Source organism: Oncorhynchus keta, chromosome 11, assembly GCF_023373465.1.
Source record: "Oncorhynchus keta strain PuntledgeMale-10-30-2019 chromosome 11, Oket_V2, whole genome shotgun sequence".
Classification (NCBI taxonomy): domain Eukaryota; kingdom Metazoa; phylum Chordata; class Actinopteri; order Salmoniformes; family Salmonidae; genus Oncorhynchus; species Oncorhynchus keta.
In genome coordinates this window covers 3,235,338-3,488,941 of record NC_068431.1, presented here as the reverse complement: position 1 = coordinate 3,488,941, position 253,604 = coordinate 3,235,338, and the positions used below count along the sequence as shown (strand labels likewise).

The window sequence follows — 253,604 nt, the reverse complement described above, 5'->3', positions numbered from 1 at the left end:
AAACAGGTACAAAGTATCTATCCTCAGTAAAATGAGTCCTATGGACAAGTTTTCCTCTAGAACTTTGCCTGTGCTGAGCTCTATTCTGTTTAATTTACCTTAAAAAAACTCCCTAGTCCTTGCCGATGACAAGCATACCCATAACATGATACAGCCACCGCCATGCTTGAAAATATGAAGTGCTGGATTTACCCCAAACATAACACTTTGTATTCAGGACTTAAAGTTAATTTCTTTGACATATTTATATTTATAGTTTTACTTTAGTGCCTTATTGTAAACGATGCATGTTTGGAATATTTTTATTCTGTACAGGCTTCCTTCCTTTCACTCTGTCATTTATGTTAATATTGTGGAGTAACTACAATTGTTGATCCATCCTCAGTCAGGGACATCCGTCCTCCATCCTCCTATCACAGCTATTAAACTCTAATTGTTTTAAAGTCACCATTGGCCTCATGGTGAAATCTCTGAGTGCTTTGCTCCCTCTCTGGCAACTGAGTTCAGAAGGACGCCTGTATCTTTGTAGTGACTGGAGGTAGTGATACACCATCCAAAGTGTAATTAATAACTTCACTATGCTCAAAGGGATTTTCAATGTCTGTTTTTTTTTATTTGGGGCGGCAGGGTAGCCTAGTGGCAGGGTAGCCTAGTGGCAGGGTAGTGAGTGTTGGACTAGTAACTGAAAGGTTGCAAGTTCAAATCCCCGAGCTGACAAGGTACAAATCTGTCATCCTGCCCCTGAACAGGCAGTTAACCCACTGTTCCTAGGCCGTCATTGAAAATAAGAATTTGTTCTTAACTGACTTGCCTAGTAAAATAAATGTTAAAAATGTTTTTGACCCATCTACCAATAGGAGCCCTTCTATGCGAGGCATTGAAAAACCTCCCTGGTCTTTGTGGTTAAATCTATGTTTGAAATTCACTGCTCGACTGAGGGACTTTACAAATAACTGTGTGTGAGGTACAGAGATTGGCTAGTCATTTACAAATCATGTTAAACACTATTATTGTACACAGAGTGAGTCCATGCAACTTATTTTGTGACTTGTTAAGAACATTTTTAATACTGAACATATGTAGGCTTGCCATAACAAAAGGGTTGAATACTTATTGACCTTTCAGCTTTTTATTTTGTATTAATTTGAAAAACATGCTAAAAACATAATTCCACTTTGATGTTATGGGATATTGTGTGTAGACCAGTGACAAAACATTACATTTGAATCCATTTAGAATTCAGTCTGTAAAACAAGAAACTGTGGAGAAAGTCAAGAGGTGTCAATACTTGTATGTATTTGTATGTAGCTATAATAATGGGACAGGATGTTACATCAGTCTGGGACAGTTAGGCTGCGTTTACACAGCGTTTCTGATACTTTTTCCACTAATTGGTCTTTTGACCAATCACACCTGATGTTATCACAGATTTTTTTCAGGGATGATCTGATTGGTCAAAAGACCAATTAGTGAAAAACAATATCAGAAATGGGCTGCCTGTGTAAACACTGCCTTAACACACAACCCTACAGAACACACACACACCATGTAAATTAAAGCAAACATTTACATTAACCTATTATGCATGATGCTATGTGTTTTATACTATAGTATTGATACTATGTGTTTTATACTATAGTATTGATACTATGTGTTTTATACTATAGTATTGATACTATGTGTTTTATACTATAGTATTGATACTATGTGTTTTATACTATAGTATTGATACTATGTGTTTTATACTATAGTATTGATACTATGTGTTTTATACTATAGTATTGATACTATGTGTTTTATACTATAGTATTGATACTATGTGTTTTATACTATAGTATTGATACTATGTGTTTTATACTATAGTATTCATACTATGTGTTTTATACTATAGTATTGATACTATGTGTTTTATACTATAGTATTGATACTATGTGTTTTATACTATAGTATTGATACTATGTGTTTTATACTATAGTATTGATACTATGTGTTTTATACTATAGTATTGATACTATGTGTTTTAGTACTATAGTGTATACTATTGTTTTATATATTATTGATACTATGTTTTATACTATAGTATTGCTACTATGTGTTTTATACTATAGTATTGATACTATGTGTTTTATACTATAGTATTGATACTATGTGTTTTATACTATAGTGTTGATATTATGTGTTTTATACTATAGTATTGATACTTGGTGTATGGAACCCTATTTCCTGTCTGTTGTTCTGTTTCTCTGCCTGTTGTCTGTCTGCATGTAGGTTCTGTCTGTCTGCCTGTAGTCTATCTATAGTATGTCTGTCCATCGTATGTTTGTCTGTCTAGTCTGTCTGTCTGTCTGCCTGTAGTCTGTGTATCACCTTAGAACAACTCAATAATAACTGATACTCAGAACTATTATTTAGTATTTTGATCATGTTTATATATGCATGTGTTTTCAAATGCAGTTTATCTTTATATTTGTGTAATCATTTTTAAACCAAGCTATAGTAGAATAAACTTTGACAATCTGTTCTTGTTGATATTCATGCTTTTATTGGCAGGAGCCTAATCCTCAGACACTTCGGTAACCCTTCAAGTTGTTGTTGTTTTGTGTGTATTTCTATTGGATGAACAGCCAGATCAGACATCAGTATATCCCAAGTGGCATAATGAATGGTTCACTGCAGCTCAATGACTCAATCTACAAGGCTTCATAATGAATGGTTCACTGCAGCTCAATGACTCAATCTACAAGGCTTCATAATGAATGGTTCACTGCAGCTCAATGACTCAATCTACAAGGCTTCATAATGAATGGTTCACTGCAGCTCAATGACTCAATCTACAAGGCTTCATAATGAATGGCTTCAATGGTTAGCTCAATGACTCAATCTACAAGGCTTCATAATGAATGGTTCACTGCAGCTCAATGACTCAATCTACAAGGCTTCATAATGAATGGTTCACTGCAGCTCAATGACTCAATCTACAAGGCTTCATAATGAATGGTTCACTGCAGCTCAATGACTCAATCTACAAGGCTTCATAATGAATGGTTCACTGCAGCTCAATGACTCAATCTACAAGGCTTCATAATGAATGGTTCACTGCAGCTCAATGACTCAATCTACAAGGCTTCATAATGAATGGTTCACTGCAGCTCAATGACTCAATCTACAAGGCTTCATAATGAATGGTTCACTGCAGCTCAATGACTCAATCTACAAGGCTTCATAATGAATGGTTCACTGCAGCTCAATGACTCAATCTACAAGGCTTTATAATTCTAAAGAAGTGCAGTCTATTGAATGTACAGTGGCTTGCGAAAGTGTTCACCCCCCTCTGCATTTTTCCTATTTTGTTGCCTTACAACCTGGAATGAAAATATATTTTGGGGGGGTTGTATCATTTGATTTACACAACATGTCAACTACTTTGAAGATGCAAAATATTTTAAGAGATAAGACAAAAAAACTGAACTTGAGCTTGCGTAACTATTCACCCCCCCAAAGTCAATACTTTGTAGAGACACCTTTAGCAGCAATTACAGCTGCTAGTCTCTTGGGGTATGTCTCTATAAACTTGGCACATCTAGCCACTGGGATTTTTGCCCATTCTTCAAGGCAAAACTGTTCCAGCTCCTTCAAGTTGGATGGGTTCCGCTGGTGTACAGCAATCTTTAAGTCATACCACAGATTCTCAATTGGATTGAGGTCTGGGCTTTGACTAGGACATTCCAAGACATTTAAATGTTTCCCCTTAAACTACTCGAGTGTTGCTTTAGCAGTATGCTTAGGGTCATTGTCCTGCTGAAAGGTGAACCTCCTTCCCAGTCTCAAATCTCTGGAAGACTGAAACAGGATTTCCCTGTATTTAGCCCCATCCATCATTCCTTCAATTCTGACCAGTTTCCCAGTTCCTGCCGATGAAAAACATCCCCACAGCATGATGCTGCCACCACCATGCTTGGTATTCTCGGGTTGATGAGAGGTGTTAGGTCTGCACCAGACATAGTGTTTTCCTTAATGGCCAAAAAGCTCCATTTTAGTCTCATCTGTCCAGATTACCTTCTTCCATGTGTTTGGGGAGTCTCCCACATGCCTTTTGGCGAACACCAAACATGTTTTCTTATTTCTTTCCTCAAGCAATGGCTTTTTTTCTGCCCACTCTTCCATAAAGCCCAGCTCTATGGAGGGTACGGCTTAAAGTGGTCCTATAGACAGATACTCCAATCTCTGCTGTGGAGCTTTGCAGCTCCTTCACGGTTATCTTTGGTCTCTTTGTTGCCTCTCTGATTAATGCTCTCCTTGCCTGGTCTGTGAGTTTTGGTGGGCGGCCCTCTCTTGGCAGGTTTGTTGTGGTGCCATATTCTTTCCATTTTTTAATATTGGATTTAATGGTGCTCTGTTTTGGATTTTTTTTATATAACCTGTTTTGCATATTTTTTTAAAACCCAACCCTGATCTGTACTTCTCCACAACTTTGTCCCTGACCTGTTTGTAGAGCTCCTTGGTCTTCATGGTGCCCCTTGCTTCGTGGTGTTACAGACTCTGGGGCCATTCAGAACAGGTGAAAATATACTGAGATCATGTGACAGATCATGTGACACTTAGATTGCAGACAGGTGGACTTTATTTAACTAATAATGTGACTTCTGAAGGTAATTGGTTACACCAGATCTTATTTAGGGGCTTCATAGTAAAGGGGGTGATTTTTTTGTTTGTTTTTGAAACAAGTAATTTTTTTCATTTCACTTCACCAATTTGGAGTATTTAGTGTATGTCCACTACGTAAAAATCTATTTAAATTACAGGTTGTAATACAACAAAATAGAAAAAATGCCAAGGGGGATGAATACTTTCACAAGGCACTGTATGTGTGTGTGGACGAGGCTTTGTGTGAAAGTGGGTGGGTGGGGCTTTGTGTAAAGGCGGGTGGGTGGGGCTTTGTGTGAAGGTAGGTGGGTGGGGCTTTGTGTGAAAGTGGGTGGGTGGGGCTTTGTGTGAAGGCGGGTGGGTGGGGCTTTGTGTGAAGATAGGTGGGTGGGGCTTTGTGTGAAAAGGTGGGTGGGTGGGGCTTTGTGTGAAGGTGGGTGGGTGGGTGGGGCTTTGTGTGAAGGTGGGTGGGTGGGGCTTTGTGTAAAGATGGGTGGGTGGGGCTTTGTGTAAAGGTGGGTGGGTGGGGCTTTGTGTGAAGGTGGGTGGGTGGGGCTTTGTGTGAAGGTGGGTGGGTGGGGCTTTGTGTGAAGGTGGGTGGGTGGGGCTTTGTGTGAAGGTGGGTGGGTGGGGCTTTGTGTGAAGATAGGTGGGTGGGGCTTTGTGTAAAGGTGGGTGGGTGGGGCTTTGTGTAAAGGTGGGTGGGTGGGGCTTTGTGTGAAGGTGGGTGGGTGGGGCTTTGTGTAAAGATGGGTGGGTGGGGCTTTGTGTAAAGGTGGGTGGGTGGGGCTTTGTGTGAAGGTGGGTGGGTGGGGCTTTGTGTGAAGGTGAGTGGGTGGGGCTTTGTGTGAAGGTGAGTGGGTGGGGCTTTGTGTGAAGGTGGGTGGGTGGGGCTTTGTGTGAAGGTGGGTGGGTGGGTGGGGCTTTGTGTAAAGGTGGGTGGGTGGGGCTTTGTGTAAAGGTGGGTGGGTGGGGCTTTGTGTGAAGGTGGGTGGGTGGGGCTTTGTGTGAAGGTGTGGGTGGGTGGGGCTTTGTGTAAAGGTGGGTGGGTGGGGCTTTGTGTAAAGGTGGGTGGGTGGGGCTTTGTGTAAAGGTGGGTGGGTGGGGCTTTGTGTAAAGGTGGGTGGGTGGGGCTTTGTGTGAAGGTGAGTGGGTGGGGCTTTGTGTGAAGGTGGGTGGGTGGGGCTTTGTGTGAAGGTGGGTGGGTGGGGCTTGGAGCATATTACAACGTTTGTTTTTGCACATCCATCTCTATACCAGAAAATTATAATCTATTGGATCATTTGGACATGTTCACACTAAAAGTATATATATATTCATATCACCATTTGATAAATAGTGTAAATGCATGACATGACCCCGCTTCCCCAGTCGCCCCAAGATCAATTGTTTTGAACACTAAAGTTTTGAATCACAACACTCGGTTCCACTGCTTTGATTCGTGCAGCGTTTTAACGTTTATTTAACCAGGCAAGTCAGTTAAGAACAAATTCTTATTTACAATGACGGCCTAAACCGGCGAAACCCGGACGACGCTGGGCCAATTGTGCGCCGCCCTATGGGACTCCCAATCACAGCCAGATGTGACAGGCAGTTAACCCACTGTTCCTAGGCCGTCATTGAAAATAAGAATTAGTTCTTAACTGACTTGCCTGGTTAAATAAAGGTAAAATAAAAAAATACAGCTAATTAAGGAGCAACAATAAAATAACAATGTGGAGGCTATATACAGGGTATTACGGTACAGAGTCAGTGTGGAGACTATATACAGGGTATTACGGTACAGAGTCAATGTGGAGGCTATATACAGGGGGTACCGGTACAGAGTCAATGTGGAGGCTATATACAGGGGGTACCGGTACAGAGTCAGTGTGGAGACTATATACAGGGTATTACGGTACAGAGTCAGTGTGGAGACTATATACAGGGTATTACGGTACAGAGTCAATGTGGAGGCTATATACAGGGTATTACGGTACAGAGTCAATGTGGAGGCTATATACAGGGTATTACGGTACAGAGTCAGTGTGGAGACTATATACAGGGTATTACGGTACAGAGTCAATGTGGAGGCTATATACAGGGTATTACGGTACAGAGTCAATGTGGAGGCTATATACAGGGTATTACGGTACAGAGTCAATGTGGAGGCTATATACAGGGTATTACGGTACAGAGTCAATGTGGAGGCTATATACAGGGTATTGACAGAGTCAATGTAGAGGCTATACACAGGGTATTACGGTACAGAGTCAATGTAGAGGCTATATACAGGGTATTAATACAGAGTCAATGTGGAGGCTATATACAGGGTATTACGGTACAGAGTCAATGTGGAGGCTATATACAGGGGGTACCGGTACAGAGTCAATGTGGAGGCTATATACAGGGGGTTCCGGTGCAGAGTCCATGTGGAGGCTATATACAGGGGGTTCCGGTGCAGAGTCAATGTGGAGGCTATATACAGGGGGTTCCGTGCAGAGTCAATGTGGAGGCTATATACAGGGTGTTCCGGCAGAGTCAATGTGGAGACTATATACAGGGTGTTACGGTACAGAGTCAATGTGGAGGCTATATACAGGGTATTACGGTACAGAGTCAATGTGGAGGCTATATACAGGGTATTACGGTACAGAGTCAGTGTGGAGACTATATACAGGGTATTACGGTACAGAGTCAATGTGGAGGCTATATACAGGGTATTACGGTACAGAGTCAATGTGGAGGCTATATACAGGGTATTACGGTACAGAGTCAATGTGGAGGCTATATACAGGGTATTACGGTACAGAGTCAATGTGGAGGCTATATACAGGGTATTACGGTACAGAGTCAATGTAGAGGCTATATACAGGGTATTACGGTACAGAGTCAATGTAGAGGCTATATACAGGGTATTACGGTACAGAGTCAATGTGGAGGCTATATACAGGGTATTACGGTACAGAGTCAATGTGGAGGCTATATACAGGGGGTTCCGGTGCAGAGTCAATGTGGAGGCTATATACAGGGGGTTCCGGTGCAGAGTCAATGTGGAGGCTATATACAGGGGGTTCCGGTGCAGAGTCAATGTGGAGGCTATATACAGGGGGTTCCGGTGCAGAGTCAATGTGGAGGCTATATACAGGGTGTTCCGGTGCAGAGTCAATGTGGAGACTATATACAGGGTGTTACGGTACAGAGTCAATGTGGAGGCTATATACAGGGTGTTACGGTACAGAGTCAATGTGGAGGCTATATACAGGGGGTTCCAGTGCAGAGTCAATGTGGAGGCTATATACAGGGGGTTCCGGTACAGAGTCAATGTGGAGGCTATATACAGGGGGTTCCGGTACAGAGTCAATGTGGAGGCTATATACAGGGGGTACCGGTACAGAGTCAATGTGGAGGCTATATACAGGGGGTTCCGGTGCAGAGTCAATGTGGAGGCTATATACAGGGGGTTCCGGTGCAGAGTCAATGTGGAGGCTATATACAGGGGGTTCCGGTGCAGAGTCAATGTGGAGGCTATATACAGGGGGTTCCGGTGCAGAGTCAATGTGGAGGCTATATACAGGGGGTTCCTGTGCAGAGTCAATGTGGAGGCTATATACAGGGGGTTCCGGTGCAGAGTCAATGTGGAGGCTATATACAGGGGGTTCCAGTGCAGAGTCAATGTGCAGGCTATATACAGGGGGTTCCGGTGTAGAGTCAATGTGGAGGCTATATACAGGGGGTTCCGGTGCAGAGTCAATGTGCAGGGGCACCGGTTAGTCAAGGTAATTGAGGTAATATGCACATGTAGGTAGAGTTAAAGTGACTATGCATGGATGATAGAGCGAGAGCAGCAGCAGTGTAAAAATGGGAGGTGGGGTGGGACAATGCTAATAGTCCGAGTAGCCATTTGATGACCTGTTCAAGAGTCGTATGGCTTGGGCGTAGAAGCTGTTACGAAGCCTTTTTGATCTAGACCTGGCGCTCCGGTACCGCATGCCATGTGGAGTCCTTGGACATTTTTTGGGCCTTCCTCTGACACCGACTGGTATAGAGGTCCTGGATGGCAGGAAGCTTTGCCCCAGTGATGTACTGGGAAGTTCGCACTACCCTCTGTAGTGCCTTGAAGTCGGAGGCCGAGCAGTTGCCATACCAGGCGGTGATGCAACCAGTCAGGATGCTCTCGATGGTGCAGCTGTGGAAAGTTTTGAGGATCTGAGGACCCATGCCATATCTTTTCAGTCTCCTGAGGGGGAATAGGTGTTGTCGTGCCCTCTTCACGACTGTCTTGGTGTGTTTGGACCATGATAGTTTATATATATATATGCCATTTAGCAGACGCTTTTATCCAAAGCGACTTACAGTCATGTGTGCATACATTCTACGTATGGGTGGTCCCGGGAATCAAACCCACTACCCTGGCGTTACAAGCGCCATGCTCTACCAACTGTGCTACAGAAGGACCTTCCTTGGTGATGTGGACACCAAGGAAGCTCTCAACCTGCTCCACTGTTTGGAGGATATATTGTCACAATATCCTCAACACCGGCTTTATCACTTAAATATGTTATACAATGACATTGTTGAATACTTGTTTCTGATTGGCTGGAAGGGCATTCTAGAGTGTGCATTATTTCCTTATAATGCACTGTATATTTGCACAGTAGAATTTAATGGCTATAGAGGGCTTGCAGTTTTGCCACAAATCACCTAGCCACCGAACCAGGCGCTATGTTGGAAGATCAAAGTCAGTCTGTGTTTTGCTACCACCAGTAACTTCAGGAAGATTGCCCATTATTTCGTTTTTCTAAGGACCCAGAAAATGGAGGCAGTTGGAGAACCTATCCAAGTAAGTAAATATATTTAGAAAATTATCAAAAACAATGTATTATTAGCTAGCTAGCTTGCTACAGAAACTTAGTGTGCAGGCTAACTCAAATGAGCTGCTAAAGTAATGTTCGTTAGTTGGCTAACATTACATACTGTATAACGTAAACTCACGTAAACTCGTACATCGCCTTGGTCCGTACAATTGCCCTTATTTTAGCACCCCCAAAACGTAATACTTCCAGATCAACCGTAATGTCAATACCACTGTAAAGCACAATTTCTCCCCTTTCCAACAGAATCAATGACATGACCTAAACGCTGCCCGTTTCTGCATAATTCAAGCAATGAGCCCCGTCGGGTCTTTTAAAAAATGGCGGGTGGGGAAGTGAAACTAATGCGTGACAGTGAGAAGGAGAGATGTTGTGTGAGAAAATAACTTTTTTTCACTCGACCAACTTTGATTTATTTCACCTTTATTTAACCAGGTAGACAAGTTGAGAACACCTTTATTTAACCAGATAGACAAGTTGAGAACAAGTTCTCATTTACAATTGTGAACTGGCCAAGATAAAGCAAAGCAGTTTGACACATACAACAACACAGAGTTACACATGGAGTAAAACAAACATACAGTCAATAATACAGTAGAAAAAATAAGTCTATATACAATGTGAGCAATTGAGGTGAGAAGGGAGGTAAAGGCAAAAAAAGGCCATGGTGGTGAAGTAAATACAATATAGCAAGTAAAACACTGGAATGGTTGTTTTGCAGTGGAAGAATGTGCAAAGTAGAGCGAGAAATAATGGGGTGCAAAGGAGCAAAATAAATAAAGTAGGGAAAGAGATAGTTAACTAACTAACTCACCCTCCAAATACACCTCTGCTGTTTTCAATCAAGATCTCAGCGATCACTGCCTCATTGCCTGCATCCGTAATGGGTCAGCGGTCAAACGACCTCCACTCATCACTGTCAAACACTCCTTAAAACACTTTAGTGAGCAGGCCTTTCTAATCGACCTGGCCGGGATATCCTGGAATGACATTGACCTCATCCCGTCAGTAGATGATACCTGGTTATTCTTTAAAAGTGCCTTCCTCACCATCTTAAATAAGCATGCCATGTTCAAAATTTTTAGAACTAGGAATAGATAGGAACCTGTCTGCCCTTGACCAGCACAAAAACGTCCGGTGGCGTTCTGCATTAGCATAAAATAGCCCCCGTGATATGCAAATTTACAGGAAAGTTAGGAACAAATATACACAGGCAGTTAGGGGGAAAAAAGGTAAAGCCCCACCTTAGCTCAGCTCACTGGTCACCATAGCAGCACTCACTCGTAGCACGCGCTCCAGCAGGTATATCTCACTGGTCACCATAGCAGCACCCACTCGTAGCACGCGCTCCAGCAGGTATATCTCACTGGTCACCATAGCAGCACTCACTCGTAGCACACGCTCCAGCAGGTATATCTCACTGGTCACCATAGCAGCACTCACTCGTAGCATGTGCTCCAGCAGGTATATCTCACTGGTCACCCCCAATGCCAATTCCTCCTTTGGTCGTCTTTCCTTCCAGTTCTCTGCTGCCAATGACTGGAACGATCTGCAAAAATCTCTGAAGCTGGAGACTCATATCTCCCTCACTAGCTATAAGCACCAGCTGTCAATATCACCAGCTTGCTAACATAGCTAGCTATCTTGGTGTATTTATCATTGTAACTCCAAATACATTTGTAGCTAGGTAGCTAGCTAACAGCCATGTAAGATGGTGAAAGGATTAGCTAGCAATTCCAGCTGTCAGAGAAGGGCTACACTGAATATGGCAGGTACCTTTGTGGGAGGAAATTATGAAAATATTTTCCAGTTCCCTAGTGAGAAAAAGTGAACCCAGAGATATGGCAACATAATATTCAGGGCTGTCTAACTTGAGTATAATGCAGCCTGTTTCTTTGTGATGTTTTTTTGTCCTCCGATACAGAGAGCTGTCAAACCCTGTCTGCAGTTGAAGAGGTCCCAAATGAATGTCCCAAGAGAAACATCCTCTCACTGTCAACTGTGTTTATTTTCAGCAAACTTAACATGTGTAAATATTTGTATGAAAATATGATTCAACAACTGAGACATAAACTGAACAAGTTCCACAGACATGTGCCTATCAGGAATTGAATAATGTGTCCCTGAACAAAGGGGGGGTCAAAATCAAAAGTAACAGTCAGTATCTGGTGTGGCCACCAGCTGCATTAAGTACTTCAGTGCATCTCCTCCTCATGGACTGCACCAGATGTTCTTGCTGTGAGATGTTACCCCACTCTTCCACCAAGGCACCTGCAAGTTCCCGGACATTTCTGGGGGGGAATGGCACTAGCCCTCACCCTCCGATCCAACAGGTCCCAGACGTGCTCAATGGGATTGAGATACGGGCTCTTCGCTGGCCATGGCAGAACACTGACATTCCTGTCTTGCAGGAAATGACGCATAGAACGAGCAGTATGGCTGGTGGCATTGTCATGCTGGAGGGTCATGTCAGGATGAGCCTGCAGAAAGGGTACCACATGAGGGAGGAGGATGTCTTCCCTGTAACGCACAGCGTTTAGATTGCCTGCAATGACAACAAGCTCAGTCTGATGATGCTGTGACACACCACCCCAGACCATGACGGACCCTCCACCTCCAAATCGATCAGCCCAACTCCAGTCCTCCAGTATCCCCAACAGCCCAACTCCAGTTCTTGAGTACCCCCAACATCCCAACTCCAGTCCTCCAGTATCCCCAACAGCCCAACTCCAGTTCTTGTGTATCCCCAACAGCCCAACTCCAGTTCTTGAGTACCCCCAACAGCCCAACTCCAGTCCTCCAGTATCCACAACAGCCCAACTCCAGTGCTCCAGTATCCCCAACAGCCCAACTCCAGTTCTTGAGTATCCCCAACAGCCCAACTCCAGTCCTCCAGTATCTCCAACAGCCCAACTCCAGTCCTCCAGTATCCCCAACAGCCCAGCTCCAGTCCTCCAGTATCCCCAACAGCCCAACTCCAGGTCTTGAGTATCCCCAACAGCCCAACTCCAGTTCTTGAATACCCCCAACAGCCCAACTCCAGTCCTCCAGTATCCCCAACAGCTCAACTCCAGTTCTTGAGTATCCCCAACAGCCCAACTCCAGTTCTTGAGTATCCCCAACAGCCCAACTCCAGTTCTTGAGTATCCCCAACAGCCCAACTCCAGTCCTTCAGTATCCCCAACAGCCCAACTCCAGTCCTCCAGTATCCCCAACAGCCCAACTCCAGTCAACCAGTACCCCCAACAGCCCAACTCCAGTTCTTGAGTATCCCCAACAGCCCAACTCCAGTTCTTGAGTATCCCCAACAGCCCAACTCCAGTTCTTGAGTATCCCCAACAGCCCAACTCCAGTCCTCCAGTATCCCCAACAGCCCAACTCCAGTCCTCCAGTATCCCCAACAGCCCAACTCCAGTCCTCCAGTATCCCCAACAGCCCAACTCCAGTCAACCAGTACCCCAACAGCCCAACTCCAGTCCTCCAGTACCCCCAACAGCCCAACTCCAGTCCTCCAGTACCCTCAACAGCCCAACTCCAGTCCTCCAGTATCCCCAACAGCCCAACTCCAGTCCTCCAGTATCTCCAACAGCCCAAATCCAGTCCTCCAGTATCCCCAACAGCCCAACTCCAGTCCTCCAGTATCCCCAACAGCCCAACTCCAGTCAACCAGTACCCCCAACAGCCCAACTCCAGTTCTTGAGTATCCCCAACAGCCCAACTCCAGTTCTTGAGTATCCCCAACAGCCCAACTCCAGTTCTTGAGTATCCCCAACAGCCCAACTCCAGTCCTCCAGTATCCCCAACAGCCCAACTCCAGTCCTCCAGTATCCCCAACAGCCCAACTCCAGTCAACCAGTACCCCCAACAGCCCAACTCCAGTCCTCCAGTACCCCCAACAGCCCAACTCCAGTCCTCCAGTACCCTCAACAGCCCAACTCCAGTCCTCCAGTATCCCCAACAGCCCAACTCCAGTCCTCCAGTATCTCCAACAGCCCAAATCCAGTCCTCCAGTATCCCCAACAGCCCAACTCCAGTCCTCCAGTATCCCCAACAGCCCAACTCCAGTCAACCAGTACCCCCAACAGCCCAACTCCAGTTCTTGAGTATCCCCAACAGCCCAACTCCAGTTCTTGAGTATCCCCAACAGCCCAACTCCAGTTCTTGAGTATCCCCAACAGCCCAACTCCAGTCCTCCAGTATCCCCAACAGCCCAACTCCAGTCCTCCAGTATCCCTAACAGCCCAACTCCAGTCCTCCAGTATCCCCAACAGCCCAACTCCAGTCAACCAGTACCCCCAACAGCCCAACTCCAGTCCTCCAGTACCCCCAACAGCCCAACTCCAGTCCTCCAGTACCCTCAACAGCCCAACTCCAGTCCTCCAGTATCCCCAACAGCCCAACTCCAGTCCTCCAGTATCTCCAACAGCCCAACTCCAGTCCTCCAGTATCTCCAACAGCCCAAATCCAGTCCTCCAGTATCCCCAACAGCCCAACTCCAGTCCTCCAGTACCCTCAACAGCCCAACTCCAGTCCTCCAGTACCCCCAACAGCCCAACTCCAGTCCTCCAGTATCCCCAACAGCCCAAATCCAGTCCTCCAGTATCCCCAACAGCCCAACTCCAGTCCTCCAGTATCCCCAACAGCCCAACTCCAGTCCTCCAGTACCCCCAACAGCCCAACTCCAGTCCTCCAGTACCCCCAACAGCCCAACTCCAGTTCTTGAATACCCCCAACAGCCCAACTCCAGTCCTCCAGTATCCCCAACAGCCCAACTCCAGTCCTAAGACTACCACAACAATTACATTGTTTATGCTAAATGTGTTTAAATTGATAAAATAAATATAATAATTGGGCTATAAGAAATACTTTCTATTCAATGGGGCAAAGCAGAGATTGCAATACTATAACCTATTAAAGTACAGAATGTTTACAATATCATAAACAATAGTCTATTACACGTTCCAAATGACATGTTATACAGTCAAAGTCAGAAGTTTACATACACTTTAGTCAAATACATTTAAACTCTGTTTTTCACAATTCCTGACATTTAATCCTAGTAAAAATACCCTGTCTTAGGTCAGTTAGGATCATCACTTTATTTTAAGAATGTGAAATGTCAGAATAACAGAGAGAATAATTTATCCTTCTGTAGCTCAGTTGGTAGAGCATGGCGCTTGTAACGCCAGGGTAGTGGGTTCGATCCCCGGGACCACCCATACGTAGAATGTATGCACACATGACTGTAAGTCACTTTGGATAAAAGCGTCTGCTAAATGGCATATATTTATTATATTATTATATATATTATTTCAGCTTTTATTTCTTTCATCACTTTCGTTGTGGGTCAGAAGTTTACATTCACTCAATTAGTATTTGGTAGCATTACCTTTAAATTGTTTAACTTTGGTCAAACTTTCGGATAGCCTTCCGCAAGCTTCCCACAATAAGTTGGGTGAATTTTGGTCCATTCCTCATGGCAGAGCTGGTGCAACTGAGTGTGGTTTGTAGGCCTCCTTGCTCGCACACACTTTTTCAGTTGAGCCCACACATTTTCAATAGGATTGAGGTCAGGGCTTTCTATGGAATTGAGGTCAGGCCTTTGTGATGGCCACTCTAATACCTTGACTTTGTTGTGCTTAAGCCATTTTGCCACACCTTTGGAAGTATGCTTGGGGTCATTGTCCATTTGGAAGACCCATTTGGAAGTATGCTTGGGGGTCATTGTCCATTTGGAAGACCCATTTGGAAGTATGCTTGGGGTCATTGTCCATTTGGAAGACCCATTTGGAAGTATGCTTGGGGTCATTGTCCATTTGGAAGACCCAATTGGAAGTATGCTTGGGGTCATTGTCCACTTGGAAGACCCATTTGCGATCAAGCTTTAACTTCCTGACTGATGTTTTGAGATGTTACTTCAATATATCCACATCATTTCCCTACCTCATGATGCCATTTATATTGTGAAGTGCACCAGTCCCTCCTGAAGCAAAGCACCCCCACAACATGATGCTGCCAACCCCGTGCTTCACGGTTGGGATGGTGTTCTTCAGCTTGCAGGCCTCACCCTTTTCCCTCCAAACATAACGATGGTCATTATGGCCAATTTTTGTTTCACCAGACCAGAGGACATTTCTCCAAAAAGTACGATCTTTGTCCCCATGTGCAGTTGCAAACTGTAGTCTGGCATTTTTATGGCAGTTTTGGAGCAGTGGCTTCTTCCTTGCTTAGCAGCCTTTCAGGTTATGTTGATATAGGACTCGTTTTACTGTGGATATAGATACTTTTGTACCGGTTTCCTCCAGCATCGTCACAAAGTCCATTGCTGTTGTTCAGGGATTGATTTGCACTTTTCGCAACAAAGTACATTAATCTCTAGGAGACAGAACGCATCTCCTTCCTGAGCGGTATGACGGTTGCGTGGTCCCATGGTGTTTATTCTTGCGTACTATTGTTTGTACAGATGAACGTGGTACCTTAAGGCGTTTGGAAATTGCTCCCAAGGATGAACTAGACTTGTGGAGGTGTACAATGTTTTTTCTGAGGTCTTGGCTGATTTCTTTTGATTTTCCCATGATGTCAAACAAGAGGCACTGAGTTTGAAGGTAGGCCTTGCAATACATCCACAGGTACACCTCCAATTGACTCAATTGATGTCAATTAGCCTATCAGAAGCTTCTAAAGCCATGACATCATTTTCTCTAATTTTCTAAGCTGTTTAAAGGCACAGTCAATTTAGTGTATATAAACTTCTGACCCACTGGAATTGTGATAAAGTGAATTAGAAGTTAAATAATCTGTCTAAACAATTGTTGGAAAAATGACTTGTGTCATGCACAAAGCAGAGGTCCTAACCGACTTGCCAAAACTATAGTTTGTAAACAAGAAATTTGTGAAGTGGTTGAAAAATGAGTTTTAATGACTCCACAATAAGTGTATGTAAACTTCCGACTTCAACTGTATATTCATATATTTTAAGGGGGCTCTCTACTCAAATTACACAATAGAGTCGTTCAGATTGACCAAAGCAGAGCATATAACAACCATCTAGTATAACTGAGGGATGTCTCCTGTCATATATGGAAAATGATAAACTAGTAGAATCTGATGCTGCTGCAGCGTTGCTCATCTTCACAGTGGGAATCTGATGCTGCTGCAGCGTTGCTCATCTTCACAGTGGGAATCTGATGCTGCTGCAGCGTTGCTCATCTTCACAGTGGGAATCTGATGCTGCTGCAGCGTTGCTCATCTTCACAGTGGGAATCTGATGCTGCAGCGTTGCTCATCTTCACAGTGGGAATCTGATGCTGCTGCAGCGTTGCTCATCTTCACAGTGGGAATCTGATGCTGCTGCAGCGTTGCTCATCTTCACAGTGGGAATCTGATGCTGCTGCAGCGTTGCTCATCTTCATAGTGGGAATCTGATGCTGCTGCAGCGTTGCTCATCTTCACAGTGGGAATCTGATGCTGCTGCAGAGTTGCTCATCTTCACGGTGGGAATCTGATGCTGCTGCAGAGTTGCTCATCTTCACAGTGGGAATCTGATGCTGCTGCAGCGTTGCTCATCTTCACAGTGGGAATCTGATGCTGCTGCAGCGTTGCTCATCTTCACAGTGGGAATCTGATGCTGCAGCGTTGCTCATCTTCACAGTGGGAATCTGATGCTGCTGCAGCGTTGCTCATCTTCACAGTGGGAATCTGATGCTGCTGCAGCGTTGCTCATCTTCACGGTGGGAATCTGATGCTGCTGCAGCGTTGCTCATCTTCACGGTGGGAATCTGATGCTGCTGCAGCGTTGCTCATCTTCACGGTGGGAATCTGATGCTGCTGCAGCGTTGCTCATCTTCACAGTGGGAATCTGATGCTGCTGCAGCGTTGCTCATCTTCACAGTGGGAATCTGATGCTGCTGCAGCGTTGCTCATCTTCACAGTGGGAATCTGATGCTGCTGCAGCGTTGCTCATCTTCACAGTGGGAATCTGATGCTGCTGCAGCGTTGCTCATCTTCACAGTGGGAATCTGATGCTGCTGCAGCGTTGCTCATCTTCACGGTGGGAATCTGATGCTGCTGCAGCGTTGCTCATCTTCACAGTGGGAATCCGGTCGACATGCGTGTCTTGATAGAGGTCAGCTGGTGAACCTACAGCAGTACATAAACAAATGAAAAGCACTCCTGATATTAGAATAGCACTTCTTTAGGTCACCTATACCATTGGGGCACTTAATTGTTTGGTTGTGTTAAATTCATTCAGGTGTTTTAGTGTCATATAAAGATGAAGTGTATTGTTGGGCTGGAACAATCAATAGTCAACACAGGAGGTTGTCCTATCCCATTGAGGCCTTTGTCCTATTCTGTAATGTCCATACATTTTCCCTCTTATGAATAAAGTGCTCAACAAATGATCATTGGATTATCATATGATATATAATTACCACTGGAGTTTTTTGGGACAAGATTGTCCTCCAGGCTGTATGGACGTCACACTACCATTTGCGTCTCGCTTTTTCATGGTCATGGCTAGAAGGGATACAGTTTTTGTCAAATTTAGGTAATATTCTAGATTACATAGTTGCATTCAAGACACGGTGTTTTTTCTGATATGTTGTTAGTAGAGTAAGTGTAAGCTACCCTCGTATTAAAAATATATTTTGCTAATGTCTCGTCATATAACGCATATAACGTGTTGTAGAATTGCATCAAATGTTTATCAAACGCCACGTTTCCTGTGCAAAGGAATGAAACGTCTCTGATATAGCCTATAAACCTATGCCACTACGTGCTTATTAATAGCCTAAAATATGACTATCCAATCTACTCATCACATTAGGAATAGTGGCCAGGCTTACATTAGTCTGCAAATGCGATGATAGAGGCATGCAATCATCTGTTATATGCCTTTTTATGGTGACAAAAAATGTCTTCCCCAAAACTCACTCGACTATAAACTATCTAGCTAATTTAGTGTTGTTAACACCTGGTAAGCATAACAGATAAACTCGAAATCGATCAGCAGTGATGAAATGATCGTAGCAGACCCTGTACTGACAGCTGTCTGGGTTCAGGTCTTAACGGGCAAAAAGGTTTCTGCGCTTTTCTGACAGTTCTTCAGTCTTATCTCGGTGTTTCATGATAGCGGGGAATCTGTAAACACGTGTTTCTCCGTTGTCTTTCTTCCCTTGTTAGAGCACACAGGGAATGACAGTGGTGAAGATTCAACTCGTTTTCGGCACCGTTATCATACAATTCGGGGAAGCAACTGTGCTGCTGTCGGAAGAATGAATGCGCTGGTCTTCCAACATGGCGGCCAGGAGGCGTCGTGTGTTAACTGCGAGCACTCTATAGTTAATGTTCTATGTCTGAGCTGCTTTTGAAAGCTGAAGTCGAATTGAAAACATTATTGACATTGTTAAATTCCATTTTCATAATGGCAAGCTAGGAATGATGGTTTGGTTAGTTAAACTAGCGAGTCTGTTTGGTTACCACGGCTCCTACTGTACCTATCTATCCAACTTAAACCCATTTCTAGCGGATGTTGAACCCATTTCTAGTGGTAAATGAACCCATTTCTAGCGGATGTTGAACCCAGTTCTAGTGGTAAATGAACCCATTTCTAGCGGATGTTGAACCCATTTAGAGTGGTAAATGTGTTAAATTATAGCCATGGTATGTAAGGGCTAATCAATCCCATGACGCAGAAGCGGAGCGACTTTTCCATAGAGCCCCGAGTTGATTATCCCTTTTTTAGTGTTGGTATGAAATGGGGATGGATATCTTCTCACATTGATGATTCTTTCATCATAGATAAGAAAAGACAGTGGAATGTCTAACCTATCATCAGATCGACCCGAACGGAAGTGGCAGCTGCGGTGTATTAGTTACGGACACTTAAACGTCACCACAGAACAAAACGAGAGTTTCTATTGGACGAATTCAGGAAGGTCCATCCCTGTTTCGTATCCTGAATGTTATGCCACATAATTGGCGTAATGAAAACGCCCCTGAATAGCCAACAGCAGACAGTACAGTAGGGGATATTTCCAGACCAGACTCGGCAGGGCAGACGTCTCTACGGGTGAGTTGTAGCCTGGTAGTACAGGGCCTTTACGGGTGTATCGTTAGGCAAGGGTTCTCTTTCTGACCTCTGTCTTGTTGTAATGTTTTCTAGCGACACGTCCAGGTGTCCGCTATGGATGACAACAGATGACGCAATTTACAGACACTATCTAACTAGCAACATTCGTTTTATTAAATGTGTCACCATCTCAGACAACATTTAAATGGTCTAATTCCAGCAGCCCAGGAAGTTCATCACGTAAATAAAATCGTTGCATAACGTAATATGGCCATACAACAGTTTTTTCATGACTTGCGCCGTATCCTCTGCCATTTTGAGCCTAGCGGTTTGAATGACGTAGTTTACGTTAACTTACGTTAGCTGCCATTTCAGAAAAGTCGACATGATAGTGTGCATGTTGGCAACTTAACCCAACGGACGTAACACTGTATATAAACGATAATGGAACATTTTCGCTGTGCATGTGTCCTTGTTTAGGACTGATCCATTTCCTCCTATTCAAAATCAGGAAGTGTTATTTATTTCACTTTTTAAATTGATTTTTTAAATTTACAAATCAATACAAGTGTGTGTGTGTGTGTGTGTGTGTGTGTGTGTGTGTGTGTGTGTATAAAGAATATACAAAGGACATTTTGGCTCAGGGGTAAAATATCACATTGCACAAGGACCTCATACACACGTTTATAATTTTAACAGCTTTTTTTAGTTGCCAGAGTATTTAATTGTCTTAAAATAAAATAAAAATTTGCAAGTTAATAAAAGGTGGTGTTTTGTTTGTAAATTTATATTTGTGAAACGAAATTTGGGCAAAATAATAATATAATCAATTACATAATTGTTTCAACTTATTTCAATCGTAGGTAAAGAATCCAAGTAGTACATCTCTCCAAAATAGTGTAAAATATTAATAAATGTGCTCAAATATAAATCTACTAATGTCTTGCCACAGATTCCTTATATGAATACAATGCCCAAAAAATGCAACACTGTTTCTGGGTGGTCATTACAAAAGGTACAATTTGAATATATGTTCTTTTTTCTTCTTTTTCATATAGTGATTGGCAGGATAATATATGTGAATAATTGAAAAATAAACTTCCTTAATTTTGTTAACATGTAGGTATGTGTGTAGCAACATCCAAACATTTTCAGATATTATCAATAAATCCATTCCAATAAGGCATGACAATAAGGTATAGATACAACATCCTGTTGAAACAAGGTTCCTATAGCTCTAAAACAATTGCAATATCTTTAGCTGTTACAGGGATCTTGGAAAATGATAAGAATTCCTTATAATGAAGTAAAATACCCTCTGCATTTACCAGTTGGCTCACCAATAGGATATTATTTCAGAACCAATATTCTAAAAACGAAGAGGTATTTTTATACAATATGTCACGATTATTCCATATATAATATCTGTGTGGAGAAAAATGATGCTTATAAATTAAGGACCATTACAAGAGAACCTGCCAATGAAAAACAGAGTTTCACTGGAACTTTGTCAATATTATTATTGCAAAACAATATGAAGTTGTAGAGAAGACATGATGAGGAATACAGTTCCACATAGAAGTGGGTCTGCTTAGGAATTGTTTTATCCAATTGATCTTGTAAGTATTTAAGGTAGTAAAGTCCAGAAAATTCAGCCCACCATTCTCATAAGTGTTCATTACAACAGTTTTTCTACTGTAATGGGTATGGTTTCTCCACAGAAAGACGAGATGCTTTTCAACGATCTCCTTGCTTATTGTACCTTTACCTTCAAGATATAAAGATAGAGCGGCATATGCTACTAGAGATACTCTCAGCCTTGGTTATTAGGACTCGAGACTTCTGATCCTTTGTGATGGTTATACCTAAATATGTAAGTTCTTCTTTCACTGGAATATCATAATGTGAGGGTGTCACACAATCTTCGACAGCCATGATTTCGATATGGCAATCTGACTAGCGTCTTTCAAAAAACATGTAGTAATGTCAGCCAGCTGACTTATTATAGTTTCTTTACCGGCTAATATCTTGTACAGGACTTTAAAAAAAATAGAATTTGTAAGAAGTTGGGGGATTAATGAAAATAGACACGTGAGATAGGACAACCTTGCCTAATTTACTCTCTTCAACTCAAATCTAAGTGAGGGGACATGTTTTAGTTTGATAGAGCTGTTACCATTCGTATTGAGAGTTTTAATTGCCTTACAGAAAAAATCCCCGAAACCAAATTTCTCAAGGGAGTTGAAGAGGAACTGATGCTCCACTGTGTCAAATGCTTTATAAAAATAATATGAAGCTATCCTCTTATCAGGTCTGAGTAGTCAATAAAAATAATATGAAGCTATCCTCTGTTATCAGGTCTGAGTAGTCAATAAAAATAATATGAAGCTATCCTCAGTTATCAGATCTGAGTAGTCAAGTATGTCTAGTACTCGTCTTTTATTGTTAGAAATATGTCTGTTCCTCATTAAGCCAGACTGTGTTTCATCAATAATTGTATCCAGTAGGAAGTTTACATACACTTAGGTTGGAGTCATTAAAACTAGTTTTTGAACCACTCCACAAATTTCTTTTAAAAAAACCTATAGTTTTGGCAAGTCGGTTAGGACATCTACTTTGTGCCTGACACAAGTATTTTTTCCAACAATTGTGTACAGACAGATTATTTCACTTATAATTCACCGTATCACAATTCCAGTGGGTCAGAAGTTTACATACACTAAGTTGATTGTGCTTTTAAACGGCTTGGAAAATTCCAGAAAATGATGTCATGGCTTTAGAAGCTTCTGATAGGCTAATTGTCATCATTTGAGTCAATTGGAGGTGTACCTGTGGATGTATTTCAAGGCCTACCTTCAAACTCAGTGCCTCTTTGCTTGACATCATGGGAAAATTTAAATAAATCAGCCAAGACCTCAGAAAAAAAATTGTAGACCTCCACAAGTCGAGCAATTTCCAAACGCAGAAAGGTATCAAGTTCATCTGTACAAACAATAGTACGCAAGAATGAACACCATGGGACCACGCAGCTGTCATACCACTCAGGAAGGCGATGTGTTGTGTCTCCAAGTGATGAACATACTTTGGTGCGAAAAGTGCAAATCAATCCCAGAACAACAGCAAAGGACCTTGTGAAGATACTAGAGGTCGACCGATTTAATCGGAATGGCCGATTTCAAGTTTTCATAACAATCAGAAATCGGTATTTTTGGGCGCCGATTTCCGATAATTAAAAAAAAAAAAAATCGTCGCCCAAAAATACAGATATATTTATTATACCTCTATTTAACCAGGCAAGTCAGTTAAGAACACATTCTTATTTTCAATGATGGCCTGGGAACAGTGGGTTAACTGCCTTGTTCAGGGGCAGAACGACAGATTTTCACCTTGTCAGCTCAGGGGTTCCAATCTTGCAACCGCACAGTTAACTAGTCCAACGCTCTAACCATTGCACTCCACAAGTAGCCTGCCTGTTACGCGAATGCAGTAGAAGCCAAGGTAAATTGCTAGATAGCATTAAACCTATCTTATAAAAACAATCAATCATAATCACTAGTTATAATCACTAGTATAACTACTAATCCAGTTTAGCATGCAATATTAACCAGGTGAAATTGTGTCATTTCTCTTGCGTTCATTGCACGCAGAGTCAGGGTATATGCAACAGTTTGGGCTGCCTGGCTCATTGTGAATTAATTGAAGGTTGTGCAATGTCACAAGAATATTTAGACTTAGGGATGCCACCCGTTAGATAAAATACCGAACGGTTCCGTATTTCACTGAAATAATAAACGTTTTGTTTTTTAAATGATAGTTTCCGGATTCGATCGTATTTCTGTGTGTTATTATGTTATAATTAAGTCTGATTTGATAGAGCAGTCTGACTGAGCAGCAGCAGGCCTGTAATCATTCATTCAAACAGCACTTTTGTGCGTTTTGCCAGCAGCTCTTCGCAAGCACAGCGCTGTTTATGACTTCAAGCCTATCAGCCTAATGGCCGGTGTAACCAATGTGAAATGGCTAGCTAGTTAGCTGGGTGTGCGCTAATACTGTTTCAAACGTCACTCGCTTTTAGATTTGGAGTAGTTATTCCCCTTGCGCTGCAAGGGCCGCGGCTTTTGTGGAGCGATGGGTAACGATGCTTCGAGTGTGGCTGTTGTCTATGTGTTCCTGGTTCGAGCCCAGGTAGGGGCGAGGAAGGGGACGGAAGCTATACTGTTACACTGGCAATACTATAGTGCCTATAAGAATATCCAATAGTCAAAGGTATATGAAATACAAATGGCATAGAGAGAAATGGTCCTATAAATACTATATTAACTACAACCTAAAACCTCTTACCTTGGAATAAGGAAAAAGGAAAAAAGGGGGAGGCTTGCAAGCTGTAGAACACCATCACAACGTGAAGCACGGGGGTGGCAGCATCATGTGGTGGGGGTGCTTTGCTGCAGGAGGGACTGGTGCACTTCACAAAATAGGTGGCATCATGAGGAAGGACAATGATGTGGATATATTGAAGCAACATCTCAAGACATCAGTCAGGAAGTTAAAGCTTGGTCGCAAATGGGTCTTCTAAATGGACAATGACCCCAAGCATACTTCCAAAGTTGCGTCAAAATGGCTCAAGGACAACAAAGTCAAGGTATTGGAGTGGCCATCACAAAGGCCTGAACTCAATTCTATAGAAAATTTGTGGGCAGAACTTACAAAGCGTGTGTGAGCAAGGAGGCCTAGAAACCTGACTCAGTTACACCAGCTCTGTCAGGAGGAATGGGCCAAAATTCACCCAACTTATTGTGGGAAGCTTGTGGAAGGCTACCTGAAACGTTTAACCCAAGTTAAACAATTTAAAGGCAATGCTACCAAATACTAATTGAGTATATGTAAACTTCTGACCAACTCGGAATGCGATGGAAGAAATAAAAGCTGAAAGAAATCATTCTCTCTACTATTATTCTGACATTTCACATTCTTAAAATAAAGCGGTGATCCTAACTGACCTAAGATGGAATTTTTACTAGGATTAAATGTCAGTAATTGTGAAAACAACTAGTTTAAATGTATTTGGCAAAGATGTAACTTCCAACTTCAACTGTATACATTATCCAGTCCGAGTGTAGAATATTACCACCAAAGGAATGTTTCATTGTAATGACCCTAGCGGAGCGTTCAGAGCCATGGGAAAGACAAATATCGTTGCCTCACTGTGACCTCCAGAAGTTGGCATCAGCAGAAATGGAGTGGGACTCTTTAAAAAAAATAATATATATATATATATATATATAATTAAAATCTGTTCAAAGTTGTTTTGCAAATAAGATAAGGCCTTCACATTTTTTTTAACCCCCTAGCATTAAGAGAAACTATAGACAAAGACTAAACAACACCCTCTTTCATCAAGAGAAACTATAGAATTTAACAAAACAACAAAGGTATTATCAAAGTATTCGCTGTAGGATGAGTCAAAAATGTAGGAGCAGTGAAAGTAAGCTATAAGGAACTGAAATCTGCACCATTTTATATCAACTTAAAGTATATAAACTCTAGTTTTTATCCAGCTCTTGAAATTCAACTCAACAGACAATTATGTTCAAGATCAAAGTGTTCTCTGCAGTAAGAGAGAATATAAACTCTCTTTATTGTAATAAGGGAATATTTTAATCAATACAAATTCGAACAAAATATATATAAAGTGCATATGAAAAGTAATCTTAGTTACTGTATGCATACAAAATCATTAAATTAAATGCAGTCTTTGTGAATTTGTAAAAAAAAATAGGCTTTCTCCTGGTCTGGTCATATAAGAACAAACTAAGATGATTGAGGTACCTGAGTAGTCTGAAGAATAGTCACCCGAGGCTTGTTAGGTAGTCTGAAGAATAGTCACCCGAGGCTTGGTAGGTAGTCTGAAGAATAGTCACCCGAGGCTTGTTAGGTAGTCTGAAGAATAGTCACCCGAGGCTTGTTAGGTAGTCTGAAGAATAGTCACCCGAGGCTTGTTAGGTAGTCTGAAGAATAGTCCGAGGCTCGTTAGGTAGTCTGAAGAATAGTCACCCGAGGCTCGTTAGGTAGTCTGAAGAATAGTCACCCGAGGCTTGTTAGGTAGTCTGAAGAATAGTCACCCGAGGCTCGTTAGGTAGTCTGAAGAATAGTCACCCGAGGCTCGTTAGGTAGTCTGAAGAATAGTCACCCGAGGCTCGTTAGGTAGTCTGAAGAATAGTCACCCGAGGCTTGTTAGGTAGTCTGAAGAATAGTCACCCGAGGCTTGTTAGGTAGTCTGAAGAATAGTCACCCGAGGCTTGTTAGGTAGTCTGAAGAATAGTCACCCGAGGCTTGGTAGGTAGTCTGAAGAATAGTCACCCGAGGCTTGGTAGGTAGTCTGAAGAATAGTCACCCGAGGCTTGGTAGGTAGTCTGAAGAATAGTCACCCGAGGCTTGGTAGGTAGTCTGAAGAATAGTCACCCGAGGCTTGGTAGGTAGTCTGAAGAATAGTCACCCGAGGCTTGGTAGGTAGTCTGAAGAATAGTCACCCGAGGCTTGGTAGGTAGTCTGAAGAATAGTCACCCGAGGCTTGGTAGGTAGTCTGAAGAATAGTCACCCGAGGCTTGGTAGGTAGTCTGAAGAATAGTCACCCGAGGCTTGGTAGGTAGTCTGAAGAATAGTCACCCGAGGCTTGTTAGGTAGTCTGAAGAATAGTCACCCGAGGCTTGGTAGGTAGTCTGAAGAATAGTCACCCGAGGCTTGTTAGGTAGTCTGAAGAATAGTCACCCGAGGCTTGTTAGGTAGTCTGAAGAATAGTCACCCGAGGCTTGGTAGGTAGTCTGAAGAATAGTCACCCGAGGCTTGGTAGGTAGTCTGAAGAATAGTCACCCGAGGCTTGGTAGGTAGTCTGAAGAATAGTCACCCGAGGCTTGGTAGGTAGTCTGAAGAATAGTCACCCGAGGCTTGGTAGGTAGTCTGAAGAATAGTCACCCGAGGCTTGGAGGTAGTCTGAAGAATAGTCACCCGAGGCTTGTAGGTAGAAGAATAGTCACCCGAGGCTAGTCTGAAGAATAGTCACCCGAGGCTTGTTAGGTAGTCTGAAGAATAGTCACCCGAGGCTTGTTAGTCTGAAGTAGTCTAGTCTGAAGAATAGTCACCCGAGGCTTGGTAGGTAGTCTGAAGAATAGTCACCCGAGGCTTGGTAGGTAGTCTGAAGAATAGTCACCCGAGGCTTGGTAGGTAGTCTGAAGAATAGTCACCCGAGGCTTGGTAGGTAGTCAGTACAACGACAATGAGAATACCATGGCTGAAACCATCAATCTGTTCTGGTGAGATTTTAGGGAGGATTATGGATTTCTGAACTGTTTATTTTATTTAAAAAATATGTTTTTACCCCCTTTTTTCTCCCCAATTTCGTGGTGTCCAATTGTAGTAGCTACTATCTTGTCTCATCGCTACAACTACCGTACGGGCTCAGGAGAGACGAAGGTTGAAAGTCATGCGTCCTCCAATACACAACCCAACCTAGCCGCACTGCTTCTTAACACAGCGCGCATCCAACCCGGAAGCCAGCCGCACCAATGTGTCGGAGGAAACACTGTGCACCTGGCAACCTTGTAGGACGGCCGGGGTGTTAAGCATGTCCCAGTTTAGGTCACTTAACAGTATGAGCTCTGAAGATAGCTGGGGGGCATTCAATTCACATATGGTGTCCAAGGCACAGCTGGGTGCAGAAGGTGGTCTATAGCATGCGGCAACAGTGAAGTGGATTTTTAGAAGTAGAAGCTCAAATTGTTTGGGCACAGACCTGGATAGTATGACAGAACTCTGCAGGCTGTCTCTGCAGTAGATTGGGTACAGACCTGGATAGTATGACAGAACTCTGCAGTAGATTGGGCACAGACCTGGATAGTATGACAGAACTCTGCAGGCTGTCTCTGCAGTAGACTGGGCACAGACCTGGATAGTATGACAGAACTCTGCAGGCTGTCTCTGCAGTAGATTGGGCACAGACCTGGATAGTATGACAGAACTCTGCAGGCTGTCTCTGCAGTAGACTGGGCACAGACCTGGATAGTATGACAGAACTCTGCAGGCTGTCTCTGCAGTAGATTGGGCACAGACCTGGATAGTATGACAGAACTCTGCAGAGACTGGATAGTATGACAGAACTCTGCAGGCTATCTCTGCAGGCTGTCTCTGCAGTAGATTGGGTACAGACCTGGATAGTATGACAGAACTCTGACAGAGACCTGGATAGTATGACAGAACTCTGCAGGCTGTCTCTGCAGTAGACTGGGCACAGACTGGGTATGACAGACAGTGCAGACTGGGCACAGGATAGTATGACAGAACTCTGCAGGCTGTCTCTGCAGTAGATTGGGCACAGTGAACCTGGATAGTATGACAGAACTCTGCAGGCTGTCTCTGCAGTAGATTGGGCACAGACCTGGATAGTATGACAGAACTCTGCAGGCTGTCTCTGCAGTAGATTGGGTACAGACCTGGATAGTATGACAGAACTCTGCAGGCTCTCTGCAGTAGATTGGGCACAGAGAGTATGACAGAACTCTGCACAGACCTGGATAGTATGACAGAACTCTGCAGGCTGTCTCTGCAGTAGATTGGGCACAGACCTGGATAGTATGACAGAACTCTGCAGGCTGTCTCTGCAGTAGATTGGGCACAGACCTGGATAGTATGACAGAACTCTGCAGGCTGTCTCTGCAGTAGATTGGGCACAGACCTGGATAGTATGACAGAACTCTGCAGGCTGTCTCTGCAGTAGATTGGGCACAGACCTGGATAGTATGACAGAACTCTGCAGGCTGTCTCTGCAGTAGACTGGGCACAGACCTGGATAGTATGACAGAACTCTGCAGGCTGTCTCTGCAGTAGATTGGGCACAGACCTGGATAGTATGACAGAACTCTGCAGGCTGTCTCTGCAGTAGATTGGGTACAGACCTGGATAGTATGACAGAACTCTGCAGGCTGTCTCTGCAGTAGATTGGGCACAGACCTGGATAGTATGACAGAACTCTGCAGGCTATCTCTGCAGTAGATTGGGCACAGACCTGGATAGTATGACAGAACTCTGCAGGCTGTCTCTGCAGTAGATTGGGCACAGACCTGGATAGTATGACAGAACTCTGCAGGCTGTCTCTGCAGTAGATTGCAACGCCGTCCCTTGGCAGTTCTATCTTGTCGGAAAGTGTTGTAATTGGGGATGGAAATTTCAGGATTTTTGCCGGCCTTCCTAAGCCAGGATTCAGACACGGCTAGGACATCAGGGTTGGCAGAGTGTGCTCATGCAATGAGTAAAACAAAGTTAGGGAGGAGGCTTCTAATGTTAACATGCATGAAACCAAGGCTTTTACGGTTACAGAAGTCAACAAATGAGAGCGCATGGGGAATAGGAGTGGAGTTAGGCACTGCAGGGCCTGGATTCACCTCTACATCACCTCTAAAGGCTATAAGAACTGGTCATCTAGTGAGTTCGGAACAGAGAATAAAAGGAACAGGTTTCTGGGCATGGAAAAAATCAATTCAAGGTATAATGTACAGATCAGGGTATGGTAGGATGTAAATACAGTGGAGGTAAACCTGGCGTTGAGTGACGATGAGAGAGATATTGTCTCTAGAGGCATCGTTTAAACCAGGTGAAGTCACTGCATGTGTGAGAGGTGAAACAAAAGTGCTAGCTAAGGCATATTGAGCAGGGCTGGAGTCTCTACAGTGAAATAAGACAATAATCACTAACCAAAACAGTTATGGACAAGGCATATTGACATTAGGGAGAGGCATACGTAGCCAAGTGATCATAGGGACCAGTGAGTAGCTTGGCGACCTGGAGACGCGGCAATTCAGACAGCTAGCAGACGGGCCTTAGGGGGGACGTTGTGACAGAAGAAGTCTGTTGTAGTCACCTCGGACGGTTACGTCGGCCGACCAGTTGTGTTGGATCAGCAGGGCTCCGTGTAGGCAGTAAAAGGGTCCAGGCCAATTGGCAAAATAGGTATTGTAGCCCAAGAAATTGGCTGATGGTCCTCTTCAGCAAGCAGTCCGATATGCTCTAGACAGCTAGCGGGCCGCGGCTAGTAGGCTAGCGGATAGGCCTTCAGGGGACTTCGCGACGGCGGAGCCTGTTGACATCCCTCGGGCGGGTTATGTCGGTAGACCAGTCGTGGTAGAATCGGCGGGGCAGCTGGCTAGCTGTGATGATCCAGGTGAAAAGGTTCAGAGCTTGCAGTAGGAAACCAGAGATGGAGAAAGAGCAGTCCGGTATGTTCTGGGTCGAAACGCGCTGTGCAGACTGGAAGGAGTTGATCAGGCTAAGGTCAGCTGATGACCGCTAGCCGTGGCTAACTGACTATTAGCTAGTAGCTAGTCGGCTGGCTAGCTTCTGTTGGCGGTTCTGGTTCTAAAGTATTAAACATAGCAGATCCGTACCGCATTGGGTGAGGCGAGTTGCAGGAGAGTATGTTGAAATTTAGGTAAAAATATAAAAAAATATATAAAAAGGAAGGGGGAAAAAATATGTAAACATTTACATTACATTTAAGTCATTTAGCAGACGCTCTTATCCAGAGCGACTTACAAATTGGTGCAATCACCTTATGACATCCAGTGGAACAGTCACTTTACAATAGTGCATCTAAACATGGGACAAGATGAAGACAAAGACGTCTGAACTGCTACGCCATCTTGGAAGTCAGCTGTAATGGAAACAGGAAGTTTCGGTACAATTGTATAAAAACGCCTTTCATGCACAAATAGATGTGATGGTTACTGTATCGCTAACTAAATTTGGAGTTACGTGATGATATGTTGATTGGTCCTCCCAGTATGACTCAGGAAATGATGCAGTTTATTAGGCAACAGGGGAAATAAATGATGAACTTCACAGGGTGGTGAATGTGCCTTATTCTGGTGACGTGATGATCGACGTTTGACTGTTCTTGACAAATATAAATATTGTTCTTCAATCAATATTAATGTCATCATGTAGACTAACCTACCCGCACCTTATCTGTGAGCTGTTGGCTTGAGCGCACGTGTCCAGAGTAGACATATTTGCTATTTAGTTTGTGACAAAGCTATCAGGATTTAAGCAAAAGTACATTTGGTGTGCACTATGTAATCACTCCAAGCTTTTTAAAATATCCGCTTGAAGAACTGTCACCAATTGGAAACCTAGTTTATGATATCCATGTTGTTGAAGCTATACAGTATTTGTGTACATATAAAACAAGTTTATATTCTGGATTCTGATGAAGTATGATATTTGAACTCATGAGGCATCTATAAATTATGAATCAATGAGTATGTATTGTTCATGTAGAAGTCTAGAAATGGATGTAGAAACTGCAGATTGCCCCTTTTAATGTGACTTTTCTCTCTCCTACAGGTGTCATCAGTGTCCGTGAAGGAGGACAACCTTTTATTCCCCTCAGACAGACATCTTTATTTCCTTATACCGGGTTAATCTCTTCTGTCATGGAGACCTAAAGTCCCCCAGGAAGGATGTTCCAATCGGGGGGAGAGGGCTGACCCGCCATGCCCAGGGGGGGGGTGTGTGTGTGTGTGTGTGTGTGTGTGGGGGGGGGGGATGAGCAGGTGAGCATGCGTTTTTGTTCATATTCATCTTGTTTTACATTAACACCAAACCCCATATCTCAGCCCCATTACACACAGCCATGCGTTTAGAGTGGTGTCGGTTGAAGATGGGTAGAGACCAGGGTACAGAGATGTGTAAGAGAGACCAGGGTACAGGGAAGAAACCGTGAGACCAGGGGACAGAGATGTGTAAGAGAGACCAGGGTACAGGGAAGAAACCGTGAGACCAGGGGACAGAGATGTGTAAGGGAGACCAGGGGAGAGATGGTGAGACCAGGGGAGAGACTGTGAGACCAGGGGACAGAGGTGTGTAAGGGAGACCAGGCAACGGGAGAGACGGTGAAGACCAGGAGAGAGACTATGACACCAGGGGTGAGACCAGGGGACAGGGAGGAAACGGGGCTTTAGTTCATGAGTGAGGCTCTAGCAGTCTGTGAAACCAGTCTACAGGGAAGAGGTGAATCGATGTGGACTCCATCAGGAGGGGACAGAGTGGTGTGGCCTACTCTGGTGGTATCAGACAGACGGTACTTTGTAGCTCTGTTAGTAGAGCTTGGTGCTTGCAACAATAGTGGGTTCGATCCACGGATGCACCCGTATATAAAATGTATGCATGCATAACTTTAAGTTTCTTCGGATAAAAGCGTTTGCTAAATGGCATTTGTTCTTCTATCACAGACAGACAGCACCATCTAATCATGTTCTCTTTCTCTGTAGCTTTGTATTCTTAGCAGAAAAGCCTGCTGGGACACGTTAGGCAAATCACTTTTTTCAGCTCACTTGTTCCAGTGTGTGTGTGTGTGTGCGTGTGTGTGTGTGTGCGTGCGTGTGTGTGTGTGTGTGTGTGCGTGTGTGTGTGTTTATTCCCCCTGCCCTGGGTTACTCATCCCTCTCTCCCTGAGGAGAATGGTCCTTCCTTTTATCTAATTCTACAAACTCTAGAACTATATTAAGAATCCAGAACTTAATCTAAAAACTCGATCTAGAGGCTATATCTAGACTCTATAATCTGTATATCTAGAAGCTATAACCCATATATAGACTCTATAATCCATATATCTAGACTCTCTAACCCATATATATATATAGACTATAACCTGTATATCTAGCCTGTCTAACCGGTCTGTGAATGGACACCCTGGTTCAGCTCCAGAACAGCCCGTTCCTCATGGGTCTCTGCCGGAACGGAGCTCCAGTAGACCTGCAGTATGACAATTCTTCAGGTGCACAGACCTTAATATACACATGGTACACACCTTACACACGTTATACACATCCTGCAGTATGGCAACTATTCAGGTACACCTGAAGACAGGTGAAAGAAGGATGTTTAAGCCTTGAGAAAGTTGAGTCATGGATTGTGTATGTGCTCCATTCAGAAGGTGAACGGGACACAAGCTTTAATTGTCTTTGAACGTTGTATGGTAGTAGGTGCCGGGCTGCTGGGTTTTTCACGCTCAACAGGAATGGTCCCCTGTGGAACGCTTTCAACACCTTGAAGACTCCATGCCTCGACAAATGGAGGCTGTTCTGAGGGCAAAAGAGGGTTGCAACTCAATATTATTCATTAATATTAGGAAGGGGTCCTTCTGTAGCACAGTTGGTAGAGCATGGCGCTTGTAACGCCAGGGTAGTGGGTTCGATTCCCGGGACCACCCATACGTAGAATGTATGCACACATGACTGTAAGTCGCTTTGGAAAAAAGCGTCTGCTAAATGGCATATATTATATTATTAATGTTTGGTATAGTCAGTGTATATACACACACACCTTAAACTTACACCTGATACGCATTATATACACACACACACTTTACACCTGATACACATTATATATACACACACACACACTTTACACCTGATATGCATTATATACACACACACATTACACCTGATACGCATTATATACACACACACACACACACACACACACACCACACACACACACACACTTTACACCACACACACACACACACACACACTTTACACCTGATACGCATTATATACACACACACACACACACACACACTTTACACCTGATACACATTATATACACACTTTACACTTTACACACACACACACACTTTACACCTGATATATATACACACACACACACTTTACACCTGATACGCATTATATACACACACACACTTTACACCTGATACGCATTATTACACATACACACACACACACACACACACACACACACACACACACACACACACACACACACACACACACTTTACACCTGATACACATTATATACACACACACACACTTTACACCTGATACGCATTATATACACACACACACACACTTTACACCTGATACGCATTATATACACACACACACACACACACACTTTACACCTGATACGCAATATACACACACACACACACACACACACACTTTACACCTGATACACATTATATACACACACACACTTTACACCTGATACGCATTATATACACACACACACACACACACACACACACACACACACACACACACACTTTACACCTGATACACATTATATATACACACACACACACACACAAGACATGAAGATCAGTCAATATGCAAAATATCAAGAACTTTGAATGTTTCTTCAAGTGAAGTTCCAAAAACCATCAAGTGCTATGATGAAATTGGCTCTCATGAGGACCACCACAGGAACGGTGCAGAGGGTAAGATCATTGGAGTTAACTCCACCTCAGGCCTTCATGGTCGAAATGCTGCAAAGAAACCACTAATGAAGGACACAAATAAGAAGAAGAAACTTGATTGGTTCCAACCGCCGTGTCTTTTGTGCATTATATACATGAGACGCAGAGTAGGTGAACGGATGATCTCTGCATGTGTGGTTCTCACTCTGAAGCATGGAGGAGGAGGTGTGATGGTGTGTGGTTCTCACTGTGAAGCATGGAGGAGGAGGTGTGATGGTGTGGGGTTCCCACCGTGAAGCATGGAGGAGGAGGTGTGATGGTGTGTGGTTCACACTTTACACCTGAAGCATGGAGGAGGAGGTGTGATGGTGTGTGGTTCTTTACACCTGATGCATTATATACACAAGCATGGAGGAGGAGGTGTGATGGTGTATGGTTCTCACTTTACACCTGAAGCATGGAGGAGGAGGTTTGATGGTGTGTGGTTCCCACACAAGTGATCAGCAATATGGATCAAGAGGTGTGATGTTTGTGTGGTTCTCAGTGCTATGATGAAAGCATGGAGGACCACCACAGGAAGGTGTGAGGGTAAGATCATTGAGTTAACTCCACCGTCAGGCATGGAAATGGAGAAACCACTAATGAAGGTGTGATGGTGATTGGTTGCCTTGTCTTTTGTGAGACGCTGTCTGTGATTTATTTTGTGGTTTCAATGCACACTTAACCAGCATGGCTACCACAGCATTCTGCAGCGATACACCATCCCATCTGGTTTGGCCTTAACCAGCATGGCTACCACAGCATTCTGCAGCAATACGCCATCCCATCTGGTTTGGACTTAGTGGGACAATCATTTGCTTTTCAACAGGGCAATCACCCAACACACCTCCAGGCTTTGTAAGGGCTATTTGATCAAGAAGGAGAGTGATGGAGTGTTGCGTCAGATGACCTGGCCGCCACAATCCCCCGACCTCATCCCAATTGAGATGGTTTGGGATGAGTCGGCCCGCAGAGTGAAGGAAAAGCATCCAACAAGTGTTCAGCATATGTAGGAACTCCTTCAAGACTGTTGGAAAAGTATTCCAGGTGAAGCTGGTTGACAATGTCAAGAGTGGGCAAACCTGTTATCAAGTCAAAGGGAGGCTACTTTGAAGAATCTAAAATCTATTTTGATTTGTTTAACACTTTTTTTGGTTGCTACATGATTCCATGTGTTATTTCATAGTGTTGATGTCTTCACTATTATTCTACAATAATAGAAAATAGTAAAATAAAGAAAAACCCTTGAATGAGTAGGTGTCCAAACTTTTGACTGATACAAACACTTTACACACACTACCTCAAAGTAGTGTACACATTTAAAGCATTTTGCTCTCAAAGTATTGTTAGAATTTTTTTTTTAAATAAAAAAAATAACATTTGATTTGAAAGTGCAATAGTGATAATGTTGTTATTAATAACTTTACAATGGTAATGTTTTTTCCCCTCAGAACTGTTCCGTATCTCCACCTTCGCCCGGTTTCCGTCATTGGGGGTAACGGAGCGCAGTCTGGCGAGGGCAGGGTGGTTCTATACTGGTGTTGGAGACAGGGTGCAGTGTTTCAGGTAGGTGGTGGTTCTATACTGGGGTTGGAGACAGGGTGCAGTGTTTCAGGTGGGTGGTGGTTCTATACTGGGGTTGGAGACAGGGTGCAGTGTTTCAGGTGGGTGATGGTTCTATACTGGGGTTGGAGACAGGGTACAGTGTTTCAGGTGGGTGGTGGTTCTATACTGGGGTTGGAGACAGGGTGCAGTGTTTCAGGTGGGTGGTGGTTCTATACTGGGGTTGGAGACAGGGTGCAGTGTTTCAGGTGGGTGATGGTTCTATACTGGGGTTGGAGACAGGGTGCAGTGTTTCAGGTGGGTGGTGGTTCTATACTGGGGTTGGAGACAGGGTGCAGTGTTTCAGGTGGGTGGTGGTTCTATACTGGGGTTGGAGACAGGGTGCAGTGTTTCAGGTGGGTGATGGTTCTATACTGGGGTTGGAGACAGGGTGCAGTTTTTCACATCAAATTGTATTTGTCACATGCACTGAATACAACAGGTGTAGACCTCACAGTGAAATGCTTACTTACAAGACCTTAACCAACAATGTAGTTTTAAGAACAATTTCAACAAATGGAAAATTACATGTTTTAAAAAAATTAAAAGGTAGGTTCTATACTGGTGTTGAAATACGTTAAATTAAGAAAAACTTAGCTAGCTTAGATAATTAGCTGGCATTGATTTGATTTTGCAAAGACATGTTTATTTGAAGCATCTGATGACATAATGCTAATATATTGTGATGAACATTTCTCTGGTCCCTACTGTTGCAGTCATGACGTAAGTGGCGCTATGCTGTCAAATCCTCCCACGTACTTCAACCAGCTGTTTTTAGCAACTGGTAGTTTTTAATTTGGTTGGCATATTGGCAGGTTTGCATCTAACTACACTGAATGTTGTTGAATGTTGTTGAAACGTTTTTCACATCTGAAAGCTGAATACAACAGGTGTAGACCGTGGCTTATTGTTTAGTTTTAAAGAACTGACAAAGTGTTTTAAAAAAATATAGGTTCTATTTGTTGAAATACGTTAAATAAGAAAACTTAGCTAGCTTAGATAATTCTCTGTTGGGCTTATTTGAAGCTCTGATGACATAATGCTGCTGTCTTTCTCTGGATCCTGCAGCTCTGTTGGCTATGCTTCAAAGTTGCTGTTTTGAGCGCTGCTGTCTGTGGCCAGGTTTGATCCTGCAGCTCTGTTGAATGTTGTTGAAACGCTGAAAGCTGAACGAGAGACCGTGGCTTATTGTTTCGTAAAGCTGACAGTGTTTTTATATACTTTTGTTGGATCCTGCGTCTCTGTTGGGCTTAGTTGCTGTGAGCGCTGCAGTCTGTCCCGGGATCCTGCAGCTCTGTTGGGCTTAGTTGCTGTGAGCGCTGCTGTCTGTCCTGGGATCCTGCAGCTCTGTTGGGCTTAGTTGCTGTGAGCGCTGCTGTCTGTCCCGGGATCCTGCAGCTCTGTTGGGCTTAGTTGCTGTGAGCGCTGCTGTCTGTCCCGGGATCCTGCAGCTCTGTTGGGCTTAGTTGCTGTGAGCGCTGCTGTCTGTCCCGGGATCCTGCAGCTCTGTTGGGCTTAGTTGCTGTGAGCGCTGCTGTCTGTCCCGGGATCCTGCAGCTCTGTTGGGCTTAGTTGCTGTGAGCGCTGCTGTCTGTCCCGGGATCCTGCAGCTCTGTTGGGCTTAGTTGCTGTGAGCGCTGCTGTCTGTCCCGGGATCCTGCAGCTCTGTTGGGCTTAGTTGCTGTGAGCGCTGCTGTCTGTCCCGGGATCCTGCAGCTCTGTTGGGCTTAGTTGCTGTGAGCGCTGCTGTCTGTCCCGGGATCCTGCAGCTCTGTTGGGCTTAGTTGCTGTGAGCACTGCTGTCTGTCCCGGGATATTGCCAGATTCTGCACATGGAAGCCCAGCTAGCCTATTTGGCTCGGCGGTCTAAAATGCAGGTCGCTATCGAACGTTTCCATCACTGCAGGAGCTGTTTGCTTTGTTCCAGGACAATGTGGACCGTGCTGACTTTCAATGTAGCAACTGCTTGCTTGCGGAGGACTACAGGGTGGTGAAGTGGCTCCTCTTAGCAAGCATGTAGCAAACCTACACTAGCTACTGGGGAGTCCACGCCCGCCTACTTTTTCTTCCACCCCAGTAGCCGGATTCCACTCTGGTCTGGAAGTGTCGCCAGCGTGTCGGCTCTCCACAGCTGACTGGCCGGTGCTGAGCAGGGTTCCATCCCCGACGGGTTCTTCTCCTTCCCTGGAGGACGGCGCTGTCCTCGACCCAACCAACCAGCCATGGAGATGCATCACTCGCAGTGGAAGTCGAAGAAAGTGTCCTCTGGCAACAGGGGTGTCTTTGGAGATGTTGAGCCCGGACCTGACGCAGATCAGAAACTGCTTTGCCGCCCTGCTTCTCATTCAAGATCTGATCTGGAGGTACCTGCGTCTTCATCTTTGTCCTCTGTTCTGTCCCTCTCCGGTGGCTTCTACCTCTGGTTCAGATTCTCAGAGCTCCCACCCTCATCAGACCGTGAGGTTTTCTGAGAGACCTGTCGATTCAACATCACCAGCTGTCATCATAGGCAGCTCTATGGTGAGAAACATCTCGGTCTCCAAGGCAAAAACCCTGTGCACGAGTACAGGACATAACAAGGCTGCTTCAGACTGTTCTACCCAGGAGCACGAGTACAGGACATAACAAGGCTGCTTCAGACTGTTCTACCACAGTAGCACGAGTACAGAACATAACAAGGCTGCTTCTGACTGTTCTACCCAGGAGCACGAGTACAGGACATAACAAGGCTGCTTCTGACTGTTCTACCCAGGAGCATGAGTACAGGACATAACAAGGCTGCTTCAGACTGTTCTACCACAGGAGCACGAGTACAGGACATAACAAGGCTGCTTCTGACTGTTCTACCACAGGAACACGAGTACAGGACATAAGGCTGCTTCAGACTGTTCTACCACAGGAGCACGAGTACAGGACATAACAAGGCTGCTTCAGACTGTTCTACCACAGGAGCACGAGTACAGAACATAACAAGGCTGCTTCTGACTGTTCTACCCAGGAGCACGAGTACAGGACATAACAAGGCTGCTTCTGACTGTTCTTCCACAGATGCCGGGAGCTGACACTGTCGTAGTCCATGTGGGGTCAAACAACATCAGGAGGGCTAGCTCGGAACATCTGGAAAATGGATTTTATTAAGGAACTGATTTTAGTATTAAAATACTCAAAACAATGGCCAGTCATTACAGACGTTAATGGTCCTCATACACCTGGTTAGCAGACGTTAATTCAGTCATTTCAGGTCCAGTACCATCGCCGTTCAGGTGTGAACATTACTGGCATTACACATCTGGCTAAAAGACTGTAGCTCTGCTGGAGTCACTTTTATTGATAACTTTGACACCTTCTGGAAACAGAAGATACTCTACAGGAATGACGGAGGCCATCCAAATCATCTTGGCTCCTGGCCTCTGGATTTTAGGCTGCGTTAAAAACTAATGTTTTAGTCATTAAAATACAAATCAAATCAAAATTGTCACATCATTACAGATGTTAATGGTCCTCATACACATGGTTAGCAGATGTTAATGGTCCTCATACACAGGTTAGCAGATGTTAATGGTCCTCATCAGGTTGAACATTAATGGCATTTTACACATCTGGTAAAAGACGTTAATGGTCCTCTACACTGGTTAGTCAGATTTTAATGGTCCTCATACACATGGTTGACGTTAATGGTCCTCATACACATGGTTAGCAGATGTTAATGGTCCTCACACACATGGTTAGCAGATGTTAATGGCCCTCAAATCATCCTGGTTCCTGGCGTTAATGGTCCTCACACATGGTTAGCAGATGTTAATGGTCCTCATAACATGGTTAAGGCGTTAATGGTCTTCATACACATGGTTAGCAGGCGTTAATGGTCCTCATAAATCAAATCAAATGTTAATGGTCTCATACACATGGTTAGCAGATGTTAATGGTCCTCATACACATGGTTAGCAGACGTTAATGGTCCTCATACACATGGTTAGCAGACGTTAATGGTCCTCATACACATGGTTAGCAGACGTTAATGGTCCTCATACACATGGTTAGCAGACGTTAATGGTCCTCATACACATGGTTAGCAGACGTTAATGGTCCTCATACACATGGTTAGCAGACGTTAATGGTCCTCATACACATGGTTAGCAGATGTTAATGGTCCTCATACACATGGTTAGCAGACGTTAATGGTCCTCATACACATGGTTAGCAGACGTTAATGGTCCTCATACACATGGTTAGCAGACGTTAATGGTCCTCATACACATGGTTAGCAGGCGTTAATGGTCCTCATACACATGGTTAGCAGGCGTTAATGGTCCTCATACACATGGTTAGCAGATGTTAATGGTCCTCATACACATGGTTAATGGTCCTCATACACAGATGTTAATGGTCCTCATACACATGGTTAGCAGATGTTAATGGTCCTCATACACATGGTTAGCAGATGTTAATGGTCCTCATACACATGGTTAGCAGATGTTAATGCGAGTGTAGCGAAATGCTTGTGCTTCTAGTTCCGACAATGCAGTAATAACCAATGAGTAATCTAACCTAACAATTCCAAACTACTACCTTATACACACAAGTGTAAAGAGATAAAGAATATGTACATAAAGATATTTGAATGAGTGATGGTACAGAGCAGCATAGGCAAGATGCAGTAGATGGTATCGAGTACAGTATATACACATGAGATGAGTAATGTAGGGTATATAAACATTAAGTAGCATTGTTTAAAGTGGCTAGTGATATATTTTACATAAATTTCCATCAATTCCCATTATTAAAGTGGCTGGAATTGAGTCAGTGTGTTGGCAACAGCCACTCAATGTTAGTGGTGGCTGTTTAACAGTCTGATGGCCTTGAGATAGAAGCTGTTTTTCAGTCTCTCGGACCCTGCTTTGATGCACCTGTACTGACCTCGCCTTCTGGATGATAGCGGGGTGAACAGGCAGTGGCTCGGGTGGTTGTTGTCCTTGATGATCTTTATGGCCTTCCTGTGACATCGGGTGGTGTAGGTGTCCTACAGACCTCACTACCCCCTGGAGAGCCTTACGGTTGTGGGCGGAACAGTTGCCGTACCAGGCGGTGATACAGCCCGACAGGATGCTCTCGATTGTGCATCTGTAGAAGTTTGTGAGTGCTTTTGGTGACAAGTCGAATTTCTTCAGCCTCCTGAGGTTGAAGAGGCGTTGCTGTTCCTTCACGAATCTGTCTGTGTGGGTGGACCAATTCAGTTTGTCCGTGATGTGTACGCCGAAGAACTTAACTTTCTACCCTCTGCACTACAGTCCCGTCGATGTGGATATGGGGGTGCTCCCTCTGCTGTTTCCTGAAGTCTACAATCCTCTCCTTTGTTTTGTTGACGTTGATTGTGAGGTTATTTTCCTGACACCACACTCCGAGGGCCCTCACCTCCTCCATGTAGGCCGTCTCTTCATTGTTGGTAATCAAGCCTACCACTGTAGTGTCGTCCGCAAACTTGATGATTGAGTTGGAGGCGTGCATGGCCACGCAGTCGTGGTTGAACAGGGAGTACAGGAGAGGGCTCAGAACGCACCCTTGTGGGGCCCCAGTGTTGAGGATCAGCGGGGTGGAGATGTTGTTACCTACCCTCACCACCTGGGGACGGCCCGTCAGGAAGTCCAGTTGCACAGGGCAGGGTCGAGACCCAGGGTCTTGAGCTTGATGACGAGTTTGGAGGCTACTATGGTGTTAAATGCTGAGCTGTAGTCAATGAACAGCATTCTCACATAGGTATTCCTCTTGTCCAGATGGGTTAGGGCAGTGTGCAGTGTGGTTGCAATTGCACCGTCTGTGGACCTATTTGGGCGGTAAGAAAATTGGAGTGGGTCTAGGGTGTCAGGTAGGGTGGAGGTGATATGGTCCTTGACTAGTCTCTCAAAGCACTTCGGCTGCAGTGAAGGAGAGTCCGCAGGTTTTGGTTGCGGGCCGTGTCAGTGGCACTGTATTGTCCTCAAAGTGGGCAAAAAAGTTATTTAGTCTGTCTGGGAGCAAGACATCCTGGTCCGTGACAGGGCTGGTTTTCTTTTTGTAATCCGTGATTGACTGTAGACCCTGCCACATACCTCTTGTGTCTGAGCCATTGAATTGTGACTCTACTTTGTCTCTATACTGACGCTTAGCTTGTTTGATTGTCTTGCGGAGGGAATAGCTACACTGTTTGTATTCGGTCATGTTTCTGGTAACCTTGCCCTGGTTAAAAGCAGTGGTTCGCGCTTTCGGTTTCACGCGAATGCTGCCATCAATCCACGGTTTCTGGTTTGGGAATGTTTTAATTGTTGCTATGGGAACGACACCATCAATGCACTTTCTGATGAACTCGCTCACCGAATCAGCGTATTCGTCAATGTTGTTGTTGGAAGCAATGCGGAACATTTCCCAATCCACCTGATGGAAGCAGTCTTGAAGCGTGGAATCAGATTGGTCGGACCAGCGTTGAACAGACCTCAGCGTGGGAGCTTCTTGTTTTAGCTTCTGTCTGTAGGCAGGGAGCAACAAAATGGAGTCGTGGTCAGCTTTTCTGAAAGGAGGGCGGGGGAGGGCCTTATATGCGTCGTGGAAGTTAGAATAGCAATGATCCAGGGTTTTACCAACACAATTCAGGGAGTGTTGTTTTCAGATTAGCCTTGTTAAAATTCCCAGCTACAATGAATGCAGCCTTAGGATATGTGGTTTCCAGTTTGCAAAGAGTCAAATAAAGTTTGTTCAGGGCCATCGACGTGTCTGCTTGGGGGGGAATATATACGGCTGTGATTATAATCGAAGAGAATTCCCTTGGTAGATAATGCAGTCGACATTTAATTGTGAGGAATTCTAAGTCAGGTGAACAGAAGGACTTGAGTTCCTGTATGTTGTTATGATCACACCACGTCTCGTTAATCATAAGGCATACCGCCCCACCCTCTTCTTACCAGAAAGATGGTTGTTTCTGTCGGCGCGATGCGTGAAGAAACCAGCTGGCTGCACCAACCTCCGTTAGCGTCTCTCGAGTGAGCCATGTTTCCGTGAAGCAAAGAACGTTACAGTCTCTGATGTCTCTCTGGAATGCTACCCTTGCTCGGATTTCATCAACCTTGTTGTCAAGAGACAGGACATTGGCGAGTAGTATGCTAGGGAGTGGTGCGCGATGTGCCCATCTCCGGAGCCTGACCAGAAGAGTGCTTTGTTTGCCTCTTGGTGTGTAATGAGGAGCAAACAAACTCTGCACTTGACACATTTATGAAATTGCGTATTCCAGTTACTAATAAGCATGGACCCATTAATGGGGATCCATAATAAACCCCAGGAAGAATAGCTGCTGCCTTGGCAGGAACAAATGGGGATCCAGAATAAACCCCAGGAAGAATAGCTGCTGCCTTGGCAGGAACAAATGGGGATCCAGAATAAACCCCAGGAAGAGTAGCTGCTGCTTCAACAGGAACTAATGGGGGATCCATATTAAATACAAATATATCAGCAAACCCAACGACGCCGTACACGCTGCCCGCTGAAACCGGGTTCATATGTGAAGAGCACACTTCTCCAGCGTGCTAGTGGCCACCAATTGTGAGCATTTGCCCATTGAATTCGGTTACGACGTCGAAGGACAGCGAGCATGCATATGAGCTTCCCTGAGACAGTTTCTGACAGTTTGAGCAGAAATTCTTTGATTGTGCCAACCCACAGTTTCATCAGCTGTCCGGGGGGCTGGTCTCAGATGATCCTGCAGGTGAAGAAGCCGGATGTTTAGGTCTTGGGTTGGCGTGGTTACACATGTTCTGCGGTTTTGAGGCCGGTTGGACGTACTGCCAAATTCTCTAAAATGACGTTGGAGGCGGCTTATGGTAGAGAAATTAACATAAGATTATCTTGCAACAGCTCTGGTGGACATTCCTGCAATAAGCACACCAACTGCACACTCTCTCAAAACTTGAGACATCTGTGGCATTGTGTTGTGTGACAAAAGTGCACATTTTAGTGGCATTTTGTCCCCCAGCACAAGGTGCGCCTGTGTAATGATTGTCAATCAATCAAACCCCAAACAGCAAGCAATTAGGATGTAGAGGCATTGTGGCTAGGAAAAACTCCCTAGAAAGGCAGGAACCTAGGAAGAAACCTAGAGAGGAACCAGGCTCTGAGTGCTGGCCAGTCCTCTTAAGGTTAGTACCTTTTTAGGAGTAAATGTCATTTGGCTTTTCATAGCCAAGCATTCATAGGTTGAGACAGCAGGTGCGGTAGAGGGAGAGAGACACAAACAGCAGGTCTGGGACAGGTAGCACGTGCTATGAACAGGTCAGGGTTCCATAGCCGCAGGCAGAACAGTTGAAACTGGAGCAGCAGCACGGCCAGGTGGACTAGGGACCGCAAGGAGTCATTAGGGCAGGGAGTCATTAGGGCAGGTTTTCCTGAGGCATGGTCCTAGGGCTCAGGTCCTCCGGGAGGGAGCATACTTCAAATAAGACAGGAGAATTACACCAGATAATACAGACTGACCCCAGCCCCCCGACACAGACTATTGCAACATCATGCTGTTTAATCAGATTCTTCATATGTCCTGTCATGTCAGGTGGATGGATAATCTTGGTAAAGGAGAAATGCTCATTAACAGGGATGGAAACAAATGTGTCCAAAATTTGAGAAATAATATTTTTCATTGCCTGGAAAATTTCTGGGCTCTTTTATTTCTGCTCATGAAACATGGACCAACACTTTATATTTGATATCTTTTTATTTATTTAGCTAGCTTGTAGCATAGTGTTTGATATGCAATGCGATCTCCTCCTAATGAACAGTGTCGAGTGTCCTGACGAGAAGGCAACCTTTTCTAGCTATGCAGCAAAATCGGGCATCTTCAGCTCATTGTTATGGATGTATCCAAATGAATGTCAGTAGAAAACTGCTTAAACAATCGGAAATGCAGCTACTTTGCTGTTAGTCTGACTGCAGAAGTCGTGACTGTGGAACATATAGAACAACTGGGTCGCGTCCATAAATATAGACCTAACCCCAACGACTGGCTCCATAAATATAGACCTAACCCCAACGACTGGCTCCATAAATATAGACCTAACCCTAATAACTGGCTCCATAAATATAGACCTAACCCTAATAACTGGCTCCATAAATATAGACCTGACCCCAACGACTGGGTCCATAAATATAGACCTGACCCCAATGACTGGGTCCATAAATATAGACCTAACCCCAACGACTGGGTCCATAAATATAGACCTAACCCCAACGACTGGGTCCATAAATATAGACTGGGTCCATAAATATAGACCTAACCCTAATAACTGGCTCCATAAATATAGACCTAACCCCAACGACTGGCTCCATAAATATAGACCTAACCCCAACGACTGGCTCCATAAATATAGACCTAACCCCAACGACTGGCTCCATAAATATAGACCTAACCCCAACGACTGGCTCCATAAATATAGACCTGACCCCAACGACTGGCTCCATAAATATAGACCTGACCCCAACGACTGGGTCCATAAATATAGACCTAACCCCAACGACTGGGTCCATAAATATAGACCTGACCCCAACGACTGGGTCCATAAATATAGACCTAACCCTAATGTAAAAATGAACTCTGCAACCGGACAAGGCGGAGTCGTCCGTTATTTCCAAGGTAATGAACGTGGACTTAATGGATGTGTTCCTGCTCCAGGTGTAACGTGACGGCGGAGGGCTGGCAGACAGGGGACTGTCCAACAGAGAGACACAGACAGCTGTCCTCCTCCTGCTCCTTCATCCAGACCCTCCCCTCCACAGCCAACCTCCTCTCCTCCTCACACTCGGCCTTCTCTCCTCTACGCAGCGCCCCTGTCATACCGGTGAGATACTACTTCACTTATTATACCACAGTTGGGATGATGATGAAAAACTGCTGATGATGATGGTGGTGTCATGACGTTGGGACAGTGGTTGTGGTGAGAGTGATATTTCTTTGTATGATTTTTACAGATTTCTTTCAAGTACAAGAAAATACACTGCGATAGGAAAAATAATTAATGCGAGAAAGACATAAAACATACAAATTCATGAACAAACAAAAACTAAAATGGACCAAACAAAAACTAAAATGGACCAAACAAAAACTAAAATGGACATCTCAAGGACTTTGACCCTCAACACAACCTGGACCCGCCCCCACTTACTTCATAGGATCAGTATTACAGTCCCGGAAACACATAGTGTCACACAACCCTGTCATCTCAAACCATCATGGTGATGATGATCAAATCAAAATCAAATGTATTTATATAGCCCTTCGTACATCAGCTGATATCTTAAAGTGCTGTACAGAAACCCAGCCTAAAACCCCAAACAGCAGTGCAGGTGTAGAAGCACGGTGGCTAGGAAAAACCCTAACAATGACCCTAACAACCCTAACAAAACCGTCAATGATATTGATACTGTTGATGGTATTGATGACGATGATCATTGGGATTTGTATTTATCAAAGGAGAAGTTTTGCCTTGGCAGCAGCTAATGGGGAACCTTAAAGGAGAAGTTTTGCCTTGGCAGCAGCTAATGGGGAACCTTAAAGGAGAAGTTTTGCCTTGGCAGCAGCTAATGGGGAACCTTAAAGGAGAAGTTTTGCCTTGGCAGCAGCTAATGGGGAACCTTAAAGGAGAAGTTTTGCCTTGGCAGCAGCTAATGGGGAACCTTAAAGGAGAAGTTTTGCCTTGGCAGCAGCTAATGGGGAACCTTAAAGGAGAAGTTTTGCCTTGGCAGCAGCTAATGGGGAACCTTAAAGGAGAAGTTTTCTATTTTACAACCAAATGTTTGTGGAATGTTTTAGAAGGGTCCAGACACTTTCACATGTTTGAGAAACTTATCCCAAACAGCAAACCACTTCCTTATCCGTATGTGGTATGGGGTCCCTGAAAAACATTAAGAGGCTCCACAACACCCATAATGTCCTTTTAGAAAGCTGTCAGTATAGTGATGCAGGTCTTTAGATGTTGAACACATGATATTGTGTCATTCTGAGCTTCCTCCTCCATGTTATTCTATTTTGTTACCAGTCCAGCGATACCTCTCCGTCCATTCTACAGGTAACTCCCAATACAAAGGAAAACCCATGGATAAATGAGGGAAACAAAGTATATTGAAAGCATGGGGTGCTTACACAAAGGAAGCTCCAGACACTTGTAGAATCTGTTTTGCATTTTTGGCGGCTTGTGGACAACAACAACTATTAGGACGCTTGGTTGGTATTTCCTTTATTTTGGCAGTTACCTGTAGCAGCAGGGAAACGGCTCGAGTCGCACTAAACGGAATATAATATTGCAGATAAAGTTTTGGAATAACACATTTTCATGTGTACAACATCTAAAGACCTGCATCACTATACTGAGAGATTTGCCGTTTCTAAAAGGACATTATTGGGTGTTTTTGGAGGATCTTCATGTGTTTTTCAGGGCCCCCATACCACACAACAAGGATAAGGAAGTGATTTGCTGTTTTGGGATAAGTTTCTCAAAAAAATGTGCTATTACTAAAAAGGTGTCTGGACCCTCCTATAACATGTTATTTGTATAAGAAATTGAGATTTGGTTGTAAAAAAATAACTATTTAAAAAACAATTAGTTCCTGCCAAGGCAGCAGCTACTCTTCCTGGGGTTTATTATGGATCCCCATTAGTTCCTGCCAAGGCAGCAGCTACTCTTCCTGGGGTTTATTATGGATCCCCATTAGTTCCTGCCAAGGCAGCAGCTACTCTTCCTGGGGTTTATTATGGATCCCCATTAGTTCCTGCCAAGACAGCAGCTACTCTTCCTGGGGTTTATTATGGATCCCCATTAGTTCCTGCCAAGGCAGCAGCTACTCTTCCTGGGGTTTATTATGGATCCCCATTAGTTCCTGCCAAGGCAGCAGCTACTCTTCCTGGGGTTTATTATGGATCCCCATTAGTTCCTGCCAAGGCAGCAGCTACTCTTCCTGGGGTTTATTATGGATCCCCATTAGTTCCTGCCAAGACAGCAGCTACTCTTCCTGGGGTTTATTATGGATCCCCATTAGTTCCTGCCAAGGCAGCAGCTACTCTTCCTGGGGTCCAAACAAATTAAGGCTAAAATAAAACTGTACGTACAACATTATTACACCGCTACATATCTACAGTACAACATTTATAATACCACCATACATACAGTGTATGTGTCTCTTCACAGCCCCGCTGTTCCAGAAGGTGTATTTTTACTTGCTTTTTAAATCAGGTTACCTGATGTGGAATAGAGTTCCATGTAGTCATGTCTCTATGTAGTACTGTGGAATAGAGTTCCATGTAGTCATGTCTCTATGTAGTACTGTGGAATAGAGTTCCATGTAGTCATGTCTCTATGTAGTACTGTGGAATAGAGTTCCATGTAGTCATGTCTCTATGTAGTACTGTGGAATAGAGTTCCATGTAGTCATGGCTCTATGTAGTACTGTGGAATAGAGTTCCATGGTAGTCATGGTTCCATGTAGTCATGGTAGTACTGTGGAATAGAGTTCCATGTAGTCATGGCTCTATGTAGTACTGTGGAATAGAGTTCCATGTAGTCATGTCTCTATGTAGTACTGTGGAATAGAGTTCCATGTAGTCATGTCTCTATGTAGTACTGTGGAATAGAGTTCCATGTAGTCATGGCTCTATGTAGTACTGTGGAATAGAGTTCCATGTAGTCATGGCTCTATGTAGTACTGTGCGCCACCCATAGTCTGTTCTGGACTTGGGGACTGTGAAGAGACCTCTGGTGGCATGTCTTGTGAGGTATTAAATGGTGTATTTGTTATGGTTCCCCATTAGTTCCTGGCAATACAGCAGTTACTCTTCCTGGGGTCCAGCCATATTATATACACATTTAAAATCATTACAATACATTTCACAACACATTGTGTGCCCTCAGACCACTACTCTACTATCACGTGTCTATGGGGCGGCAGGTAGGTAGCCTAGTGGCTAAGACTGTTGGGCCAGTAACCAAAAGGTTGCTGGTTCGAATCCCCGAGCTGACTAGGTGAAAAATGTGTCTGTGCCCTTGAGCAAGGAACTTGACCATAATTGCTCCTGTAAGTCGCTCTGGATAAGAGTGTCTGCTAAATGACTACAATGTAAATCACAAACACAAATTCCATGTGTGTGTTATCAGATGTGTATGCTTGTGCCTGTGTCGGTCTCTTCACAGCCCCGCTGTTCCATAAGGTGTATTTTTACCTGCTTTTTAAATCTGATTTTACTGTTTACATCAGTTACCTGATGTGGAATTGAGTTCCTTATATATGGCAAGAAAAAGTATGTGAACCCTCTGGAATTACTGGGATTTCTGCATAAATTGGTAATAAAATTTGATCTGATCTTCATCTAAGTCACAACAATGGACAAACACAGTCTGCTTAAACTAATAACACACAAATTATTGCATTTTTCTTGTCTATATTGAATACGTAATTTAAACATTCACAGTGTGGGTTGGAAATGGTATGTGAAACAACCCTAGACTAATGACTTGTCCAAAAGCTAATTGGATCAGGAGTCAGCTAACGTGGAGTTCAATCAATGAGTCGAGATTGGAGATGTTGGTTAGTTGTTCATCAGTCCACGGTAAGACAAATTGTCTATAAATGGAGAAAGTTCAGCACTGTTGCTACTCTCCCTAGGAGTGTCCGTCCTGCAAAGATGACTGCAAGAGCATTTTATTTAATTTTTTCACCTTCATTTAACCAGGTAGGCCAGTTGAGAACAAGTTCTCATTTACAACTGCAACCTGGCATTGCGACACAAAGAACAACACAGAAATACGTAAAGAGTCAATAACACAATAGAAAAATATAAGTACAGTGTGTGCAAGTGTAGAAGTGTCGGGAGGTAAGACAATAAATAGGCCATAGTGGCAAAATAAATCTAATTTATCATTAACACTGGAGTGATGGATGTGCAGATGATGATGCAAGTAGAGATACTGGGGGTGCAAAAGAGCAAGAGGATAAGTAACAATATGGGGATGAGGTAGTTGGGTGTGCTATTTTCAGATGGGCTATGTACAGGTACAGTGATCGGTAAGCTGCTCTAACAGCTGATGCTTAAAGTTAGAGAGGGAGATATGAGACACCAGCTTCAGAGAGTTTTGCAATTCATTCCAGTCATTGGCAGCAGAGAACTGGAAGGAAAGGCGGCCAAAGGAAGTGTTGGCTTTTGGGATGACCAGTGAAATATACCTGCTGGAGCGCATGCTACGGGTAGGTGTTGCTATGGTGACCAGTGAGCTGAGATGAGGTGGAGCTTTACCTAGCAAACACTTATAGATGACCTGGAGCCAGTGAGTTTGGCGACGAATATGTAGTGAGGGCCAGCCAACGAGGGCATACAGGTGGGTAGTATATGGGGCTTTGGTGACAAAACGGATGGCACTGTGATAGACTACATCCAGTTTGCTGAGTAGAGTGTTGGAGGCTATTTTGTAAATTACATTGCCGAAGTCAAGGATCGGTAGAATAGACAGTTTTATGAGGGTATGAGGGAAGGATGCTTTGTTGCGAAATAGGAAGCCGATTCTAGATTTAATTTTGGATTGGAGATGCTTAATGTGAGTCTGGAAGGAGAGTTTACAGTCTAACCAGACACCTAGATATTTGTAGTTGTCCACATATTCTATGTCAGAACCGTCCAGAGTAGTGATGCTAGTCGGTCGGAGGGTGCGGGCAGCAATCGGTTGAAGAGTATACACTTAGTTTTACTCGCATTTAAAAGCAGTTGGAGGCCATGGAAGGAGAGTTGTATGGCATTGAAGCTCGATTGGAGGTTTGTTAACACAGTGTCCAATGAAGGGCCAGAAGCATACAGAATGGTGTCGTCTGCGTAGAGGTGGATCAGGGAATCGCCAGCAGCAAGAGCGGCATCATTGATATATATATGCAGAGAAAAGAGTCTGCCTGAGGATTGAACCTTGTGGCACCCCCATAGAGACTGCCAGAGGTCCGGACAACAGGCCCTCTGATTTGACACACTGAACTCTATCTGAGAAGTAGTTAGTGAACCAGCCGAGGCAGTCAGTTGAGAAACCAAGGATTTTCAGTCTGCCGTTAAGAATGCGGTGATTGACAGAGTCGAAGTCCTTGGCCAGATCTATGAATACAGCTGCACAGTACTGTCTTTTATCGATGGCGGTCATTAAAGGTGAGTATTTGCCCACTGAAGCCGTTATGACGCAGAACTGCAGTCAGGTCAAGACCCTGGTGGGGACAGATGAGCTTCCCTGAGACGGTTTCTGACCATTTGTGCAGACATTGTTCGATTGTGCCAACCCATAGTTTCTTCAGCTGTCCGGGTGGCTGGTCTCAGATGATCCTGCAGGTGAAGAAGCTGGATGTGGCGGTCCTGGGCTGTCCTGGTTACATGTGGTTGTTGAGGCCGGTTGGACGTACTGCCACATTTTCAAAAATGTCATTGGACTTATGGTAGAAAAAAGAACATTAACTTCTTGCGGCGAGCCATCCCGGATCCAGGATCGTGAATACAGCCTCAAGCTCATTACTGTGCGTCACGTTTAGCTACTAAAAAAACCTGTATCCAGGATTGTGTAAATCTATCCGCAAGCTCATTAGCAAAACTAGCAGTTAGCATTTAGTGTTAGCATTTAGCATTAACATTTAGCGTTAGCATCAGCAGGCAACATTTTCACAAAAAACAGAAACATTCAAATAAATAATTTACCTTTGAAGAACTTCGGATGTTTTCAATGAGGAGACTCTCAGTTAGATAGCAAATGTTCAGTTTTCCTGAAAGATTATTTGTGCAGGAGAAATCGGTCCGTTTGGTGGCGTCACGTTTGGCTACCAAAAAAAAAAACGAAAATTCAGTTATCCAAACGCCGAACTTTTTTCCAAATTAACTCCATAATATTGACTGAAACATGGCAAACGTTGTTTAGAACCAATCCTCAAGGTGTTTTTCACATATCTCTTCGATGATATATGGTTCGTGGAAGTGTCCTTTCCCCTCTGAATCGCATGGCAAAATGCATGCAGCTGAAGATTGCGCAACAATTTAGACAAAGGACACCGGGCGGTCCCCTGGCAAATGTAGTCTCTTATGGCCAATCTTCCAATGATATGCCTACAAATACGTCACAATGCTGCAGACATCTTGGACGAACGTCAGAGAGCTTAGGTTCATTCATCACACATTCACAGCCATATAAGGAGATATATTATGAGACGATGGGAAACAGAGCCTCAAAAATTCTGCTCATTTCCTGTTTGAGGTTTCATCTTGGTTTTGCCTGTAGCATGAGTTCTGTGGCACTCACAGATAATATCTTTGCAGTTTTGAAAACGTCAGAGTGTTTTCTTTCCAAAGCTGCCAATTATATGCATAGTCGAGCATCTTTTCGTGACAAAATATTGCGCTTAAAACGGGCACGTTTTTTTTATCCAATAATGACATAGCGCCCCCATAGGTTGAAGAGGTTAAAGTCTCTGGCAAAAGCTCTGGTGGACATTCCTACAGTCAGCATGCCAATTGCAATTCTCCCTCAACTTGAAACATCTATGGCATTGTCCCCAGCACAAGGTGCACCTGTGTAATGATCATGCTGTTTAATCAGCTTCTTGATATGTCACACCTGTCAGGTGGATGGAATGTCTTGGGAAAGGACACATTTTTTGACAAATATGCTTTTTGTGTGTATGGAACATTTCTGCGATTTTTATTTTATTTCAGCTCATGAAAAATGGGACCAACACTTTACATGTTGTGTTTATATCTGTGTTCAGTGTAGTACTTTGCGTTTCCCATAGTCTGTTCTGAACTTGGGGACTGTGAAGAGACCTCTGGTGGTTGTCTTGTGGGGTATGCATGGGTGTCTGAGCTGTGTGCTCGTCATTTAAACAGACATCTCGGTGCATTCAACTTTTCAATACCTCTCATAAAGACAAGTAGTGATGAAGTCAATCTCTCCTCCACTTTGAGCCAGGAGAGATTGACCTCCATATTATTAATGTTAGCTCTCTGTGTACATCCAAGGGTCAGCCATGCTGCCCTGTTCTGAGACAATTACACAATTCCTAAGTCCCTTTTTGTGGCTCCTGACCTCACGACTGAACAGTAGTCCAGGTGCGACAAAACTAGGGCCTGTAGGACCTGCCTTGTTAATAGTGCTGTTAAATAAAGGTGAAATATATATATATATATATTTTTTTTTAAGCGATAGAGGAAACCAAGTCTGGATTTAACTTTAGCCTGCAGCTTTAATATGTGCTGAGAGAAGGACAGTGTACCATCTAGCCATACGCCCAAGTACTTGTATGAGGTGACTACCTCAAGCTCTAAACCCTCAGAGGTAGTAATCACACCTGTGGAGAGAGGGTTATTCTTCTTACCAAACCACATCACCTTTGTTTTGGAGGTGTTCAGAACAAGGTTAAGGGTAGAAAAAGCTTGTTGGACACTAAGATAGCACAACATCTGGGGAGGGGCCAGCTGAGTATAAGACTATCATCTGCATATAAATGGATGAGACAGCTTCCTACTGCCTGAGCTATGTTGTTGATGTAAATTGAAAAGCGCGTGGGGCCAAGGATGGAGCCTTGGGGTACTCCCGTGGTGACAGGCAGTGACCGAGACAACAGATTTTCTGACTTTATACAAACCAGGCCAAAGTCCCCTCAGAGACACCAATACTCCTTAGCCGACCCACAAGAATGGAATGGTCTAACATATCAAAATCTTTGGCCAAGCCATTAAAAATAGCAGCACAACATTGTTTAGAATCAAGGGCAATGGGGACATAATTTAGGACCTTTTAAGGTTGCAGTGACACATCCATAACCTGAGAGGAAACCAGATTGCAAACCAGAGAGAATACTATAGACATCAAGAAACCAGATTGCATACCAGAGAGAATACTATAGACATCAAGAAACCAGATTGCATACCAGAGAGAATACTATAGACATCAAGAAAGCCAGTCAGTTGATAATTGACAAGTTTTTCCAACACTTTTTATAAAGATGGCAAAATAGAAATAAGTCTATAACAGTTAGGATCAACTTGATCTCCCGCATTAAATAAAGGACAAACCGTGGCTGCCTTCCAAGCAATTGGAACCTCCCCATAAAGGAGAGACAGGTTAAAAAGGTTGGAGATGGGCTTGGCGGTGATAGGGGCAGCAACCTTAAAGAAGAAAGGGTTTTGTGTGGTAGGTTTCAGGAGCTCCTTTAGCACCTCGGACTAAGTGACTGACTGCAGGGAGAAACTTAGTTGCGGGGCAGGGGAAGCATCGGGGATAGTCGCATTAGAAGGGTCAAATGGGAATCCTGACGTAATGAAGTGGTGATTAAAGAGCTCAGCCATGTGCTTCTTGTCAGTAACAACATTAAGGGACATGGGCAGCTGTGAGGATGGTTTATTCTTCAGGTCTTTAACCATTTTCCAGAACTTCTAGAGGTTAGACCCACAGAGAGAGAACTGCTCCTTAAAGTAACTAACTTTGGCCTTCCAGATAGCCTGAGTGCACTTATTTCTCATTTGCCTGAATGAGAGCCAGTCAGCCTGAGTGCACTTATTTCTCATTTGCCTGAACGAGAGCCAGTCAGCCTGAGTGGACTTATTTCTCATTTGTCTGAACGAGAGCCAGTCAGCCTGAGTGGACTTATTTGTCATTTGCCTGAACGAGAGCCAGTCAGCCTGAGTGCACTTATTTCTCATTTGCCTGAACGAGAGCCAGTCAGCCTGAGTGGACTTATTTCTCATTTGCCTGAACGAGAGCCAGTCAGCCTGAGTATGCGTGGCTGAGCCTTTTGCCAAATGCGATTCTTGAGGTGGAGTAACTCTGCCAGATCACGGTCGAACCAGGGGCTGAACCTGTTTTTAATTCTCATTTTCTTCATGGGGGCGTGTTTGTTAACAATACCACTGAAAATATCAAAAAAGAAGGTCCAGGCGTCTTCGACAGAGGGGATCAAGCTGATTCTATAGCAATTTACAGAGGCCAGTTCATGAAGGAAGTTTTTTACGAAACGTCTATGACAAATTAGGACAGGTTGTTTCACTGATCAGCCATCACGAACACAGGCTGTAAAACAGTAATCACTAAGGTCATTACAGAAAACACCAGACTGATACCTAATCAGGGTTATTGAGGATAACATTTTTCTAGATTTTTGGAGTCATACCTTGTGGGGTTGGTAATAATCTGAGAAAGATTTAGGGATCTTTCCCTAAATTGAGACACAAGTTTGTCCAGCACCAGATTATGATTGATGATGGTAGTAATTAGGCACGTTCCAGAGCTTCAACGTTGCTGACACCTGACACCTCGCGTTAACTGTGGAATGCATCCTTGATGATGTTGATGGTTGAGATGGTGAAAATGATGATGCCTGAATTTTTAATAATGTGTGTTCTTTCCCCCAGGTGTCAGGCCCTGGCCCAGCCCCCCTCCCTGTCTCCGCCCCTAACCCTGCCCCCAACCCAGTGCCGGGGGAGGAGCCTGTTGGATATTTGAATATGGGGTTCTCTGCCCCGCCCCCCTCCAGCCCGCTGAGCTCCAGAGGAGTAGAGGACATGTAAGGACAGACGAGAGGCTCTTATTGGCTGGATGTTTCTACGTTATTATTGGCTGTTAACCCTGAAATGTGTGCTGGAACATTTCTGTAGGTCCCACCAGAGACCCCCTACCTGTCACAACCCCAGTATGAGGAGAGAGCAGGACCGTCTGGACTCCTTCCACTCCTGGATCCTGTCCATCATCACCCCCTCTGAGCTGGCTAAGGCTGGCTTCTATTACCTGGGACAGGGAGACCGCGTGGCCTGCTTCACCTGTGGAGGACAGGTATTATACACGTCACCCTTGAATTGCGGTGGCATTTGCAACCATAAGCAATATGTTAAAATGACAAACAGTTACACATCATACATGTTTTTGTTCATATTGTGTTAACCTGTTAGTCCTTAGGGGCAGTATTTCATTTTTGGATAAAAAGACGTGCCCGTTTTAAGCGCAATATTTTGTCACGAAAAGATGCTCGACTATGCTTGGAATTGATAGTTTTGGAAAGAAGACACTCTGACGTTTGGCACTCACAGACTCTGGCACTCACAGATTTTCACTGTGAGTGCCATAGAACAAAATCTACAGGCAAAACCAAGATGTTTGAGTGACCAGGAAATCAACAGGATTTCTGGAGGCACGTTTTCCATGATCTCCTTATATGGCTGTGAATGCGACAGGAATGAACGGACACTTCCTATCGTTTCCCCCAGGTGTCTGCAGCATTGTGACGTATTTGTAGGCATATCATTGGAAGATTGACCATAAGAGCCTACAATTACCAAGTGTCCCGCACGGTGTCTGCGTGGAAATTGGTGCGCAAAAGTCAGGTACCAGTATTTTTCCATCCGAATCAGAGAAGAATGCACGCTTCCAGGGAAGGCATTTCAATGAAGAGATATATGACAAAACACCTTGAGGATTGATTCAAACAACGTTTTCCATGTTTCAGTCGATATTATGGAGTTAATTCGGAAAAAAGTTCGACATTTAGGTGACTGAATTTTCGGTTAGTTTCGGTAGCCAAATGCATAGTAACAAAACGGAACGTTGTGTCCTACACAAGCATCTTTCAGGAAAAACTGGACATCTGCTATGTAACTGAGAGTCTCCTCATTGAAACATCTGAAGTTCTTCAAAGGTAAATTATTTTATTTGATCCCTTTGCTGGTTTTTGTGAATGTTGCGTGCTAAATGCTAACGCTAAATGCTAAGCTAGCTGTCACCACTCTTACACAAATTATTGATTTTCTCTGGTTCTAAAGCATATTTTGAAAATCTGAGACGACAGGATTGTTAAGAAAAGGACAAGCTTGAGGACAGGCATATTTATTTCATTTCATTTGCAATTTTCAGAAATCGCTAATGTTGCGTTATGGTAATGAGCTTGAGGCTGTAGTCACGATCCCGCATGCGGGATGGGGCGGCCTAAGATTAATCTCTGCAAACAAAGCCTCATTTCAGATGAATTGATGTTCTGCGTGGATCTGTACCTGTAGCTCAGTAACTGGGAGCCAGGTGATTGATTAGTGTCTCCTCCCTGTAGCTCAGTAACTGGGAGCCAGGTGATTGATTAGTGTCTCCTCCCTGTAGCTCAGTAACTGGGAGCCAGGTGATTGATTAGTGTCTCCTCCCTGTAGCTCAGTAACTGGGAGCCAGGTGATTGATTATTGTCTCCTCTCTGTAGCTCAGTAACTGGGAGCCAGGTGATTGATTATTGTCTCCTCTCTGTAGCTCAGTAACTGGGAGCCAGGTGATTGCACCAGTGACATTACCCCCCTGTCAGCTCAGGAGACCGGGCCGACAACGTCTCCCTAGCCGGGGTGGTTGAGGCACCTCTCAGCCCCCTCTGAAGCTCAGCCCCCTGGGAGCCCCCAGGTGATTGATTACGTGTCTAACCCAGCATGCAGCAGCGTGGGAGCCAGGTGATTGTCCATTAGTGTCCCCGTGCGCCCTGACCAGCTGGCCAAGGCAGGGTTCTAACTGTAAGGAGCCAGGTTATATATTATATTTAATTATACATGTATATTATTTTTACATTTGTATTACATGCAGGGTGTAATTATGATGGTGTGTGTGTTGCAGGGCTCATGTGTGTCAGTGTGTTGCAGGGCGTAAGGTGATGTGATGTGTGTGTGTTGCAGGGCGTAATGGTGATGGTAACTGTGTTGCAGGGCGTAATGATTGTGTGTGTGTGTTGCAGGGTAATTGGTGTGTTGCAGGGGTGTGTGTGTGTGTGTGTGTGTGTTGCAGGGCATAATGATGGTGTGTGTTGCAGGCGTAATGATATTGTGTGTGTTGCAGGGCGTAATGGGAACTTGTGTTGCAGGGCGTAAAGAGCACTTGTGTTGCAGGGCGTAATGGTGGTGTGTGTTGCAGGGCGTAATGGTGTGTGTGTTGCAGGGCGTAATGGTGTGTGTGTTGCAGGCGTAATGGTGTGTGTGTTGCAGGGCGTAGCAGTTGCAGGGCGTAATGATGTGTGCTTGTGTTGCAGGGCGTTATGATGTGTGCTTGTGTTGCAGGGCGTAATGATGTGTGCTTGTGTTGCAGGGCGTAATGGTGGTGTGTGTTGCAGGGCGTAATGGTGGTGTGTGTTGCAGGCGTAATGGTGGTGTGTTGCAGGGCGTAATGGTGTGTGTGTTGCAGGGCGTAATGGTGTGTGTGTTGCAGGGCGTAATGGTGTGTGTGCCCCCAGGGCGTAATGGTGTGTGTGTTGCAGGGCGTAATGGTGTGTGTTTGTGTTGCAGGGCGTAATGGTGTGTGCTTGTGTTGCAGGGCGTAATGGTGTGTGCTTGTGTTGCAGGCGTAATGGTGTGTGCTTGTGTTGCAGGGCGTAATGGTGTGTGCTTGTGTTGCAGGGCGTAATGGTGTGTGCTTGTGTTGCAGGGCGTAATGGTGTGTGCTTGTGTTGCAGGGCGTAATGATGTGTGCTTGTGTTGCAGGGCGTAATGATGTGTGCTTGTGTTGCAGGGCGTATTGGTGTGTGTTGCAGGGCGTAATGGTGTGTGTGTTGCAGGGCGTAATGGTGGTGTGTGTTGCAGGGCGTAATGATGGTGTGTGTTGCAGGGCGTAATGGTGTGTGTTGCAGGGCGTAATGGTGTGTGTTGCAGGGCGTAATGGTGTGTGTTGCAGGGCGTATTGGTGTGTGTTGCAGGGCGTATTGGTGTGTGTTGCAGGGCGTATTGGTGTGTGTTGCAGGGCGTATTGGTGTGTGTTGCAGGGCGTATTGGTGTGTGTTGCAGGGCGTATTGGTGTGTGTTGCAGGGCGTGTTGGTGGTGTGTTGCAGGGCGTATTGGTGTGTGTTGCAGGGCGTATTGGTGTGTGTTGTGCGTATTGGTGTGTGTTGCAGGGCGTATTGGTGTGTGTTGCAGGGCGTATTGGTGTGTGTTGCAGGGCGTAATGGTGGTGTGTGTTGCAGGGCGTAATTGGTGTGTGTTGCAGGGCGTAATGGTGTGTGTTGCAGGGCGTAATGGTGTGTGTTGCAGGCGTAATGGTGTGTGTTGCAGGGCGTAATGGTGTGTGTTGCAGGGCGTATTGGTGTGTGTTGCAGGGCGTATTGGTGTGTGTTGCAGGGCGTATTGGTGTGTGTTGCAGGGCGTATTGGTGTGTGTTGCAGGGCGTATTGGTGTGTGTTGCAGGGCGTATTGGTGTGTGTTGCAGGGCGTAATGGTGGTGTGTGTTGCAGGGCGTATTGTGTGTGTGTTGCAGGGCGTATTGGTGTGTGTGTGTTGCAGGGCGTAATTGGTGTGTGTGTTGCAGGGCGTATTGGTGTGTGTGTTGCAGGGCGTATTGGTGTGTGTGTTGCAGGGCGTATTGGTGTGTGTGTGTTGCAGGGCGTATTGGTGTGTGTGTGTTGCAGGGCGTAATGGTGTGTGTGTATTGGTGTGTGTTGCAGGGCGTATTGGTGTGTGTGTGTTGCAGGGCGTATTGGTGTGTGTGTGTTGCAGGGTGTATTGGTGTGTGTGTGTTGCAGGGTGTATTGGTGTGTGTGTGTGTGTTGCAGGGCGTAATGATGGTGTGTGTTGCAGGGCGTAATGATGGTGTGTGTTGCAGGGCGTAATGATGTGTGTGTTGCAGGGCGTAATGATGTGTGTGTTGCAGGGCGTAATGATGGTGTGTGTTGCAGGGCGTAATGATGGTGTGTGTTGCAGGGCGTAATGATGGTGTGTGTTGCAGGGCGTAATGATGGTGTGTGTTGCAGGGCGTAATGATGGTGTGTGTTGCAGGGCGTAATGATGTGTGTGTTGCAGGGCGTAATGATGTGTGTGTTGCAGGGCGTAATGATGTGTGTGTTGCAGGGCGTAATGATGTGTGTGTGTTGCAGGGCGTAATGATGGTGTGTGTGTTGCAGGGCGTAATGATGGTGTGTGTGTTGCAGGGCGTAATGGTGTGTGTTTGTGTTGCAGGGCGTAATGGTGTGCTTGTGTTGCAGGGCGTAATGGTGTGTGCTTGTGTTGCAGGGCGTAATGGTGTGTGCTTGTGTTGCAGGGCGTAATGGTGTGTGCTTGTGTTGCAGGGCGTAATGTGTGTGCTTGTGTTGCAGGGCGTAATGATGTGTGCTTGTGTTGCAGGGCGTAATGATGTGTGCTTGTGTTGCAGGGCGTAATGATGTGTGCTTGTGTTGCAGGGCGTAATGATGTGTGCTTGTGTTGCAGGGCGTATTGGTGTGTGTTGCAGGGCGTAATGGTGGTGTGTGTTGCAGGGCGTAATGGTGTGTGTGTTGCAGGGCGTAATGGTGTGTGTGTTGCAGGGCGTAATGGTGGTGTGTGTTGCAGGGCGTAATGGTGGTGTGTGTTGCAGGGCGTAATGGTGGTGTGTGTTGCAGGGCGTAATGATGGTGTGTGTTGCAGGGCGTAATGATGGTGTGTGTTGCAGGGCGTAATGATGGTGTGTGTTGCAGGGCGTAATGGTGTGTGTTGCAGGGCGTAATGGTGTGTGTTGCAGGGCGTATTGGTGTGTGTTGCAGGGCGTATTGGTGTGTGTTGCAGGGCGTATTGGTGTGTGTTGCAGGGCGTATTGGTGTGTGTTGCAGGGCGTATTGGTGTGTGTTGCAGGGCGTATTGGTGTGTGTTGCAGGGCGTATTGGTGTGTGTTGCAGGGCGTATTGGTGTGTGTTGCAGGGCGTATTGGTGTGTGTTGCAGGGCGTAATGGTGTGTGTTGCAGGGCGTATTGGTGTGTGTTGCAGGGCGTATTGGTGTGTGTTGCAGGGCGTATTGGTGTGTGTTGCAGGGCGTATTGGTGTGTGTTGCAGGGCGTATTGTGTGTGTTGCAGGGCGTATTGGTGTGTGTTGCAGGGCGTATTGGTGTGTGTTGCAGGGCGTATTGGTGTGTGTTGCAGGGCGTAATGGTGTGTGTTGCAGGGCGTAATGGTGTGTGTTGCAGGGCGTATTGGTGTGTGTTGCAGGGCGTATTGGTGTGTGTTGCAGGGCGTATTGGTGTGTGTTGCAGGGCGTATTGGTGTGTGTTGCAGGGCGTATTGTGTGTGTTGCAGGGCGTATTGTGTGTGTGTTGCAGGGCGTATTGGTGTGTGTGTGTTGCAGGGCGTATTGGTGTGTGTGTTGCAGGGCGTATTGGTGTGTGTGTGTTGCAGGGCGTATTGTGTGTGTGTGTTGCAGGGCGTAATGATGTGTGTGTGTTGCAGGGCGTAATGATGGTGTGTGTGTTGCAGGGCGTAATGATGGTGTGTGTGTTGCAGGGCGTAATGATGTGTGTGTGTTGCAGGGCGTAATGATGTGTGTGTGTTGCAGGGCGTAATGGTGGTGTGTGTTGCAGGGCGTAATGGTGTGTGTGTTGCAGGGCGTAATGATGTGTGTGTTGCAGGGCGTAATGATGTGTGTGTTGCAGGGCGTAATGATGTGTGTGTTGCAGGGCGTAATGGTGTGTGTGTTGCAGGGCGTAATGGTGTGTGTGTTGCAGGGCGTAATGGTGTGTGTGTTGCAGGGCGTAATGGTGTGTGTGTTGCAGGGCGTAATGATGTGTGCTTGTGTTGCAGGGCGTATTGGTGGTGTGTGTAATGATGATGGTGTGTGTGTTGCAGGGCGTAATGGTGTGTGTGTTGCAGGGCGTAATGATGGTGTGTGTGTGTGTGTGTGTGTGTGTGTTGCAGGGCGTAATGATGGTGTGTGTGTGTGTGTGTGTGTGTGTGTGTGTGTGTGTGTGTGTGTGTGTGTGTGTGTGTGTGTGTGTGTGTGTGTGTGTGTGTGTGTGTGTGTGTGTGTGTGTGTGTGTGTTGCAGGGCGTAATGATGTGTGTGTTGCAGGGCGTAATGGTGTGTGTGTTGCAGGCGTAATGATGTGTGTGTTGCAGGGCGTAATGATGTGTGTGTTGCAGGGCGTAATGGTGTGTGTGTTGCAGGGCGTAATGATGTGTGTGTTGCAGGGCGTAATGGTGTGTGTGTTGCAGGGCGTAATGGTGTGTGTGTTGCAGGGCGTAATGATGGTGTGTGTGTGTGTGTGTGTTGCAGGGCGTAATGATGGTGTGTGTGTGTGTGTGTGTGTGTGTGTGTGTGTGTGTGTTGCAGGGCGTAATGGTGTGTGTGTTGCAGGGCGTAATGGTGTGTGTGTTGCAGGGCGTAATGGTGTGTGTGTTGCAGGGCGTAATGGTGTGTGTGTTGCAGGGCGTAATGGTGTGTGTGTTGCAGGGCGTAATGGTGTGTGTGTTGCAGGGCGTAATGGTGTGTGTGTTGCAGGGCGTAATGGTGTGTGTGTTGCAGGGCGTAATGATGTGTGTGTTGCAGGGCGTAATGATGTGTGTGTTGCAGGGCGTAATGATGTGTGTGTTGCAGGGCGTAATGATGGTGTGTGTTGCAGGGCGTAATGATGATGGTGTGTGTGTGTGTGTGTGTGTGTGTGTGTGTGTGTGTGTGTGTGTGTGTGTGTGTGTGTGTGTTGCAGGGCGTAATGATGACGTGTGTTGCAGGGCGTAATGATGTGTGTGTGTGTGTGTGTGTGTGTGTTGCAGGGCGTAATGGTGTGTGTGTGTGTGTGTGTGTGTGTTGCAGGGCGTAATGATGACGTGTGTTGCAGGGCGTAATGGTGTGTGTGTGTGTGTGTGTGTGTGTGTGTGTGTGTGTTGCAGGGCGTAATGATGACGTGAAGTGTTTCTGCTGTGACGGGGGTCTGAGATGCTGGGAGTCAGGTGACGACCCCTGGGTGGAGCACGCCAAATGGTTCCCTAGGTAACCAACCATTACATCACTGCCGTCTTGGTCCAGTGCCTGACCTAGATGAAAAGGCACCAATGGCTGTGTGCCACGTCATGGATTAGACAGTCGGGCCTCAAATTGTTATGTCATACTGTATGATGTGGTTAGCCGATATGTTAAACACTTATCCAGGCTTTGTTAGGCTGCGGTCCAAACCCTTAAAAGACACACCCTCGTCCACTTACCCGCCTTATGCCCTAGAGGGAATCCCCGTCACCATCTTGGAGGGCGGTCCAAATAATTAGCCAAGGGAAGTTTGCAACATAAACCCCTCGGCCCTCGTTTTTAGTGGGCTTTTCGAGTGTATAATGATGTTCACTCCGAGCCTGAAACTTCCCATAATTCAATTCACCACGATTTGAACATCCGCTAAGAAAAGTCCACGAAAACGTAAAAACAACATCAATGGAGAAGTCAAGTGGAAGTAAAAACAAATTGTTCTACTAACGCACATGATGGCACAAACACGTCTCGTAAAAAGTAAATATGTTTTTGTTTGGTTAGCTTTTGGAAATTGTAGAAATATTTTTTTTTTCCTTCAGAAGTTCTAGCTAGGCAGGCTAACGTTAGTTAACTAATTAATTTGCTAGCTATCACACAGTAGGCATCTATTAATAATTATATAGTTAATATAAGTAGACATGCAATTATAATTGGCTGTAGAGCATATAAAGCACCCACAAGCTACCGGTGGCTGAAAACACAATCATCGCAGGATGAATGAGTGACGAATTTCCGGCCAATGGCGGTCCATTTAAAATGAAATCCTTCCTCCCTCGCCCTGCAACCAGGCAGGAACTCAACGTGTGTGTGTTAGGTACTGCAAGTGCCTTCACAAAGTATTCACACCCATTGACCTTTTCCACATTTTGTTGTTACAAAGTGGGTTTAAAATGGATTTGTCTTTTATTTTTGTCAACGATCTACACAAAATACCCGAGTGCTAACTATTGTAAAAAAAAATATATAATAGGAAAATTAATCACTATACTATCACAGTATAACTTGATCAGTATTCAACCCCCGGAGTCAATCACCATCTTCTCAAAATTCTCGTCAAATTTCTGGATAAACAATAGCCTAAAACCAAATATACACCGGAGTTTTTATTTTTATCTCACCTTTTATTTAACCAGGTAGGCCAGTTGAGAACAAGTTCTCATTTACAACTGCGACCTGGCCAAGAAGAAGCAAAGCAGTGCGACACAAACAACAACGCAGTTACACATAAACAAACGTAGAGTCAAGAACAATAGAAAAGTCTATATACAGTGAGTGCAAATGTAATAAGATTAGGGAGGTAAGGCAATAAATGGGCTGTAGAGGTGAAATAATTACCATTTTAGCATTAACACTGGAGTGATCGATGTGCAGATGATGAATGTGCAAGTAGAGATACTGGGGTGCAAAGGAACAAAAAATAAATGACAATATGGGGATGAGGTAGTTGGGTGGGTTATTTACAGATTGTCTATGTACAGGTGCAATGATCGGTAAGCTGCTCTGACATCTGATGCTTAAAGTTAGTGAGGGAGATATGAGTTTCCAGCTTCGGTGATTTTTGCAATTCGTTCCAGTCATTGGCAGCAGAGAACTGGAAGGAAAGGCAGCCAAATGAGTAGTTGGCTTTGGGGGTGACCGGTGAAATATACCTGCTGGAGCACGTGCTACAGGTGGGTGCTGCTATGGTGACCAGTGAGCTGAGATAAGGCAGGGCTTTACCTAGCAAAGACTTATAGATGACCTGGAGCCAGTGGGTTTGGCAACGAATATGAAGCGAGGGCCAGCCAACGAGGGCTTACAGGTCGCAGTGGTGGGTAGTATATGGGGCTTTGGTGACAAAACGGATGGCACTGTGATAGACTTCATCCAGTTTGCTGAGTAGAGTGTTGGAGGTTGTTTTGTAAAGGACATCGCCAAAGTCAAGGATCGGTAGGATAGTGCGTTTTACGAGGGTATGTTTGGCAGCATGAGTGAAGAATGCTTTGTTGCGAAATAGAAAGCTGATTCAAGATTTAATTTTGGATTGGAGATGCTTAATGTGAGTCTGGAATGAGCGTTTACAGTCTAACCAGACACCTAGGTATTTGTAGTTGTCCACGTATTCTGAGTCAAAACCGTCCAGAGTAGTGATACTAGACAGGCGGGCGGGTGCGGGCAGCGATCGTCCAAAGAAGGGCCAGAAGTATACAGAATGGTGTCGTCTGCGTAGAGGTGGATCAGAGAATCACCAGCAGCAAGAGCGACATCATTGATGTATACAGAGAAGAGATTTGGCGCGAGAATTTAACCCTTTGGCAACCTCATAGAGACTGGACAACAGGCCCTCCGATTTGACACGCTGAACTCTGTCTGAGAAGTAGTTGGTGAAGCAGGCGAGGCAGTCATTTGAGAAACCAAGGCTGTTTAGTTTGCCGATAAGAATGTGGTGATTGACAGAGTCGAAATCATTGGCAAGGTTGATGAAGACAGCTGCACAGTATTGTCTTTTAACGATTGCGTTTATGATATTGTTTAGGAGCTTGAGCATGGCTGAGGCGCACCCATGACCATCTCGGAAACCAGATTGCATAGTGGAGAAGGTATGGTGGGATTCGAAATGGTCAGTAATCTGTTTAACTTGGCTTTCGAAGACTTTAGAAAGGCAAGGTGGGATATATATAGATCTGTAACAATTTAGATGTCGAGTGTCTTCCCCTTTGAAGAGGGGGATGACCGCGGCAGCTTTCCAATAATTCTAGATCTTAGACGATACGAAAGAGTTTTAACAGGCTAGTAATAGGGGTTGCAACAATTTGCGGCAGAGCATTTTAGAAAAAGAGGATCCAGATTGTCGAGCCCAGCTGATTTGTTGGGGTCCAGATTTTGCAACTCTTTCAGAACATCAGCTATCTGGGTTTTGGGTGAAGGAGAAATGGGTTTGGGCAAGTTTGGGCAAGTTGCTGTGGGGGGTGCCGGGCAGTTGACCAGAGTAGGGGTAGCCAGGATGGAAAGCATGGCCAGCCGTAGAAAAATCCTTATTGAAATTCTCAATTATCGTGAATTTATCGGTGGTGACAGTGTTTCCTAGTCTCAGTGCAGTGGGCAGCTGGGAGGAGGTGCTCTTATTCTCCATGGACTTTAGTGTCCTAGAACTTTTTGACTTTGTGCTACAGGATGCATATTTCTGTTTGAAAAAGCTAGCCTTTGTTTTCCTGACTGACTGCATATCGGTTCCTAACCTCCCTGAACAGTTGCATATTGTGGGGGCTATTCGATGCTAATGCAATATGCCACAGGATGTTTTTGTGCTGGTCAAGGGCAGTCAAGTCTGGAGTGAACCAAGGGCTGTATCTGTTCCTGGTTCTACATTTTTTTTTGAATGGGGCATGCTTATTTAAGATGGTGAGGAAAGCACTTTTAAAGAGCAACCAGGCATCTTCTACTGACGGAATGAGGTCAATGTCATTCCAGGATACCCGGCCAGGTCGATTAGAAAGGCCTGCTCGCAGAAGTGTTTTAGGGAGCGTTTGACAGTGATGAGGGGTGGTCGTTTGACCGTGAACCCATTACGGATGCAGGCAATGAGGCAGTGATTGCTGAGATCCTGGTTGAAGACAGCGGAGGTGTATTTAGAGGGCAGGTTGGTCAGGATGATATCTTTGAGTGTGCGTGTGTTTACGGATTTAGGGTTATACGTGGTAGGTTCCATGATAATTTGTGTGAGATTGAGGGCATCAAGCTTAGATTGTAGGACGCCTGGGATGTTAAGCATGTCCCTGTTTAGATCACCTAACATTACAAGCTGTGAAGATTGATGGGGGGAAATCAATTCACATATGGTGTCCAGGGCACAGCTGGGGGCAGAGGGTGGTCTATAGCAAGCGGCAACATTGAGGGACTTATTTCTAGATAGCTGAATTTTTAGAAGTAGAAGCTTGAATTGTTTGGGTACAGACCTGGATAGTATGACAGAACTCTGCAGGCTGTCTCTGCAGTAGACTGGGCACAGACCTGGATAGTATGACAGAACTCTGCAGGCTGTCTCTGCAGTAGATTGGGCACAGACCTGGATAGCAGGACAGAACTCTGCAGGCTGTCTCTGCAGTAGATTGGGCACAGACCTGGATAGTATGACAGAACTCTGCAGGCTGTCTCTGCAGTAGACTGGGCACAGACCTGGATAGTATGACAGAACTCTGCAGGCTGTCTCTGCAGTAGACTGGGCACAGACCTGGATAGTATGACAGAACTCTGCAGGCTGTCTCTGCAGTAGATTGCATCTCCGCCCCCATTGGCAGTTCTATCTTGTCGGAAAGTGTTATAGTTAGGGATGGAAATGCCAGGACTTTTGGTGGCCTTCCTAACATCCGGACATCCGGATTAGCAGTGTGCTAAGGCAGTGAATAAAACAAACTTAGGGAGGAGGCTTCTAATGTTAACATACATGAAACCAAGGAAGCTTTTATGGTTACAGAAGTCAACAAATGAGAGCGCCTGGGGAATGGGAGTGGAGCTAGGCACTGCAGGGCCTGGGGAATGGGAGTGGAGCTAGGCACTGCAGGGCCTGGGGAATGGGAGTGGAGCTAGGCACTGCAGAGCCTGGGGAATGGGAGTGGAGCTGGGCACTGCAGGGCCTGGGGAATGGGAGTGATGCTGGGCACTGCAGGGCCTGGGGAATGGGAGTGATGCTGTGCACTGCAGGGCCTGGGGAATGGGAGTGATGCTGTGCACTGCAGGGCCTGGGGAATGGGAGTGATGCTGTGCACTGCAGGGCCTGGGGAATGGGAGTGATGCTGGGCACTGCAGGGCCTGGGGAATGGGAGTGATGCTGGGCACTGCAGGGCCTGGGGAATGGGAGTGGAGCTAGGCACTGCAGGGCCTGGGGAATGGGAGTGATGCTGTGCACTGCAGGGCCTGGGGAATGGGAGTGATGCTGGGCACTGCAGGGCCTGGGGAATGGGAGTGGAGCTAGGCACTGCAGGGCCTGGGGAATGGGAGTGATGCTGGGCACTGCGGGGCCTGGATTCACCTCTACATCACTAGAGGAGGAGTAGGATGAGGGTAAAGGCTAACAGAACTGGTTGTCTAGTGCGCTGGTTACAGAGAATAAAAGGAGCAGATTTCTGAGCATGTTAGATTAGATTCCAGGCATAATGTACAGACAAGGGTATGGTAGGATGTGAGTACAGAGGTAAACCTAGGCGTTGAGTGATGATGAGAGAGGTTTAGTCTCTGGAGGCACCAGTTAAGCCAGGTGAGATCTCCACATGTGTGTGAGGTGGGACAAAAGAGCTATCTAAGGCATTTTGAGTGGGACTGAGGGCTCTACAGTGAAATTAAACAATTAGAACTAGCCAAGACAGCAGTAGACGAGGCATATTGACATTATAGAGAGGCATAAAGTAATCACAGGTGTTGATCAGGAGAGCTAAGACAACAACGGGTAAATGGCGATGAAATGGGCAGAGCGGGTCAGTGAGGTACATACAGGAGTTCAAGGCTGGGGCCGGCAGGTGAACAAAGTGTTATTAGACTTATTTACCACCATAATTTGCAAATAAATTCATAAAAAATCCTACAAGGTGATTTTCTGGATTTTTTTGCTCATTTTATCCGTCATAGTTGAAGTGTACCTATGATGAAAATTACAGGCCTCATCTTTTTATATGGGAGAACTTGCACAATTGGTGGCTGACTAAATACTTTTTTGCCCCACTGTATATTATTGTGACTATGGTAACCTATCAGTATATATTAATGTAACTATGGTAACCTGTCAGTATATATTAATGTGACTATGGTAACCTGTCAGTGTATATTAATGTGACTATGGTAACCTGTCAGTATATATTAATGTGACTATGGTAACCTGTCAGTGTATATTAATGTGACTATGGTAACCTGTCAGTATATATTAATGTGACTATGGTAACCTGTCAGTATATATTAATGTGACTATGGTAACCTGTCAGTATATATTAAATGTAACTATGGTAACCTGTCAGTATATATTAATGTAACTATGGTAACCTCCAGGTGTCAGCATATATTAATGTGACTATGGTAACCTGTCAGTATATATTAAATGTAACTATGGTAACCTGTCAGTATATATTAATGTAACTATGGTAACCTCCAGGTGTCAGCATATATTAATGTAACTATGGTAACCTCCAGGTGTGTGTACCTGCTCCAGGAGAAAGGTCAGGAGTTTGTCCATCAGATCCAGGCTCGCTTCCCTCGCCTCTTTGAACAGGTAACACCTGCTTATACACCTTATTCACACCATTGTTTATTTACCAACAATCACATTTTCTAACGGGCTAGGCATTGAAATGGCCTGTTGAAGCAAAAACAGAACTCTTCCTAAAGTGTAGAAACGTCCTAGAGTGTAACTGCTAAACATGGGGCGGCAAGTAGCCTAGTGGTTAGAGCGCTGAGCCAGTAACCAGCAGGTAGCCTAGTGGTTAGAGCCAGTAACCGAAAGGTTGCTAGATTGAATCTCTGAGCTGACGAGGTAAAAATCTGTTGTTCTGCCCCTGAACAAGGCAGTTAACCCACTGTTCTTAACTGATTTGCCTAGTTAATAAATAAAGGTAAAAAAATAAATATAAAAAACCTACTCACTAAAACTAAGTTATGTTATTTTGGATACCCTGAAGAGCTAGTGTATTGTCATTGTTATCTGCCCTGATTATAAAAATACCTAACTGTTTATTAGCCGTCTGGTAGAACATTGAGCTGTGAATAAAGTAGCGATGTGCACGGTTAATCGAATATCCGGATATCCAAATGGACTTGTTCATTTTTTTGTAGTGTGTTTTTCCCAGCCTATTTTATCAGTGAAAAGCTTTGTTATAAATTAAATTAGATTATCCTTGTGACATTGTTACATAAAACCATATACACTATATATACAAAGTATGTGGACACCCCTTCAAATTAGTGGATTCGGCTATTTCAACCACACGTTGCTGACAGGTGTTTAAAATCAAGCACACCACCATGCAATCTCCATAGACAAACATTGGCAGTAGAATGGCCTTACTGAAGAGCTCAGTGACTTTCAATGTGGCACCGTCATAGGATGCCACCTTTCCAACGAGTCAGTTTGCCAAATTTCAGCCCTGCTAGAGCTGCCCCGGTGACTGTAAGTGATTTTATTGTGAAGTGGAAGCGTGTAGGAGCAACAATGGCTCAGCCACGAAGTGGTAGGCCACACAAGCTCAAGAACGGGACCGCTGATTGCAACACTCACTACTGAGTTCCAAACTGCCTCTGGAAGCAACAGCAACACAATAACGGTTTGTCGGGAGCGTCATGAAATGGGTTTCCATGGCTGAGCAGCCGCACACAAGCCTAAGATCACCACATGCAATACCAAGCATCAGCTGGAGTGGTGTAAATCTCGCCGCCATTGGACTTTGGAGCAGTGGAAACACGTTCTCTGGAGTTATGAATCACTCTTCATTATCTGGCAGTCCGATGGCCAACTCTGGGTTTGGTGGATGGCAGGAGAACGCTACCTGCCCCAATGCATAGTGCTAACTGTAAAGTTTGGTGGATGAGGAATAATGGTCTAGGGCTGTTTTTCATGGTTTGAGCTAGGCCCCTTAGTTCCAGGGAAGGGAAACCTTTACGCTACAGCATACGATTACATTCTAGGCAATTCTGTGCTTCCAACTTTGTGGCAACAGTTTGTGGAAGGCCCTTTCCTGTTTCAGCATGACAATGCCCCCGTGCACAACGCGAGATCCAGACTGAAATGGTTTGTCGAGATCAGTGTTGAAGAACTTGACTGGCCTGCATAGAGCCCTGACCTCAACCCCATCAAACACCTTTGGGTTGAAATGGAACGCCGACTGCGAGCCAGGCCTAATCACCCGACCTCTCTAATGCTCTTGTGGCTGAATGGAAGCAAGAAGATACTTGCTTGGGCCAGGTGTGTCAAACTTGTAGTGTCATACCCCTGAAGACTTGAAGCTAATCGCTGCTAAAGGTGCATCAACAAAGTACTGAGTAAAGCTTCTGAATACTTAAGTAAAAGTAGCCAACAAGTGCTCAGCATATGTGGGACCTCTTTCAAGACTCTTGGAAAAGCCTTCCAGGTGAAGCTGATTGAGAGAATGCCAAGAGTGTGCAAAGCTGTGATCAAGGCGCTGGGTAGCTATTTGGTTAAATATTTAGCCTTAAGGCTTGGGGGTAGAAGCTGTTCAGGGTCCTGTTGGTTCCAGACTTGGTACCATGCGGTAGCAGAGAGAACAGTCTATGACTTGGGTGGATAGTGTCTTTGACCATTTTTAGGGCCTTCCTCTGACACCGCCTGGTTTAGAGGTCCTGGATGGCAGGGAGCCTTAATCCCAGTGATCAAATTGTATTGGACACATACACCTGGTTAGCAGATGTTAATGCGAGTTTAGCGAAATGCTTGTGCTTCTAGTCCCGACAGTGCAGTAATATCTAACAAGTAATCTAACAATTCCACAACAACTACATAATATACACAAATCTGAAGGGATGGAATAAGAATATGTACATATAATATAAATAAAATATATAAAATATAAATATATGGATGACCGAGCGGCATAGGCAAGATGCAATAGATGGTATAAAATTCAATATATACCGTGGGGCAAAAAAGTATTTAGTCAGCCACCAATTGTGCAAGTTCTCCCACTTAAAAAGATGAGAGGCCTGTAATTTTCATCATAGGTACACTTCAACTTTGACAGACAAAATGAGAAAAAAGTCCAGAAAATCACATTGTAGGATTTTGAATGAATTTATTTGTAAATTATGGTGGAAAATAAGTATTTGGTCATCTACAAACAAGCAAGATTTCTGGCTCTCACAGACCCAGGTCCCAGTTTTGATGCACCTGTACTGACCTCGCCTTCTGGATGATGTATTGGGCAGTACGCACTACCCACTGTATCACCTTGCGGTCGGATGCCAAGCAGTTGCCATACCAAGCGGTGATGCAGCCAGTCAAGATACTGTCAATGTCAATGGTGCAGCTGTAGAACTTTGAGGGTCTGGGGGCCCATGACAAGTATTTTCAACCACCTGACATGTCCTCTTCATGACTGTGTGTGTGTGGACCATGATAGATCCTTAGTGATGTGGACACCGAGGAACTTGAAGCTCTCGACCTGCTCCACTACAGCCCTGTCGATGAGAATGTGGGCGTGCTCCTTTTCCTGTAATCCATCAATCAACTCCTTGGTCTTACTGACGTTGAGGGAGAGGTTGTTGTCCTGGCACCACGCTGCCAGTTCTCTGACCTCTTCCATTGTAGGCTGTCTCATCGCCATAGGTGATCAGGCCTACCACGTGGTGTCACAAGCAAACTTGATGTTGTAGTTGTGTAGTTGAGGCCATGCAGTCGTGGGTCAACAGGGAGGGACTGAGCACACACCCCTGAGGGGCCCCCGTGTTAAGGATCAGCGTGGTGGATGTGTTGTTACTCTCACAACCGGGGGGCAGCTCGTCAGGAAGTCCAGGATCCAGTTGCAGAGGGAGGTGTTTAGTCCCAGGGCCCTGAGCTTGGATGGCACTATGGTGTTGAACGTTGAGCTGTAATCAATGAACAGCGTTCTCAAGTAGAGTTCCTCTTATCCAGGTGGGAAAGGGCACTCTGGAGTGCAATGAAGATTGCGTCGTCTGTGGATTTATTGGGGCGGTATGCGAAGTGGATTAGGTGCAGGATATCTGAGATGATGGTGTTGTGAGCCATCAAAAGCATTTCATGGCAACAGATGTGTGTTTTATGTTACCTATGTTGTTCCCAGGCACAAGGACTGTGGTGGTCTGATTTGAAACATGTAGGTATTACATACTGGGTCAGGCAGAGGTTGAAAATGTCAGTGGAGATGCATGCCAGTACGCATCCTGGTAATCCATCTGTCCCTGTGGCCTTGTGAATGTTAAACGTCTTAAATCACATACGGAGATTGCATTTATTTTTTGGACCATGCTGACGTCAGGGAAAAAAATGTTGATTAGTGAAATATTGTCAAATGCCTAGAATAACCCTGTATTATCTGACTGGTCTGATCAGGAAGTTAACTCACTCCTGGCCCCTCCCCCTACAGCTCCTAACCAATGGGGACAGCAGCTCCAGAGAGTTTGTGGACCCCCCAGGTGAGTGACTCCTGACTTCAACTGAATTTAAACCTTGACAGAATGTTGATATCACTGTTCAGCCATGAGACAGACCTCCACTATGTTGATATCACTGTTAACTCCCTCCCACCTCTTCTCTCTTTCTACTTCTTGCTGTCCCCCCCACCTCAGGTGAGGAGCGCTCGGAGGATGCCGTGATGATGAACACTGCGGTGGTTGTGTCGTCACTAGAGATGGGGTTTGAGCGTGGCCTGGTGAAGCAGACAGTCCAGAGTAAGATTCTGACCAGTGGAGAGAACTACAAGACGGTCCAGGAACTGGTCTCAGACCTGCTGAGTGCAGAAGATCAGAAGAGAGAGGAGGAGAGAGAGATGCTGGCCGAGGAGATGGCTTCTGGTACGACAAACATTCTGAAACACGTCTCTGAGCTGTCTGTTTAAACTACTATGACATGCTGAATGTACCGAGCTGTCTGTTTGAACTACTATGACATGCTGAATGTACCGAGCTGTCTGTTTGAACTACTGGCACACAGCTTGTACACCCATGCATACCCCACAAGACATGCCACCAGAGGTCTCTTCACAGTCCCCAAGTCCAGAACAGACTATGGGAGGTGCACAGTACTACATAGAGCCATGACTACATGGAACTCTATTCCACAGTACTACATAGAGCCATGACTACATGGAACTCTGTTCCACAGTACTACATAGAGCCATGACTACATGGAACTCTGTTCCACAGTACTACATAGAGCCATGACTACATGGAACTCTATTCCACAGTACTACATAGAGCCACGACTACATGGAACTCTGTTCCACAGTACTACATAGAGCCATGACTACATGGAACTCTATTCCACAGTACTACATAGAGCCACGACTACATGGAACTCTATTCCACAGTACTACATAGAGCCACGACTACATGGAACTCTGTTCCACAGTACTACATAGAGCCATGACTACATGGAACTCTGTTCCACAGTACTACATAGAGCCATGGCTACATGGAACTCTGTTCCACAGTACTACATAGAGCCATGACTACATAGAACTCTGTTCCACAGTACTACATAGAGCCATGACTACATGGAACTCTGTTCCACAGTACTACATAGAGCCATGACTACATGGAACTCTGTTCCACAGTACTACATAGAGCCATGGCTACATGGAACTCTGTTCCACAGTACTACATAGAGCCATGACTACATAGAACTCTATTCCACAGTACTACATAGAGCCATGACTACATGGAACTCTGTTCCACAGTACTACATAGAGCCATAACTACATGGAACTCTGTTCCACAGTACTACATAGAACTCTATTCCACAGTACTACATAGAGCCATGACTACATGGAACTCTATTCCACAGTACTACATAGAGCCATGACTACATGGAACTCTGTTCCACAGTACTACATAGAGCCATGACTACATGGATCTCTGTTCCACAGTACTACATAGAGCCATGGCTACATGGAACTCTGTTCCACAGTACTACATAGAGCCATGACTACATAGAACTCTATTCCACAGTACTACATAGAGCCATGACTACATGGAACTCTATTCCACAGTACTACATAGAGCCATGACTACATGGAACTCTGTTCCACAGTACTACATAGAGCCATGGCTACATGGAACTCTGTTCCACAGTACTACATAGAGCCATGACTACATAGAACTCTATTCCACAGTACTACATAGAGCCATGACTACATGGAACTCTGTTCCACAGTACTACATAGAGCCATAACTACATGGAACTCTGTTCCACAGTACTACATAGAGCCATGACTACATAGAACTCTATTCCACAGTACTACATAGAGCCATGACTACATGGAACTCTATTCCACAGTACTACATAGAGCCATGACTACATGGAACTCTATTCCACAGTACTACATAGAGCCATGACTACATGGAACTCTGTTCCACAGTACTACATAGAGCCATGACTACATGGAACTCTGTTCCACAGTACTACATAGAGCCATGACTACATGGAACTCTATTCCACAGTACTACATAGAGCCATGACTACATGGAACTCTATTCCACAGTACTACATAGAGCCATGACTACATGGAACTCTGTTCCACAGTACTACATAGAGCCATGACTACATGGAACTCTATTCCACAGTACTACATAGAGCCATGACTACATGGAACTCTGTTCCACAGTACTACATAGAGCCATGACTACATGGAACTCTGTTCCACAGTACTACATAGAGCCACGACTACATGGAACTCTGTTCCACAGTACTACATAGAGCCATGACTACATGGAACTCTATTCCACAGTACTACATAGAGCCATGACTACATGGAACTCTGTTCCACAGTACTACATAGAGCCATGACTACATGGAACTCTGTTCCACAGTACTACATAGAGCCATGACTACATGAAACTCTATTCCACAGTACTACATAGAGCCATGACTACATGGAACTCTATTCCACAGTACTACATAGAGCCATGACTACATGGAACTCTATTCCACAGTACTACATAGAGCCATGACTACATGGAACTCTATTCCACAGTACTACATAGAGCCATGACTACATGGAACTCTGTTCCACAGTACTACATAGAGCCATGACTACATGGAACTCTATTCCACAGTACTACATAGAACCATGACTACATGGAACTCTGTTACACAGTACTACATAGAGCCATGACTACATGGAACTCTGTTCCACAGTACTACATAGAGCCATGACTACATGGAACTCTATTCCACAGTACTACATAGAGCCATGACTACATGGAACTCTATTCCACAGTACTACATAGAGCCATGACTACATGGAACTCTATTCCACAGTACTACATAGAGCCATGACTACATGGAACTCTGTTCCACAGTACTACATAGAGCCATGACTACATGAAACTCTATTCCACAGTACTACATGGAACTACATGAAACTCTATTCCACAGTACTACATAGAGCCATGACTACATGGAACTCTGTTCCACAGTACTACATAGAGCCATGACTACATGGAACTCTATTCCACAGTACTACATAGAGCCATGACTACATGGAACTCTGTTCCACAGTACTACATAGAGCCATGACTACATGGAACTCTATTCCACAGTACTACATAGAGCCATGACTACATGGAACTCTGTTCCACAGTACTACATAGAGCCATGACTACATGGAACTCTGTTCCACAGTACTACATAGAGCCATGACTACATGGAACTCTATTCCACAGTACTACATAGAGCCATGACTACATGGAACTCTATTCCACAGTACTACATAGAGCCATGACTACATGGAACTCTATTCCACAGTACTACATAGAGCCATGACTACATGGAACTCTATTCCACAGTACTACATAGAGCCATGACTACATGGAACTCTATTCCACAGTACTACATAGAGCCATGACTACATGGAACTCTGTTCCACAGTACTACATAGAGCCATGACTACATGGAACTCTGTTCCACAGTACTACATAGAGCCATGACTACATGGAACTCTATTCCACAGTACTACATAGAGCCATGACTACATGGAACTCTATTCCACAGTACTACATAGAGCCATGACTACATGGAACTCTATTCCACAGTATTACATAGAGCCATGACTACATGGAACTCTGTTCCACAGTACTACATAGAGCCATGACTACATGGAACTCTGTTCCACAGTACTACATAGAGACATGACTACATGGAACTCTATTCCACAGTACTACATAGAGTCATGACTACATGGAACTCTATTCCACAGTACTACATAGAGCCATGACTACATAGAACTCTATTCCACAGTACTACATAGAGCCATGACTACATGGAACTCTATTCCACAGTACTACATAGAGCCATGACTACATGGAACTCTATTCCACAGTACTACATAGAGCCATGACTACATGGAACTCTATTCCACAGTACTACATAGAGCCATGACTACATGGAACTCTATTCCACAGTACTACATAGAGCCATGACTACATGGAACTCTATTCCACAGTACTACATAGAGTCATGACTACATGGAACTCTATTCCACAGTACTATATAGAGCCATGACTACATGGAACTCTATTCCACAGTACTACATAGAGATATGACTACATGGAACTCTATTCCACAGTACTACATAGAGCCATGACTACATGGAACTCTATTCCACAGTACTACATAGAGCCATGACTACATGGAACTCTATTCCACAGTACTACATAGAGCCATGACTACATGGAACTCTATTCCACAGTACTACATAGAGCCATGACTACATGGAACTCTATTCCACAGTACTACATAGAGTCATGACTACATGGAACTCTATTCCACAGTACTATATAGAGCCATGACTACATGGAACTCTATTCCACAGTCCTACATAGAGCCATGACTACATGGAACTCTATTCCACAGTAGTACATAGAGCCATGACTACATGGAACTCTATTCCACAGTCCTACATAGAGCCATGACTACATGGAACTCTATTCCACAGTAGTACATAGAGCCATGACTACATGGAACTCTATTCCACAGTAGTACATAGAGCCATGACTACATGGAACTCTATTCCACATTACTACATAGAACCATGACTACATGGAACTCTGTTCCACATCAGGTAACTGATGCAGCAGTAGAATCAGATTTTAAAAAAAAGTTAAATGCACCTTATGGAACAGCGAGGACTGTGAAGAGAGAGACACACTGCACACACTTACAGTTCATTCTCCCTGTCTGAGTCTGTAATACCAACATGTTTCAAGCAGACCACCATAGTCCCTGTGCCCAAGAACACTAAGGTAACCTGCACAAATGACTACAGACCCGTAACACTCACGACTGTAACACTCAGTCCCCTCCCATCCTGTACTCCCTGTTCACTCATGACTGCACGGCCAGGCACGACTCCAACACCATCATTAAGTTTGCCGATGACACAACAGTGGTAGGCCTGATCACTGAGAATGACGAGACAGCCTATAGGGAGGAGGTCAGAGACCTGACCGGTGCAGAGTCAATGTGGAGGCTATATACAGGGTATTACGGTACAGAGTCAATGTGGAGGCTATATACAGGGTATTACGGTACAGAGTCAATGTGGAGGCTATATACAGGGTATTACGGTACAGAGTCAATGTGGAGGCTATATACAGGGTATTACGGTACAGAGTCAATGTGGAGGCTATATACAGGGTATTACGGTACAGAGTCAATGTGGAGGCTATATACAGGGTATTACGGTACAGAGTCAATGTGGAGGCTATATACAGGGTATTACGGTACAGAGTCAATGTGGAGGCTATATACAGGGTATTACGGTACAGAGTCAATGTGGAGGCTATATACAGGGTATTACCGTACAGAGTCAATGTGGAGGCTATATACAGGGTATTACGGTACAGAGTCAATGTGGAGGCTATATACAGGGTATTACGGTACAGAGTCAATGTGGAGGCTATATACAGGGTATTACCGTATAGCCTCCACATTGACTCTGTACCGGTACCCCTGTATATAGCATCCACATTGACTCTGTACCAGTACCCCTGTATATAGCATCCACATTGACTCTGTACCGGTACCCCCTGTATATAGCCTCCACACTGACTCTGTACCGGTATCCCCTGTATATAGCCTCCACATTGACTCGGTACCGGTACCCCCTGTATATAGCCTCCAGATTGACTCGGTACCGGTACCCCTGTATATAGCCTCCACATTGACTCTGTACTGGTAACCAATTTGTAAGTCCTTCTGTGGCTCAGTTGGTAGAGCATGGCGCTTGTAACGCCAGGGTAGTCTGGATAAGTATGCACACATGACTGTAAGTCGCTTTGGACTCAGCTAAATGCATATATTATATTATATTATTATTATATTATTATATTATATAAATATTAAATGTAAGCGTCCCTTAAATGTAAATGTATAGCCTCCACATTGATGCTGTACCGTAACACCCCTGTATATAACCTCCACATTGACTGTACCGTAATACCCTGTATATAGCCTCCACATTGACGCTGTACCGTAATACCCTGTATATAGCCTCCACATTGATTCTGTACCGGTACCCCCTGTATATAGCCTCCACATTGACTCTGTACCGTAATACCCTGTATATAGCCTCCACATTGACACTTCCCCATAATGGTCTGAAGAGATTTTAGCACATGTATTACATAGAAAAAAACTGAAATATCACAAGTTTTCAGACCCTTTATTCAGTACTTTGTTGAAGCACCTTTGGTAGAGATTACAGCCTTGAGTCTTCTTTGACGCTACAAGCTTGGCACACCTGCATTTGCAGAGTATCTCCCATTCTTCTCTGCAAATCTGTCAGGTTGGATGGGGAGTGTTGCTGCACAGCTATTTTCAGCACTTTCCAGAGATGTTCGATTGTGTTCAAGGCTCTGGCTGGGCCACTTAAGGACATTTTAGAGACTTGTCCCAAAGCCACTCCTGCGTTGTCTTGGCTGTGTGCTTAGGGTCATTGTCCTGTTGGAAGATCAACCTTCGCTCCAGTCTGAGGTCCTGAGCGCTATGGAGCAGGTTTTCATCAAGGATCTTCTCTGTTAATCTTTCCCTCAATCCTGACTAGCCTCCTAGTCCCTGCCACTGAAAAATTTTCCCACAGCATGATGCTGCCACTGTGTCACCGTAGGGATGGTGCCAGGTTTCCTCCACACGTGACGCTTGGCATTCAGGCCCAGGAGTTAGTTCTTAGTTTCATCAGACCAGAGAATCTTGTTTCTCAAGATCAGAGTCCTTTAGGTGACTTTTGGCAAACTCCAAGCGGGCTGTCATGTGCCTTTTACTGAGGAGTGGCTTCCGTTCTGCCACTCTACCATAAAGGCCTGATTGGTGGAGTGCTGCAGAGATGGTTGACCTTCTGGAAGGTTCCCCCATCTCCACAGAGGAACTCTGGAGCTCTGTCAGAATGACCATCGGGTTCTTGGTCAACTCCCTGACCAAGGCCCTTCTCCCCTGATTGCTCAGTTTGGCCAGGCGGCCAGCACATGGAAGCGTCTTGGTGGTATCAAACTTCTTCTATTTAAGAGTGAGACCACTGTGTTCTTGGGGACCTTAAATGTTACATATTGTGTTGGTACTCTTCCATAGATCTGTGCCTCGACACAATCCTGTCTTGGGGCTCTACATACAATTCCTTCCACCTCATGGCTTGGTTTTTGCTCTGACATGCACTGTCAACTGTGGGACCTTATATAGACAGGTGTGTGCCTTTCCAAATCATGTCCAATCAATTGAATTTACCAGAGGTGGACTTCAATCAGGTTGTAGAAACATCTCAAGGATGACCAATGGAAACATGACGCATCTGAGCTCAATTTCGAGTCTCATAGCAAAGGGTCTGAATCATTTTACATTTTTTATAAATTTGCTAAAATTTCTAAACCCGTTTTCGCTTTGTCATTATGGGGTATTGTGTGTAGATTGAGGACATTGTATTTACAGTGCCGTGCGAAAGTATTCGGCCCCCTTGAACTTTGCGACATCTGCCACATTTCAGGCTTCAAACATAAAGATATAAAACTGTATTTTTTTGTGAAGAATCAACAACAAGTGGGACACAATCATGAAGTGGAACGACATTTATTGGATATTTCAAACTTTTTTAACAAATCAAAAACTGAAAAATAAACCTGTTTTCGCTGTGTCATTATGGGGTATTGTGTGTAGATTGAGGACATTGTATTTATAGAAACAATTTTAGAATAATTCTTTAACGTACGTATAAAAACGTAACAATGTGGAAGAGTCAAGGGGTCTGAATACTTTCCCAATGCGCTGTATGTATTTTAGTATTATAAATATAAAGTATTTTAGTATTTTAGTATTATAAATATAAAGTATTTTAGTATTATAAATATAAAGTATTTTAGTATTATAAATATAAAGTATTTTAGTATTATAAATATAAAGTATTTTAGTATTATAAATATAAAGTATTTTAGTATTATAAATATAAAGTATTTTAGTATTTTAGTATTATAAATGTTGTATTGTAGATATGTAGTGGTGAAATAATAATTATTTTTGCCAATGGTGGCCTCTAGGAAGAGTAGCTGCTACTATTGAGATTCTCCCCAAGTGAACCTAACCCAACTCTCTCTCTCTGTTTCTCTCTCTGTCTCCTTTCTTTTTTTTTCTTCTTCCTTCCAGACGGGCATTCATTCTTAAAGAGACACCAGGCAGCGTTGGTCCAGCGCCTGAAGAGTGTTGAGTCTGTCCTGGAGCACCTGCGAGAGCAGAATGTCATCAGTACGTCTGCTTATATATACTACATGTTATATACTACTAGCTACTACTACATGTTATATACTACTAGCTACTATATATATATATATATATACTTACTACTACTACTACTACTACATGTTATATACTACTAGCTACTATTACATGTTATATACTACTAGCTACTATTACATGTTATATACTACTAGCTACTATTACATGTTATATACTACTAGCTACTATTACATGTTATATACTACTAGCTACTACTACATGTTATATACGACTAGCTACTATTACATGTTATATACTACTAGCTACTACTACATGTTATATACTACTAGCTACTATTACATGTTATATACTACTAGCTACTATTACATGTTATATACTACTAGCTACTACTACATGTTATATACGACTAGCTACTATTACATGTTATATACTACTAGCTACTACTACATGTTATATACTACTAGCTACTACTACATGTTATATACGACTACTACATGTTATATACTACTAGCTACTACTACATGTTATATACGACTAGCTACTATATATATATATATATACCACTACTACATGTTATATACTACTAGTAACCACATTAAGGTACTATATTTGAAGAGTCGATCCTGGACCACCTCAGAGAGCAGAACATCATCAGTATGTTTGTTTATATCTACAGTACTAATATACATTTACATTTAAGTCATTTAGCAGACGCTCTTATCCAGAGCGACTTACAAATTGGTGCATTCACCTTATGACATCCAGTAGAACAGTCACTTTACAATAGTGCATCTAAATCTTAAAGGGGGGGGTGAGAAGGATTACTTATCCTATACTACTGCAGTAAATTGAAATACTACCATCTTCTACTATATATATACTACCATCTTCTACTACTATATATCTGAAGAGTGACATTAACCCCTGACCTCTAACCCCTGACCCCTGTCTCTTCAGGTGGAGAGGAATACAGTGGTCTCCAGGGCCAGTCCTCCCAGCAGCAGACAGCCAAACTGATAGACTTGGTGCTGACCTCTGACCCCTGTCTCTTCAGGTGGAGAGGAATACAGTGGTCTCCAGGGCCAGTCCTCCCAGCAGCAGACAGCCAAACTGATAGACTTGGTCTTGACTAAAGGGAACGCAGCAGCTGAGGTCTTCAGGAACTGGATCCAGAAGAACGATATCTACCTGCTCAGAGACCTCATGGGTAAAACTTCACCTCTGACCCCTAACCTGCTCAGACCTCATGGGTAAAACATCACCTCTGACCCCTAACCCTAACCTGCTCAGAGACCTCATGGGTAAAACTTCACCTCTGACCCCTAACCTGCTCAGACCTCATGGGTAAAACATCACCTCTGGCCCATAACATCTGACATCCAATTGGAGAACACACTCTTTTATTGTTCTAAGTTTGACAATTGTTTGAGCCTCCATTGGAAGATTCAGGTCTGGAACCCATAACACCCTAGGTCAGAGAGGAACATTCAGGTCTGGAACCCATAACTCACCCTAGGTCAGAGAGGAACATTCAGGTCTGGAACCCATAACTCACCCTAGGTCAGAGAGGGAGATTCAGGTCTGGAACCCATAACACCCTAGGTCAGAGAGGGAGATTCAGGTCTGGAACCCATAACTCACCCTAGGTCAGAGAGGAACATTCAGGTCTGGAACCCATAACACCCTAGGTCAGAGAGGAACATTCAGGTCTGGAACCCATAACTCACCCTAGGTCAGAGAGGGAGATTCAGGTGTGGGCAATACAGATAGATAAACCAACAGTGATTGTGGGGTATTCTAATCTTGCACGTATTCTAGATTTTTTTAGATTCTAATGTACAGGTGGATAGTTTCCCTGGGGCCAACTTTTATCATATATTAACAGTGTTTTCAAGAAGCTTCAATCAAACCCAATGACCGAGAAGATAGTGTTGTCTGTAGGCCTCAACAATTGTTTGGGGAGGCAAATGCCAACTACATCTGGGAAGCAACTGCAGCAACTGTTGAGGACTAGTAAGGAGTCCTTTCCCAATGCAACAGTTTATGTACCATTCATACATTACTCAGATAGACTAGCTATCGATCAGCAGTGTACAGAAGCTGAATAAGGTCATAGTGGAGAGATGGGATTTTTTAAATTACCTTAGTAAACTTAGGTTTCGCACAGACCCCTGGGATCCGGTTCACTGGAGTAGGGATACAGCTTCTGACATTGTAAAATACTGCTAGAACAATGTAATGTTCACTTACAACTCCCCAACATTCTAACATTTAACCTTCCAAGATACCAGGAAAAGCTTTTTTATTCTACATTGATAATAATTCTCTGTACACAAACCTTGATATCAAATTAGGTCTACAAGCAGTTGCAAATGCCTTTCAGAGGTATCCTGTTTAAGTCGACCGTAGAGAGTTATCCTGAACTTGTTGGAGTTGAGCCTCACCAGAAATGACTGAGTTCAATGTACAGGTACATGGTACGACCATAGGAAAGTCATTTGCACATTTGTACACAAGTTTTTGCGAAGAAAGTGCTTTTCTTAAATGTAAGACCTTACCATTGCTCTACCTCAGGTATCTGGCTGATTTTTTTGGACTGTGGGGAGGCTCCACCTCTGAATTCAGGGAATTCGTAAACATTTTGAACTCGCATCGCTATTACACATAATTTGCAATACGAAACATTTTAACAATTGGCAACTACATTTTTCTTTATGGAAAAAGATAGACATGCCCTCTTTCACAAATGTAGTTTCCATCCAAAGCACACATGTAGAGGGTTGATCAAATCACAACTTATACTTTTCCACAGAATCTGTGGTATCCCTGGGGATATAGAGGAGGCCACAAAAGGGCTACTCCAGGAGGTTCCTGAGAGCGGTTGAGGTCAATCAGACCTTCTAGACCCATGGAGCATATCAGGTAGAGAGGGAAAACCGCCCTGTGGTTCCATTTGTGGGGACTTATTCTAAGGCTCTGGGGTGGCTGAACTTAAATAAAAGTTTCAACAGGCCCAGAATGATTGTGAGGCCTTGACAGAGGGTAATCTCAACCTATAGGAGCCTGATGGACATCCTAGTCTATTCAAGCCGGACTAAGAAGAAACAGATACAGAATGAATACTTTACCCAAACACAATTTCTATCCAATAGGCATTCAGGCTTGGTGTTCCCAATCAGGCAAGTACAACTGGATACCGGAAATGTGGTTTATGTGATCGAGTGCCTTGTTTGTCATAAGCTCTATATTGTAGAGACACAAAACGCACTAGAATGCAGACTTAAACAACATCTATAGCACATTCAGTGATTTACTGGGCCATACGCACTACTCTCTATAGCGCCGAGCAGTTGCCATACCAGGCTGTAATGTAACCGGTCAAGAGGCTCTCGATGGTAAAGCCACAAGATGGCGCCGAAAGAGATGGCAGCTTCGCTTCTAGTCCCTTTTTTATGTATTATTTTTTACATCGTTAGCCCAGAAAACCTTAAGTGTTATTACATACAGCCGGGAAGAACTATTGGCTATCAGGGAGATGTTACCACTACGACGACCACTACGACGACCACTACGACGACCACTACGACGACCACTACGACGACCACTACGACGACCACTACAACGACCACTACGACCAGGAATACAACTTTCCCAAAGCAGATCCTTTGTCTACACCTCCCTCTTTTCAGTGCATTGCGCCGACAGGAATAAACAACTCTCCGGGAAGAAGAAGGGCGGGGGTGTATGCTTCATGATTAACGACTCATGGTGTAATTGTAACAACATACATGAACTCAAGTCCTTTTGTTCACCTGACCTAGAATTCCTCACAATCAAATGCCAAATGTATTATCTCCCAAGAGAATTCTCTTCAGTTATTGTCACAGCAGTGTATATCCCCCCGCAGCGGATACCAAGACTGCCACCAAAGAACTTCACTGGACTTTATGTAAACTAGAAACAATATATGCTGAGGCTGCATTTATTGTAGCTGGGGATTTTAACAAAGCTAATCTGAGAACAAGGCTACCTAAAACCTATCAGCATATCGCTTACAGTACACGAGCGAGTAACACGCTCAACCATTGCTACTCTAACTTCCGCGATACCTACAAGGACCTCCCCCGCCCTCCTTTTGTCAAATTTGACCATGACTCCATCTTGTTGCTCCCCTCCTATAGGCAGAAACTAAAACAGGAAGCGCCCGTGCTTAGGTCTATCCAACGCTGGTCTGACCAAATGGATTCCACGCTTCAAGATTGCTTCGATCACGTGGACTGGGATATGTTCCGGGTAGCCTCAGAAAACAACATTGACGTATACGCTGACTCGGTGAGCGAGTTTATAAGGAAGTGTATAGGAGATGTGGTACCCACTGTGACTATTAAAACCTTCCCCAACCAGAAACTGTGGATTGATGGCGGCAGCATTCGCGCAAAACTGAAAGCACGTACCATCATTTACATTACATTTAAGTCATTTAGCAGACGCTCTTATCCAGAGCGACTTACAAATTGGTGCATACACCTTATGACATCCAGTGGAACAGCCACTTGCATCTAAATCTTTTTTTTGGGGGGGGGGTGAGAAGGATTACTTACCCTTACTTACCCTATCCTAGGTATTCCTTGAAGAGGTGGGGTTTCAGGTGTCTCCGGAAGGTGGTGATTGACTCCGCTGTCCTGGCGTCGTGAGGGAGTTTGTTCCACCATTGGGGGCCAGAGCAGCGAACAGTTTTGACTGGGCTGAGCGGGAACTGTACTTCCTCAGTGGTAGGGAGGCGAGCAGGCCAGAGGTGGATGAACGCAGTGCCCTTGTTTGGGTGTAGGGCCTGATCAGAGCCTGGAGGTACTGAGGTGCCGTTCCCCTCACAGCTCCGTAGGCAAGCACCATGGTCTTGTAGCGGATGCGAGCTTCAACTGGAAGCCAGTGGAGAGAGCGGAGGAGCGGGGTGACGTGAGAGAACTTGGGAAGGTTGAACACCAGACGGGCTGCGGCATTCTGGATGAGTTGTAGGGGTTTAATGGCACAGGCAGGGAGCCCAGCCAACAGCGAGTTGCAGTAATCAAGACGGGAGATGACAAGTGCCTGGATTAGGACCTGCGCCGCTTCCTGTGTGAGGCAGGGTCGTACTCTGCGGATGTTGTAGAGCATGAACCTACAGGAACGGGACACCGCCTTGATGTTAGTTGAGAACGTCAGGGTGTTGTCCAGGATCACGCCAAGGTTCTTAGCGCTCTGGGAGGAGGACACAATGGAGTTGTCAACCGTGATGGCGAGATCATGGAACGGGCAGTCCTTCCCGGGAGGAAGAGGAGCTCCGTCTTGCTGAGGTTCAGCTTGAGGTGGTGATCCGTCATCCACACTGATATGTCTGCCAGACATGCAGAGATGCGATTCGCCACCTGGTCATCAGAAGGGGGAAAGGAGAAGATTAATTGTGTGTCGTCTGCATAGCAATGATAGGAGAGACCATGTGAGGTTATGACAGAGCCAAGTGACTTGGTGTATAGCGAGAATAAGAGAGGGCCTAGAACAGAGCCCTGGGGGACACCAGTGGTGAGAGCGCGTGGTGAGGAGACAGATTCTCGCCACGCCACCTGGTAGGAGCGACCTGTCAGGTAGGACGCAATCCAAGCGTGGGCCGCGCCGGAGATGCCCAACTCGGAGAGGGTGGAGAGGAGGATCTGATGGTTCACAGTATCGAAGGCAGCCGATAGGTCTAGAAGGATGAGAGCAGAGGAGAGAGAGTTAGCTTTAGCAGTGAGGAGCTCCTCCGTGATACAGAGAAGAGCAGTCTCAGTTGAATGACTAGTCTTGAAACCTGACTGATTTGGATCAAGAAGGTCATTCTGAGAGAGATAGCGGTAGAGCTGGCCAAGGACGGCACGCTCAAGAGTTTTGGAGAGAAAAGAGAGAAGGGATACTGGTCTGTAGTTGTTGACATCGGAGGGATCGAGTGTAGGTTTTTCAGAAGGGGTGCAACTCTCGCTCTCTTGAAGACGGGAGGGACGTAGCCAGCGGTCAGGGATGAGTTGATGAGCGAGGTGAGGTAAGGGAGAAGGTCTCCGGAAATGGTCTGGAGAAGAGAGGAGGGGATAGGGTCAAGCGGGCAGGTTGTTGGGCGGCCGGCCGTCACAAGACGCGAGATTTCATCTGGAGAGAGAGGGGAGAAAGAGGTCAGAGCATAGGGTAGGGCAGTGTGAGCAGAACCAGCGGTGTCGTTTGACTTAGCAACGAGGATCGGATGTCGTCGACCTTCTTTTCAAAATGGTTGACGAAGTCATCTGCAGAGAGGGAGGGGGGGAGGATTCAGGAGGGAGGAGAAGGTGGCAAAGAGCTTCCTAGGGTTAGAGGCAGATGCTTGGAATTTAGAATGGTAGAAAGTGGCTTTAGCAGCAGAGACAGAGGAGGAAAATGTGGAGAGGAGGGAGTGAAAGGATGCCAGGTCCGCAGGGAGGCGAGTTTTCCTCCATTTCCGCTCGGCTGCCCGGAGCCCTGTTCTACCACCGCATTTAATCATGACAAGGCCACTGGGAATATGGCCGAATACCAACAGTGTAGTTATTCCCTCTGTAAGGCAATCAAACAGGCAAAGTGTCAGTATAGAGACAAAGTGGAGTTGCAATTCAATGAGACGTACTGTATGTGGCAGGTCTATAGACAATCACGGATTACAAAAAGAAAACCAGCCCCATCGCGGACATCAACATCTTGCTTCCAGACAAATTAAACAACCTCTTTGCGTGCTTTGAGGACAATACATTGCCATCGACGCGGCCCACTACCAAAGACTGTGGGCTCTCCTTCTCCGTGGCCAACGTGAGTAAATCATTTCAACCTGTTAACCCTCTCAAAGCTTGTCTGTTACCCAGACGGTATCCCTAGCCAAGTCCTCAGAGCATGCGCAGAGACCAGCTGGCTGGTGTGTTTACAGACATATTCAATCAATCCCTATCCCAGTCTGCTGTCCCCACATGCTTTAAGATGCCCACCATTGTTCCTGTTCCCAAGAAAGCCAAGGTAACTGAACTAAATGACAGTTGCCCGGCCACTAGGATTGCTGCTTCTGGATGAGCATTTTGTACACATCTCTGTGTGAGGAGTAAAGGTGGTCTGCAGTTCTTTTTCCTCTGGTTGCACATGTGACATGCTGGTAGAAATGAGCTCAAACAGATTTAAGTTGGCCTGCATTAAAGTCCCCGGCCACTAGGAGTGCTGCCTCTGGATGAGCATTTTCTTGTTTGCTTATGACCTTATACAGCTCTGAGTGTGGTCTTAGTGCCAGCATCAGTTTGTGGTGGTAAATGGAAAATTATAGATGGAATCTCTCTTGGTAGATAGTGTGGTCTTCTGCTTATCATGAGATACTCTACCTCAGGCGAGCAATACCTTGAGAATTCAATATTAGACATTATTATTGACAGACATACACACCCACCCCTCGTTTTACCTGAACCAGCTGTTCTTTCTTGCCGATGCACGGATAACCAATCTAACTGTATGTTATCCATGTCGTCGTTCAGCCACAACTCGGTGAAACAAAAGATATTGCAGTTTTTTATGTCCCGTTGGTAGGACAGTCTCGAACAGAGCTCATCCAGTTTATTCTCCAGTGATTGCACATTGGCCAATAGAACGAATGGTAGAGGCGGGTTACCCAATTGCCGACAAATTCTCACAAGACACCCCGATCTCCGACCCACTGTACCTTCATCTTTTCTTCATGTGAATTACGGGGATTTGGGCATCGTCCGGGAGCAACACTATATCCTTTGCATCAGACTCAATTTAAAAAAAACTCTTAGTCCAGTTCTAGGTGAAAAATCGCTGTTGTGTTATCCAGAAGCTCTTATTGGTCATAAGAGACGGTGGCAGCAAAGTTATGTACAAAATAAGTTACAAACAATGTGAAAAAAACACAAACTCCGGTACCATTCTATCTCTTGGAGTCCTCACTGGTTTAGGATAAAGCTACAATTCTATTGTACTTGTCATTATGATAATTATGTATTGTCTGGATTCTCTTAGTTTAAAATGTGAATATTTATAGGAATTTAATCGTTCTAACCCTTATTCCCCATCCCCTATAACCCTTATTCCCCTATATCCCTAACCCTTATTCCCCATCCCCTATAACCCTAACCCATATTCCCCTATAGCCCTTATTCCCCATCCCCTATAACCCTTATTCCCCATCCCCTATAACCCTAACCCTTATTCCCCATCCCCTATAACCCTTATTCCTATCCCATATAACCCTAACCCTAATTCCTATCCCCTATAACCTTAACCCTTAATCCTATCCCCTATAACCCTAACCCTTATTCCCCTATTACCTTAACCCTTATTCCCCATCCCCTATAACCCTAACCCTTATTCTCCATGCCCTATAGTCCTTATTCCCCATCCCCTATAACCCTTATTCCCCTATATCCCTAACCCTTATTCCCATATAACCCTAATCCTTATTCCCCATCCTCTACAGCCCTTATTCCCCATCCCCTATAGCCCTTATTCCGCATCCCCTATAACCCTTATTCCCCTATATCCCTAACCCTTATTCCCATATAACCCTAATCCTTATTCCCCTATAGCCCTTATTCCGCATCCCCTATAACCCTTATTCCCCTATATCCCTAACCCTTATTCCCATATAACCCTAATCCTTATTCCCCATCCCCTATAACCCTAACCCTTATTCCCCATCCCCTATAACCCTTAATCCCCTATATCCCTAACCCTTATTCCCATATAACCCTAATCCTTATTCCCATATAACCCTAATCCTTATTCCCCATCCCCTATAGCCCTTATTCCCCTTCCCCTATAGCCCTTATTCCCCTTCCCTTATTCCCCTTCCCCTATAGCCTTATTCCCCTTCCCCTATAGCCTGTATTCCCCTTCCCCTATAGCCTTATTCCCCATCCCCTATAGCCTGTATTCCCCATCCCCTATAGCCTGTATTCCCCATCCCCTATAGCCTGTATTCCCCATCCCCTATAGCCTGTATTCCCCATCCCCTATAGCCCGTATTCCCCTATAACCTTAACCCTAGCCCTTATTCCCCATCCCCTATAGCCTGTGTTCCCCATCCCCTATAGCCCTTATTCCCCATCCCCTATAGCCCTTATTCCCCTATATCCCTAACCCTTATTCCCCATCCCATATAACCCTAACCCTTATTCCCCTATAACCCTAACCCTAGCCCTTATTCCCCATCCTCTATAGCCCTTATTCCCCATCCTCTATAACCCTTATTCCCCTATAACCCTAACTCTTATTCCCCGTCCCTTATTCCCCTATAACCCTAACCCTTATTCCCCATCCCCATCCCCTGTAACCCTAACCCTTAATCCCCACCCTAACCCTGAGTTCTAACCCCATATCTAACTGTACCCCCCCAAACCCCCCCTGAGCTCTAACCCTAACCCCCATACCTAAACCCCCCTGAGCTCTACCCCCATACCTAACACCCCCCCCCCTGAGCTCTAATAACCCCCATACCTAACTGTACTCCCACCCCCTGAGCTCTAACCCCCATACCTAACTGTACCCCCCCTGAGCTCTAAGCCCCATACCTAACTGTACCCCCCAAACCCCCCTAAGCTCTAACCCTAACCCCCATACCTAACCGTACTCCCCCCACCCCCCCTGAGCTCTAACCCCTAGGGAGATCCAGTCCCTTTTCCCACATAAGTTTAGTTGATGCTTTTACCTACAACTATAATGGTTTTGAATATATTCCCCTATTTTCTTATGGTAGAATCACTCCTCCTCCCCCTATTATTCTTTTTGTAGGTCATTCTTAGCAATTAGAAGGGATGGTTATATGTACCTGTGCTAGCTTAACATCTACAGATGTCGATAAACAACCCTAACCCTACAGATGTCGATAAACAACCCTAACCCTACAGATGTCGATAAACAACCCTAACCCTAACCCTACAGATGTGGATAAACAACCCTAACCCCATAACCCCTAACCCCATAACCCCTAACCCTAACCCCTAACCCTACAGATGTGGATAAACAACCCTAAACCCTAACCCCCTAACCCTAACCCTAACCCCATAACCCCTAACCCCTAACCCTACAGATGTGGATAAACAACCCTAACCCCTAACCCTAACCCCATAACCCCTAACCCTACAGATGTGGATAAACAACCCTAACCCCATAACCCCATAACCCCTAACCCTACAGATGTGGATAAACAACCCTAACCCCAACCCTAACCCTACAGATGTGGATAAACAACCCTAACCCCTAACCCTACAGATGTGGATAAACAACCCTAACCCTACAGATGTAGATAAACAACCCTAACCCCTAACCCTACAGATGTGGATAAACAACCCTAACCCTAACCCTACAGATGTGGATAAACAACCCTAACCCCTAACCCTACAGATGTGGATAAACAACCCTAACCCCTAACCCTAACCCCACCCTAACCCCTAACCCCTAACCCTACAGATGTGGATAAACAACCCTAACCCCTAACCCCATAACCCCTAACCCCTAACCCTACAGATGTGGATAAACAACCCTAACCCCTAACCCCATAACCCCTAACCCCTAACCCTACAGATGTGGATAAACAACCCTAACCCCATAACCCCATAACCCCTAACCCTAACCCCTAACCCTACAGATGTGGATAAACAACCCTAAACCCTAACCCTAACCCCCTAACCCTAACCCCATAACCCCTAACCCCTAACCCTACAGATGTGGATAAACAACCCTAAACCCTAACCCCCTAACCCTAACCCCATAACCCCATAACCCCTAACCCCTAACCCTACAGATGTGGATAAACAACCATAACCCCTAACCCCATAACCCCTAACCCTACAGATGTGGATAAACAACCCTAACCCCATAACCCCTAACCCCTAAACCCCTAACCCCATAACCCCTAACCCTACAGATGTGGATAAACAACCCATAACCCCTAACCCCATAACCCCATAACCCCTAACCCTACAGATGTGGATAAACAACCCTAACCCCTAACCCCATAACCCCTAACCCCATAACCCCTAACCCTACAGATGTGGATAAACAACCCTAACCCCATAACCCTAACCCTACAGATGTGGATAAACAACCCTAACCCCATAACCCCTAACCCCATAACCCCTAACCCTAACCCCATAACCCCTAACCCCTAACCCCATAACCCCTAACCCCATAACCCCTAACCCTACAGATGTGGATAAACAACCCTAACCCCATAACCCCTAACCCTAACCCCATAACCCCTAACCCTACAGATGTGGATAAACAACCCTAACCCCATAACCCCATAACCCCTACCCCTAACCCCTAACCCTACAGATGTGGATGGAACAGAGATGCTCTTCTTTTTTATTGTTGTTGACACAACACAGATGTTCTGCTGACTCTAGTTTAGTCTTGATTATTGTCCAGTCGTGTGGTCTAGTGCTGCAAAGAAAGATCTAGTTAAGCTGCAGGTGCTGAAAAATCCCAAATGGTTTGCATAGTCAACTTACACACAGCTCTGACACACACACTTACCCCACCAGACATGCCACCAGGGGTCTTTTCACACTCCCCAAATCCAGAACAAATTCAAGGAAGCGTACAGTATTATATAGAGCCCTTATTGCATGGAACTTCCTTCTCTCATATTGCTCAAATAAACAACAAACCTGGTTTCAACAAACAGGTAAAGCAACACCTCACGGCACAACCCCTCTCCCATATTTGACCTAGATAGTTTGTGTGTATTGATATGTAGGCTACGTGTGCCTTTTTGAAAATGTATGTAGTTCTGTCCTTGAGCTGTTCTTGTCCATTATGTCATGTTTCATGTGGAACATCTAATGGGGATCCTAATAAAATACCAATTACCAAAAATACCTTCACCTATCCTGCACAGAGACCTCTGGGTAAAACATCACCTCTGACCCCTAACCTGCTAGAGACCTCTGGATAAAACATCACCTCATTGGTAAGGTCACGTGCCCCTGCTCAGACGTTGCATGCATTAAGCAATGCATTAAGCAATGTTTGCGTGCCACAGCATCAACTGTGCTGTCGGGCTCTCCCTAGTCCCCTAACCAGTAGTCTCATGGGCCCTAACCCCTCACTCCCCAGTTCCCTGACTCCTGAATCCTAGCCCCATGAACTCTCACTCCATAGTTCCCTGACCCCTAGCCCCCTGACCCCTCACTCCCTAGTCCCCTAACTCCCTAAACAGTAGTCCAGTCCTCCAGGTTTGGCAGGGGTGGAGAGATGTTCTGACCATGTCACTGTGAGAATGATTGGTGGGTAGAGCTGGGGTCAGGAGTTAAGAGTTCAGGAACACAACTGATCTAGGTAGGCAATCAAATTTATGTAATAAAGCCCTACTCCGTGACATCATCAGACTGACATCATGTCTAGCCTAGTTAGTCTCAGTTCAGTCCAGTTTCATTTCATTTCAGACTTCTGTTTAATTCTTGTTCTCAATGCACCTTTCAGCCCAGGCAAATGAAGCCGCATCACCGAGTCAAGATCTCTCAGGTACACACACTTTCACATACACACACTAGGCTGCTTTCAGCTGTGGCTGAGGCCGGCTGGCCTTGGAACTGGGATGGGTCAGTCTCCTCATCCAATGGGAGGGGGGCATGTCTGTTTTATGTCTCTCCATACTTACTTCTCTATTCTTCCATCTCTCTCCCCCCTCCCTCCTCCTCATCCTCTCCCCCTCATCCTCTCCCCCTCATCCTCTCCCCCTCCTCCTCCTCTCCCCCTCCCCCAGACCTGCCGATGGAAGAGCAGCTACGGCGCCTGCAGGAGGAGCGGACCTGTAAGGTGTGTATGGACAAGGAGGTGAACATTGTCTTCATCCCTTGTGGTCACCTGGTGGTCTGTAAGGAGTGTGCTCCCTCTCTGAGGAAATGTCCCATCTGCAGAGGACTGGTCAAGGGCACCGTCCGAACCTTCCTCTCCTAGAAGAACTCCAGGAACCAGGGACCCTCCCTGAGGAAATGTCCCATCTGCAGAGGACTGGTCAAGGGCACCGTCCGAACCTTCCTCTCCTAGAAGACCTCCAGGAAACAGGGCCCCTCCCAGCACTGTCAAACTTCTTTGACCTAGTCTCCTATCTACTCCTAGAGAATAGCTACCAACAGTCTATTCTAAGCGTGTCATTCTCTATTCCTGGACGGCTGTGTTTGCTGGTTTTTCTGATCTCCTTTCATTTCTTGTCCAATGAATTCCTAGAGAACCAGGTGAGGGGAGTTCCTATTTAATCAATAAAGACCTAGACAGTCAGGTGAGGGGAGTTGCTAACTAATCAATAAAGACCTAGACAGTCAGGTGATCAATCAAGTACAAGAGAGTAGTGAAAACCCGCAGACACTCGACCCTCGAGGACTGGAGTTTGACACTATCCCATAAGCAACGACTCTACAATCTCACCGTCTCTATTTATATCGGAATGTAGCCTGTTAAACCTACCTGCTTAACCATTAACTAATATGTCCCTGTGTAGATATACACATTACAGAACTCTGTAGGAATGCATGAGGTTATATAAAGGCATAACTATAATTGTCCTATGTAATCAGTCCATTGATAGAGCATACAACTACTTCCTGTAGTTGTAGTTTCAACTGGACAGATGTGTAGTAACCAGTGAAGGCCCCTGCATCCTGAATAGCACCCTATTCCCTATTTTGGGCACATTGGGAACTGGTTAAAAGTAGTGCACCATATAGCAAATAAGATGCCATTTGGAACGCAGGGCAGCCAGTCAAGGCCCTCGCATGTAAAGGCTAGGTTGACTATTCTGCTGTTGAACGTCTCAAATAAATGCTAGGTTGACTATTCTGCTGTTGAACGTCTCACATTTCTAATGATTTTCTTCTGGAAAGACATGTTGGAAAATCTTTTAAGTAAGATGTATCATTCATTCCAAATAAGATTTTTTCTTAACTGACTTGCCTGGTTGAATAAAGGTTCAATTGAAAATAATAAATACAACCTGATATTGTCAACACCAGACCACTGTCACATCTACCCAAACAACACATAGTTAGCTGTAGTCCACTGAGCTATAGTTCCCATGTAGCAGAATCATAGTTGGCTGTTGTCCACTACTGTACAGTTCCTTTGTAGTCCACTGAGCAACAGTTCCATTGTACCAGTACCAGGAGCTAGTTTCTTATGACAAATGTTTTTAGGGGTGCAACTGAGTTACAGTTCCTGTGTAGCAGAATCATAGTTAGCTGTTCTCCACTGAGCTACAGTTCCTATGTAGCAGTATGTAATTCCAAATATTTTTGGACTCATCCGAGAAATGGTGACCTTTAACTACAAGTACAATGATGCAGTTCGCCAGTCTCGCGATATGTGAGTGCCGGTTTCTCGCCCCTGTATTATAGCTGTGGAAACCCCAATCATTCTTCCTTTCTCAACATGGCACCGAAGGCGAAGAAGGAAGGTTCGTGAATCTGTACATTGTTTTCCCGTAAAGTCAGTTAAAATACACAACCACGTATGTTCTATGTACATGTTTACCAAGATTAATATATAGCTATATTATACCGATGAAAATCACAGACGTGCTTATTTTGTCTACGGTCACTAAATGTGGAACGGTGCAACCGGCTGGCAGCGACGTTAGGCTATGCTATTTAGCTAATTTCAACGTTGGCTTATCTATCATTTCTAATTCCTCCTGGTTAAACACTGGACTCCGGTGTCTGTGTGGTATAATAATCGTTTCTAAGGCCCTGTTAAGTTGTGCACATGTTGGTTTAGTCAGGTCCGTATTAACGCAGATGCCCCGTAGTGCTGTGTGGCAGAGACATGTGCAGTTGAAGCTGGGCTTAATGTTAGCGAGCGACTTACTACATTTGATGGGACCGAAACGTTTCTATTATTGTACAAGTACATGATCTACTATCAAAATGCCCATTGTGTTTTCATAACTAGTTAACGTGCTTCAGTTGATATAGTTGATGTGACTACCGGGTCTAGTCGTCATGTAACGTTATTAAACCGAACACCAGACCGGGTGTGCGTCATCGCTCTCAAGACACGCAGGCTGAAATATCAAAATTAACTATAAACAAACGATTCATTTTGGGACATGTCCACGCATGAAACATTCATGGCATTTTAGCAAGCAAGCTTGCTGTTTCTAGCTGCTTTGTTTTGGGATATAAACATTGGGTTTAGTTTAACTTAAATGCACAAGGTCCTCTACCACAACAATTAATCCATACAATGTGAAACTTAACTGTCTTTATAGGACTTACAATGATTTCAGAAGATCTGCTTTAGAGTTTGCTGTAGCTCCTAAAGTATTTAGCAACAGAATAAACTTCCTGACGCCAGTCTATTTGTTTGCATTATGTTTCAATGTGTTGTGTATTGAAAGTGTTTCTCTTGCTTTCTTTCATGCAATGTTTGACTGTAAATTCAACATTGCTTCAAATTGTGTAAACTATGAACAAGTATGAATGTCTGTCACATGTTATATTTGGAAAAAATATCAACGTGACCCAAAAATAAAATGATCGATTTTAATTGCTTAACAAGTCATTTTTGTCTTATGGCAGCCATGAATTTGGTTTCAAGTAGAGCTAAAGACTAAAGGTTATTGGTTAGGGTACTGTGAAATGTGAGCTTTTAGATAACACTAACTTGGTGGTTTAGCAACACAACTATTTAATTTTACCTTTATTTAACCAGGCAAGTCAGTTAAGAACATATTCTTATTTTCAATGTCGGCCTGGGAACAGTGGGTTAACTGCCTGTTCAGGGGCAGAACGACAGATTTGTACCTTGTCAGCTCGGGGGTTTGAACTTGCAACCTTCCGGTTACTAGTCCAACGCTCTAACCTCTAGGCTACCCTAGCTTAATTATAAAAAACCTGCTCAGGACCTCAGACTGGGGCGAAGGTTTTACCTTCCAACAGGACAATGATCCTAAGCACACAGCCAAGACAACACAGGAGCGTCTGCTAAATGACTTAAATGTAAATGAGTGGCTTCGGGACAAGACTCTGAATGTCCTTGAGTAGCCCAGCCAGAGCCCGGACTTGAACCTGATCAAACATCTCTGGAGAGACTTGAAAATAGCTGTGCAGCGATGCTCCCCACTTAAACAACACAATGTAACTCCAAGTCGATCACACTTCTGTGAAATCAAACTGTCCACTTAGGAAGCAACACTGATTGACAATACATTTCACATACTGTTGTGCAAATGGAATAGACAACAGGTGGACATTATAGGCAATTAGCAAGACACCCCCAATAAAGGAGTGGTTCTTCAGGTGGTGACCACAGACCACTTCTCAGTTCCTATGCTTCCTGGCTGATGTTTTGGTCACTTGAATGCTGGCGGTGCTTTCACTCTAGTGGTAGCATGAGACTGAGTCTACAACCCACCCAAATGGCTGATAAATTTGAAAATTGATCAATTTGATTTCCATTGATAATTTGTGTGATTGTTGTCAGCACATTCAACTATGTAAAGAAAAAAGTATTGAATAAGAATAATTCATTCAGATCTAGGATGTGTTATTTTAGTGTTCCCTTTATTTTTTTGTGCAGTGTATTTCAGTTTTTAAATATTTTCAAAACTGTTTTTGCTTTGTCACTATGGGGTATTGTGTGTAGATTGACTATTTAATCAATTTTGGAATAAGTCTAATGTAACAATGTGGGGAAAAGTCAAGGGTCTGAATACTTTCCGAAAGCGCTGTATATTCATTCACCTAATGAGGTTTTAGTCTGTCACAGGAGATACAAATTGTTGTTGTATATTTAGTGGAGATTCTGTGTGTTAAGTGCTGGAGGGCAAACCGTGATCTAATGAGTTGTTGTACCAGTGGTCTGAGGCAGGTGTTACCTGTGATTTCAAGTGCAACATTAATAAAGACTGTTTTGCAAAATGGCAACCTGTTCTACCGATGAACGTAGCCTGAAGATGTTTTGGGGAAATCTGTCCCAGAACACTGTTTTTAGATTCCCCGTTAGACTGTGGTCCATGATGGGGTGACTACTTTGTTCTTCTGCTCAGAGAAATCAATGTGAATTCCTACTCAAATCCCCCATTCCTGTTAGATTTCTTCGTAACTGGATTTGGTGTTTAGATGCCTGGATAATAGAAATCTGTTTTAACACCCCCCACTAACCAGTTAATGTTCCCCGTCCTTGTTAGCAGTCCCTGCCTAACCTCTTGTCTCCCTCTGTAGCTGTCCCTGCCAAGACCGAGGCCAAGGTGAAGGCCCTGAAGGCCAAGAAGGCTGTTCTGAAAGGAGTCCACAGCCAGAGGAAGAAGAAGATTAGAACCTCCCCAACCTTCCGCCGCCCCAAAACCCTGCGCCTCCGCAGACAACCCAAGTACCCCCGCAAGAGTGCCCCGCGCAGAAACAAGTAAGTTTAAAATTATACAGTACATGCATGCACACTTGTTTGACTTGTACTTTGTGAAAGTGCTCTATACAGAATATTGTCTGCTAGGAGGAATTTCCTTTTAAACTGCTGGACTGTAAAGCAGGACAGCAGACAACATGTTGGTCTCAGCTAAAGGCCGTGTAGGTAAGGTCAGGTCCATATTCACAGTGTCTGAGTAGAAGTGCTGCCCTAGGATTTCTCCAGTCTTATTCAACGTGATCTAGAAGTCCAAATGGATTGTCGATCAGAACTCCTCGCTGCTTTGTGGACATGGTAATACTGCTCCTTCATATGTAGGTCCTCTCCTGCAAGGATGTAACATGTTGGCTTGCAGAGGGGCCATTTGAAGGATTTAGATTGGCTCCTAGGTTTAAAGTTTGGATCACACTGGTCTAATGAACTACTCTCCTTACCCCACCCTTCCACCTCCCTTTCCACACGTCTTCCACCTCCCTTTCCACACGTCTTCCACCTCCCTTTCCACACCCTTCCTCCTCCCTTTCCACACCCTTCCTCCTCCCGTACCCCACCCTTCCTCCTCCCGTACCCCACCCTTCCTCCTCCCTTACCCCACCCTTCCTCCTCCCTTACCCCACCCTTCCTCCTCCCTTACCCCACCCTTCCTCCTCCCTTACCCCACCCTTCCTCCTCCCTTACCCCACCCTTCCTCCTCCCTTTCCACACGTCTTCCTCCTTTTCTCTCCCAGGTTGGACCACTATGCCATCATTAAGTTCCCTCTGACGACAGAGTCTGCCATGAAGAAGATCGAGGACAACAACACCCTCGTCTTCATCGTAGACGTCAAGGCCAACAAGCATCAGATCAAACATGCAGTCAAGAAGCTCTACGACATTGACGTGGCCAAGGTCAACACACTCATCAGGTACATAACAATTTAATATATCCTGACATTACTAACCTGAATGTAGTCCAGGCATCACTACCGCTAAACTGACTTGGCCCATTAGACTCCATAGATACATGCTGTACTGCCTGCTTGTCTGACCTGGCCACCTAGTACATTTGCCCATTACCTTTGTAGCTGTAGTGGAGTTTGTTTAGTGGATGCCTCCATGTTGAGCCGTGAGGTCAGAGTAGGGGTTTGAGGCAATCTGACAGAAGAGGGTGGCCCTGGTTTAGGCCTGACCCCATTTAGTCTATTGCTTGCTTGATGGGCTATTCGTTGACCCAAGATTTATTTAGTAGAGTAGTCGCAAATGGATTATTTTCCCATGGTGCACAAGACAGCGGTCTGATTTGCTCCTTTTGGGGGCTGACAACAGCTCTGGTGGACATTCCTGCAGTCAGCATGCCAATTACACGCTCCTTCAACTTGAAACATCAGTGTCATGTGTGATGTAACAAAACGGCACATTTTACAGTGGCCTTTTATTGTTCCCAGCACAAGGTGCACCTGTGTAATGATCATGCTGATTAAACAGCTTCTTGATATGTCACACCTGTCAGATGGATGGATTATCTTAGCAAAGGAGAAAGGCTCGCTAACAGGGATGGAAACAACTTTGTGCACAAAATTAGAAATTAAATAACGGGAGCTTTTAAATAATTATCCTAAACAATAAATGAACAGCAATTCACAAATGCATGCAACGGTTTTTAGTCTTTGCTGTAATATAGGCTTTATTTTCTCGTTAGAACAGACTTATTTCTTTAACACTTTAACACCAATACACTCCGTTGTCTGGATCTCCAGTATTTTCCACAACTAAATCTGCCACAGATCTGACTTCCCCTTTCCCACCTGAGCACCCAGTAAACATTCCCCCCATTACGAGTGTCTTTTTCCTCCGCATAATTTTGTTGTTACCGCATTGAGCTTAGACCCAACTTTTACAACTGCATTGTTTGCTGTTTGGGGTTTTAGGCTGGGTTTCTGTACAGCACTTTGAGATATCAGCTGATGTACGAAGGGCTATATAAATAAATTTGATTTGATTTGATTTTGATGTGATTATGATCGGCTCTAAGTCAGGCCCTATTGGTCACACGTGATATGTACATGTTTCACGTAAAGAGAGCAAAGGGTTGAGGCAAAAATGTTTTTCTTAAACAAATGAGGGATTTCGTTAACACAACCTTTTAGTCAGAAACAAGTACGAAAGTAAATAGCTATAATTATTTTGCAACCTCAACCCCAGCAGCACCATAAACTGTCTGTGGTGCCTGTTCGCTGCAGCACGGAGGAGAGACGTGTGCCGGTCACACAGGCACTCGCTGTCAGGTTTTAACACCATGTGGCCATAAGACGCCTGGCTCCAGGGGAGTCTGATTTAATCAAACTGTGAGCTTTAAGCATTCGACAAGCTCAGTGCATATAGTTGCGTTTATCCTAACATGGGTTGTCTATGTATGAAAAAATACATCTTAAAGTAGATTGGTCGAAAGAATAGACAACTTTTGGTCGACCAATATTTTTGTTCGGGGACAGCCCTATGCTGGTTGAAGATACCCAGTGATACCCAGTATTTATGATGACCCCCCCCACCATTGCTGGGTTTTGGTTCAGTCCCAGTGTAGATGTTGTCAAAGGAACCACTTATACAATTGGGAAATGGGAGTTCTTTATCCCACTGACATCTGAACCACAAACACGAGGCCATACGTTCTAACAATCCTCTCTCCTCCAAGGCCTGATGGTGAGAAGAAGGCGTATGTCCGTCTGGCTCCAGATTACGATGCGTTGGATGTTGCCAATAAGGTGAGACTGACAGTAACGTCTCGATAGCCCCCCCACCCCCAACAGCAGACATTTGTATTGTAACCCAAACTAACTCACATGATTCAACTCATCAAGGTGAATAGTTGACAAGTTGAATCTGTTGTCCTTGTCCAGGCTCCAACAACAGACCACCTTCACTGTGACTCATTATAAAAAGACTGTTTCTAATGATGCTTTATAACTGCCCTATGAATCCTGGCTAATACCTGTCTCGTCTGTTCCAGATTGGCATCATATAAACGGCTGCTGGGGAGATGTACAGAGGAATAAAAGTTTGTAAAAACGTACCGCTCTCTTGTCCCGTATGTTATTGGTTGATTATCATCTGTTCTGTTTGGTGGGATGTTCTGATGTGAGTTCTCTATAATATTAAATACATCTGTTATAAAGCTACACACATCCCATGACTTGCAGGTGATTGGTGCAAGAAATTAACTAACAATTAATGGATGGATACCTGCACAATTAATATTTCCGTTTTGGTGTTGAAATGTTGCACAATAAAACATGTGCATCCCTCAGTCTGCAGCTATCTTTATTATATATAAACTATCAATACAGCAGTATGTCGACACCCCTTCAAATGAGTGGATTCAGCTATTTCAGCCTAAAATTGAGTACACCACCATGCAATCCCCATAGAGAACCGTTGACAGTAGAATGGCCTTACTGATGAGCTCTGTGACAATTAACATGGTACCATCATAGGATGCCACCTTTCCAACTAGTTAGTTTGTCAAATGTCTTCCCTGCTAGAGCTGCCCTGATCAACTAAGTGCTGTTATTGTGAAGTGGAAATGTCTAGGAGCAACAACTGCTCAGCCGTGAAGTGGTAGGCCACAGAGCGCGACCGCTGAGTCGTGTACCACGTCTGTCGTCGGTTGCAACACTCACTAGAGTTCTAAATCGTCTCTTGAAGTAACATCAACACAATAACTTTTCCTGGAGCGTCATGAAATGGGTTTTCATGGCCGAGAGCACAATGTGCAATGCCAAGCATTGACTGGAGTGGTGTAAACACTTGCCGCCATTGGACTCTGGAGCAGTGGAAACGCATTCTCTGGAGTGATGAATCGCGCTGCACCATCTAGCAGCCCGATGGGCAAAATTGGGTTTGTCGGCTGCCAGGAGAACGCTACCTGCCCCAATGCATAGTGCCTACTGTACATTTTGGTGGAGGAGGAATAATGGTCTGGGGCTGTTTTTCATGGTTTGGGCCCCTTAGTTCCAGTGAAGGGAACCCTTAATGCGACAGCATACAATTACATTCTAGATGATTCTGTGCTTCCAACTTGGTGGCAACAGTTTGTGGAAGGCCAATTTCTGTTTCAGGGAGTCCACTCGCTGAGGCTTCATCATGGTAACGCACACCTTCCACTCCCTGAGCTGGGGTGTCATGGTAACACATTCCACTCCCTGACCTGGGATGTCATGGTAAAACACATTCCACTCCCTGACCTGGGATGTCATGGTAACACACATTCCACTCCCTGACCTGGGATGTCATGGTAACACACATTCCACTCCCTGACCTGGGATGTCATGGTAACACATTCCACTCCCTGACCTGGGATGTCATGGTAAAACACATTCCACTCCCTGACCTGGGATGTCATGGTAACACACATTCCACTCCCTGACCTGGGATGTCATGGTAACACATTCCACTCCCTGACCTGGGGCGTCATGGTAACACACATTCCACTCCCTGACCTGGGATGTCATGGTAACACATTCCACTCCCTGACCTGGGATGTCATGGTAAAACACATTCCACTCCCTGACCTGGGATGTCATGGTAACACACATTCCACTCCCTGACCTGGGATGTCATGGTAACACACATTCCACTCCCTGACCTGGGATGTCATGGTAACACACATTCCACTCCCTGACCTGGGATGTCATGGTAACACACATTCCACTCCCTGACCTGGGATGTCATGGTAACACACATTCCACTCCCTGAGCTGGGGCGTCATGGTAACACACATTCCACTCCCTGAGCTGGGATGTCATGGTAACACACATTCCACTCCCTGAGCTGGGATGTCATGGTAACACATTCCACTCCCTGAGCTGGGATGTCATGGTAACACACATTCCACTCCCTGAGCTGGGATGTCATGGTAACACATTCCACTCCCTGACCTGGGATGTCATGGTAACACACATTCCACTCCCTGAGCTGGGATGTCATGGTAACACATTCCACTCCCTGACCTGGGATGTCATGGTAAAACACAGATGAACAAACAATATGTTCATTCTCTCTACACTATCTGTATAATGTAAACGATCTGAGACGGAGCTTCCTGTTGATTTAAACAGACGTGATGGGAGTCTTCCTAGCACAGTTACGGTCAGTACTGGTGTGTCTAACATCAACATCGACCAGTCAGGTCCCCTGTGATACATACAACTCAGTATTAAACGTCCATGTCTGGGGACGTCGACGTGGAAACTGGCCACTAGGGGAAACTGAGCGCTGTTATGCTGATAGGGTGCTGTGGACAGTAAAAGAGTGGAAGTACCTGCCTCTGATGCTAAAGGTTGAATATTTGAATGCAGTGTAGAACAGAAATGTTTGTTAAATAAGAACTTGTGTGAACTCTATCCATTCTATTTCTATCTGTAAAGTTCAGAACGATACATGTCACTGAATACAACCAGGTTTTGCAGCAGTCTGAAACCACTGGAGGCAGGGGGAAGTTGCCATCACCACGGTGATGTTGAATGTTCATGTTTTTACTTACACGTCTCTTGCACTAATAACAGGGTTTGGATTGTTTTTAATGTATTTATGTTTGGAAAGACGCTTCACTAAAAGCCAATTTATGAATCATCCGAAAGTGTGGTCGGAGGCGCAATATAGATTGTATGAAGCAATTGCGGAGCCTCCGGTGGCCAAATTGAGCTCCGCACCACATTACCGTGCGCATCAAAATTCGTAACAATCATTGACGTGATTAGTTAACAGGTGAGGGCGGGAGGTCCTGTATAAACACAAACTCACTTTCTTCACAACAGCTCTGCAAAAAAAGTATATTTGCTCTGACTTCTGCAGAGGCCGCATCTTAGTAAATTATTCTTGCTTGAACTGTAGCTAAGATTATATTCGGTTGTGGTCGTTGCAAAATAACTATTTTGGATGCAGCAGTTGTTTGCTCGAATGCTAACGCTCACTGATACTGTATAGGGTGTCGAAAACAGTTAGCCAGAGACATTTTACTCGTGTTAAGTATGACGCAGTTGATTTGCGATGACACAAACATATTAAGCAGGACTTAATATAAAATGTGTAAAATGCACTCATAAGCAACATGCAAATAGAGGCTTTCTTTTTGCTGCCGTTCTATAAGAATCCCCCCTTGTTCTGCCACCAATTTCCTCCAAAAGAGAATGACGTGGCCAAAGTAAGGGTTGTTACAGAGCATTTCATATGCAGCAGCTGTGAAAAGCGTTGAGGATTTGAATGGTGCACCAGAGGAGTCGAGTCCGAGGTAGTTGATAAGCCTACATACACTGCAGGATGCAGGGATTGCCTTTCACCAGCAGGATCCTGCCATTTTAAAGGTTAAGAAGGTGGACGTTGTGGCATTTATAGCTGTGGTAATTAATGACACTGCCAAGGTGGACAGAAGGTCCAGGAAGATAGAAATCCTAGTGATCGCTGCTGAGCGGTTCCGTGCGCTGAAAGATTTCATAGTAAAGGAGTTACATGGAATATTGGCAAAAGCAGTCCCATCCTCTCAGGTCCTAGAGCCTGTGGGAGTTGTGTTTGTTCTGGCAATGTACCATTTTATTAGGGCGGATGAAGTTAGTATCACTTACGTATGGATAAAAAAAACAGGGTTTCAAACCGTCCAGTTGATTGCGACAATAGACCGTTTTGTGTGCAGTCCAACCATAAACTCCAAAGAAGAAGCAGCCAACTTGGGCGCATCGCCCTCCTGCGGCAATGTTTGCAAACACAGAAAGGAGTCTTATCAGTCCGCGCAGGTTCCTCACGCGAGATCTCGGCGCCATTTTGAGAAGTCAGCGAGAGTTGCCGGAATATTTCTAAATTAGCTTGCTAACTCTGTGTGCGCCGTTCACGATTGATTTAGATAATAGATAGCTTGATATTTATACAGCCATTTCTTATATACAGCTTGATATTTATACAGCCATTTCTTATATACAGTTACACGGCTTTTCTTCAGTTAGCTAGCTAGGTAAGTAGTAATCTTCGGATGTCGGGGGATAATATGTCGGGCGGCGGGAGCGTGGTTCGTGGCCCAGCGGGAAACAACGACTGTCGGATCTACGTGGGTAACCTGCCGCCTGATATTCGCACTAAAGACGTGGAGGACGTGTTCTACAAGTACGGAGCGATCCGGGATATCGACTTGAAGAACCGGAGAGGAGGACCGCCGTTCGCTTTCGTGGAATTCGAGGACCCCAGGTAGCTAGGCAACGACGCTAACGTCAGCCGCTTTTACAACTAACAGCTCTGCGGCAGGTTGCCTCGTCGTTAAGTGTTGGGCCAGTAACCGGGAAGGTTAGTTCATTATGTGGGTCGCTAAATGACTTAATATATATAATAATATAATATATGCCATTTAGCTGACGCTTTTATCCAAAGCGACTTACAGTCATGTGTGCATACATTCTACGTATGGGTGGTCCCGGGAATCGAACCCACTACCCTGGCGTTACAAGCGCCATGCTCTACCAACTGAGCTACAGAAGGACTTGATATGTCAAAGTAAACGGCTCTAGTTTAGCTTCCTCCCACAACAAGGGGTTCTGTATCAGCCCCATGCAATACACATACTGTCTGTTGGGACACTGGGCCGACAGAAAATGACCACACTACTATATCCGATTAAACTCAATGTTTTATGATGGTAAATCGTTGAGTTTAGTCTGCTGGTATCGGCCAAATGTCCCAGTAGAATCCCATGTTACGGGACGAAACTAGAACAGCCCCAGAAAGATTTTGGTGCTTTAGCAATATAGCTACCTCGTGTTGTGTTAGACTGAGGTTAACTGGCAATACGCGGGGAACCATCCGGTTAATGTTCAATAGCAGAGGGGTCGTGGACCTTTGGGAGGCGGTGAAACAAGTTTAACTTTAACCCTTTATTCAAATCGCCAGCAGATACCGCTGGGCGATGACCAATCACATTGAGTGGTCCATGACGAATTTGGCAGCATGGGACCCAGTAGTGTAGCTTTATCATAATAATAATAATAATATTTGCCATTTAAAACGCTTTTATCCAAAGCGACTTACAGTCATGTGTGCATACATTCTACGTATGGGTGGTCCATCAGCAATCGAACCCACTACCCTGGCCAACCATATTTCCCATAAAATTAAAATAATTTTGTTGGTATGGCTGTGCAGCACGTGGACGGAGGTCAGAAATTAACCCGTGTAAATCCATCAGCACCTAAATGGCATATATTATATTAAATTATTATAAAAAACCACCCTATTTTATCTGCAAATAATAGGCAATAGCCTGTATTATAAAACATAAATATAAAGATCAATCTCTTGACAGAAACCCAGCTAATGACCCAGTACATGTTCCCTGATGTTATGCATGGAGGCAAAACTGACATACCGGTATTTCAAACAACTTACCTCCCCAGAGGCCCTGATAGCAAAAACACCAGCAAATCAATGAAGTGGAGCATTCAAACAGATTGCTTAGATGGCAGCATGCCTTTAAACAGTATATGATGTGTATGTGCTTAGTATTATTCTTAAAGCCTAGTTAAATGTATTGGCTATGATGACAATGAAATGGCTCAGCAGCCCTGCACCAGAACATGGTTTCCAAAGACCGATCCAGCATAGTCGTAGATTGACAAGAAATGTACATTCATCTCAATAAAGCTTGATTCATATAGGCTGTCTGGGTAGCATGTCCTGTAAAAATAAAATCCAGCTTAATCACTCATTTGATTGGTATTCAACGGGCCTTCCGCTCTATAATAATAATAATAATAATAATATATGCCATTTAGCTGACGCATTTTATCCAAAGCGACTTACAGTCTTGTGTGCATACATTCTACGTATGGGTGGTCCCAGGAATCGAACCCACTATCCTGGCGACATTTACAAGCGCCATGCTCTACCAACTGAGCCACAGAAGGACCACATGGTCCTGATGTTTTCAATGGACAGAATGGCCAAACCACTCAGTCTCTCCTGTCCCATGCTGCTCCTCAGGTATTTCTTTTTCCATTATTTTACCAGGTAAGTTGACTGAGAACACATTCTCATTTACAGCTACGACCTGGGGAATAGTTACAGGAGAGAGGAGGGGGATGAATGAGCCAATTGTAAACTGGGGTGGCACCTAAGGTGGCAGAACGCAGTGCTCGGCTTGGGGTGTAGGGTTTGAGCATAGCCTGATGGTAGAGAGGGGCAGTTTTTCTTGCTGTTCCGTAGGTAAGCACCATGGTCCTGTAGTGGATGAGAGCTTTGAATGGAAGCCAGCGGAATGTGCAGAGGAGTGGGGTGACATGAGAACTTAAAGTTTGAAAACCAGCGTGCTGCAGCATTGTGGATAAGTTTGATGTAGGGAAGCTTGCTGATATACAGTGCCTTGCAAAAGTATTTAATTTTTTTCTTTCTTCATTTAACCAGGTAGGCCAGTTGAGAACGAGTTCTCATTTACAACTGTGACCTGGCCAAGATAAAACAAAGCAGTGCACAAGAACACAGAGTTTGCACATAAACAAATGTACAGTCAATAACACAATAGAAAATAAAAATATAAAAAAATCTGTGTTCAGTGTGTGCAAATGTAGAAGAGTAGGGAGGTATGGCAATAAATAGGCCATAGAGGCAAAATAATTACAATTTATCATTTATACTGGAGTGATAGATGTGCAGATGATGATGTGCAGATACTGAGGTGCAAGAGGGTAAGTAATAATATGGGGATGAGGTAGTTGGGTGTGCTATTTACAGATTGTCTGTGTACAGGTACGGTAAGCTGCTCAGACAGCTGATGCTTAAGGTTAGAGAGGAGATATAAGACTCCAGCTTCAGAGATTTTCACCTGTATCCTCGTTCCAGTCATTGGTATTCACCCCCTTGTCGTTTTTCCTATTTGTTGCATTACAATCATTCATTTAAATGGGTTTTTATTTGGATTTCATGTAATGGACATACACAAAATAGTCCAAATTGGTCAAGGGATATGAAAAAAATATATTATATTATAACTGGAAAAGTGGTGCGTGTATATGTATTCACCCCCTTTACTATGAAGCCCCTAAATAAGATCTGGTGTAACCAATTACCTTCAGAAGTCACATTATTAGTTAAAGTCCACCTGTCTGCAATCTAAGTGTCACATGATCTGTCACATGATCTCAGTATATATTTAGGACATTTAGAAATATCCAGTTATCCTTTATGCTGCCCAGGACATTTAGAAATATCCAGCTATCCTCTATGCTGCCCAGGACATTTAGAAATATCCAGCTATCCTCTATGCTGCCCAGGACATTTAGAAATATCCAGCTATCGCAGCTTTTGCCCAGGACATTTAGAAATATCCAGTTATCCTCTATGCTGGCCAGGACATTTAGAAATATCCAGCTATCCTCTATAGAAAACCCAGGATTTTTATGTTAAGCTCAGCTGTTGATGTGCCAGCAGTCTCCAGAAATCCCCCAAACGATTCTGTGATGGTCAGATCTGTGGCGACATTATTTGCATCCCTTATCACTCTCACATGCGATACACTCGGCTGAACTGGTCTACTTTGGATACGTCTGGTGTCCATAATAATAGAACAAAATGGGGCTTCCTGCATCTCCCTGAATGTCACACTTCACTCGCTCGGCTACGATATAAATCAGCTCATTTTGGATTTGAGGACTAACGGATCCTGCGGGTCGTTCTAAAAGTTCTTTCAGAACTGGGTCATAAAATGACAGCAGTTCAATTATACTGACAATATTCTCACTGTTGACCTGCCCCGGCTTTTCACAGTGCTCTCTGAACACCAAATTACATGATGCAAGTGTGAAAGTTACATTAACTATGCGCTCCAACACCTGTTGCCAGGGATTTTCTGCATTACGCACGCCTCTCCATTTCTGAGTCAATAGTGACATTGAGCTTCCATTGCTCATATACCAAACAGGCACCCATGTGAATCTGGGATGTCTCATGACATGCTATTTTGGATATTAGATGGCGCCAATCTCTCACCCCATTCACCCACTCATCAGAGAAGAAAGGATCTCCAAACAGCCAGTAAGGATCACAATACGCGCAATCAAGCTTGTCTGAATAACAGCCATGTACGTGGTAATTAGATTCCAGCCTTTCGTCATGGGAATGGGCCAGTAGGCTTACACGAGCCTAATGCAATAACGTGCCTTTTAACATCCACATTTGTTGCATAATGCCCCCTGTCAGTTGGATAGGTAAAAGGCCGTCGGTCCCACTTCCACCTGTTTCTTCAGATTTTACATCAGTAATTTTCTATTCTCGGTCCCTGCTCCTCTTCCTCCCCACCCGGTCCCGGGATGTCTAGCTCTGACTTGTGCTCAAAACGATGACAGATACCTGACAGCCTGTATCCTCCTTTGCACAATGAATTCCAGAATGCATTTTTATTATCTTAACATGGTATTGAAACTATGATTTATTTAGCAAATTACTTTGATTTATTGTCATCAATACACTAAAATATCATGCTGACTTATGTAGTGACAGAAAAAACATTTTGTTGGTGAAACCATCAGTGGGATCATTTATCATATAGCCTAGGTTAAATAAATACTTTCTGGTCAACTCGTAGATGTGATTGACCCGCGTCAACAATTAATACTTGGACATGGTGGGGCGGTATTCAAATGACATAGGGGACCCGCGTCAACAATTAATACTTGGGCAAGGTGGGGCGGTATTCAAATGACATAGGGGACCCGCGTCAACAATTAATACTTGGGCATGGTGGGGCGGTATTCAAATGACATAGGGGACCCGCGTCAACAATTAATACTTGGGCATGGTGGGGCGGTATTCAAATGACATAGGGGACCCGCGTCAACAATTAATACTTGGGCATGGTGGGGCGGTATTCAAATGACATAGGGGACCCGCGTCAACAATTAATACTTGGGCATGGTGGGGCGGTATTCAAATGACGTAGGGGACCCGCGTCAACAATTAATACTTGGGCAAGGTGGGGCGGTATTCAAATGACATAGGGGACCCGCGGCTCCACAGATCCGGACCCATGTGCGTCGCGAGCCCTGGTGTGGGAGCACCTGCTGAAGCTACGCCACTGATTGGATCCAAGGCTCGATACTTTATTCAGCAAAGATGTCCGGCAACAATACTGGGATGGAAGCAAATGTAAGTAATTATAACGTCATACCGATCATGCAAAAAATTTACAGTTGAGAGGAATATGTTAATGTAGAGACAAATTATTATGCATGTTTCTTGGTCATTAAGTAAATTGACAAAAATCGCCATTTTAAAAAGCTAGCTGATTAGCTAACATTAGCCAGCTAGCTTGGTAGCTTTAACGCTGGGCGATAACCAACCACAGTGGTTGTAGGGGTCCTGCTAGAATGTATTCCGTTCTGTTAAAAATATCAAGTTTAGTTTCATCAATCAACATTACGTTATTTCAATGTGTGTCCATCGCTAGCTTTAACAAGAGCAATGGATGAGAAATGGATTATTGCTGTGCTGGGGTTCCCAGAACTCTGGTGGCACCCTTTTTATCTGTAGAGACACAAACAGAGTGCAGTGTGGAGGAATGTGGCAGAAGTCATTGGTGTCCCTGGTGGGTTTCATAAAATATCATAATGTTTATGTCAATATTAAATATAATGTCAATATTAGCTAGCTGTCGAGCTAGATGGCTGGCAAGCTAACTAGCTATAAACTTCAGCTAGCATAGCCAGTATTAAATTGTGTACAACACCGGTCAAGGAAAGAAACGAGTTGAGGAGTGGGGCAGGAGCAGTACAACACCGGTCATGGAAAGAAACGAGTTGAGGAGTGGGGCAGGAGCAGTACAACACCGGTCATGGAAAGAAACGAGTTGAGGAGTGGGGCAGGAGCAGTACAACCCCGGTCAAGGAAAGAAACGAGTTGAGGAGTGGGGCAGGAGCAGTACAACACCGGTCATGGAAAGAAACGAGTTGAGGAGTGGGGCAGGAGCAGTACAACACCGGTCATGGAAAGAAACGAGTTGAGGAGTGGGGCAGGAGCAGTACAACACCGGTCAAGGAAAGAAACGAGTTGAGGAGTGGGGCAGGAGCAGTACACACCGGTCATGGAAAGAAACGAGTTGAGGAGTGGGGCAGGAGCAGTACAACACCGGTCATGGCGCTTCATGGCTGTCATGAGTTTCCTCAACCCCTTTTTGAGTCCCGCCACACCACGTCCATCATGACTGAAGGGGTAAGGGAGCAACTGACAGCCATGGAGCTCCAGGCGAAGGACGGAGAGAAGTAGCAGCAGCAGCAGGAGGAGGAGGAGTAGCAGCAGGAGGAGGAGTAGCAGCAGGAGGAAAGCAGCAGCAGCAGGAGGAGGAGGAGGAGGAGTAGCAGCAGCAGGAGGAGGAGGAGAAGTAGCAGCAGGAGGAGGAGGAGCAGTAGCAGCAGCAGCAGGAGGAGGAGGAGGAGCAGCAGCAGCAGGAGGAGGAGGAGGAGGAGTAGTAGCAGCAGGAGGAGGAGGAGTAGTAGCAGGAGGAGGAGCAGCAGGAGGAGGAGGAGTAGCAGCAGGAGGAGGAGGAGTAGTAGCAGCAGGAGGAGGAGGAGTAGCAGCAGGAGGAGGAGGAGTAGCAGCAGGAGGAGGAGGAGTAGCAGCAGCAGCAGGAGGAGGAGGAGGAGTAGTAGCAGCAGGAGGAGGAGGAGTAGTAGCAGCAGGAGGAGGAGGAGGAGTAGCAGCAGCAGCAGGAGGAGGAGGAGCAGCAGCAGTGGCAAGAAGAGGAGGAGGAGTAGCAGCAGCGGCAGGAAGAGGAGGAGGAGCAGCGGCAGGAAGAGGAGGAGGAGGAGGAGGAGCAGTGGCAGGAAGAAGAGGAGGAGTAGCAGCAGCGGCAGGAAGAGGAGGAGGAGCAACTGACAGCCATGGAGCTCCAGGCGAAGGACGGAGAGAAGTAGCAGCAGGAGGAGGAGTAGTAGCAGCAGCAGGAGGAGTAGTAGCAGCAGGAGGAGGAGTAGCAGCAGCAGCAGGAGGAGGAGCAGCAGCAGTGGCAAGAAGAGGAGGAGGAGTAGCAGCAGCGGGGAGGAGGAGGAGCAGCGGCAGGAAGAGGAGGAGGAGCAGTGGCAGGAAGAGAGGAGGAGTAGCAGCAGCGGCAGGAAGAGGAGGAGGAGGAGGAGCAGCGGCAGGAAGAGGAGGAGGAGGAGCGGCAGGAAGAGGAGGAGGAGGAGCGGCAGGAGGAGGAGTAGCAGCAGCGGCAGGAGGAGGAGCGGCAGGAAGAGGAGGAGGAGGAGTAGCAGCAGCGGCAGGAGGAGGAGGAGGAGCGGCAGGAGGAGGAGGAGTAGCAGCAGCGGCAGGAAGAGGAGTAGCAGCAGCGGCAGGAAGAGGAGGAGGAGCAGCAGCGGCAGGAAGAGGAGGAGCGGCAGGAAGAGGAGGAGTAGCAGCAGCGGCAGGAAGAGGAGGAGGAGGAGCAGCAGGAAGAGGAGGAGGAGGAGCAGCAGCAGTGGCAAGAAGGAGGAGGAGGAGGAGTAGCAGCAGCGGCAGGAAGAGGTGGAGGAGCAGCGGCAGGAAGAGGAGGAGGAGCAGCGGCAGGAAGAAGAGGAGGAGTAGCAGCAGCGGCAGGAAGAGGAGGAGGAGGAGGAGGAGGAGGAGGAGTAGCAGGAAGAGGAGGAGGAGGAGTAGCAGCAGCGGCAGGAAGAGGAGGAGTAGGAGCGGCAGGAGGAGGAGTAGTAGCAGCAGCGGCAGGAAGAGGAGTAGCAGCAGCGGCAGGAAGAGGAGCAGCAGCAGCGGCAGGAAGAGGAGGAGGAGGAGGAGCAGCAGCGGCAGGAAGGAGGAGCGGCAGGAAGAGGAGGAGTAGCAGCAGCGGCAGGAAGAGGAGGAGGAGGAGCGGCAGGAGAGGAGGAGGAGTAGCAGCAGCGGCAGGAAGAGGAGAAGCCTCAGCATCAGAGAGACGATAGTGATGGAAGTGGTCAACCACAAGCAACTCAGTGCTCCCTCCCAGTGCTGAGCCACAAGCCTCTGTAAAGAAACCAATGACTCTTTTTGAGAAGAGCTTGTAGTAGCAAGTAAGGCATCAGATGGTCCACCGTCACCACCACCCACCCAGGCCCGTCTGGATGAGGACAAGCTTTAAAAAAAAAATGTTTTAAACGTACTCCCATCCATGAAAAAGCGTGACCATTGTCAGGTTCCACACCCATAGAATGTTTGCTGAGGGTAATGGTTACAGAATCAATGTTAGTTTAGAGCCTTTTGTTGTACATAGTGTTGTCTATGGCACAAGTTGTTTCAGGGAACAGCACCCTCCTTGGAGAAGTAGGAGGTGAAGGTGTCCCGAAAACGGATGGTCTCCCGGGCAGCGTTGTTGGCCCTCGAAGGATGGTCTCGGGCAGCGTTGTTGGCCCCGACGGATGGTCTCCGGGCAGCGTTGTTGGCCCCGAAGGATGGTCTCCGGGCAGCGTTGTTGGCCCCGACGGATGGTCTCCGGGCAGCGTTATTTGCCCCGAAGGATGGTCTCCCGGGCAGCGTTGTTGGCCCCCGACGGATGGTCTCCCGGGCAGCGTTGTTGGCCCCCGAAGGATGGTCTCCCGGGCAGCGTTGTTGGCCCCCAACAGCTGGTCTCCCGGGCAGCGTTGTTGGCCCCCGAAGGATGGTCTCCCGGGCAGCGTTGTTGGCCCCCAACAGATGGTCTCCCGGGCAGCGTTGTTGGCCTCATCCTGGCAACATCCTTGATTTGATTTGATTTTGAGCAGCAGACTTTTTCTCTGAAATATAAAATATATCTTGATTTGTTTAACAGGTGTGGAGTTGGTGTGTCCTTGCTTTTGACTGGTACTGTGTGCATGAAATGTACAGTATGGAAAACATGTCTAAGTCAGTGGAATAAACCTTGTAAGTATGGAACCTAGTAATGAATGGATTGGCAAGATTTTGGTACTGTCAACCTTGAAGGTTAGTAGGAAAGTTCATATTTAAACCACTTCAATACAGTGCATTCGGAAAGTTTTCAGACTACTTCTTTTTTAAATGTTTTTCCCACCTTTATTTAACCAGGTTAGCTAGTTGAAAACACCTTTATTTAACCAGGTTAGCTAGTTGAGAACACCTTTATTTAACCAGGTTAGCTAGTTGAGAACACCTTTATTTAACCAGGTTAGCTAGTTGAGAACACCTTTATTTAACCAGGTTAGCTAGTTGAGAACAAGTTCTCATTTGTAACTGCGACCTGGCCAAGATAAAGCATAGCAGTTTGATACAAACAACAGAGTTACACATGGAATAAACAAAACATACAGTCAATAATACAATAGAAAAAAAGAGTGCAAATTAGCTCAAATAAGGGAGTTAAGGCAATAAATAGGCCATGGTGGAAAAGTAATTACAATATGGCAATTAAACACTGGAATGGTAGATGTGCAGAAGATGGATGTGCAAGTGGAGATACTGGGGAGCAAAGGAGCAAAATAAATAAATACAGTATGGGGATGGGGTAGATAGATGGGCTGTTTACAGATGGGCTATGAACAGGTGCAGTGATCTGTGAGCTGCTCTGACAGCTGGTTCTTAAAGATAGTGAGGGAGATGGGAATCTCCAGCTTCAGTGATTTTTTTTTTTTTTTTTTTTTGCAGTTCGTTCCAGTCAATGGCAGCAGAGAACTGGAAGGAAAGGCGACCAAAGGAGGAATTGGTTTTGGGGTTGACCAGTGAGATATACCTGCTGGAGTGCGTGCTACGAGTGCGTGCTGCTATGGTGACCAGTGAGCTGAAATAAGGCGGAGCTTTACCTAGCAGAGACTTGTAGATAACATGTAGCCAGTGGGTTTGGCGACGAGTATGAAGCGAGGGCCAGCCAACGAGAGCGTATAGGTCGCAGTGGTAAGTAGTGTTTGGGGCTTTAGTGGCAAAGCGATTTGCACTGTGATAGACTTCATCCAGTTTGCTGAGTAGAACATCTTAGCCATGTTCTGTTATAATCTCCACCTGGCACAGCCAGAAGAGGACTGGCCACCCCACATAGCCTGGTTCCTCTCTAGGTTTCTTCCTAGGTTTTGGCCTTTCTAGGGAGTTTTTCCTAGCCACCGTGCTTCTACACCTGCATTGCTTGCTGTTTGGGGTTTTAGGCTGGGTTTCTGTACAGCCCTTTGAGATATCAGCTGATGTACGAAGGGCTATATAAATAAATTTGATTTGATTTAGAGTTTTGGAGGCTACTTTATAGATGACATGGCCGAAGTCAAGGATCGGTAGAATAGACAGTTTACGAGGGTATGTTTGGCAGCATGAGTGAAGGAAGCTTTGTTGCGAAATAGGAAGCCGATTCTAGATTTAATTTTGGATTGGAGATGCTTAATGTGAGTCTGGAAGGAGTTCACAGTCTAGCCAGACACCTAGGTATTTGTAGTTATCCACCTATTCTAAGTCAGAGCCGTCCAGAGTAGTGATGCTGGATGGGCGGGCAGGTGCGGGCAATGATCGGTTTATTTGCGTTTAAGAGCGGTTGGAGGCCACGGAAGGAGTGTTGTATGACATTGAAGCTCGTCTGGAGGTTAGTTAACACAGTGTCCAAGGAGGGGCCAGAAGTATACAGAATGGTGGCGTCTGCGTAGAGGTGGATCAGAGAATCACCAGCAGCAAAGCGACATCATTGATGTATACAGAGAAGAGAGTCGGCCCGAGAATTGAACCCTGTGGCACCCCCATAGAGACTGCCAGAGGTCCGACCAACAGGCCCTCCGATTTGACACACAGCTCTATCAGAGAAGTAGTTGGTGAACCAGGCGAGGCAATCATTTGAGAAACCAAGGCTGTTGAGTCTGCCAATAAGAATGTGGTGATTTGACAGAGTCGAAAGCCTTGGCCAGGTTGATGAATACAGCTGCACAGTATTCGGTTATGATACCTTGAGCGTCGCTGAGGTGCACCCATGACCAGCTCGGAAACCAGATTGCATAGCGGAGAAGGTACTATGTGATTCAAAATGGTCAGTAATCTGTTTGTTAACTTGGCTTTCAAAGACCTTAGAGATGCAGGGTAGGATAGATATAGGTCTGTAGCAGTTTGGGTCTGGAGTGTCACCCCCTTTGAAGAGGGGGATGACCGCGGCAGCTTTCCAATCTTTGGGAATCTCAGACGATACGAAAGAGAGGTTGAGCAGGCTAGTAATAGGGCTTGTAACAATTTCGGCAGATAATTTTAGAAAGAGAGGGTCCAGACTGTCTAGCCCGGCTGACTGCGTTCATCCACCTCTGGCCTGCTCGCCTCCCTACCACTGAGGAAGTACAGTTCCCGCTCAGCCCAGTCAAAACTGTTCGCTGCTCTGGCCCCCCAATGGTGGAACAAACTCCCTCACGACGCCAGGACAGCGGAGTCAATCACCACCTTCCGGAGACACCTGAAACCCCACCTCTTTAAGGAATACCTAGGATAGGATAAGTAATCCTTCTCACCCCCCCCTAAAAGATTTAGATGCACTATTGTAAAGTGGCTGTTCCACTGGATGTCATAAGGTGAATGCACCAATTTGTAAGTCGCTCTGGATAAGAGCGTCTGCTAAATGACTTAAATGTAAATGTAAATTTGTAGGGTTCCAGATTTCTCCTTTACCACATTTTGTTGCGTTACAGCCTTATTCTAAAATGTATCAAATAAAACATTTTCATCAATCTACACACACTACCCCATAATGACAAAGTGAAAAACAGGTTATTAGATTTTTGCAAATTTAAACTGTCAACTGTGGGCCCTTTTATAGACGGGTGTGTGCTTTTCCAAATCGTGTCCAATCAATTGAATTTCCCACAGGTGGACTCCAAGTTGCAGAAACATCTCAAGGATGATAAATGGAAACAGGATGCACCTGAGCTCAATATCAAGTCTCATAGAAAAGGGTCTGAATACTTATCTAAATAAGGTGTTTCTGTTTTGCAAACATTTCTAAAAAAAAAAAAACTTTATGGGGTATGTTGATGTCATTATGGGGTATGGTGATGTCATTATGGGGTGTATGGTGATGTCATTATGGGGTATGGTGATGTCATTATGGGGTGTGGTGATGTCATGAGGTATGGTGATGTCATTATGGGGTGTATGGTGATGTCATTATGGGGTGTGTTGATGTCATTATGGGGTGTGGTGATGTCATTATGGGGTGTGGTGATGTCATTATGGGGTATGTTGATGTCATTATGGGGTATGTTGATGTCATTATGGGGTATGGTGATGTCATTATGGGGTGTGGTGATGTCATTATGGGGTGTGGTGATGTCATTATGGGGTATGTTGATGTCATTATGGGGTATGGTGATGTCATTATGGGGTGTGGTGATGCCATTATGGGGTGTGGTGATGTCATTATGGGGTATGTTGATGTCATTATGGGGTATGTTGATGTCATTATGGGGTGTGGTGATGTCATTATGGGGTGTGGTGATGTCATTATGGGGTGTGTTGATGTCATTATGGGGTATGGTGATGTCATTATGGGGTGTGGTGATGTCATTATGGGGTGTATGGTGATGTCATTATGGGGTGTGGTGATGTCATTATGGGGTGTGTGGTGATGTCATTATGGGGTGTATGGTGATGTCATTATGGGGTGTATGGTGATGTCATTATGGGGTGTATGGTGATGTCATTATGGGGTGTATGGTGATGTCATTATGGGGTGTATGGTGATGTCATTATGGGGTGTATGGTGATGTCATTATGGGGTGTGGTGATGTCATTATGGGGTGTATGGTGATGTCATTATGGGGTGTATGGTGATGTCATTATGGGGTGTATGGTGATGTCATTATGGGGTGTATGGTGATATCATTATGGGGTGTATGGTGATGTCATTATGGGGTGTATGGTGATGTCATTATGGGGTGTATGGTGATGTCATTATGGGGTATGTTGATGTCATTATGGGGTATGTTGATGTCATTATGGGGTATGGTGATGTCATTATGGGGTGTGGTGATGTCATTATGGGGTGTGGTGATGTCATTATGGGGTATGTTGATGTCATTATGGGGTATGGTGATGTCATTATGGGGTGTGGTGATGCCATTATGGGGTGTGGTGATGTCATTATGGGGTATGTTGATGTCATTATGGGGTATGTTGATGTCATTATGGGGTATGTTGATGTCATTATGGGGTATGTTGATGTCATTATGGGGTATGTTGATGTCATTATGGGGTGTGGTGATGTCATTATGGGGTGTGGTGATGTCATTATGGGGTGTGTTGATGTCATTATGGGGTATGGTGATGTCATTATGGGGTGTGGTGATGTCATTATGGGGTGTATGGTGATGTCATTATGGGGTGTGGTGATGTCATTATGGGGTGTATGGTGATGTCATTATGGGGTGTATGGTGATGTCATTATGGGGTGTATGGTGATGTCATTATGGGGTGTATGGTGATGTCATTATGGGGTGTATGGTGATGTCATTATGGGGTGTATGGTGATGTCATTATGGGGTGTATGGTGATGTCATTATGGGGTGTATGGTGATGTCATTATGGGGTGTATGGTGATATCATTATGGGGTGTATGGTGATGTCATTATGGGGTGTATGGTGATGTCATTATGGGGTGTATGGTGATGTCATTATGGGGTGTATGGTGATGTCATTATGGGGTGTATGGTGTGTAGTATGATGAGGAAAATGTTTTATTTGATCAATTTTAGAATAAGGCTGTAACGTAACAATGTGGAAAAGGGGAACAGGTCTGAATACTTTCGAATGCTTTTATTTGGGTTTCCAAGCATATGATTTGATGTTTCTTTAAGCCTGCAGCTAGTTACTTGAAATGAGACACATAATCGTACCAAAACATGTTTCAACAGTTGAATTCACTGGCAGAGATTGAAGGTGCCAACAAATGTTATAGTCATCATAAGAATGTTTTACTCCTCGGCGGGGCTCGATCAACTTCATGTTTTTGGCCATTGGCCCACCACCTACTGGTCCGGTCCACAGAGAGACTGGTGGTAAACTGGTCACCTACTGGTCCGGTCCACAGAGAGACTGGTGGTAAACTGGTCACCTACTGGTCCGGTCAACAGAGTAAAGCAGAAGAACACTGCTGCACTGCTGCTCAGCCACGGCTATATTCAACACCTGTGGAATGTCCTGTTCAGAAGAGCTTACGGTGCAGGCAGAGGGAAGTAGCTAACTGTGGAATGTCCTGTTCAGAAGAGCTTACGGTGCAGGCAGAGGGAAGTAGCTAACTGTGGAATGTCCTGTTCAGAGGAGCTTACGGTGCAGGCAGAGGGAAGTAGCTAACTGTGGAATGTCCTGTTCAGAGGAGCTTACGGTGCAGGCAGAGGGAAGTAGCTAACTGTGGAATGTCCTGTTCAGAGGAGCTTACGGTGCAGGCAGAGGGAAGTAGCTAACTGTGGAATGTCCTGTTCAGAAGAGCTTACGGTGCAGGCAGAGGGAAGTAGCTAACTGTGGAATGTCCTGTTCAGAGGAGCTTACGGTGCAGGCAGAGGGAAGTAGCTAACTGTGGAACAATCTCAACCTAACTGTCTGTGTGTGTCTATCTATTTTGTGTGTGTCCCAGGGATGCTGATGATGCGGTGCACGGTCGTGATGGTTATGACTACGATGGTTACCGTCTCCGGGTGGAGTTCCCCCGTAGTGGTCGTGGCGGGGGGAGAGGGGGGATGGGCGGTGGAAGGGGCGGTGGTGACGGTGGAGGACCCAGAGGAAGATATGGACCTCCATCACGACGCTCTGAGTACCGGGTCATCGTCTCCGGTCAGTGTGTGGCTTAGCTCTGTGTTTGTGTCTGGTTCGACTGTCTGCATGGTGGTCTCTCCCCTAGCGGTAGCTGGCGGGACCCTGTCTTTACTGTGCTGTCCTCCTCTCCAGGACTCCTCCTGTCTTTACTGTGCTGCTGTCCTCCTCTCCAGGTCTCCTCCTGTCTTTACTGTGCTGCTGTCCTCCTCTCCAGGACTCCTCCTGTCTTTACTGTGCTGCTGTCCTCTCCAGGTCTCCTCCTGTCTTTACTGTGCTGCTGTCCTCCTCTCCAGGACTCCTCCTGTCTTTACTGTGCTGCTGTCCTCCTCTCCAGGTCTCCTCCTGTCTTTACTGTGCTGCTGTCCTCCTCTCCAGGTCTCCTCCTGTCTTTACTGTGCTGCTGTCCTCCTCTCCAGGACTCCTCCTGTCTTTACTGTGCTGCTGTCCTCCTCTCCAGGTCTCCTCCTGTCTTTACTGTGCTGCTGTCCTCTCCAGGACTCCTCCTGTCTTTACTGTGTTGCCCCTCTACCACCTCCTCCTCCCTCTCCAGGTCTCCTCCTGTCTTTACTGTGCTGCTGTCCTCCTCTCCAGGTCTCCTCCTGTCTTTACTGTGTTGCCCCTCTACCACCTCCTCCTCCCTCTCCAGGTCTCCTCCTGTCTTTACTGTGTTGCCCCTCTACCACCTCCTCCTCCTTCTCCAGGTCTCCTCCTGTCTTTACTGTGTTGCCCCTCTACCACCTCCTCCTCCCTCTCCAGGTCTCCTCCTGTCTTTACTGTGTTGCCCCTCTACCACCTCCTCCTCCCTCTCCAGGTCTCCTCCTGTCTTTACTGTGCTGCTGTCCTCTCCAGGTCTCCTCCTGTTTTTACTGTGTTGCCCCTCTACCACCTCCTCCTCCCTCTCCAGGTCTCCTCCTGTCTTTACTGTGTTGCCCCTCTACCACCTCCTCCTCCCTCTCCAGGTCTCCTCCTGTCTTTACTGTGCTGCTGTCCTCTCCAGGTCTCCTCCTGTCTTTACTGTGTTGCCCCTCTACCACCTCCTCCTCCCTCTCCAGGTCTCCTCCTGTCTTTACTGTGTTGCCCCTCTACCACCTCCTCCTCCCTCTCCAGGTCTCCTCCTGTCTTTACTGTGTGGCCCCTCTACCACCTCCTCCTCCCTCTCCAGGTCTCCTCCTGTCTTTACTGTGTTGCCCCTCTACCACCTCCTCCTCCCTCTCCAGGTCTCCTCCTGTCTTTACTGTGCTGCTGTCCTCTCCAGGTCTCCTCCTGTCTTTACTGTGTTGCCCCTCTACCACCTCCTCCTCCCTCTCCAGGTCTCCTCCTGTCTTTACTGTGTTGCCCCTCTACCACCTCCTCCTCCCTCTCCAGGTCTCCTCCTGTCTTTACTGTGCTGCTGTCCTCTCCAGGTCTCCTCCTGTCTTTACTGTGTTGCCCCTCTACCACCTCCTCCTCCCTCTCCAGGTCTCCTCCTGTCTTTACTGTGCTGCTGTCCTCTCCAGGTCTCCTCCTGTCTTTACTGTGTTGCCCCTCTACCACCTCCTCCTCCCTCTCCAGGTCTCCTCCTGTCTTTACTGTGCTGCTGTCCTCTCCAGGTCTCCTCCTGTCTTTACTGTGTTGCCCCTCTACCACCTCCTCCTCCCTCTCCAGGTCTCCTCCTGTCTTTACTGTGTTGCCCCTCTACCACCTCCTCCTCCCTCTCCAGGTCTCCTCCTGTCTTTACTGTGTTGCCCCTCTACCACCTCCTCCTCCCTCTCCAGGTCTCCTCCTGTCTTTACTGTGTTGCCCCTCTACCACCTCCTCCTCCCTCTCCAGGTCTCCTCCTGTCTTTACTGTGTTGCCCCTCTACCACCTCCTCCTCCCTCTCCAGGTCTCCTCCTGTCTTTACTGTGTTGCCCCTCTACCACCTCCTCCTCCCTCTCCAGGTCTCCTCCTGTCTTTACTGTGTTGCCCCTCTACCACCTCCTCCTCCCTCTCCAGGTCTCCCCTCTAGTGGTAGCTGGCAGGACCTAAAGGACCACATGCGCGAGGCAGGTGATGTATGTTACGCTGACGTGTTCCGGGACGGTACCGGCGTGGTGGAGTTCGTACGCAAGGAGGACATGACCTACGCTGTCCGCAAGCTGGACAACACAAAGTTCCGCTCCCACGAGGTAGGTCAAGGGTTAGAGGTCAGGTTGGTCTGGAATCCAAGGAATAAGACTGGGTCTGTGTCCCAGAAGGCATCCTGTTCTCTAAATCAGGGATCATCAACAAATTACAAATCATTTGTAGTCTGTAAATTGACTGCAAGAAACACAAACCTATATTACATTTGGGTAACACTTTACTTGACACCCAGCATCATAACACTGTTATAACCATGTCAAATGTCATACCGGTTAACAGCTTGTCATAACCTGTTTATAATATGATCATAACACTGTTATAACCATGTCAAATGTCATACCGGTTAACAGCTTGTCATAACCTGTTTATAATATGATCATAACACTGTTATAACCATGTCAAATGTCATACCGGTTAACAGCTTGTCATAACCTGTTTATAATATGATCATAACACTGTTATAACCATGTCAAATGTCATACCGGTTAACAGCTTGTCATAACCTGTTTATAATATGATCATAACACTGTTATAACATATATTTAGGCCGTGACATACTACTGTACATGTCAGAAGTTTGGCCACACCTACTCATTCCAGGGTTTTTCTTTTATTTGGACTATTTTCTATTATTGTAGAAGAACTATGAAATAACACATGGAATCATGTAGTAACCAAAAAAAGTGTTAAAACTAAATATATTTTATGTATTTGAGATTCTTCAAATAGCCACCCTTTGCCTTGATGACAGCTTTGCACACTTGGCATTCTCTAAGTAGGCAAATATTTAGTAGGAAACTACTTTGCCGTTGTTATCATGTCGTCACATTTACTTTAGGCAGATGGCAATATTGTCAATGGCAAGCAAAGTTAGCCAAAAATAGCTAGCAATGTTAACATTAGCTAGCTAAAATCCAGTGTTTTCCCCCAAAATCTGAGCTAGCTAGCTAATGTTATTCTCCATCTCAAGTCAATCTGGCAACATCGAAATTATGACAAAAGATGTTCATACTTTTTTCTAAACAAAAATATATAAACAAAACCGTTTCAACGATTTTACTGAGTTACAGTTCATATCAGGAAATCAGTCAATTTAAATAAATCAATTAGGCCTTAATCCATGGATTTCACATGACTGGGGAGGAGCGTAGGCCCACCCACTGGGGAGGAGCGTAGGCCCACCCACTGGGGAGGAGCGTAGGCCCACCCACTGGGGAGGAGCGTAGGCCCACCCACTGGGGAGGAGCGTAGGCCCACCCACTGGGGAGGAGCGTAGGCCCACCCACTGGGGAGGAGCGTAGGCCCACCCACTGGGGAGGAGCGTAGGCCCACCCACTGGGGAGGAGCGTAGGCCCACCCACTGGGGAGGAGCGTAGGCCCACCCACTGGGGAGGAGCGTAGGCCCACCCACTGGGCAGGAGCGTAGGCCCACCCACTGGGGAGGAGCGTAGGCCCACCCACTGGAGAGGAGCGTAGGCCCACCCACTGGGGAGGAGCGTAGGCCCACCCACTGGGGAGGAGCGAGGCCCACCCACTGGGGAGGAGCGTTGCCATGGCTGGGCTGGAGGGGGCGTGGCCCCACCCACTGGGGAGGAGCGTAGGCCCACCCACTGGGGAGGAGCGAGGCCCACCCACTGGGGAGGAGCGTAGGCCCACCCACTGGGGAGGAGCGTAGGCCCACCCACTGGGGAGGAGCGTTGCCATGGCTGGGCTGGAGGGGCGTGGCCCCACCCACTGGGGAGGAGCGTAGGCCCACCCACTGGGGAGGAGGGGGCGTAGGGCCCACCCACTGGGGAGGAGTGTTGCCATGGCTGGGCTGGAGGGGCGTGGCCCCACCCACTGGGGAGGAGTGTTGCCATGACTGGGCAGGAGCGTAGGCCCACCCACTGGGGAGGAGCGTAGGCCCACCCACTGGGGAGGAGCGTAGGCCCACCCACTGGGGAGGAGCGTTGCCATGGCTGGGCTGGAGGGGGCGTGGCCCCACCCACTGGGGAGGAGCGTAGGCCCACCCACTGGGGAGGAGCGTAGGCCCACCCACTGGGGAGGAGCGTAGGCCCACCCACTGGGGAGGAGCGTAGGCCCACCCACTGGGGAGGAGCGTTGCCATGGCTGGGCTGGAGGGGCGTGGCCCCACCCACTGGGGAGGAGCGTAGGCCCACCCACTGGGGAGGAGGGGGCGTAGGCCCACCCACTGGGGAGGAGTGTTGCCATGGCTGGGCTGGGGGGCGTGGCCCCACCCACTGGGGAGGAGTGTTGCCATGACTGGGCAGGAGCGTAGGCCCACCCACTGGGGAGGAGTGTTGCCATGACTGGGCAGGAGCGTAGGCCCACCCACTGGGGAGGAGCGTAGGCCCACCCACTGGGGAGGAGCGTAGGCCCACCCACTGGGGAGGAGCGTAGGCCCACCCACTGGGGAGGAGCGTAGGCCCACCCACTGGGGAGGAGCGTAGGCCCACCCACTGGGGAGGAGCGTAGGCCCACCCACTGGGGAGGAGCGTAGGCCCACCCACTGGGGAGGAGCGTAGGCCCACCCACTGGGGAGGAGCGTAGGCCCACCCACTGGGGAGGAGCGTAGGCCCACCCACTGGGGAGGAGCGTTGCCATGGGTGGGCTGGAGGGAGCGTAGGCCCACCCACTGGGGAGGAGCGTTGCCATGGGTGGGCTGGAGGGAGCGTAGGCCCACCCACTGGGGAGGAGCGTTGCCATGGGTGGGCTGGAGGGAGCGTAGGCCCACCCACTGGGGAGGAGCGTAGGCCCACCCACTGGGGAGGAGCGTAGGCCCACCCACTGGGGAGGAGCGTAGCCATGACTGGGCAGGAGCGTAGCCATGACTGGGGAGGAGCGTAGCCATGACTGGGCAGGAGCGTAGCCATGACTGGGCAGGAGCGTAGCCATGACTGGGCAGGAGCGTAGCCATGACTGGGCAGGAGCGTAGCCATGACTGGGCAGGAGCGTAGCCATGACTGGGCAGGAGCGTAGCCATGACTGGGCAGGAGCGTAGCCATGACTGGGGAGGAGCGTAGCCATGACTGGGCAGGAGCGTAGCCATGACTGGGCAGGAGCGTAGCCATGACTGGGCAGGAGCGTAGCCATGACTGGGCAGGAGCGTAGCCATGACTGGGCAGGAGCGTAGCCATGACTGGGCAGGAGCGTAGCCATGACTGGGCAGGAGCGTAGCCATGACTGGGGAGGAGCGTAGCCATGACTGGGGAGGAGCGTAGCCATGACTGGGCAGGAGCGTAGCCATGACTGGGCAGGAGCGTAGCCATGACTGGGGAGGAGCGTAGCCATGACTGGGGAGGAGCGTAGCCATGACTGGGGAGGAGCATAGCCATGACTGGGCAGGAGCGTAGCCATGACTGGGGAGGAGCGTAGCCATGACTGGGGAGGAGCGTAGCCATGACTGGGGAGGAGCGTAGCCATGACTGGGGAGGAGCGTAGCCATGACTGGGCAGGAGCGTAGCCATGACTGGGCAGGAGCGTAGCCATGACTGGGCAGGAGCGTAGCCATGACTGGGGAGGAGCGTAGGCCCACCCACTGGGGAGGAGCGTAGGGCCCACCCACTGGGGAGGAGCGTAGGCCCACCCACTGGGGAGGAGCGTTGCCATGGGTGGGCTGGAGGGGGCGTAGGCCCACCCACTGGGGAGGAGCGTAGGCCCACCCACTGGGGAGGAGCGTAGCCATGACTGGGCAGGAGCGTAGCCATGACTGGGCAGGAGCGTAGCCATGACTGGGCAGGAGCGTAGCCATGACTGGGGAGGAGCGTAGCCATGACTGGGGAGGAGCGTAGCCATGACTGGGGAGGAGCGTAGCCATGACTGGGGAGGAGCGTAGCCATGACTGGGCAGGAGCGTAGCCATGACTGGGCAGGAGCGTAGCCATGACTGGGCAGGAGCGTAGCCATGACTGGGCAGGAGCGTAGCCATGACTGGGCAGGAGCGTAGCCATGACTGGGCAGGAGCGTAGCCATGACTGGGCAGGAGCGTAGCCATGACTGGGGAGGAGCGTAGCCATGACTGGGCAGGAGCGTAGGCCCACCCACTGGGGAGGAGCGTTGCCATGACTGGGCAGGAGCGTAGCCATGACTGGGCAGGAGCGTAGCCATGACTGGGGAGGAGCGTAGCCATGACTGGGCAGGAGCGTAGCCATGACTGGGCAGGAGCGTAGCCATGACTGGGGAGGAGCGTAGCCATGACTGGGCAGGAGCGTAGGCCCACCCACTGGGGAGGAGCGTAGCCATGACTGGGCAGGAGCGTAGCCATGACTGGGGAGGAGCGTAGCCATGACTGGGGAGGAGCGTAGGCCCACCCACTGGGGAGGAGCGTTGCCATGGCTGGGCTGGAGGGAGCGTAGGCCCACCCACTGGGGAGGAGCGTTGCCATGGCTGGGCTGGAGGAGCGAGGCCCACCCACTGGGAGGAGCGTTGCCATGGCTGGGCTGGAGGGAGCGTAGGCCCACCCACTGGGGAGGAGTGTTGCCATGGCTGGGCTGGAGGGGCGTAGGCCCACCCACTGGGGAGGAGCGTAGGCCCACCCACTGGGGAGGAGCGTAGGCCCACCCACTGGGAGGAGCGTAGCCATGACTGGGCAGGAGCGTAGCCATGACTGGGGAGGAGCGTAGCCATGACTGGGCAGGAGCGTAGCCATGACTGGGCAGGAGCGTAGCCATGACTGGGCAGGAGCGTAGCCATGACTGGGCAGGAGCGTAGCCATGACTGGGCAGGAGCGTAGCCATGACTGGGCAGGAGCGTAGCCATGACTGGGCAGGAGCGTAGCCATGACTGGGGAGGAGCGTAGCCATGACTGGGCAGGAGCGTAGCCATGACTGGGCAGGAGCGTAGCCATGACTGGGCAGGAGCGTAGCCATGACTGGGCAGGAGCGTAGCCATGACTGGGCAGGAGCGTAGCCATGACTGGGCAGGAGCGTAGCCATGACTGGGCAGGAGCGTAGCCATGACTGGGGAGGAGCGTAGCCATGACTGGGGAGGAGCGTAGCCATGACTGGGCAGGAGCGTAGCCATGACTGGGCAGGAGCGTAGCCATGACTGGGGAGGAGCGTAGCCATGACTGGGGAGGAGCGTAGCCATGACTGGGAGGAGCGTAGCCATGACTGGGCAGGAGCGTAGCCATGACTGGGGAGGAGCGTAGCCATGACTGGGGAGGAGCGTAGCCATGACTGGGGAGGAGCGTAGCCATGACTGGGAGGAGCGTAGCCATGACTGGGCAGGAGCGTAGCCATGACTGGGCAGGAGCGTAGCCATGACTGGGCAGGAGCGTAGCCATGACTGGGGAGGAGCGTAGGCCCACCCACTGGGGAGGAGCGTAGGCCCACCCACTGGGGAGGAGCGTAGGCCCACCCACTGGGGAGGAGCGTTGCCATGGGTGGGCTGGAGGGGCGTAGGCCCACCCACTGGGGAGGAGCGTAGGCCCACCCACTGGGAGGAGCGTAGCCATGACTGGGCAGGAGCGTAGCCATGACTGGGCAGGAGCGTAGCCATGACTGGGCAGGAGCGTAGCCATGACTGGGGAGGAGCGTAGCCATGACTGGGGAGGAGCGTAGCCATGACTGGGGAGGAGCGTAGCCATGACTGGGGAGGAGCGTAGCCATGACTGGGCAGGAGCGTAGCCATGACTGGGCAGGAGCGTAGCCATGACTGGGCAGGAGCGTAGCCATGACTGGGCAGGAGCGTAGCCATGACTGGGCAGGAGCGTAGCCATGACTGGGCAGGAGCGTAGCCATGACTGGGCAGGAGCGTAGCCATGACTGGGGAGGAGCGTAGCCATGACTGGGCAGGAGCGTAGGCCCACCCACTGGGGAGGAGCGTTGCCATGACTGGGCAGGAGCGTAGCCATGACTGGGCAGGAGCGTAGCCATGACTGGGGAGGAGCGTAGCCATGACTGGGCAGGAGCGTAGCCATGACTGGGCAGGAGCGTAGCCATGACTGGGGAGGAGCGTAGCCATGACTGGGCAGGAGCGTAGGCCCACCCACTGGGGAGGAGCGTAGCCATGACTGGGCAGGAGCGTAGCCATGACTGGGGAGGAGCGTAGCCATGACTGGGGAGGAGCGTAGGCCCACCCACTGGGGAGGAGCGTTGCCATGGCTGGGCTGGAGGGAGCGTAGGCCCACCCACTGGGGAGGAGCGTTGCCATGGCTGGGCTGGAGGGAGCGTAGGCCCACCCACTGGGGAGGAGTGTTGCCATGGCTGGGCTGGAGGGGGCGTAGGCCCACCCACTGGGGAGGAGCGTAGGCCCACCCACTGGGGAGGAGCGTAGGCCCACCCACTGGGGAGGAGCGTAGCCATGACTGGGCAGGAGCGTAGCCATGACTGGGGAGGAGCGTAGCCATGACTGGGCAGGAGCGTAGCCATGACTGGGCAGGAGCGTAGCCATGACTGGGCAGGAGCGTAGCCATGACTGGGCAGGAGCGTAGCCATGACTGGGCAGGAGCGTAGCCATGACTGGGCAGGAGCGTAGCCATGACTGGGCAGGAGCGTAGCCATGACTGGGGAGGAGCGTAGCCATGACTGGGCAGGAGCGTAGCCATGACTGGGCAGGAGCGTAGCCATGACTGGGCAGGAGCGTAGCCATGACTGGGCAGGAGCGTAGCCATGACTGGGCAGGAGCGTAGCCATGACTGGGCAGGAGCGTAGCCATGACTGGGCAGGAGCGTAGCCATGACTGGGGAGGAGCGTAGCCATGACTGGGGAGGAGCGTAGCCATGACTGGGCAGGAGCGTAGCCATGACTGGGCAGGAGCGTAGCCATGACTGGGGAGGAGCGTAGCCATGACTGGGGAGGAGCGTAGCCATGACTGGGGAGGAGCGTAGCCATGACTGGGCAGGAGCGTAGCCATGACTGGGGAGGAGCGTAGCCATGACTGGGGAGGAGCGTAGCCATGACTGGGGAGGAGCGTAGCCATGACTGGGGAGGAGCGTAGCCATGACTGGGCAGGAGCGTAGCCATGACTGGGCAGGAGCGTAGCCATGACTGGGCAGGAGCGTAGCCATGACTGGGGAGGAGCGTAGGCCCACCCACTGGGGAGGAGCGAGGGGCCCACCCACTGGGGAGGAGCGTAGGCCCACCCACTGGGGAGGAGGGAGCGTAGGCCCACCCACTGGGGAGGAGCGTAGGCCCACCCACTGGGGAGGAGCGTAGGCCCACCCACTGGGGAGGAGCGTAGGCCCACCCACTGGGGAGGAGCGTAGGCCCACCCACTGGGGAGGAGCGTAGGCCCACCCACTGGGGAGGAGCGTAGGCCCACCCACTGGGGAGGAGCGTAGGCCCACCCACTGGGGAGGAGCGTAGGCCCACCCACTGGGGAGGAGCGTAGGCCCACCCACTGGGAGGAGCGTAGGCCCACCCACTGGGAGGAGCGTTGCCATGGCTGGGCTGGAGGGAGCGTAGGCCCACCCACTGGGGAGGAGCGTTGCCATGGCTGGGCTGGAGGGAGCGTAGGCCCACCCACTGGGGAGGAGTGTTGCCATGGCTGGGCTGGAGGGGCGTAGGCCCACCCACTGGGGAGGAGCGTAGGCCCACCCACTGGGGAGGAGCGTAGGCCCACCCACTGGGGAGGAGCGTAGCCATGACTGGGCAGGAGCGTAGCCATGACTGGGGAGGAGCGTAGCCATGACTGGGCAGGAGCGTAGCCATGACTGGGCAGGAGCGTAGCCATGACTGGGCAGGAGCGTAGCCATGACTGGGCAGGAGCGTAGCCATGACTGGGCAGGAGCGTAGCCATGACTGGGCAGGAGCGTAGCCATGACTGGGCAGGAGCGTAGCCATGACTGGGGAGGAGCGTAGCCATGACTGGGCAGGAGCGTAGCCATGACTGGGCAGGAGCGTAGCCATGACTGGGCAGGAGCGTAGCCATGACTGGGCAGGAGCGTAGCCATGACTGGGCAGGAGCGTAGCCATGACTGGGCAGGAGCGTAGCCATGACTGGGCAGGAGCGTAGCCATGACTGGGGAGGAGCGTAGCCATGACTGGGGAGGAGCGTAGCCATGACTGGGCAGGAGCGTAGCCATGACTGGGCAGGAGCGTAGCCATGACTGGGGAGGAGCGTAGCCATGACTGGGGAGGAGCGTAGCCATGACTGGGGAGGAGCGTAGCCATGACTGGGCAGGAGCGTAGCCATGACTGGGGAGGAGCGTAGCCATGACTGGGGAGGAGCGTAGCCATGACTGGGGAGGAGCGTAGCCATGACTGGGGGAGGAGCGTAGCCATGACTGGGCAGGAGCGTAGCCATGACTGGGCAGGAGCGTAGCCATGACTGGGCAGGAGCGTAGCCATGACTGGGGAGGAGCGTAGGCCCACCCACTGGGGAGGAGCGTAGGCCCACCCACTGGGGAGGAGCGTAGGCCCACCCACTGGGGAGGAGCGTTGCCATGGGTGGGCTGGAGGGGCGTAGGCCCACCCACTGGGGAGGAGCGTAGGCCCACCCACTGGGGAGGAGCGTAGCCATGACTGGGCAGGAGCGTAGCCATGACTGGGCAGGAGCGTAGCCATGACTGGGCAGGAGCGTAGCCATGACTGGGGAGGAGCGTAGCCATGACTGGGGAGGAGCGTAGCCATGACTGGGGAGGAGCGTAGCCATGACTGGGGAGGAGCGTAGCCATGACTGGGCAGGAGCGTAGCCATGACTGGGCAGGAGCGTAGCCATGACTGGGCAGGAGCGTAGCCATGACTGGGCAGGAGCGTAGCCATGACTGGGCAGGAGCGTAGCCATGACTGGGCAGGAGCGTAGCCATGACTGGGCAGGAGCGTAGCCATGACTGGGGAGGAGCGTAGCCATGACTGGGCAGGAGCGTAGGCCCACCCACTGGGGAGGAGCGTTGCCATGACTGGGCAGGAGCGTAGCCATGACTGGGCAGGAGCGTAGCCATGACTGGGGAGGAGCGTAGCCATGACTGGGCAGGAGCGTAGCCATGACTGGGCAGGAGCGTAGCCATGACTGGGGAGGAGCGTAGCCATGACTGGGCAGGAGCGTAGGCCCACCCACTGGGGAGGAGCGTAGCCATGACTGGGCAGGAGCGTAGCCATGACTGGGGAGGAGCGTAGCCATGACTGGGGAGGAGCGTAGGCCCACCCACTGGGGAGGAGCGTTGCCATGGCTGGGCTGGAGGGAGCGTAGGCCCACCCACTGGGGAGGAGCGTTGCCATGGCTGGGCTGGAGGGAGCGTAGGCCCACCCACTGGGGAGGAGCGTTGCCATGGCTGGGCTGGAGGGAGCGTAGGCCCACCCACTGGGGAGGAGTGTTGCCATGGCTGGGCTGGAGGGGGCGTAGGCCCACCCACTGGGGAGGAGCGTAGGCCCACCCACTGGGGAGGAGCGTAGGCCCACCCACTGGGGAGGAGCGTAGCCATGACTGGGCAGGAGCGTAGCCATGACTGGGGAGGAGCGTAGCCATGACTGGGCAGGAGCGTAGCCATGACTGGGCAGGAGCGTAGCCATGACTGGGCAGGAGCGTAGCCATGACTGGGCAGGAGCGTAGCCATGACTGGGCAGGAGCGTAGCCATGACTGGGCAGGAGCGTAGCCATGACTGGGCAGGAGCGTAGCCATGACTGGGGAGGAGCGTAGCCATGACTGGGCAGGAGCGTAGCCATGACTGGGCAGGAGCGTAGCCATGACTGGGCAGGAGCGTAGCCATGACTGGGCAGGAGCGTAGCCATGACTGGGCAGGAGCGTAGCCATGACTGGGCAGGAGCGTAGCCATGACTGGGCAGGAGCGTAGCCATGACTGGGGAGGAGCGTAGCCATGACTGGGGAGGAGCGTAGCCATGACTGGGCAGGAGCGTAGCCATGACTGGGCAGGAGCGTAGCCATGACTGGGGAGGAGCGTAGCCATGACTGGGGAGGAGCGTAGCCATGACTGGGGAGGAGCGTAGCCATGACTGGGCAGGAGCGTAGCCATGACTGGGGAGGAGCGTAGCCATGACTGGGGGAGGAGCGTAGCCATGACTGGGGAGGAGCGTAGCCATGACTGGGGAGGAGCGTAGCCATGACTGGGCAGGAGCGTAGCCATGACTGGGCAGGAGCGTAGCCATGACTGGGCAGGAGCGTAGCCATGACTGGGGAGGAGCGTAGGCCCACCCACTGGGGAGGAGCGTAGGCCCACCCACTGGGGAGGAGCGTAGGCCCACCCACTGGGGAGGAGCGTTGCCATGGGTGGGCTGGAGGGGGCGTAGGCCCACCCACTGGGGAGGAGCGTAGGCCCACCCACTGGGGAGGAGCGTAGCCATGACTGGGCAGGAGCGTAGCCATGACTGGGCAGGAGCGTAGCCATGACTGGGCAGGAGCGTAGCCATGACTGGGGAGGAGCGTAGCCATGACTGGGGAGGAGCGTAGCCATGACTGGGGAGGAGCGTAGCCATGACTGGGGAGGAGCGTAGCCATGACTGGGCAGGAGCGTAGCCATGACTGGGCAGGAGCGTAGCCATGACTGGGCAGGAGCGTAGCCATGACTGGGCAGGAGCGTAGCCATGACTGGGCAGGAGCGTAGCCATGACTGGGCAGGAGCGTAGCCATGACTGGGCAGGAGCGTAGCCATGACTGGGGAGGAGCGTAGCCATGACTGGGCAGGAGCGTAGGCCCACCCACTGGGGAGGAGCGTTGCCATGACTGGGCAGGAGCGTAGCCATGACTGGGCAGGAGCGTAGCCATGACTGGGGAGGAGCGTAGCCATGACTGGGCAGGAGCGTAGCCATGACTGGGCAGGAGCGTAGCCATGACTGGGGAGGAGCGTAGCCATGACTGGGCAGGAGCGTAGGCCCACCCACTGGGGAGGAGCGTAGCCATGACTGGGCAGGAGCGTAGCCATGACTGGGGAGGAGCGTAGCCATGACTGGGGAGGAGCGTAGGCCCACCCACTGGGGAGGAGCGTTGCCATGGCTGGGCTGGAGGGAGCGTAGGCCCACCCACTGGGGAGGAGCGTTGCCATGGCTGGGCTGGAGGGAGCGTAGGCCCACCCACTGGGGAGGAGTGTTGCCATGGCTGGGCTGGAGGGGGCGTAGGCCCACCCACTGGGGAGGAGCGTAGGCCCACCCACTGGGGAGGAGCGTAGGCCCACCCACTGGGGAGGAGCGTAGCCATGACTGGGCAGGAGCGTAGCCATGACTGGGGAGGAGCGTAGCCATGACTGGGCAGGAGCGTAGCCATGACTGGGCAGGAGCGTAGCCATGACTGGGCAGGAGCGTAGCCATGACTGGGCAGGAGCGTAGCCATGACTGGGCAGGAGCGTAGCCATGACTGGGCAGGAGCGTAGCCATGACTGGGCAGGAGCGTAGCCATGACTGGGGAGGAGCGTAGCCATGACTGGGCAGGAGCGTAGCCATGACTGGGCAGGAGCGTAGCCATGACTGGGCAGGAGCGTAGCCATGACTGGGCAGGAGCGTAGCCATGACTGGGCAGGAGCGTAGCCATGACTGGGCAGGAGCGTAGCCATGACTGGGCAGGAGCGTAGCCATGACTGGGGAGGAGCGTAGCCATGACTGGGGAGGAGCGTAGCCATGACTGGGCAGGAGCGTAGCCATGACTGGGCAGGAGCGTAGCCATGACTGGGGAGGAGCGTAGCCATGACTGGGGAGGAGCGTAGCCATGACTGGGGAGGAGCGTAGCCATGACTGGGCAGGAGCGTAGCCATGACTGGGGAGGAGCGTAGCCATGACTGGGGAGGAGCGTAGCCATGACTGGGGAGGAGCGTAGCCATGACTGGGGAGGAGCGTAGCCATGACTGGGCAGGAGCGTAGCCATGACTGGGCAGGAGCGTAGCCATGACTGGGCAGGAGCGTAGCCATGACTGGGGAGGAGCGTAGGCCCACCCACTGGGGAGGAGCGTAGGCCCACCCACTGGGGAGGAGCGTAGGCCCACCCACTGGGGAGGAGCGTTGCCATGGGTGGGCTGGAGGGGCGAGGCCCACCCACTGGGGAGGAGCGTAGGCCCACCCACTGGGGAGGAGCGTAGCCATGACTGGGCAGGAGCGTAGCCATGACTGGGCAGGAGCGTAGCCATGACTGGGCAGGAGCGTAGCCATGACTGGGCAGGAGCGTAGCCATGACTGGGGAGGAGCGTAGCCATGACTGGGGAGGAGCGTAGCCATGACTGGGGAGGAGCGTAGCCATGACTGGGGAGGAGCGTAGCCATGACTGGGCAGGAGCGTAGCCATGACTGGGCAGGAGCGTAGCCATGACTGGGCAGGAGCGTAGCCATGACTGGGCAGGAGCGTAGCCATGACTGGGCAGGAGCGTAGCCATGACTGGGCAGGAGCGTAGCCATGACTGGGCAGGAGCGTAGCCATGACTGGGGAGGAGCGTAGCCATGACTGGGCAGGAGCGTAGCCATGACTGGGCAGGAGCGTAGCCATGACTGGGCAGGAGCGTAGCCATGACTGGGCAGGAGCGTAGCCATGACTGGGCAGGAGCGTAGCCATGACTGGGGAGGAGCGTAGCCATGACTGGGCAGGAGCGTAGCCATGACTGGGCAGGAGCGTAGCCATGACTGGGCAGGAGCGTAGCCATGACTGGGCAGGAGCGTAGCCATGACTGGGGAGGAGCGTAGCCATGACTGGGCAGGAGCGTAGCCATGACTGGGCAGGAGCGTAGCCATGACTGGGCAGGAGCGTAGCCATGACTGGGCAGGAGCGTAGCCATGACTGGGCAGGAGCGTAGCCATGACTGGGCAGGAGCGTAGCCATGACTGGGGAGGAGCGTAGCCATGACTGGGCAGGAGCGTAGCCATGACTGGGCAGGAGCGTAGCCATGACTGGGCAGGAGCGTAGCCATGACTGGGCAGGAGCGTAGCCATGACTGGGCAGGAGCGTAGCCATGACTGGGCAGGAGCGTAGCCATGACTGGGCAGGAGCGTAGCCATGACTGGGGAGGAGCGTAGCCATGACTGGGGAGGAGCGTAGCCATGACTGGGCAGGAGCGTAGCCATGACTGGGCAGGAGCGTAGCCATGACTGGGGAGGAGCGTAGCCATGACTGGGGAGGAGCGTAGCCATGACTGGGGAGGAGCGTAGCCATGACTGGGCAGGAGCGTAGCCATGACTGGGGAGGAGCGTAGCCATGACTGGGGAGGAGCGTAGCCATGACTGGGGAGGAGCGTAGCCATGACTGGGGAGGAGCGTAGCCATGACTGGGCAGGAGCGTAGCCATGACTGGGCAGGAGCGTAGCCATGACTGGGCAGGAGCGTAGCCATGACTGGGGAGGAGCGTAGGCCCACCCACTGGGGAGGAGCGTAGGCCCACCCACTGGGGAGGAGCGTAGGCCCACCCACTGGGGAGGAGCGTTGCCATGGGTGGGCTGGAGGGGGCGTAGGCCCACCCACTGGGGAGGAGCGTAGGCCCACCCACTGGGGAGGAGCGTAGCCATGACTGGGCAGGAGCGTAGCCATGACTGGGCAGGAGCGTAGCCATGACTGGGCAGGAGCGTAGCCATGACTGGGGAGGAGCGTAGCCATGACTGGGGAGGAGCGTAGCCATGACTGGGGAGGAGCGTAGCCATGACTGGGGAGGAGCGTAGCCATGACTGGGCAGGAGCGTAGCCATGACTGGGCAGGAGCGTAGCCATGACTGGGCAGGAGCGTAGCCATGACTGGGCAGGAGCGTAGCCATGACTGGGCAGGAGCGTAGCCATGACTGGGCAGGAGCGTAGCCATGACTGGGCAGGAGCGTAGCCATGACTGGGGAGGAGCGTAGCCATGACTGGGCAGGAGCGTAGCCATGACTGGGCAGGAGCGTAGCCATGACTGGGCAGGAGCGTAGCCATGACTGGGCAGGAGCGTAGCCATGACTGGGCAGGAGCGTAGCCATGACTGGGCAGGAGCGTAGCCATGACTGGGCAGGAGCGTAGCCATGACTGGGGAGGAGCGTAGCCATGACTGGGGAGGAGCGTAGCCATGACTGGGCAGGAGCGTAGCCATGACTGGGCAGGAGCGTAGCCATGACTGGGGAGGAGCGTAGCCATGACTGGGGAGGAGCGTAGCCATGACTGGGGAGGAGCGTAGCCATGACTGGGCAGGAGCGTAGCCATGACTGGGGAGGAGCGTAGCCATGACTGGGGGGAGCCAGGAGCGTAGCCATGACTGGGGAGGAGCGTAGCCATGACTGGGGAGGAGCGTAGCCATGACTGGGGAGGAGCGTAGCCATGACTGGGCAGGAGCGTAGCCATGACTGGGCAGGAGCGTAGCCATGACTGGGGAGGAGCGTAGCCATGACTGGGGAGGAGCGTAGCCATGACTGGGGAGGAGCGTAGCCATGACTGGGGAGGAGCGTAGCCATGACTGGGCAGGAGCGTAGCCATGACTGGGCAGGAGCGTAGCCATGACTGGGCAGGAGCGTAGCCATGACTGGGCAGGAGCGTAGCCATGACTGGGGAGGAGCGTAGCCATGACTGGGGAGGAGCGTAGCCATGACTGGGGAGGAGCGTAGCCATGACTGGGCAGGAGCGTAGCCATGACTGGGCAGGAGCGTAGCCATGACTGGGCAGGAGCGTAGCCATGACTGGGCAGGAGCGTAGCCATGACTGGGCAGGAGCGTAGCCATGACTGGGCAGGAGCGTAGCCATGACTGGGCAGGAGCGTAGCCATGACTGGGCAGGAGCGTAGCCATGACTGGGGAGGAGCGTAGCCATGACTGGGCAGGAGCGTAGCCATGACTGGGCAGGAGCGTAGCCATGACTGGGCAGGAGCGTAGCCATGACTGGGCAGGAGCGTAGCCATGACTGGGCAGGAGCGTAGCCATGACTGGGGAGGAGCGTAGCCATGACTGGGGAGGAGCGTAGCCATGACTGGGCAGGAGCGTAGCCATGACTGGGCAGGAGCGTAGCCATGACTGGGGAGGAGCGTAGCCATGACTGGGGAGGAGCGTAGCCATGACTGGGGAGGAGCGTAGCCATGACTGGGGAGGAGCGTAGCCATGACTGGGCAGGAGCGTAGCCATGACTGGGGAGGAGCGTAGCCATGACTGGGGAGGAGCGTAGCCATGACTGGGGAGGAGCGTAGCCATGACTGGGGAGGAGCGTAGCCATGACTGGGGAGGAGCGTAGCCATGACTGGGCAGGAGCGTAGCCATGACTGGGCAGGAGCGTAGCCATGACTGGGGAGGAGCGTAGCCATGACTGGGGAGGAGCGTAGCCATGACTGGGGAGGAGCGTAGCCATGACTGGGGAGGAGCGTAGCCATGACTGGGCAGGAGCGTAGCCATGACTGGGCAGGAGCGTAGCCATGACTGGGCAGGAGCGTAGCCATGACTGGGCAGGAGCGTAGCCATGACTGGGGAGGAGCGTAGCCATGACTGGGGAGGAGCGTAGCCATGACTGGGGAGGAGCGTAGCCATGACTGGGCAGGAGCGTAGCCATGACTGGGCAGGAGCGTAGCCATGACTGGGCAGGAGCGTAGCCATGACTGGGCAGGAGCGTAGCCATGACTGGGCAGGAGCGTAGCCATGACTGGGCAGGAGCGTAGCCATGACTGGGCAGGAGCGTAGCCATGACTGGGCAGGAGCGTAGCCATGACTGGGGAGGAGCGTAGCCATGACTGGGCAGGAGCGTAGCCATGACTGGGCAGGAGCGTAGCCATGACTGGGCAGGAGCGTAGCCATGACTGGGCAGGAGCGTAGCCATGACTGGGCAGGAGCGTAGCCATGACTGGGCAGGAGCGTAGCCATGACTGGGAGGAGCGTAGCCATGACTGGGGAGGAGCGTAGCCATGACTGGGGAGGAGCGTAGCCATGACTGGGCAGGAGCGTAGCCATGACTGGGCAGGAGCGTAGCCATGACTGGGCAGGAGCGTAGCCATGACTGGGCAGGAGCGTAGCCATGACTGGGCAGGAGCGTAGCCATGTGGGCAGGAGCGTAGCCATGACTGGGCAGGAGCGTAGCCATGACTGGGCAGGAGCGTAGCCATGACTGGGCAGGAGCGTAGCCATGACTGGGAGGAGCGTAGCCATGACTGGGCAGGAGCGTAGCCATGACTGGGCAGGAGCGTAGCCATGACTGGGCAGGAGCGTAGCCATGACTGGGCAGGAGCGTAGCCATGACTGGGCAGGAGCGTAGCCATGACTGGGCAGGAGCGTAGCCATGACTGGGCAGGAGCGTAGCCATGACTGGGCAGGAGCGTAGCCATGACTGGGCAGGAGCGTAGCCATGACTGGGCAGGAGCGTAGCCATGACTGGGCAGGAGCGTAGCCATGACTGGGCAGGAGCGTAGCCATGACTGGGCAGGAGCGTAGCCATGACTGGGCAGGAGCGTAGCCATGACTGGGCAGGAGCGTAGCCATGACTGGGCAGGAGCGTAGCCATGACTGGGCAGGAGCGTAGCCATGACTGGGCAGGAGCGTAGCCATGACTGGGCAGGAGCGTAGCCATGACTGGGCAGGAGCGTAGCCATGACTGGGGAGGAGCGTAGCCATGACTGGGCAGGAGCGTAGCCATGACTGGGCAGGAGCGTAGCCATGACTGGGCAGGAGCGTAGCCATGACTGGGCAGGAGCGTAGCCATGACTGGGCAGGAGCGTAGCCATGACTGGGCAGGAGCGTAGCCATGACTGGGCAGGAGCGTAGCCATGACTGGGCAGGAGCGTAGCCATGACTGGGCAGGAGCGTAGCCATGACTGGGCAGGAGCGTAGCCATGACTGGGCAGGAGCGTAGCCATGACTGGGCAGGAGCGTAGCCATGACTGGGCAGGAGCGTAGCCATGACTGGGCAGGAGCGTAGCCATGACTGGGGGAGGAGCGTAGCCATGACTGGGCAGGAGCGTAGCCATGACTGGGCAGGAGCGTAGCCATGACTGGGCAGGAGCGTAGCCATGACTGGGCAGGAGCGTAGCCATGACTGGGCAGGAGCGTAGCCATGACTGGGCAGGAGCGTAGCCATGACTGGGCAGGAGCGTAGCCATGACTGGGCAGGAGCGTAGCCATGACTGGGCAGGAGCGTAGCCATGACTGGGCAGGAGCGTAGCCATGACTGGGCAGGAGCGTAGCCATGACTGGGCAGGAGCGTAGCCATGACTGGGCAGGAGCGTAGCCATGACTGGGCAGGAGCGTAGGCCCACCCACTGGGGAGGAGCGTGGCTGGGCCCACCCACTGGGGAGGAGCGTTGCCATGGCTGGGCTGGAGGGGGGCGTGGGCTGGGGGGGGGGCCCACCCACTGGGCTGGGAGCGTAGGCCCACCCACTGGGGAGGAGCGTTGCCATGGCTGGGCTGGGGGGCGTGGGCTGGAGGGGCCATGGCTGGCCCACCCACTGGGGAGAGGAGCGTTGCCATGGCTGGGCTGGGGGCGTAGGCCCACCCACTGGGCAGGAGCGTAGGCCCACCCACTGGGGAGGAGCGTTGCCATGGCTGGGCTGGAGGGGGCGTAGGCCCACCCACTGGGGGCAGGAGCGTAGGCCCACCCACTGGGGAGGAGCGTTGCCATGGCTGGGCTGGGGGCGTGGGCCCACCCACTGGGGAGGAGTGTTGCCATGGGTGGGCTGGGGGCGTGGCCCCACCCACTGGGGAGGAGTGTTGCCATGGGTGGGCTGGGGGTGGCCCCACCCACTGGGGAGGAGTGTTGCCATGGGTGGGCTGGGGGGCGTAGGCCCACCCACTGGGGAGGAGCGTTGCCATGGCTGGGCTGGGCTGGGGAGGGGGCATGGCTGGGCTGGGGGCGTGGGCCCACCCACTGGGGAGGAGTGTTGCCATGGCTGGGCTGGAGGGGGCGTAGGCCCACCCACTGGGGAGGAGCGTTGCCATGGCTGGGCTTGGGGGGGCGTGGGCCCACCCACTGGGGAGGAGCGTGGGCCCACCCACTGGGGAGGAGCGTTGCCATGGCTGGGCTGGAGGGGGCGTGGGCCCACCCACTGGGGAGGAGCGTTGCCATGGCTGGGCTGGAGGGGGCGTGGGCCCACCCACTGGGGAGGAGCGTTGCCATGGCTGGGCTGGAGGGGGCGTGGGCCCACCCACTGGGGAGGAGCGTTGCCATGGCTGGGCTGGGGGGGCGTGGGCCCACCCACTGGGGAGGAGTGTTGCCATGGCTGGGCTTGGGGGGGCGTAGGCCCACCCACTGGGGAGGAGCGTTGCCATGGCTGGGCTTGGGGGGGCGTGGGCCCACCCACTGGGGAGGAGTGTTGCCATGGCTGGGCTGGAGGGGGCGTGGGCCCACCCACTGGGGAGGAGTGTTGCCATGGCTGGGCTGGAGGGGGCGTGGGCCCACCCACTGGGGAGGAGCGTTGCCATGGCTGGGCTGGGGGGGGCGTGGGCCCACCCACTGGGGAGGAGCGTTGCCATGGCTGGGCTGGAGGGGGCGTGGGCCCACCCACTGGGGAGGAGTGTTGCCATGGCTGGGCTGGAGGGGGCGTAGGCCCACCCACTGGGGAGGAGCGTTGCCATGGCTGGGCTTGGGGGGGCGTGGGCCCACCCACTGGGGAGGAGCGTTGCCATGGCTGGGCTGGGGGGGGCGTGGGCCCACCCACTGGGGAGGAGTGTTGCCATGGCTGGGCTGGGGGGGGCGTGGGCCCACCCACTGGGGAGGAGCGTTGCCATGGCTGGGCTGGGGGGGGCGTGGGCCCACCCACTGGGGAGGAGTGTTGCCATGGCTGGCTGGGGCGTGGCTGCCATGGCTGGGCTGGAGGGGGCGTGGGCCCACCCACTGGGGGGAGGCCATGGCTGGGCGTTGCCATGGCTGGGCTGGAGGGGCGTAGGCCCACCCACTGGGGAGGAGCGTTGCCATGGGTGGGCTGGAGGGGGCGTGGCCCACCCACTGGGGAGGAGTGTTGCCCCACCCACTGGGGGGAGGAGCGTTGCCATGGGTGGGCTGGAGGGGGCGGGCCCACCCACTGGGGAGGAGGCCATGGGTGGGCTGGGGGCGTGGGCCCCACCCACTGGGAGGAGCGTTGCCATGGGTGGGCTGGAGGGGCGCCCACCCACTGGGCTGGAGGAGCGGCCCCACCCACTGGGGAGGAGCGTTGCCATGGGTGGGCTGGAGGGGGCGTAGGCCCACCCCACGTTGCCACTGGGGGAGGGCGTTGCCCCACCCACTGGGGAGGAGCGTTGCCATGGGTGGGCTGGAGGGGGCGTAGGCCCACCCACACCCACTGGGGAGGAGCGTTGCCATGGGTGGGCTGGAGGGGGCGTAGGCCCACCCACTGGGAGGAGCGTTGCATGGGTGGGCTGGAGGGGGCGTAGGCCCACCCACTGGGAGGGCGTTGCCATGGGTGGGCTGGGGGGGCTGGGCTGGAGGGCGTAGGCCCACCCCAGCGTTGCCCCCCACTGGGAGGAGCGTTGCCATGGGTGGGCTGGGGGGCGTAGGCCCACCCACTGGGGAGGAGCGTTGCCCCACCCACTGGGGAGGAGCGTTGCCATGGGTGGGCTGGAGGGGGAGGCCCACCCACTGGGGAGGGCGTTGCCCCACCCACTGGGGAGGAGCGTTGCCATGGGTGGGCTGGAGGGGGGCACTGGGGAGGGCCCACCCACTGGGGAGGAGCGTTGCCATGGGTGGGCTGGGGGCAGGCCCACCCACTGGGGAGGAGCGTTGCCCCACCCACTGGGGGAGGAGCGTTGCCATGGGTGGGCTGGAGGGGCGTAGGCCCACCCACTGGGGCCCCACCCACTGGGGGAGCGTTGCCATGGGTGGGCTGGAGGGGGGCCCACCCACTGGGGAGGAGGCCCCACCCACTGGGGAGGAGCGTTGCCATGGGTGGGCTGGAGGGGGGGCGTGGGCCCACCCACTGGGGAGGCCATGGGTGGGCGTTGCCCCACCCACTGGGGAGGAGCGTTGCCATGGGGGTGGGCTGGAGGGGGGCGTGGGCCCACCCACTGGGGCCCCACCCCACTGGGGAGGAGCGTTGCCATGGGTGGGCTGGGGGGCGCGAGGCCCACCCACTGGGGAGGAGCGTTGCCCCACCCACTGGGTGGGCTGGGGGCGTGGGCCCACCCACTGGGGAGGAGCGTTGCCATGGGTGGGCTGGAGGGGCGTTGGCCCACCCACTGGGGAGGAGCGTTGCCCCACCCACTGGGGAGGAGCGTTGCCATGGGTGGGCTGGAGGGGGCGCCCACCCACTGGGGAGGGCGGCCCACCCACTGGGGGAGGAGCGTTGCCCCACCCACTGGGGAAGAGCGTTGCCATGGGTGGGCTGGAGGGGGCGTAGGCCCACCCACTGGGGAGGAGCGTTGCCCCACCCACTGGGGAGGAGCGTTGCCATGGGTGGGCTGGAGGGGGCGTAGGCCCACCCACTGGGGAGGAGCGTTGCCCCACCCACTGGGGAGGAGCGTTGCCATGGGTGGGCTGGGGGGCGTGGGCCCACCCACTGGGGAGGAGCGTTGCCCCACCCACTGGGGAAGAGCGTTGCCATGGGTGGGCTGGGGGCGTAGGCCCACCCACTGGGGAGGAGCGTTGCCCCACCCACTGGGGAAGAGCGTTGCCATGGGTGGGCTGGGGGGCGTAGGCCCACCCACTGGGGAGGAGCGTTGCCCCACCCACTGGGGAGGAGCGTTGCCATGGGTGGGCTGGAGGGGCGTAGGCCCACCCACTGGGGAGGAGCGTTGCCATGGGTGGGCTGGAGGGCGTAGGCCCACCCACTGGGGAGGAGGGCGTTGCCCCACCCACTGGGGAGGAGCGTTGCCCCACCCACTGGGGAGGAGCGTTGCCATGGGTGGGCTGGAGGGGCATAGGCCCACCCACTGGGGAGGAGCGTTGCCATGGGTGGGCTGGAGGGGGCGTAGGCCCACCCACTGGGGAGGAGCGTTGCCCCACCCACTGGGGAGGAGCGTTGCAATGGATGGGTGGGCTGGAGGGGGCGAGGCCCACCCACTGGGAGGAGCGTTGCCATGGGTGGGCTGGAGGGGTGTAGGCCCACCCACTGGGGAGGAGCGTTGCCCCACCCACTGGGGAGGAGCGTTGCCATGGGTGGGCTGGGGGGCGTAGGCCCACCCACTGGGGAGGAGCGTTGCCATGGGTGGGCTGGAGGGGCGTAGGCCCACCCACTGGGGAGGAGCGTTGCCCCACCCACTGGGGAGGAGCGTTGCCATGGGTGGGCTGGGGGCATAGGCCCACCCACTGGGGAGGAGCGTTGCCATGGGTGGGCTGGAGGGGGCGAGGCCCACCCACTGGGGAGGAGCGTTGCCCCACCCACTGGGGAGGAGCGTTGCCATGGGTGGGCTGGAGGGGGCGTAGGCCCACCCACTGGGGAGGAGCGTTGCCCCACCCACTGGGGAGGAGCGTTGCCATGGGTGGGCTGGAGGAGGCGTAGGCCCACCCACTGGGGAGGGCGTTGCCCCACCCACTGGGGAAGAGCGTTGCCATGGGTGGGCTGGAGGGGGCGTAGGCCCACCCACTGGGAGGAGCGTTGCCCCACCCACTGGGGAGGAGCGTTGCCATGGGTGGGCTGGAGGGGGCGTAGGCCCACCCACTGGGGAGGAGCGTTGCCATGGGTGGGCTGGAGGGGGGAGGCCCACCCACTGGGAGGAGCGTTGCCCCACCCACTGGGGAGGAGCGTTGCCCCACCCACTGGGGAGGAGCGTTGCCATGGGTGGGCTGGAGGGGCATAGGCCCACCCACTGGGGAGGAGCGTTGCCATGGGTGGGCTGGAGGGGCGTAGGCCCACCCACTGGGGAGGAGCGTTGCCCCACCCACTGGGGAGGAGCGTTGCCATGGGTGGGCTGGAGGGGGCGTAGGCCCACCCACTGGGGAGGAGCGTTGCCATGGGTGGGCTGGAGGGGCGTGGGCCCACCCACTGGGGAGGAGTGTTGCCCCACCCACTGGGGAGGAGCGTTGCCATGGGTGGGCTGGAGGGGGCGTAGGCCCACCCACTGGAGAGGAGCGTTGCCATGGGTGGGCTGGGGGCGTGGGCCCACCCACTGGGGAGGAGTGTTGCCCCACCCACTGGGGAGGAGCGTTGCCATGGGTGGGCTGGGGGCGTTGCCCCACCCACTGGGGAGGAGCGTTGCCCCACCCACTGGGGAGGAGCGTTGCCATGGGTGGGCTGGAGGGGGCGTAGGCCCACCCACTGGGGAGGAGCGTTGCCATGGCTGGGCTGGAGGGGCGTAGGCCCACCCACTGGGGAGGCAGGCCCTGTTTATCAGTGAGTTTTTCAACCCACAAAATGGCTTTATTACAGACCAAATACTCCTCAGTTTCATCAGCTGTCCTTGTGGCTGGTCTGACGATCCCACAGGTGAAGAAGCTGGACGTGAAAGGGCTGGTGTGGTTGTGAGGCCGGTTGGACGTACTGTCAAATTCTCTAAAAATACATTGGAGAAATGAACAAAAATTCTCTGGCAACAGCTCTGGTTGACATTCCTGTAGTCAGCATGCCAATTGTACATCTGTGATGTTGTGTTGTGACAAAACTGCACATTTTACAGTGGCCTTTTATTGTCCCCCAGCACAAGGTGCACCTGTGTAATGATTAGGCAGTTTAATCATCTTCTTGATCTGCCACACCTGTCAGGTGGATGGATTATCTTGGCGAAGGAGAAATGCTCGCTATCAGGGATGTAAACAATTTTGTGAGAAATCAGCTTTTTGTGCCTATGGAACATTTCTGGGATCTTTTATTTCAGCTCATGAAACATGGGACCAACACTTTACATGTTGCGGTTGTATTTTTGTTCAGTATAATGATTTGCCTTGTTGTGAAATGTTATTGTATTTCCAAGCCACTGTATAAAATCTTCATCAGCGCTCATTGAGGATGCATTGAGTAGCTCAGTTGGGCATCAGTCCGAAAACACATTTTCAAAACTAGAACTGTACACTGGAATGTGCGTCTTGGGCAACTTTCTCTCCCCTCTCTGTGTGTGTGTGTGTGTGTGTGTGTGTGTGTGTGTGTGTGTGTGTGTGTGTGTGTGTGTGTGTGTGTGTGTGTGTGTGTGTGTGTGTGTGTGTGTGTGTGTGTGTGTGTGTGTGTGTGTGTGTGTGTGTGTGTGTGTGTGTGTGTGTAGGGAGAGACTGCCTACGTGCGTGTGAAGGTGGATGGACCTCGCAGCCCCAGTTACGGACGCTCCCGCTCTCGGAGCCGTAGCAACGGGCGTAGCAACAGCCGCTCACGCAGCTTCTCACCGCCGCGACGCAGCCGGGCCTCTCCACGCTACTCGCCACGACACTCACGCTCCCGCTCCTAGATACACACACCTCCAGGAACCCCAGCCCAGCAGACCCCAGCCCAGGGGGAGGGATGTGAGATCATCAGACCAGGAGACCCCAGCCCAGGGAGAGGGATGTGAGATCATCAGACCAGGAGACCCCAGCCCAGGGGGAGGGATGTGAGATCATCAGACCAGGAGACTCGAGACAGATGCAGATGGATCTTCTAATGTGTTACATCATTCTACCGTTCTGCTGTTCCTCTTGCCTTCCTCTTCTTGTTCTTCTTCCCCTCCCTCTGTTCTTTCATCCCCTTGTTTTTGGTCTAGTTTACCACAGATGTTATTATATTTTTGTTTTATTCATGATCTCTGTTCTCTTTTGTATCTGCCCCCCCCCCTCCCTCCTCCATCTGCCTCCTGTCTCTTTACAGTCCTGCACTCCCATCTCCTTGTCCCCCTCCTATATCTTCTCACCCGCTCCCCACTCTCTTTGTCTTGGTGTTATGGCTGCTGGGGGGGAAGGGAAGGTGTCATGCTGTATGGAGGGGTGGAAATGGGAAAGAGGGAGGTTTTTTCTTTTGTGTTGATGGAGGGATGGTTTGATTTGTGTTCTGATAGGCTTTTGGGACACAGGAACAGAGTCTGAATTGGCTCGGAAACAGGAAACCGTTTATATTAGCATTAACAGGAGGATGAGGAGTCAAATAACCAGCCAATGCTATGACAACAGTCTTTCACCCAAATAGCTTTCCGACCTGTTTATTTTTATGATCCAGTTATAACTGTTAATAAATGTTTTAAAACGGCAGCCTGTACTTTACTGTAAACTCAATACACAAGTTTAGCTTTTGCCCTTCCCTCTCCCTCTCCTCTACCTTCCTTGGGTCCTCTCCTTCCTTGGGTCCCCCCCCTCTCTCTCCTCTCCTTCCTTGGGTCCCCTCCTCTCTCTTCTCTCCTTCCTTGGGTCCTCTCCTCTCCTTCCTTGGGTCCCCCCCTCTCTCTCCTCTCCTTCCTTGGGTCCCCTCCTCTCTCTTCTCTCCTTCCTTGGGTCCTCTCCTCTCCTTCCTTGGGTCCCCCCCTCTCTCTCCTCTCCTTCCTTGGGTCCCTCTCTCCTCTCCTTCCTTGCCCCCCCTCTCTCCTTCCTTGCCCCCCATCTCTCTCCTCCTTTCTTGGGTCCCCCCTCTCTCTCCTTCCTTGGGTCCCCCTCCTCTCTCTCTCCTCTCCTTCCTTGGGTCCCCCTCCTCTCTCTCTCCTCTCCTTCCTTGGGTCCCCCTCCTCTCTCTCTCCTCTCCTTCCTTGGGTCCCCCTCCTCTCTCCTCTCCTTCCTTGCCCCCCCCCTCTCTCCTCTCCTTCCTTGGGTCCCCCTCCTCTCTCTCTCCTCTCCTTCCTTGGGTCCCCCTCTCTCTCTCCTCTCCTTCCTTGGGTCCCCCTCCTCTCTCTCTCCTCTCCTTCCTTGGGTCCCCCTCCTCTCTCTCCTCTCCTTCCTTGGGTCCCCCTCCTCTCTCTCCTCTCCTTCCTTGGGTCCCCCTCCTCTCTCTCCTCTCCTTCCTTGCCCCCCCTCTCTCTCCTTTCCTTCCTTGCCCCCATCTCTCTCTCCTTCCTTGGGTCCCCACCTCTCCTCCTTCCTTAGGTCCCCACCTCTCCTCCTTCCTTAGGTCCCCCCCCTCTCCTCCTTCATTGGCACCCCCCTCTCCTCCTTCCTTGGGTCCCCCTTTTCTCTCTCCTCTCCTTCCTTGGGTCCCCCTCTCTCTCTCCTCTCCTTCCTTGGGTCCCCCTCCTCTCTCTCTCCTCTCCTTCCTTGGGTCCCCCTCCTCTCTCTCTCCTCTCCTTCCTTGGGTCCCCCTCCTCTCTCTCTCCTCTCCTTCCTTGGGTCCCCCTCCTCTCTCTCTCCTCTCCTTCCTTGGGTCCCCCTCCTCTCTCTCTCCTCTCCTTCCTTGGGTCCCCCTCCTCTCTCTCTCTCTCCTTCCTTGGGTCCCCCTCCTCTCTCTCTCCTCTCCTTCCTTGGTCCCCCTCCTCTCTCTCTCCTCTCCTTCCTTGGGTCCCCCTCCTCTCTCTCTCCTCTCCTTCCTTGGGTCCCCCTCCTCTCTCTCCTCTCCTTCCTTGGGTCCCCCTCCTCTCTCTCTCTCCTCTCTCTCTCCTCTCCTTCCTTGGGTCCCCCCTCCTCTCTCTCTCCTCTCCTTCCTTGGTCCCCCTCCTCTCTCTCTCCTCCTTCCTTGGGTCCCCCTCCTCTCTCTCCTCTCCTTCCTTGGGTCCCCCTCCTCTCTCTCTCTCCTCTCCTTCCTTGGGTCCCCCTCCTCTCTCTCCTCTGGTTTTCTATACACTTGCTTGTCAGAGCATAGCATGCCTCCTTTTCATCCACACTGGTGACAGTTTATCATTTTTTTAAAAATATATATTTACTATAAAATAGTGTCTGTAATGGCATCACTGATTGGTTGGTTGTATTTTCTCTAGTCTTGGTTCAGAGTCAGATACCTTGTTTTTAAAAGTATTTTTTCATAGCTGACAGTCTGTTTATAGTGTGGCGTTTGCTGTATCAGGCGGAGTGATTCTAACCTGTTACTCCTTCCCTCTCTGTTGGTTTTGGGATCTGTCTCAAGGAGGGCTGTGATTGGAGGAGGGCTCTCTGTCTCCCCATCCCGGAGCCAATCAGACCATCAGGATCAGAGCAGGATTCAGGATTAGGATTAATGATGGAGAGAAAGGAAACCCGGATCGGGACCCCGGCCCCAGTCCACTGGAACCTATAAACTAGACCTTACTCAATTGGCTCTAAAACACACTAAATTCAGTTTTTAGTATTTTTTCCCATGTGGAACCTCCAGCACCCGTCTGGGATCCAGTAGTTTTTTGGGTTTAAAAGAGGAGCTCAAAGCTGGGAGCAAAACCAGGAGTCTCAGGATGGAGGCGCGCGCGTAAGGAGAGCGGTAACTAGAGGAGTCTGGGAGGAGGGATCGAGGTGGCCGGGGGGGTGGGGGTGGTATGGGAGGAGGGATCAATGTGGAGGGGGTTGAGGGAGGGTCTGGGAGAAGGGATCAATGTGGGGGGGGATTGAGGGAGGGTCATGTTTTTTAAGGTTTCCTCAGTAAGTTATGAGGATGATGGGATTGTTTCTCCAGTTGGTCACTTTTAATGTTTCAGCTCTTTCAATAAAGTCTGCCTTCTACAGTAGCAACAGTGTCTCTGTTTCCCTGTTTCAGCAACATACACAGGACAAACAACACTTCACATATGTACAATATATCACAGGACATCGTTAAAAGTTATAACAGACATATAGATCACTACTGTTAGTGTGGGGTTATGGTTTATAGTCTTAAGGAATCTGATGCTGGGTTGTTCTGCAGAGACATCTGTACCATCCATCCAGTAGCCACCGTGTTGTATTATAGACCTGTAGAATGATAGAGAAGTATCTTCAGACAAACCATATCTAGACATCTGTATCAGTCCCTCTGAATATGTATGCATCATAAGTATTTCACTGTAAGGTTTACACCTGTTGTATTCAGTGCATGTGACAAATAACATTTAATTTGTTTGCCTCCCTGCCAGCCTGTCTGTCCGTCCCCTCTGTCTGACGGTCTGTCTACCTGTCTGGCACCTCTGTCTGACAAGGTCTGTCTGCCAGCCTGTCTGACAAGGTCTGTCTACCTGCCTGTCTTTCTACCATCTGTTTCCTAGCTGATCATAATTGTATCAGTTCGGGATAAATCACCTTCATGCCCAGGGACACGGTGAATTCTGGGTGGAAACAAAATGCGGGCAGGAGCGCGCTAGTGAAAACGATCGCAACACCCGGGGGGAGTCGGAATAGCCAATCAGATCGTCAATGCAGTGCGGGGGGCGGAACAGCCAATCAGATCGTCAATGCAGTGCGGGGGGGCGTGGCATGTAAGTAACCGGTAAACACAGAACTCCGCTCGAAACAGCACAACGGAGGTGAGAAAGGCTGACGTCCAGACAGAACTGCGTTGTTCAGCGCGTCTACTAAGCACAATCAACAGCAGCAAGAGGGTGAGCGACGTCACATTTTTGTCTCTTCTGTTCTGCATGGAGCTGTGTTGAAACGGTATGGTGTATGGAATCAGCTGTGTTGAAACGGTATGGTCTGGTATATGGAATCAGCTGTGTTGAAACGGTCTGGTGTATGGAATCAGCATGGTCTGGTGTATGGAATCAGCTGTGTTGAAACGGTCTGGTGTATGGAATCAGCATGGTCTGGTGTATGGAAGCAGCTGTGTTGAAACGGTCTGGTGTATGGAATCAGCTGTGTTGAAACGGTCTGGTGTATGGAAGCAGCTGTGTTGAAACGGTCTGGTGTATGGAATCAGCTGTGTTGAAACGGTCTGGTGTATGGAATCAGCATGGTCTGGTGTATGGAATCAGCATGGTCTGGTGTATGGAATCAGCATGGTCTGGTGTATGGAATCAGCTGTGTTGAAACGGTCTGGTGTATGGAATCAGCATGGTCTGGTGTATGGAATCGGCATGGTCTGGTGTATGGAATCAGCATGGTCTGGTGTATGGAATCCACTGGGTTGAAACGGTATGTGACTGTGTTAGTCTTAGTTGACTAGCTAGCAAGGGTTAGTAACAACCAGTCTGCTTCTCTAACAACCTAACCGATAGAACTAACAACCAGTTTTAGTGGAAGGATGAATTAGTATGAATTTACTTATGTAAATCTGTATGAAAACATGTAACTTCTAAATGTGTGCTAGTTTTATTTGGCAACCATGGCATAAGCAGGATAAACGCCTCTGCCGAATGAACTCTGAGTACCAAGTCATTCATTATTGACCAGGTAATGTAAAGGGCATCAGCGTTTATCCCTTACATGTACAGAGCCTTCAGAACATTTTCATACCTCTTGACCTATACCACATTTTGTGTTACAGCCTGAATTCAAAGTGTGTTAAATACCTTTTTTCATCCATCTACACATAATACCCCACAATGACAACAAGTTTCGTGGAAAATTAAATACAGAAATATCTCATTTATGTAACACTCCAAAATGAGCTCGGTGCATCCAATGTATTTGAACCATTCTTGAGGTCACTACAACTTGGAGGCCACCTGTGGCCAATTAAATTGATTGGACATGATTTGGAAAGAAACAGCTGTGTATATAGAACTCCGACAGTTGACCGTGCAGAGGTTACATAGCAGACATAGTCATAGCAGAAACTATTATGACGTCCAAGGAACTGTGTAGCTCTTTGAGAGATTTGTGATGAGGCATATGTAAGGGTATAAAGCAATTAATAGAGTTTAAAGTTTGCGAGCACAGTGGTCTCCATCGGGAAATTGATAAAATATGTAACTACCCAGACTCTGCCTACAGCTGGCCGTTCGACCAAACTGGGCTATAAGGACCTTGGTCAGAGAGGTGTCCAAGAACCCAATGACCGCTCTGGCAGAACTACAGTTCCTTGTCTGAGATGGGAGAACCTGTCAGAAGGACAATAGTCTCTACAGCACTTCACCAATCTGGGCTTTATGGGAGAGTGGCCAGAAGGACAATAGTCTCTACAGCATTTCACTAATCTGGGCTTTATGGGAGAGTGGCCAGAAGGACAATAGTCTCTACAGCACTTCACCAATCTGGGCTTTATGGGAGAATGGCCAGAAGGACAATAGTCTCTACAGCATTTCACTAATCTGGGCTTTATGGGAGAGTGGCCAGACGGACAATAGTCTCTACAGCACTTCACTAATCTGGGCTTTATGGGAGAGTGGCCAGACGGACAATAGTCTCTACAGCACTTCACTAATCTGGGCTTTATGGGAGAGTGGCCAGAAGGACAATAGTCTCTACAGCACTTCACCAATCTGGGCTTTATGGGAGAGTGGCCAGAAGGACAATAGTCTCTACAGCACTTCACCAATCTGGGCTTTATGGGAGAATGGCCAGAAGGACAATAGTCTCTACAGCATTTCACTAATCTGGGCTTTATGGGAGAGTGGCCAGACGGACAATAGTCTCTACAGCATTTCACTAATCTGGGCTTTATGGGAGAGTGGCCAGACGGACAATAGTCTCTACAGCACTTCACTAATCTGGGCTTTATGGGAGAGTGGCCAGACGGACAATAGTCTCTACAGCACTTCACTAATCTGGGCTTTATGGGAGAGTGGCCAGAAGGACAATAGTCTCTACAGCACTTCACCAATCTGGGCTTTATGGGAGAGTGGCCAGAAGGACAATAGTCTCTACAGCACTTCACCAATCTGGGCTTTATGGGAGAATGGCCAGAAGGACAATAGTCTCTACAGCATTTCACTAATCTGGGCTTTATGGGAGAGTGGCCAGACGGACAATAGTCTCTACAGCATTTCACTAATCTGGGCTTTATGGGAGAGTGGCCAGACGGACAATAGTCTCTACAGCACTTCACTAATCTGGGCTTTATGGGAGAGTGGCCAGACGGACAATAGTCTCTACAGCACTTCACCAATCTGGGCTTTATGGGAGAGTGGCCAGAAGGACAATAGTCTCTACAGCATTTCACTAATCTGGGCTTTATGGGAGAGTGGCCAGAAGGACAATAGTCTCTACAGCACTTCACCAATCTGGGCTTTATGGGAGAATGGCCAGAAGGACAATAGTCTCTACAGCATTTCACTAATCTGGGCTTTATGGGAGAGTGGCCAGACAGACAATAGTCTCTACAGCACTTCACTAATCTGGGCTTTATGGGAGAGTGGCCAGAAGGACAATAGTCTCTACAGCACTTCACTAATCTGGGCTTTATGGGAGAGTGGCCAGAAGGACAATAGTCTCTACAGCACTTCACCAATCTGGGCTTTATGGGAGAATGGCCAGAAGGACAATAGTCTCTACAGCATTTCACTAATCTGGGCTTTATGGGAGAGTGGCCAGACAGACAATAGTCTCTACAGCACTTCACTAATCTGGGCTTTATGGGAGAGTGGCCAGACGGACAATAGTCTCTACAGCACTTCACTAATCTGGGCTTTATGGGAGAGTGGCCAGACGGACAATAGTCTCTACAGCACTTCACTAATCTGGGCTTTATGAGAAAAATGCACATGACGGTACACCTGGTTTTTGCAAAAAGGCACGTGAAAGACTGAGCATAAGACAAGATTCTGTAGTCTGATGACACACATATAGCGCTTTGTCTGGAGAAAACCAGACACAAAATCCTCAACCATCGAACACCATCCCTACCGTGAAGCATTGTGGTGGAATCATTTGCATCACTCACTACAGAGATCCAAACTGTCTCTGAAAGCAATGTCCGCACAATGACTATTCTTCAGAAGCTTCATGAAATGGGTTTTCATGGCCGAGCAGCCGCACACAAGCCCAAGATCACCATGCGCAATGCCAAGCATCGGCTGGAGTGGTGTAAACACTTGCCACCATTGGACTCTGGAGCAGTGGAAACGCATTCTCTGGAGTGATGAATCGCGCTGCACCATCTAGCAGCCTGATGGACAAAACTGGGTTTGTCGGCTGCCAGGAGAACGCTACCTGCCCCAATGCATAGTGCCTACTGTACATTTTGGTGGAGGAGGAATAATGATCTGGGGCTGTTTTTCATGGTTCGGGCCCCTTAGTTCCAGGGAAGGGAAATCTTAACGCTACGGCAGATGAGTCTGTGCTTCCAGCTGGAAACAGTTTGAGGAAGGCCCTTTCCTATTTCAGTATGACAATGCCCTCGTGCACAAAGCGAAGTCCGTACAAAAATGGTACGACCATCTATTCTATGTTCAACAGCATGTTATTGATTGCCTCAGTGCAACAGCATGTTATTGATTGCCTCAGTGCAACAGCATGTTATTGATTACCTCAGTGCAACAGCATGTTATTGATTGCCTCAGTGCAACAGCATGTTATTGATTGCCTCATTGCAACAGCATGTTATTGATTACCTCAGTGCAACAGCATGTTATTGATTGCCTCAGTGCAACAGCATGTTATTGATTGCCTCAGTGCAACAGCATGTTATTGAGTGCCTCAGTGCAACAGCATGTTATTGATTACCTCATTGCAACAGCATGTTATTGATTACCTCATTGCAACAGCATGTTATTGATTGCCTCATTGCAACAGCATGTTATTGATTGCCTCATTGCTCAAGTGGTTTGCAAGTGATAATGTTTTGTTTGTCAATTCGTTTTGGATCGTCTGTTCTGTGCAAACATTTGCAAATGTATCAGTGCAACAAAGTGATCATCTCTCCAACTCAATCGAATGTATTTATAAAGCCCTTCCTACATCAGTTGAGGTCATAAAGTGCTGTACAGAAACCCAGCCTAAAACCCCAAACAGCAAGCAATGCAGGTGTAGAAGCACGGTGGCTTGGAAAAACTCCCTGGAAAGGCCAAAGCCTGGTTCCTCTCTAGGTTATGTGCTGGGGGGAGAGGAACCAGGCTCTGGGGGGTGACCAGTCCTCTTCTGGCTGTGCTGGGGGGAGAGGAACCAGGCTCTGCGGGGTGACCAGTCCTCTTCTGGCTGTGCTGGGGGGAGAGGAACCAGGCTCTGTGGGTGACCAGTCCTCTTCTGGCTGTGCTGGGGGGAGAGGAACCAGGCTCTGCGGGGTGACCAGTCCTCTTCTGGCTGTGCTGGGGGGAGAGGAACCAGGCTCTGTGGGTGACCAGTCCTCTTCTGGATGTGCTGGGGGGGAGAGGAACCAGGCTCTGCGGGGTGACCAGTCCTCTTCTGGCTGTGCTGGGGGGAGAGGAACCAGGCTCTGTGGGTGACCAGTCCTCTTCTGGCTGTGCTGGGGGGAGAGGAACCAGGCTCTGCGGGGTGACCAGTCCTCTTCTGGCTGTGCTGGGGGGAGAGGAACCAGGCTCTGCGGGTGACCAGTCCTCTTCTGGCTGTGCTGGGGGGAGAGGAACCAGGCTCTGAGGGGTGGCCAGTCCTCTTCTGGCTGTGCTGGGGGAGAGGAACCAGGCTCTGTGGGTGACCAGTCCTCTTCTGGCTGTGCTGGGGGAGAGGAACCAGGCTCTGTGGGTGACCAGTCCTCTTCTGGCTGTGCTGGGGGGAGAGGAACCAGGCTCTGCGGGTGACCAGTCCTCTTCTGGCTGTGCTGGGGGGAGAGGAACCAGGCTCTGAGGGGTGGCCAGTCCTCTTCTGGCTGTACTGGGAGAAGATAATAGTACATGGACATTTTTGTTAAAGCCAGAATGTTCAAGATGTTCAAACGTAAATAGACTCTCATCAGGGTCAGATCTCAAATGATCTCATTCTAAAATCTGACCTCCACTGGGAGGAAAAAACGGATGCAAAACCTATCTATTGTTGTGACTTCCTGGACCTACCATTTGGTATTGAAACCAAACCATATGGTTTTAATGAAAGATATTTTAATGAACATGTGAGTGTAAGAAGCACACATTTCAAATAGTCTACATATCATATTAAACAGCATATAGACACACTAAATAGGTTGGAAGCCAGACAGGAAGCCTAAGAAGGAACTAAAATGTTTTAATTCAGTTTCAAGGCTATAACCCACAAAGAAATACTTTGAAGCATTAGTGACGGTGACACAGTAGCCTGTTAAGGACATAAAGCGCTCAGTATTTAAATTTTTTGTTGTCATTATAGTCTATACATTTCACATCTAGACTGTGATTTAGAATTAAACACCATTTTAAACCAAAAATTACTTTGGCTTTTGCATTAATTTGGCCAGTTTGTAGCTTCAGGCTCATGTGATATTGCCTGGAGAATACCCCTCTCCCCTCTCGGAGAATACCCCTCTCCCCTCTCGGAGAATACCCCTCTCCCCTCTCGGAGAATACCCCTCTCCCCACTTGGAGAATACCCCTCTCCCCACCTGGAGAATACCCCCTCTCCCCTCTCGGAGAATACCCCTCTCGGAGAATACCCCTCTCCCCACCCACCTCTCGGAGAATACCCCTCTCCCCTCTGGAGAATACCCCTCTCCCCCTCTCCCCTCCCTCTCGGAGAATACCCCTCTCCCCTCTCGGAGAATACCCCTCTCGGAGAATACCCCTCTCCCCTCTCGGAGAATACCCCTCTCCCCTCTCGGAGAATACCCCTCTCCCCACTTGGAGAATACCCCTCTCCCCACTTGGAGAATACCCCTCTCCCCACTTGGAGAATACCCAACACCCTTTGGAGCCCCTCTCCCAGGCTGGGAGAATACCCCTCTTTTAAGAATTTTCCTCTCGGAGAATACCCCCTGAAGGTTCGGAGAATAACCCTCTCCCCACTTGAGAAACACTTGAGAATACCCCTTCCCCACTTGGAGAATACCCCTCTCCCCACTTCCCCACTTGGAGAATACCCCTCTCCCCACTTGGAGAATACCCCTCTCCCCACTTGGAGAATACCCCTCTCCCCACTTGGAGAATACCCCTCTCCACACTTGGAGAATACCCCTCTCCCCACTTGGAGAATACCCCTCTCGCCACCTGTAGAGGCCCTGGGGAATAACAACACCCTTTTGGCCACTATCCAGGCTGGGCAGAGTAGTTTTAAACATTTTCTATAGGTAGGCCTGAAGGTTTAGACAAAATAACCCAATCAAAACAAAGCTTCTTGAATGTGGGAATAGGTCAGGCCTATGAAGTCATCTGAGCGCGACGTCTGTTTCTTGTTGATAATATATGCCATTTAGCAGACGCTTTTATCCAAAGCGACTTACAGTCATGTGTGCATACATTGTTGACCGCTGAACGAGAGACCTCGGCTTATTGTTTCGTAAAGCTGACAGTGTTTTTATATACTTTTGTTGGATCCTGCAGCTCTGTTGGGCTTAGTTGCTGTGAGCGCTGCAGTCTGTCCCGGGATCCTGCGTCTCTGTTGGGCTTAGTTGCTGTGAGCGCTGCAGTCTGTCCCGGGATCCTGCAGCTCTGTTGGGCTTAGTTGCTGTGAGCGCTGCTGTCTGTCCCGGGATCCTGCAGCTCTGTTGGGCTTAGTTGCTGTGAGCGCTGCTGTCTGTCCCGGGATCCTGCAGCTCTGTTGGGCTTAGTTGCTGTGAGCGCTGCTGTCTGTCCCGGGATCCTGCAGCTCTGTTGGGCTTAGTTGCTGTGAGCGCTGCTGTCTGTCCCGGGATCCTGCAGCTCTGTTGGGCTTAGTTGCTGTGAGCGCTGCTGTCTGTCCCGGGATCCTGCAGCTCTGTTGGGCTTAGTTGCTGTGAGCACTGCTGTCTGTCCCGGGATATTCCCAGATTCTGCACATGGAAGCCCAGCTAGCCTATTTGGCTCGGCGGTCTAAAATGCAGGTCGCTATCGAACGTTTCCATCACTGCAGGAGCTGTTTGCTTTGTTCCAGGACAATGTGGACCGTGCTGACTTTCAATGTAGCAACTGCTTGCTTGCGGAGGACTACAGGGTGGTGAAGTGGCTCCTCTTAGCAAGCATGTAGCAAACCTACACTAGCTACCGGGGTGTCCATGCCCGCCTACTTTTTCTTCCACCCCAGTAGCTGGATTCCACTCTGGTCTGGAAGTGTCGCCAGCGTGTCGGCTCTCCACAGCTGACTGGCCGGTGCTGAGCAGGGTTCCATCCCCGACGGGTTCTTCTCCTTCCCTGGAGGACGGCGCTGTCCTCGACCCAACCAACCAGCCATGGAGATGCATCACTCGCAGTGGAAGTCGAAGAAAGTGTCCTCTGGCAACAGGGGTGTCTTTGGAGATGTTGAGCCCGGACCTGACACAGACCAGAAACGGCTTTGCCGCCCTGGATCCAGAGGCTCCGGCGCCTTCTTCCTTGGGGGCTTCCCATTCAAGATCGAATCAGAAGGCCGACGGTACCTATGTCTTTGTCCTCTCTTCTGTTTCCCTCTCCGGTGGCTTCTACCTCTGGTTCAGATTCTCGGAGCTCCCACCCTCATCAGACCGTGAGGCTGCCTGAGAGACCTGTCGCTTCACCAGCTGTCATCATAGGCAGCTCCATGGTGAGAAACAGCTTGGTCCCAAGGCAAAAACCCTGTGCTACCCAGGAACACGAGTACAGGACATAAGGCTGCTTCAGACTGTTCTACCACAGGAACACAAGTACAGGACATAACAAGGCTGCTTCTGACTGTTCTACCACAGGAACACGAGTACAGGACAGAACAAGGCTGCTTCAGACTGTTCTACCACAGGAACACGAGTACAGGACATAACAAGGCTGCTTCAGACTGTTCTACCACAGGAACACGAGTACAGGACAAAACAAGGCTGCTTCCTACTGTTCTTCCACAGATGCCGGGAGCTGACACTGTCGTAGTTCATGTGGGGTCAAACAACATCAGGAGGGCTAGCTCGGAACATCTGGAAAATGGATTTTAACCTCTTGCGACGAGCAATCCCGTATCCGGGAGCGTAATCATAGCCTCAAGCGCATTACCATAACGCAACGATTCCTATTCATGAAAATCGCAAATTAAATAAATATATTCAAACACAAGCTTAGCCTTTTGTTAACAACACTGTCATCTCAGATTTTCAAAATATGCATTACTGCCAATGCTAGACAAGCATTTCTAAGTTTATCATGGCATAATGCTATGCTAGGCTGTGCTGGCAGCAGGCAACATTTTCACAAAAATAAGAAAAGCAACCAAATTACATAATTTACCTTTGAAGAACTTCAGATGCTTTCACTCAGGAGACTCTCAGTTAGAAAAATGTTTTTTTTTTAGGCCGAAAAATGTCACGTTTGTTCATCCTGCTTGGCTGAGAAATCGACTGAAAATACTTAAACTATAACTCCAAACTTTTCAAAATTTGCTCCATAATATCGACAGAAACACGGAAAACGTTGTTTAGGATCCCATCCTCAAGGTGTTTTTAACATATGTATTCGATAATATATCCAGGCAGTTGGTTTCTCAGAAGAAACGATTGGAAAAATTGCTACCTCAGTATTTTGCGCAAGGTTTTCTGTGGGAGACACCATGCGTCCACTCGCCCTATGTGGTCTCTTACAGCCATTCTCCAATGGAAATGCCTAAAAAGGTGTCACAATGCTGCAGACACCTTGGGGAAAACGTAAACTCACTTCTAGCTCCTTCACAGCCATATAAGGAGTCATTAGCATGAGGTGGTTTCAAAAAATGCGGCACTTCCTGATTGGATTTTTATCTGGGTTTTGCCTGTAACATCAGTTCTGTGGCACTCACAGACAATATCTTTGCAGTTTTGGAAACGTTAGTGTGTTTTCTTTCCAAAGCTGTCAATTATATGCATAGTCGAGCATCTTTTCGTGACAAAATATCTTGTTTAAAACGGGAATGTTTTTCATCCAAAATTTAAAATAGCGCCCCCTATATCCAAGAAGTTAAAGAACTGATTTTAGCATTAAGAGTCCCAAAAACTGACCATTTCAGGTCAACTACCATCGTGGCAGCAGCGTAGCCTAGTGGTTAGTGCGTTGGACTAGTAACCGGGAGGTTGCAAGTTCAAATCCCCGAGCTGACATTCTGCCCCTGAACAGGCAGTTAACCCACTGTTCCTAGGCAGTCATTGAAAATAAGAATTTGTTCTTAACTGACTTGCCTAGTTAAATAAAGGTAAAATAAAAATGGTTGTGCCGCGGGTGTGAAAGATTCCGCAGGCTACTGGCATTACACATCTGGCTAAAATATTACTGTCGGGAGTCACTTATAGATACTAAACTGCTTGGAGTAACCCTGCGACTCGTCAGATTGTTAACTGTCATGGTCAAAACATATTGATACAACAGTAGCTAAGACAGGGAGAAGTCTGTCCATAATAAAGCGTTGCTCTACCTTAACAGCACTATCAACAAGGCAGGTCCTACAGGTCCTAGTTTCTACCTTCTTAACAACACTATCAACAAGGCAGGTCCTACAGGCTCTAGTTTCTACCTTCTTAACAGCACTATCAACAAGTCAGGTCCTACAGGTCCTAGTTCTGTCACACTTGGACTACAGTTGAGTAGTGTGGTCAGGTGCCACAAAGAGGGACTTCGGAAGATTGCAGTTGGCTCAGAACACGGCAGCACGGCTGGTCCTTGGTCCACTAAAATTAATGACATGCATGTCAATCTCTCATTGCTCAAAGTGGAAGAGATTGACTTCATTACTTGTTTTTGTAGGTGTTGACAAGCTGAATGCACCAAGCTGTCTGTCTAAACTACTGGCACACAGCTCAGACACCCATGCATACTCCACAAGACATGTCACCAAAGGTCTCTTCACAGTCCCCAAGTCCAGAACAGACTATGGGAGGCACACAGTACTAAACTCAGCAAAAAAAGTAACCACCTCTTACTGTCAACTGCATTGATTTTCAGCAAACTTAACATGTGTAAGTATTTGTATGAACATAACAAGATTCAACAACTGAGACATAAACTGAACAAGTTCCACAGACATGTGACTAACAGAAATGGAATAATGTGTCCCTGAACAAAGGGGGGTGTCAAAATCAAAAGTAAAAGTCAGTATCTGGTGTGGCCACCAGCTGCATTAAGTACTGTAGTGCATCTCCTTCTCATGGACTGCACCAGATTTGCCAGTTCTTGGTGTGAGATGTTACCCCACTCTTCCACCAAGGCACCTGCAAGTTCCCAGACATTTCTGGGGGGGGAATGGCCCTAGCCCTCACCCTCTGCTCCAACAGGTCCCAGACATGCTCAATGGGATTGAGATCCGGGCTTTTCTATGGCTGGCTATGGCAGAACACTGACATTCCTTTTTTGCAGGAAATCACGCACAGAAGGAGAAGTATGGCTGGTGGCATTGTCAAGCTGGAGGGTCATATCAGGATGAGCCTGCAGGAAGGGTACCACATGAGGGAGGAGGATGTCTTCCCTGTAACGCACAGGGTTGATTGCCTGCAATGACAACAAGCTCAGTCCGATGATGCTGTGACACACCGCCCCAGACCATGACGGACCCTCCATCTCCAAATTGATACCGCTCAGAGTATAAGCCTTGGTGTAAAGCTCATTCCTTCGACGATAAATGCGAATCCGACCATCACCCCTGGTGAGACAAAACCGTGACTCGTCAGTGAAGACTTTTTGCCAGTCCTGTCTGGTCCAGCGACGGTGGTTTTGTGCTCATCGAAACAACATACTACTAGTACAACAACATACTAGTACATAACCAAATGGCCCCCCTGTCTGGTGAGGACCAGCCTTACAACAGAGGATGGACTGAAGGCTTTTAGCGGACAGTCTGAGAAGTGATGGAGGGATTGTGCATTCCTGGTGTAACTCGGGCAGTTGTTGTTGTCATCCTGTACCTCTCCCGCAGGTGTGATGTTCGGCTGTACCGATCCTGTGCAGGTGTTTTTACACGTCGTCTGCCACTGCGAGGACGATCAGCTGTCTGTCCTGTCTCCCTGTAGCGCTGTCTTCGGTGTCTCACAGTACGGACATTGCAATTTATTGCCCTGCCCACATCTGCAGTCCTCAATCCTCCTTGCAACATGCCTAAGGCACGTTCGCGCAGATGAGCAAGGGACCCTGGGCATCTTTCTTTTGGTGTTTTTCAGTGGCCGTAGAAAGGCCTCTAGTGTCATAAGTTTTCATAACTGTAACCTTTAATTGCCTAGGCTGTCAGTGTCTTAATGACCGTTCCACAGGTTCATGTTAATTAATTGTTTATGGTTCATTAAACAAGCATGGGAAAAGACCTGAAGTTTTTTGGATTTTTACGTATTCTTTTCCAGGACAATGTCTTTCAAAGGTCCGTTTTTCTTTTTTTTGCCGAGTTTATAAAGCGCCATGACCACATGGAACTCTATTCCACATCAGGTAATTGATGCAGCAGGAGAATCAGATTTAAAAATACACCTTATGGAACAGCGGGGACTGTGAAGCAAGACAAACAGGCTCAGACACATGCATACACACACTGTGAAGAGACCGACACAAAGGTAGACCCATGCATACGCACACATTGATATTGTCGTAGGGTGATATTTAACATGCTGTGTTGTGGAGGTGTAGGGGTGTTGTACTGTTTTATCTTTAGTTCATTCAGTACAAACAGTTCACTGTTTTATATGTAATGTGGACGCTTTGGTGTGTCTGGACCCCAGGAAGAGTAGCTGCTGCTTGGGCAGGAACTAATGGGGATCCATAATAAATACAATTGGCATAGCATCGTCCGGGTTAGGGAGGGATTGGCCAGTAGGGATATCCTTGTCTCATCGGGCACTAGCGACTCCTGTGGCGGGCCGGGCGCAGTGCACGCTAACCAAGGTTGCCAGGTGCACGGTGTTTCCTCCGACACATTGGTGTGGCTGGCTTCCGGGTTGGATGCGCGCTGTGTTAAGAAGCAGTGCGGCTTGGTTGGGTTGTGTATCGGAGGACGCATGACTTTCAACCTATGTCTCTCCCGAGCCCGTACAGGAGTTGTAGCGATGAGACAAGATAGTAACTACTAACAATTGGATACCACGAAATTGGGAAGAAAAATGGGGGTAAACATTTAAAAATGTGTGTAGTAGACCCACTGAAGGACCAACCCCACAGACAATCGGCAGAGGAAATTCAAATGTAATTGTATTCAATGTTCGTGACGGACGAGGGATATTTTTTTTCGTTTTTTTCCTTTGTGAATGTGCGTCCCTCTGACTAGAGTGCCGTGTCACTCTAGTGCCAGTAACAGGACTCTGAAGGGGTGCTAGTCGGACAGACTGAGCCCAAGCTCTGGTTAAAAGTAGGGTGCTAGTCGGCCAGACTGGGCCCAGGTTCTGGTCAGAAGTAGTGCACTGTATATAATAAGGTTCCATTGGTATGTAGACAGACGGTTGTCACAAAACCACCTCCGTTATTACACTATAATAGTGCAGGAGGTGTTCGCCAAGCTTCTTTGTATGTCTCTCACATACCTGTTCAACAGCAGACTCCTCTACCCTCTCTCCAGTCCCACTGCTTACGATACGATCACATCAGACTCCTCTCCCCAGTCCCACTGCTTACGATACCATCACAGCAGACTCCTCTACCCTCTCTCCAGTCCCACTGCTTATGATACCATGAATTAGAATCTACAGGTTAAATCTGCAATATTTTACTTTTTGTGTGACCTGACAATTCAAAATTTTAGGAACCAGGAAATGGCGACGCGATTTCTCCGTAGTGTATCTTTAACTAACCTTCTTCTCCCTCCCCCTCTAGTCACCATGACCGACAGGAAGGCTGTCATAAAGAATGCCGACATGTCAGAGGACATGCAGCAGGATGCTGTGGACTGTGCCACTCAGGCCATGGAGAAATACAACATTGAGAAGGATATCGCTGCTTACATCAAGAAGGTTGCTAACCAGACAGACATCCTTACCGTGTGTGTGTGTGTGTGTGTGTGTGTGTGTGTGTGGTTTGTGTGTGTGTTCCTAAATGTTCCCTGTTTTGTTCCAGGAGTTTGACAAGAAGTACAACCCCACGTGGCATTGCATTGTGGGTAGAAACTTTGGCAGCTACGTGACGCATGAAACCAAACACTTCATCTACTTCTACCTGGGCCAGGTGGCCATCCTGCTCTTCAAGTCTGGTTGAACCCCTACACCTTAACCTCTACTCCCTAAACACCTGACGTCTACCTGGGTCATCCTCCAGCTCTCTCTCCTCCCGTCTCCACTGACCGCGGCAGGCCGCTACTCCTACCCTGGATCGTGATACATTGATGGTTGTGGCCACACACACATTGAAGAGTTCTAGATGATTCTCCATTGTCTGTGGGGTGCTGCATGGGTGTGTATCTGGTGTGTATCTGTTGCAGTATAATTAACATGATGGGATACATCCTGTCCCTATACACTATTCCTTATGTAGTGCACCACTTTTGACCAGGGCCCATAGGGAGGGTGGGGGACGGGGGCGGGGCATTTGGGACACAACTAATGACTACATGTGTATATTTTGCAGTATGAGGAAATTGCTACACAGAGTTGCTGAAGGCCTACAAAGTAGAGATTATTATGTTAAAATGCATTTTTTTTGCTTTGCACTGCTGTATAAAATGCTTTGACTGTTGGTTCATAAAGATTTGTTCAACACTATTTAAAAGGAACATGGACTAGTGATTTACTGGGGGCGTGTCATCTCTCATCATTCATGGCAAAGATACAGAACACCTTCTATTGCCTGTGGAGAGATTCAGGTCATCTCTTTCTCCAAGCTTGTGCCTGGGAGTCATGGATAAGAGCCAGGCAACTCATGATCCATCCTATGGATACACCAAAAGCCTGTATCAAGAATTAAACCATCTGTGGAGTCTTGATACGACCATGGGATATTACCTCCACCTAGTGCCAGGGTCCACATAATATAATAATAATATATGCCATTTAGCAGACGCTTTTATCCAAAGCGACTTACAGTCATGTGTGCATACATTCTACGTATGGGTGGTCCCAGGGATCAAACCCACTACCCTGGCGTTACAAGCACCATGCTCTACCAACTGAGCTACAGAAGGACCCATCACAGGAGTGCTCAGGATCTCATAACTGAACTATCAAGGGGTAGCTAGGGCCTGCCTCCTATTTGATTGATGTTTCTCCCTGTCTGTCTCATTGATGTTTCTGAAGCTACTGCTGCTGACTGCCTTTCTGAGCTGCTTCAAGACACCTGAAGCAGTGGAATCAACCAGGAACTGACACATTCTACATTTTCAAAGTGACCGATTCTTGTTTATAATAAAGTAATATTTCAAATATGTTATTAAATATTAGATATAAATAGTAACCTGTTCACTGGATATACATTTGTGAAAACGGTTCAAGATTAGATATGGTGGATTTAAAATAGCCTATATAAAACACCTCTGGGTTTATTTTCTATTAGAAGCTGCACAGAACAGGAAACCACCACTCTTATGTCACTTTCTTAGGGGAATAGGTAGGACTAATGAAGATAATTTAATGTAGACCGTGACTGGCCTCATACTCCATAACAGTAGGTCTCGGTGTATGCACCTTATAAATTGGATGCGATCCGCCAATCCGAAGAAGAAGAAAAGGGAAACTACGCTTTGACCTCCAGCTAACCCCGGATGTACCGTTGCAGCAGAGTTTTTCCTGAAAGATGGCTGCCAGAGCAACGTTGTCACCAGGCTCTAGTCCTCCAATGTCTTCCAGCCTAGCCGGTATTAACGACGGTGTGTCAGTAACGCTATCACCAGATGCGGTCCCGTTCAGCCCGCTGGCTCCGGGGGACCGGGAGGAGATGGGTTCCGTGGCGGGGCAGTTCTCCCACTACTCATCCAAGCTCCGCTCACTGCGAGCCGGAGATCCAGCCAGCCTGAAAACACAACTCAACCTGCTGTTCGACCAACTGATATCTGAAAACTACAGCCCGAACCACAACATACGACCTGAGGTACAGTAGCTATGATGAAGCTATGGACATTTGAACTTTAAACTTAGCTAAATGGTGAGCTTGCTAGTTACTGGGATTTTGATTATGTCAATATTGCTTGAAATTAACAATTTACTTATGTAGCTTGCATTTGAAATTTGAGGTTTCAAAAGGTTTCAAAACAGCCTGTTTAACTGAAGCTCGTGGAAAGGTGTTTCTGTCCTTAAGGCTTTTAACATGAACAACTTTCAATACCTTTGCCTAACCTAGGTGATTTAACCAAAGATGTTTGGCATCCATTACTCGTTGTTACAGCATAGGTACAGTTTGGTGTAGTGCAGAGAATTTTCAACCAGCCTTGGTGATACTATCTTCTGCATTGGCCAAACGTGTTATCTTTTTAAAATGTCCTGTTGCAGTGGCACCCATAGTGCTCAGGATGCATTACCCGCTAGGCTGTCCACCCCCCCACGGTACTCAGGATGCATTACCCGCTAGGCTGTCCACCCCCATAGTGCTCAGGATGCATTACCCGCTAGGCTGTCCACCCCCATAGTGCTCAGGATGCATTACCCGCTAGGCTGTCCACCCCCCCACGGTACTCAGGATGCATTACCCGCTAGGCTGTCCACCCCCATAGTGCTCAGGATGCATTACCCGCTAGGCTGTCCACCCCCCACGGTACAGGATGCATTACCCGTAGGCTGTCCACCCCCATAGTGCTCAGGATGCATTACCCGCTAGGCTGTCCACCCCCCACGGTACTCAGGATGCATTACCCGCTAGGCTGTCCACCCCCCCACGGTACTCAGGATGCATTACCCGCTAGGCTGTCCACCCCCACACATTTACATTTACATTTAAGTCATTTAGCAGACGCTCTTATCCAGAGCGACTTACAAATTGGACATGGTACTCAGGATGCATTACCCGCTAGGCTGTCCACCCCCACACGGTGCTCAGGATGCATTACCCGCTAGGCTGTCCACCCCCCACGGTACTCAGGATGCATTACCCGCTAGGCTGTCCACCCCCCCACGGTACTCAGGATGCATTACCCGCTAGGCTGTCCACCCCCACACATTTACATTTACATTTAAGTCATTTAGCAGACGCTCTTATCCAGAGCGACTTACAAATTGGACATGGTACTCAGGATGCATTACCCGCTAGGCTGTCCACCCCCACACGGTGCTCAGGATGCATTACCCGCTAGGCTGTCCACCCCCATAGTGCTCAGGATGCATTACCCGCTAGGCTGTCCACCCCCCACGGTACTCAGGATGCATTACCCGCTAGGCTGTCCACCCCCATAGTGCTCAGGATGCATTACCCGCTAGGCTGTCCACCCCCCACGGTACTCAGGATGCATTACCCGCTAGGCTGTCCACCCCCCCACGGTACTCAGGATGCATTACCCGCTAGGCTGTCCACCCCCACACATTTACATTTACATTTAAGTCATTGAGCAGACGCTCTTATCCAGAGCGACTTACAAATTGGACATGGTACTCAGGATGCATTACCCGCTAGGCTGTCCACCCCCACACGGTGCTCAGGATGCATTACCCGCTAGGCTGTCCACCCCCACACGGTACTCAGGATGCATTACCCGCTAGGCTGTCCACCCCCACACGGTGCTCAGGATGCATTAGCCGCTAGGCTGTCCACCCCCACGGTGCTCAGGATGCATTACCCGCTAGGCTGTCCACCCCCACACGGTGCTCAGGATGCATTACCCGCTAGGCTGTCCACCCCCCCCCACGGTGCTCAGGATGAATCGACTAGGATTGTACCTTTTGGCTTCTGGACAACGAAAAAAGTTATGAAAACCAATAGGACTGTAGGGAAATGACAGTGGTTCCTCCAATAGAACAGGAGAGAGATGACATGGTGGTGGGTCTAATAGAACAGGAGAGAGATGACATGGTGGTGGGTCTAATAGAACAGGAGAGAGATGACATAGTGGTGGGTCCAATAGAACAGGAGAGAGATGACATAGTGGTGGGTCTAATAGAACAGGAGAGAGATGACATAGTGGTGGGTCTAATAGAACAGGAGAGAGATGACATAGTGGTGGGTCTAATAGAACAGGAGAGAGATGACATAGTGGTGGGTCTAATAGAACAGGAGAGATGACATAGTGGTGGGTCTAATAGAACAGGAGAGAGATGACATGGTGGTGGGTCTAATAGAACAGGAGAGAGATGACATAGTGGTGGGTCTAATAGAACAGGAGAGAGATGACATGGTGGTGGGTCTAATAGAACAGGAGAGAGATGACATAGTGGTGGGTCCAATAGAACAGGAGAGAGATGACATAGTGGTGGGTCTAATAGAACAGGAGAGAGATGACATGGTGGTGGGTCTAATAGAACAGGAGAGAGATGACATAGTGGTGGGTCTAATAGAACAGGAGAGAGATGACATAGTGGTGGGTCTAATAGAACAGGAGAGAGATGACATAGTGGTGGGTCTAATAGAACAGGAGAGAGATGACATGGTGGTGGGTCTAATAGAACAGGAGAGAGATGACATGGTGGTGGGTCTAATAGAACAGGAGAGAGATGACATAGTGGTGGGTCTAATAGAACAGGAGAGAGATGACATAGTGGTGGGTCTAATAGAACAGGAGAGAGATGACATAGTGGTGGGTCTAATAGAACAGGAGAGAGATGACATAGTGGTGGGTCTAATAGAACAGGAGAGAGATGACATAGTGGTGGGTCTAATAGAACAGGAGAGATGACATAGTGGTGGGTCTAATAGAACAGGAGAGATGACATAGTGGTGATCGTTTCTGGTCTCCCCCAAAAGTGCGCTTGTTCACGTCCTCTTATCTAATTTGAAAGGAAATGACTGGTATAAGATATGTTATTATGACATGCCTCCACCAATCCCATGCTTTTAGATTTGAAGGAAGTAGGAAACAAGTGTACACTTAAGGAGATGTCAGGAGATGCCTTCTGCTTACTGGTTGTCTGTGGTCGTCTGTTGACAGGAAGTATGCACACTGCTCATCCACGTGACCCGCCTGGTTCCTCTCAGCCAGGAGCACTTGGTCGTCAAGCTATGTCAGCTAACACACCACCTCCTCAACCAGCTACAGGTACCCCCCACACACCACCTCCTCAACCAGCTACATGTACCTCCCCCCACACACCACCTCCTCAACCAGCTACATGTACCCCCCACACACACCACCTCCTCAACCAGCTACAGGTACCCCCCACACACACACCACCTCCTCAACCAGCTACATGTACCCCCCCCACACACACCACCTCCTCAACCAGCTACATGTACCCCCCCACACACACCACCTCCTCAACCAGCTACATGTACCCCCCACACACACCACCTCCTCAACCAGCTACATGTACCCCCCACACACACCACCTCCTCAACCAGCTACATGTACCCCCCACACACACCACCTCCTCAACCAGCTACATGTACCCCCCACACACCACCTCCTCAACCAGCTACAGGTACCCCCCACACACCACCTCCTCAACCAGCTACATGTACCCCCACACACCACCTCCTCAACCAGCTACATGTACCCCCCACACACCACCTCCTCAACCAGCTACATGTACCCCCACACACCACCTCCTCAACCAGCTACATGTACCCCCCCACACACACCACCACACCACCTCAACCAGCTACATGTACCCCCCCCACACACACCACCTCCTCAACCAGCTACATGTACCCCCACACACCACCTCCTCAACCAGCTACATGTACCCCCCACACACCACCTCCTCAACCAGCTACATGTACCCCCCACACACCACCTCCTCAACCAGCTACATGTACCCCCCACACACCACCACCTCAACCAGCTACATGTACCCCCCCACAAACACCACCTCCTCAACCAGCTACATGTACCCCCCACACACCACCTCCTCAACCAGCTACATGTACCCCCCACACACCACCTCCTCAACCAGCTACATGTACCCCCCCACACACCACCACCTCAACCAGCTACATGTACCCCCCACACACCACCTCCTCAACCAGCTACAGGTACCCCCACACACCACCTCAACCAGCTACATGTACCCCCCCACACCACCTCCTCAACCAGCTACATGTACCCCCCACACCACCTCCTCAACCAGCTACATGTACCCCCCCCACACACCACCTCCTCAACCAGCTACATGTACCCCCCCACACACCACCACCTCAACCAGCTACATGTACCCCCCCCACACACCACCTCCTCAACCAGCTACATGTACCCCCCCACACCACCTCCTCAACCCGCTACATGTACCCCCCACACACCACCTCCTCAACCAGCTACAGGTACCTCCCCCACACACCACCACCTCAACCAGCTACAGGTACCTCCCCCCACACACCACCACCTCAACCAGCTACATGTACCCCCCCCCACACCACCTCCTCAACCAGCTACATGTACCCACCCCCCACACCACCACCTCAACCAGCTACATGTACCCACCCCACACACCACCTCCTCAACCAGCTACAGGTACCTCCCCACACACCACCTCCTCAACCAGCTACATGTACCCCCCCCCACACACCACCTCCTCAACCAGCTACATGTACCCCCCACACACCACCTCCTCAACCAGCTACATGTACCCCCCACACACCACCTCCTCAACCAGCTACATGTACCCCCACACACCACCTCCTCAACCAGCTACATGTACCCCCCCCACACACCACCACCTCAACCAGCTACATGTACCCCCCACACACACACCACCTCCTCAACCAGCTACATGTACCCCCCACACCACCTCCTCAACCAGCTACATGTACCCCCCCACACACCACCTCCTCAACCAGCTACATGTACCCCCACACACCACCTCCTCAACCAGCTACATGTACCCCCCCCCCACACACCACCACCTCAACCAGCTACATGTACCCCCCACACACACCACCTCCTCAACCAGCTACATGTACCCCCCACACACCACCTCCTCAACCAGCTACATGTACCCCCCACACACCACCTCCTCAACCAGCTACATGTACCCCCCACACACCACCTCCTCAACCAGCTACATGTACCCCCCCCACACCACCTCCTCAACCAGCTACATGTACCCACCCCCCCCACCACCACCTCAACCAGCTACATGTACCCCCCCCACACACCACCACCTCAACCAGCTACATGTACCCCCCCACACCACCTCCTCAACCAGCTACATGTACCCACCCCCCACACCACCACCTCAACCAGCTACATGTACCCACCCCACACACCACCTCCTCAACCAGCTACAGGTACCTCCCCCACACACCACCTCCTCAACCAGCTACATGTACCCCCCCACACACCACCTCCTCAACCAGCTACAGGTACCTCCCCCACACACCACCTCCTCAACCAGCTACATGTACCCCCCCCACACACCACCTCCTCAACCAGCTACATGTACCCCCCCCACACACCACCTCCTCAACCAGCTACAGGTACCCCCCACACACCACCTCCTCAACCAGCTACAGGTACCTCCCCCCACACACCACCTCCTCAACCAGCTACAGGTACCTCCCCACACACCACCTCCTCAACCAGCTACAGGTACCCCCCACACACCACCTCCTCAACCAGCTACATGTACCCCCCCCACACACCACCTACTCAACCAGCTACATGTACCCCCTCACACACCACCTCCTCCACCAGCTACATGTAACCCCCCCCCACACACCACCTCCTCAACCAGCTACAGGTACGATCCCCCACACACCACCTCCTCAACCAGCTACATGTACCCCCCACACACCACCTACTCAACCAGCTACATGTACCCCCCCCTCACACACCACCTCCTCCACCAGCTACAGGAATCCCCCCCACACACCACCTCCTCAACCAGCTACATGTACCCCCCCACACACCACCTCCTCAACCAGCTACATGTACCCCCCACACACCACCTCCTCAACCAGCTACATGTACCCCCACACACACCACCTCCTCAACCAGCTACATGTACCCCCACACACCACCTCCTCAACCAGCTACATGTACCCCCCACACACCACCTCCTCAACCAGCTACATGTACCCCCCACACACCACCTCCTCAACCAGCTACATGTACCCCCCCACACACACCACCTCCTCAACCAGCTACATGTACCCCCACACACACCACCTCCTCAACCAGCTACATGTACCCCCACACACACCACCTCCTCAACCAGCTACATGTACCCCCCCCACACACCACCTCCTCAACCAGCTACATGTACCCCCCACACACCACCTCCTCAACCAGCTACATGTACCCCCCACACACCACCTCCTCAACCAGCTACATACCCCCCCCACACACCACCTCCTCAACCAGCTACATGTACCCCCACACACACCACCTCCTCAACCAGCTACATGTACCCCCCACACACCACCTCCTCAACCAGCTACATGTACCCCCCCCCCACACACCACCTCCTCAACCAGCTACATGTACCCCCCCCCACACACCACCTCGTCCTCAACCAGCTACATCTACCCCCACACACACCACCTCCTCAACCAGCTACATGTACCCCCCACACACCACCTCCTCAACCAGCTACATGTACCCCCCCCACACACCACCTCCTCAACCAGCTACATGTACCCCCCACACACCACCTCCTCAACCAGCTACAGGTACCCCCACACACCACCTCCTCAACCAGCTACATGTACCCCCCACACCACCTCCTCAACCAGCTACATGTACCCCCCACACACCACCTCCTCAACCAGCTACATGTACCCCCTCCCCACAAACACCACCACCTCAACCAGCTACATGTACCCCCCACACACCACCACCTCAACCAGCTACATGTACCCCCCACACACCACCTCCTCAACCAGCTACATGTACCCCCCACACACCACCTCCTCAACCAGCTACATGTAACCCCCCACACACCACCTCCTCAACCAGCTACATGTACCCCCCACACACCACCTCCTCAACCAGCTACATGTACCCCCCACACACCACCTCCTCAACCAGCTACATGTACCCCCCACACACCACCTCCTCAACCAGCTACAGGTACCTCCCCCCACACACCACCACCTCAACCAGCTACATGTACCCACCCCCACACCACCACCTCAACCAGCTACATGTACCCCCCCACACACCACCTCCTCAACCAGCTACAGTTACCCCCCCACACACCACCGCCTCAACCAGCTACATGTACCCCCCCCACACACCACCTCCTCAACCAGCTACAGGTACCCCCCACACACCACCTCCTCAACCAGCTACAGGTACCTCCCCCCACACACCACCTCCTCAACCAGCTACAGGTACCTCCCCACACACCACCACCTCAACCAGCTACAGGTACCCCCCCCACACCACCTCCTCCACCAGCTACAGGTACCCCCCCACACACCACCTCCTCAACCAGCTACATGTACCCCCCACACACCACCTACTCAACCAGCTACATGTACCCCTCACACACCACCTCCTCCACCAGCTACATGTACCCCCCCACACCACCTCCTCAACCAGCTACAGGTATCCCCCCACACACCACCTCCTCAACCAGCTACATGTACCCCCCACACACACCACCTCCTCAACCAGCTACATGTACCCCCCACACACCACCTCCTCAACCAGCTACATGAACCCCCCCACACACCACCTCCTCAACCAGCTACATGACCCCCCACACACCACCTCCTCAACCAGCTACATGTACCCCCCCCACACACACCACCTCCTCAACCAGCTACATGTACCCCCACACACCACCTCCTCAACCAGCTACATGTACCCCCCACACACCACCTCCTCAACCAGCTACATGTACCCCCCACACACCACCTCCTCAACCAGCTACATGTACCCCCACACACCACCTACTCAACCAGCTACATGTACCCCCCACACACACCACCTACTCAACCAGCTACATGTACCCCCCCCCACACACCACCTACTCAACCAGCTACATGTACCCCCCACACACCACCTCCTCAACCAGCTACAGGTATCCCCTCACCCACCACCTCCTCAACCAGCTACAGGTATCCCCTCACCCCTACTCTCTGTAACCGTGTGTGTAGGTGATAGTGGACGAGCAGACGCTGGATGTGTGTGTGTGTTACGTGGTCCGTGCGCTGGCAGTGTGTAGCGTCTGGACTCACAGTGAGGTGCTGCAGGCGTTATCTACTCTGATCTATGGAAACGGACCTCGCTGCAACCGGGTAGGTAGGTTGGGGGGGTGAGGGTGAGGTGAGGGTTAGGGATGTGTGACGAGCATGCTCTCTCTGTTGCAGCATCTGATTGAGTTGCTAGGTGATGGTGGAGTCCTGCGTCTATATAGCGACCCGTCTCAGCCAGACATGGAGCTGCGCCGTGCTGCTCTCACCTGCATGGCTAACCTCTGTCTGGGGTAGGACTCACACATACCAAACCACACCATAACGCACACCACATCGAATACCATACCACACCCCACCACACCATACCCTACCACACCATACCCCACCACACCATACCACACCATACCATACCACACCATACCCCACCATACCATACCCCACCACACCATACCACACCATACCCCACCACACCATACCCCACCATACCATACCCCACCACACCATACCCCACCATACCATACCACACCATACCATACCATACCCCACCACACCACACCATACCCCACCACATCATACCACACCATACCCCAACCATACCATACCCCACCACACCACACCATACCCCACCATACCATACCCCACCCCACCATACCACACCCCACCATACCCCACCATACCCCACCATACCATACCCCACCACACCACACCATACCCCACCATACCATACCATACCCCACCATACCATACCCCACCACACCACACCATACCCCACCATACCATACCATACCCCACCATACCATACCCCACCACACCACACCATACCCCACCATACCATACCATACCCCACCATACCATACCCCACCACACCACACCATACCCTCCATACCACACCACACCATACCACACCACACCATACCCCACCACATCATACCACACCCCACCCCACCATACCATACCCCACCACACCATACCACACCCCACCCCACCATACCATACCCCACCATACCATACCATACACCACCCCACCATACCACACCCCACCATACCCCACCATACCATACCATACCCCACCATACCATACCCCACCACACCATACCCCTCCATACCACACCCCACCATACCATACCATACCCCACCACACCATACCATACACCACCACATCATACCACACCATACCCCAACCATACCATACCCCACCATGCCATACCATACCCCACCATACCCCACCATACCATACACCACCACATCATACCACACCATACCCCACCATACCCCACCACACCACACCATACCCCACCACACCACACCACCATACCCCACCATACCATACCCCACCACATCATACACCACACCATACCCCAACCACACCATACCATACCACATCATACCATACCCCACCACATCATACCCCACCACACCACATCATACCATACCCCACCACATCATACCCCACCACATCATACCATACACCACCACATCATACCCCACCACACCATACCATACCACATCATACCATACCCCACCACACCATACCATACCACATCATACCATACCCCACCACATCATACCCACCACATCATACCATACACCACCACATCATACCATACAATACCCCACCATACAATACCCCACCATACCATACCCCACCACACCACACCATACCATACCCCACCATACCACACCCCACCATGCCATACCATACCACACCATACCCCACCACACCAGGGAATATCTAGGATAGGATAAGTAATCCTTCTCACCCCCCTAAAAGATTTAGATGCACTATTGTAAAGTGACTGTTCCACTGGATGTCATAAGGTGAATGCACCAATTTGTAAGTCGCTCTGGATAAGAGCGTCTGCTAAATGACTTAAATGTAATGTAATGTAACACCATACCCCACCACACCATACCATACCCCACCATACCATACCATACACCACCACATCATACCCCACCACATCATACCATACACCACCACATCATACCCCACCATACCACCATACCCCACCACATCATACCCCACCATACCATACCATACCATACACCACCATACCATACCCCACCATACCATACCCCACCACACCATACCATACACCACCACATCATACCCCACCATACCATACCCCACCACATCATACCACACCATACCCCACCACACCATACCACACCATACCATACCACACCATACCATACCCCACCATACCATACCCCACCACACCATACCATACCACACCATACCATACCCCACCATACCACACCCCACCATACCACACCATACCACACCCCACCATACCATACCACACCCCACCATACCATACCATACCCCACCATACCATACCCCACCATACCATACCATACCCCACCATACCATACCCCACCATACCATACCCCACCACATCATACCACACCATACCCCACCACATCATACCCCACCACACCATACCCCACCATACCCCACCACATCATACCACACCATACCATACCCCACCATACCCCACCATACCATACCCCACCACATCATACCATACCATACCCCACCATACAATACCCCACCACATCATACCACATCATACCATACCCCACCACATCATACCCCACCATACCCCACCATACCATACCCCACCATACAATACCCCACCACACCATACCATACCATACCCCACCATACCATATCCCACCACATCATACCCCACCATACAATACCCCACCACACCATACCCCACCATACAATACCCCACCACACCATACCCCACCATACCATACCCCACCACATCATACCACACCATACCCCACCACATCATACCCCACCATACCATACCACACCCCACCATACCACACCATACCACACCCCACCACACCATACCATACCATACCCCACCATACCATACAATACCCCACCATACCATACCCCACCATACAATACCCCACCACATCATACCCCACCACACCATACCCCACCATACCATACCCCACCATACCATACCCCACCACATCATACCCCACCATACCCCACCACATCATACCCCACCATACCCCACCATACCCCACCATACCATACCCCACCACATCATACCATACCATACCCCACCATACCATACCCCACCACATCATACCATACATACCCCACCATGCCCCACCATACAATACCCCACCACATCATACCACATACCCCACCACATCATACCCCACCACATCATACCCCACCACATCATACCCCACCATACCCCACCACATCATACCCACCATACCCCACCATACAATACCCCACCACATCATACCATACCATACCCCACCATACCCCACACCATACAATACCCCACCACATCATACCATACCATACCCCACCATACAATACCCCACCATACCATACCCCACCATACAATACCCCACCACATCATACCACATCATACCCCACCACATCATACCCCACCATACCCCAACCACACCATACCCCACCACATCATACCCCACCATACCATACCCCACCATACCATACCCACACCATACCCCACCACATCATACCCCACCACATCATACCACATCATACCCCACCATACCATACCCACATCATACCACATCATACCACATCATACCATACCCCACCATACCCCACCACATCATACCCCACCATACCATACCCCACCACACCATACCCCACCATACCATACCCCACCACATCATACCATACCCCACCACATCATACCATACCATACCACACCCCACCATACCATACCCCACCATACCATACCCCACCATACCATACCCCACCACATCATACCATACCCCACCACATCATACCATACCCCACCACATCATACCCCACCATACCCCACCACATCATACCCCACCATACCCCACCACATCATACCATACCATACCCCACCATACCCCACCACATCATACCATACCCCACCATACCCACCATACCATACCCCACCACATCATACCCCACCATACCCCACCATACCATACCCCACCACATCATACCACACCATACCCCACCATACCATACCATACCCCACCATACCATACCCCACCACATCATACCACATCATACCATACCCCACCACATCATACCATACCATACCATACCCCACCATACCATACCCCACCATACCATACCATACCCCACCACATCATACCCCACCATACCCCACCACATCATACCACACCACACCATACCCCACCATACCATACCCCACCATACCCCACCACATACCATACCATACCATACCATACCCCACCATACCATACCCCACCATACCCCACCACATCATACCCCACCATACCCCACCATACCCCACCACATCATACCATACCCCACCATACCCCACCATACCCCACCACATCATACCATACCATACCCCACCATACCATACCACACCATACCATACCCCACCACATCATACCACATCATACCATACCCCACCATACCCCACCACATCATACCACATCATACCACACCATACCCCACCATACCCCACCATACCATACCCCACCATACCATACCCCACCATACCATACCATACCCCACCACATCATACCCCACCATACCCCACCACATCATACCATACCATACCCCACCATACCATACCCCACCATACCATACCCCACCATACCCCACCATATCATACCCCACCATACCCCACCATACCCCACCACATCATACCATACCATACTATACCCCACCATACCATACCACACCATACCATACCCCACCACATCATACCACATCATACCATACCCCACCATACCCCACCACATCATACCATACCCCACCATACCCCACCATACCATACCCCCACCATACCATACCATACCATACCCCACCACATCATACCACATCATACCATACCACATCATACCATACCATACCACACCACACCACACCACACCATACCCCACCACATCATACCCCACCACATCATACCACACCATACCCCACCACATCATACCATACCATACCCCACCACATCATACCACATCATACCCCACCATACCCCACCACATCATACCACACCATACCCCACCACATCATACCACACCATACCCCACCACATCATACCACATCATACCACACCATACCATACCCCACCACACCACACCATACCCCACCACATCATACCACATCATACCACATCATACCCCACCATACCCCACCACATCATACCACACCATACCCATCATACCACATCATACCACATCATACCCCACCATACCATACCACATCATACCCCACCACATCATACCATACCACATCATACCCCACCACATCATACCCCACCATACCCCACCACATCATACCCCACCATACCATACCCCACCACATCATACCCCACCATACCCCACCATACCCCACCACATCATACCCCACCATACCCCACCATACCATACCACACATCTCTCTGTTTGCTGACGTCATACACTGTTTTGACTGTTTAATGTGTAGTGTTCCAGGCCAGGCGTCCCTTGAAGACGCGTACAGGAGTGTGTGTTTCAGAGTCTTCCTGCAGACGCTCCAGTCACCCAAACCCCCGGATGCTGAAGAACTGCTCTACTGCACGGTACACACAGACACCACACTAGGGAACCGGGTTAATGAGATTTACATAGTATTCCCGGCCAAACCCGCGCTGATGGACACCAAGCCTGAGCCAAATCTCATAGTCTTCATGTGGTTGAAAAGTGTCAACACTGAACAACTATAATCCATGTAAAGTGTTGGTCCAATGTCATATGAACTGATATAAAAGATCCCAGAAATGTTCCATACTCATCATTCTGAAGCTGATCTGCGTGCTTGTCATCCTCACCAGGGTCTTGATCTGACTGCAGTTCTGTGTCGTAACTGACTAGAGTTGGTAAATGCTCTTCGATGGCCATTGGCACACTGGATAATTCATCCCGATTTCACTGTACCATGCAGAGGGCGTGTATGGCATCATTTGGGCAAGCGGTTTGCTCTTCACAACGCTGGCTTCAGAGTACCCCATGGTGGGGTTATGGGCAGGCATAAAGCTACGGACACCAAACACAATTTAATTTTATCTATGGCAATTCGAATACACAGAGATACTGTGATGAGATCCTGAGGCCCATTGTCGTGCCATTCATCCACCGCCATCGCCTCATGTTTCAGCCTGATAATGCACGGCCCCATGTCACAAGGCTCTGTACACAATTCCTGGAAGCTCTACATGTCCCAGTTCTTCCATGGTGTGCATACTCACCAGAAATGTCACCCATTGAGCAGGTTTGGGATGCTCTGGATTGACGTGTACGACAGCGTGTTCCAGTTCCCGCCAATATCCAGCATCTTCACACAGCCATTGAAGAGGAGTAGGACAACATTCCCCAGGCCACAATCAACAGCTCTATGTGAAGGGGATGTGTCACGCTGCATAAGGAAAATGAGTGGGCACCCCAGATACTGACTGGTTTTCTGATCCATCCCCTTCCTTTTGTTTAAGGTATCTGTGACCAACAGATGCATATCTCTGTTCCTAGTCATGTGAAATCCATAGATTAGGGCCTAATTCAGTTATTTACATTGACTGGTTTTCTCCTGTTTTGAACTGTATCTCAGTGAATTCATTGAAATTGTAGCATGTTGTGTTTTTATATTTTTGTTTAGTGTGAATTGCGTGACCATTTTTCCTTCAGGCTCGCCGAAGAGTGAAATATTGAGAAAATGGATGCGAGTCCCAGTATTAAAGCAAGGAATCTTTCTTAGTGGGCTCTATGGTTGTCACTTGGGTGTGATTTCACTTTGCTTCATGTGAATAGGATTGGTCTTTGACTCAGTAGAGATACCGATTTGAAAGGGAACCACTCCCGCTTCCCTGTGAGAAACTGGTGAATTATACTGAACATAAATATATGAAGGAGCGTGAGGAAGGATGAGGAAACAGTAGGCAGGCTAATACACATGGTTTATTATGAGGTATATATGCATCAGACTAATTATACTCATGTAAAATAGGCTTTATTATATTTCAACATTTAAATCTAAGTGGCTAGCCTGTAGTTGTAACTTCGCAGGCTCCATGCCTACAGCAGCATCGCCCTCTCACCTTCATCAAATTGTATTAGTCACCTGCTCTGAATACAACCGGTGTAGATCTTACAGTGAAATGCTTACTTACGAGCCCCTAACCAACAATGCAGTTAAAAAACAAGTAATTAAAGAGCAGCAGTAAAATAACAAATGCGAGGCTATATACAGGGGGGTACCGGCACAGAGTCAATGTGTGAGGTAGTATGTACATGTAGGTATAGTTATTACAGTGACTATGCATAGATGATAACAACAGAGAGTAGCAGCGGTGTAAAGGGTGGGGTGGGGGGGGGGGGCAATGCAAGTAGTCTGGGTAGCCATTTTACTAGATGTTCAGGAGTCTTATGGCTTGGGGGTAGAAGCTGTTTATAGATGCCTCTTGGATCTAGACTTGGCTCTCCGGTACCACTTGCCGTGCGGTAGCAGAGAGAACAGTCTGACTGGGGTGGCTGGAGTCTGACCATTTTTAGGACCTTCCTACTTATATATATATATATATATATATTAAATTCTACATCAGACATGTTTGCTTACCTTGTTTTTGCTTTGTTATGTGGTATTGTGTTTAGATTAGGATGTTGTTGTTTTTAAAAATCCATTTTAGAATAAGTCTGTATCGGAACAAAATGTGGAAAAAGGTAAAGGGTTTGAGTACTTTCCCAAGGCACTTTATATGCTTTAGAATGACACTTCCTGTTTTGGTGGGAAATACCGGGTTACCCGGGAGAAAAATCATTTAAATCGAATCAAATTGTATTGGTCACGTGCGCCAAATACAACAGGTGTAGATCTTACAGTGAAATGCTGAATACAACAGGTGTAGATCTTACAGTGAAATGCTGAATACAACAGGTGTAGATCTTACAGTGAAATGCTGAATTACGAGCTTGTTCCCAACAGTGCAGAGATAAAAAGTTACAGTATGTACATGTAGGCAGGGGGACCAGGGAGTTGAGGTGATACAGTATGTAGGCAGGGGGACCAGGGAGTTGAGGTGATACAGTATGTAGGCAGGGGGACCAGGGAGTTGAGGTGATACAGTATGTAGGCAGGGGGACCAGGGAGTTGAGGTGATACAGTATGTAGGCAGGGGGACCAGGGAGTTGAGGTGATACAGTATGTAGGCAGGGGGACCAGGGAGTTGAGGTGATACAGTATGTAGGCAGGGGGACCAGGGAGTTGAGGTGATACACTATGTAGGCAGGGGGACCAGGGAGTTGAGGTGATACAGTATGTAGGCAGGGGGACCAGGGAGTTGAGGATACAGGATACAGTACATGTAGGCAGGGGGACCAGGTCGGTCCAGGGAGCAGTGAAGGGGTTCGGGTTCCACTAAGTGTGTGTGTGTGTGTGTGTGTGTGTGTGTGTAGGTGATCCAGGGAGCAGTGAAGGGCCTCCAGTCCTCTCTGTGTGGAGGGAAGTGGAGGTTTGGAGGACAGGAGGAACTCGGAGCTCTATTGGCAGTTCTCAAGGTACACATCTACTGTATATATACTGGGTCAAATATACACTGGGTCAGATATACACTGGGTCAGATAAATCAAATATACACTGGGTCAAATAAATCAAATATACACTGGGTCAAATAAATCAAATATACACTGGGTCAGAAATCAAATATACACTGGGTCAGATATACACTGGGTCAAATATATATGGAGTCAAATATACACTGGGTCAAATAAATCAAATATACACTGGGTCAGATATACACTGGGTCAAATATATATGGAGTCAAATATACACTGGGTCAAATATACACTGGGTCAGATAAATCAAATATACACTGGGTCAGATAAATCAAATATACACTGGGTCAAATAAATCAAATATACACTGGGTCAAATATTAACTGGGTCAAATAAATCAAATATACACTGGGTCAAATATACACTGGGTCAGATAAATCAAATATACACTGGGTCAGATAAATCAAATATACACTGGGTCAAATATATATGGAGTCAAATATACACTGGGTCAAATAAATCAAATATACACTGGGTCAAATAAATCAAATATACACTGGGTCAAATATATATGGAGTCAAATATACACTGGGTCAAATAAATCAAATATACACTGGGTCAAATATACACTGTGTCAAATATACACTGGGTCAGATAAATCAAATATACACTGGGTCAGATAAATCAAATATACACTGGGTCAGATATACACTGGGCCAAATAAATCAAATATACACTGGGTCAGATAAATCAAATATATACTGGGTCAAATATACACTGGGTCAAATATATATGGAGTCAAATATACACTGGGTCAAATATACACTGGGTCAAATATATATGGAGTCAAATATACACTGGGTCAAATATACACTGGGTCAGATAAATCAAATATACACTGGGTCAGAAAAATCAAATATATACTGGGTCAAATAAATAAAAAATGTACTGGGTCAAATATACATGGGGTCAAATATACACTGGGTCAAACTGGAGGGTACTGGATTTGTGTTGATTTGTGTTTATTTCATAGACTTTCTTGCTTTATCAACTTTATCAAGGCTGAAACTGTATGTTGATTGAATTTATTTGATTATAAAGAGAAACGATACATAAAGTATTGTTGATAAAATGTCCGTAGTTTGGTTGAAAGTGTCTCCATACAGGTGTTGATATGTCCACAGAGGCTCATGTTCCAAGGTTGTCCAGGAGTGTGTGTGGAGTGGCCGTCGGTACTGTACCCCGCTCCCCTGCCTCAGTACGAAACCTGCAGTACTCCCAAACCTCCCGAACCTCCACAGAACCCCCCCACCCAGACCTCAGGGGTAAGAGACTGTCTGCTTTATACCAGAGGGCCTGATGGGAACTGTCAGAGGTCCACATGTTCATCTTGGAGGGCAGGATCACAACTGGTTTCCATCCTTTGACCCAGCAAAGGAGATTTAAAATAATTTATATCACCCTCGCCTTTCTCCCCTCTCTCCCCTTCTCTCCGTCTCTCCTCTTTCTCCCCTCTCCCCCTTCTCTCTGTCTCTCCTCTTTCTCCCCTCTCCCCCTTCTCTCTCTCTCTCCTCTTTCTCCCCTCTCCCCCCCTCTCTCTCTCTCTCCTCTTTCCCCTTCTCTCTCTCTCTCTCCTCTTTCCCCTTCTCTCTCTCTCTCTCCTCTTTCTCCCCTCTCCCCCTTCTCTCTGTCTCTCCTCTTTCTCCCCTCTCCCCCTTCTCTCTGTCTCTCCTCTTTCTCCCCTTTCCCCCTTCTCTCTGTCTCTCCTCTTTCTCCCCTCTGGCCCTTCTCTCTCTCTCTCCTCTTTCTCCCCTCTCCCCCTTCTCTCTGTCTCTCCTCTTTCTCCCCTCTCCCCCTTCTCTCTGTCTCTCCTCTTTCTCCCCTCTCCCCCTTCTCTCTGTCTCTCCTCTTTCTCCCCTCTGGCCCTTCTCTCTGTCTCTCCTCTTTCTCCCCTCTCGCCCTTCTCTCTCTCTCTCCTCTTTCTCCCCTCTCCCCCTTCTCTCTGTCTCTCCTCTTTCTCCCCTCTCCCCCTTCTCTCTGTCTCTCCTCTTTCTCCCCTCTCCCCCTTCTCTCTGTCTCTCCTCTTTCTCCCCTCTGGCCCTTCTCTCTCTCCTCTTTCTCCCCTCTCCCCCTTCTCTCTGTCTCTCCTCTTTCTCCCCTCTTTCCCCTTCTCTCTCTCTCTCTCTCTCCTCTTTCCCCTTCTCTCTCTCTCCTCTTTCTCCCCTTCTCTCTGTCTCTCCTCTTTCCCCCCTCTGGCCCTTCTCTCTGTCTCTCCTCTTTTTCCTACTCTCCCCCCTTCTCTCTCATACTCTCCCCCCTTCTCTTTCTCTCTCTCTGTAGAATAAGAAGAAGAAGTCTCGAGGACGGGGGAGGAAAGGAGGAGGGGAGGATGAGGAGAGAGAGGCAGAACCCAGGCTCCAGAGAGGAGGAAGAGGAGGGGAGGCCTGGTCTAAGACCTCGGTACTTCCTTCTCCAGGCGTTCCGTCTCTCTATCCGTTATGGAAGAGGAGCAGTTCTGATTCAGAGTTCTCTGATCCTGAGGGAGCAGCTCACAGTAAACTGAGGTAATGCATTGTCCTGTTCTCTCTCTCTGTGTGTGTGGTAATATATGTGTGTGGTAATGTGTGTGTGTGTTCTCTCCCACCAGGTTGTTCCATGGCAGGGTGTGACAGGGTGTGTGTGTGGTAATGTGTGTGTGTGTGTGTGGTAATGTGTGTGTGTGTGGTAATGTGTGTGTGTGTTCTCTCCCACCAGGTTGTTCCATGGCAGGGTGTGACAGGGTGTGTGTGTGTGTGTGGTAATGTGTGTGTGTGTGTGTGTGGTAATGTGTGTGTGTGTGTGTGTGTGTGGTAATGTGTGTGTGTGTGTTCTCTCCCACCAGGTTGTTCCATGGCAGGGTGTGACAGGGGTGTGTGTGTGTGTGTGTGTGGTAATGTGTGTGTGTGTGTGGTAATGTGTGTGTGTGTTCTCTCCCACCAGGTTGTTCCATGGCAGGGTGCGGCAGGGTGTGTGTGTGTGTGTGTGTGTGTGTGTTCTCTCCCACCAGGTTGTTCCATGGCAGGGTGCGGCAGGGTGTGTGTGTGTGTGTGGTAATGTGTGTGTGTGGTAATGTGTGTGTGTTCTCTCCCACCAGGTTGTTCCATGGCAGGGTGTGACAGGGTGTGTGTGTGTGTGTGTGGGGTGTGTGTGTGTGTGTGTGTGGTAATGTGTGTGTGTGTGTGTGTGTGTGGTAATGTGTGTGTGTGTTCTCTCCCACCAGGTTGTTCCATGGCAGGGTGCGACAGGGTGTGTGTGTGTGTGTGTGTGTGGTGTGTGTGTGTGTGGTAATGTGTGTGTGTGTTCTCTCCCACCAGGTTGTTCCATGGCAGGGTGTGTGTGTGTGTGTGTGTGTGGTAATGTGTGTGGTAATGTGTGTGTGTGTTCTCTCCCACCAGGTTGTTCCATGGCAGGGTGTGGCAGGGTGTGTGTGTGTGTGTGTGTGTGGTAATGTGTGTGTGTGTGTTCTCTCCCACCAGGTTGTTCCATGGCAGGGTGCGGCAGGGTGTGTTGCTGTGTCTCCTAGCCGTGGTGAAGGCAGTTGAAAAGAGGACGCTGTATGGCTATTGGTCGTCGTTCATACCGGATGCTCCCATTGGTGGACCTCCTCCTCTCACACTGCTCACTGTAGTACTGAAGGACCCCTCACCCAAGGTAGGTACACACACCTGAAAAGTAACCCTGGTCTCTCCCACCAGATGTGTGTTTGTGTGAGGCTGGTCTCTCTCCCTCCAGGTGTGTGTGTGTGTGTGTGTGTGTGAGACGCTGGTCTCTCTCTCCCTCCAGGTGTGTGTGTGTGTGAGACGCTGGTCTCTCTCTCCCTCCAGGTGTGTGTGTGTGTGTGAGACGCTGGTCTCTCTCTCCCTCCAGGTGTGTGTGTGTGTGTGAGACGCTGGTCTCTCTCTCCCTCCAGGTGTGTGTGTGTGTGTGTGTGTGAGACGCTGGTCTCTCTCTCCCTCCAGGTGTGTGTGTGTGTGTGTGTGAGACGCTGGTCTCTCTCTCCTCCAGTGTGTGTGTGTGAGACGCTGGTCTCTCTCTCCCTCCAGGTGTGTGTGTGTGTGTGAGACGCTGGTCTCTCTCTCCCTCCAGGTGTGTGTGTGTGTGTGAGACGCTGGTCTCTCTCTCCCTCCAGGTGTGTGTGTGTGTGTGAGACGCTGGTCTCTCTCTCCCTCCAGGTGTGTGAGTGAGAGACGCTGGTCTCTCTCTCCCTCCAGGTGCGTGTGTGAGAGACGCTGGTCTCTCTCTCCCTCCAGGTGTGTGTGTGTGTGAGACGCTGGTCTCTCTCTCCCTCCAGGTGTGTGTGTGTGTGTGTGTGAGACGCTGGTCTCTCTCTCCCTCCAGGTGTGTGTGTGTGTGTGTGTGAGACGCTGGTCTCTCTCTCCCTCCAGGTGTGTGTGTGTGTGTGAGACGCTGGTCTCTCTCTCCCTCCAGGTGTGTGTGTGTGTGTGAGACGCTGGTCTCTCTCTCCCTCCAGGTGTGTGTGATGTGTGTGAGACGCTGGTCTCTCTCTCCCTCCAGGTGTGTGAGTGAGAGACGCTGGTCTCTCTCTCTCCAGGTGTGTGAGTGAGAGACGCTGGTCTCTCTCTCCTCCAGGTGCGTGTGTGAGAGACGCTGGTCTCTCTCCTCCAGGTGTGTGAGTGAGAGACGCTGGTCTCTCTCTCCTCCAGGTGTGTGTGTGAGACGCTGGTCTCTCTCTCCCTCCAGGTGTGTGTGTGTGTGTGAGACGCTGGTCTCTCTCTCCCTCCAGGTGTGTGTGTGTGTGAGACGCTGGTCTCTCTCTCCCTCCAGGTGTGTGTGTGTGTGAGACGCTGGTCTCTCTCTCCCTCCAGGTGTGTGTGTGAGAGACGCTGGTCTCTCTCTCCCTCCAGGTGCGTGAGTGAGAGACGCTGGTCTCTCTCTCTCCCTCCAGGTGTGTGTGTGAGAGACGCTGGTCTCTCTCTCCCTCCAGGTGTGTGAGTGAGAGACGCTGGTCTCTCTCTCTCTCCCTCCAGGTGTGTGAGTGAGAGACGCTGGTCTCTCTCTCCCTCCCTCCAGGTGTGTGAGTGAGAGACGCTGGTCTCTCTCTCTCCCTCCAGGTGCGTGTGTGAGAGACGCTGGTCTCTCTCTCCCTCCAGGTGTGTGTGTGTGAGACGCTGGTCTCTCTCTCCCTCCAGGTGTGTGTGTGTGTGTGAGACGCTGGTCTCTCTCTCTCCCTCCAGGTGTGTGAGTGAGAGACGCTGGTCTCTCTCTCTCCCTCCAGGTGCGTGTGTGTGTGAGACGCTGGTCTCTCTCTCCCTCCAGGTGTGTGAGTGAGAGACGCTGGTCTCTCTCTCTCCCTCCAGATGTGTGAGTGAGAGACGCTGGTCTCTCTCTCTCCCTCCAGGTGCGTGTGTGAGAGACGCTGGTCTCTCCCTCCAGGTGCGAGTGTAATGCTGGTCTCTCTCCCTCCAGGTGCGTGCGTGTGCACTCCAGGTGGTGTCTGCATTGCTAGATGGTTCCCGTCAGTTCCTGGGCGTGGCTGAAGACTTGGCTCCAGCCAGAACCTCGTACACTCCATTCTCCTTCTCCCTCGCCACCGCCGTCCGCGAGCTTCACCGCTCGCTCTCCCTCGCTCTGCTGGCCGAGGCCTCTGCTCACACGCTCACTCAGATCATCAAGGTGACTCACTCACTCACTCACTCACTCAGATCATCAAGGTGACTCACTCAGATCATCAAGGTGACTCACTCAGATCATCAAGGTGACTCACTCAGATCATCAAGGTGACTCACTCAGATCATCAAGGTGACTCACTCAGATCATCAAGGTGACTCTCACTCACTCACTCACTCACTCACTCACTCACTCACTCACTCAGATCATCAAGGTGACTCACTCACTCACTCACTCACTCACTCACTCACTCACTCACTCACTCACTCAGATCATCAAGGTGACTCACTCACTCACTCAGATCATCAAGGTGACTCACTCTCTCACTCACTCACTCACTCACTCACTCAGATCATCAAGGTGACTCACTCAGATCATCAAGGTGACTCACTCAGATCATCAAGGTGACTCTCTCAGATCATCAAGGTGACTCTCTCAGATCATCAAGGTGACTCTCTCAGATCATCAAGGTGACTCTCTCAGATCATCAAGGTGACTCTCTCAGATCATCAAGGTGACTCTCTCAGATCATCAAGGTGACTCTCTCAGATCATCAAGGTGACTCTCTCAGATCATCAAGGTGACTCTCTCAGATCATCAAGGTGACTCTCTCAGATCATCAAGGTGACTCTCTCAGATCATCAAGGTGACTCTCTCAGATCATCAAGGTGACTCTCTCAGATCATCAAGGTGACTCTCTCAGATCATCAAGGTGACTCACTCACTCAGTCAGATCATCAAGGTGACTCACTCACTCAGTCAGATCATCAAGGTGACTCACTCACTCAGTCAGATCATCAAGGTGACTCACTCACTCAGTCAGATCATCAAGGTGACTCACTCACTCAGTCAGATCATCAAGGTGACTCACTCAGATCATCAAGGTGACTCACTCAGATCATCAAGGTGACTCTCGCAGATCATCAAGGTGACTCTCGCAGATCATCAAGGTGACTCTCGCAGATCATCAAGGTGACTCTCTCAGATCATCAAGGTGACTCTCTCAGATCATCAAGGTGGCTCTCTCAGATCATCAAGGTGGCTCACTCAGATCATCAAGGTGGCTCTCTCAGATCATCAAGGTGACTCTCTCAGATCATCAAGGTGGCTCTCTCAGATCATCAAGGTGACTCTCTCAGATCTCAGGTGTCAGATCATCAAGGTGACTCTCAGTCAGATCATCAAGGTGACTCTCTCAGATCATCAAGGTGACTCTCTCAGATCATCAAGGTGACTCTCTCAGATCATCAAGGTGACTCTCTCAGATCATCAAGGTGACTCTCTCAGATCATCAAGGTGACTCTCTCAGATCATCAAGGTGACTCTCTCAGATCATCAAGGTGACTCTCTCAGATCATCAAGGTGACTCTCTCAGATCATCAAGGTGACTCTCTCAGATCATCAAGGTGACTCTCTCAGATCATCAAGTGACTCTCTCAGTGACTCTCTCAGATCATCAAGGTGATCAGATCATCAAGGTGACTCTCTCAGATCATCAAGGTGACTCTCTCAGATCATCAAGGTGACTCTCTCAGATCATCAAGGTGACTCTCTCAGATCATCAAGGTGACTCTCTCAGATCATCAAGGTGACTCTCTCAGATCATCAAGGTGACTCACTCACTCAGTCAGATCATCAAGGTGACTCACTCACTCAGTCAGATCATCAAGGTGACTCACTCAGATCATCAAGGTGACTCTCTCAGATCATCAAGGTGACTCTCGCAGATCATCAAGGTGACTCTCTCAGATCATCAAGGTGACTCTCTCAGATCATCAAGGTGACTCTCTCAGATCATCAAGGTGACTCTCTCAGATCATCAAGGTGACTCTCTCAGATCATCAAGGTGACTCTCTCAGATCATCAAGGTGACTCTCTCAGATCATCAAGGTGACTCTCTCAGATCATCAAGGTGACTCTCTCAGATCATCAAGGTGACTCTCTCAGATCATCAAGGTGACTCTCTCAGATCATCAAGGTGACTCTCTCAGATCATCAAGGTGACTCTCTCAGATCATCAAGGTGACTCTCTCAGATCATCAAGGTGACTCTCTCAGATCATCAAGGTGACTCTCTCAGATCATCAAGGTGACTCTCTCAGATCATCAAGGTGACTCTCTCAGATCATCAAGGTGACTCTCTCAGATCATCAAGGTGACTCTCTCAGATCATCAAGGTGACTCTCTCAGATCATCAAGGTGACTCTCTCAGATCATCAAGGTGACTCTCTCAGATCATCAAGGTGACTCTCTCAGATCATCAAGGTGACTCTCTCAGATCATCAAGGTGACTCTCTCAGATCATCAGATCAGATCAAGGTGACTCAGATCATCAAGGTGACTCTCTCAGATCATCAAGGTGACTCTCTCAGATCATCAAGGTGACTCAGTCAGATCATCAAGGTGACTCACTCACTCAGATCATCAAGGTGACTCACTCAGATCATCAAGGTGACTCTCGCAGATCATCAAGGTGACTCTCGCAGATCATCAAGGTGACTCTCGCAGATCATCAAGGTGACTCTCTCAGATCATCAAGGTGACTCTCTCAGATCATCAAGGTGACTCTCTCAGATCATCAAGGTGACTCTCTCAGATCATCAAGGTGACTCTCTCAGATCATCAAGGTGACTCTCTCAGATCATCAAGGTGACTCTCTCAGATCATCAAGGTGACTCTCTCAGATCATCAAGGTGACTCTCTCAGATCATCAAGGTGACTCTCTCAGATCATCAAGGTGACTCTCTCAGATCATCAAGGTGACTCTCTCAGATCATCAAGGTGACTCTCTCAGATCATCAAGGTGACTCTCTCAGATCATCAAGGTGACTCTCTCAGATCATCAAGGTGACTCTCTCAGATCATCAAGGTGACTCTCTCAGATCATCAAGGTGATCTCTCTCAGATCATCAAGGTGACTCTCTCAGATCATCAAGGTGACTCTCTCAGATCATCAAGGTGACTCTCTCAGATCATCAAGGTGACTCTCTCAGATCATCAAGGTGACTCTCTCAGACTCTCTCAGATCATCAAGGTGACTCATCAGAAGGTGACTCTCAGATCAGATCATCAAGGTGACTCTCTCAGATCATCAAGGTGACTCTCTCAGATCATCAAGGTGACTCTCTCAGATCATCAAGGTGACTCTCTCAGATCATCAAGGTGACTCTCTCAGATCATCAAGGTGACTCTCTCAGATCATCAAGGTGACTCTCTCAGATCATCAAGGTGACTCTCAGATCATCAAGGTGACTCACTCAGACTCAAGGTGACTCTCAGATCATCAAGGTGACTCTCTCAGATCATCAAGGTGACTCTCTCAGATCATCAAGGTGACTCTCTCAGATCATCAAGGTGACTCTCTCAGATCATCAAGGTGACTCTCTCAGATCATCAAGGTGACTCTCTCAGATCATCAAGGTGACTCTCTCAGATCATCAAGGTGACTCTCTCAGATCATCAAGGTGACTCTCTCAGATCATCAAGGTGACTCTCTCAGATCATCAAGGTGACTCTCTCAGATCATCAAGGTGACTCTCTCAGATCATCAAGGTGACTCTCTCAGATCATCAAGGTGACTCTCTCAGATCATCAAGGTGACTCAGATCATCAAGGTGACTCATCATCAGGTGATCATCAAGGTGACTCTCAGATCATCAAGGTGACTCAGGTGACTCTCTCAGATCAGATCATCAAGGTGACTCTCGCAGATCATCAAGGTGACTCTCGCAGATCATCAAGGTGACTCTCTCAGATCATCAAGGTGACTCTCTCAGATCATCAAGGTGACTCTCTCAGATCATCAAGGTGACTCTCTCAGATCATCAAGGTGACTCTCTCAGATCATCAAGGTGACTCTCTCAGATCATCAAGGTGACTCTCTCAGATCATCAAGGTGACTCACTCACTCACTCAGATCGTCGAGGTGACTCTCACACATTACTCCACACTGATAATCTGTGACCGTTTGACCTGTGTGTGTATGTTTCAGTGCCTGGCTCACCTGGTGTGTAATGCTCCCTATAACCGCCTGAGACCCGGCCTGCTCAGCCCGCTGTGGAGACAGATACAACCCTACCTCCGACACAGAGGTACCTACCACACACACACACACACACCTACCTCTGGCACCAGTCTGTGTGTTCTTACAGACTTTGTGTTCTCTCCTAGACGTGAACGTGCGGGTGTCTGTTCTGACACTGTATGGAGCGTTGGTGTCGACCCAAGCCCCTCTTTCTGAGGTACAGCTACTCCTTACACACACCTCGCAGGAGACGGGGCTGAGCTGGAGGCAGAGGGAGGGCTTTTCCTCACCTCACACTCCACCCTCCCACAAATACCACAACTCACACACACCCCGGGGCTCACATACTCCAGGAGAGGAGGAGCCAGGCGTGCCCTGGCTGCTGCAGCTGTGTGTGTCGCTTGTCACTCAACCCAAAGACGACCAATCAGACAGCGAGGGTCCAGGAGGAGGAGGGGCTACAGCTCTAGAGCCCTCCCCAGTCCGCCTGGAGGCCTTACAGGTCAGAAAGACATTTCGCCTATTTAGCGTCGGTAGGTGGTTAGTTCGTAGCTGGCTAGCGTCAGTAGATGGTTAGTTCGTAGCTAGCTAGCGTCAGTAGATGGTTAGTTCGTAGCTAGCTAGTGTCAGTAGATGGTTAGTTTGTAGCTAGCTAGCGATCAGTAGATGATTAGTTCGTCGCTGGTTAGCGTCAGTAGATGATTAGTTCGTTGCTGGCTAGCGTCAGTAGATGATTAGTTTGTCGCTGGTTAGCGTCAGTAGATGGTTAGATTGTAGCTAGCTAGCATCCGTAGATGGTTGGTTTGTAGCTAGCGTCAGTAGATGGTTAGTTCGTAGCTAGTGTAACCGTATAACTTTAGACCGTCCCCTCGCCCGTACCCGGGCGCGAACCAGGGACCCTCTGCACACATCAACAACAGTCACCCATGAAGCATCGTTGCCCATCGCTCCACAAAAGCCGCGGCCCTTGCAGAGCAAGGGGAACTACTACTTCAAGGTCTCAGAGCAAGTGACGTCACCGATTGAAACGCTATTTAGCGCGCAGCACCGCTAACTAAGCTAGCCGTTTCACATCCGTTACACTAGCTAGCGTCAGTAGATGGTTAGTTTGTAGCTAGCGTCAGTAGATGGTTAGTTTGTAGCTAGCTAGCGTCAGTAGATGGTTAGTTTGTAGCTAGCTAGCGTCAGTAGATGGTTAGTTTGTAGCTAGCTAGCGTCAGTAGATGGTTAGTTTGTAGCTAGCTAGCGTCAGTAGATGGTTAGTTTGTAGCTAGCTAGCGTCAGTAGATGGTTAGTTTGTAGCTAGCTAGCGTCAGTAGATGGTTAGTTTGTAGCTAGCTAGCGTCAGTAGATGGTTAGTTTGTAGCTAGCTAGCGTCAGTAGATGGTTAGTTTGTAGCTAGCTAGCGTCAGTCGATGGTTAGGTTGTAGCTAACTAGCGTCAGTCGATGGTTAGGTTGTAGCTAACTAGCGTCAGTCGATGGTTAGGTTGTAGCTAACTAGCGTCAGTCGATGGTTAGGTTGTAGCTAACTAGCGTCAGTCGATGGTTAGTTTGTAGCTAGCTAGCGTCAGTCGATGGTTAGGTTGTAGCTAGCTAGCGTCAGTCGATGGTTAGGTTGTAGCTAGCTAGCGTCAGTCGATGGTTAGGTTGTAGCTAGCTAGCGTCAGTCGATGGTTAGTTTGTAGCTAACTAGCGTCAGTAGATGGTTAGTTTGTAGCTAACTCGCGTCAGTCGATGGTTAGGTTGTAGCTAGCTAGCGTCAGTCGATGGTTAGTTTGTAGCTAGCTAGCGTCAGTAGATGGTTAGTTTGTAGCTAGCTAGCGTCAGAGCTAAAATACCACCCCTGCAGGATTAACGACTAAACTAGTCCCTGTCTACCCAATGGCAGTTCCGTTATTTCTTGCCCCTCCACTGAGCTAGGGACTGCTCCCCAAACTCAATAGTAAGGGCCTTACAGTAGTGGGTTATCCCATTTAACCTAGAAGAAGTCTCAGAAAATATAGGCTGGTTCATTGAAAGAAAGTTTATTTTCCAATGCTTCTGTGAAATGAGGCCAGTGCTTTTATGAAGCACTCGTTTCCTAAAATGATGTCTCACTCTTTCTACAGTTCTATTAGGTGATCCTAATAAATGTTCTGTTTATAGTGTAAACTATCTTGGGGTCGTGTGATATACGTGAAGGGTTGGGGGGGGGACCCCCCCTTGCCCTCCCCCTTGCCCTCAGAACAGCCTAATTCGTCGGGGCACAGGGATGCTGGCGAGGACTGGCCACCCCTCAGAGCCTGGTTCCTCTCTAGGTTTCTTACTAGGTTCCTGCCTTTTATAGGGAGTTTTTCCTAGCTGTCTTTCTGTATAGCACTTTGTGACATTGGCTGATGTAAAACGGGCTTTATAAATATATTTGATTGATTGATTAACACACTTCACCCAATGGTGCAAGCAAAACAGACTGATTCTTAACGTGAAAAAAAAACAGGAAATGACAAACTTCCGAACTAAAAAAGACGACACCAGACCTATCCACATGGTCTCAGAAAAGATAGAATCAATTGAGCAGTACAAATATCTTGGAACTATAATTGACTCCAAATGCTCCTGGACTGCAAACACACAACAGATATACAAAAATGACAACGCCTGTATTTCATGAGGAGATTAAATAAATGATCAGGTCAATAAAAGAAAATCAACCATATTTTACACATCCTTTGTTTAGTGGTTTGGCTTTCTGTTTCCAAGCCTGGTTCAATCAACTATCCATCGCAAATGAAAACCAACTAGAGAGTACCAGCTCCGACCGTCACTCTCAACCAGGAGTACCAGCTCCTACCGTCACTCTCAACCAGGAGTACCAGCTCCTTCTGTCACTCTCAACCAGGAGTACCAGCTCCTTCTGTCACTCTCAACCAGGAGTACCAGCTCCTTCTGTCACTCTCAACCAGGAGTACCAGCTCCTTCTGTCACTCTCAACCAGGAGTACCAGCTCCTTCTGTCACTCTCAACCAGGAGTACCAGCTCCTTCTGTCACTCTCAACCAGGAGTACCAGCTCCTTCTGTCACTCTCAACCAGGAGTACCAGCTCCTTCCGTCACTCTCAACCAGGAGTACCAGCTCCTACCGTCACTCTCAACCAGGAGTACCAGCTCCTTCCGTCACTCTCAACCAGGAGTACCAGCTCCTTCTGTCATTCTCAGCCAGGAGTACCAGCTCCTTCTGTCATTCTCAGCCAGGAGTACCAGCTCCTTCTGTCATTCTCAGCCAGGAGTACCAGCTCCTTCTGTCATTCTCAGCCAGGAGTACCAGCTCCTTCTGTCATTCTCAACCAGGAGTACCAGCTCCTTCTGTCACTCTCAACCAGGAGTACCAGCTCCTTCTGTCACTCTCAGCCAGGAGAACCAGCTCCTTCTGTCACTCTCAGCCAGGAACCAGCTCCTTCTGTCACTCTCAGCCAGGAGTACCAGCTCCTACCGTCACTCTCAGCCAGGAGTACCAGCTCCTACCGTCACTCTCAGCCAGGAGTACCAGCTCCTACCGTCACTCTCAGCCAGGAGTACCAGCTCCTACCGTCACTCTCAGCCAGGAGTACCAGCTCCTAGCGTCACTCTCAGCCAGGAGTACCAGCTCCTTCCGTCACTCTCAGCCAGGAGTACCAGCTCCTACCGTCACTCTCAGCCAGGAGTACCAGCTCCTACCGTCACTCTCAGCCAGGAGTACCAGCTCCTACCGTCACTCTCAGCCAGGAGTACCAGCTCCTACCGTCACTCTCAGCCAGGAGTACCAGCTCCTAGCGTCACTCTCAGCCAGGAGTACCAGCTCCTAGCGTCACTCTCAGCCAGGAGTACCAGCTCCTAGCGTCACTCTCAGCCAGGAGTACCAGCTCCTAGCGTCACTCTCAGCCAGGAGTACCAGCTCCTAGCGTCACTCTCAGCCAGGAGTACCAGCTCCTACCGTCACTCTCAGCCAGGAGTACCAGCTCCTACCGTCACTCTCAGCCAGGAGTACCAGCTCCTAGCGTCACTCTCAGCCAGGAGTACCAGCTCCTACCGTCACTCTCAGCCAGGAGTACCAGCTCCTACCGTCACTCTCAACCAGGAGTACCAGCTCCTACCGTCACTCTCAGCCAGGAGTACCAGCTCCTACCGTCACTCTCAGCCAGGAGTACCAGCTCCTTCTGTCACTCTCAGCCAGGAGTACCAGCTCCTTCCGTCACTCTCACCACCAGGCCAGTACCAGCTCCTTCTGTCATTCTCAGCCAGGAGTACCAGCTCCTTCTGTCATTCTCAGCCAGGAGTACCAGCTCCTTCCTTCACTCTCAGCTAGGAGTATCAGCTCCTTCCGTCATTCTCAACCAGGAGTACCAGCTCCTACCGTCACTCTCAACCAGGGGCTACCAGCTCCTAGAATACAAACTGACAGGAGGGCTGTGATTACCGTCAATACAACCAGGAGTACCAGCTCCTACCGTGATTCAGAATACCAAACTCTCAACCAGGGCAGCTGATTAGAATCAAACCAGTCGGCTGTGACTAGAATACAAACTGACAGTGACTAGAATACAAACTGACAGTCGGGGCTGTGACTCTCAACCACAAAGTACCAGCTCCTACCGTCACTCTGATTCAGAATACAAACTGACAGTCACTCTCCAGGATTAGAATACAAACTCAACCAGGGTACCAGCTACCGTGACTAGAATACAACCAAGTACCAGCTCCTACCATACAAACTGACCAGGAGTACCAGGCTACCGTCACTCTCAACCAGGAGTACCAAACCGTCACAGTCAACCAGGAGTACCAGCTTAGTCAATACAAACTGACAGCTCCTACTGTCATTCTCAACCAATACCAAACTGACAACCAGGGTACCAGCTCCTAGAATACAAACTGACAGTCAGGGGCTGTGATTTAGAATACAAAACCAGGATTAGAATACCAACCTCACAGTCAACCAGTGATTTAGAATACAAACTGACACCGGGGCTGTGATTAGAATACAAGCTGACAGTCGGGGCTGTGATTTAGAATACAAACTGACAGTCGGGGCTGTGATTAGAATACAAACTGACAGTCGGGGCTGTGACTAGAATACAACCAGACAGTCGGGGCTGTGATTTAGAATACAAACTGACAGTCAACCAGGCTGTGATTAGAATACCTGACAGTCGGGGCTCTCAATTAGAATACAAGCTGACAGTCGGGGCTGTGATTAGAATACAAACTGACAGTCGGGGCTGTGATTTAGAATACAAACTGACAGTCGGGGCTGTGACTCTAGAATACAAACTGACAGTCGGGGCTCTGACCAGAGTACCAACTGACAGTCGGGACTGTGATTTAGAATACAAACTAACAGTCAGGGGCAGTCCTAGAATACAACCAGGAGTGACCAGAATACAAACTGACAGTCGGGGCTCTCAACCAGAATACAAACTGACAGTCGGCTGTGATTTAGAATACAAGCTGACAGTCGGGGCTGTGACCAGAATACAAACTGACAGTCGGGGCTGTGATTTAGAATACAAACTGACAGTCGGGGCTGTGATTAGAATACAAGCTGACAGTCTCAACCAGGGGCTGTGATTTAGAATACAAACTGACAGTCGGGGCTGACCGTCACTCTAGAATACAAACTGACAGTCGGGGCTGTGACCAGAATACAAACTGACAGTCGGGGCTGTCATTAGAATACAAACTGACAGTCGGGGCTGTGACCAGAATACAAACTGACAACCAGGGGCTGTGATTTAGAATACAAACTGACAGTCGGGGCTGTCAACTAGAATACAAACTGACACCGGGGCTGTGATTTAGAATACAAACTGACAGTCGGGGCTGTCAACCAGGAATACAAACTGACAGTCGGGGCTGTGATTTAGAATACAAACTGACAGTCGGGGCTGTGATTTAGAATACAAACTGACAGTCGGGGCTGTGATTAGAATACAAACTGACAGTCGGGGCTGTGACTCAACCAGAATACAAACTGACAGTCACTGTCAACCAGAATACAAACTGACAGTCGGGGCTGTGACTAGAATACAAACTGACAGTCGGGGCTGTGATCAGAATACAAACTGACAGTTGGGGCTGTGATTTAGAATACAAACTGACAGTCGGGGCTGTGACTCTCAACTAGAATACAAACTGACAGTCGGCTGTGATTTAGAATACAAACTGACAGTCGGGGCTGTGATTAGAATACAAACTGACAGTCGGGGCTGTGATTAGAATACAAACTGACAGTCGGGGCTGTGATTAGAATACAAACTGACAGTCGGGGCTGTGACTAGAATACAAACTGACAGTCGGGGCTGTGACTAGAATACAAACTGACAGTCGGGGCTGTGATTAGAATACAAACTGACAGTCGGGGCTGTGATTAGAATACAAACTGACAGTCGGGGCTGTGACTAGAATACAAACTGACAGTCGGGGCTGTGATTTAGAATACAAACTGACAGTCGGCTGTGATTTAGAATACAAACTGACAGTCGGGGCTGTGACTAGAATACAAACTGACAGTCGGGGCTGTGACTAGAATACAAACTGACAGTCGGGGCTGTGATTAGAATACAAACTGACAGTCGGGGCTGTGATTTAGAATACAAACTCCTCAGTCGGGGCTGTGACTAGAATACAAACTGACAGTTGGGGCTGTGACTAGAATACAAACCAGTTGGGGCTGTGATTTAGAATCAAACTGACAGTCGGGGCTGTGATTAGAATACAAACTGACAGTCGGGGCTGTGACTAGAATACAAACTGACAGTCGGGGCTGTGATTTAGAATACAAACTGACAGTCGGCTGTGACTAGAATACAAACTGACAGTCGGGGCTGTGATCAGAATACAAACTGACAGTTGGGGCTGTGATTTAGAATACAAACTGACAGTCGGGGCTGTGACTAGAATACAAACTGACAGTCGGGACTGTGATTTAGAATACAAACTGACAGTCGGGGCTGTGATTTAGAATACAAACTGACAGTCGGCTGTGATTTAGAATACAAACTGACAGTCGGCTGTGATTAGAATACAAACTGACAGTCGGGGCTGTGACTAGAATACAAACTGACAGTCGGGGCTGTGACTAGAATACAAACTGACAGTCGGGGCTGTGACTAGAAGTACCAGCTACAAACTGACAGTCGGGGCTGTGATTTAGAATACAAACTGACAGTCGGGGCTGTGATTAGAATACAAACTGACAGTCGGGGCTGTGACTAGAATACAAACTGACAGTCGGGGCTGTGATTAGAATACAAACTGACAGTCGGGGCTGTGATTAGAATACAAACTGACAGTCGGCTGTGACTAGAATACAAACTGACAGACGGGGCTGTGACTAGAATACAAACTGACAGTTGGGGCTGTGATTAGAATACAATCTGACAGACGGGGCTGTGATTAGAATACAAACTGACAGTCGGGGCTGTGATTAGAATACAAACTGACAGTCGGGGCTGTGATTTAGAATACAAACTGACAGTCGGGGCTGTGATTTAGAATACAAACTGACAGTCGGGGCTGTGACTAGAATACAATCTGACAGACGGGGCTGTGATTAGAATACAAACTGACAGTCGGGGCTGTGATTAGAATACAAACTGACAGTCTGTGATTAGAACTGTGATTTAGAATACAAACTGACAGTTGGGGCTGTGATTAGAATACAATCTGACAGACGGGGCTGTGATTAGAATACAAACTGACAGTCGGGGCTGTGATTTAGAATACAAACTGACAGTCGGGGCTGTGATTTAGAATACAAACTGACAGTCGGGACTGTGATTTAGAATACAAACTGACAGTCGGGGCTGTGATTAGAATACAAACTGACAGTCGGGGCTGTGATTTAGAATACAAACTGACAGTCGGGGCTGTGACTAGAATACAAACTGACAGTCGGGGCTGTGATTTAGAATACAAACTGACAGTCGGGGCTGTGACTAGAATACAAACTGACAGTCGGGGCTGTGATTTAGAATACAAACTGACAGTCGGGGCTGTGATTTAGAATACAAACTGACAGTCGGGGCTGTGATTTAGAATACAAACTGACAGTCGGCTGTGACTAGAATACAAACCGACAGTCGGGGCTGTGACTAGAATACAAACTGACAGTCGGGGCTGTGATTTAGAATACAAACTGACAGTCGGGGCTGTGACTAGAATACAAACTGACAGTCGGGGCTGTGACTAGAATACAAACTGACAGTCGGGGCTGTGATTAGAATACAAACTGACAGTCGGGGCTGTGATTTAGAATACAAACTGACAGTCGGGGCTGTGATTTAGAATACAAACTGACAGTCGGGGCTGTGATTTAGAATACAAACTGACAGTCGGGGCTGTGACTAGAATACAAACTGACAGTCGGGGCTGTGATTTAGAATACAAACTGACAGCCGTGCTGTGATTTAGAATACAAACTGACAGTCGGCTGTGATTTAGAATACAAACTGACAGTCGGCTGTGATTAGAATACAAACTGACAGTCGGGGCTGTGATTAGAATACAAACTGACAGTCGGGGCTGTGACTAGAATACAAACTGACAGTCGGGGCTGTGACTAGAATACAAACTGACAGTCGGGCTGTGATTTAGAATACAAACTGACAGTCGGGGCTGTGATTAGAATACAAACTGACAGTCGGGGCTGTGATTAGAATACAAACTGACAGTCGGGGCTGTGATTAGAATACAAACTGACAGTCGGGGCTGTGATTAGAATACAAACTGACAGTCGGGGCTGTGATTTAGAATACAAACTGACAGTCGGGGCTGTGACTAGAATACAAACTGACAGTCGGGGCTGTGATTAGAATACAAACTGACAGTCGGGGCTGTGATTAGAATACAAACTGACAGTCGGGGCTGTGATTAGAATACAAACTGACAGTCGGGGCTGTGACTAGAATACAAACTGACAGTCGGGACTGTGATTTAGAATACAAACTGACAGTCGGGGCTGTGATTAGAATACAAACTGACAGTCGGGGCTGTGATTTAGAATACAAACTGACAGTCGGGGCTGTGATTAGAATACAAACTGACAGTCGGGGCTGTGATTAGAATACAAACTGACAGACGGGGCTGTGATTAGAATACAAACTGACAGTCGGGGCTGTGATTAGAATACAAACTGACAGTCGGGGCTGTGATTAGAATACAAACTGACAGACGGGGCTGTGATTTAGAATACAAACTGACAGTCGGGGCTGTGATCAGAATACAAACTGACAGTTGGGGCTGTGATTTAGAATACAAACTGACAGTCGGGGCTGTGACTAGAATACAAACTGACAGTCGGGGCTGTGATTTAGAATACAAACTGACAGTCGGGGCTGTGATTTAGAATACAAACTGACAGTCGGGGCTGTGATTTAGAATACAAACTGACAGTCGGGGCTGTGACTAGAATACAAACTGACAGTCGGGGCTGTGATTAGAATACAAACTGACAGTTGGGGCTGTGATTTAGAATACAAACTGACAGACGGGGCTGTGATTTAGAATACAAACTGACAGTCGGGGCTGTGATCAGAATACAAACTGACAGTTGGGGCTGTGATTTAGAATACAAACTGACAGTCGGGGCTGTGACTAGAATACAAACTGACAGTCGGGGCTGTGATTTAGAATACAAACTGACAGTCGGGGCTGTGATTTAGAATACAAACTGACAGTCGGGGCTGTGATTTAGAATACAAACTGACAGTCGGGGCTGTGACTAGAATACAAACTGACAGTCGGGGCTGTGATTAGAATACAAACTGACAGTCGGGGCTGTGATTAGAATACAAACTGACAGTCGGGGCTGTGATTAGAATACAAACTGACAGTCGGGGCTGTGATTAGAATACAAACTGACAGTCGGGGCTGTGATTAGAATACAAACTGACAGTCGGGGCTGTGATTAGAATACAAACTGACAGTCGGGGCTGTGATTAGAATACAAACTGACAGTCGGGGCTGTGATTAGAATACAAACTGACAGTCGGGGCTGTGATTAGAATACAAACTGACAGTTGGGGCTGTGATTTAGAATACAAACTGACAGTTGGGGCTGTGATTTAGAATACAAACTGACAGTCGGGGCTGTGATTTAGAATACAAACTGACAGTTGGGGCTGTGATTTAGAATACAAACTGACAGTTGGGGCTGTGATTTAGAATACAAACTGACAGTTGGGGCTGTGATTAGAATACAAACTGACAGTCGGGGCTGTGATTAGAATACAAACTGACAGTAATGTCCCAGCAGCTTGATAATGTATTATCTGTGACGAATATTAACCTTGGAAGTTAGAGCACAACCACTGAATAAAAAGTATTATTTTGTATTATTTCTTGGGACAATTTTATTTGATTGGCTTTTCATATTTTTGAGAACGGCCCGAAAGCATGCATTTACCGGCTAATGGAAACCTGTGTGTGTGACTGTTAGGTGCTAGCCCACCTGGTGCGTGGTTACTTCCCTCTGTGCCAGGCGTGTCTCTGTGAGCTGGGGCAGGTGAGCGCACGTTGCCTCCGAGAGACAGACCCCTCCATTCAACTACACGGAGCCAAGGTGACACACACTCATCAATGTGCAGTTTGTTTAATTTATTGAATAATGCGGAATAACGAGACAAACATAACATCTCTCTCCGTAGTTACTAGAGGAGTTGGGGACAGGTATCATCCAACAGTACAGACCAGACAACAGCCAGTCAGAGAGCTGCAGGGTCCCCATCTCACAGGTACACCTCTGTCTGGCCCTCTGCCACAACTGTCTGTCTGTTCCCTCAGGTCTGGACGAAAAGCAAGTCATTTTACTACCCAAGAATAGCAAAGCATCTTTTACTGGCTCAAATAGCTGACCAATCAGCCAGCTATTTCACATTAACCACATTGACAACAGACTTTCAGCACCCTTATAGGGAAGGACACTCAACAAGCACAGCACTTACACAGATGACTGATGATTGGCTGAGAGAAAAACATTTTTAAAAGATTGTGGGGGCTGTGTTAGACTTCATCGGGTGCTTCTTGAAATGGGTTTCCATGGTCGAGCAGCCCCACACAAGCCTAAGATCACCATGCCAAGCGTTGGCTGGAGTGGTGTAAAACTCACTGCTATTGGACTCTGGAGCAGTGGAAACAAGATCTGTGGAGTGATGAATCACGCTTGGCATAGTGCCAACTGTAAAGTTTGGTGGGGGAGGAATGGGAAACATTGGCTGTTTTTCATGGTTCGGGCTAGGCCCCTTCGTTCAAGGGAAGGAAAATCTTAAGGCTACAGCATACAATAACATTCCAGATGATTCTCTGCTTCCACAGTATGGGGAAGGCCTGTTCCTGTTTCAGCATGACAATGCCCCCGTGCACAAAGTGAGGTCTATACATTGTTTTGTCGAGATCGTTGTGGAAGAACTTGACTGGCCTGCACAGAGCCCTGACCTCAACCTCATCGAACACTTTTGGGATGAATTGGAAAGCTGACTGCGAGCCAGGACTAATCGCCCAACATCAGTGACCGACCTCACTAATGCTCTCATGGCTGAATGGAAGTCCCTGCAGCAATGTTCCAACATATAGTGGAAAGCCTTCCCAGAAGAGTGGAGGCTGTTATAGCAGCAATGTTCCAACATCTAGTAGAAAGTCTTCCCAGAAGAGTTGAGGCTGTTATAGCAGCAATGTTCCAACATCTAGTGGAAAGCATTCCCAGAAGAGTGGAGGCTGTTATAGCAGCAATGTTCCTACATCTAGTGGAAAGCCTTCCCAGAAGAGTGGAGGCTGTTATAGCAGCAATGTTCCAACATCTAGTGGAAAGCCTTCCCTAAAGAGTTGAGGCTGTTATAGCAGCAATGTTCCAACATCTAGTAGAAAGTCTTCCCAGAAGAGTGGAGGCTGTTATAGCAGCAATGTTCCAACATCTAGTGGAAAGCCTTCCCAGAAGAGTGCAGGCTGTTATAGCAGCAATGTACCAACATCTAGTGGAAAGCCTTCCCAGAAGAGTGGAGGCTGTTATAGCAGCAATGTTCCAACATCTAGTGGAAAGCCTTCCCTAAAGAGTTGAGGCTGTTATAGCAGCAATGTTCCAACATCTAGTGGAAAGCCTTCCCTGAAGAGTGGAGGATGTTACAGTAGCAGAGGGGGGGAGGGACCAACTCCATGTTAATGGCCATGATTTTGGAATGAGATGTTCAACGAGAAGTTGTCCATATACTTTTGGTGATGCAGTATGTATGTTATGGTAGAGTAATAATGTATTATGTTGTATGTGTTTGGACCCCAGGAAGAGTAGCTGCTGCCTTGGCAGGAACTAATGGGGATCCATAATAAACCCCAGGAAGAGTAGCTGCTGCCTTGGCAGGAACTAATGGGGATCCATAATAAACCCCAGGAAGAGTAGCTGCTGCCTTGGCAGGAACTAATGGGGATCCATAATAAACCCCAGGAAGAGTAGCTGCTGCCTGTCCAATCACATACAATAGAATAATACATTATTACACACTACCACATGCATGAGCAAAAGTATGTGGACAACTGTCTGGCTAACCTGTCTGCCTGTCTAGCCTGTCTGCCTGTCTAGCCTGTCTGTCTGCCTGTCTAGCCTGTCTGTCTGCCTGTCTAGCCTGTCTGTCTGCCTGTCTAGCCTGTCTGCCTGTCTAGCCTGTCTACCTGTCTAGCCTGTCTGCCTGTCTAGCCTGTCTGCCTGTCTAGCCTGTCTGTCTGTCTAGCCTGTCTGTCTAAGCTGTCTAAACTGTCTGTCGTTCTAAACTGTCTGTCTGTCTAACGTGTCTGCCAAGGCACGTGTCTAATTGCGTGTGTGCTGCAGGTGGTCCAGTTCTGGGTGGATGTATTGAGTGGTCCGCTGAACGGAGCTCTTCAGAGTCATCAGCATCCTACTCTACAGACCAGCGCCTGTGACACCCTCTCCTCTATCCTGCCACAGGCCTTCACACAGCTACCTGTAGGTACCCTCTATCCTGCCACAGGCCTTCACACAGCTACCTGTAGGTACCCTCTATCCTGCCACAGGCCTTCACACAGCTACCTGTAGGTACCCTCTATCCTGCCACAGGCCTTCACACAGCTACCTGTAGGTACCCTCTATCCTGCTCGTTCCTTGGCAGGCACTCAATTTCAAGCTGCTTTATTGGCATGAAAAACATTGTCATTATTGCCATAGCAACAATGTATACAATATACATTGTATTAAAATAATGAAAAATAATAATATAAAAAGGAATTAAGTTAAATAAATAAATACAATACAATTGTAACAGTCAATAGTAGAAATATTTTTTATATTTTTTTTATTTAACTAGGCAAGTCCGTTAGGAACAAATTCTTACTTTCAATGATGGCCTAGGAACAGTGGGTAGTTAACCCACTGTTCCTAGGCCATCATTGAAAGTAAGAATTTGTCTGTTCAGGGAATTTGCCTGTTCAGGGGCAGAACGACAGATTTGTACATTGTCAGCGCGGGAATTCAATCTTGCAACCTTCCGGTTGCTAGTCCAACGCTCTAACCACTAGGCTACCTGCCGCCCCAATATAATGCATATAAAAGGCTAACCATTAAAATATAACTAACCATTACATCAGTACGACAACTACCATCATCATTACCACCACCATTATCATCACTACCATCATTACTACCATCATTACTCACTATGGTCACCATCATTACTACCACTACCGTCATCATTACTATCACTACCGTCATCATTACTATCACTACCGTCATCATTACTATCACTACCGTCATCATTACTATCACTACCGTCATCATCATTACTACCACTACCGTCATCATCATTACTACCACTACCGTCATCATCATTACTATCACTACCATCATCATCATTACTATCACTACCGTCATCATTACTACCACTACCATCATCATTACTACCACTACCATCATCATCATTACTATCACTACCGTCATCATCATTACTATCACTACCGTCATCATTACTACCACTACCGTCATCATTACTATCACTACCGTCATCATCATTACTATCACTACCGTCATCATTACTACCACTACCGTCATCATTACTATCACTACCGTCATCATTACTATCACTACCGTCATCATTACTATCACTACCATCATCATTACTATCACTACCGTCATCATTACTATCACTACCGTCATCATTACTATCACTACCGTCATCATCATTACTATCACCATCATCATCATTACTATCACTACCGCCATCATCATTACTATCACTACCGTCATCATTACTACCACTACCATCATCATCATTACTATCACTACCGCCATCATCATTACTATCACTACCGTCATCATCATTACCATCACTACCGTCATCATCATTACTATCACTACCGTCATCATTACTACCACTACCGTCATCATTACTATCACTACCATCATCATTACTATCACTACCATCATCATTACTACCACTACCGTCATCATTACTACCACTACCGTCATCATTACTATCACTACCGCCATCATCATTACTATCACTACCGCCATCATCATTACTATCACTACCGTCATCATTACCATCACTACCGTCATCATCATTACCATCACTACCGTCATCATCATTACTATCACTACCGTCATCATCATTACCATCACTACCGTCATCATCATTACTATCACTACCGTCATCATCATTACCATCACTACAGTCATCATTACTATCACTACCGTCATCATCATTACCATCACTACCGTCATCATCATTACCATCACTACCGTCATCATCATTACCATCACTACCGTCATCATCATTACCATCACTACCGTCATCATCATTACCATCACTACCGTCATCATCATTACCATCACTACCGTCATCATCATTACCATCACTACCGGCATCATCATTACCATCACTACCGGCATCATCATTACTATCACTACCGGCATCATCATTACTATCACTACCGGCATCATTATTACTGTCACTACCGTCATCATCATTACTATCACTACCGTCATCATTACTACCACTACTGTCGTCATTATTATCACTGCCATCATCATCATTACTATCACTACCATCATCATCATTACTATCACTACCGTCATCATCATTACTATCACTACCGTCATCATCATTACTATCACTACCGGCATCATCATCATTACTATCACTACCGCATCATCATCATTACTATCACTACCGGCATTACTATCACTACCGTCATCATTATTACTGTCACTACCGGCATCATCATTACTATCACTACCATCATCATTACTATCACTACCGCCATCATCATTACTATCACTACCGCCATCATCATTACTATCACTACCGTCATCATCATTACCATCACTACCGTCATCATCATTACCATCACTACCGTCATCATCATTACCATCACTACCGTCATCATTATTACTATCACTACCGTCATCATTACTACCACTACTGTCGTCATTATTATCACTGCCATCATCATCATTACTATCACTACCATCATCATCATTACTATCACTACCGTCATCATCATTACTATCACTACCGTCATCATCATTACTATCACTACCGGCATCATCATCATTACTATCACTACCGGCATCATCATCATTACTATCACTACCATCATTACTATCACTACCGTCATCATTATTACTGTCACTACCGGCATCATCATTACTATCACTACCGGCATCATCATTACTATCACTACCGTCATCATCATTACTACCACTACCGTCATCATCATTACTACCACTACCGTCATCATCATTACTATCACTACCGTCATCATCATTACTATCACTACCGGCATCATTACTATCACTGCCGCCCCAATATAATGCATATAAAAGGCTAACCATTAAAATATAACTAACCATTACATCAGTACGACAACTACCATCATCATTACCACCACCATTATCATCACTACCATCATTACTACCATCATTACTCACTATGGTCACCATAATATAATAATAATAATAATATATGCCATTTAGCAGACGCTTTTATCCAAAGCGACTTACAGTCATGTGTGCATACATTCTACGTATGGGTGGTCCCGGGAATTGAACCCACTACCCTGGCGTTACAAGCGCCATGCTCTACCAACTGAGCTACAGAAGGACCACTACCACTACCACCATCATTACTACCACTACCGTCATCATTACTACCACTACCATCATCATTACTATCACTACCGTCATCATTACTATCACTACCATCATCATCATTACTATCACTACCATCATCATTACTATCACTACCGTCATCATCATTACTATCACTACCGTCATCATTACTATCACTACCGTCATCATTACTATCACTACCGTCATCATTACTATCACTACCGTCATCATCATTACTATCACTACCATCATCATCATTACTATCACTACCGTCATCATTACTACCACTACCATCATCATTACTACCACTACCATCATCATCATTACTATCACTACCGTCATCATCATTACTATCACTACCGTCATCATTACTACCACTACCGTCATCATTACTATCACTACCATCATCATTACTATCACTACCGTCATCATTACTATCACTACCATCATCATTACTATCACTATCATCATCATTACTATCACTACCATCATCATCATTACTATCACTACCATCATCATTACTATCACTACCATCATCATTACTATCACTACCATCATCATTACTATCACTACCGCCATCATCATTACTATCACTACCGCCATCATCATTACTATCACTACCGTCATCATTACTACCACTACCATCATCATTACTATCACTACCATCATCATTACTATCACTACCGTCATCATCATTACCATCACTACCGTCATCATCATTACTATCACTACCATCATCATTACCATCACTACCGTCATCATCATTACTATCACTACCATCATCATTACTATCACTACCGTCATCATTACTACCACTACTGTCATCATTACTATCACTACCATCATCATTACTATCACTACCGTCATCATCATTACCATCACTACCGTCATCATCATTACTATCACTACCGTCATCATCATTACTATCACTACCATCATCATTACTATCACTACCGTCATCATTACTATCACTACCGTCATCATTACTATCACTACCGTCAGCATTACTATCACTACTCGTCACATTACTATCACTACCGTCAGCATTACTATCACTACCGCCATCATCATTACTATCACTACCGTCATCATCATTACTATCACTACCGCCATCATCATTACTATCACTACCGCCATCATCATTACTATCACTACCGTCATCATTACCATCACTACCGTCATCATCATTACTATCACTACTGTCATCATCATTACTATCACTACCGTCATCATCATTACTATCACTACCGTCATCATCATTACCATCACTACCGTCATCATCATTACTATCACTACCATCATCATTACTATCACTACCGTCATCATTACTACCACTACCGTCATCATTACTATCACTACCGTCATCATTACTATCACTACCGTCATCATCATTACTATCACTACCGTCATCATCATTACTATCACTACCGTCATCATCATTACTATCACTACCGTCATCATCATTACTATCACTACCATCATCATTACTATCACTACCGTCATCATTACTATCACTACCGTCAGCATTACTATCACTACCGCCATCATCATTACTATCACTACCGCCATCATCATTACTATCACTACCGTCATCATCATTACCATCACTACCGTCATCATCATTACCATCACTACCGTCATCATCATTACCATCACTACCGTCATCATCATTACTATCACTACCGTCATCATCATTACTATCACTACCGTCATCATCATTACTATCACTACCGTCATCATCATTACATCACTACCGTCATCATCACCATCACTACCGTCATCATTACCATCACTACCGTCATCATCATTACCATCACTACCGTCATCATCATTACTATCACTACCGTCATCATCATTACTATCACTACCGTCATCATCATTACTATCACTACCGTCATCATCATTACTATCACTACCGTCATCATCATTACTATCACTACCGTCATCATCATTACTATCACTACCGGCATCATCATTACTATCACTACCGGCATCATCATTACTATCACTACCGGCATCATCATTACTATCACTACCGGCATCATCATTACTATCACTACCGGCATCATCATTACTATCACTACCGCATCATCATTACTATCACTACCGGCATCATTAATACTGTCACTACCGTCATCATCATTACTATCACTACCGTCATCATTACTACCACTACTGTCATCATTATTATCACTGCCATCATCATCATTACTATCACTACCATCATCATCATTACTATCACTACCGTCATCATCATTACTATCACTACCATCATCATTATTACTATCACTACCGGCATCATCATCATTATTATCACTACCGCATCATCATCATTACTATCACTACCGGCATCATCATCATTACTATCACTACCGGCATCATCATCATTACTATCACTACCATCATTACTATCACTACCGTCATCATTATTACTGTCACTACCGGCATCATCATTACTATCACTACCGCATCATCATTACTATCACTACCGTCATCATCATTACTACCACTACCGTCATCATCATTACTACCACTACCGTCATCATCATTACTATCACTACCGTCATCATTATTACTACCACTACCGTCATCATCATTACTACCACTACCGTCATCATCATTACTATCACTACCGTCATCATCATTATTACTATCACTACCGGCATCATCATTACTATCACTACCGCATCATTAATACTGTCACTACCGTCATCATTATTACTATCACTACCGTCATCATTACTACCACTACTGTCGTCATTATTATCACTGCCATCATCATCATTACTATCACTACCGTCATCATCATTACTATCACTACCGTCATCATCATTACTATCACTACCGGCATCATCATCATTATTATCACTACCGGCATCATCATCATTACTATCACTACCGGCATCATCATCATTACTATCACTACCGGCATCATCATCATTACTATCACTACCATCATTACTATCACTACCGTCATCATTATTACTGTCACTACCGGCATCATTATTACTGTCACTACCGGCATCATCATTACTACCACTACCGTCATCATCATTACTACCACTACCGTCATCATCATTACTATCACTACCGTCATCATCATTACTATCACTACCGTCATCATTATTACTATCACTACCGTCATCATTATTACTATCACTACCGGCATCATTACTATCACTACCGTCATCATTATTACTATCACTACCGTCATCATCATTACTATCACTACCGGCATCATTACTATCACTACCGTCATCATTATTACTATCACTACCGTCATCATCATTACTATCACTACCGTCATCATCATTACTATCACTACCGTCATCATCATTACTATCACTACCGTCATCATCATTACTATCACTACATCATCATCATTACTATCACTACCGTCATCATCATTACTATCACTACCGGCATCATCATTACTATCACTACCATCATCATCATCATTACTATCACTACCATCATCATTACTACCACTACCGTCATCATTACTATCACTACCGTCATCATTACTACCACTACCGTCATCATTACTATCACTACCGTCATCATTACTATCACTACCGTCATCATTACTATCACTACCGTCATCATTACTACCACTACCGCCATCATCATTACTATCACTACCGCCATCATCATTACTATCACTACCGCCATCATCATTACTATCACTACCGCCATCATCATTACTATCACTACCGCCATCATCATTACTATCACTACCATCATCATTACCATCACTACGCCATCATCATTACCATCACTACCGTCATCATCATTACCATCACTACCTCATCATCATTACTATCACTACCGTCATCATCATTACTATCACTACCGTCATCATCACTACCGTCATCATCATTACCATCACTACCGTCATCATCATTACCATCACTACCGTCATCATCATTACTATCACTACCGTCATCATCACTACAGTCATCATTACTATCACTACCGTCATCATCATTACCATCACTACCGTCATCATCATTACCATCACTACCGTCATCATCATTACCATCACTACATCATCATCATTACCATCACTACCGTCATCATCATTACCATCACTACCGTCATCATCATTACCATCACTACCGTCATCATCATTACCATCACTACCGTCATCATCATTACTATCACTACCGGCATCATCATTACTATCACTACCGCATCATCATTACTATCACTACCGGCATCATCATTACTATCACTACCGGCATCATTATTACTGTCACTACCGTCATCATCATTACTATCACTACCATCATCATTACTACCACTACTGTCGTCATTATTATCACTGCCATCATCATCATTACTATCACTACCATCATCATCATTACTATCACTACCGTCATCATCATTACTATCACTACCGTCATCATTATTACTATCACTACCGGCATCATCATCATTACTATCACTACCGGCATCATCATCATTACCTTCACTACCATCATTACTATCACTACCGGCATCATCATTACTGTCACTACCGGCATCATCATTACTATCACTACCGGCATCATCATTACTATCACTACCGTCATCATCATTACTACCACTACCGGTCATCATCATTACTATCACTACCGTCATCATCATTACTATCACTACCGGCATCATTACTATCACTGCCGCCCCAATATAATGCATATAAAAGGCTAACCATTAAAATATAACTAACCATTACATCAGTACGACAACTACCATCATCATTACCACCACCATTATCATCACTACCATCATTACTACCATCATTACTCACTATGGTCACCATCATTACTACCACTACCGTCATCATTACTACCACTACCGTCATCATTACTATCACTACCGTCATCATTACTATCACTACCGTCATCATTACTATCACTACCGTCATCATTACTATCACTACCGTCATCATTACTACCACTACCGTCATCATCATTACTACCACTACCGTCATCATCATTACTATCACTACCGTCATCATTACTACCACTACCGTCATCATCATTACTACCACTACCGTCATCATCATTACTACCACTACCGTCATCATCATTACTACCACTACCGTCATCATCATTACTACCACTACCGTCATCATCATTACTATCACTACCGTCATCATCATTACTATCACTACCATCATCATCATTACTACCACTACCGTCATCATCATTACTATCACTACCGTCATCATCATTACTATCACTACGTCATCATCATTACTATCACTACCGTCATCATCATTACTATCACTACCGTCATCATCATTACTATCACTACCGTCATCATCATTACTATCACTACCATCATCATTACTATCACTACCATCATCATCATTACTATCACTACCATCATCATCATTACTATCACTACCATCATCATCATTACTATCACTACCATCATCATCATTACTATCACTACCATCATTACTATCACTACCATCATTACTATCACTACCATCATCATCATTACTATCACTACCATCATCATTACTATCACTACCATCATCATTACTATCACTACCGTCATCATTACTACCACTACCATCATCATTACTATCACTACCGTCATCATCATTACCATCACTACCGTCATCATCATTACTATCACTACCATCATCATTACCATCACTACCATCATCATTACCATCACTACCGTCATCATCATTACTATCACTACCGCCATCATCATTACTACCACTACCGTCATCATTACTATCACTACCTTCATCATTACTATCACTACCGTCATCATCATTACCATCACTACCGTCATCATCATTACTATCACTACCATCATCATTACTATCACTACGTCAGCATTACTATCACTCATCATCATTACTATCACTACCGCCATCATCATTACCATCACTACCATCATCATTACCATCACTACCGTCATCATCATTACCATCACTACCGTCATCATCATTACTATCACTACCGTCATCATCATTACTATCACTACCGTCATCATCATTACTATCACTACCGTCATCATCATTACTATCACTACCGTCATCATCATTACTATCACTACCGTCATCATCATTACTATCACTACCGTCATCATCATTACTATCACTACCGTCATCATCATTACTATCACTACTGTCATCATCATTACTATCACTACCGTCATCATCATTACCATCACTACCGTCATCATTACCATCACTACCGTCATCATCATTACCATCACTACCGTCATCATCATTACTATCACTACCGTCATCATCATTACTATCACTACCGTCATCATCATTACTATCACTACCGTCATCATCATTACTATCACTACCGTCATCATTACCATCACTACCGTCATCATCATTACCATCACTACCGTCATCATCATTACTATCACTACCGTCATCATCATTACCATCACTACAGTCATCATTACTATCACTACCGTCATCATCATTACCATCACTACCGTCATCATCATTACCATCACTACCGTCATCATCATTACCATCACTACCGTCATCATCATTACCATCACTACCGTCATCATCATTACCATCACTACCGTCATCATCATTACCATCACTACCGTCATCATCATTACTATCACTACGTCATCATCATTACTATCACTACCGTCATCATCATTACTATCACTACCGGCATCATCATTACTATCACTACCGGCATCATCATTACTATCACTACCGGCATCATCATTACTATCACTACCGGCATCATCATTACTATCACTACCGTCATCATTATTACTGTCACTACCGTCATCATCATTACTATCACTACCGTCATCATTACTACCACTACTGTCGCTCATTATTATCACTGCCATCATCATCATTACTATCACTACCATCATCATCATTACTATCACTACCGCTCATCATCATTACTATCACTACCATCATCATTATTACTATCACTACGGCATCATCATCATTATTATCACTACCGCATCATCATCATTACTATCACTACCGGCATCATCATCATTACTATCACTACCATCATCATCATTACTATCACTACCATCATTACTATCACTACCGTCATCATTATTACTGTCACTACCGGCATCATCATTACTATCACTACGGCATCATCATTACTATCACTACCGTCATCATCATTACTACCACTACCGTCATCATCATTACTACCACTACCGTCATCATCATTACTATCACTACCGTCATCATTATTACTATCACTACCGTCATCATCATTACTATCACTACCGGCATCATTACTATCACTACCGTCATCATTATTACTATCACTACCGTCATCATCATTACTATCACTACCGGCATCATTACTATCACTACCGTCATCATTATTACTATCACTACCGTCATCATCATTACTATCACTACCGCATCATCATTACTATCACTACCGCCATCATCATTACTATCACTACCGCATCATCATTACTATCACTACGTCATCATTACTATCACTACCGTCATCATTATTACTATCACTACCGTCATCATCATTACTATCACTACCGTCATCATTACTATCACTACCGTCATCATTACTATCACTACCGGCATCATCATTACTATCACTACCATCATCATCATTACTACCACTACCGTCATCATCATTACTACCACTACCGTCATCATCATTACTATCACTACCGTCATCATCATTACTATCACTACCGGCACCATCATTACTATCACTACCGGCACCATCATTACTATCACTACCGTCATCACCATTACTATCACTACAGTCATCATCATTACTATCACTACCGGCATCATTATTACTATCACTACCATCATCATTACTATCACTACCGTCATCATTACTATCACTACCGTCATCATTACTATCACTACCGGCATCATCATTACTATCACTACTGTCATCATTACTATCACTACTGTCATCATTACTATCACTACCGTCATCATTATTACTACCACTACCATCATCATCATCATTACTATCACTACTGTCATCATTACTATCACTACTGGCATCATCATTACTATCACTACCATCAGTACTATCACTACCGTCATCATCATTACTACCACTACCGTCATCTTCATTACTATCACTACCATCAGTACTATCACTACCGTCATCATCATTACTACCACTACCATCAGTACTATCACTACCGTCATCATCATTACTATCACTACCATCAGTACTATCACTACCGTCATCAACACCACTACCATCATCAACATTACTATCACTACCATCAGTACTATCACTACCGTCATCATCACCACTACCATCATCATCATTACTATCACTACCATCATTACTACCACTACCATCATCATCACTACCATCAGTACTATCACTACCGTCATCATCACCACTACCAGCATCATCAGTACTATCACTACCGTCATCATCACCACTACCATCATCATCATTACTATCACTACCATCAGTACTATCACTATGGTCATCATCACCACTACCATCATCATCATTACTATCACTACCGTCATCATCATTACTTCCACTACCATCATCATCATTACTATCACTACCATCAGTACTATCACTACCGTCATCATCACCACTACCATCATCATCATTACTATAACTACCATCAGTACTATCACTACCGTCATCATCATTACTACCACTACCATCATCATCATTACTACCACTACCATCATCATCATTACTATCACTACCGTCATCATCACCACTACCATCGTCATCATTACTATAACTACCATCAGCACTATCACTACCGTCATCATCAGTACTATCACTACCGTCATCATCATTACTATCACTACCGTCATCATCATTACTATCACTACCATCATCATCATTACTATCACTACCATCATTACTTTCACTACCATCATCATTACTACCATCATCATTACTACCACCTCCATCATAATTACTATCACTACCGTCATCATCATTACTACCGTCATCATCATCACTTTCACTACCGTCACCATCATTACTACCACCTCCATCACCCCTACTACCCATACCAGTACTACTGTCACCCCTACTACCCATACCAGTACTACTGTCACCCCTACTACCCATACCAGTACTACCGTCACCCTTACTACCCATATTAGTACTACCGTCACCCCTACTACCCATACCAGTACTACCGTCACCCCTACTACCCATACCAGTACTACCGTCACCCCTACTACCCATACCAGTACTACCGTCACCCCTACTACCCATACCAGTACTACCGTCACCCCTACTACCCATACCAGTACTACCCATACCAGTACTACCGTCACCCCTACTACCCATACCAGTACTACCGTCACCCCTACTACCAGTACCAGTACTACCGTCACCCCTACTACCCATACCAGTACTACCGTCACCCCTACCAGTACTACCGTCACCCCTACTACCCATACCAGTACTACCGTCACCCCTACTACCCATACCAGTACTACCGTCACCCCTACTACCCATACCAGTACTACCGTCACCCCTACTACCAGTACCAGTACTACCGTCACCCCTACTACCCATACCAGTACTACCGTCACCCCTACTACCCGTACCAGTACTACAGTCACCCCTACTACCCATACCAGTACTACAGTCACCCCTACCTCCCGTACCACTACTACCGTCACCCCTACTACCCATACCAGTACTACAGTCACCCCTACCTCCCGTACCACTACTACCGTCACTTAACTGATGTCTTTACCATCACCCCATCTATCCGTACCAGTACTACAGTCACCCCTACTACCCATACCAGTACTACAGTCACCCCTAATACCAGTACCAGTACTACCGTCACCCCTACTACCCATACCAGTACTACCGTCACCCCTACTACCTGTACCAGTACTACAGTCACCCCTACTACCCATACCAGTACTACCATCACCCCTACTACCCGTACCAGTACTACCGTCACCCCTACTACCCGTACCAGTACTACCGTCACCCCTACTACCCATACCAGTACTACAGTCACCCCTACCTCCCGTACCACTACTACCGTCACTTAACTGATGTCTTTACCATCACCCCATCTATCCGTACCAGTACTACAGTCACCCCTACTACCCATACCAGTACTACAGTCACCCCTAATACCAGTACCAGTACTACCGTCACCCCTACTACCCATACCAGTACTACCGTCACCCCTACTACCCGTACCAGTACTACCGTCACCCCTACTACCCGTACCAGTACTACCGTCACCCCTACTACCCATACCAGTACTACCGTCACCCCTACTACCCGTACCAGTACTACCGTCACCCCTACTACCCATACCAGTACTACAGTCACCCCTACCTCCCGTACCACTACTACCGTCACCCCTACTACCCATACCAGTACTACAGTCACCCCTACCTCCCGTACCACTACTACCGTCACTTAACTGATGTCTTTACCATCACCCCATCTATCCGTACCAGTACTACAGTCACCCCTACTACCCATACCAGTACTACAGTCACCCCTACTACCCATACCAGTACTACAGTCACCCCTACTACCAGTACCAGTACTACCGTCACCCCTACTACCCATACCAGTACCACCGTCACCCCTACTACCCATACCAGTACTACAGTCACCCCTACCTACCACTACTACCGTCACTTAACTGATGTCTTTACCATCACCCCATCTATCCGTACCAGTACTACAGTCACCCCTACTACCCATACCAGTACTACAGTCACCCCTACCTCCCGTACCACTACTACCGTCACTTAACTGATGTCTTTACCATCACCCCATCTATCCGTACCAGTACTACAGTCACCCCTAATACCAGTACCAGTACTACCGTCACCCATACTACCAGTACTACCATCACCCCTACTACCTGTACCAGTACTACAGTCACCCATACTACCAGTACTACCATCACCCCTACTTCCAGTACCAGTACTACAGTCACCCATACCAGTACTACCCATACCAGTACTACAGTCACCCCTACTACCCGTACCAGTACTACCGTCACCCCTACTACCCATACCAGTACTACCGTCACCCCTACTACCCATACCAGTACTACCGTCACCCCTACTACCAGTACCAGTACTACAGTCACCCATACTACCAGTACCAGTACTACAGTCACCCATACTACCCGTACCAGTACTACCTTCACCCCTACTACCAGTACCAGTACTACAGTCACCCCTACCTCCCGTACCACTACTACCGTCACCCCTACTACCAGTACCAGTACTACAGTCACCCCTACCTCCCGTACCACTACTACCGTCACTTAACTGATGTCTTTACCATCACCCCATCTACCCGTACCAGTACTACCGTCACCCCTACTACCAGTACCAGTACTACAGTCACCCATACTACCAGTACCAGTACTACAGTCACCCATACTACCCGTACCAGTACTACCTTCACCCCTACTACCCATACCAGTACTACAGTCACCCCTACCTCCCGTACCACTACTACCGTCACTTAACTGATGTCTTTACCATCACCCCATCTACCCGTACCAGTACTACCGTCACCCCTACTACCCGTACCAGTACTACCGTCACCCCTACTACCCATACCAGTACTACCGTCACCCCTACTACCAGTACCAGTACTACCATCATCCCTACTACCCATACCAGTACTACCGTCACCCCTACTACCAGTACTACAGTCACCCCTACTACCCCTACCAGTACTACTGTCACCCCTACTACCCGTACCAGTACCAGTACTACAGTCACCCCTACTACCCATACCATACTGCCGTCACCCCTACTACCCATACCAGTACTACCATCACCCCTACTACCCGTACCAGTGCTTCCGTCACCCCTACTACCCATACCAGTACTACAGTCAACCCTAATACCAGTACTACCGTCACCCCTACTACCAGTACCAGTACCAGTACTACCGTCACCCCTACTACCCGTACCAGTGCTACCGTCACCCCTACTACCCGTACCAGTACTACTATCACCCCTTCTACCCATACCAGTACTACAGTCACCCCTAATACCAGTACCAGTACTACCGTCACCCATACTACCAGTACTACCATCACCCCTACTACCTGTACCAGTACTACAGTCACCCATACCAGTACTACCCATACCAGTACTACAGTCACCCCTACTACCCGTACCAGTACTACCATCACCCCTACTACCCATACCAGTACCTACAGTCACCCCTACTACCCATACCAGTACCTACAGTCACCCCTACTACCCATACCAGTACCAGTACTACCATCACCCGTTTTGATAGTAATATATGCCATTTAGCAGACGCTTTTATCCAAAGCGACTTACAGTCATGTGTGCATACATTCTACGTATGGGTGGTCCCGGGAATCGAACCCACTACCCTGGCGTTACAAGCGCCATGCTCTACCAACTGAGCTACAGAAGGACCATGATAGCCTTTAGCCGCACCCTCATCCTACTCCTCCTCTGTTCCGTGGGTGATGTGGAGGTAAACCAGGCCCTGCATGTCCCCAGGCACCTTCATTCATTCATCCTGCCCTGCCCTAAGGTCTTCGAAAGCCAAGTCAACAAACAGATCACTGACCATCTCGAATCCCACCGTTCTTCTCCGCTGTGCAATCTGGTTTCCGAGCCGGTCACGGGTGAACCTCAGCCACGCTAAAGGTACTAAATTATATCATAACCGCCATCGATAAAAGACAGTACTGTGCAGCCGTCTTCATCGACCTGGCCAAGGCTTTCGACTCTGTCAATCACCATATTCTTATCGGCGGACTCAGTAGCCTCGGATTTTGTAATGACTGCCTTGCCTGCTTCTCCAACTACTTTGCAGACAGAGTTCAGTGTGTCAAATCGGAGGGCATGTTGTCCGGTCCTCTGGCAGTCTCTATGGGGGTGCCACAGGGTCCAATTCTCGGGCCGACTCTTTTCTCTGTATATATCAATGATGTTGCTCTTGCTGCGGGCGATTCCCTGATCCACCTCTACGCAGACGACACCATTCTGTATACTTCTGGCCCTTCCATGGACACTGCTATCTAACTTCCAAACGAGCTTCAAAGCCATACAACACTCCTTCCGTGGCCTCCAACTGCTCTTAAACGCTAGTAAAACCAAATGCATGCTTTTCAACCGTTCGCTGCCTGCACCCGCACGCCCGACTAGCATCACCAACCTGGATGGTTCCGACCTTGAATATGTGGACACCTATAAGTACCTAGGTGTCTGGCTAGACTGTAAACTCTCCTTCCAGACTCATATCAAACATCTCCAATCGAAAATCAAATCAAGAGTCTGCTTTCTATTTCACAACAAAGCCTCCTTCACTCACGCCGCCAAGCTTACCCTAGTAAAACTGACTATCCTACCGATCCTCGACTTCGGCGATGTCATCTACAAAATGGCTTCCAATACTCTACTCAGCAAACTGGATGCAGTTTATCACAGTGCCATCCGCTTTGTTACTAAAGCACCTTATACTACGCACCACTGCGACCTATATGCTCTCGTCGGCTGGCCCTCGCTACATATTCGTCGCCAGACCCACTGGCTCCAGGTCATCTACAAGTCTATGCTAGGTAAAGCTCCGCCTTATCTCCGTTCACTGGTCATGATGGCAACACTCACCCGTAGCACGCGCTCCAGCAGGTGTAGCTCACTGATCATCCCTAAAGCCAACACCTCATTTGGCCGCCTTTCCTTCCAGTTCTCTGCGTCCTGTGACTGGAACGAATTCGTTGAAGTTGGAGACTTATCTCCCTCACCAACTTTAAACATCTGCTATCTGAGCAGCAAACCGATAGCCGCAGCTGTACATAGTCCATCGGTAAATAGCCCACCCAATCTACCTGCCTCATCCCCATACTGTTTTTATTTATTTACTTTTCTGCTCTTTTGCACACCAATATCTATACCTGTACATGACCATCTGATCATTTATCACTCCAGTGTTAATTTGCTAAATTGTAATTATTCGCCTACCTCCTCATGCCTTTTGCACACAATGTATATAGACTCTGTGTTATTGACTTGTTTATTGTTTACTCCATATGTAACTCTGTGTTGTCTGTTCACACTGCTATGCTTTATCTTGGCCAGGTCGAAGTTGTAAATGAGAACTTGTTCTCAACTAGCCTACCTGGTTAAATAAAGGTGTTCTCAACTGGCCTACCTGGTTAAATAAAGGTGTTCTCAACTAGCCTACCTGGTGAAATAAAGGTGTTCTCAACTGGCCTACCTGGTTAAATAAAGGTGTTCTCAACTAGCCTACCTGGTTAAATAAAGGTGTTCTCAACTAGCCTACCTGGTTAAATAAAGGTGAAATAAAATACATGTAAAAAATACCATCACCCCTACCAGTACGATTTTGAATGATAATCACTAGTAGTAATAATAAGTAAGTTACTGTTTACTATACAGATGTTATTATTTTTTATGTATTTAACCTTTATTTAACTCGGCAAGTCGGTTAAGAACAAATTCTTATTTACAATGACGGCCTAGGAACAGTGGGTTAACTGGCCTAGGAACAGTGGGTTAACTGGCCTAGGAACAGTGGGTTAACTGGCCTAGGAACAGTGGGTTAACTGGTCTAGGAACAGTGGGTTAACTGGCCTAGGAACAGTGGGTTAACTGGCCTAGGAACAGTGGGTTAACTGGTCTAGGAACAGTGGGTTAACTGGCCTAGGAACAGTGGGTTAACTGGCCTAGGAACAGTGGGTTAACTGGCCTAGGAACAGTGGGTTAACTGGTCTAGGAACAGTGGGTTAACTGGTCTAGGAACAGTGGGTTAACTGGCCTAGGAACAGTGGGTTAACTGGCCTAGGAACAGTGGGTTAACTGGCCTAGGAACAGTGGGTTAACTGGCCTAGGAACAGTGGGTTAACTGGCCTAGGAACAGTGGGTTAACTGGTCTAGGAACAGTGGGTTAACTGGTCTAGGAACAGTGGGTTAACTGGCCTAGGAACAGTGGGTTAACTGGCCTAGGAACAGTGGGTTAACTGGCCTAGGAACAGTGGGTTAACTGGTCTAGGAACAGTGGGTTAACTGGTCTAGGAACAGTGGGTTAACTGGCCTAGGAACAGTGGGTTAACTGGCCTAGGAACAGTGGGTTAACTGGCCTAGGAACAGTGGGTTAACTGGCCTAGGAACAGTGGGCTAACTGGCCTAGGAACAGTGGGCTAACTGGCCTAGGAACAGTGGGTTAACTGGCCTAGGAACAGTGGGTTAACTGGCCTAGGAACAGTGGGTTAACTGGCCTAGGAACAGTGGGTTAACTGGCCTAGGAACAGTGGGTTAACTGGCCTAGGAACAGTGGGTTAACTGGCCTAGGAACAGTGGGTTAACTGGCCTAGGAACAGTGGGTTAACTGGCCTAGGAACAGTGGGTTAACTGGCCTAGGAACAGTGGGTTAACTGGCCTAGGAACAGTGGGTTAACTGGTCTAGGAACAGTGGGTTAACTGGCCTAGGAACAGTGGGTTAACTGGCCTAGGAACAGTGGGTTAACTGGTCTAGGAACAGTGGGTTAACTGGCCTAGGAACAGTGGGTTAACTGGCCTAGGAACAGTGGGCTAACTGGCCTAGGAACAGTGGGTTAACTGGCCTAGGAACAGTGGGTTAACTGGCCTAGGAACAGTGGGTTAACTGGCCTAGGAACAGTGGGTTAACTGGCCTAGGAACAGTGGGTTAACTGGCCTAGGAACAGTGGGTTAACTGGTCTAGGAACAGTGGGTTAACTGGTCTAGGAACAGTGGGTTAACTGGCCTAGGAACAGTGGGTTAACTGGCCTAGGAACAGTGGGTTAACTGGCCTAGGAACAGTGGGTTAACTGGCCTAGGAACAGTGGGCTAACTGGCCTAGGAACAGTGGGCTAACTGGTCTAGGAACAGTGGGCTAACTGGTCTAGGAACAGTGGGCTAACTGGCCTAGGAACAGTGGGTTAACTGGCCTAGAAACAGTGGGTTAACTGGCCTAGAAACAGTGGGTTAACTGGCCTAGGAACAGTGGGTTAACTGGCCTAGGAACAGTGGGTTAACTGGCCTAGGAACAGTGGGTTAACTGGCCTAGGAACAGTGGGTTAACTGGCCTAGGAACAGTGGGTTAACTGGCCTAGGAACAGTGGGTTAACTGGCCTAGGAACAGTGGGTTAACTGGCCTAGGAACAGTGGGTTAACTGGCCTAGGAACAGTGGGTTAACTGGCCTAGGAACAGTGGGTTAACTGGCCTAGGAACAGTGGGTTAACTGGCCTAGGAACAGTGGGTTAACTGGCCTAGGAACAGTGGGTTAACTGGTCTAGGAACAGTGGGTTAACTGGTCTAGGAACAGTGGGTTAACTGGCCTAGGAACAGTGGGTTAACTGGCCTAGGAACAGTGGGTTAACTGGCCTAGGAACAGTGGGTTAACTGGCCTAGGAACAGTGGGTTAACTGGCCTAGGAACAGTGGGTTAACTGGCCTAGGAACAGTGGGTTAACTGGTCTAGGAACAGTGGGTTAACTGGTCTAGGAACAGTGGGTTAACTGGCCTAGGAACAGTGGGTTAACTGGCCTAGGAACAGTGGGTTAACTGGCCTAGGAACAGTGGGTTAACTGGCCTAGGAACAGTGGGTTAACTGGCCTAGGAACAGTGGGTTAACTGGCCTAGGAACAGTGGGTTAACTGGCCTAGGAACAGTGGGTTAACTGGCCTAGGAACAGTGGGTTAACTGGCCTAGGAACAGTGGGCTAACTGGCCTAGGAACAGTGGGCTAACTGGCCTAGGAACAGTGGGCTAACTGGTCTAGGAACAGTGGGCTAACTGGCCTAGGAACAGTGGGTTAACTGGCCTAGGAACAGTGGGTTAACTGGCCTAGGAACAGTGGGTTAACTGGCCTAGGAACAGTGGGTTAACTGGCCTAGGAACAGTGGGTTAACTGGCCTAGGAACAGTGGGTTAACTGGCCTAGGAACAGTGGGTTAACTGGCCTAGGAACAGTGGGTTAACTGGCCTAGGAACAGTGGGTTAACTGGTCTAGGAACAGTGGGTTAACTGGTCTAGGAACAGTGGGTTAACTGGTCTAGGAACAGTGGGTTAACTGGCCTAGGAACAGTGGGTTAACTGGCCTAGGAACAGTGGGTTAACTGGTCTAGGAACAGTGGGTTAACTGGCCTAGGAACAGTGGGTTAACTGGCCTAGGAACAGTGGGTTAACTGGCCTAGGAACAGTGGGTTAACTGGCCTAGGAACAGTGGGTTAACTGGCCTAGGAACAGTGGGTTAACTGGCCTAGGAACAGTGGGTTAACTGGTCTAGGAACAGTGGGTTAACTGGTCTAGGAACAGTGGGTTAACTGGCCTAGGAACAGTGGGATAACTGGCCTAGGAACAGTGGGCTAACTGGCCTAGGAACAGTGGGCTAACTGGTCTAGGAACAGTGGGCTAACTGGCCTAGGAACAGTGGGTTAACTGGCCTAGGAACAGTGGGTTAACTGGCCTAGAAACAGTGGGTTAACTGGCCTAGGAACAGTGGGTTAACTGGCCTAGGAACAGTGGGTTAACTGGCCTAGGAACAGTGGGTTAACTGGCCTAGGAACAGTGGGTTAACTGGTCTAGGAACAGTGGGTTAACTGGCCTAGGAACAGTGGGCTAACTGGTCTAGGAACAGTGGGCTAACTGGTCTAGGAACAGTGGGCTAACTGGCCTAGGAACAGTGGGTTAACTGGCCTAGGAACAGTGGGTTAACTGGCCTAGGAACAGTGGGTTAACTGGCCTAGGAACAGTGGGTTAACTGGCCTAGGAACAGTGGGTTAACTGGCCTAGGAACAGTGGGTTAACTGGTCTAGGAACAGTGGGTTAACTGGCCTAGGAACAGTGGGCTAACTGGCCTAGGAACAGTGGGCTAACTGGCCTAGGAACAGTGGGCTAACTGGTCTAGGAACAGTGGGCTAACTGGTCTAGGAACAGTGGGCTAACTGGCCTAGGAACAGTGGGTTAACTGGCCTAGGAACAGTGGGCTAACTGGTCTAGGAACAGTGGGCTAACTGGTCTAGGAACAGTGGGCTAACTGGTCTAGGAACAGTGGGCTAACTGGTCTAGGAACAGTGGGCTAACTGGTCTAGGAACAGTGGGTTAACTGCCTTGTTCAGGTGCAGAACGACAGATTTTTACCTTGTCAGGTCTCGGATTCGATCTAGCGACCTCTGGCTACTAGTCCAACGCTCTAACCACTAGGCTACCTGCCACCCCTTATTCAGTGTCCCTCAGGCTATGGCAAGCAAATACATTTGGCTGTATTTTCATTGCCTCTCTCTCACTGTCTGTCTGTCTGTCTGTCTGTCTCTCTGTCTCTCTGTCTCTCTGTCTCTCTGTCTCTCTGTCTCTCTCTGTCTCTCTCTGTCTCTCTCTGTCACTCTCTGTCACTCTCTGTCACTCTCTGTCACTCTCTGTCTATGTCTGTCTGTTTAGGAGAAGAGCCAGGTTCTGTGTGTAACAGTATTGTTGGGGCTGACCTACAGTGATAACTCTCTGGTGAAGGCTGCTGCAGTCAGAGCTCTGGGAGTCTACATTCTGTTCCCCTGTCTACGAGAGGTACATACATACACACTGGAATCTGTGGTGGCACTGTAGACTGGTCTCACCACTAGACCAGACAGGCCACATCCCACTAGACCAGACAGGCCACATCCCACATCCCACTAGACCAGACAGGCCACATCCCACTAGACCAGACAGGCCACATCCCACTAGACCAGACAGGCCACATCCCACTAGACCAGACAGGCCACATCCCACTAGACCAGACAGGCCACATCCCACTAGACCAGAAAGGCCACATCCCACTAGACCAGACAGGCCACATCCCACTAGACCAGACAGGCCACATCCCACTAGACCAGACAGGCCACATCCCACTAGACCAGACAGGCCACATCCCACTAGACCAGACAGGCCACATCCCACTAGACCAGACAGGCCACATCCCACTAGACCAGACAGGCCACATCCCACTAGACCAGACAGGCCACATCCCACTAGACCAGACAGGCCACATCCCACTAGACCAGACAGGCCACATCCCACTAGACCAGACAGGCCACATCCCACTAGACCAGACAGGCCACATCCCACTAGACCAGACAGGCCACATCACACTAGACCAGACAGGCCACATCACACTAGACCAGACAGGCCACATCACACTAGACCAGACAGGCCACATCCCACTAGACCAGACAGGCCACATCCCACTAGACCAGACAGGCCACATCCCACTAGACCAGACAGGCCACATCACACTAGACCAGACAGGCCACATCCCACTAGACCAGACAGGCCACATCCCACTAGACCAGACAGGCCACATCCCACTAGACCAGACAGGCCACATCCCACTAGACCAGACAGGCCACATCCCACTAGACCAGACAGGCCACATCCCACTAGACCAGACAGGCCACATCCCACTAGACCAGACAGGCCACATCCCACTAGACCAGACAGGCCACATCCCACTAGACCAGACAGGCCACATCCCACTAGACCAGACAGGCCACATCCCACTAGACCAGACAGGCCACATCCCACTAGACCAGACAGGCCACATCACACTAGACCAGACAGGCCACATCACACTAGACCAGACAGGCCACATCACACTAGACCAGACAGGCCACATCCCACTAGACCAGACAGGCCACATCCCACTAGACCAGACAGGCCACATCCCACTAGACCAGACAGGCCACATCACACTAGACCAGACAGGCCACATCCCACTAGACCAGACAGGCCACATCCCACTAGACCAGACAGGCCACATCCCACTAGACCAGACAGGCCACATCCCACTAGACCAGACAGGCCACATCCCACTAGACCAGACAGGCCACATCCCACTAGACCAGACAGGCCACATCCCACTAGACCAGACAGGCCACATCCCACTAGACCAGACAGGCCACATCCCACTAGACCAGACAGGCCACATCCCACTAGACCAGACAGGCCACATCCCACTAGACCAGACAGGCCACATCCCACAGGGACATTTAAAAGTGATAATCAAAAGTTTGAGGATTGTCAGAAATGATTTTAAACATTGTGTTTGGGTGGAGTTTTTCAAAGGATTCTCCTGTGCGTTGGAAAAATGAGGTAGGTAGGATTGATGGAACAGGATTAGACTTAATCTGTCTAGGAAACGCTGTAACAATCATTTTAGTCAGGTTGATGAGTCTGTTTATAACGACCAGCTAGTCAGGGTGGTGATGATATCTGTTTATAACGACCAGCTAGTCAGGGTGATGATGATGTCTGTTTATAACACCCAGCTAGTCAGGGTGATGATGATGTCTGTTTATAACACCCAGCTAGTCAGGGTGATGATGATGTCTGTTTATAACACCCAGCTAGTCAGGGTGATGATGATATCTGTTTATAACACCCAGCTAGTCAGGTTGATGAGTCTGTTTATAACGACCAGCTAGTCAGGGTGGTGATGATATCTGTTTATAACACCCAGCTAGTCAGGGTGATGATGATGTCTGTTTATAACACCCAGCTAGTCAGGGTGATGATGATGTCTGTTTATAACAACCAGCTAGTCAGGGTGATGATGATGTCTGTTTATAACACCCAGCTAGTCAGGTTGATGAGTCTGTTTATAACGACCAGCTAGTCAGGGTGGTGATGATATCTGTTTATAACGACCAGCTAGTCAGGGTGATGATGATGTCTGTTTATAACACCCAGCTAGTCAGGGTGATGATGATGTCTGTTTATAACACCCAGCTAGTCAGGGTGATGATGATGTCTGTTTATAACACCCAGCTAGTCAGGGTGATGATGTCGTCTGTTTATAACACCCAGCTAGTCAGGGTGATGATGATGTCTGTTTATAACACCCAGCTAGTCAGGGTGATGATGATGTCTGTTTATAACACCCAGCTAGTCAGGGTGATGATGTCTGTTTATAACAACCAGCTAGTCAGGGTGGTGATGATGTCTGTTTATAACACCCAGCTAGTCAGGGTGATGATGATGTCTGTTTATAACACCCAGCTAGTCAGGGTGGTGATGATGTCTGTTTATAACACCCAGCTAGTCAGGGTGATGATGATGTCTGTTTATAACACCCAGCTAGTCAGGGTGGTGATGATGTCTGTTTATAACAACCAGCTAGTCAGGGTGGTGATGATGTCTGTTTACAACACCCAGCTAGTCAGGGTGATGATGATGTCTGTTTATAACACCCAGCTAGTCAGGGTGGTGATGATGTCTGTTTATAACACCCAGCTAGTCAGGGTGGTGATGATGTCTGTTTATAACACCCAGCTAGTCAGGGTGGTGATGATGTCTGTTTATAACACCCAGCTAGTCAGGGTGATGATGTCTGTTTATAACAACCAGCTAGTCAGGGTGGTGATGATGTCTGTTTATAACACCCAGCTAGTCAGGGTGGTGATGATGTCTGTTTATAACACCCAGCTAGTCAGGGTGGTGATGATATCTGTTTATAACACCCAGCAGGTTCAGCTAGTCAGGGTGGTGATGATGTCTGTTTATAACAACCAGCTAGTCAGGGTGATGATGATGTCTGTTTATAACACCCAGCTAGTCAGGGTGGTGATGATGTCTGTTTATAACACCCAGCTAGTCAGGGTGGTGATGATATCTGTTTATAACACCCAGCAGGTTCAGCTAGTCAGGGTGGTGATGATGTCTGTTTATAACACCCAGCTAGTCAGGGTGGTGATGATATCTGTTTATAACACCCAGCAGGTTCAGCTAGTCAGGGTGGTGATGATGTCTGTTTATAACACCCAGCTAGTCAGGGTGGTGATGATGTCTGTTTATAACACCCTGTTAGTCAGGGTGATGATGAGTTTGCCAGGGTAGAGGAAGCATCTCTGCTGTGCAGGAAGTGACGAGATGTCTCTACAGGATGTGATGTTTGTAGCAGACACGGCCAACGCCATCCTGACAGCCCTGGACGACCGCTCACCCAATGTCCGCTCCAAGGCTGCCTGGTCGCTAGGCAACCTCACCGACACACTCATCGTCAACATGTGAGAGACCGCGCGCACACACAAACTGTCAATGTAGACAACCCATCAGCTTTCCTGTCTATTAATTTTCTTTCGCTCTTTCCCTTGTCCCTGTCCCCTCTCACTCCTGTCTCTCTATCCTCTCTACCCCTCGCTCTCTCCTCTCTACCCCTCGCTCTCTCCTCTCTACCCCTCGCTCTCTCCTCTCTACCCCTCGCTCTCTCCTCTCTACCCCTCGCTCTCTCCTCTCTACCCCTCGCTCTCTCCTCTCTACCCCTCGCTCTCTCCTCTCTACCCCTCGCTCTCTACCCCTCGCTCTCTACTCTCTACCCCTTGCTCTCTCCTCTCTTTCCCTCCTCTCTACCCCTTGCTCTCTCCTCTCTTTCCCTCCTCTCTACCCCTTGCTCTCTCCTCTCTTTCCCTCCTCTCTACCCCTTGCTCTCTCCTCTCTTTCCCTCCTCTCTACCCCTCGCTCTCTCCTCTCTACCCCTCGCTCTCTCCTCTCTACCCCTCGCTCTCTCCTCTCTACCCCTCGCTCTCTCCTCTCTACCCCTCGCTCTCTCCTCTCTACCCCTCGCTCTCTCCTCTCTACCCCTCGCTCTCTCCTCTCTACCCCTCGCTCTCTCCTCTCTACCCCTCGCCCTCTCCTCTCTACCCCTCGCTCTCTACCCCTCGCTCTCTACTCTCTCTCTCTCCTCTCTACCCCTTGCTCTCTCCTCTCTTTCCCTCCCCTCTACCCCTTGCTCTCTCCTCTCTTTCCCTCCTCTCTACCCCTTGCTCTCTCCTCTCTTTCCCTCCTCTCTACCCCTTGCTCTCTCCTCTCTTTCCCTCCTCTCTACCCCTCGCTCTCTCCTCTCTACCCCTCGCTCTCTCCTCTCTACCCCTCGCTCTCTCCTCTCTACCCCTCGCTCTCTCCTCTCTACCCCTCGCTCTCTCCTCTCTACCCTCGCTCTCTCCTCTCTACCCCTCGCTCTCTCCTCTCTACCCCTCGCTCTCTCCTCTCTACCCCTCGCTCTCTCCTCTCTACCCCTCGCTCTCTCCGCTCTACCCCTCGCTCTCTCCGCTCTACCCCTCGCTCTCTCCGCTCTACCCCTCGCTCTCTCCTCTCTACCCCTCGCTCTCTCCTCTCTACCCCTCGCTCTCTCCTCTCTACCCCTCGCTCTCTCCTCTCTACCCCTCGCTCTCTCCTCTCTACCCCTCGCTCTCTCCTCTCTACCCCTCGCTCTCTCCGCTCTACCCCTCGCTCTCTCCGCTCTACCCCTCGCTCTCTCCGCTCTACCCCTCGCTCTCTCCGCTCTACCCCTCGCTCTCTCCGCTCTACCCCTCGCTCTCTCCGCTCTACCCCTCGCTCTCTCCGCTCTACCCCTCGCTCTCTCCGCTCTACCCCTCGCTCTCTCCGCTCTACCCCTCGCTCTCTCCGCTCTACCCCTCGCTCTCTCCGCTCTACCCCTCGCTGTCTCCGCTCTACCCCTCGCTCTCTCCGCTCTACCCCTCGCTCTCTCCGCTCTACCCCTCGCTCTCTCCGCTCTACCCCTCGCTCTCTCCGCTCTACCCCTCGCTCTCTCCGCTCTACCCCTCGCTCTCTCCGCTCTACCCCTCGCTGTCTCCGCTCTACCCCTCGCTGTCTCCGCTCTACCCCTCGCTGTCTCCGCTCTACCCCTCGCTGTCTCCGCTCTACCCCTCGCTCTCTCCTCTTCCCCCTGCTCTCTCTCCCTCTCCTCCCTCCCCTCTCCTCCTCTCAGGGGATGTGTTGGGCAGGTTTTCCAGGAGGAGTTGTCTGATATGCTGGTGCTCCAGATGCTTCAGTCAGCCACCAAGGCTGCTTTTGACAAGGACAGGGTGAGAACACACACCAGATTATTCAGAAACTACCCAGACCTCTGAACCACATTTTGTTAAGTTACAGCCTTATTCTAAAATTTCATCATCAATCTAGAAAATTTTGGAAGGCGATTAAGTCGATGTCTGGTAACAGTAATGTTAAATAATTACTGTCATGTGTATTGAAGGACTCTGTTGCTATATATGACAAAACTGAATTGTTTCAATGAGCACTTTGTATCATCTGTTAGACTGTTTGATTAAGTGCCCTCTGTCTCTGTACAACCCTGTGTGGATGAACCAGTGAGAGCTGGTCAAACGTTTAGCTTTTTGCCATTCTCAGTGCAGGTGGTACTTAAAGCCCTGAAATCCTTAGATCAGAGAAAGCCTGCAGGTCCTGATCTTCTTGATCCCTGCTTTTTAAATCTGGCAGCTGATTTCATAGCCGAACCACTTACATCTCTGTTCAATCTAACCCTGGAATGTAATGAAATTCCAAACATCTGGAAATCAGCATTTGCCCTTCCACTTTTAAAAGGGGGAGATCCAACTCTTTTAAATAATTATAGGCCCATCTCAAAGCTGTCACCCCTGGTGAAAATACTGGAAACCCTTGTAAGTGAACAGCTAAAATAGTTTTTATTTACTATCTCTATTTCATCAATATACCAATCGGGCTTCAGGAAGAAGCATAGCACAATTACAGCCGCCATGAAGGTTTTAAAGGACAAAAAACAGCACTGTCTCACTTTTTATTGATCTCTCTAAGGCTTTTGATACAGTTGATCATGCTATACTAAGGCAGAGATTGTCGAGTGTAGGTCTTTCAGAGCATGCAGTTGCATGGTTTGCTAACTATCTGTCTGATAGAACTCAGTGCACTCTGTTGGATGGGCTCATGTCTATTAAATTGTCTGTCTGTAATGGTGTGCCCCAGGGCTCTATACTTGGTCCCCTCTTATTCACTATTTACAGTTGAAGTCGGAAGTTTACATACACTTAGGTTGGAGTCATTAAAACTCGTTTTTCAACCACTCCACAAATGTCTTGTTAACAAACTGTAGTTTTGGCAAGTCGGTTAGGACATCTACTTTGTGCATGACACAAGTAATTTTTCCAACAATTGTTTACAGATTATTTCACTGTAGCACAATTCCAGTGGGTCAGAAGTTTACATACACTAAGTTGACTGGGCCTTTAAACAGCTTGGAAAATTCCAGACAATTATGTCATGGCTTTAGAAGCTTCTGATAGGCTAATTGACATAATTTGAGTCAATTGGAGGTGTACATGTGGATGTATTTCAAGGCCTACCTTCAATCTCAGTGCCTCTTTTCTTGACATCATGGGAAAATCGAAAGAAATCAGCCAAGACCTCAGAAAATAATTGTATACCTCAACAAGTCTGATTTCCAAATGCCTGAAGGTACCATGTTCATCTGTACAAACAATAGTACGCAAGTATAAACACCATGGGACCACGCAGCCGTCATACCGCTCAGGAAGGAGACTCGTTCTGTCTCCTAGAGATTAACATACTTTTGTGCGAAAAATGCAAATCAATCCCAGAACAACAGCAAAGGACCTTGTGAAGATGCTGGAGGAAACCGGTACAAATGATCTATATCCACAGTGAAACAAGTCCTATATCGACATAATCCTCTGTCCTGATGATAATAAAAATAGAACTGTTTGGCCATAATGTCCATCGTTTTGTTTGGAGGAAAAATGGGGAGGCTTGCAGGAGGGACTGGTGCACTTCACAAAATAGATGGCATCATGAGGAAGGACAATTCTGTGGATATATTGAAGCAACGTCTCAAGACATCAGTCAGGCTGCAAATGGGTCTTCCAAATGGACAATGAACCCAAGCATACTTCCAAAGTTGTGGCAAAATGGCTTAAGGACAACAAAGTCAAGGTATTGGAGTGGCCATCACAAAGCCCTGACCTCAATCCTATAGAAAATGTGTGGGAAGCAAAGAGGCCTACAAACCTGACTCAGTTATGCCAGCTCTGCCAGGAGGAATGGGCCAAAATTCACCCAATTCATTGTGGGTTGTGGAAGGCTACCTGAAACGTTTGACCCAAGTTAAACAGTTTAAAGGCACCACCTGTCTCACCACATTCCAGAGTGCATATATATTCACCTGCAGCTCTCTGGGTCTGGTTGAGGGGGTGTTGTTGAGCTGGACTATTTTTTTTGTGTTGACTCCCCTCCTCCATGATGAGAGTAGTACTTTCAATGAGAGAGTAGTACTCTGTGATGGGAGAGTAGTACTTTCAATGAGAGAGTAGTACTCTGTGATGGGAGAGTAGTACTCTGTGATGGGAGAGTAGTACTCTGTGATGGGAGAGTAGTACTCTGTGATGGGAGAGTAGTACTCTGTGATGGGAGAGTAGTACTCTGTGATGGGAGAGTAGTACTCTGTGATGGGAGAGTAGTACTCTGTGATGGGAGAGTAGTACTCTGTGATGGGAGAGTAGTACTCTGTGATGGGAGAGTAGTACTCTGTGATGGGAGCTTTGACACCTCTCACTTCACACGTTGGTGTAATTGAAGTTTGAGACATATCTGTTCTGTCTTAGCAAGCTGTGTAGCCTAAACTTAACTCAGTCCTTGTAAAATAGATTATTGTCATTTATTTTTCTTCTTGGCTTTTAACGTACCTTCAGACTAAACATTACTCACTCAGGTTTCTGTTGTGCTTCTTTTGCTGGTCTTTGGTTTGCCAGAGCATTTGCTGTATAGTTCTTTGGAATAAAAATATTTGGTAGTAGGAATCCTTCCAGAAAATTTCAGGTTTTAGGTTTGGAGTTTTGATTTGGAGTGAAGGTTATGTTGTGGAGGGTAGTATCCTGTATATGTCCTGGTGACATAGTGTTGTAGAGGGTAGTATCCTGTATATGTCCTGGTGACATAGTGTTGTAGAGGGTAGTATCCTGTCTATGTCCTGGTGACATAGTGTTGTAGAGGGTAGTATCCTGTCTATGTCCTGGTGACATAGTGTTGTGGAGGGTAGTATCTTGTATATGTCCTGGTGACATAGTGTTGTAGAGGGTAGTATCTTGTATATGTCCTGGTGACATAGTGTTGTAGAGGGTAGTATCCTGTATATGTCCTGGTGACATAGTGTTGTAGTGGGTAGTATCCTGTATATGTCCTGGTGACATAGTGTTGTGGAGGGTAGTATCCTGTATATGTCCTGGTGACATAGTGTTGTGGAGGGTAGTATCCTGTCTATGTCCTGGTGACATAGTCTTGTGGAGGGTAGTATCCTGTATATGTCCTGGTGACATAGTGTTGTAGAGGGTAGTATCCTGTATATGTCCTGGTGACATAGTGTTGTGGAGGGTAGTATCCTGTATATGTCCTGGTGACATAGTGTTGTGGAGGGTAGTATCTTGTATATGTCCTGGTGACATAGTGTTGTGGAGGGTAGTATCCTGTATATGTCCTGGTGACATAGTGTTGTCGAGGGTAGTATCCTGTATATGTCCTGGTGACATAGTGTTGTGGAGGGTAGTATCTTGTATATGTCCTGGTGACATAGTGTTGTGGAGGGTAGTATCCTGTATGTGTCCTGGTGACATAGTGTTGTGGAGGGTAGTATCCTGTATATGTCCTGGTGACATAGTGAAGGTTATGTTGTAGAGGGTAGTATCCTGTATATGTCCTGGTGACATAGTGTTGTAGAGGGTAGTATCCTGTATATGTCCTGGTGTCATAGTGTTGTAGAGGGTAGTATCCTGTATATGTCCTGGTGACAAAGTGTTGTAGAGGGTAGTATCCTGTATATGTCCTGGTGACATAGTGAAGGTTATGTTGTAGAGGGTAGTATCCTGTATATGTCCTGGTGACATAGTGTTGTGGAGGGTAGTATCCTGTATATGTCCTGGTTACATAGTGAAGGTTATGTTGTAGAGGGTAGTATCCTGTATATGTCCTGGTGACATAGTGTTGTGGAGGGTAGTATCCTGTATATGTCCTGGTGACATAGTGAAGGTTATGTTGTAGAGGGTAGTATCCTGTATATGTCCTGGTGACATAGTGTTGTGGAGGGTAGTATCCTGTATATGTCCTGGTTACATAGTGAAGGTTATGTTGTGGAGGGTAGTATCCTGTCTATGTCCTGGTGACATAGTGAAGGTTATGTTGTAGAGCAGGGGTGTCAAAGTCAAATGGACGGAGGGCCAAATAAAAAATTTAGCTACAAGCCGAGGGCCGGACTGTTCGAATGTTCATTGAAAATTTTTTAAATGACGCATATAGTCTAGTGAACCTAATTGAACCTACTGAAAACCTAACAAATATATTCCAATATGATCAGATAAATAAAGCAATATTTTCTAATGGCTCTGTCAGTAATCTTTAATTTTCAACAGACACAAAAGACAAATTTCCTTTATATAAAAATCCCCATAACATGAACATTAAATGAAAGAAACCGGTATTCAAGGCACCATCAGTAGCCTATATTTTCTATTTTAGCAAAAGTGGGCTAAATTTACTTCAAAGAAAAAAACAATAATAGCAATTTTCTATCATCCACTCAACTGAAATATTTTTAAAATATAATTGGATTGAAATACAATAAAATAAAGTGCAAAAATCTATTAATCAAAAACAACACTTTGTTTAAGGAGAAGTAACATGCAGTGAAAACAAATATTAAACTTTAACTTTTAAACTTGAACTGAGTAAAAACTCTAAATATGTGATTGCACAGGAATGTTCACTTGTTTGAGGTTGAGGGTGATACTTGGTGGTGTCCCATCTTTTCCACAAGTTCATCAATGTTCGGGGTAAGGCTCTGAGCTGAGGAAATCCTCAGAATTGAGTGGAGGTGTTCAGCAGTAAGTCGACTTCTGTGTGATGTTTTGTTCAAGTTCATCAAAGAAAACAGTTGTTCACACAGGTATGTGCTGCCAAACATAGACAACGTTTGAGCAGCCTGGATGCGCAGCTGGGGCATTGTGTCGGGAGGAAACGGGCGAACTCCGCAGCACCCACTGCCGCATATTTTGCCCTCAGTGCATCATTGCATTGAGGTCAATCAACTCCATTTGGAGGTTTGGTGGTGAGCTTTCCACGTCAACAGCAAATGGGTTACCGAGCAGTTCCAACCTGCTTTTTGTGCTTCAAAGTCAGCAAATCGGCGTCGAAAGTCAGCGGCAAGCATACCTATTTTATCAGCCAACTGTGCGCTCGGGAACGCACTGGTAGAGAGCTTCTCTTTCATGGTCTGGCAGCTGGGAAAGTGGCTCAAATTTTCTTTCCGCATCTGCGTCTCCCACAGAGTCAGTTTGGTTTTAAATGCCTTCACTGTACTGTACATATCAGAGATGACACGATCCCGACCCTGCAGCTGCAAGTTCATTGCATTCAGATGACTCGTAATGTCACACAGAAAAGCCATTTCACACAGAAACATTTCGTCTCGGAGTTGTGTTGTGTCTTTCCCTTTGCTGTCCAAGAACAGACAAATCTCCTCACGAAGCTCGAAACATCTTTGAAGCACCTTTCCCTGGCTTAGCCATCGCACCTCTGTGTGATAAGGCAAATCACCATGCTCCGTTTCTAACTCCGTCAGAAATGCCTTGAACTGGCGGTGATTCAAACCTTTGGCTCTGATAAAGTTAACTGTGCGCGTGATGATGCTCATTACATGCTCCATTTTCAAGGCTTTACCGCACAACGCTTCCTGGTGTATGATACAATGATAAGCTGTCAGCTCACCTGTCGCGTTTTCCTCTTGCATCTTTTCCCGTATCTTCGCCACCAGTCCGCTCCTGTGTCCACACATCGCAGGTGCTCCGTCGGTTGTCAAACCCACGAGTTTTTCCCAAGGCAGCTCCATCTCATTTACACATCTTGACACCTCTTCATACAAATCATGCCCCGTAGTTGTGCCATGCATAGGACGTAAAGCCAAAAACTCCTCTGTCACGCTTAGGCTGGAGTCCACTCCGCGGATGAAAATTGACAACTGGGCAATGTCAGAAATGTCGGTGCTCTCATCCACAGCCAAGGAATATGCAATGAAATCTTTTCCCTTTTCACAAGCTGCTCTTTTAGATTGATGGACAACTGGTCTACTCTCTCGGCAATGGTGTTTCTGCTCAGACTCACAGTTTATTCCCGGGACCAAAGAGAATATATGCACATGACTTTTTAAAAGCGTCCGCTAAATGGCATATATTATTATATTATTATTATTATATTAATGGTGTTTCTGCTCAGACTCACATTTAAAAAGAATCAAATGTCACAAACTTTAATCATGCAGTTTTTGATGAAATCCCCCTCCGTAAATGGCCGGGCTGATTTAGCGATCTCTTCTGCCAAAATAAAACTGGCCTTGACAGCAGCCTGGCCTTGTGATTTGGCTTTTTGAACAGAGCCTGTCGAGATTTGAGGCCTCGTTTTAATTCCTCTGCCTTTTGTAGCCTTTGTTCCATGTCCATATTCTTGTTTTTGTCCGCGTGTTTCGTTTCATAATGTCGTCTCAGATTATACTCTTTCAGTACCGCCACACTTTCTCCACACAGAAGACACACAGGTTTTCCAGCTACCTCCGTGAACAAATACTCTGACTCCCACCTTGTTTGAAACCCCGGTTCTCAGTGTCCACCTTCCGTTTTGCCATTTTTGATGGGTATCTGAAAGTTAATTTTACTGTGATGCTGACAACTGCTGTGCCAATAAATATTGAAATGAAGCAGCCTACTGCTCGGTGCGTCACCGTTGCATTGTGGGAAATGTAGTATTGGTGCGTGTAAAAGATCTGCGGGCTGCCGGCTTGCTGCTGTCTGCGGGCCGGTTCTAATAATAAATCAAGATCATCCCAGGGGCCGTAAAAAACCTTCTCGCGGGCCGGATGTGGCCCGCGGGCCTTGACTCTGACATATTTGTTGTAGAGGGTAGTATCCTGTATATGTCCTGGTGACATAGTGTTGTGGAGGGTAGTATCCTGTATATGTCCTGGTGACATAGTGTTGTAGAGGGTAGTATCCTGTATATGTCCTGGTGACATAGTGTTGTAGAGGGTAGTATCCTGTATATGTCCTGGTGACATAGTGTTGTAGAGGGTAGTATCCTGTATATGTCCTGGTGACATAGTGAAGGTTATGTTGTAGAGGGTAGTATCCTGTATATGTCCTGGTGACATAGTGTTGTGGAGGGTAGTATCCTGTATATGTCCTGGTGACATAGTGTTGTAGAGGGTAGTATCCTGTCTATGTCCTGGTGACATAGTGTTGTAGAGGGGTATCCTGTATATGTCCTGGTGACATAGTGTTGTATCCTGTATATGTCCTGGTGACATAGTGTTGTAGAGGGTAGTATCCTGTATATGTCCTGGTGACATAGTGTTGTAGAGGGTAGTATCCTGTATATGTCCTGGTGACATAGTGTTGTAGAGGGTAGTATCCTGTATATGTCCTGGTGACATAGTGTTGTTAGAGGGTAGTATCCTGTATATGTCCTGGTGACATAGTGTTGTGGAGGGTAGTATCCTGTATATGTCCTGACATATGAAGGTTATGTTTCAGATAGTCCTGGTGACATAGTGTTGTGGAGGGTAGTATCCTGTATATGTCCTGGTGACATAGTGTTGTGGAGGGTAGTATCCTGTATATGTCCTGGTGACATAGTGTTGTGGAGGGTAGTATCCTGTATATGTCCTGGTGACATAGTGTTGTGGGAGGGTAGTATCTGTATATGTCCTGGTGACATAGTGTTGTAGAGGGTAGTATCCTGTATATGTCCTGGTGACATAGTGTTGTTAGTATCCTGTATATGTCCTGGTGACATAGTGTTGTAGAGGGTAGTATCCTGTATATGTCCTGGTGACATAGTGTTGTAGAGGGTAGTATCCTGTATATGTCCTGGTGACATAGTGTTGTAGAGGGTAGTATCCTGTATATGTCCTGGTGACATAGTGTTGTAGAGGGTAGTATCCTGTATATGTCCTGGTGACATAGTGTTGTAGAGGGTAGTATCCTGTATATGACATAGTGTTGTAGAGGGTAGTATCCTGTATATGACATAGTGTTGTAGAGGGTAGTATCGTGTATATGTCCTGGTGACATAGCGAAGGTTATGTTGTAGAGGGTAGTATCCTGTATATGTCCTGGTGACATAGTGTTGTGGAGGGTAGTATCCTGTATATGTCCTGGTGACATAGTGTTGTGGAGGGTAGTATCCTGTATATGTCCTGGTGACATAGTGTTGTAGAGGGTAGTATCGTGTATATGTCCTGTTGACATAGTGTTGTGGAGGGTAGTATCCTGTATATGTCCTGGTGACATAGTGTTGTAGAGGGTAGTATCCTGTATATGTCCTGGTGACATAGTGTTGTGGAGGGTAGTATCCTGTATATGTCCTGGTGACATAGTGTTGTGGAGGGTAGTATCCTGTATATGTCCTGGTGACATAGTGTTGTAGAGGGTAGTATCCTGTATATGTCCTGGTGACATAGTGTTGTGGAGGGTAGTATCTGTATATGTCCTGGTGACATAGTGTTGTAGAGGGTAGTATCCTGTATATGTCCTGGTGACATAGTGTTGTGGAGGGTAGTATCCTGTATATGTCCTGGTGACATAGTGTTGTAGAGGGTAGTATCCTGTATATGTCCTGGTGACATAGTGTTGTAGAGGGTAGTATCCTGTATATGTCCTGGTGACATAGTGTTGTAGAGGGTAGTATCCTGTATATGTCCTGGTGACATAGTGTTGTAGAGGGTAGTATCCTGTATATGTCCTGGTGACATAGTGTTGTAGAGGGTAGTATCCTGTATATGTCCTGGTGACATAGTGTTGTGGAGGGTAGTATCCTGTATATGTCCTGGTGACATAGTGAAGGTTATGTTGTAGAGGGTAGTATCCTGTATATGTCCTGGTGACATAGTGTTGTGGAGGGTAGTATCCTGTATATGTCCTGGTGACATAGTGTTGTGGAGGGTAGTATCCTGTATATGTCCTGGTGACATAGTGTTGTAGAGGGTAGTATCCTGTATATGTCCTGGTGACATAGTGTTGTAGAGGGTAGTATCCTGTATATGTCCTGGTGACATAGTGTTGTAGAGGGTAGTATCCTGTATATGTCCTGGTGACATAGTGTTGTGGAGGGTAGTATCCTGTATATGTCCTGGTGACATAGTGTTGTGGAGGGTAGTATCTTGTATATGTCCTGGTGACATAGTGTTGTAGAGGGTAGTATCCTGTATATGTCCTGGTGACATAGTGTTGTGGAGGGTAGTATCCTGTATATGTCCTGGTGGCATAGTGTTGTAGAGGGTAGTATCCTGTATATGTCCTGGTGACATAGTGTTGTAGAGGGTAGTATCCTGTATATGTCCTGGTGACATAGTGTTGTAGAGGGTAGTATCCTGTATATGTCCTGGTGACATAGTGTTGTAGAGGGTAGTATCCTGTATATGTCCTGGTGACATAGTGTTGTAGAGGGTAGTATCCTGTATATGTCCTGGTGACATAGTGTTGTAGAGGGTAGTATCCTGTATATGTCCTGGTGACATAGTGAAGGTTATGTTGTAGAGGTAGTATCCTGTATATGTCCTGACATAGTGTTGTATGTATCCTGTATATGTCCTGGTGACATAGTGTTGTGAGGGTAGTATCCTGTATATGTCCTGGTGACATAGTGTTGTAGAGGGTAGTATCCTGTATATGTCCTGGTGACATAGTGTTGTGGAGGGTAGTATCCTGTATATGTCCTGGTGACATAGTGTTGTAGAGGGTAGTATCCTGTATATGTCCTGGTGACATAGTGTTGTGGAGGGTAGTATCCTGTATATGTCCTGGTGACATAGTGTTGTGGAGGGTAGTATCCTGTATATGTCCTGGTGACATAGTGTTGTGGAGGGTAGTATCCTGTATATGTCCTGACATAGTGTTGTGGAGGGTAGTATCTTGTATATGTCCTGGTGACATAGTGTTGTAGAGGGTAGTATCCTCCTGGTGACATAGTGTTGTGGAGGGTGTCCTATATGTCCTGGTGACATAGTGTTGTAGAGGGTAGTATCCTGTATATGTCCTGGTGACATAGTGTTGTAGAGGGTAGTATCCTGTATATGTCCTGGTGACATAGTGTTGTAGAGGGTAGTATCCTGTATATGTCCTGGTGACATAGTGTTGTAGAGGGTAGTACATATGTCCTGGTGACATAGTGTTGTAGAGGGTAGTATCCTGTATATGTCCTGGTGACATAGTGTTGTAGAGGGTAGTATCCTGTATATGTCCTGGTGACATAGTGTTGTGGAGGGTAGTATCCTGTATATGTCCTGGTGACATAGTGAAGGTTATGTTGTAGAGGGTAGTATCCTGTATATGTCCTGGTGACATAGTGTTGTGGAGGGTAGTATCCTGTATATGTCCTGGTGACATAGTGTTGTGGAGGGTAGTATCCTGTATATGTCCTGGTGACATAGTGTTGTAGAGGGTAGTATCCTGTATATGTCCTGGTGACATAGTGTTGTAGAGGGTAGTATCCTGTATATGTCCTGGTGACATAGTGTTGTAGAGGGTAGTATCCTGTATATGTCCTGGTGACATAGTGTTGTGGAGGGTAGTATCTTGTATATGTCCTGGTGACATAGTGTTGTGGAGGGTAGTATCCTGTATATGTCCTGGTGACATAGTGTTGTGGAGGGTAGTATCCTGTATATGTCCTGGTGACATAGTGTTGTGGAGGGTAGTATCCTGTATATGTCCTGGTGACATAGTGTTGTAGAGGGTAGTATCCTGTATATGTCCTGGTGACATAGTGTTGTGGAGGGTAGTATCCTGTATATGTCCTGGTGACATAGTGTTGTAGAGGGTAGTATCCTGTATATGTCCTGGTGACATAGTGTTGTAGAGGGTAGTATCCTGTATATGTCCTGGTGACATAGTGTTGTAGAGGGTAGTATCCTGTATATGTCCTGGTGACATAGTGGAGGGTAGTATCCTGTATATGTCCTGGTGACATAGTGTTGTAGAGGGTAGTATCCTGTATATGTCCTGGTGACATAGTGTTGTAGAGGGTAGTATCCTGTATATGTCCTGGTGACATAGTGTTGTAGAGGGTAGTATCCTGTATATGTCCTGGTGACATAGTGTTGTAGAGGGTAGTATCCTGTATATGTCCTGGTGACATAGTGTTGTGGAGGGTAGTATCCTGTATATGTCCTGGTGACATAGTGTTGTAGAGGGTAGTATGCTGTATATGTCCTGGTGACATAGTGTTGTGGAGGGTAGTATCCTGTATATGTCCTAGTGACATAGTGTTGTGGAGGGTAGTATCCTGTATATGTCCTGGTGACATAGTGTTGTGGAGGGTAGTATCCTGTATATGTCCTGGTGACATAGTGTTGTGGAGGGTAGTATCCTGTCTATGTCCTGGTGACATAGTGTTGTAGAGGGTAGTATCCTGTATATGTCCTGGTGACATAGTTTATCTGACTCTAAATCTATCTTTGTGTAAAAACATGCTGAAAAATTCAGGAGCTCATCTGCTCTTGACCTTCTCTGTATCCTCTCTCTTTCCCCTCCCTCTCCTCCAGGTTAAGAGTAATGCGGTGCGTGCGTTGGGGAACCTGCTCCACTTCCTGTCTGTCAGTCAGCTGACCCGGCCAGGGTTCCAGCGCCCCCTGGAGGAGGCGGTCAGCGCACTGGTCACTACAGTCCAATCAGAAGCCACGATGAAGGTCCGCTGGAATGCCTGCTACGCCCTGGGCAACGCCTTCAGGAACCCTGCCCTGCCACTCGGTACACACTGCTCTGACCCTAGTTCACACAGACTTTCTGTTGGCCTCAAAACATTCACTCTCTCTCTCTCTCTCACTCCCTTGCTCTCTCTCTTGATCTCTCTCACTCCCTTGCTCTCTCTCTTGATCTCTCTCGCTCTCGCTCTCTCTCTCGATCTCTCTCACTCCCTTGCTCTCTCTCTCTCTCGCTCTCTCTCTCGATCTCTCTCACTCCCTTGCTCTCTCTCTTGATCTCTCTCACTCCCTTGCTCTCTCTCGATCTCTCTCACTCCCTTGCTCTCTCTCGATCTCTCTCACTCCCTTGCTCTCTCTCGATCTCTCTCACTCCCTTGCTCTCTCTCGATCTCTCTCACTCCCTTGCTCTCTCTCTTGATCTCTCTCACTCCCTTGCTCTCTCTCTGATCTCTCTCACTCCCTTGCTCTCTCTCTTGATCTCTCTCACTCCCTTGCTCTTGCTCTCTCTTGATCTCTCACTCCCTTGCTCTCGCTCTCTCTCGATCTCTCTCACTCCCTTGCCCTCTCGATCTCTCTCACTCCCTTGCTCGCTTCTCTCGATCTCTCTCACTCCCTTGCTCTCTCTCTCGATCTCTCTCACTCCCTTGATCACTTTCTCTCCCTTGCTCTCGATCTCTCTCACTCCCTTGCTCTCACTCTCGATCTCTCTCACTCCCTTGCTCTCACTCTCGATCTCTCTCACTCCCTTGATCACTTTCTCTCCCTTGCTCTCGATCTTTCTCGATCTCTCTCACTCCATTGCTCTCTCTCTCTCTCGATCTCTCTCACTCCCTTGCTCTCTCTCTCGATCTCTCTCACTCCCTTGCTCTCGCTCTCTCTCTCGATCTCTCTCACTCCCTTGCTCTCGCTCTCTCTCACTCCCTTGCTCTCGCTCTCTCTCTCGATCTCTCTCACTCCCTTGCTCTCTCTCTCTCGATCTATCTCTCTCACTCCTTTGCTCTCTCCCTTGCTCTCTCTCGATCTCTCTCACTGCCTTGCTCTCTCTCTTGATCTCTCTCACTCCCTTGCTCTCTCTCGATCTCTCTCACTCCCTTGCTCTCTCTCGATCTCTCTCACTCCCTTGCTCTCTCTCTTGATCTCTCTCACTCCCTTGCTCTCTCTCTTGATCTCTCTCACTCCCTTGCTCTCTCTCTCTCTCACTCCCTTGCTCTCTCTCTCGATCTCTCTCACTCCCTTGCTCTCGCTCTCTCTCGATCTCTCTCACTCCCTTGTTCTCGCTCTCGATCTCTCTCACTCCCTTGCTCTCTCTCTCGATCTCTCTCACTCCCTTGCTCTCGCTCTCTCTCGATCTCTCTCACTCCCTTGATCACCTTTCTCTCCCTTGCTCTCGATCTTTCTCGATCTCTCTCACTCCCTTGCTCTCGCTCTCGATCTCTCTCACTCCCTTGATCTCTCTCTCCCTCTCGATCTCGATCTCTCTCACCCATTGCTCTCTCTCTCTCGATCTCTCTCACTCCCTTGCTCTCGCTCTCTCTCGATCTCTCACTCCCTTGCTCTCGCTCTCTCTCTCGATCTCTCTCACTCCCTTGCTCTCGATCTCTCTCTCGATCTCTCTCACTCCCTTGCTCTCGCTCTCTCTCTCGATCTCTCACTCCCTTGCTCTCGATCTCTCTCACTCCCTTGCTCTCTCTCTCTCTCGCTCTCTCTCACTCCCTTGATCACTCTCTCTCCCTTGCTCTCTCTCACTCCCTTTCTCTCGATCTCTCTCACTCCTTTGCTCTCTCTCTTGCTCTCTCTCTCTTGATCTATCTCACTCCCTTTCTCTCGATCTCTCTCACTCCCTTTCTCTCGAGCTCTCTCACTCTCTCGATCTCTCTCACTCCCTTGCTCTCTCACTCTCTCGATCTCTCTCACTCCCTTGCTCTCTCACTCTCTCGATCTCTCTCACTCCCTTTTTCTTTCTCTCCAGATTCTGCTTCCTGGTCCGGCGATGCGTTTTCCGCCCTCTGCTGTGTTGTCACTTCCTGTCAGAACTTCAAGGTGCGCATCAAGTCTGCCGCTGCCCTCTCTGTCCCCGCCTGCCGTCATTGCTACGGTGATGCGGAGCGGTTCGGGGATGTTTGGCGCTCACTGGCCGCGGCGTTGGAACACAGCGAGGAGACGCAGGACTTCCTGGAGTACCGCTACTGTTCCTCTCTCCGACACACACTCACACACACCCTCACACACCTGCTACGACTCAGCCAATCACAGGACATGCCCGCCCTGGGGATGTCGCTCGTCATGGAGGAGGGGAGGGGCTTCAAGGAACATCTGGTAAAATACCTGAGAGGGGAGGGGGGGATGGACGGAGGGAGAAGAGGGACGGAGGGAGTGGGAGGGACGGAAGGAGGGAGAGGAGAAACGGAGGGGGAGAGAGAGCGAAAGGGGGAGGAGAGAGTGAGGACTCTGGGAGAGACGCTGGAGAGACTGAGGAGTCTTTGTGTAGATGGGGAGGAAGAGGGTGATGAAGGGAGGGATGGAGGAGAAGAAGAGAGGAGTGCGTTGGTGGTGGTTGCATTTCTGGAGGACGTTCTGAGGAGTTGTGAGGAGCTGAAGGTCTCCCACTCAGATTGACCTCTAACCCCACACTGTAGCCAAACTCTTGTTTCTCTCCTCATTCCCCTTCATGGATTTAGGAGCAGGATTTGCATGATGGACAAGAGGGGGAGTTTCCACCATATTCCTCACAACAGTCCATTGTAATGAACGAATGCATAATTCAGGAAGGAAGAGGGGGAACAGAATGGGACTGGTTCAGGAGAGCAGGACAGAGAGATTACCTGTTTCTGGGTTCAGGTGTAGAAGTGTCGATTGTGGAACGGTAAACTGTCACCTGTCACAGTTTTTTTATTTTATTCAACTTACAAAGTAATAAATCAATTATTAATGATGTTAAAGCAGATTGCCTTATACCGCTAATACTGTTCTTATTAGTACTACTGCTGTTATTATAGTACTATAAGGGATAACACTGCTATTATAGAATTACAGTACTGTTATTACTGTTATATTACAATACTTTTGCTGTATAAGTTGATTATATTACATTTGGTGTAGAAGTTGATTACAGAATTGTTATTAGTTATTTGATTACAGTACTAGCGCATTATTGTTATTTGTGCTGTGTGTTTATCATTAAACCGGACCAGCGGGCGCTAGCCTCTATTCCTGCTCCCACGTCCGTGTTATTGATGGCAATAGCTGACACCTCATCAACCCTGTTGTTACCGACCTGTGGTTCTGTCTGTGACTACCGATGTCATTTACTCTGAACCTGCTTAGAAAATTGTGCAGAGAAAATATTTAAAATTATTACTCAAATCAACATGGGATTAACATGAAATCTGCCATTGTAACAAAATAAGCAGGAGTCTTTAACAGGATCAGATGGGAGATCAGGTCCAGGAGTCTCTAATGGGATCAGATGGGAGATCAGGTCCAGGAGTCTCTAATGGGATCAGATGGGAGATCAGGTCCAGGAGTCTCTAATGGGATCAGATGGGAGATCAGGTCCAGGAGTCTCTAACAGGATCAGATGGGAGGTCAGGTCCAGGAGTCTCTAATGGGATCAGATGGGAGGTCAGGTCCAGGAGTCTCTAATGGGATCAGATGGGAGGGAGATCAGATCCAGGAGTCTCTAATGGGATCAGATGGGAGATCAGGTCCAGGAGTCTCTAACTGGATCAGATGGGAGATCAGGTCCAGGAGTCTCTAATGGGATCAGATGGGAGATCAGGTCCAGGAGTCTCTAATGGGATCAGATGGAGATCAGGTCCAGGAGTCTCTAACAGGATCAGATGGGAGATCAGGTCCAGGAGTCTCTGACGGGATCAGATGGGAGATCAGGTCCAGGAGTCTTTAACAGGATCAGATGGGAGATCAGGTCCAGGAGTCTCTAACAGGATCAGATGGGAGATCAGGTCCAGGAGTCTCTAATGGGATCAGATGGAAGATCAGGTCCAGGAGTCTCTAATGGGATCAGATGGAAGATCAGGTCCAGGAGTCTCTAATGGGATCAGATGGGAGATCAGGTCCAGGAGTCTCTAACAGGATCAGATGGGAGATCAGGTCCAGGAGTCTCTGACGGGATCAGATGGGAGATCAGGTCCAGGAGTCTCTAATGGGATCAGATGGGAGATCAGGTCCAGGAGTCTCTAATGGGATCAGATGGAAGATCAGGTCCAGGAGTCTCTAATGGGATCAGATGGAAGATCAGGTCCAGGAGTCTCTAATGGGATCAGATGGAAGATCAGGTCCAGGAGTCTCTAACAGGATTAGATGGAAGATCAGGTCCAGGAGTCTCTAACATGATCAGATGGGAGGTCCCAGAGAGATCAGGTCCAGGAGTCTCTAACTGGATCAGATGGGAGATCAGGTCCAGGAGTCTCTAACATGATCAGATGGGAGGTCCCAGAGAGATCAGGTCCAGGAGTCTCTAACTGGATCAGATGGGAGATCAGGTCCAGGAGTCTCTAACAGGATCAGATGGGAGATCAGGTCCAGGAGTCTCTAACAGGATCAGATGGGAGGTCAGGTCCAGGAGTCTCTAATGGGATCAGATGGGAGGTCCCAGAGAGATCAGATCCAGGAGTCTCTAATGGGATCAGATGGGAGATCAGGTCCAGGAGTCTCTAACTGGATCAGATGGGAGATCAGGTCCAGGAGTCTCTAATGGGATCAGATGGGAGATCAGGTCCAGGAGTCTCTAATGGGATCAGATGGGAGATCAGGTCCAGGAGTCTCTAACAGGATTAGATGGAAGATCAGGTCCAGGAGTCTCTTAACAGGATCAGATGGGAGGTCAGGTCCAGGAGTCTCTAATGGGATCAGATGGGAGGTCCCAGAGAGATCAGATCCAGGAGTCTCTAATGGGATCAGATGGGAGATCAGGTCCAGGAGTCTCTAACTGGATCAGATGGGAGATCAGGTCCAGGAGTCTCTAATGGGATCAGATGGGAGATCAGGTCCAGGAGTCTCTAATGGGATCAGATGGGAGATCAGGTCCAGGAGTCTCTAACAGGATCAGATGGGAGATCAGGTCCAGGAGTCTCTGACGGGATCAGATGGGAGATCAGGTCCAGGAGTCTTTAACAGGATCAGACTGGAGATCAGGTCCAGGAGTCTCTTAACAGGATCAGATGGGAGATCAGGTCCAGGAGTCTCTAATGGGATCAGATGGAAGATCAGGTCCAGGAGTCTCTAATGGGATCAGATGGAAGATCAGGTCCAGGAGTCTCTTAACAGGATCAGATGGGAGGTCAGGTCCAGGAGTCTCTAAAAGGATTAGATGGGAGATCAGGTCCAGGAGTCTCTAAAAGGATTAGATGGAAGATCAGGTCCAGGAGTCTCTTAACAGGATCAGATGGGAGGTCAGGTCCAGGAGTCTCTTAACAGGATCAGATGGGAGGTCCCAGAGAGATCAGATCCAGGAGTCTCTAATGGGATCAGATGGGAGATCAGGGCCAGGAGTCTCTAAAAGGATTAGATGGGAGATCAGGTCCAGGAGTCTCTAAAAGGATTAGATGGAAGATCAGGTCCAGGAGTCTCTTAACAGGATCAGATGGGAGGTCAGGTCCAGGAGTCTCTTAACAGGATCAGATGGGAGGTCAGGTCCAGGAGTCTCTAACAGGATCAGATGGGAGGTCAGGTCCAGGAGTCTCTAATGGGATCAAATGAGAGGTCCCAGAGAGATCAGGTCTATGAGTCTCTAAAATGATCAGATGGGAGGTCCCAGAGAGATCAGGTCTAGGAGTCTCTAAAAGGATCAGATGGGAGATCAGGTCCATGAGTCTCTAACAGGATCAGACTGGAGATCAGGTCCAGGAGTCTCTTAACAGGATCAGATGGGAGGTCCCAGAGAGATCAGGTCTAGGAGTCTTTAACAGGATCAGACTGGAGATCAGGTCCAGGAGTCTCTTAACAGGATCAGATGGGAGGTCCCAGAGAGATCAGGTCTAGGAGTCTTTAACAGGATCAGACTGGAGATCAGGTCCAAGAGTCTTTAACAGGATCAGATGGGAGATCAGGTCCAGGAGTCTCTAACAGGATCAGATGGGAGATCAGGTCCAGGAGTCTCAAACAGGATCAGACTGGAGATCAGGTCCAGGAGTCTCTTAACAGGATCAGATGGGAGGTCCCAGAGAGATCAGGTCCAAGAGTCTCTAACTGGATCAGATGGGAGATCAGGTCCAGGAGTCTCTAACTGGATCAGATGGGAGGTCCCAGAGAGATCAGGTCCAAGAATCTCTAACAGATTCAGATGGGAGGTGAGGTCCAGGAGTCTCTTAACAGGATCAGATGGGAGGTCCCAGAGAGATCAGATCCAGGAGTCTCTAATGGGATCAGATGGGAGATCAGGTCCAGGAGTCTCTAATGGGATCAGATGGGAGATCAGGTCCAGGAGTCTCTAATGGGATCAGATGGGAGATCAGGCCCAGGAGTCTCTAATGGGATCAGATGGGAGATCAGGTCCAGGAGTCTCTAATGGGATCAGATGGGAGATCAGGTCCAGGAGTCTCTAACATGATCAGATAGGAGGTCCCAGAGAGATCAGATCTAGGAGTCTCTAACATGATCAGATAGGAGGTCCCAGAGAGATCAGGTCCAGGAGTCTCTAATGGGATCAGATGGGAGGTCCCAGAGAGATCAGGTCCAGGAGTCTCTAACATGATCAGATGGGAGGTCCCAGAGAGATCAGTTCCAGGAGTCTCTAACATGATCAGATAGGAGGTCCCAGAGAGATCAGGTCTAGGAGTCTCTAACAGGATCAGATGGGAGGTCCCAGAGAGATCAGGTCCAGGAGTCTCTAATAGGATCAGAGGGGAGGTCCCAGAGAGATCAGGTCCAGGAGTCTCTAACTGGAAGAGATGGGAGATCAGGTCCAGGAGTCTCTAACAGGATCAGATGGGAGGTCCCAGAGAGATCAGGTCTAGGAGTCTTTAACAGGATTAGACTGGAGATCAGGTCCAGGAGTCTCTAATGGGATCAGATGGGAGATCAGGTCCAGGAGTCTCTAACAGGATCAGATGGGAGATCAGGTCCAGGAGTCTCAAACAGGATCAGACTGGAGATCAGGTCCAGGAGTCTCTTAACAGGATCAGATGGGAGGTCCCAAAGAGATCAGGTCCAAGAGTCTCTAACTGGATCAGATGGGAGATCAGGTCCAGGAGTCTCTTAACAGGATCAGATGGGAGATCAGGTCCAGGAGTCTCTAACATGATCAGATGGGAGATCAGGTCCAGGAGTCTCTAACAGGATCAGATGGGAGATCAGGTCCAGGAGTCTCTAATGGGATCAGATGGGAGATCAGGTCCAGGAGTCTCTAATGGGATCAGATGGGAGATCAGGTCCAGGAGTCTCTAACATGATCAGATAGGAGGTCCCAGAGAGATCAGGTCCAAGAGTCTCTAATGGGATCAGATGGCAGATCAGGTCCAGGAGTCTCTAACTGGATCAGATGGGAGATCAGGTCCAGGAGTCTCTAACAGGATCAGATGGGAGGTCCCAGAGAGATCAGGTCCAGGAGAACCTGTCCAGGTTGAATATCTCACTGGCATCCCAACCAGTAGACTAACAGTGGTATACTACCCAGGAGTGACTAACTATCAGATAGGAGGTCCCAGAGAGATGTTTTACCTTTATTTTACCAGGGAATACGTATTGAGACCTTGGTGTCTTTTCCAAATGTGCTCTGTGTAATGCAACATAAATATACACATTATACCCAAAACATAGATGCAACGATAATCATGTCTATATTAGGTTTTGAGCCACACCTGTTGAGAACTCAATTCCCTAAATGGTCAGCAGATGTCTTCCACGATCTGCTCGCTAGTTTTCTTGTTAGAGGGATTTATCGAAATGTAGCATTATCCCGTAGGGATTCTCTCAACAGACATTTAAGAAAATCCACTAAATTGTCAATAGTGACACTCGTATGACCGAGAAAGGTTACATCTCAGAAGTGCCTTCCATTTGAATGTCTGAAAAATGTGTTGATGTCATTAAAAAAACAGAGAAAATGTCTTGAAGGTAAGCGAACTAAATTAAGAAATTACATTAGGGGGGTTAACTGGCTAATATTACATTTTTGTTGAAGGAGAAACAGAAAAGGATAGAATTATGATTTCAGATCATACGGTCTAATTCAAAGTGAGATCTGCTCTATGTACCCAGCGTTGACACAGAACTGAAACCCAGCCTCCCGTATCTCAGCAACAGTAGCTGAGCTAGCTACACACGTTTTTAGCTAGCTAACGTTCGATCACGACCACATTGACGCTCAATATATTTTTGTGCTCAAACAGATCTAAGCCATATTCAAAATGTTATTCAAGCCAGATAGCCTACATTTTTTTGAAATTGTATGTTTCTTTAGTTGACGTTGTAAAGTAAATTGCTTTCTAGCCAGACTCCCGGGTTCATGTCTCGTCCAAGAGCCCACTTATGGCACAGTATGCTAGTTGGCTAGCTAACTCGTTGTACCTTGACAACATGGACCCTCAAATTACTAATTTGGTTCAATTATCTCAGCTATAGTCACAATTAAATTCTAGGCAGATAAACTATCTAACAGGCATGAGCTCAGATCGGCCATAAACGTTCATTTTGTTAAATCTAACCAACCTCTCCACCGTACTTGGCTAGTTAGCTACATTGGCTAATCAATACAACGCTCTTAAACTACATATAATAGTATAAGGGGCACATTACTGCTATGTCTATTCTTGACCTTGATCGTCGGGATGCTTTGGAGTCTCATCTAGGGCTGTTACGGTCACTGTATTACCGCCACATCGGCGGTCATGAGTCATGACTGCAGTCAAATTCCACATAACCATTTAGTCACAGTAACTAGGCTTCTCCAAGATCTGATGCTGCTGTTAGCAGTTGATGTTACTCTTCAATAAAACAAACCCCAAAGCAAATGAGGGGGAGGTTTATTCAAAGAGGATAAAACATAGATGGTCATTCTCCCCTGTCATCAGTGATTCTCTCCAGCGGTTCTCTCCCCAGAACAAGGGACAGCATGTAGTTTTATAACCCAGCCCAAGCCTGTGGACCAATTATAATTCCTATAATAACTAGCCAATGGCCAAATAACAAGTCTCTGAACCGTTGATCAATAATAATAAAGATATTTCCCTTAATCGTTATTACTCTATTGACTTCTGGTCCTTTTGACCTCTCGTCCTCTGTCTCTGCGTTGTGTGTTTATTTTTGACATATTCTTACACCGCTGCTGGTCATTAGTAGCCTACCAAACTTGCTAACTGCCTGGTACTCAGCACTCTATTGTCCCTCTGACATCAATGCAAATGTTTTGGAAAAACAAATCACACTTCATGAGAGCATGAACATTTCTGTAGGCTATACAATTATGTGAGAAAACATAGTTTTGATGGCCTCTATTAAAAAGAGAATCCCATCAGCTTTCTATAGGCTAGGACTACTATATTTATTTATCAACTTTCCTAATATTAAGCACATTGCTTCTCTTTAAAACAGGAGTGTAGTCCACCTGGCTGGCATGAACATGAACCACGGGAAAGTGTCCTCCACTTTTTAAGTGACTAGATGATGTATTTTCCCCCTGTTCCTGAGACATGATCACGGTCAATAATGGTAAATAATGGTCAATAATGGTAAATAATGGTAAATCAAAACTAATTTCACACATATATTATTTAGTATTTGTAAAGACAATGTTAAATCATTACATTACATTTAAGTCATTTAGCAGACGCTCTTATCCAGAGCGACTTACAAATTGGTGCATTCACCTTATGACATCCAGTAGAATAGTCACTTTACAATAGTGCATCTAAATCTTAAAGGGGGTGAGAAGGATTACTTATCCTATCCTAGGTATTCCTTAAAGAGGTGGGGTTTCAGGTGTCTCCGGAAGGTGGTGATTGACTCCGCTGTCCTGGCGTCGTGAGGGAGTTTGTTCCACCATTGGAGGGCCAGAGCAGCGATCAGTTTTGACTGGGCTGAGCGGGAACTGTACTTCCTCAGTGGTAGGGAGGCGAGCAGGCCAGAGGTGGATGAACGCAGTGCCCTTGTTTGGGTGTAGGGCCTGATCAGAGCCTGGAGGTACTGAGGTGCCGTTCCCCTCACAGCTCCGTAGGCAAGCACCATGGTCTTGTAGCAGATGCGAGCTTCAACTGGAAGCCAGTGGAGAGAGCGGAGGAGCGGGGTGACGTGAGAGAACTTGGGAAGGTTGAACACCAGACGGGCTGCGGCGTTCTGGATGAGTTGTAGGGGTTTAATGGCACAGGCAGGGAGCCCAGCCAACAGCGAGTTGCAGTAGTCCAGACGGGAGATGACAAGTGCCTGGATTAGGACCTGCGCCGCTTCCTGTGTGAGGCAGGATCGTACTCTGCGGATGTTGTAGAGCATGAACCTACAGGAACGGGCCACCGCCTTGATGTTAGTTGAGAACGACAGGGTGTTGTCCAGGATCACGCCAAGGTTCTTAGCGCTCTGGGAGGAGGACACAATGGAGTTGTCAACCGTGATGGCGAGATCATGGAACGGGCAGTCCTTCCCCGGGAGGAAGAGCAGCTCCGTCTTGCCGAGGTTCAGCTTGAGGTGGTGATCCGTCATCCACACTGATATGTCTGCCAGACATGCAGAGATGCGATTCGCCACCTGGTCATCAGAAGGGGGAAAGGAGAAGATTAATTGTGTGTCGTCTGCATAGCAATGATAGGAGAGACCATGTGAGGTTATGACAGAGCCAAGTGACTTGGTGTATAGCGAGAATAGGAGAGGGCCTAGAACAGAGCCCTGGGGGACACCAGTGGTGAGAGCGCGTGGTGAGGAGACAGATTCTCGCCACGCCACCTGGTAGGAGCGACCTGTCAGGTAGGACGCAATCCAAGCGTGGGCCACGCCGGAGATGCCCAACTCGGAGAGGGTGGAGAGGAGGATCTGATGGTTCACAGTATCGAAGGCAGCCGATAGGTCTAGAAGGATGAGAGCAGAGGAGAGAGAGTTAGCTTTAGCGGTGCGGAGCGCCTCCGTGATACAGAGAAGAGCAGTCTCAGTTGAATGACTAGTCTTGAAACCTGACTGATTTGGATCAAGAAGGTCATTCAGAGAGAGATAGCGGGAGAGCTGACCAAGGTTCAAGAGTTTTGGAGAGAAAAGAAAGAAGGGATACTGGTCTGTAGTTGTTGACATCGGAGGGATCGGAGGGAGTGTAGGTTTTTTCAGAAGGGGTGCAACTCTCGCTCTCTTGAGGACGGAAGGGACGTAGCCAGCGGTCAGGGATGAGTTGATGAGCGAGGTGAGGTAAGGGAGAAGGTC

The 253,604-nt window shown here is 48.1% G+C and overlaps 5 protein-coding genes, 2 long non-coding RNA genes and 1 pseudogene across 61 annotated transcripts; all 8 read left to right on the top strand.

Annotated features, from left to right (window-relative positions):
• Positions 1-25,409: 25,409 nt before the first annotated feature.
• Positions 25,410-27,657, top strand: LOC127933005 (uncharacterized). Of its 2 annotated transcripts, none has more exons than XR_008146742.1 (4): positions 25,410-25,470; positions 25,876-26,215; positions 26,352-26,521; positions 26,757-27,657. It is a non-coding gene; the product is annotated as an uncharacterized LOC127933005 (long non-coding RNA). The 2 variants fall into 2 exon arrangements; XR_008146741.1 differs by having other exon boundaries at positions 26,723-27,657.
• Positions 27,658-31,143: 3,486 nt separating this feature from the next.
• Positions 31,144-94,515, top strand: LOC118373087 (baculoviral IAP repeat-containing protein 2-like; annotated as a pseudogene). Its single transcript, XR_008146740.1, has 15 exons — positions 31,144-32,392; positions 35,326-35,440; positions 45,159-45,324; positions 54,894-55,045; positions 55,137-55,311; positions 56,529-56,560; positions 56,783-57,011; positions 62,101-62,208; positions 68,395-68,473; positions 72,315-72,363; positions 72,517-72,741; positions 80,576-80,674; positions 81,720-81,872; positions 93,161-93,202; positions 93,444-94,515. The product of XR_008146740.1 is annotated as a baculoviral IAP repeat-containing protein 2-like (transcript).
• Positions 94,516-94,980: 465 nt separating this feature from the next.
• Positions 94,981-101,360, top strand: rpl23a (ribosomal protein L23a). The gene is made up of 5 exons (XM_052529162.1): positions 94,981-95,129; positions 97,897-98,077; positions 98,806-98,982; positions 100,749-100,818; positions 101,064-101,360. The coding sequence occupies exons 1-5, from the start codon at positions 95,105-95,107 to the stop codon at positions 101,076-101,078; spliced, it is 468 nt and encodes a 155-aa protein (XP_052385122.1). The 5' UTR covers positions 94,981-95,104; the 3' UTR covers positions 101,079-101,360.
• A 2,725-nt stretch (positions 101,361-104,085) lies between these two features.
• Positions 104,086-145,742, top strand: LOC127933003 (serine/arginine-rich splicing factor 1B-like). 50 transcript variants are annotated; one of them, XM_052529127.1, is made up of 10 exons: positions 104,086-105,286; positions 119,592-119,943; positions 120,023-120,320; positions 120,472-120,581; positions 120,675-120,729; positions 120,768-120,987; positions 121,081-121,135; positions 121,174-121,321; positions 121,360-121,917; positions 144,791-145,742. In XM_052529127.1, exons 2-10 carry the CDS (start codon positions 119,594-119,596, stop codon positions 144,968-144,970), a joined length of 1,974 nt encoding a protein of 657 aa, XP_052385087.1. In that variant the 5' UTR covers positions 104,086-105,286; positions 119,592-119,593; the 3' UTR covers positions 144,971-145,742. The 50 variants fall into 50 exon arrangements, with proteins under 50 accessions (XP_052385087.1, XP_052385088.1, XP_052385079.1 ...); XM_052529128.1 differs by having other exon boundaries at positions 121,081-121,228; positions 121,267-121,321; XM_052529126.1 differs by having other exon boundaries at positions 104,087-105,286; positions 120,472-120,619; positions 120,675-120,877; ... (1 more) ...; positions 121,081-121,228; positions 121,267-121,321.
• Positions 145,743-148,816: 3,074 nt separating this feature from the next.
• On the top strand, positions 148,817-162,889 carry LOC118381741 (dynein light chain 2, cytoplasmic). Its single transcript, XM_035768646.1, has 3 exons — positions 148,817-148,951; positions 162,035-162,171; positions 162,275-162,889. Exons 2-3 carry the CDS (start codon positions 162,040-162,042, stop codon positions 162,410-162,412), a joined length of 270 nt encoding a protein of 89 aa, XP_035624539.1. The 5' UTR covers positions 148,817-148,951; positions 162,035-162,039; the 3' UTR covers positions 162,413-162,889.
• Positions 162,890-163,881: 992 nt separating this feature from the next.
• On the top strand, positions 163,882-245,456 carry heatr6 (HEAT repeat containing 6). 2 transcript variants are annotated; one of them, XM_052529107.1, is made up of 20 exons: positions 163,882-164,236; positions 167,217-167,324; positions 172,328-172,468; positions 172,541-172,656; positions 177,819-177,933; positions 180,797-180,898; positions 182,080-182,220; positions 183,236-183,459; positions 184,411-184,585; positions 186,362-186,568; positions 190,553-190,652; positions 190,732-191,087; positions 201,039-201,161; positions 201,247-201,333; positions 203,415-203,549; positions 225,128-225,250; positions 228,602-228,726; positions 230,448-230,544; positions 242,091-242,295; positions 244,219-245,456. In XM_052529107.1, exons 1-20 carry the CDS (start codon positions 163,943-163,945, stop codon positions 244,863-244,865), a joined length of 3,621 nt encoding a protein of 1,206 aa, XP_052385067.1. In that variant the 5' UTR covers positions 163,882-163,942; the 3' UTR covers positions 244,866-245,456. The 2 variants fall into 2 exon arrangements, with proteins under 2 accessions (XP_052385067.1, XP_052385068.1); XM_052529108.1 differs by lacking the exons at positions 163,882-164,236; positions 167,217-167,324 and adding an exon at positions 169,529-169,585.
• Positions 226,582-228,583, top strand: LOC127933001 (uncharacterized). Of its 2 annotated transcripts, XM_052529109.1 has the most exons (3): positions 226,582-227,114; positions 227,228-227,305; positions 227,536-228,583. In XM_052529109.1, the coding sequence occupies exons 1-3, from the start codon at positions 226,927-226,929 to the stop codon at positions 228,554-228,556; spliced, it is 1,287 nt and encodes a 428-aa protein (XP_052385069.1). In that variant the 5' UTR covers positions 226,582-226,926; the 3' UTR covers positions 228,557-228,583. The 2 variants fall into 2 exon arrangements, with proteins under 2 accessions (XP_052385069.1, XP_052385070.1); XM_052529110.1 differs by lacking the exon at positions 226,582-227,114 and having other exon boundaries at positions 227,125-227,305.
• A 1,597-nt stretch (positions 245,457-247,053) lies between the features above and the next one.
• On the top strand, positions 247,054-248,753 carry LOC127933002 (uncharacterized). 2 transcript variants are annotated; one of them, XR_008146739.1, is made up of 3 exons: positions 247,054-247,096; positions 247,826-248,280; positions 248,563-248,753. It is a non-coding gene; the product is annotated as an uncharacterized LOC127933002 (long non-coding RNA). The 2 variants fall into 2 exon arrangements; XR_008146738.1 differs by lacking the exon at positions 247,054-247,096 and adding an exon at positions 247,511-247,553.
• The last annotated feature ends 4,851 nt before the right edge of the window (positions 248,754-253,604 follow it).

What these genes read in the sequence shown, in the direction of transcription:
- rpl23a (XM_052529162.1), top strand. Translation starts at nt 95,105, where the DNA reads ATGGCACCGAAGGCGAAGAAGGAAG. An exon ending in ACCGAAGGCGAAGAAGGAAG is followed by an intron (nt 95,130 to 97,896) that starts GTTCGTGAATCT and finishes CTCCCTCTGTAG; the next exon opens with CTGTCCCTGCCAAGACCGAG. An exon ending in AAGGTCAACACACTCATCAG is followed by an intron (nt 98,983 to 100,748) that starts GTACATAACAAT and finishes CTCTCCTCCAAG; the next exon opens with GCCTGATGGTGAGAAGAAGG.
- LOC127933003 (XM_052529115.1), top strand. Translation starts at nt 119,594, where the DNA reads ATGCTGATGATGCGGTGCACGGTCGTGATGGTTATGACTACGATGGTT. An exon ending in ACCTCCTCCTCCCTCTCCAG is followed by an intron (nt 121,136 to 121,173) that starts GTCTCCTCCTGT and finishes TGTCCTCTCCAG; the next exon opens with GTCTCCTCCTGTCTTTACTG. An exon ending in ACCTCCTCCTCCCTCTCCAG is followed by an intron (nt 121,322 to 121,359) that starts GTCTCCTCCTGT and finishes TGTCCTCTCCAG; the next exon opens with GTCTCCTCCTGTCTTTACTG.
- LOC118381741 (XM_035768646.1), top strand. Translation starts at nt 162,040, where the DNA reads ATGACCGACAGGAAGGCTGTCATAAAGAATGCCGACATGTCAGAGGAC. An exon ending in TCGCTGCTTACATCAAGAAG is followed by an intron (nt 162,172 to 162,274) that starts GTTGCTAACCAG and finishes GTTTTGTTCCAG; the next exon opens with GAGTTTGACAAGAAGTACAA.
- heatr6 (XM_052529107.1), top strand. Translation starts at nt 163,943, where the DNA reads ATGGCTGCCAGAGCAACGTTGTCACCAGGCTCTAGTCCTCCAATGTCT. An exon ending in ACCTCCTCAACCAGCTACAG is followed by an intron (nt 167,325 to 172,327) that starts GTACCCCCCACA and finishes CCGTGTGTGTAG; the next exon opens with GTGATAGTGGACGAGCAGAC. An exon ending in GACACACTCATCGTCAACAT is followed by an intron (nt 228,727 to 230,447) that starts GTGAGAGACCGC and finishes TCCTCCTCTCAG; the next exon opens with GGGATGTGTTGGGCAGGTTT.
- LOC127933001 (XM_052529109.1), top strand. Translation starts at nt 226,927, where the DNA reads ATGATATCTGTTTATAACGACCAGCTAGTCAGGGTGATGATGATGTCT. An exon ending in TATAACACCCAGCTAGTCAG is followed by an intron (nt 227,115 to 227,227) that starts GTTGATGAGTCT and finishes CCAGCTAGTCAG; the next exon opens with GGTGATGATGATGTCTGTTT. An exon ending in TATAACACCCAGCTAGTCAG is followed by an intron (nt 227,306 to 227,535) that starts GTTGATGAGTCT and finishes CCAGCTAGTCAG; the next exon opens with GGTGATGATGATGTCTGTTT.